The sequence below is a fragment of the Hylaeus anthracinus genome, unplaced genomic scaffold (assembly GCF_026225885.1).
Source record: "Hylaeus anthracinus isolate JK02 unplaced genomic scaffold, UHH_iyHylAnth1.0_haploid 0, whole genome shotgun sequence".
NCBI classification, from domain to species: Eukaryota; Metazoa; Arthropoda; class Insecta; order Hymenoptera; family Colletidae; genus Hylaeus; species Hylaeus anthracinus.
Window position 1 is genome coordinate 4,489,932 of NW_026533254.1, and position 288,358 is coordinate 4,778,289.

The 288,358-nt window shown below is 41.8% G+C and overlaps 6 protein-coding genes and 2 long non-coding RNA genes across 24 annotated transcripts in view; 5 read left to right on the top strand and 3 right to left on the bottom strand.

Moving 5' to 3' along the window:
- Nucleotides 1-5,238: 5,238 nt before the first annotated feature.
- LOC128891122 (uncharacterized) lies at nucleotides 5,239-12,542 on the bottom strand. Its single transcript, XM_054150347.1, is given in 13 exon segments — nucleotides 5,239-5,331; nucleotides 7,443-7,490; nucleotides 7,922-8,054; nucleotides 8,139-8,275; nucleotides 8,449-8,539; nucleotides 8,634-8,735; nucleotides 10,994-11,013; nucleotides 11,067-11,140; nucleotides 11,143-11,184; nucleotides 11,521-11,641; nucleotides 11,713-11,838; nucleotides 12,027-12,193; nucleotides 12,530-12,542. Coding segments are annotated over 13 exon segments (1,167 nt in total).
- Nucleotides 12,543-20,316: 7,774 nt separating this feature from the next.
- On the bottom strand, nucleotides 20,317-236,754 carry LOC128895859 (neurogenic protein mastermind-like). Of its 13 annotated transcripts, none has more exons than XM_054158870.1 (9): nucleotides 235,835-236,754; nucleotides 234,445-235,210; nucleotides 150,844-150,909; nucleotides 96,308-98,014; nucleotides 36,646-36,984; nucleotides 29,673-29,853; nucleotides 27,067-27,372; nucleotides 26,239-26,490; nucleotides 20,317-25,425 (listed from the first exon to the last, which is right to left on the bottom strand). In XM_054158870.1, the coding sequence occupies exons 2-9, from the start codon at nucleotides 234,913-234,915 to the stop codon at nucleotides 25,193-25,195; spliced, it is 3,555 nt and encodes a 1,184-aa protein (XP_054014845.1). In that variant the 5' UTR covers nucleotides 234,916-235,210; nucleotides 235,835-236,754; the 3' UTR covers nucleotides 20,317-25,192. The 13 variants fall into 13 exon arrangements, with proteins under 13 accessions (XP_054014845.1, XP_054014827.1, XP_054014837.1 ...); XM_054158852.1 differs by having other exon boundaries at nucleotides 234,445-235,305; XM_054158862.1 differs by having other exon boundaries at nucleotides 235,811-236,754.
- On the top strand, nucleotides 33,459-36,843 carry LOC128896261 (uncharacterized). 2 transcript variants are annotated; one of them, XR_008461946.1, is made up of 3 exons: nucleotides 33,459-34,372; nucleotides 34,789-35,119; nucleotides 36,714-36,843. It is a non-coding gene; the product is annotated as an uncharacterized LOC128896261 (long non-coding RNA). The 2 variants fall into 2 exon arrangements; XR_008461947.1 differs by having other exon boundaries at nucleotides 33,459-34,206.
- LOC128896258 (uncharacterized) lies at nucleotides 132,805-145,294 on the top strand. The gene is made up of 3 exons (XR_008461944.1): nucleotides 132,805-132,997; nucleotides 143,200-143,335; nucleotides 143,755-145,294. It is a non-coding gene; the product is annotated as an uncharacterized LOC128896258 (long non-coding RNA).
- Nucleotides 236,755-238,229: 1,475 nt separating the features above from the next.
- Nucleotides 238,230-240,082, top strand: LOC128896230 (elongator complex protein 4). Of its 2 annotated transcripts, none has more exons than XM_054159448.1 (5): nucleotides 238,230-238,708; nucleotides 238,788-238,823; nucleotides 238,912-239,531; nucleotides 239,611-239,823; nucleotides 239,896-240,082. In XM_054159448.1, the coding sequence occupies exons 1-5, from the start codon at nucleotides 238,591-238,593 to the stop codon at nucleotides 240,001-240,003; spliced, it is 1,095 nt and encodes a 364-aa protein (XP_054015423.1). In that variant the 5' UTR covers nucleotides 238,230-238,590; the 3' UTR covers nucleotides 240,004-240,082. The 2 variants fall into 2 exon arrangements, with proteins under 2 accessions (XP_054015423.1, XP_054015424.1); XM_054159449.1 differs by having other exon boundaries at nucleotides 238,230-238,701.
- Nucleotides 240,083-240,220: 138 nt separating this feature from the next.
- LOC128896234 (tetraspanin-9-like) lies at nucleotides 240,221-246,482 on the top strand. The gene is made up of 6 exons (XM_054159458.1): nucleotides 240,221-240,971; nucleotides 241,126-241,344; nucleotides 241,997-242,179; nucleotides 242,378-242,590; nucleotides 244,232-244,439; nucleotides 244,515-246,482. Exons 1-6 carry the CDS (start codon nucleotides 240,909-240,911, stop codon nucleotides 244,571-244,573), a joined length of 945 nt encoding a protein of 314 aa, XP_054015433.1. The 5' UTR covers nucleotides 240,221-240,908; the 3' UTR covers nucleotides 244,574-246,482.
- Nucleotides 246,483-247,223: 741 nt separating this feature from the next.
- Nucleotides 247,224-250,377, top strand: LOC128896039 (heat shock protein 75 kDa, mitochondrial). The gene is made up of 13 exons (XM_054159178.1): nucleotides 247,224-247,371; nucleotides 247,475-247,576; nucleotides 247,652-247,734; nucleotides 247,811-248,038; nucleotides 248,114-248,280; nucleotides 248,364-248,473; nucleotides 248,548-248,621; nucleotides 248,704-249,050; nucleotides 249,125-249,272; nucleotides 249,335-249,462; nucleotides 249,534-249,721; nucleotides 249,791-250,086; nucleotides 250,163-250,377. Exons 1-13 carry the CDS (start codon nucleotides 247,257-247,259, stop codon nucleotides 250,262-250,264), a joined length of 2,088 nt encoding a protein of 695 aa, XP_054015153.1. The 5' UTR covers nucleotides 247,224-247,256; the 3' UTR covers nucleotides 250,265-250,377.
- Nucleotides 250,378-250,576: 199 nt separating this feature from the next.
- LOC128895736 (fat-like cadherin-related tumor suppressor homolog) overlaps nucleotides 250,577-288,358 on the bottom strand; it is a 534,418-nt gene continuing 496,636 nt past the window's right edge. For 2 of the 3 annotated variants that reach the window (XM_054158598.1, XM_054158607.1), the window contains 18 exons: nucleotides 282,895-283,050; nucleotides 277,190-277,342; nucleotides 276,286-276,499; nucleotides 273,838-275,398; nucleotides 271,582-272,152; nucleotides 270,357-270,528; nucleotides 270,064-270,288; nucleotides 268,050-268,073; nucleotides 264,430-264,666; nucleotides 262,780-263,832; nucleotides 261,700-262,343; nucleotides 260,225-261,622; nucleotides 259,896-260,033; nucleotides 257,126-259,828; nucleotides 256,576-256,909; nucleotides 255,344-255,484; nucleotides 254,958-255,104; nucleotides 250,577-254,461 (listed from right to left, as the gene is read on the bottom strand). In XM_054158598.1, coding sequence (XP_054014573.1) covers nucleotides 253,911-254,461; nucleotides 254,958-255,104; nucleotides 255,344-255,484; nucleotides 256,576-256,909; nucleotides 257,126-259,828; nucleotides 259,896-260,033; nucleotides 260,225-261,622; nucleotides 261,700-262,343; nucleotides 262,780-263,832; nucleotides 264,430-264,666; nucleotides 268,050-268,073; nucleotides 270,064-270,288; nucleotides 270,357-270,528; nucleotides 271,582-272,152; nucleotides 273,838-275,398; nucleotides 276,286-276,499; nucleotides 277,190-277,342; nucleotides 282,895-283,050 — 10,422 coding nt within the window. In that variant the 3' untranslated portion in view covers nucleotides 250,577-253,910. The remainder of the gene's footprint in view (nucleotides 254,462-254,957; nucleotides 255,105-255,343; nucleotides 255,485-256,575; nucleotides 256,910-257,125; nucleotides 259,829-259,895; nucleotides 260,034-260,224; nucleotides 261,623-261,699; nucleotides 262,344-262,779; nucleotides 263,833-264,429; nucleotides 264,667-268,049; nucleotides 268,074-270,063; nucleotides 270,289-270,356; nucleotides 270,529-271,581; nucleotides 272,153-273,837; nucleotides 275,399-276,285; nucleotides 276,500-277,189; nucleotides 277,343-282,894; nucleotides 283,051-288,358) is intronic. The other variant, XM_054158615.1, reaches the window with a different exon arrangement.

Consider the following 288,358-nt stretch of genomic DNA (forward strand, 5'->3'; position numbering starts at 1 on the left):
TAGTGTTTATACCGTTTACAGTATTTCTTGCATTCATTTCTGTATCTGCCAGGATATGTACATTTATATTTTAATAAGGACGCTTGTTACGCCATTTAATGGATACATATACAAGGGTCATAAGTATTCATACCCTGTATGTTTATTACAGAAATTTGTCTAAATTAAGTAACAGGTTTGAAATTGCCAAATAAATGTTTCATTATGAATATATACATATGTGAAGTTTATTCCTATACATACTTATAATGAAACATTTATTTAGAAACGTCAAACTTTCATTTAATTTAGATAAATTTTGGTGATAGACACTAAGAGTCCGAATACTTATGGCACTGACTGTATAATATAGCTTTTACATCGTATTACATATTATATTTGCTGTGCGACGTAACGAGACAGTTACAATTGTGCCTTCGTTATGATTACAGGCATATGTGCAAATATTTAAGTATAAGTAATTATTCTAATAAATAAGGTGATAAATATTATAGTGAAGTTATTTTTAACTGGCCCCACTATAACTCGGGTACCTCGGGATCGCTATATCCGTACTCAAGCTACAATCAAACATAGTTACAGCCTCTGAGGGCCTCTTCGAGTTTGATATAGGTCGTGTGGTAAATAAACTTTTAACACATTCACGTGATTCATTCTTGCAATTTTCGTTTAAACTACTTTCCAACTTCTGACAAACGCGCGGTGTAATTTAAGATTGGACTCGGTGTCCATTTTCTGTGTTGAGTACGTTTAGAGGTCGCGGAACAATCCGAGTCGAAAGTATGGGTAGCCCGAGCTGGACAGGAAATAAGATCACAATGGTCCTCTTCGGTTAAGACAGTATTACATGGCGGTACAACGGTGTAACGAGGATAAGCTCCTAAAAGCGGCAGTCTATGTTCGCGCGGCCAATCGTTGTGTACATTGATCCCCATTTCTCTGTGCTTCATGCTCCGCGAAGCGTCCTGCACACGTTTCAAAGGATTTTTGTCGACAACACCTCGACTGAAATCCATTCAGGATTTAGGCCTCGGATAACAATAGCTACCACACATACATTGTTTAGATAGATCTGAACACTGTCTGCATTAAAATCTTGTTTGGAAAAAAATTACAACGCTAAATATGTAAATATGTTGCGTATAAGGCGCTTCATCATGAGTCTCTTGACATTTTCTGGATCTACGAGTAGTGCAATTTTTGTTTAAATGAAAGTTTAACGTAGACGGGCTTGTGATATATGAAGTATGTATTCATTGACGAAGAACAGAGACATGTGGAACGTCATGTCCGCTTTCCAATCGAACAGAAATCCAGGAAACGACGTTTGCGACTCGCTATAGTCACCTACCCTCGCCAGTGTCGTTGCTCTCGCAACCCTCCATTAACCCTTCCATGCTATACGTAATATCTTGGGAGGTTAACAGGTCAAATGGTAGGGGTCCTGCTTCTATATAAAAATACGCTTAACTAATTAAACAAGTAACCCCAGCTACCTCGGGATGGATCATGGATAACTAGAATAGCTCGCAAGAATATCATTATATTGGAACCTTCCCATGGAAAGATGAGGCAGATAAAACAGGGAAGCTAAAGTGGCAATTGAAAAGTTCTCTTTTTGGAGAACTGATCCAACAAGACTCGTACAAAAAACGATTGAGGCTGAGCATGGTAATCTATCCTCGTTGGGGACATTGCACTCGCATCCCTTCGTCAACTTCTTCTTCCTACATATAATGTATTCGTGGGTTATTGACAGGTCAAATGGTAGGGGTCAATTTATATAAAAATACACTTAACCCTTTCAGACCTGAATTTCTTTTTCCTCGTACTAATGTAGTTTAGTAAAGAAATCCTAATAGTCCAGTTTTCCAGGAAAACTGATCTTTCTTCATGTGCACAAATACGGACATTTGTCTTAAACGATAGTGATGGTAATTTTTAAATTTTGTGTCTTCAATTGTGAACGTTAGGTCTGAAAGGGTTAAGTAGCTCAACACTTGGCACCAACTAACCCAGGAAAAATGATTCAGGCGCTAGTACAACATAAGAATGAACATTTGAAGAAGAAGTCAAATAGTATGGGTCAATTTGTATTAATATATACGTAGGTAGCTCAACATTTTAATCCTAACTAACCCAGGAAAAATTATTCAGGCATTGGTAGAACCTAAGAATGAAAGAGTTTGAAGAAGAAGTCCGTCAGGAATTCTAGAAACACCAATTGAGACCGAACGCAATAACCTCCCCTCGTTGTTGCTTCCACATCCCTCCGTCGATTCTTTCCTGCAATAGGTGGTATCATAGTGGCAGGAGAGGGTAGGGAGGGACAGGTCAAGCGGTAGGTTTGCCGATTCTCGTGTGTACGTCCCGCGGTACCTACGATACATCATTTTCGGCTGGGATGATCTTACGGTAGATTTACCATTTGTACAGTTTATGGGCGTCGGTCTGGGCCATAAACTTGGTTGGCAATGACGGCAACGCGGGTCGCCGTCGAGTAAGTTGGGTAAGCTCGACCGAAGCCGGGATACCACGGCCACGAGGAGGAAGAGAAGGGAAGAACGGGACGCACGGAGGGAAATCTCGTGGCTGGAGGAACCTTACGGGGGTGGAAGTAGTTGGGGATTCTGCGGAGGCAATAATCGTGTCCCCCAGGTCGGTACCGACGAAAGTGCCGTCGATGTATTGCTCCCTGCTAACCTCCCTGCATGTCACGTCGAGCACCATTCCTCCAAACAGACGCTCTGGAGAATCTTGTTTTTCGCCTAAAAATTGGTATACGAGTTCCTGGCCACGCTGGCAATGAAATTACGGTATCTTGAAACTGCTATGTGATCGTTTACTCGAGTCGCCTTAGAATCGTATGGCATCGACAGTAGACAAGAGCGAACCTGTTAATTAATTGCTGTCATTATATTACCATTTAACTCTTTGACGCACACGATTATAAAATAAGAATAAAATTCAAGCTACACAGAAGAATAGTGTCAACAACTTGTAACGCGTTTCGACTTGTACACATTTCTGATTCCACTTATTTTACTTTCAGCGTTAGTTCATATAGTATTGCCACACGAATGAAAAACTTTAAATAAAATAGTAAAGCTAACCCAAAGTGGGATAGTTTCTAATCCACCGAACTTCAAGGAGTTGATAAACGTTTGTGTTTCTACTTATTATAAGTTAAAACAGAAATAGTCACTCTTTAACTCGTTGGCAAAATGTTTTAGTCATAAAGTAGTTCAGTGGTAAAAAGGTTTAATTCCAATCTACTTCAATGAAAAAAAAACACTCAGAAACCAAAATGCTTAATTATCACGACTACACTACTCACCGATATTCACAGCAACTCGTGAAGAACACTTCCCTCGTGTCACTATGAATCTACCATTCGACATTTCTAACACGGAAATTTTCCTTCTTTCAAAGAAGATCCTTCTAAAAAAATTGGAAACTGCTACGCCACAAAACCTAACTTATCCATCAACCAACAGACGGGAATTGACGTTCAAATAGAAATTGATTCCCACAGTGGGACAAAGCGTCGCTAATCGGTGACGCGTATTTTCGCATAATCGCGCCGTTTCGTCTGTCATACAATTGCACGGCACCGATTACGAAGGCTTATTATCGCATGCACGTGCGCGCTAAAGAATCGCGACGATCGTTATCGCGGAGGTAAACAATCCACCGAAAGCGCAATTATCGGAATGTGCTCATTTCCCAGGAGGAGAAATGCGAGAGCGTAACGACGCGTGCAAATTCGATCCCGTCGCGGGGCTTAATGCGAATCGGATCATCGTCGATTCATCGCGGTACGCGGCAAATCCTTTTTTGCGTGGTGTCACTCGTCGGGTATACTCCATTTCCAGGATTTTCGCAACAGAAACGAACGACTGGTTGTATATAGAGACTCGTACGGCTGGGAAAATTCGGGGATTCCCTCTGTTACGGAATCTATTTGATAAGAGTGATGGATTCGCACTTATGACAGATTAGTTTTATCCAGATTTATCAAGAAAGTAAAATTAGGGGAATATTTTGTGCTTACAAAATTTGCCATTTGTCGTTGTTTTGTACGAGCAGTCTTCGCGAGTACTACCGAAGGGATTACGCGTGACTACACACTTCGGTATAATAATTAGAAGCTGAGTTTTCCACACGATGTGTTCTCTTCAGAGGTTCGCTTTAGTCTCTCGAAGGGTATAGTTCGTTGCTCAGGAGTTGGCGAAGCAGTTTCATTGGCTGTTGCGTAACGACGACACCTTTACTTACACGCATTTTCGTTATTGGCTAAATCCGTTACATCTATATGTACATATTTATAATGAAAAATTCATTTGGTAATACCAAACCATTATTTAATTTAGTCAAAGTTCTGCAATAGGTATAAATGGTACGAATATTTGTAGGATTGACTGCAAATGCTCTTTACCTTTCTTTAGTATTATTTTGTTTGATGCATTTCCAGTGCCTTCGTCTTATCCTGTTTATCCCTTATTCTCCCACCCCTTGCCCCATCTTTCCTCCCAATTTCTCTTTTTCCACGTCCAATTTAATGGCATCACCATCCCGCGCCGTATTTCATCCTTCTCCCGGGTCCAATCATCCATTCTCCGTGTCCTAAATCCCTTTTGCGTCAATGTTCGCAAATTACTCTCTCATCCTCTCCTTTTAGCCCACCTTCATCCTCCCTCTCCCCCCGGCCCGTTCACCTCTTTCGACATTTTCTACCTCGAATCCTCTTTTTCTGCCGCCTCCGTCCTTCACCTCTTTTCTCTCGTGTGGCCACCCAATTCCTCTTGGCCTCTCCTCTCGCGTTCTATTTGTCTCGTCTGCATCTTTCTCCCTCTTTCTCACTTCGCCAACGTCTCTCCACCAGTCTCTTTCTCTCTGTCTCTCTCTCTCTCTCTCTCTCTGTGGATCAGAAGCCGAATGGAAATTAAATGCGCAGTCGGCCGTTACGCCGATTGATTTGTATTCTCCGATCTGCTGGGAACGGCGAGGAAGTGTGCTAAACTGCGGGATTTATGTTCTCTCCTAATTGCGTTGCTCCCCATCCCCCAGCCCTCAGCCACCCCTGGCCGTCGTTGCTTCATCGCCTTCCAGCCAATGCGTGGCCTCTGTCTTTCCGGGTGCAGCCTTTACGAGATTGCTTTCGCGTTTCATCGAACGTTTCATCGTTGGATAGACGTCTGACGATTGCCTTGTACCATATTTCGGTGAAGAAGTGCGTCATTCGGTCACGATGATGGACGAGGACTCGTTAGGACTGGCTTGGAAACTATGCGCACGACAGTCCTTGTTCCAAACTATGTGGAAGGTGTTCTAAAATTATAATATCGGTAATATAATTCGAGATGTCAGATAGGTGCAAAATAATAAAAAGGGAAATGTATTCGAATCGATATGGACTTCACCCTTTCAGACCTGAATTATTTCTTTTCTCGTACTAATGGAATTTAATTTTTAGGGCAAATTGGAACCAAAATTAGTATGGAAAAAATAGAAAAAAAATCATTACAGTGTAGTTTTTGAGGAAAACTGGCCTTTGTTCGTGTGCGTAAATATGGACATTCGCCCTAAACGATAGTGTCGGTTTTGTGTGTGGTAATTTTGTGTCCTCAATTGTGGAGCCAGGTCTGAAAGGGTTGATAATTTAAAGGAAAACCAATCAAATGGAAATGGCACACAGTTTATCCCTTCCTTTTTTTTTTTTACTTTAAATCTAATACATTTTTCACATATAAAACATTCCACTCGTTCGAAAATCATTACTTTCCTCAATAGAGAGTCTTATATCTCTTTCTATGATCCATACATGTATCGCAAACTCCCCTTGCCAGGCCCATAGACTAACGATTCTTTTTTAATTCACTTCCACGAACCTACGCGTATTATTTTTAATCATAGAACATATTTTTAGTTTCCTCGCATCGTGCAGTTAAGTCCACCATCCGTGACGAGTTAGGGTTCGTCGCGTCAAACTTCGTGAAACAAACTTCCCCAAACGATAGGCGACACTTTATCACACTTCGTTTTATTGGCGGAGAAAGAGCATCGAAACAGACGTTTTCATGTTTCTCGTGCGAATGACTGGGATCGAATTTACGTTGGTCACGCGACTGTGATGAAATTATTTTGTATCGTTGCACATCGACAAGCGAGTGACAGTTCACGGTGAGATTCACGATGGAAACGTCGATCGGCGCCGCTGAGCGTTTAATTATCAGATTGATAGACTGACTCGATTATCGCATGCTCGATGATTTTCTCCCCTGCAGGGCGATAATCGTTCATGTAATGTAATAACAGGGGAAAAAATCAGGCGGAAGCGCGCAAATCAACCCCCGAAGAAACATCATACACTCCCGTGTATTAATAACAGCGTACGTATGATAACGCGACGATGGGACCGGTCGTTGAATGGAACTCATTATCATAGATAACTCGAACTCCCCCTGTATCGTAAACCCCCTTAGCTATATATGTACGAGAACATCCCTCGACCCTTTTCTCCTCGGTCTACTTAACCTGATGAATTTATATAAACAGTTACTCTTATGATGCATCTATACTGTTCCTACGCGAGGAGAATGAACTTCTTAATCATATTAATCGAAATGCTACTGCTAGAAAGAGAATAATCTCTACCGCTGCCACGTGAACAGAATGCACAGCCCAAAAATAATGTCGGAATCATTCTTCTGGTATGCCAACGGTACGACGATATAGTCATTGCGTAAATTTTGAATATAACTTAGGGAAATGGTTATTGAAATGTTACATAATGGTTCAGAAAAGGGATGGTTGAAACTATAAATCGGTTTGTTGTATAGTTGTCCAAACTAAGGTCTACATTGTCCAAATGTTAGTTGGGTGTTTACTAGAGCAGTTAGTACTGAATATTCTTCGTTGCGTTATGATAATTATACGATCAAGCTAGATTATATCTAATATTTATGGTACTCATAAGATACTGTTTTGGAATCGTGCTGCCATCTAACATATTCCGTTTGAAACAGCGATCGATAATTATCGAATACCATATTTAATATTCTATTTGAAGGGGGCCACAGTGTTAAACAGAGTACTTTATACGTAAATTATAACGATTAGTAAAATAAACGATCATCTATTTTTTGTTCAACACTTTTTACCGACTGGCAGTAAAGTGATATTATCACTCCCATTCGCACAAAGAACCAAAATTCACCTACATCGGGTACGTTGCCTACACATGATCACGGAGATAGTATAGACTAAAACCCAGACGTAAAGTAACATTCTTTTTGTTTAGACATTTTAGACTATAAGCAGAGAAAGAACAATAAAGCTTAAAGAAGATAACAGTTTATTTCTATATCGTCCTAAAACATTAACAACAAGGTTTATTACTTCGTTACGGAATCATTGTCACTAGTAATAAACAATCGTACCCTCATCGACATTAGCATTGTAAAATACGACACGCACGTTTTGAACATCTACAAATTTTAATGCATTAAATACTTGTACTGAAATGGTCTTTATTGTCTATGCTAGATGTTTCTGAAATAATTGGTTATACTTTGGAGTATATTCTACGCGTCTTGTGCATTTGAAAGTGTACCAGGAACGCTAACTTTACGAATTATAATCATTTTTCGCTTCTTCTTTCATACTACTGTGGAAACTTCCGAACGCGTGTAAAACTCTACAGTATGTACTGCCACAGAAGAAAATCATTATCATAAATCCTTTTTAATTACGATTTGTTATAAAATTCTGTCCGAAACAGAAAATAACAGCTTGTAAAGGAAATGTTCTAAGAGTCTGTCCATCTACGACTCTTCCCTGCCCTTACTATGTGTAGAATATGCTTCAAAAGTTGAGTGGTCATGCTTCAGAAACACCCTAGATTTATATTACTACATACCATACCGAAGTTCTCTATATTCATATTATATAATCCACCTGCGGACATTATACATGGTACGCCAGACCTTATTAGCATCATGTAAACCACATTTTGTATTCTCACTGGTACTCGATACCAATTGGAGATTTACCTATGATAAAATACCCAAATTTGATTATTTAAAACTATATTCTTCAGACTTCATACAGGAATAGAAATTCATAAAAATTCATACAGAATTTCGTTTACTCCTAAACTGTACTCCAAAAGCTTTTGCCCAGGTACACTGATGAAGAACATGTGAAATTGCTGGGTTACAAGGAAGATAGAAATTCTGAGCGCTTCTTTCGGTTCACCCAGGTTCATAACCGTCTGATACAGGAAAGTGTCAATGAAGTACGGTATTATATCACAAATTGATCCCCAAGCGGGTTCATACGTGATCACTTATGGAGGGAAGGTAGCGAATTTGTTAATGTCCTTTTGAAATTTGTAAAGTAAATGGATTCAGGTATGTCTTGAGTCGTAAACAAAACTAGTCTTACTTGAACAGCTGTCACGCTAATACCGATCATGTTCATTCCAATCTGAAGCAAAAAACTCGTTTGGTTCATTCCATTAAGATGATTGTAAAACCTTCAAATGTAACGACAAAGTAAAATATTAGTGTTCTTTGCACAAATTATTAAATTTTTATAATACTCTTTGCTATACTATTATTAATACACACTGTATCGCTTTATTGTGATCAACAGCGCAGTCCCTGAATTCCTCATACATGTCCTTCTCGTTGGCAAAGTTATTTCTTTCCGTTGCTTGTTTAATTCGTTGCCTGTTTTCATTACACGTATAGAAACAAAAAATATTTGTATTATACGATGCAGCGAATTTCATGTCTAGAGTTACTAAACTTGGTCTAAATATTCTTCGTCTAAGGGATTTTCGAAAAGAGGCTATACGGATTTTGTTTTTTAGTGATCCAGTGGTAAACTTTGCGTTTAAGTAATATTGGGATTCTTCCCATTTTCCTTCGTTGGGCCTAGAATCCCAAACGAGACCCTCCGTATCGATTTCAAGAACCGCATGGTGATTACTGCATCAATGGGACCGAACCGACTTTTTTCCTTGAAACTTAGCAAACTTTGAAGCGTTATAGCTTGAAAACTATTAAAAATCGGGTAAATACATAAAAACGTAATGAATTCGTCTTGAAAAGTGCTATCGCATGGTATAAAAAAGAATACATAGTTCCATTTGAAAAATGAAACTTGACCATCATATCTCGTTAAATAACAAAGTTAACAAAAATTCCTTCTCGCTGAAACATGAGCCTCATTTTACCATGCAATTTCTATATTTGAAATTTTACATTCGGCTGATAGTTTTGGAGTTAGAGCTCCGTATCACTTTGGCTAGGACACCTTGTATGTCTCTCAGATACCCATCCCACTCGCTGCCAGCCCATTCTTATTTCTTTTGCCCGTAGTTTCGCCCGAGTAGCCCCGACCACCGATGTAATATGATCCGAACCGATTGATACGCTTCTGTCGAGTGTTTTCTTTTTCTCGGACCTCTTTCTCTTTCACTATATGTCCTTCTCTACGTTCGACGCTCGACACGTATCAAATGTAAACACATAAACACCTCGAGTGTCAATATTTTGGGTCTCCGGTTTTGCAATATTGCATGCCTCCTTCAGTCGATACTGTATCTTCTAATGTTTTGCCAACGAACTTCGAGTGCAGAGAAGGACAGCGAATGAAGAAGAGGACGGAGCGATATGCGAAAATGGCGACCAACACCGGAATTATTTCGGTGAGCCAAATATGTAGTAAATATGTTGCGAATTATGTCGTGTTTGGTCTCATTTTAATCAGAAAAATGTCGGGAATATGATGGTAACAGTTTTACAACAAAAAACGGTAATAATAAAAAAAGTTTGATCGTTGCATTAGCATTGTCTCATTGAGATATTCGATCCCGGATCATGTTACTGTCCGTTTATCGTAGAGAAACTTGTGCATTTAAGGACACTTTAGAATTATATACAGGGTGTTCCAGCCTAAGTGATACAGAGCTCTAACTCTAAAACTATCGGCCGAATGCAAAATTTCAAATATAGAATTTGCATGGTAAAATGGGGCTCATATTCCAGCGAGAAAGAATTTTTGTTAACTTTGTTATTTAACGAGATATGATGATCAAATATCGTTTTTCAAATGGAACTATATATTTTTGTTTATACCATGCGATAATATTTTTCAAGACGAATTCATTAAGCTTTAATGTATTTACTCGATTTTTATTAGTTTTCAAGCTATATCGCTTCACAGTTTGCTAATTACACGGAAAAATTCGGTTCGGCCCCGGGCGGTCCCATTGATGCAGTAAGCACTATGCGCTACTTGAAATCGAACAGCGACCCCGATAACCCCTGTATACTAAGTTTCATCTAAATTGAATCAATTTTCCTATTTTGGTCCGCCATATTGGATCCGCCATTTTGAGTTTGTAAAATTTGAGTTTAGATTTGGAATAAGCGACCCCGAAAACCCGTGTATACCAAATTTCATCCAAATTGAATCAACTTTCCTATTTTAGTCCGCCATATTGGATCCGCCATTTTGAGTTTGTAAAATTTGTGTTCAGATGTGAAATCGGCGACCCTGAAAACCCCTGTATACCAAGTTCCATCCAAATCGAATCAATTTCCATATTTTGGTTCGCCATATTGAATCCGCCATTTTAAATTTCTAAATTTTGCGTTCAGATTTGGAATCAGCGACCTCAAAAACTCCTGTAAAACCAAATTTCATCAAAATCGATCGTCAGGAAAAATAGATAAAAATATTTCTCTTTGAAAGAACTTTAAGGGATTTTGACGCGCTATGCGACAGCGTCAATGTCCTTCGATGCACGTCGAGTCACTTGTTCGCGTACAAGCGCGGCCGCCAGCGCGTAGCCTTCGCTACCGCGGCCGCTCCAACGGTCTATGCGCGCTCTGATTGGTCGGGGTTTCGCTTAATATCTCCTTAACGAAGCCCCATCCGACATTTTTGGAAAGGAAATTGTTGACGAAAATTTGCTTGCCCCACGGTTATTCTATTATACTTAAATAGAGATGTGAACGTAGATGGGGAAAAAAGTATATGTCCTCATCTACCAAATAGTTGAGTTTAAATAGTTGCCGTCGCGGTCTGGTTTCGTTCAATGGTAGCACAATAGGAAAAGAGGGCCCAACGGAACCAGAATGAATACTGCCAGAGAGGTTAATAAAGTTCCTGAAAAGTAGGTTGGTACTCATTACTGGTCCATTATCATCATTTGAAAACAATGACAAATTAAATTAGTAACATAAAGAAATCGTTCAAGCGGAAGGCCTGTGTTAGATTCAGTATATATGATATTTTTTTATGCTAAATAAAATGTACCCAAAACTAAACAAAGATAAATAAATATATTTGGTCTAATATTTCAGTCTTGTAATTTTCAAAATAGGGTAACCAATAGTTTCATTTAACCGCATCATGAGAATGGAATTTACCGTAACATTTTACGTATATCTTTTAGTAATGCTTATATGTAAAAACAACTGAGAATAACAACAATGTACCTACTTCTGTACACCTGTGCAATAAAACTTCCTTGTCGGGTAACTTCACTCAAAATACTTATCGACATTTTTTTATCCTTCACTGACTCCCAATCTTTTACCACAAGGTCATACAATTTATTCATCTACAAAACATTAATATTTGTGATTTAGTTTTCTACATTAGACTCCTTTGTGCAATGCAATGAATAATTACTTGTTTTCCCTTTATATGGAGGTTTCCTACTTTTACTATCGTACCTATATTCGTGGCAAAAAGTGGCATACACTCTAATGCTCCATCGATGTCATTGTTGCGTATAGTAGTGATGAATTGTAACCACTGTAGAACAAGATGTTTCATTTATAATGAGAAACTATTAAAATTTTCTTATTTTTATTAGATGTATTCGCACAAATATTTGTACATTTCTATTAATAGATAATAGTAAAGTGAAATACTATTAATTTTGTTAATAGAATTGCACGATTAAATTATCAACGTACATTACAAAGTAATATGCCACTTACAGTTGGTACAAATACGCTTAACAAACCAATCAGTTCGATGATGTAAATAACGTTACGTTTGAGGTCCGCTTGCTGTGGAGACTGTCCTATGAATTCCAAATACTTCTTGATCTCTCTGTAATATGGAAGGTCACCTAAAGTCTTTTTGGCGTTTTTACTCTGAAAACCTGAAGAAATTGTTTCGAACTCACGTAAAACTGCTTAACGAAGTTCTAGAAGATAAAAAGGAAGCGAAGACAAAGAAGTGAAAAAGTTTGAAAGAAAGTATCACATATTTAACATTTCTATGTAAAATTTATTTTCTCAGGATTAATTCCATAATAATTCTGCAGGACATATTTAACACGTTTATTTACAGTGGAAAGTCATCCAAATTCGAATATAAAATTACGACTTCGTCTAGAGTTGATATTTAGTGAACTATGACTAATAATATAAATAAACTTACTACTTTTTTACGCGCTGTGTTAACAGACGGGCATACAAAATAAAATAAACCTCACTAACGGAAGTCATCCTTTTGATTCAATATTCGTTCGCTGTTTTCAATAATTTCAAAAAACAATATGGATAAACAACATAAACGATTACACGAATTGTTAAATTCCTTCCATATAGCACGGCACTAGTGAAAAAAAGTGTTCTACGTTCACCAGAGATCTATTCATCTACCCCTACGCTTTATACCGAGAACGCAACCCTTCGAGACTGCAGAAATCATAGATGATGAAATAAAATATTAATTGACGTCTCGTTTAAAAAATTTAGTATTCTGAAGTGAGCCTACGATACATGCTTCACTGAGAACAAGAACTTTACAATCAGTTTTTTATCTACCCCCTATCTTTTCTGTAATTTCCGAAATGACACTGTAATGTATGCCTGTCAATTGGTCGATCGATGTGAGGCAACAATTGCTGCTTGAAGGGAAGAAAAAACGCTGTGGAACGGAATAATCATGCTCGCCGTAACCATCTCGACGTAATCGGGGAACAGACGTAAAACAAAAAAAAAAAAAAACAAAATATGTGTCGAATTGAGTAATTTCCTCCTTTTTCGAAGTCTGTTAAACAGGAATTGCGTGTGGTTCTTCCGTGGCATTTTACTGCGACACGTTATAACAGTGACATTGGCCATATCGAAGCCGTTCTTGAGGTAAAATTCATGCAGTTGTTTTTTAATATTGCTGCATCTGTTTTCCTTTTACTCTCTATTAAAAACTGTATAGGAATCTAAGAATTAAACCTTGTCAAATATTTAAAAGGCAACCGGCCAGTCCCATAAATATTCGTACCCTCTTTGTCTATTGAAGACATTTGTCTAAATTAAATGATAGGTTTGATGATCCCGAATAAATATTCATTATAAACGTATATATGTGAAAAGTTTGTTTTTGTAAACATTTATCATGAAACATTTATTTGAAGACTTGGACAAATTTCTTTAATAGACATAGAGGTTTCGAATATTTATGAGACTGACTGTAAATTGCTCCTATCTTATTCACTTCTTCTAATATGGAGAATTGCAAAAGAGTATCGACATGTATTATATTTTTTAGGTTCGGTATTTGTAACAAATCAGTCAATTTATGGCATATAAATTTGTTTATTATCATTATTTGTATAATATATTTGAAACAATATCATTCTACAACATTGCATAAAAATATACAAAGACATGACAAAATGTCTTGACTCTCGTTTGATAAAACATGTTCATGAATAATTTGATCAGCGTTGCACCACTCTCGGTTCTAACGGAATTCAATTGAAATAGGTCACTTTCGAATCGCGATTTTCTTTTTACCTTCTCCGCTTTCTTCTTTTATGTATCTCTCTCGGTGCCACCGCGAGAAATTTTAATCGATCGACGAACTCTGGGTCGAAATAAAACGAATTACTCGCGTTTCGTTCCGTGTCCCCCGTTCACACGTTATATGCCTAGGTGAACGGAATGAAAACAATTATTCTCGAATGGGCACTTTCGGTTTTTTACCTACGAATATCGATTACGACGCTTTATAAAATAATTATATTTTACAAAAATCGGTGATCGTGCGAACGGGGTGGAATTTGCAGCGACACGAACGGCTACATACTGTTTCTGTTGTTTCTTATGCAATGAAAGAATGCTATGACCGAATCAGTCGCGCAACCAGAAGTCTCAAATAGAAATTGGAGGAGGGGGTAACATTTTTATATGTCTGTGAACATTCTGTGAAAATTGTTTTCGTTCTTGTACAAGAGAGGGGTATCCTATACATTATGCATAAATACATACACGATATTTAAAACTTATGTTTACGTTTGGTAAAATTAAAAAAAGAATCGTTTTCACTTTTCTGCAACGAACAGGGTCCTCTTGTACCCCTCTGGTTGCGTAACTGGGACCGATATACACACAAAAGGAACGTTCATTCACTAATAAGGCGTACGCTTTACGTCTCGATGGCCAGAAGTATCGCGTGGCCCCCGAGACGAATCAAAACGGAGGGAAATGTGTCTATGGAAAAATAAAAGAGAAAACAAAACGCGTTTACCCTCTCTGTTTGGAATGCGCGCGCTGCAATGAGAAGCGCCAAAGAACTCACGACTCAACGATAGGTGGCAGAGATAGGCAAAATTCTTATTTGAATGCAAATTTCATGAATTTATAAAGAAATTTGAAATTTGTACGAATTAGAAGATAACCTGTTGTTCACCCTAGGCCTGCTTCTATCATTTGAATAAAACAAACAACTGTTTTTTCATTTTTCTCTAAATGAAAATGATAATTCTTATTAATATCCGATTATAATGAAATTAAAACGTTGACTAATAACTTACTATTCCTGAACTTCATTATCTATCACTCGAATAAGATTTTGCCCGTCTCTGGTCGACAGGAAAACAGAAGAAAAAGAAGCGCAACCGTAGACAAAGATTTGCTTCGAGTGCGTCATAAACATGTTTAGAGAGTACATAGGCCTGAAATAATAAAATAAAAAGAACGAAACGACAGACAGTAAAATGAAAAAAAAAAATAGTCGAAGAAGTAGAATGCGTTTTGAATGTCAACGAAACGGTAATCCTTTTCGACGCGTGGCCTTTGACGGAATTCGAAATCGGATTCAGATTGTTATAGAAACACTCTCATCCGAACGCAATTACTATCTTTCTTTTGAGATCATTGGCCGAAGGATAACAATGACAATTATAATAATATTAATAATGACAATAGTAATAAGTAATAATAATAATAATAATAATAATAATAATATGACAATAATAATATAATAATGTAATAATAATAATAATTACTTAATAATAGTAATAGTAATAAAAATAACTATCCGTAAACTATCCTTTACCAAGGGAGATATTATCCATTAGCTTATTTACATAATCTGTGTATATGATTTCTCATTTCTCCTCCTCCGTTCTCGTTTCCTTTTCATTTAAATTACGAATTATTACAATAATTCACTATCGAGTCCGCTTTCGATCAGCAACATAAATAATCATAACGCAACACTCTCCACGTGTTTCTTATTTACAGGCATTACTTCCCTCGCCCCCCCCCTCTCTCTCTCTTTCTCATTCTCACTCTTTCTCCACTTAATTTCCTTTTAATTATTGCTGCCTCGTCTCATTTTCGATGGCCAGATCCGTTTTAATTCTTAACGGAAAGAAATGGCGAGGCGTAACATTCGCGGGCGCAGATCATTGAAAACCAATCGTCGGAGAGAGATGGAACTAAATTCTTATCTAGATAAAAATGTCGATTAACTAGTAACAGATAAACAATCGTTCATCTCGTTAGTCTTCGTGGAAATAAAATTTTACCTGTTCGATCGAATAAATGTTGTAAATAAAGTGTTACGTGTTGATTTCATTCACAGCTATTATCCAAATAAAAAAAAAAGCTGGTCTATTTCAGTCGACAAAGTCGTCAATTGTCTCGAGCACTAGAGGTCTATGAACAAAGGCGCCCCTGTATGTACGCGTTATGATACGTCTTAACAAACGAGTCTACCATTATCATTACAGCATTAACAATATACATATCACAATCGTTGAGAACAATAGCGTCGAGAGAGTATTGATTCTATATCGATAAATCAACGGCGAATACTCGTCGTTCCGGACGTTCCTTTAATCTCTTTCTATCTATTCTTAGGTTGGTTTCATCCTTTAATTCGAGGCGATTTCTCACCAAGATGGCGGATAAACGATTTTCCTCTGAAGACGAAAGCGCCATAGGACTTCGCCAAGGCGGTTCTTCATCGATAAATCCGCGAGCCACAAAAATTACAAATCACGTGCTTCGCTCGCTTTCTTTCTGTGTCTCTAGCTTCTTCCCACCCTTCGACTACACTATTTACAATGCCGAAGCAATAAAAGAAGCTGATGCGTCGCTGTGCTTCCGTCGCCCGTGATTACCAGACGTCGTCATCTTAGATTTGACTGCGTCCATCGAAAGCCTCAGTGTCCAACAAAAATACCCCTCTTGAACTCATTTTTCGAAGGACTGTCTGAATTCGCCACAATTCGATGGTACAGAGGTTACCACTTATAAAAATCGCGGTTTCCGACGGATCGTTGGAGTAACAAGGATGCATAGACTAGACGTAAAATTCTATTGGTTCTTTATTAAAATGCAAACTTTAACAAAATTAGGAAAATATATATACTTGTCGTTTCCAGGAGACACACGAAGAAACCGACCTCGGAAAGCAAACAATTTATCGTGACGAGGTTCGAAGGATGTTTACGGGCATCGAGGATGTTTCTCATACGTCTCGTAAATAGAGGATCGATGGAAAATGATCTAGTCGACGGTCTACGCAAGGTAAGCGAGTATAAAATAAATTGGATACAAGAACCGTTCGGTTTCATATAATTTTGAAACTCATCACATCCTATTTTTCACTCTGTTTTCTTTCCAGTGAAATTTCGAAGCTTCATTTTAGTAACAAGAACTCCGAATAGATGTCTGTCGATACTGCTGACCTTTACGACGCAGGGTAACTGACGATTCAAGGTAATTATTAGCTATACTAACATTCATATAGCCATCAATTAATAGATTCGTGTCTATTAATTATTGAATCGTTCCAAATTAAAAAATGTACTCTTTAGTGCAAAATTGAGTGTCGTGCATCTTCGTGTGCAATCGTCTTTTGATAAATATACAACAATTTGAACAGGCAAGGCTCATTCTAGACGCACGAACGTATCTCTCTTCTTCCCCATTAATCGCAAAGGTCAGCTAACTGATAACGCGTTTCATAATTTTCAAGAGTTACACTTGTCTGTATGGGAGCATCGTGGTATGTCGATGTCGGCCAGTGGATCGTGGTTGTGCTTGCGCATTGGATCAATGAGACCCAGCTTCGTATTCAATATTTCACAAAATTCTTCTCAAAACTAGAGGAAAAGTCTGAGCTTTATCGAGGACTATTGTAAAACTAGAAAACTCGAAAATTTCATAAGCCTAACACTGATTCCTTTTTCAAAACTCACCTGTTAACTCTTACATTTTCATTCTTATCGCAGTCATATGACTACACGTTTAGAATTATTAAATGAAATATTGTTTTGCATGAATCAGTCGCGATCCGGGGCATCGCCATCGTCGATTGGAATTTCAGGAGGAGGCCAGAACGTCGACTTGACATTTTCGGTGATTCACCTCCATCTCTGTTTCTTTTGCTCGCCTCTGGCAATCCTTATTCCTCATCGCTCCTATTTTCAGTCTGGTCTCTCCCTAACCGTGATATTGATCCTCCTCCCCTAACTCGCTTCGTCGCGACCACGCGTTAGGACGCTATTCGACCTAATGTTGGATTGTCGCGCAGATGGAGATACCGCGGAACGCCTTCGAAAAATAATGAGGCTTTCCCTTCAATTGTATACCAGAGATAGGCTGAATTTCACTCTGTAAGATGACAAATAAAATCTCCAAACAGCAATTATTCGCTACGTTCACTTGCTTTTACAGTTACTTGCACGGAATTTAAATTTAAACTTTTGTTTAGCCAGTAATTTACATTGCGCGGGCAGTAGGAAAAACAAATTGGGGTAAACGTTAAAATATGTATAAAATAAAACGAATATACGGGAAACGGGAGGACGAGGAGAATCTGCTTGGCAACGACAGGCTCGATGGAATCGATAATGAGCGAAGTTTTGGCAGAATTATCGCGTGGATGGCTTCGTACGTGGAAAATATCCCTTTGGACTCACAACAAAGACGCTCTTACAATTTTTCAGCCTTGTTCTAAAAAGTTAGTTCTTTTATAGCCATCTGCTGCATTTACAAGGTGTCTCAGTGATAGTAACAATACGACGTTAGAACAGAAGAAAAGAGAAGAAAATGAATTTACAGCAGTAAAAGTAAGTATACATTTGGCACAGACGCGAGGCACAGCTCTATGCTGTTGTTAACCTAATCTTAAAACAGTAAAAAAGGAAAGTAATGCGATAATATAGTGGGAAGCGTTAGTAGGAAGGAAATTAAAAAGTAATCACGAATCAATCGAGAAAGGGACGATTCTTAATCCAAAAACAAATTGAAAATGTAGAATATTTTAGTATGATCTTATCGAGAAGAACAACTCTAGTTCGACTGCTGAGACATTCTATATACTCAAGGAACGTTGTTTAAGTGCATGGAATTCCTTTTCTTTCCAGCCTCTTTGGTCACGGAGTCAATCTAAATAAACTTCCGGATGATAATTCAGTAGAAAACAAACGATTATAGGAACTCAACGCATTTTATTAATAACAGTTCGAGATTCAACATTGGAACTTTTTTTTTTATTCTATGCGAAATGCCCGTGTATCGTATAAAGTTATAAATATTATAAATTAACCGAGGTGTATCCGTCCGGGTCGAGTGGTTCTCGACGTACCGACACACACCCCGCAATCCATTCGCTTCTCAGTTGAAACCGACTTTTACTACTTAACCATCGCATAGTGGACCAGAATTCATTCGCAACGTGACAAAAATGATCGACTGATTTCAGCCAAAATTACACGCACAAAAACATTTGTTTCGAGTCCTTATTTATTCGCCTAAAAGTTCCTACACTTAATCACATTCTGATGCTCGTATTAATATCTGTGTAAAGAATAATATCTTTAATTTTTTAATAAAATTGCCTTGAAGTTGCTAGTCATTCATATAAAAAACAAAAGCCTTTTGAAGCAATCGAACTTCCTGAATCTATATTTAGATCACTTTGAAATCCACTTAAAATATCGACCTTTTAGAAACTGATTACAAATACTTTCGTAGTATTTACCATTTGAGTACGAATTAAATAAAAATGTTGTATCCCATAATTCTCAATTTTAGAATTTATTAAAATAAACCTCTCGAGTCATACTCCATCATCAATGTTTGTCTCTGACCTTACCATACAGTTTCTTTCAGAAGCTGTATACAATTTCGTTCGAAAAGGGTGAAAGAAGTTACCGGATTTATTCCTAATCTCACCGAAGTCTGTCAATTATCCTTGTCGCGTTATCAATGAATTCTGGACAGTGCTGGAGTAAAGAATGCGATCGCCAGCGTTATCGTCGCCTTGTGTCACTGTTTGCTTCCGGTTCTCTTCCTCCCCCGACGTTGGAAGCTCGAGTCGCGGCCTCTGTGTCTCTTTGAAACGACAGAACGTCGGTGATTGGTCACGAATGACTCGAGGCACTGGTATAACTTTCACCCTTGTCCTTTCATCTCGACGTGTAAAGAAAAATGTAGAACGATCCACCGTGACAATCGACACCACCAAGCGCACGCTTGTTGCTCTCCGGTTTTTGGTTGGTCCCTAATGCTCTCTTTCCGCGAGTACACCTCGTCGACCATTTTTCTTTTCCACTAGCCTGTCTCTTCCATATCTCCCGTCTCTCTCTCGCTCTCTTTCTTTCTCTCACTCTCACACTCTCTCTCTCCTCCCCTGCTCGTGCACGAAACGCATAATAGAAAAATGAACTTTAAAAAAGAAAAAACAAAAAGAGAACGGAACATGCGGCGACTTTGTTTCACCACCTCCGTATTCTTGATTCTCTCGATTTACATTTACATACGATGTTCGCATATCATCAACGTGAGAATTAGAGCACCTGTTCTTCTCCTTCGTTCCCTTCTTCACCTTTTTTTCATTATTACCTTTTTTTTGGTATTTTCATTTTTATCGTTTTTGTTGTTTAGATTATGTTTCGTGGCCCCAATATTTTACAAGACAATAATAACGCGTCGTCGCTCCGCCCAATGAGAATTTCATTTCTTTTTCTTCAAAAAAAAAAAAAAAAAGAAAAAAAAACGATTATATACTCTTCTAATTTCGCGCGACAAACACACATACTCTCTCTCTCGATCTTTGTCTCACTCTCTCACTTTCACTCTGTCTCTCGAGCGCGAGTATAATTATACTTATGTATCGTGACAAGCGAAACTCCGTAATCGGAATTAATCGTGCACACTTTCGGCGAACGGTCGAGGATACTTTTGTCTTCATTCGTATCCCTCGTTTCTTTGACTCCTTTAACGGGTGTGTCCGCGCAAATGCGCGTTGTGTTCACTCGTTTCAAACATTCTCGCGCCATTACCATTGTCGATCGAAATGAAAAAAAAATCTTAATCTGCCCCGACCTCTCTCCTCCATCTCACATTTTAGAAAGAAAAGTTTTGATCAGACAAACCGTGGATTCCTACTCGTTTTTTTTCTTTATCTATGGAATGTATCACTATTTGGAAGATTAGTCGCAGATCCGCCGTCTGGGGCAACGATGAACTCGTCCTTTCGAAAAATCGATGGACTAAGCGTATCGTTAATAGTTAAGGAAAGCTCTTTGCTGGAAAGGTCTGAAAACAATTTGAAGCGAAGAAACATTTATCGATTCGAAGTGAATTGGTCTCTCGGGGTTGCCGAGGAGCTACCCTCACAATACCGCTTGGTTACCCCCACCACAACATCTTCTGCCTTCGAGCGCCATCTGTTCGCGACAGAGGAAAGCTGGTACAGCGTGGAAGATCCGACCATAATTTCGAAAGCAGAGATAGACAAGATTCGATAGACAAGAATTCGAATAACGAATCAAAATAAACACGTTTCGTTCATCCGTTAGTTATTCAACCTGAATCTGAATTATATTAGGGTGGACCAACGGTTTTCTCCGATTTTTCTTCCTTCTATGTTCTTTTTTTTTCACCGAATGATTAAGCTAAATTGGTTTTACGTTATTTCGTAGCTCTTTTGTGTATTAAGTGCTAACAAATGTGTATTTTTAATTTTATCAATCTATAGGGCTTCCAGGTATGTTTACTGGTTCCCCAATTTTACTTTACTTTAAACATTTCATCCCTGGAGGGATTGAATAATTTTATTCACTTTAAACATTCGTTAAAAAAGAAGGAAGAAAAATTGGAAAAGAAACTTTCGATTCACCCTAATAGAATGAAATATTTCCTAGCGAAGAAGGGAATATTTAAACGCTGAACGTCACAGATACATTTTTTGATATTCTTAGGAAACCAATCCCACGAATGACGGGTTCATCGCGCCAAGAACGGGCTCCTCGCACCTCACCGTGATTATTTGTGTGCAACTTCGGCGCGGCGACGCGGCACATTCTCCGTAACTAAACTGAATAAATACACACTCGAATCGAGGAAATGTGCTCTGTCGCCCAGAAAAAAAGCATGTGTTCGCTTCATGCGTCGTCATTCGCTCCCTGGCAGTCCTTTTCCCCCCAATTTCTCCTGGCCATTCGCTCTGTTATCATCAATTACTATTATCATTATAATATTCACCTATATCATACGGTTTTCTTAATTTTAATCGGCTAAACTTTGCGAGCTTATCGTCTCGAAACTTTCTCCTTATAGCTTGCATACCTATGTACAGTCAAGATTTATCTTTAATTTATCCCCGGTAGCAACACTAACACCGCATTCTTAGGAAGGGTCTCTCTCTCTCTCTCTCTCTCTCTCTCTCTCTCTCTCTCTCTCTCTGTCTCTCACATTCTCTCTTCTTCATCGTCAAACACGACGCGAACCCTACCGCGTGACCGATCAAATAAGGGGTTCGAGCCCCCGCCACGACAGGCCACGGAATTCACCGAATCGAATATATATCTCATAATTGACTTTCTGTTTAATTGTAGATACGCCGTCGTGGCATCATTAAATACACTACGTTCTAGCCGTTATTAATAACATTGTTTAGCCGTGAACCAAACCTCTAAGGTCGAACCGATCCGTTCGAGGGCAACGGCAACATGCGACCTCCGTTGTCGATGACACGTCGTTATAATCGATCGTGTAGGACCGATAGTCGATTGTACCTAAGTGTTCGTCGGACTGACGCGTGAAAAATCAAGAGGATTTCATCGTTCCTTTCGAAGTGCCCGTCAAAGACGCTATATCGGTGTCGTCGATCATCCCCCACCTGGCCAGCCTCCATAGGCTACCATAATTCGTAGAGGAGGGACGAGAGAAACCAAAGTTCAAATGTGACTTCTACAAAAAAAAAAGAGAAACACGAAGGACAGAAATTCCGTTTGCTTCTCGGGTGACTCTTGATTTCCCACGCAGTCGAGACCACGCTCTCTTGGTTCTCGTCTCCGCTACCTCGGATCGGTTATCGTTAAGAAATTCAATTTTTACCTAAAACGTGATTGCCTAGAAAGAATAGTCGGCAGCCTAGAGAATAGCTGCCGAAAATGCGCTACGACCGGTTACTGTCTGTAGAGGAGCGACGTCGAACCGGTTGCCCAAACACATCCATTCAACGTCGCTGACGAACGACGATCGTTCTCGCCTGGGATTCGTTCACCTGGGGGGTTCAATCTCTTAAAATACGTGTTCACGTGACACCACTTAACCTGCACTAACTCCTTACTAGCTTAAGATTGCTATAGACTGTTGACGTGAAACTCCAAGTAACGTAAGAACAGAGTACAGTCTATAACTCAGATGTTAGGTATAATATCGTTTGTCTCGTTTAATGCAATAAACGCCAGAACTTACGTTTAAAGTAAAATGCAAGTTGGCTTGATGAATTTTGCGTACAGTCCTGCTTCGAGAAGATTGCAGATCGAAGGACCGTTAGACCTCATTAATCCTAAAGAGACTGTAGCCTCAGTAATGAGATACAATGGCCCTTCGATTTGCAATTTTAGAGTGACCCAATTTATGGACGTCGCCAGGGGCCATCTTCTCACAGCAGGACATCGAATTGTAATCTGCGCGAGATCCGAAGGAAGTAACTATGTTCTTGGTCGTCGATTTATAATATTCAATTTAAGGAAACTCTAATGCATGCTAGTTGGTCCTATTAGTACGAAAAATACCGTTTTCAATTTTCATTTAAAAGCTACAGAATGGAATGAATGATCCCGCGCATTCCTGCGTGGTAGGCTCCCGCAAATGGACCGACAGGTAAAGCGTTAAGTCACGCTTTCATTGGCGTGACGGCAAATGTCACGACATTTGTCGTCGAGAACACCATAATTCGCGTTGTCACGACGTTCCAATCAATGTAGCGACTTGGGTGTCTCAGAGTCAACTTGAGTGTGATTTCTCATGGCATTTTGAAGACAACGTCGGGAGACTCCCTTCATACGTTCAGGATCCACATATTTTCTCCACTTTAAATTTCTTCGTTTCTAATTCTTACATTCTCTCTGTAAATAATTTAACCCTTTACACTCGAGGCTTTTTTTTATCTACCAGCAATTCAAGATGCTTTCTTATCATTCTATTGCCACGAATGCTAAGCTTAGATTGACTTTGAAGATGTAGCCCGATCGCAAACTAATCTGAGATTTGAGAATCCGGTCACCTTTACTTCACCGACAATCATTTTATTTATGAAACTTCGAGTTCCAAAATAATTAAAGCTAAACAAACATTATTGCTGGTTGATTTACTGCGTCAAACCTGGTGGTGACCGAGAGTTACCCTCAAGTTACCGCATTACGTTAAGATGTGATTGAGAGTCACTTCTCGAGTGCAAAGGGTTAATTTATCGCATGAAACTATGTGAGAACACCAACTAAAGATGTAATTCATGCCACGACCTTGATGTCGCGTGAACACGCATCTTAGGACAAAGTCTGTCGACTTTTCCTTGTATGAGAGTTACATTGACGATCCTCTTGAAAGGTACAGGAGCCCTATTGGAGCATGTACGCCTAGTCGACTATTCCTCGAGTATAGGATAATGCTTTTTATCACATCCACCAGACCCCTACCATCGTGCAACGAAAGGTCGATAGTCTGGGTGAGCCCTTGCTTCTCAAGACGATCGACAGAGGAAACTTTTACTAATCGTATCTATTTTACACGGTGCACGAATTCGATACACCATTGCGTTCTGTTCCACAAGGTCTAGCACCCCTGAAAACGCTGGACATCACTGGACAGCACCGCGGATGTGTTTCATGACTCGTGGAGGGTCAACAGGGTGGTTTAGTGTCAAAAACGAGGTAACTGAATGCTGATTTTCCGCTAAGAGTGGAAGTGGCTTAGCATGGAAATGCTGAGCTAAATTCATTCTCAACTTAAAATTAACAATTGCATAATAACAGTTGGTGGAAGAAACATTTAGATCTTTTTAAATCAGTCTCGAGTGGTCTCTCAAGCGACTCATCACTCTTAGTACAACCTCGTCATGCACAAATCAATGCATAGGGATTTTCCTGTGCGATCTGATTGCCACAGGACCACAAGTACCAAGTTCTAAAATTTCTGGTGACCCTAAGAAAAGATTCTTCAATGCTCCACGTTCTCGACGCTTCATAAGGGCGTTTTACACCCTCTAGTTTCCATGGGACCTCTATGCTTCTCCCATCAAGCACCCTCCCGACACCAGACCATCGAATCTTCCATCGAGTCAAACCAGACTCGCCGTACTCTTGGTTTCCTCTTGTTCCCTGGGCGAGACGATCTCATCGAACGCGAGGATTTCGTTCCGATCGATCTCGAGGAATCGACGCACGATATACGCGACGGAGGAAGTTGCGCGATGGGGAGCAGATGAGCTCCGTCGATATCGTCGCGAGCGTGTGTCCACCGCCGCGGGAGGTGGATCGATCCCCCTTGGCGTTAGTCCGCGTCGTTTCTAACCGGCCTGGTTATATGCGATTCCCGAATAGACCGCGAGAGGCGTGGCCTTACAGAATATCGAGGTTGAAGCTCGCCGTGGAGTCGAGGGAATTCAGGAGCTCCTGAGCGCTGAAGTTCGACGTGTCCCCGGCTGGCAGGTTCTCCAGAAACTCGAGGCTGAAGTCCGCGGCGGCCACGGACGGATCCGTCGCGGTTGATTGTTGCGTGTGCTGTTGCTGCGGCAGGCTGCGCACACCTGGACTACCTGCGCCGTACTGTTGGTGCGGATGCAGAGGTGAACCTGAAATTTATCGTTTTTTAATATCGTTAAGTCGACTCAATTCTGTTGAATTGAATTAAAAACACTGAATTGTTGCGGGGGGAGCCCCTTCGGGGAAGAAGGATTGAGTTGTTAGGTCATAAAAATAAGATACGATGAAGAATATCTGAAGTTGCATATTTAAATGAAGATTTAACCCTCTATGGGCCGAATTTTTTTACAAACAATTTGCGAGACATTTACTTCGGTAAATTCAGATTGATAGTGTTGCTAACCGTCATTAATGTAATTATTGGTTATCAGAGATCTTAAATTAGGAGGACGAGAAAGTAATGCCGTTTCTTTTACATTAAATTCAAACAAATAAATTTATGTGTTTTTATTTTTAATCAATTATATAATCGTCAACAATCTTTTCCCGTCTAGTGTGCAATTTTTCAATACCTGATCGATAAAAATCAATTGGTACACAGTGAGCTGATAAATAATAGACAAGTATTGACATTCGCAAAAACGACATTACTTTCTGGCCTCCCTAATATAATTAAGACATACACGTCCTTTTGTGAAGAAACTAAAATTATTTGATTCAACGTCCATATATTAGTATGAAATCTAAAAGTTACACGGGCTCATAGGCGGTTAATATATAAAACCATCATATTTTGCTTTTATAGATTAATTGTATTATTTATCCCGACAATTATCTTTCGATATTTATAATGATACCTCCAAGAAAACTTTCGTATCTCATTCAAAATGTCTCCGCAATTATTCTCTCCATCGCGACTGGAGCTGCACGGATACAGGAATGATCATTGGGCGAAGACTTACCCGTGCCTGTACTGCTGACAGAGTTGACTGATGAGGACTGCGACATTTGCATCTGCAGTGACATCTGATTATTACTTTGCTGCATGGCTAATGTCTGCTGCTGGTGTTGCTGCGACAGTAGTTGCTGCATCTGAGTGCTGTTGGCCATACCGGAGCCAGCAATACCTCCACTCTGAGACCGAATCAGCTGTTGATGCTGCATCTGTGCGGCGTTCATTTGCATTCCGCCCGTACCGCCCATTGCGAACCCACCTGGAAAAACAAAGCGAGCAACACTTCTCATTTTAGTCGCACTGAGAATGCTTGTTTCATCTATTTTAAATTTTATGGATACTTCACACGTGCAAGTAACTAGTCTGACCACATTTCGAAAATAGATTTGGCATACTGTTTGCGACAGCCTTTACTCTGTAATCCTACAGATATAAACAGGTTTCTTTCAAAATAAAAGTAAGTGATACCATTTATCATATTTTACAATTGTTAACCCTTTGCGTTCCTATGTCAAGTGAGGCTCGACAAAAATATACTGAAATCAGAAAATTTAGACTGCGAAAAGTTAAAGCAGAACCAAGATAAAAGTGCAAGGAGTCGAGGTGGTGCATTTAAAGCAATTTCAAATGCCCAAGCACCAATCTTATCAGCTAATTATCCATATCTCAAAAATGATCATTACACTCAACATCTTGGATCAACAGAGGTCATCCGCAACGGTAGGTTAAAATCGAAGGCGGACAAGTTGAGTGGTTCTCCTGTCAGGACGTCCATTCTTCACGCGAGACAGCCTCTGTGCGGAATTATGGGCGTAATACGGTGTTGGACGCTTACCTTGGTGTCCTTGTTGGTTGAATTGCGATCGCATCTGTGTTTGAAAGCCCTGCTGCTGCTGCATCAGAACGTGTCGCCACTCTTGCTGAGCGCCACGGCCCGCGATGCTATTCCCAAGGCCGTCGGGCGGGCCGACGCTGACGTTAGGCGGCCGTTGATTATTAGTCCTAGGATAACCGAGACGCTGATGCATCTGATGCATCCCGCCAATGGCGGCCATACCGCCACTGCTCATGTACATGTTGCCCCCGGCAGCGTGCAACGTCTGTTGTTGCTGCTGCGCCATTTGCGGCCTCATCATCGGACCTGGGGTGAGAAGAAAACGACGATAACGTTAATGGGCGTGAAACTTTTTTCCCGTTTCCTTGTTTTAACTCCTGCCTCGACGTGACTTCGAATTCTTTGGTGTGCGTAGAAACTCTGAATCTTTCAAATATTCTTTCAATTACAGTCAGTCCCATACGCATTCATACCCTCTATACTTATTGAAGACATTTGTCCAATTTCAATGAATGCTTCATGATTCCAAATCAATTAGTAACTGTAAATATACACATGTGTGAAGTTTATTCATGCACACATTTATAATAGGAAGTTAATTTAGAAATATGAATCCTATCATTTAAGTTAGATAACTTTCTTCAATAGACGTAGAGGGTACAAATACTTACGGGACTTACTGTATGTAGGACTTTTTGGGGATTTTAAGATCTCTGCGACCCTTCAAGGGGCGTAGGAATTTTGTTTAGATGGAACGTAAGTGTTTTTGGAAAATTATAGTGTCTAGGCAATAGTTACTATCAACGCACAACACGTGTGCAAAACATATTGCTTAGAACAATGAAAAAAAATCAATTTTCCTATCCTTTTTAGTATAGATATCGATCGCGAAGAAGCGTCGCTACGTTCAGGATAGCTGGATACACGAGGAGTTAGGCGTATTGCGAGCGCAACGCAGGATTGCTTTGTGGATTTTTCGTTTGGATAGAATCTTATGAAAGTAGCTCCAGGCAGATCGATAGGAGTCTCGTATGGGGTACGGTGTATAAGGATATTTACGACCCCCCACCCTTCCCTTCACTATCCAGTTCGCGTTCTTTCTTTCTGGTCTGGAACGGATCCAGCGAGAGATCGAGTTCATTTTCCGACGAATGCTTGTCTAACCAATGGTTAAGAAGCGTGTAAACATTGTTGGAACGGTCGAGACCGCGGAAAGTCAAATATTCTTTCACGATTATTCATCGATTTCGCTTGACAAATTGAAACTAAAAAATTAACGGTGAATAAGTTTATTCTGAAGATAATTGTACGACAAAAAGTTGAAACTTAAAAGAACGTACTAAACATTGCTTGTACGAGACTGAGAGTTTAAAAAATAATTCAATCAATAACTTTCAACGAATAATCAGGATTGTTCCTATGAAATACAGATTCACACGAAGGTGATATTTTTTAGAGATGGAAGAAACGTTAACAATATTTTGAACGAGTGGTAATCGAAATGAAATTCATGAATTTTGCACTCCGAGGACAAAATTAACGCGAGAATTCCATAAATCTCGTTATAAATTTTCCTCGTTTACGTGAGTTGTCGCCTTAGTTTTCTGATTACCACTTTCCATAGCTTCGACGTTCTCATTTTCGTAGAAGTTTTCTGATATGATCCATTCGTATATCCAATGATATATTTCTTTACCTGCTCTGGAGATCTCCCACAAATAATATGACTTAAAGAACTAATAAATTCTTTTCTTATGAAACAACCTACTAATTTAATTTACAATTCAACCAAGAGCAATTTTATCTAGCAACAAAACCACAGAACAGCGCGTAACGTTGACACGTTTACCGTGTTATATCCCCTTAACCTTTATCAGTTTATCAAGCGATAAAGAAAAGCGCAGAAAATCACCATTGGGGAATCAAAACCGCTATCGAGCACACACCGAAAGAGCCATTCCCAGTTTCGACGGAAGATGAAAGAATCGATAGCAGCGTCGGATTCTCATTAGCCTGAGTGCCTTTCGACTCTGGCCAGCGCATATGAAAGTGACGTACCGTCGCCACTTTCAGCGTAAAAATAAAAAAATAAGCGAAACAGAAGAATGGATCGCCAACCAACGCCGCCTCGCTTGATTTACACTTTTTCAAAAGTACCTGAGTCTTCTTGGTCGGACTCTTCAAATGTAAATTAAACGATCGACTCACTGTTTTGTAAATTCACAATCTCGCCTAAATATTAATAACAATCACGATTCAGAATAAAAGTATTTATTGAAGACATTAATCGTGAGAAATTTGATGAAATTAAATGATAACGTGGTAAATATTCGTGGTAAATAAATTTTCATAATATACTTGTTTGATAAAGACTCATAAATAGTAAGTCGAAATGTTGCAACACACAACCCCCTGTTACCAGAGAAACAGCTCTCAGTTCAATTGTATTTCTATTTGTACTTGCAAAAGGCATTTTCAGCAGACAAATTCCAAAAACCCAGATTATAATTTTATTTTTTTCCCAGTGTTAGCCTGGCTAACGTATAAATGAATTCGATTCGAGGAAACTTAGCATGGAGTTCTCGATGGTATCGCGATCGACTAACCTGAAGGTGGCATAGGCTGTTGCGTAACCCTTCGCATAGGCCCGGTATTGGGAAACCTTGGCTGCTGACCCATGCCGATACCAGCGTGCATCATTTGGGCCTGAGCCGCCGCTTTGTATTCGGGAGGCGGTGGTCTCACGCCTCCCATTCCTCCAGCCATGTGCTGTTGCTGTTGCATCACCTGAAAAATAAACGAACAATACATTTCCATTACTCGACGTTCCTCAAACACTGATCTACGTAGTGGTTGCATTAAGAATTACGTGTGAAAATTTTCTCTGATGTAGTCTTAACCCTCTACGGGTAGAATTCTTTTTTCTGTAGACAACTTGTAAGTCATTTACTTTGATATTTCAGGTTGATGGTGCTGTTAACTATCATCAACATTGTAATCCATACTAATATTATAAATGCGAAAGTAACTCTGTCTGTATGTCTGCTTGTTTGTTATCTTTTCACGCCTAAATCGTTGAATAAATTTCAATAAAATTTGACATAGGCTATACTTTATTTTAATAAAAATAAGATTTTAGTTCGAAATCTCAATATTTGAGATTTGACTTACAGAAAACAAAAGACAGTCACCTACTGATTCACGAATGCAAACGACATAAAATAAGTAGTATTCCACACGAGTGAAACCGCGGGATGCAGCTATACATATGCAGCTAGTTGATTATCAAAGACATTATATAATTAAGACGTACACATCATCTCGTGGCAAACCTAAAATTATTTCGTAATCTGTCGATATTAGTAGCACGTAACCTGAAAGTTACACGAACCCATAGAGGGTTAAACTAGGACCTCGATTATAACTTTCTTTTATAAAGAAAGTAGAAAATAACAGATTGAATGCAGCCGATAGAGATTATATGAGGTATTTCGTTTGATTTAAGAGTATCGTCTTTGTAAGTGTACTCTGATCGGTACCAACGACTGAGAAAACGGTGACCAAGCGTCTCCGGTTGCCTTTCGACAACCGTCGGCGTTGCCTTCGTTGTCGTCGCGTTCACAGTCTTTCGTTGGATCCGCGTAACACCAGGAAGTGGAAACGCAATCCAACCCGATGGGGGGACTTGTGCAACGACACCGATGGTCGAAACTTCCGTGGTCGCCGGCAGCACGACGACAATGCGGCTCGCAACGAGTCATCGATGCATGCCGCAGCTCAGAGTTGCAATTATTCCTTCGGAATCTGTCGGTCGGCTTTCTAACTCGCTTCTATCATTGTCCGTGCCTTACGAGCCGAATCTACTCGTTCTCGTTCACTGCGCTCACCGCTTCACGCTATTCACCGGGTGCTCTTAAGGTTTCGAGATTTGAGGGATTAAACATCTTGCAACGGTAATTTTTGATGTTGTAGTTCGTTATTAGTTTTATGATTAACCTAACTAGCTATTATTCTTTCCATTTAAGCACGAAGACCGACTCGGACAAATTTTATCTGGATTGAACGATCAAAGAAGGAGTTGGAGAGGAATCACAAACAGACGGCAAAAAGAGAACTCTTGAAATGAGTTTATGTTTCAATGTAGCATTTTTAATAAAAAATGATTTTATTTATGAATCTTAAATTCATTGCACTAATTTCTGCAATGTGAAATTATTTGATTACAATAAATTTATATTAATTGAAGTATTTGTTATGAATAATAGGTAAAACATAATGAAAATGGGCAATAACATAATATAAATCATGTATCACAACATAAAATGTATCATGATTCGAATTTTACATTCTTAACGAGAGCAAGACATCTTCGACAGAATACCTCTTCTGGGGTGTTGGAAAGGTTAAGAATGACTGGATTAGGCGAATGCCACCCTGTTGCTCTCGTGGGGCCTCGGTGAACGGAGGAAGCAAGTCATCCTTGGAATCGGCACGTAGCAATTTCGCGCGTCGTTTTCCCATTGATTCGCGCAGAGAGAGAAAGGGGACCCGCTTCCGTGAGTCGCGTTCTCGTAAACGTAATCGAATTCTCGGCTCCTTTTTGGCAAGATCAACCACTCGAGCTATAGAAAGATCGACCGATTTGGTCGACGAACGGCAAATCCTTCCACGTTTCGCGAACCCCTCGTTTCGTTCAACGGTAGAGGAAACGTCGTTCTCACGGTAATTACGACCGATCTTCGTGATTAACTTATCATGAGCCAAGTGAATTGTTTAAGTGGCCCGATATCTAGGAATCTTTATAGCTTTGGCAGCGTTGCGCTCGATTTCGTTTAGTTTGGGACGTCTACTGCTATTAGTGGCGAATCACTTATTCAAATCATTTATTTGTTTTTTATTTTTGTACGAAATTAACTTGTTGGGTTGATTAACAAGAGGTATAATTCAAAATCGTTGCGGTCTGAACGAGCTTCGTTAAAAGGTTCCCAATCTTAGAGACAAAGAAATGCAAAGAAATTGATGATAATTAAAGAGAAAAGTATGTATGTACAAACAGTCCCATAAATATTTGTATCCTCTATGTCTATTGAAGACATTTGTCTAAATTAAATGATAGGTTTGATGATCCCGAATAAATATTCATTATAAACGTATATATGTGAAAAGTTTGTTTTTGTAAACATTTATCATGAAACATTTATTTGAAAACATCAAACTTATCATTTAATTTAGACAAATTTCTTCAATAGATATAGGGGGTGCGAATACTTATAAGACTGACTATACATAGAAAAAAAATTACGAGTGAATAGTAACATCTTGAAAACAGACTAAATAAATCATGTTGAAAAGAAGCATCAGAGGCTAAACTAATTTTTAGTATCCATGTGGAACTTCTGTTACTTTATATATCTATACTTTCCTCGTTTTCTATCTGTTCGAAACGATTTAAAAATGCTCAAGAAGTGATGTAAATGAATATTAATTGAGTAACAGTATCCAATTTTCACCAGTAAGCGTATCACGAATTCCTAAGACTGCACGTCGCGACAGAGCCGGATAATAACGTCGATCACGGATTCCTAGATCCCCGAGTTCCTCGAACTCGTGCAAACATGGCCACAGCATCCGGCAGCGTGCAGCACGTTAACTATCCTAATGGATTAAAATAGATACGGGACTATGCATCGGGTCAGCGCGTCAATTTCGTTATCACGACTCTTCGAACGAACGTGCGCTTATTTTTTAACCCGTTTGAGCCCGATGATGCAACGTACGTCATTCAATACCAATCCAAGAGAGGCAATGGTACACCAGAGGTCTTGAATAGAATCTAATTCGTTATCTACTATGTTTTAATTTACTTCTTATTTTTATTACATTCAAAGAATGTGTAAATAACCTGTCAAAAATATGCCACAAGAGGAACGCCCAAACATTAGTTAACCCTATCACACCTGGCGTCCACAATTGTAGAAACAAAATTTTTAAATTACCGACATTATCGTTTAGGGCGAATGTTCTTATTTGTGCACGTGAAGAAAAACCAGTTTTCCGCAAAAACTACACTATTAGGATTTTCTACATAATTTTTTCCATACAAATTTTAATCCAAGTTAATCCTAAAAATTAAATTACATTAGTACGAGAAAAAAAATAATTTCGGTTTGAAAGGACCGAGGTATTATCAAGAGAGAAACGATGAATGAAACGGAAGGTCGATGCCGACGAGGGATGACTAACCAATTGCGTGAAACCTACGATTGGTAACTGGAGCACGATCGCAGAACTGCCTTCGATACCTTAACGTCGTTAAAGCGATGGTTGTATTGTAACTGACTCATTCGTTAATAAATCGAGTCGCATGTCCGCGAGCGCAACGTGACCGCAGGCGACTACCGATCCGCGAATCGACGATAACATCGTGACGTTAAACGAGCAGATTTCTTTGTGCAGACAGTTCCATGGGAGAAACTCGTTGCACGGTTTTGTTTCTTCAAACTCTATTAACTGTGTGGCTCTGTGGCTGGAGCTCTGCGTTGAAACTCTGCGGCGACGTTATTAACCTATTCAGTCTACATTGTAATGCACGTAGAGTTAAATATTGTCCGTATGCATACGAAAGCTTTCGAAACGTAAAATTCGTGTATCGATTTCTGATGAGGGTTCAGGCAGATTTTCGACGGCTCGAAGACGATGTTAATTCAATTTTTCTACACTTTCGCGGCAGCACGACGGAATAGCGCCGTTCGAAGAGACAATTCGTGGAAGACGGGGATTCAGTGACAGTAATTGGGGCTCGCGGACACAGTTTCTTCGGATGCAAATTGGAAATGCATAAAAGATGAAGAACACTGTACTGGACAAGATGTAAATGACTGCATGCAAATGTTGACTGATTGCAAAGTTGCAAGCGTTACATTATACCTCGAGTAATCTAGAACAACGTCGCGGCAACAAAACATCGACCCCCCTTTTCTCGCACCGAGACAAAGGGCAATCAGCTTATGCGTCGGTAAAAATTGAAAGCCCTAAACAGTGTAATACAACGAAGGCAAGAGCGAGGAAAAATGTACTCGCGTAGAATTTAGAACTCTAAAACGAGCTGGCTCGTAACGTGCCTGCGTGTCGAAGTGTTTGGTTAGTAGTATTTAAATAATTCTATTTTTATATAGTTGCAGTGGATAAAATCTACATTCAAGTATCTATGGTGCAATGCAGCGGGAACGGGTAAAAATGTACTCGCGTAGAATGTAGAACTCTAAAACGAGCAGGCTCGTAACGAGCCTGTGTGCTGAAGTGTCTGGTTAATAATATTTAAATAATTCTATTTTTATATAGTTACAGTTGATAGAATCTACATTCAAATATTTATGGTAGGTTAACGTCTAATAATAGTGGAAAATCCTCAACATTTTCAAATTCTGCTCCTACAATACTAGAAGATATACGAGTACAAAATCGTATAACGGGATTGTGTATTTAGAGATTATTTTGAGTCAAATGAACATTGAAATGATCTATACTTTCCAAATTATTGTGGCCATCAAACGAACCTAAGTTTAAATGAAGACAGGAAACCAGAAAAAAATGGTCCATAGCTTCCAAAGAAAAATGGTACCGGCGATAAGTCGGTTAAGATAAACGCCACACCCTGTACATCGCAAGAAACGAAAGCAACGATAGCCGTGTACGCAATATCATTTGTTGTCTGTTACACAGGAAGTGCACGTGAGCGCTGATTTCCCGATCACGGAAAAAGTTTCCATTCATTGTTCGGCGGCCCCGAAGAAGAAGCTCGCTCCTATTTGCGCCGGTTCTTTCAACGCGATGGAACAGAAGTTGCAAAGGAGGTGCGATACCTGTTGCACACGAGCATCGCGGGAACGAGTCAACCGCCGGATACGAAACTTAATGTTTCGGATAATGTGCCAGTCGACAATATCGCGTCGCGATCTCCTACCACTGCTTGATAGACATCCGAGCGCCGTTTTGGAAAGGAGTCTCAGTAGGGCACCATTTGCATCAGGAGACATATATGTACATTTCAAAGGTAAAGTGAGTAGAAAATTGTAGACGTTGTACTATTCGTTAAAAATATGGTTTGTCGAATGTGCGGAATGTATGAAAAATGTGATGACTATAATATAGGGTTTTTGTAGAATGAATTATATTTTCTTTAGTGTCAATGAAATCTTTGGTGGCAAATAATGCAAAGAGGTTCAGTATCATCTAACCTGAATCGTTATAGGTTTTATACTGAAAACCAACTTGAGAAATACATGTGCTCGGATTAGTTTTACCAGCGTCTCGGCGCCGCCCAAGTTGCGTCGTGGGACGAAACGAATCGTATAATCGATAGCACTGAAGCCTGAGAGAACCCTTGCGCGAACACTACGGATGCACAAGTCCACCGTGGTGTTTAGTTTGACTCTGTCGTTACTATATTTTACGCGAAGCTCTCAATTTTCGAAGGAACCGACCCATAAATTATAGTACTCTTTGTCGCTGCGTGTGGGCTCGCGATGCGTCGATCGCCATTGAAAGATACGGCTGGATTGTTTCCTCGGAGAAAGTTGCCTGGTATTTACCAGCCGTGCCCAAGTCTTTATGAAACATAATAAACCGGAAACCTGCTGGTGACGATCTCAAAAATGGCATTGTTCCCCTCGAACGCAGCGTAAACTCAGTCATGTGTTTCTTAACGTAAACAGCACGTCTTCGACAGGACCGGAAACTTTTCTAACAATGGAAGAAACTTTTACAGCCTTATTCCGTTATGCCATTCTGACGAGTATCGGTTAAAATACTTCTCGGAGATGCTTTCGAAAGGTTGCGTTTCCTCTGCGTCCTTTGTTGCGACTAGCGTTTGGAAAGTCCAAACAATGGACTCGCTACTTCTCTTATATCTGAATGTGTTGAATAATTTTGCTTCAGTGGGTAGCTGGGTTTAATTTGGAACTTCTAGCAGTGACTTGAGGCTAATCAGATTTCTATACTCGATGATGTCTTTTAAGGAACCAATTATGAAAGATAAACCGTTGTTGTCGCAAACATAACAAAGACCATAGACTCATCCTCAACCAAACATCTTAATCTTGGTTCCGAGTTCCTCACTCATCCTATACTTTGTACCCTTCCTTAATCATACTCTCCTTTGACCGCTGTCCTTAACATGACTCATCCTCCAAACGATAGAAAAGCCCGGAAAAACCTAAGAACCAGTCAGCATTCAATATGCACCGACACAGTTGCGACTTAGTTGTACAAATAAACAGCTTTGAGAGTTTCTATAAAAATCAGTGTTGTCAGTTAATTCCTTTCGGTAATCTAACACACTACTTTTATGTTGCATAGTAGAAATTTCATCGACAAACATAGGATAACATTGGCACTGCATAGAGTCTAGCTCTCTACCCAACAGCGGCGTTCCTACCGTCGCTATTACCATAGATAACCATCGCTCACTGCCATTAGGTAATTAAACCATAAACCACCACGTTCACGCCCTCGTACGCAATAAACGCGCAAAACATTCGTCGCTATCGATCACGAAACGCAAACAGGGTAAACGCGTACCTGGGCGCGCATCAGTTGCTGTTGCTGCTGCAGAAGCTTGGCGTGCTGATGTTGATCCACTTGATTAGGCGGCACTTGCTGAGGATGACTGCGAGCACCTGGTCCACCAGCGGGCTGGGGAACACCACCAGCAGCAGCGGCTGCTGCTCGCTGCCTCAGGCTCTGCTGGGTGAAGTTGATGGTCTGGGACTGCGAGACAGAACAATACGTGTCTGTCTGGCCACCAGGTCCTGGCTGATTCTGGCTCTGCTGCTGGTTGAAGTACATGCCCTGTTGAGCAGCCACGGTCACGCCAGGCTTCAGGTCACCGGTGAGCTGCATGTGCTGACCCGCGGACACCTGTGACAGAGAAAAGAACGTTTGAATTAGAGTTTGAATGATGTAATAGTAACACTAGGATTACAGAGATTTCTTATAACATTTCTATTGGTGAGGTAATGAGGGGTAATGAGTGGGTTCTCTCTTTATGTATGTTTTGCTTGTATGTTAAGAGTAGATTAAGCATATTTTGTACTGAAACTGTAAGTGGAAGTGGAGGCTATATAACCCTTAGGGGAATATTAAATAAATACATACTAAAGTAATGTTTTAATAAGTGAGCTCGATTTACCAAAATTAATTAGGAGGTTTAGACAAAAATGAATTTGTATGCATGCTTGCCTTTTTGTATATAGACAAAAATCAGCATGAGCGTTTGGCAAAAAATAGAAACGGTTTCTGTAAGATCTGGTAAAATTAGGGATAGGTCAAAATGACCGCAAAGCTAGTATTAAATACAGGTTGAACAATTGAACAGATCATGCATTCTGTGCACCGTGTAACCCATTGACGAGCCCTGGTATTAACATCTCCTTAACCCTTTCGCCACAAGAAAGACGCGCATGTCCGACGCCGGTGACAGCGAGTTTTATTGGCTGTTCCAATTGTTCAGCATCCCCCTTGGGTTGTAAGCGCAATACGAATCGCTCTGTTACGTATGATCCACGGTCGATGGTAGATCGGATCGAGCGGTGCTTTTCATGAAGGCCACGAAGCCGAACAACGGCTCGCCGCAGGCGGCCTGGAATTCGGTTTCTGGCAAAAAAGCAGCGGACAAGTGGCGACTATTGTCCTGTCATCGCTCGTATCGTAGGCAATGATACAAAATGGCTACCGTTCTTCAATATTTCATCCAGCAGCCAAGGGAAAAAGGACTGCACCGTGTGGGGAAGGAGGAGACCAAGACACGACCAGGGGACCTCTACGGCTTCGATGACTCTTGACCTCCAACAATCGAGTCGCGGTAATCTAGTCCGAGTGTCTGCATCCCCTCGCCTGTTTTGTACGCTCGAATGAATGCCACAATCCCTTAATGGCTCCTTGTAACGAAGTTCTTATCCTTGTTACATCGCTAACGTACGCCTCGAACTCCGATCCACTCTAACGCAATGAACACACCTGCGATAATTGACCTTCACGAAAAGCAAACAGATCCACTCTTTCGTATATCTCCCAATTTTAGAAAATATTTGTTGTCTAGAATATTACGCAGTACTAGGTTTATCATGTTTTCCATCTCATGATAATTCATACTATTTCGTACAATCGCTGGATTGCAAATTAACTTGGAACGACTCATCACCATCGAATCAAGGAACGATGAATTCCCCAGCCTGCGAGTGAATTTCTATAGCGAAGCGTCGAATAATGAGGGCTTACGACGTTCCTCGTTGGCCTCGGACCACTTATTGGTCGTCTCCGCCAGTCCTTTGTTCGTACGCACCGTATGGAGATTGCCGATCTGGTACCTCGTCGGCACCGCATTATAGCGAACAACTTATGACCGATGTGGCCACCTAAGTGTCACAAGGTCTTGTGTGCAAGCTGTGCATAATCGAGCCAAACCTCGATCGTTTTCTATAAATATCAAAGTCTAACCAAACACATTATAGAATTTAATCACTAAAATACTTTCCAGAACTGAAACTCTCTTCTTTAAACAATTCAACTTGATTACAACAGCAGTTGAATCGCCCTAAACATTTAAGTTGCTCGTTCCCGTTGGAAAGTACGAGAACGAATAAAGGATAAGGTACGAGACAGGTCTGGCCACGGAGATCGTTCCAGCCAGCAGTCGAGGCTACCCAAAACCGTGCACGTAACGCGCATAGAGTGTCCTCGCGGAAAACGAGCGGGCGAGTTACGTGTTCGCCGGAGAATGGCTGGGGTGGCGCGACATCAGGGGCTTTTAGTTATGACGCCTAGAAGGAGAATCCTAGTCGGCCCTGGTCGTGCATAATTAGCCTAAATCACGGGCGTTCCGCTGGGAGCTCCTAGCCGCGGCATCTGCATAACGCGTGTCTTATTATCTTCTGCTGGGAAGGGATGACTTTTGGATAAAACGATGAGTGTAGTCAGCGTTCAAGAGTTTCGAAGCCTCGAAGGTAAGAGAAAACGACTTATCAGCGACTTGGGTTCACATATTAACTCTGATCTACGTGTGGATTAGCATGTTCTTGACTCGAAAGTTTGTTTAATATACAGATAATATTGATTTAGAAACTTTACAGAATAGTACATTATAGAAACAATAGTCTTCACTGAGCTTGACTCTGGTTTCCTGAGAAAATTTTCTCTTGAGTTAGTTCTTACTGCTGGAGTCGAATGCAGCACCAGGTGTTAGTCTAGAGCTCTGGACGAACCAACCATAGATCCATGGATCTTCCACGGACCAAGATGCTTCGAACGAGGCTATTCGGATGGGAATACTAATATGGAGAGAGGAACGCTGGTCAGCGGCCTTCTAAGGAACGCTGGACACTTTAACGCGCTCGAGCTACCTGAGACACTGCTCGTTGACGTTAATTTTATTCCTTTCCACGTGGTCTTCGTGTTCCTCTCATTGTTGGCGTGGGAAGATAGCGATGGGTAAATGCATTCGCAGCGTTCGATGCACTCATTCGCGACCCCGTGCACGGCTTCGCCATGGGATCCGATGGGAGGTGGTGTTAGACAGGGTTAAACGTTGAATGTCGTGGAGCTTGCCAAGTAGATTGCTCGAGAGGACGACTTGGTGAGCTCTAGTAGCCTATTGCGCGAATACGGTACATCGTACGGTCAAACATCATCTATTGTTTTCCATTTTTCCGCAGAATGGCGGACGTTACGCGGAAGCGATAATATTCACGCGTCGAGAAACGCAGAACAAAAGAAACGATATTTCTCGAGGCGTAACGTAGGAGCAGTTTTCATGAATCGAGTATTCGAGGGATTTCCAATCACGATACAGCGCAATCAAGCGCTGTTAATGATGGCGCCGCCATTAGCGATCGGCGTCGGTTCCCGGAACGATTTTCAGTGTGTCTCTGCAAGCGAACTTATCGATCGTTTGCCGCCAGTTGCCATAAACGCGTATCGCTGGTGCACGCGTCGCATTCGCGGGCGGCAGACGCGTGTGTTTCGCATAATCGCCGTCTTCTGTTATTATGTACCTGTGCGCCAGGCTAGCTGCGCGAAACGGGTCACCGAACCTGTTACACTGACAGTTGCGGTAGGTGTGCCAAGTATCTGAAATTAGAGGTCGTGTCAGGTATTAATTATGAATTACCCAAGCTGTTAGTGCCGTCTCGTGTGATTAATAATATCCATTCGTGTCTGCGATTGCGAACACGACGCTGTATCGATCTGGAGAACGCGTACGCGTGGCCTCAGAATCCTGACAGGATGCAAACGAGGTTGACTCGATTCGTCTTTGGAAGTTGTGCCTTCGTAATATTTTAACATGGAACGTTTCGCATTGAGAATTGGTCGAGAAGTTTCCTCCTGCATGATTAACTTCTATTTAGGTCGCTGGATGACCAGCTAGCTGGTCTCGCTACTAGGTCTTCAACTTCTCTCGCTGAGTTTCGTTGAAGCAATAAGAATCCCATCGACCCCATCGAGGCAAACAAAAATTTTCCTGATTGCAGTATTGAAATCTTACACAGGGAATCGGTTGGAAAGTTTCCTTCTCTGCAGGTAACTTCTATTTGGGTCGCTGGATGGTCAACTGATCCGATGCGGAGTGTCCGTCTACCCTGAACGTGTTTGTTTAGCGTCTTGATGCATGCCTGGATGTCTCCGTTCGAATATCAGCTCTGTTTTGCTTGCGGAGTATGACTTTGACATCAAAGTTAACATCTGCGCGCTACTTGCTGTACTTTGCATCTAGAAAGTGGATACCTCTTGGTCACAGTTCGAGACATGTTGACGATGAACTAATTCTCCGAGTGCGAGTCTTCTTATGCCCTTACATTTTAAATCTAGGCTGCAGCGAAAGTGATCCTTACATTTTTGTAATCTTTCTTTGCTAGTTAAAGGACTTGCCAGTCAAATTTCCACAAAGTCATGTTTGGTAATAAAGGATTAATCTAGACTACATACAATCATTGAAACAATGGTTTGAATTAATCTGAACACAATTTTCCAAATCAAAGCAGCATTGGATGCCATCTCTATAGTCCCGAGATGCTGGCTATGGGTTGCAATAAGGAACGGATGGCAGCGCGGCCAACGTAGAGATAAATCCATCGTCATTAGCGCGTTGCACAGAAGCGCGATGCTGACGACGAGACGGTGAGTCACGCGTCCGCGAGGAATCGCGTTGTGGCTAATATCGCAATGCTGTAATCGCTAATCATAGCGCTCGCGTCGTTGCCCATGCGTTTCATCAGCGAAAGCAGTCTTGCGAACATGCTCACCGAAAGATATACAGAGGATGGGGAGAATTTAGAAAGCCAACGCTCTGGTCTTCTGGTCTTCGATCGTTACCAAGTTAGAACGATGGAATGGCTTAGGGAGCAAATGGTGGAGATTCTTGCTGTAAGATTTTTGCTGACCTCGGGATATAGAGTATTGCCAGATAAACCGCAGCAGAAAGGCGCTCTGTACCACAAAATCAGGTTAATCTTTGGTTACAGTTTGGTTCTCTAACAATGGATTCTAACGAAAACGAAAGATGAAATCATAACACCGCGACATACGTCATTTGAAATCCCACTCCAGGAAAAGTGCTTCGCATTACAACTCACAATTGACGTATTCTTCCAAAGCATGACAATACTCTTAGCGAGAAATAGCTCTCATGACTCAACTGATACAGTGTTTATAACCTTGAGAATATATTCCGTCGACACGAAATATCTAATAGACGTCACCGTGTTCACCAAGATCGTCGGAACCACAAAAGCCTACGTTTGTTCGGATGAATCACCCAGACGTTAAAAATAGTGCAGCCTGCGCGGAAGTTATGCGACATTGACCAACGCTGTTACTTAACGACGTTCTCGATGAATGAATTTCGAGTCCAGTGTCGCGGAAACGCGTCACGCTCGAGTGTCAACGGGAAACCAAACTTCCCGCCACGGGGAAAACATGCTCGCCAGTGTGCAAAACCTTGTTTGTGGCAAGACGAGACGGGCAACGTTGTCTAATGATCAGCAAACCTGTAATAAGACTCTCTGGCAGAGGAAATTCAACGCTGCGCTATAAAACGACAAATGCTGGAATATGAGAACGGGAAGGAACAAAGACGTATTGGGTCATTCGATCAGTGACGCGAATGTTCTTTTATGTTTTTGGAAGATGAAATGCAACAACGTGTTTACTATGGGTTAGATCTACAGCTCAGGTGTTATCTAATACTGGTTAAAGGGAGGAATACTACAAGTAACTCTAGACACAGTACAGGTATAACTAAATACACTGACTAATAGATGTGCAACTAAACACAGTAGTAGCCTACTCAGCCAAAGTAGGCACTTTCCAGGTCCGAGCAAAATGAATGGACAAAAAGATCATTCCACCTTTGATCAGACGTCATTTCAACAAATTTCTTGATTGCTAGCCACATTACACTGCAACCTAGTTCCTCTACGATAACATCAAAATATATTGGAGAACCACTGTGAACATTTTGCTGGATGCGCGTCGGGTTAGGGAATATTCCGCGGAACAGAGAGAGGAATGGCATGCATCCAGGAGTCGAGTGACCTTGAGATGGACACCTCGTGACGGAGAATCCCACCTCGCCGCGAAGAGAAATCCGGAGTGCATCGCGTGCGTATGGTTACGGGGGAGAGGCAATCCTCCGCGCGCAATTGCGTGGCAGGAAGAGCTGGAGAACCGTCCAAGACCAAGGAGAGCGAGACAGAAAGAGGACGAGCGTGAGAAGGATGGAGGCGTAGGTGGAAAGAAGAGGGAACGACGCTGAACGACAGAGGAGGAGGACTCTGCGAGTCGCACGAGTCTCCGCGGACGGTGACCTCCGCCCCCACCCCCACCAGGCGTGCCACTCTGTACACATCCAGTGTGGCGATGCTACTACCGATGCCGCGACGCCACAACCAGCGGTAGCCGTCGGTGACGAATGACTAGGGATGGGATCAAGGATCTCCCAGCGTCTACAAACCTTGCACTGCGCTTGGAAATCAAAACCTGACTATTAAATGCGATACTGGGTACTATGGATGCACTAGAGCTGGTGCAAGTGACTCTAGGACTGCTGAAGATGTGAGTAAATGTGACCTCTAGATATGAAACTGGATAGCCTAGATACGATAGTGGTCATAGTAGAGGTTTTGAATGTCCTGGAGAGTTAATTGAATGGATATATCAATTTAATTCGCAATACTGGAAGAAGAATGCACCAGCTAGCAAAGATGACCGCTAGTGTATCACTACTGCAGCCTAGGTATAGTAGTGGGCATATTTGAGGTTTTGGATATACTGGAAGTTCAACTGAATGGATATCAATTTCATTCAGAAATACTACAAGAAGAATGCACTAGTTAACAAAGATGATCACTAGTGTATCACTACTGCACCCTAGGTATAGTAGTGGCCATATTAGAGGTTTTGGATATTCTGGAGAGTCAACTGAATGGATATCAATTTCAGAAATACTACAAGAACCAGCTAGCAAAGATGACGAGTCCAATATCATGATTCTATCTTCAGGATCTACATCAACATAATGCTAGTACTAGCTTTACAGCATCCGATCCACGTGATCTCATCGTGATCAGCCACTCTATAAAGAATAACATCTCTTTTCCAACTTGATCAGATCATTCTCAACGCCACTGATCTATCAACTGGTCGGTTTCTCTTTCACTCCTCTGTGCGTCGATGTATCATCCTAACTTACGTGTTGCGTCGGATAGGGGAAAATCTCGTTCTTTTTTTTTTTTAATCAATCACTAGTACAGGATACATTTGCGAATCACATCGCGTGCAGATCAATATACAAGGCTGTTTGAAATTAATGAGAGCCGAGCAGTGGCTTCACGGTACCGCTTTTTATCGGTTCGGGACATCTCGTGATCGCAGGTGGAATAATTGATCCAGCGGATTAAGGTGGAACTGAATACACGGGATAAATTGAAACGGGGGAAACGCGTGCGTTTACAATTTCAGCCTCGACTCGCGTGCTCGTGAAAAATCTTGCGGTTAATGCCATATGAAATTTTAATAGACGCTCCTGAGTGGAAAAATCAAATTAAAAACGCTGATAGTCAGTGGCGGCGATATTGCTTCTGGAAAATTAATGTATTAAACTTGCAAAATTTAAAGTAATTTTGCCTTGCCAATCGTACTTAAAATGAATTCCACAACGAGCCAACTAGGCTCATCGCTCTATGCAAACATCTTAACGTCGCCGGATGAAGCATCAACGAGTACATCCATTTGCTCATCGTTAGACAAGATTAAGTTGACCCGTAACATGGCGGTCAGGTACGTGGAAAAATGGCATAGTAGTGCAGGAACGGTGACCTAAGTCTACATGATCCAAGGTGGGTTCATCCACAAGAAGAACAATACTTGAAGGAATTGTAGAGCTTGGACCGACTTTTTCAAAAATAGACAAATAACACTCGTAGAATGCTATTACTTGAACATTCAATAGTAAACTAAATCAACCGTCTCTTGTACAGTCAGTCTCATAAATATTCTATGTCTATTAAAGAAGTTTGTTTAAATTAAATAATATGTTCGATGTTTTTAAATAAATGTTTCATTATAGATATGTACACGGATAAACTTTACACTTGTACATTAAAAAAAAATATATATATAATGAAAAATTTATTTGAAAACATGAAACCTATCATTTAATTTAGACAAATTCCTTCAATAAACACAGAGAGTACGAATGTTTATGGGACTGACTGTATATCTGTAAACTTTCTAACAACGCATCGAGAAAAATGGTGCACGGTTAATCTCCAGAAGGACAGCATCGGTACTCCTGTCCCCGAAGGTGGGTCCAGAAATGGCCGCCGCGTAACGGACAGGAAACTAGGAACATTGCGCTCGCAGTGGAATAATCCGGTCGAAAAGTTAACACCGTAGAACAATGGCGTGCTTCGTGCTACTCTGTGTAATCCCACTCTCTGCAGCGAGCAACGCAGCCAGACGGGAGGAAGAAACGAGTAGACGGCCGCCGAGAGAATCCCTGATACTTTGCGCAACCGTGGTACCTCCACGACTGGACTCCGCAAGATGAACTCTCCAGCAGTCGTTCCTAATGCGCTTCCCGTTTCCACCGCTCTTTTAACTGTACAAATATGAACAACGCATCATTAACTTTTCACGAAAGATTTTCCGATTCTCGAGCAGAGCTTGCTGGGTTCGTTTGGAGGGATCTTGAATTTTCGCAGCCCCGATTGCGCGAAACGATTACTCCTGTTTGAGCCTCTGTGGACTGAAGTGCATTCATAATTGGACAGTCTATTTATCGTAATATCATGGGGTTTCAAACATAATTTGAACATTTTCGAAACATTCGTGAATACGAAGATTCGAATTGCTTGAAGTTTTATTTAAGCATGAAAAGTTCCCGATAAAATTTCTGTAACTTTTCAATATCGTGGAAGCTCTGAAGAATCTTAGCAGTCTTGCCTGTTTGAAAAGTTTTTCAGAAGTTCCGAAATATCAGGTTACGAGTACATAAAAATTTTAACGAATGATTGGATTATTTAATAGAATTACAGCATTGCCACTCGCAGTTCTCTGAAAACAAAGGGTGGATGTGAAATAATAATCCAAAATTGTATAGAAGAGGGAGCACATTTTTCTTTTGTGTGTGCGATAATAAAATAAATTTAAAGCATGGCCATGTTAATGCATCTCCCTTATTATGCTTTGTATATTTCCTACTTTGGAGGAAACATTCGCGTGGCACTGATATTAAAGGACAGAATAAAATGATTATTTCAAATTGCAAGAGACGATGATACTCATTATTATGAAATTACCAATACTTTAATGGGTTTTCGTTTCTATTTGTTCCTATCTATTTCGCACACAGCCCATTAACGGCTATTTCTGCGCCGTTATATTTCAACATTTCTGACGATAAAGTTTTCATGAAGTTAAAGTGTTGTAAGACTTTACGAAAGATAAAATATTTTTCCTCGCTCCTCGAGTTTCCAACGTTAATTCTGTGTTTTATTATTCACTGTGGTGTCATTGGTTGCACACTCTGATTACAAAAGTGTTTGTAGGAAACGTGGACGCAGCTCTATCGAGGGAACTAGTTAGGGTTCAGAGGCGGGCGTGCAACGTGTTCCCCGGAATAATGGCGGGAATAAAACAAGGGAAAAAAGAAGCTGGACGGAAGAACGCGATCGGGGTGAGCTGTGGCTCGTCGGAGAGCCATGGAATCGTTATGTCTCGCACCTAACCGGTCATCCACATTGTGCTTACAGCGCTTACAAGTGCATCTCGAGCGCTCGAGGCTCAGCATAAATGATTTCACGAGTGCATCTCCTCTGGATGTTCAAACATCACGATTCCCGCGCGTTTCCCTCTGACATACCCTCACTATATTGGCAGAAATTTTCCTATGTTGGAAACCTAACCGATCGAACTATCAATTCATCGTTAATAAGTGTCTCATAAAATATGAAATCATTATTCCAATTTTGGTATTATTTAAGGCTTGATTTGGAAGACAACGATACAAATGATCAAAACAGTATTAAGTAATAACATATTATATAATATATGTTATATAATATTGTGATTCTCCAAATTATGGAATTTATTTTCTGGCATGGAAGAAGATCTGATCATAACATATGCAAAAAGAGAATCACAGTGTTACGCTAATGAGAGCACAACGGTTGGAGCGACCAACTTTCTTTGGCTCTCCTCGTATTACTCAGACAGAGTCTTGCGTCTCCTTCTGCTCTTTATTCGGTACTCTACGAGCCAGCCTTCTCTTATTATGGGAACACTGGGATATCCTCCCATGAATCAAATTATGAACCTCGCTTTGAAACTCTGACGCTGGTCATTTCTGGATATAATTCAAATGATTATATTAAAGATGACTCGAAAACACTGTATAATAATCGAGTAACAATCTATGATATAATTTTTCATTTTTTCTTTCAGAAATTACCCTATTCCCCGATGATGAAATGGTCTCAGTCCTATTTTAAGTTGTACGTTGCCCTACAGATCAATTCAAGTTATCCCAGCGGTTGAACCCTGATTTCTCAATCTCAGAGAATGAAATCTTGCTGTCGGGATAGAAAAATCTCGCCTTTACTCCTTTCCCTGACCTTCGTTTCCGTCCTTCGATCTTTAAATCGTTCTTCGAGACAAGCCAAAGAACGAACCGCTGCAGTGGAGTAGTCCGACACGAGAACAGCCGCTTTTCAGTAGTACAGCCGTAGCTATTGTCCGACACGATAGCCTTTCTCCTAACGGAGCCACTCGATAAGCCGGATCGGATCGACTGCTAACTGATCGAATTCACGTCCAAAAGACTACCACTTTATTCGAGGTTTACAAACTAAAACGGTATTTAACCGCTTGAGGTTCTCGAAAGGTGAACAAGAAAATAAATTCACCCAGGTTCGATTACTCTCGATTTTCATCGACTTGACCTTTGCTTTGTATATACGTATAATAAGAAAATCTATGACCACTGCTGACTTTACTAAAATAATTCGAGGACTAACTGTTTATTGATTGTTAAATATACAAGAAAATGCATATCAAACACATTCTAGAAGCATGCATAATGAACTTAAATATCAACAGTATCAAACCAAGAGCAGCAGTCAACAGGCACTATTAAATCAATATCTTCTCCTAAGTTCATATTGTATATTAAATCTACCGGAAAGTTCTGTCTGTTTTTAAAATAACACAAAATAATAAATTTCTCATACCTTTGAATAAATTTTATTGAATAATATAATTTGTATCATTATTTATGACATCTTGTCAGCATAATTGCAATTTGTATATCGTTTTTCATGAATATTCGCATACTTGTTAAAAACTTGTTGTAACCGGAACGGACAGAACTTTTCGGTAGACCTAATAATTGAAGAAGCATATCGATCTCCAATTGTACATTTCAGATTTGAATTCATGAATACGTAATCACCCTTCTAGATGTAACTTGGATACATGTATGTATATATCTATGGTTTATTTCAAAACAGACGTCCATTCGATCAAATTTAAGTGCAATTTAGCTTCCTCACCCTCTATCCTGCATCCTTCCACGAAAAAAATAACCGCATTACCATACAGTTCCCATAAAGAGTGAAAAATCCGACTAAATACAGTGATCGCAGACACGTCTGAGTCGGACGTTAAAAGGTGAAATGCGGAGGGTTGTTTTCCGGCACACACGAGGGTGTGGTCACGTGATTGTGACGGTGACAGAGTCGAATAGGACGAAGAGGGTTGCGAGGAAAGTTCTGCGAAGAATTCGAAGGCCACACGCGACCCGCGCTTACAGTCTGTTCCTTTCTGTCCTAACTTAGGCTTCCTATCCTTCTCGAACCTCTTCGCCAACCGTGTGTTTTCCCTTCTAGAGTATTCACGAAGGTACTGTTTTAGTCTCCCTTTTGTACTTTTCCCTTTCCTTCGTTGTTCCACACCCAACGCATAACAGCTCCCTTTTTCTCTCTCGACTACATTCCCTTCGTTTTCTGCAGCACTCGAACGTTCGGATCGCCTGGTCGATTCCACGAACTGGCTGCGAAACACTCGCCTAAGCGGCGCGAACCAGCAGGCGGACGCATCGACGTTCCCGATATAACCTCTTGAATACGTCGGGGAAATCACCGGGACGCTGATAAATTTATACTCCGAGATGGCTTATGTACCCTAACCCCTCCAGGTTAATGTAATCGCGAGGGCCGGTCTCGCGCTAATCACGACGCCATCATCTCGATACAAGGAAGAAGGCGTGCGAGGCAGCCAATTTCAATTTTGCTGAATTATTAAAAATCTCCAACCACCTTGAAATCTTGGAAAATATTAACTATTAAATAATTTTGTCGTCTATCATAGTAAAACCTCCTATTTAAATTAAAGTTTTCCCTTGTTACAATTTCCTCTTTGTATCTTTTATTTACGTACACATTCCGGAATTCATTGTATTCCCAGAATCTACCGCGCGTAACTAACGATTAGCCCCTCATGCTCGCGCGAAAGGGAACACCCTGTATAGCTCTCCGAGTCATGGACCGCAAACGTTGGCGCGAAACGCCGAGTTGGAAGAGCGATACGTAATTTTAATTTCACCCCGCATCTGCGCATCGCGCCAAAGTGGAAACGCCGAGGGAAGAGAGAGGGAAACGCATTATGCATTTACGTGTCGGCAAGAATGCGATTCATCGAGCGCACGCGGGCGCCACCAGCGCGCGAGAAATGCACGCTCGACGAGCGATGGTGTTTTAAGTAGCTAATTATCGCGCGGACGTGTACGCGGTGCAAAACAATAGGAAAAACTTGAGAAACCCGACGAATTGCTATGCAAATTGGCAGTCCTGATATTAAAGTATTTTGAATGGAAATTTTATCAAATTCTTTGGAGGAGACATATGCGTATAATCAACGATCAGCAAATATTTTTGAGCTTTCTTTTGTGAACCACAAAAGGAAAATGTAAAAGTGACGAATGAAGGAAAATGAAAATTATTTTCTTATATTTAACTTTTCAATTCTTCAGTTATAATGTTTAGGGCTTCGCAATATAAAGGAAATTGGTTACTCCTAAATATCCACAAAGTACTATATCGTTAACTCGTTTTAAAGCAATCTCACTCCTATAATTTCCAATCTAGAATTTTCGCAATTACTTCTTGAAAATGAAATAAATCCAACGATTAAGTGTCTCTATGATCGATTCTCCAAGCGATTCAGTCAAGAGCTTCTTCGAGCCGTAGAAATATTGCGCTCGTTTGGGGTTAGCGTACAGGAAGCGCGAGTGGTATGATGGAACGCAGGGACCGACAACATGTACGCGAAAGATTCCTCCCAGTAATCAGCTTAATTACCTTCCGCTCGAAAGTCCCGGACAACGTGAGCCGGTTAATGCACGACGACTAATTGACCGCTGTAAGGGTTCACGAGTGTGGCCATTTAATACGGCGATCGTGCACAGTGTGAATCATAATAATAGAAGAAGAAGTGCTGTATGTGTACGGCCACGATGCACCCCGCTTAATGTTCCAACGTTTTCAGCCTCGAAAGGTGCTTAGGCGGTTGCCTCGCGATATTTTTACTTCGTCTTCAACGCTCCGAGAAAATCGACCAGAGTTTCGAACAAAGCCTCCGGAATATAATTAAAAAACACGATGGATATTCAAGCCTGGAAACTCACAAAGGAACGAAGTCACCCTCAATTATTTTAGACGGCGTATTTACCCCCGTAAAAATCCGTGAAACGTTGTGCTAACGCGTCGATACGCAAATCGTGTGCACGTATTATCGACCGTGGTTGGCCCACCAGCTCCTACGTTGCCGAAAAATATTTGAAAGACGTCGAGTAGTTCACTCCTCGGGAGGAATGGGGTGGGAGGAGGGTCTTGAGCAGCATCGCCGTGCAATTTAACGCGTGGTTAATGACTCGTGGAAAGGGTGAGCAAGAATGTAGCGAACCGAAGAGGTTGGGTTACACCGTGAAAGGGAAACGCTTGAATACGGTTTAAGCGGGGGTGCGCGCTAGCTGCGCACGTAGAAGTTCAGTCAAGGGGGTGACAAGCGTAATATTCTCGGTAAGGGACACTGCCGGTAGCGGCAGCCGCGTTGCACGAGGCTTCCTGGTCGATACCAACGCGTCGCAGCCGCTTACGTGCGTCCCGTGCTGGCTCCACGGGTGCCCCGCGTGCAGATATCGCGTAACTCGATGATTAGCAGCTCTGGGAAACCGGTAACCCCGGCCAAACAGCACATCTCCATGCTTCTGACCCCACGGAACACGCGCGCGCGCGCACGCACACGCGTGGATCGATTGGCCATGCTCTCGAAACCGCTCGGTGGCCCTTTAAATTTCCAAGTGACGCCTGGCGCGCCTAATTACGCGACAAAGTTAGGAAAACTTTATTTTCATGGTAATTATTCGAACGAGAGGTATGCGAATCAGATTCTATTCGTTATTCGAAGAGAATTAGCGATGAACTGACCTTAAAATTATGTATTGCTGTAGGATTTTTTTCTTTAATGAGGATGAGGGGATGTAAATAAAGAAACAGATACTACAGAAGATTCTGATGACGAAGCTGAAGAAGTAACAAAGCGACTTGTAAAAAATACACGGACCAGAAATAGAAAGGTTCATCATGACGACCAGAAATAGAAGAGTTCATCATGACGACCAGACAAAACACGTTTTACAATAAAGGACGTCGAAGAAACCATAACGCCATTTACGGGACATGATGGCTTAGACATCAAGAAATGGATTGTTGACTTCGAAGATATGGCAGTCGAACTGAAAGTGTCAATCGAAGAGCATTGTTTTAAAACCTTTTTTTGTTCTTTTATTTCATTTAATTCTGGCCTTTTTACATTTCCTCATCCTTATTAAAAAAAAAATCCTAGATTACATCATTTGTAACTCATAGTGTACTAAATACGGTGGCTTTATTAGTGCAGGAGTTTTATCAAAATATTTGAGTCCCAATCATGGACCTTGGCCGCTGCTCTTCAAATTCAAAGTCATCCCTCGTGCGTCTAATTAGTCACGCGATCGATTTCAAGTCTTTTGCCGATAAGGAGACACCAGGCACGAAATTAGCGGTAGTAAAACGTTAATATTCATGCTGTGGTTCCCCTGGTACGAGTGGGTGAACCGATTTTGGGAAACTTTCGGTCTACGTGTAGAACGCAACGAAGGAGACCGTCTAAGCGTTGATGTTTGTGATTTTCGAAGATGATAGACACTGTCATTTTGCTATAATACCTGCAACATTGAAACTGGCTGTTGCAGGACACTCTACATTCTTCTATTGGGAACATAAAAGTGTTAATTTCAAAGGAAAGCGTAATCGGGAAGCTTTGAAATGGCATTAGTCAAGAGGATCAAATTTAGTGTGTACTTAACGGAACGGACAACGCGGAAGGGAGAGAAGTTCGAGACCTCTCATCTAGGCGTAGAACATATCTATTGTACGGAACTAACTGAAATGTAGATCAAATCCGAGGCTCGTTTTATATTTCCTCTAGCCGCGGGCAATGAATTTTCCCACTGTTCGATGAATTTTTTACGCCATCGTTAATTTCGAACGGAACAAACGCTCGCCGTGCCACTTTTTTCCCTCCAGCGAGCATAAATTTCGCGGGTTATCCCTGCCAGCGAACCGACACTTTCGTTCGATACTTATTTAGTTTTTAAATTTTCATCTGGAAATTCGCCAAAGTTGCGGGGTTTTAATTAGTACCGTGCGTACCGGTGCGAATCACGTCTAAATCTCTCCGCGGGGTCGGAGAACTATTTACACCAACCCAGCATTACTAAAAAGTTAGTTAAATTTATACAATACGTTCTCTGTAGATTGGTTCATTCGCGTCTTCGCGGTGAATACAACCTTGTGTATTATAATAAAAAGCGTCAATTTTTCTTGATTGTCTATTTCTAAGACAAATTTGTTTAATTGTGGTAAAAGACGTGTCAACGATGCAAGATAAAAGCGATCAATTTTGAAACACTACCAATTGAGGCTTCTAAATGTAAGCAGTATTAAATTTTTATCCCAAAATTGTTTTCCATGGAAACTATGTGTAATATTTTATGAGGAATATTGTGCTGCGCCCCGTTTACTTATTTAGTCATTTAATCAGCAATACAAATCTGATAAGAAATCTCTGTAAATCTAGTATTAAAATCGATAACCAAAAAATAATAAGAAAAATAAACAGTTATGGAATGACCCAGTATCAGTTCTTTTTTTAGTCATGCAACATCCGCCTGGTTCAGCGACCGCGACGTCGCGAAATTGCGCTTGCGATCATCGACGTATTAAAGGCATCGTTCACCGAGCCGCACGCTCAAAGCGCATTGCGTTACGCTCTCGCTCGGTCTTTGCCTCGTTTAATGTAACGCGCCCGCTATTTTCTCTGTGTCTTCGTGGCTCCCACCCCCAACGCGACAACGACTTCCATCTTCTCCAACGTTTCTCTTCCCTTTTTTTTCCGTTTCAGTCAGCGCACCCTTTCGTTCCTCATACCTCTTCCTAGCCCTCCGAGACTCCCTTTGAGTCCCTTTCGTACGCGCCCACGCACACGCAAGTTCTGTGTTTTCAGGGTTAGAAGGGGGGTGCAGCGGCTGGTTGCACCAGCGTTGATCGATACAGTTAACTAGTCGGTGTTTGCGGAGGTAGTTAGCGAACAATGCGCGCGCGTGATATTGCGCGGGCGCGAGCGAGTACGAGCGCACGTGTGCGCCAATTTGCACGCTCGCCGAGAGTGTGTCGCTAAGAAGCGTCGCGTGCTTCCGATTTTCGATTGGATCGCTGTCTGAGGACTGCCTCGAGTTGACTCTCCTTTCCTTCGCGACCCAGGATCGTAAAAATTGTATTCGAAATAGGGATGGATAGAATGATTCGAAGCTGTCAATCGGTTGCTATTGCTTTAGTATTTTATAGCCAACAAGCGAAGCTTTCCTTCTGACTTGATTTACAAATTTTGAGATTTCAAATTGAAAACGTATTTTTATCAAAATAAAACATATGTCTCTGTCAGTCAGGGATAGTGTAGCTTTCTATTACTGAAAAAGTTTTAAAATTGATTCAGTAGTTCCGGAGATTACCTTATACATACAAACAAACAAACAAACAAACTTTACCTTTTTATAATATTGGTAATAGATTATCTATTAACTCACTGCGATTCAAATTTTCTGATTTCAGTGCAATAGTGTCAAGCCTTTTATAGGACCACAGGGAGTTAATGCTATGAGAGGGTAGAACTGCTATAAAGATGCTTCGTGTAATTATTATGACAGAGAATTAACATAATCGACCAAAAACATCGTCCATGATGATATCAGTGTTCCAACGCTGATTGTCGTCAAGGCGTCCACCAAGCATAAAACACACTCGACCGCAGCTGTCGATGGTTAATCCCTGGATGGAAAAAGCTATCGCCTCCGGAAAATGGGGCTTTGCTCGCGGGCAATATCGTCAATTATAATATTTTACAGAGGCTAGCGACCGTTCTCCGGATGTTCCGTCGATAACGTTCATCGTTATCGAAGGCCCGATCGATAACGCTCGTAGAGAATCTCGACTAGGAGCGCGAGTTCCCAACGTCCATCGTGGGAGCACGAATAGAAAAGGGCAAACGACGGTGAAAAGATTTCGGCTCGTGGGTAAGCGATTCACAGGGAGATCGCAACCCTTTGAAAAAAGCTTGCAATGTTCTTGTAAGAGTTTTCATGCTAATCCACCGCGCTTCCAACCGTAACCATTGCAAACGAAAGCGTATAATAAGCAGCCTTTACATTTACACAATAGGATACTAAATGCATAGAATACTACACAATAGAATTAAATTTGGATCGACGAACATTTGTGCAAGGTTTCATCAAAATCAGAGGTGAACTGGTCGATTTTTCCCTTGTCAGAACAACTCTGGAAGTTATACGAGACGAGACACTAGCGCCGCCTCCGCGGCGCCTGCGGCTAATAAGTGAACCTCGAGATCGGTCCCCCTCCGATATGTGTCAAATTTCACGCACGAGGCAATTTTCAGTTAATGATACCAATCGTAACACTCTTATCAGTTGCTACTTGTAGAGTGGCAAAAAGTACCGACATCCTGCAGATGCAAAGCAGCAAAACCACAAACTAAGACCAACGTGCAGGAGGACCTAATGAAATTGTGAGAAACGAAAAGGGGTAGACGAAAATGTTGGCTGAAAGAGAGACGACGGAGAGTATGGAGGGGGAAGGAAAGTGAAAGAGGGGTTTTCAATGGGGGGACGTATACGAAGAGTGGCTGCTGGCTGTGGCTCCCCGATATCGATTTCCGATAGCGGCATTTAGTGCTCTGTATATTCTGTCTACTCCCATACGTGTCTGATATGGGGACGTGTAGGTATAGGTATCCGTGATGAGCGGCACTATGATACCAGAGCGTGGGTGGCGGCAGGGTCTGCGGGGGGAGTGGTTGCTTCTAGGTACTGCAGTCAAACGACTCTGGAAGGTGACGCAAAGAGAGGATGTTTCGATGCCACGGCAGAGTTTGACATTTCGGTACTTTCGGACACGGCTACTCTTTGCATGTGGAGGACGACGAAGGGAACACGTTGAAAGGCAAATGCTCGACGATTGACGCGTTACCATGTCAGAAAGGACGTGGTCAAACGTCGACGGGTAGCCTGGAAGAGACGTCGACGACTCTATGACTTCTATCAAACTCTGAATTAGAGGTGCACCGAGGATCGTGCAGTTGTAGAAAAGGTAAACGGAAGGGATACAAAGGGATCTTCGGACCTGTCTCTTTCAGTCTGAAACTGGGGCCAGTACTTGATATCAATCCTAGGAATCGAACTTGGCAAAACTATCGGGATTCGCATACCTGTGATAACTATATCGAATGTCACTTTATGTTAAAAATTGAGGAGAGATGGAAAATGTTTGGCGCAGGCGTGATGGGGCACTGTTTGACACGTTTTTAAAGGCAGTTGTGGTATATTCGTTCTTCTTCTGGCCAATTACAGTCAGTCTCATAAAAATTCGTACCATCTACGTCTGTTAACGAAGTTTGTCTAAATTAAATAATAGGTTTGATGTTTTCAAATAAATGTTTCATTATAAATATGTACATGTATAAACTTTAAATTTAAATATATATAATGAAAAATTTATTTAGAAACATGAAACCTATTATTTACTTTAGAAAAATTCCTTCAATAAACACAGAAGGTACGAATATTTATGGGACTGACTGTATGTGTCACCTATTATGGTTGGGAATGGACAGACAGATTTTACGAATCTTAATGTTTATTCTCTGAAGATTTCCAAGTATACCAGGAGAGGTACATGGACCATGTTTAACTTTTGCAGCTTGTTTTATAAATAATATTTACGCGAAATAATAAAGTGACTCATTATCAGTACTTAGTAAGTTAATTACAGTACCGATGGAACAAAACAAGGATCCCCTAAAATTTACAAGCTCAACGATTCAAATAGTGTGGACTTTACACACATGTCTGGTCCATTCGCATCCTTGACCTGACTTTCCACAACGAGAGGAAATGTCTACCGCATCGTCGAGTAGGTTCGCCAAGCGACCAGGACATAATTAGTCGGCACAATGGCGAGGAAGCCGGTAAACTCGTCATTAATCAAATCCTCGGTTTCCACAAGAAGACCTCGCTCCTCCTCTCGTTTCACGATGCCGCCAGCCGTGTATTAATTATTGCCAGCGCTGGCCTTTGTTTACCAGCCAATCTGGTCTACTCTCTCCTTCGTACAGTGATGTTCCCGTCACGTCGAAGAGGACGCCGTGAGAGCAATCTTCGAACACCAATTTCCTAAAGCGTTGGTTAGGGATACATGAAATGTAATCACCTCTGTTTACGTTTCTTCAATTAGAGCAATCCATTCGATAGCTTTCTTGTAGAAAGATCGACGATTACGAATAGAAAATCGTTGACCCGATTAGTTCACTCAGCCATAGATTCTCCTCGTCGCTCCGTATTCCTGTCTTGCCCCCAGCCACCCTCTAACGACTCCTGACTCGATGGGCGGGTAAACTTGTCCCAGTTTTGACGCCTGTCACCTCCAGCGCAACAATGAAGTCGGCCCAAAGCGTAGGTTGTACCACGCCGGAGGTGTGAGCAACTGGCTTTCTGAGTTTCTGGATCGCGATTTAACGCGATTACAGAGGAACACAGAGGGCTCAAGGCTGATACCGGGGGCGTGTTATCCTCCAGGAAAAAAAGACTGCCTGGAGCCTCGATCAAAGCAGCCACCCAAAACTGACGTTCCCAAAACTTGTTGCCGGTGCTCGCGCATAACACGGAAAGAATATGGTACTTTGGTAACGCTAACGGAAGCATCGTATCACCGTCAAAGTAACCAACAAACTTTGTGCCCAACGCAAGCCAACATTAATTGCTCGTCGACCGATTCGACTGAAAACCGAGTTGTCTCTCGAAAATAGTGGAATCGGTTGGCAATCGGTGATTTTCGAAATATTCCAGACACTATGAATGTCAGAGAATAAAAGAAAGGAAGAATGCGATTTACGTAACCGGAGCTTCAGCCCCGAAGCTTTCCATTTGCCGGCCGACTGCTCTAACCAATTGACCTACCCCAGCCAGGTTTTCTTCCTCTCCAATTCGTAATACAGAATATCTGACCACGAAATACATATTACGTAACGACGGGAAATCGATGGAACGTGAATTATCCCTCTACGCCTTCTGGAACGTCTTTCTATAAATAATGTCCAAGGACGCTAATAAATGAATACCAAAACAATTTTAAGAATTAACCCTTTGCACACCTAAGGCCACCTGTACTGCCCAAATACTTGAAGGCGTTCTACTTCTGCGGCCAGTGTCAATGCCCACAATTTATTATTAAGTTCTCATAAGCGATGGGTGTCTAAATTCAATTAGTTATAAGATCAATATTCTTAAGCTATAGCGTTAACAAGTACGTTTCCATTATTTGTTCTAAACAACTTTATATAGATAATCAAATAAAGGACAATATTTCCATTAAACTATTATTATTTGTGTATAAATATGTTTGGTTAATAAAAATGTAAACTTCTAAAAAAAAATCTTATAAATTAACAAACAGCAAAGAGTTTTTCATGACTATTCCATAACTCAGAAATCTAAGAAAAATGGTCTTGGAGATGACTGGTTGGATATAGCCAAATTGCTTGGAGTGCAAAGGGTCGAAGGTGCCTTTACCCAACAACCGAAGCATAGAATTTCAAATATCTTTCGTTAGCACCTAACAATCTCACAGTGACAAATGTCAACTAAAGGTGGCTAAAAGCACTTATCCCACTTCCACGATCAGGAAATATAGAGGATAACCTAACACGAATGGAACCCGTGTGTGACTCGACGCCTGGCAGTCGACGTGTTCCAAGGAACAGTGTGCGATATCGAGCGATGGCGGACGAGTTCTCACATTAACAAGAGCGTCGCGAGTAATGGCACGCAGCGCCAAGGAAGTCGAGGGCCGCATTATAGGTGGCGGGGCATCGAATATGGCAGTGAAATTGAAGGGGGAAACGAGGAAACGCGGTGCATCGTGGGACAACGGTTGGAGGGGTGAGGGGGTGGGAGGTAGTCGGTAATCGATGCTCAGCACCAATTAGTAAAACCACCCTGCGTTGAACTGCTTTAAACCGGTTCACGGAGCAACGCACGCTAGGACGGAGCCCGATCGATTTTCTGAAACTCCTTCGTCGCGAGAGCTGATCCTGCTGCGATCCGCAGCGTTCGTCTGCAGTCGGAGATTAAGAGGCGACCAGGTTAAGTTCCTCGACGCTTTCTTGTTGCGTCTGTTCATTAATGCTGTACTAACAACGTACCCGCGCGCCAATTCACGAAGGCGTGCGCATTAGTAGAGGGATCGAGAAAAAGGAAAGAGCAAATGTTATGCATAGTGATTTCTTCGATCATGGTTCACTTGGAGAGAAAATATAACTCGAAGAGTCAGCAGGGATGAAATCAATCAGTCTCCCCTGAAATAAAAATGGGAGATTTAATACCCACCAGTTAACTTGGAACCTTGTGCTCAAAATTATTCCACTTGCTAGCACTGCTCATGGCTGTTCATCTTCGTGCAAGGTAACGTGACTGCTTTTTCTACGAAACTTCTTGGATTTATTATTAAAGCGAGAAGTCTCGAAGCAAGTAGCACGCGAATGGCCTATAAACTTCGACGACTTAGATCCTCGCACAATTTTCTTTAATTGCCTCGTAAAGTAATAAGGGAATCAACATTTTATGCAAGGAAAGTCGCATAAAGTGTTGGAAGCTATTTTCTGAGAAACTATTACAGGTAATTTTTGTTAGTGTTTCACGGTGCAGCGGAATTTGTTATGTAGTATATGAGGCATCGCTCTTGGAACTCCCAGGGGTTGCACCATCCTCGAGATTGTAATGGACTGACACATAAATATTTATCGTTGCCTTTCCACCAAAAATAACATTTAAAAGATTCTTATCATATTTTCCGTACACAACGTAGTAAGATGAACATACATTTTTCAAGTAGACATTCTTCATTGCTAAATGAGCTTTCCTAAGCTGTATAAATTTATGTAGGTTTCCATTTAAAAAGATGGTCAGGGTGTACTCTCCTAACCCTCCGAGATCCTCGAAAGCGATGTTATATATCACATAAAATATCCTATCGTGCATTACAAGACTATAAAAAGAATTTTTGTTGTTATCCCCAATAATTCACAGAATATAGTAGTGGTTACTAATATAATTTTACTCATACGAGGGGGTTCGAGTTCTTTCGAATAAATATAATACAATTCGTAATCTAACTTTAAGGTAGAAAGGTAACCTCCGTAAATTTGTTAAGTAGCATCAATCATCTATCGTACCATATTTACCCAAACTATGACTAAAATTATACAGAATGATACGAAAAAAATATTATTACGCAAAGTTGAAGTGTTTCCGAAGACACGCTCAATAAAAATCTCCAGAGGCAGGATTGTAGGTTCTCCTCGCAAGACACGATGTCACGAAACGCGTTCTGCGGCTTGGGGGACGCACGACGGGGACGCAAGACGCCAAAGCAACGCGTCGCGACGTTGATCGCGTCGCACTTCAAAAACGAATCCCGTCTATTTGCTTAAAAGCGCGCCTGCCGCCCTTTTCATCCGTCGCCTGACTATTTCACGAGGCAATCCGCTTTCGCGCGAACCGATAGCGGCTCTTCGTTCGTTCAGACAGCCTTGCCTCTTTACCGTGACCAAACCCCCAACCCCCGCCTCCCTCCGCTACCTCACACTCTCATCCGCCTCCTCCCGTGCCCCCAGGAGGATTAAATCGCGTCTCATCCTCCAACCCCGGTCGATATCCAACTCGGCTACCGATGGAAGAACGTTGACCAGGAGACGAAACTTCGCAAGGATACACTTTCCACACGTATCCGTCCTGCGCGCGCACCTGGCGCCTCTATATAGGCTCTGGCTCTCGAAGTAGGACACCAGAACGACACTCGCCGCCAGCGCAACGGGAGGATGCTGTTCCCTTCTTCTGGCATAGTCGTTTTCGAGGAGATATCACAGGCGTCAAAACAGAGGGGGTTGTTGCAAAGTTTTTGTCTAGAACTATTCTCGTTAAGTGGATAGATTATTATTATTATTATTAATAGTGGGATGCATAGTTCAGAAGCACTGAGCTTTCGCTATTGCATCCCTATTCCTCCAGTTAGTCCTCTGAGGTGTTTGTCGTTCCTAGCTAGTATGTTTTCCACGCTCACCTCGTGAAGAAATTATGATGATCTCTATTCCCAGCCACCTCTGTTGAAAGTGAATACACACAACGATTCGTATACTATTATACCAGCTATGATTAAGTTGAATAGAATTTGAAAATTGCAGCGGTGTCCCTTATTTTTCTTAAATCACGAATTCATGTGCTACCCCAATTTTGCCTAGATCCCCATGTAGATACAGCTCTTTTCTTCGAGAGAAAACCAACGAAACCAACGTTATCGCCAAAATGCAAATGCAAGGAAACCGAAACCCCCGTGTAAAACCGAATAATCATCCTAGCGCATCGAGCTCGACGGCAAATACATTAATTAATTAATCGCGTTGCACCGCTGAGCTTGCCGTGTCCGGAGATGGAACGTCAAGAGTAACCTAAACCAGACATCGGCGCGATTCCAATTTAACTGCTAAGTACACCAGAGGGGGTAGCGGTTACGCGGGATTTCAGTGAAAACGCGCAGGGTTCAGCGTTCGCTAAACGCTCGCGGCAGGAAGAGGCGCGACGCTTCTGAATTATGGCAGGTTTTTACCTATAGTCGTTTTCAACTATTTTGGACGGTCAGACACATATTCCCGTTGGCTAAGGTCACCCTATTTTACCTCTTCCCTTATACCGCCTTCTGTGATAAGAGCTGCCACGTTTCGACTGATATGTACGACCAGGTATACTTGTGTAAAAGATACGTGAATATGATATGAGCAATTTACTGGACAAATCGATTAACTCTACTTTTTGAAAAATCTTAAATTTAAGTGTCAAAGCACTTCGTATAGTCAGCTTTTTATATTTATAATAACTTTCATGAATAATAAAGATTAACACCATTAAACGACCAAATTTGTTTGGCCATTGATTAATAGATAATTTATTTCAGAGGCCATTTTGATCGCATTTCTCAACTTCTTTTTTTATAGAGTTAATCGATTTGTGCAATGGACGGCTTATATCATAGCCGGAGTCATTTGTAGAAAACCTGTATTTAAAGGTACAGGGTGCAATTAAACTCATTGTGCAACGATTCGACTGTACTTTCATAATCACCTTCGAGTACCACCCTTCTCTGGACGGTATGCTTAATTTTCTCAAAAATTCGCAGGATAATTTATGGTTTCTCTTGCTACTCGATAGTACTAAGTACTCTATGTACATTCTGCACATGTTCTGAACCACCCTAGGTATAATAGTATTGGATTCGCGTGTAGAGCGAATTTTGTCTGCGATCCGATGTGACTGGAAAGCGATACGCTGGAGACTCCAAGTTTCCATCGACTGAATTTATAGTTCAAATGAGTTTAGGACTGCCAATGACTGCGAAACCAACTACAGTCCTCGACTTCAAACTTCATGCCGGTATCTGTGGAATCACTTCTGACGGTAACGTAAGACCCATCTTATATAGAGCGTACTTAAACATGAGGGTCACTTTCGAATGGTCACCAAAGGATATTGCCCAGGCCCTTATTCGAAATCAAGATATTTCGCAATTTTGACGTTGGTTTTTGTATCGATATGTGTGGCACGTAACTAGCCGGAAAGGGTTTCATTAGCAAAGTGACGGAGCTTCGTGCAAGTATGAAATAAATCACATATGCAAAATTTGAATAAAACATTGAAAAGTATTATTTTTTTTTTTGAATTGTTGAATACGCGCGAACGCTTATTGCCAATTAACAGTTACAACGTGGGAACAATAAGAAATGTTGATAACTTCACTTTGCAAGTTATAGACAAGGTTTATACATTTCGTTGATCAATTCTTAATAGTCCAAGTAGTCTATCGTTAGAAAAGCTTCAGAGAACCGAATGAGCCAACTCGTAGCCCCACCAGAAGTCATCAGTCTCTTGAAACCCGTTCGTCCAGCCTTAGCTGCATCGAGGCACCGCCAATCGTCAGCACCCAGGCCCCTGAAAAGCCCGATATCCACCCATCGCAATCTCCTCTTCCCACGGTCGTTCTTCAAACTTCTTCTCGGCCGTTCGTCGGGGAATAATCCTCCCAGGAATATTCCTACCGGCTGCTGGCCGTAGTCAGCGTTGTCGTTATCGCGGTACGGTAACGATCGTTGGCGTTAAAGTCACTGGAGTGAAAAGGAGAGGAACGTGAGGACTGGCTGGGCTGGAGAAAGAGGCAGGGAATTTGCAAACGAAGAGAGAGAGAGAGAGAGAGAGGACGGGGTGTCCGAGAACAGGGTAGGGGGATGAAACGCCAGGGCGAAGAGAAAGGGCGCTTTCCTCTCGTATAGGTGTGTCTACCAGAGACCTCTTCCGCGAGGGAATGTTAATTAATTAGCGTTGCGGCATTGATCACGCCGTTACTTTGCACCGAGGCGACTCACGCCGACGCCGGCAGCGTCGTCCTCAGCCTCGTCGACACCGCTGCTACCTTCATTATCCGAGAGGCAGCGCGGTAATGGCAGGGTATGTTGTGCCCGGCACTACCTGAGTCCTCGTCGCAACACCACTTGTCTTGGAGGACTGCCTCACATCGCTTACACTCGCTGCGCGCACACCGTGCCCGCTTCTATCGACAAACCTGTCGATGCACCTACATAAGGAGAGGTAGTGTGCACACACAAGGTAGTGTGTGCGTGGAGGGCTAGGCGGATTTCGGTGAACAACGGGTGAACAGCGCCCAAGCCCACGTAAAAATGACTCCCTTGTTCGTACTCCTCCGTTCGGAAGACCGATTCTATAGGGCGCGTTAAAACTGATGGTCCGAACGAAAGGTGTAGATGAACGTTGCTTGTGTTAAGCGTTGAGTCGTAGATCGAATGTAGGGTTGATCGACGCTCGTGGTTAATACAGGGTGATATAAAAAAAACCATTCAATATTTATATGGTATATAAGACACACTGTACCGAGTAAAAAAGCTTTAGCAAACATAGGTCGAAAAGTTAACCGTTTCTGAGATGTAAACATTTTTATTTGCTAGTATCATGATTGACTTCCTTACTTCCATCGCATGCGATGTTTATTTCAGTGTTTATAAACCGCGATCTGGATGTTCTTATTAAAGTGCCGACAGTAGATTTCATTCTGAATTTGACAGTTGTGGATCGGCGATTGGAGATATTACACTTTATGATAATAAAATCAAGTATGATAATAACAAACAAAAATGTTTATATCTTAAAAACGGTTGACATTTCGACCTATGTTTACTAAAACTATCTTACTCGGTATAATGTGTCCTATATACCGTCTAAATATTGAATGGTTTTTTTTGAATACCCTGTTTATTAAAATCGTTAATACGTTTTTCTGACACGATTTAATGTCACAGAATCGCATTGAAATTGAATCAATTGGTTTAACTGGTTTATTCAATGCTATGGACTGTATAAGACGGTTGAAGTTGTATATAATTGTGAACGGTTCGACAGTGGTAACGTGGCTGAGTTTTCTTAAAACTAACTTCTTCGGATTACGTAGGAGTGTGGTAGTGGAGTGGGGTACAAGAGTTTGTGCGGGGTTAGTGTTGTTTAGGGGTTTATGGCCTTGTTTGTGATAATTCGGCGACGGACCGTTTCTTGAGACGGACCACCTTGGTTTGTTCGCTATCCGATGGTGAACGTTGCTGAAGTAATGGTTCATTGGCTGAGAGATCGCATCAAACGCGAATCCAATACTATTATACCTAGGGTGGTTCAAAATAAGTGCAGAATGTATTGTACATAGTACTGTGAAGTAGCAAAAGAAACCATAGATCATCCTGCGAATTTTTGCCAGAAATAGGTAGGAAACTTGTTTAACGACTGGTCTTGCGCGGTAATCGAAGCTATCGCGACTACAGATCGCAAGTCATCCTTGTGTCACGCGAACGATCGATCCTTCCTGGTAATGGCAAGAGTGTACCGATAATCTCGAAGATGCATAACGAACGGAGACGTAGGAACTTGGGGATTCTACAGCTACAGGGCAGTATTGATGGATTCTGTAACCGTTGGCCGGGAATCGAATGAACCCAGAGACTGCCAGGACTTCCCGACAGCTGGGTTTACGATGTGGACGCCTGGGACGTCGGCGTCCATACGCTTGAGGAGCTCGGGAATAAATCGTTTTATGCATCGTCAATAAATATTCCTTATCTGTTCCGCGATTGCTAGTTTGATCCGGGTCCAAAAATAGTATCCAGTCTGGCTGTGCGTCGCGTCTGGGACAGGATCTCTTGGACAACGACTATCCGTAGTACCCGACTGGTATAATTCATTCACCATTTATTATTCATAATGAATATCTAATCCATTGTAGACGTATGGAAAGAAATAGTCGTAGAATGAGGGAATGTAGTTCTACAAGCAAGAATGTGGACAACGTCGTGCAATGTCGTCTTACGGAAGGTTGACCACATCTGACCCCATACGAGTTACATGGAAGGACTTTTTTTGCACGAGCTGACAGTGTTTACAGATTGTTTACGAATCCATCGTTTGGATGAGCAAGCAGTCAAAGTCTCGGATGTTGATTTATCGCCGCTGAACTTCCGCGTTTGAGCTGATCACGTGCACTCCTAACAGCTCGACTTTTTGTGCGCTCTGCGTCGCAGACCTGCGCATCGCGGCGATATTCTCCTTTCATACACTAGCCGTCAAAAAAAAACGGGACACTATTTTAAAACGTCATAACTCCGAGTTTTCAACGGATCTTCGGGAAACTTCGTGAGGTTTAGTTTTGAAGTGTCCTCTGGGTGTGTGCAAAGTTGCATTGACGAGGGTTGATGATAAAGGGTTAATTCACCCCCCTCCCCATAAAGGGGTAATGCAGAAAAACGACACTTCAGAAGGGTCCAGGGGCGACGGAAGGTTGTGAAAAAATCAAAAAAACCTTTGAGGCGACTCTGTTTGGTGCCCCCTACAAAACGCACCCCTTGAAATCGCTCTTGGACAATCCCACCCCTCACAACACCCCACCCCCCCTAAAATCCACAATTTTTTATTTAATGTCACAGATGTGTGAATTAACCCTTTATCATCAACCCTCGTCAATGTAACTTTGGACACACCCAGAGAACACTTCAAAACTAAACTTCACGAAGTTTCCCGAAGATCGGTTGAAAACTCTCGGAGTTATGACGTTTTAAAATAGTGTCCCGTTTTTTTTGACGGCTAGTGTATATAAAAACACTGAAATAAATCCAAAAAAACAACGTACGAGACTATGGAAATACATCATAAAATTATATCTATTACACCCAAAATAATTCAAGTTTTCTCGTGTATGAAAACAAAGAGTGTTGCAGCGTAATGCCTTCAATATGCTTATACTCGATCATCTTCCTAAAGGAAGAAAATCCCTCGTCCTCCCGAACTCTGTACGACTTTTGCAGAGGAGCTAAAATCAACCCGAGAAATTCTGCCAAGGGGTGAATGAGAGTGAGATATTAGTCCTTCGAGTCCCTTCGAATTACAAGACGAGACGGCCACCTCCGCGATAGGTGGGAGTGGATCGTTTTTTCCACGAAAGATTTCTGTCAGCCTCTAGCTGGTATCTGGGACCCGGGAACCACCCTGCCTCGGTTCCTGCGTCTCTATCCACCTACACGCGAAATCCACCCTCGACATATCCACGTTCCAGGATCCTGCACACTCGTAAACGACCCGTGCACACCTACGCCCCGACACGGAGGGCAGGCACCGTGGTAACAGGGAGCGAGCGAGCACAGTCCTCTCCCCGAGAGGTCTCATCATCGTGCTACCGGCAAGAACGAGGGCTAACCCTGAGGAAAGTCAATACCTTCGACCGAGATCGTAGGTATGAGCTCTAGGGTGCTTCCCACCTCCCACGAAAAAACAATTTAGAGAGTAAAAATGAACGAACCTCCCAGGAAACTCATATTTACTTCTTCTAACCATCCAACAGCAAGCACAGAAATAAATTTAAAAGGGTAAAAGTGAATGGACCTCCCTCAAAATTTATATTTACATCTTCTAACCATTGAAGAGCAAGCACCTCTAACAAAAAAAAGTAATTTAAAGAGTAAAAATGAACAAACCTCCCTCAAAATTTATACTTAGATTTTCTAACTATCGAAGAGCAAGCACCTCTAACAAAAAAAAAAACAATTTAATGGGTAAAAATGAATAAACCTCCCTCAAAACTTATATTTACATCTTCTAGCTATCGAAGAGCAAGCACCCTTATCGAAAAAAAACAATTTAAAGGGTAAAAATGAACGAACCTCCCTCAAAACACACACTTACATTTTTTAACCATCGAAGAGCAAGTACATTTAATCCCTTTCAACCCAATACTAAGACAGTCCCATGACAGGGTTGTCAGTTTCTTTCCATCTGCCTGCTCGACATGATGGCGAGCTCTCAGTTCGTGCTTCCGCAAGAGGCGAATAAAAATTCAGATTAGCACTCCTCCCGAAAGACGCTCTGGATATTTAATGGTCGACCGAATCTTTTATTCACGTAGCAAGGACGACGTTTATCGCCTGGCGAACGGATTGTTTAACCTTTCGGCTCGGTTCAAGGTAAGTAATAGAGAAGGTGACCCGTTGATGGTGATTAGTCAAATTAGAGTTCGGATCCTAGTGTGGTTTTGGACGAACTTCGATTTTGAGTGTTCGTGAAATCAAGTGGTGTGTGGGAATGGGGTCGTGGAATGCTTCCTAGTCGAATACGCTGACTGTTCGTGTTGAGTGCTTAGGGTTGAGGCTGTTTGGGATAAGAGGATCGATTTCGAGGCGTGTGTCCGAATGGTTCGAAGAATGGACGCGAAGTTCTGTAAACAAGAAGTAACGTCATGGTAGGTTATGCGTGTTTGGCTACTTGATGATTGGACAGAGTGCGTTTTAGTTTGATAAGCATGATATTCTGTCGCTATGATGTGTCAGGATTGTGGTGTGATTGAGTTTATTTGAGTTTGATTACACACTTTAAGTGTATGGGTACCGTGTTTGTGAGTTTGTAGCTGGAATGGCAACCTGGCAACGTACTAACACTACACTATACCAGTGAATCAATTTGATTGAGTTTGTACGAGTTTGATTGATGTTATTTTCTGATGAACCACGACAAACTGCTAAGAGTACAGGGTAGATAATTCTAGTATTCTCTAGAATTTGTTACTACGATCGAAATTCTGTTCCTTCGAGGTTTGATATTTCTAAAGTTTGGACCAACTGTCTTCGACGTTGTCGAAAATATGAGTCTCGCGTCTGAGTTTGGTGTCAACGACCACGAGTCAAGCTACCGTGTACATGTATATATGAGTATCAAAATACGAGTTTGACCATCACGGTGTCCCTGGATTCTCGTTACCTTGATCAATATTTGAGTAGCATCCAATACATCTAGCGGCAGGGGTAATCGCATTACAAATTAACACAATTACCAATTTGAGCTCGACGATATCGACGAGTCCCATAACATCGCAACCGATAATATCACGGTCAGACATGACTACGCAAAATCGAGCCAACATTCTCGATATCTGCGACGCAGCTTCGTCTGGAAACGTTTATTCTACTTAAAATGTCCAACAAGGCACGGTCTTATTCTACTTCTCTGAGGAAAGGTGGACATAAAAACGTTATCAACTCTCTGATATAATAGTTTACTATAACACTGTTTGTATAGCTATTTGGAAGAACGTCTGTTTCTAATACTGTCTGAGCATAACATAACAAAAAAAAAAAAAACGTATGAACATGCGCAAGGACCGCACTCTCACTTGCGCTCGTCTCACTGCACGAAATCATCGGTGACAAAGTAATGATGCGACGAGTACGGAAAATCCAAAATAAAAATAACATGATTATAATATTTATCATTATATCCAACAGGGTGGTCGGAAACTGGACCTGGTCGAGAATTTGAAGTAGAATAGAAGCCTGCCTAGCCAGACGCTTAGTGAGACGCGTAAGTAGAATAGGACATCGGACAATCGTACCTGATCAGACAAGTCGAATAGGACCGCGCCTGATAAATTCAACACTGATGAACAAGTGATCAACAGTGCCATGGAAAATGTACTAAACAAGCTATTAGTTTCTTCGTGAGATCATCATACCAAACTATACATAATAAGTGCAAGTCTTCTTTCCTCTCCAATTAAAAAAAGATGAAGCGGACCTTGCGGTGCTTCCTGATTGGTGAAGCATTTCCAGAGACAGGCGCTGGAGAGGTGGCTGGCATCCGAACGACAGCCTAGCCTCTTTTCTCTCGTTTTTCAGCCCCTGGGTGAACCATAAGTCCGCTCGTATCGCGTCATGTTGCATTAGAGGGCCGACGAGGTGGCATCGCTGTCCTCGGGGCTTCTTCCATTTCACGTCCTGGCATCCCTCGACGACCCGTTTCCAACACCCCGTCAGCCTTCGAATTGTCGTCTTTCTCTACCAACCCTCTCTCCCTCTCATCTCGCCCCCCCCCCCTCTTCGTCCCTGACTCGATATGCACGTCCTTCGTTCTACTTCTGTAACCGCGTTTCGCTCTGGTTCGCTCGAAGGCCTCGCCGTCGGAACCAACCCCCTTTTTTATCCTTAAACGTTTGGCATTTCCGGCGATCGATTACGTTGCGTTTATTCCTGGGATTCCGACTGTCAGCGTTTCGTCTCGCGTGTACGAAAGTGAGGCTTGTATGTATAATCGTTAGGATCTGGTTAGCAATAGATTTCATATAAAATCTCCAAGATTCAAAATGGGAAGCCAACGCGACCAAGTTGCGAGTTACAAACTTATCAGATTTGCATGGGAACTCATCCTCGAACGAATACTCAGCTTGAAATCGCGGATGAACGGTCGACTAGGGTCAGTAGTCGACGTATTCGTCGTCGTCACAGAGGCCAGGAAGACGGAAGAGGAGCGCAAGAGGATAAACCGAGAACCTTAACGGCAGAGAGGAGGGTGATGGTGATCGTGGGGTGGCGGTGGTGTTGCTAGCCGCGCCGCTGGTTATATTGGAGACCGGAGAATCGTGCATCCTTTGGGAAAGGGACGCAGGAGGGGGATGAAAGAGTAAAGAATTATACTACGTGCCCGGAGTGTCAAGTCACGGGGGTGGTTTATGGAAGAGAACCGTAGAGGCGAGAGCCAGCCCGTCAGGGTTTATGCTCGGCACTGGCGGCGTTCGGGGTGCTTTCGTGGAATCCGTTAATGGCCGCTGTCTTTTGAATACACTGCGGGATCGCTTCGAGCCATCATTCGAAGCGTCTGTGCCATTTCTGTGTTTAGAAAAATATGGAAGGATCCTTACTATTCGGGTCCATGCGGTTAACGAGACTAAAATATTATTTAACACCATGAATCGTGCTCGACATTTACTATAATGAGGTAGGTTAGATATACAGGATGTCTCAGTTTTTTGCGGTCAAACTTTGTCAGCGTGTTCTAAACGCAAAAGTAAGAAAAAAATGTTACGTGAACATGTACTCTTAAATGTTTCATTAAGGACTTACGACTAAAGCCCTCATTTATACGTGTACACGTGTACACAGGTTTCACGTGTAACACGTAAAGTCGTGTAGAAATCCGTGTAGTAAATACCCGCGTCCATATTACACCGATACACATGTATTCTATGGTTGTAATTATTCTGCACTATTTTTTACAGTCACAAAATATGAATTTATTAATGACACATGTACGTGTGTAATTAGTATGACTAATAATACAAAATGATAATGAACTGATATTTCATCGACACAGAGTAAGAACGTATTATGAATTCCTATTTGTGTTTACACAAGCTCTTATGTTTACTTACCTTACTGTAGATGCCTCTATCAGTAACGAAGAACACAACTTGATCGCAAGATTTGCCAACAGAGATATTTCTATCATTACGATCTTCCTTACTTACAACATTAATCGACGGTAAATACAAAAAAACTGCTGTATATTCCAAATAAAACACTGGCTGAAGGTATATCCCCCAATTTCGGTCATTTTTTAACAAAGACTCGCCCTAGATTTTCGCAAGAAAACGGAGAACGCTCGAGACGGTTCAAAAAGAAGTTAAAGGCTGAGTTGCTTCGTGCCAAGGATTATTTCTGCTCTCGCGAGGTGACGTTCTTCGTTCTCGTGATTTAAAAGCGAAAGGGTCAACGGTTAGGGCAAGTGTGGCCCGTGAAAATATTTTCTCGGTACTTGACACGAATCCTGAAGCTGTCTTTCAAAAAGATGAACTATAGGTCCATGGCTTCGTAGATTTGGTGTTCGGTTCGCTCCGCATGGTACTTTTTTCCTCTCTGTTCCTTGCCTCGCGAGTCGTTTGCGAGTCTAAATCCCGTTTTTCTTTCTCACATTTATTTCTCATGGAATTGAGCAAACGAAAAATGTCAACGAAGTTTGATCCTTCAGATATTTTCATCCCTTAACCTTCTATGGGCCAAACTTTTTTTCTGCAGACAACTTACAAAGCATTTACGTTGATATTTAAAGTTGATGGTCCTGCCAACCGTCATCAATACTGTTAATGGTTATCAGAGATATTATATTTCACAATTAACCCTTTGCACAGTTAAGAAACTTTGTAATGCCACGACAATAGCAGTGTCTGCATTGCGCAACAACCGACAAAACAAAGAGCATACGATGGAGAAGTAAAAGAATAGAAACAGGCATCGATAAAAGAAAAATAAGAGCTTAGCGAGGTAGTTTCCGAACGAATTGCCATCGCGACAGCTAACCCCAAAATACGTTCCAGCGTGCATTTGCCAAAATTTCTGCTCGTACCGTTGTTCCCTCGTTTCGTTTTGTTTCGCGCATTGAGCTGAATCCGGCTTTATGGAGTTTTCCATTACTCTTACGAATGCTCTGCCCACCAAACACGAACTCGAATCTCCGCGTCTAATAGAAGCACGCTTTTAAATACGCTGTGTGTAGTCGTGAAAAAATTTCCCATTCATTTTCATTGTCTCCCGTGTAGTTTTCCTCTGTTGTGTCAACGCTCGCATCTGCGCGAAATTTCGCTCTTTGCTCGCGATACGTATTTTCGCTACCGAAGTACTTTAACCCTCTCAGACCAATGCGCATAAAATGATACCGTGTGTTCGCCGATGTTTTCAAAAGAATAGGTTTTATATATTGCATTAACCCATTGAGTGGCAAGAAGCGATATATCGCTCCTCCATACACTTGCAAAAAAGGCCAAGAGCGATATATCGCTGCTCGAAACTGTAAGTGCTATAACACATTAAGAAATCAATTTTGCTTTACGAAAATAACGCCAATATCTAATGTACATAGATTTATTTGTGCACTTCAATTTTATTTCAAATACCGTAATGTGTCTAATGTATAATGTTTTTGTGAAAATATTTTCTTTATACAAATTTATTTTTTGTTAAACCTATAACGTTTTATTTTTATAGTTTTAGTAGTAAAGGAAGTCTAACATGTTTTTGATCGAAAATTGATCGACATATACATTTTGATTTACAATCATGCATCTTTGCTTAAAATCGTATGGTATTTCTTAGATATGTATGCAAATTTTCTCTGGCACTCAAACAGTTAATTCACAAATATTGGACAGCGTACAGGTAAATTTATTAAATAAATTTACTCCTCTCAGAGATTGTCTTCACTTCTGAGAAACATAATCCAAAAACTTGGAAAACCACCGCAATTAAGCATTGAATTCAACATGATGCGACTTCATCGACTCGAATCAATTATTCAAACGAGCAAAAAGTTCATGAAAATTCAAAGACAACGTCGCGCCACGGAAAAATGTAATATTCATTCAAAACGGCACTTTACACTCGTCCAGAGTCGCCTAACTCGGATTAGCTGAATCGATTACACGTCTGCTTACCGAAATTACGAAATAAAAAAACACGACGACTGTCATTTCCTCGCTAAATACTCTATTTACAGGGAGGATATTGTGCTTCCTCCGGGTGCAAAAGTAACCCTGGAATTGAACTGCACCGCGACTGCATCCACTCGCGCAGCAACGTGGCCAAAAAGCGAACAACAGAAACCAATGGCGGTCCTCCTCATGCCATTCTTAGCTTCTGCGAAGCATACTATATTAGCGTATCGCGAGCACACGGCATCCCGCGGTCAGAATAGATTTCTCTGTTCGAGCCAATTCACTGGCGTTCGGTGCACCGCTTTCTTCATCGGTGCCTTCTGCTCTTGGAATCCGGCGTCTCGGCGCCCTGGGCCATTCACGCTGCCGTCCACCCGAAAATACACGGCCTGGATGGTCCCTTCCAGAGCTTTAATTAAGATTTCTTACGGCCTACTTGCCGTGGAATATTCTCCCCCTCGAGCACGCGGCCGCGTTCTTCGGCATGTCTTGATTCTATCGGCCAACGGGAGCCTTCGAAGAATATCCTTTACGGCAAACGATAATCCTATCATCCTCAGAATTGAATGTCTGATACTAAATCTTTTGAGTCGTATTTATTCCTTTTTTTATGTTTATTGTGTTTAATATATTGAATGACGCATTGGTTACGTGTCATTCGCACAGAAGGGTTGTAACAGGTCTCAGAAATTACGAAATATTTTGAATAATTTGTCCAAGGTCCAGGATCGTCAATTTTCTCCCAATTGCCACTCGTATAACTTTCAAGATTCGCTAGCCAGAACCCTTCAACGTCAAAATCTCTAATCTCACGTCGAACTCCTCTAGAAAGGCGCTTCCCGCGGAACTTGTCGCGTTCTATCGAAATAAACCGGTGAAAGTTCGTCCGAAAAACGTGTAAGTTTTTGCGAAAAGTTTCGTAAGAGTCGTCTTTTCTTCCTCGTTACAGAGGAACGCTGCCACCAATGGCGCCTCGCGAAATGTCATACGAATAACTCAACCCCTCATAATTTTTTCACTCTTAAAGTTCCACCTGGGCAAGAAGGTTTATAAAATGTAAAAAAAGGATATAAATTTCGCCAACCATTGGAATTACTTACAATCAATCCTATAAATATTCGTACCCTCTATGTTTATTGAAGAAGTTTGATTATATTAACTAATATCTTATATATTATAATATACTATATTAAATAGTTTTGACATTACCAAATGAATTTTTCATTATAAATATGTATAGGAATAAGTTTATACATGTATATATTTATTTACATAAACATATGCTTGGAAACCTCAAATCTACCACTTAATTTAAACAAATTTCTTCAATAGAAATAGAGGGTACAAATACACTGACTGTATGTTGTTCCCTTAAATATATTATTTCGACAGTTCAACATATTTGTCGAATACTTCAAGCGGCAAAGTGTTTGAGTATTCGAGTGGAGAAAAATACAACGATAAATTCTAGACCTAATCTCGAGTGGTGAATTGATCGATCCATCCACAGGCTTCGTCCATCGATCGCAGCGCGCGTAAGCGTTGCGGACGTGGCTTAATAATGGAAACCGACTCCACGGAAAATTGGATTAGCTTTGATAACGCAACGGACGAACCAGCGAGCCCCCGATTCTTCGCGAAACTCGATTCATCGCTCGATTCTCGTTGGTCGAATAACGCCGGCTTTCGAGTATCCGAACCTTTTTCATACGTTATTCCTAACAACTCGATCCACTCTCCCACGCGCAGTCCACGCAAAGCCATCCACAAATTGAGACAATTCTTTGTCCAATTGTTGTATTGTATTCTGTGGAATGTCAGCAGCTTAAGGTTCGCTTTTGGCAAGGTTCAATGAAACAGATGTATAGTCGAAAACAATATACAAATGTGGAGGAGTAGATACTTTAAAATACTGTGTGGACATGAAGAGATATGTAGTTCAAAATATTCGAGCTCACCTACGAATTTGAGTCTGCTTGGTTTCGAGAAATTCATAGAACGCTCACCTGCAAGAAAGAGAAAATATCGATTAGTTTTGATGACTAGTGATTACTAGTGAAAATACTAAAGTCTATTGTCTTATACTTAACAAATACTCGTGTTGATCGAATTTTAATGTCTACCCACCAATTACCCAAATCTGATCCTGGAGGCTCGATGTGCACATTAGTGCGATGAAACAATAGATTCGATAACGATTGTTGTCAATATACGTAACGTAATAAGAATTACTGACGCATTAGAGAGTATTGAAATATCGTTTATTCAATTTTAACCTGCCAGAGGAATTGCGTGTTTGGTCAGGCGAATAATTTTACAACGATATAAATAAACGGTGATCTGCCGGGGGGTCGAAACAACCAAATACGGAGGGATGAGTTAAAACTTTTCAACCAAATTGCTGCTCTGTCTGTATTTGTTCGGATAACTGGAAAATTTCGATTGTGAAACGTATTGAAGTGTTCGAAAAAACCTGTGTATGTTGCATTGCAACACGTGGGCGCCATTTCGGAGGTGAAATTAAGACGTAGAAAAATAACAACAAAAAATGGCGCGAGATAAATGCGCGCCTCATTTAATCCAACCTCCGATTTAAACTCGTTATCGAGTTATCATGTATTCACTGTATAAAATCAATTATTTTCCAACATCTGATCTTTCACTTGCTTCAGCAACGTAAAACCATTCGAAAATAATCGCCCAGGTAATTCGCAGAGAATAAATCAAAGATCCCACCCTGGAGCATGAGTGAAACATAATATTCCATACAATAAACCAATTTACTCTAAATATTTGATTAGCGTACGAGTAACTTCCACAACTCATTTAACCAAATGATTCTATAATTACCGTATTCCCTGAATTATCGAACCAGACATAAATCGAACGTATTTCTATTAACCTACGCAAGATTGTTATTTGTTATGATGTATTGCTTTATTTGCCAGTCATCGTTGTGCATTTTTCAGGTCTGGAAATCGTTTTGCAAAATGTAAAAACTACATACATATTGAAGGTTTTAACTGCAAAAAAGCCCACGTGTAAAAAGTCTATTCGAACAACATCAACGTGAGTTAATTTGTTCATGATCAAGAATTTGATTTGAAAAACCATTGAGAAAATGGTTAAACCGTTTAACCAAACTTTCAGTTGTTCGATGTACAATATTACATTCCACAACACAAATTCTAATTTCTACCAATGAATAAACACTTGTCTCTTATATTTAGGTTTAACATTTTTCTCATATTTCATTAAAAATGTATATGTGGATAATTTTGCCTGTCTTTACCCAGATGTAAAAAAAAAATTTCTTCCTCGGTTACAGGATGCAACGAATCGTCCCTGTAAAACCGCAAACCGTCGACGCTGACGTAAAGCTTGACGACAGGGTTATAAATCGGTTATTCGCCGTGCTGGCATTGACAAACAATCGTTTAAGCATCGATATCATTTTTTCCGCGCGATTTCATGAATATAAAACACGCGTGTACGATCGAGAGAAGAGAACACTGCTCGCTGAGGAATTTCAGATTTCCGCGCAGGGAGCCAAAATCGACGTCACCCCCACAACGCTCCCCTGACCACCCACGCCCACAGCGTTTGCACTTTTTACTGTAAATTAATCGCGATGGAAAATTCACGCCGTCGTAGATTTTACGTTTTACTCTGTTGATTATCGTTTTCATACACGAGTCGGCATTAAACCGCAACGTAAATTAATAGTGATAAATGTAACGGAAATTAATTTCGCTAATAGCGATCCGATGCTGGAGAGCTTTTTCGAATTTTTGTGCTGAATTTTATATGAAGTAATGGGTAGAAGGAACTTCTACAATAACCCCTTAATATAAGGTCACTATTGGTCCATCTTGTGTTGCATTGAGGGAGGATATATTGAAAACTGTAAAAATCGACATATTATAAACTTACAAGTGTACAACTGTTATGCGTTACGATGTAACTTCTTAGACGCAATGGTGAAATTTTATTAATTCTTCTCAGATATTTGGAAGATGATGCCTTAGTTCAGTTGACCTTGGCAATAATGTGTATCAAAGAGAGAAATACATTAAACGGTGGAATTTTATAATAGTAATAACTAGACTGCGGATCTTTATGCAAAATAAAATCTTTACGAACGTGGCTACAAAGATTGAACCTAAATAGGAATTTATTTTATTCTGCAAATATTATAATAGGAACTTTACTTTCAATCTTTTTTATATTCTTGCATATTGTTTGCATTTTGTAGTTTCTTGCACATTCAAATTTTCTATAAATGCATAAAGATCCGCAGTCTAGTAGTAACAATCTGCAACTTCGAGATGCAATTAAAATGAATATCTTCGAATTAGTTAAGCATTTGTAACGAAACAGTAAAATTTACTATTCCCTGTAAGGGATCATTTTTGTTTATGACTTTAAAAAGTCGATTCTTTTTTTCATTTTTCGAAAGTATATGTATCTAAAAGTATTGTGTAAAAATTTTATAACGATCGGAGCAGTATAACAGTGTTATTTTGTGACTTTTATTGCTACCTCTATTACTTGTATGCACTCGTTCGACCTGCCTTTTGACTTATCCTTATTGTTGAAAAGGTAAAGTGCGTTCTACATATTGAAAAACGAGTTTTTAAACGTATTAATGAGAGAAGAAAAATACTTATTCAGAAGAAAAAAGTCCTAAAGTAAGCTGAAAAGAAAAAAAAACTACAGCAAAACAAGTTGTCGCAAAAAAAAGAGATGTGTTCCTGTAGATAAAACTCAATAGCTGACTATAAAGTTGATGAAAGAATTGTCAAAGAATTACGGATTAGCTATACAAAGAAGTAAAGATCCGATTGAAGATATGCGAAATGAAATTTGGGCAGGTTATTATCATAAAATTTCGACTGATGCCAATCCACAGCACTCATACTGTTCGGAAAACTAATGCAAATATCGCAAAGCTGGCGCAGCTAAAACATCCTTCTCTTCTTGATCAAGACGTCCAAGAAGATTTGAAACCGATTTATGAAGATTTGACAAAAACGGAATTGCTCGAAAAATGTTTCGGTGGGCATACACAAAACAACAACGAAAGTTTTAACAAATGCGTTTGAAGCATGGCAACTAAACACATATTTAGTGGAAAAAATAGTTAAAATTCTGTGCAAAACAGTAGCCTACATTTTGAATGAAGGATTTGGACAAGTGCTGAAAATAATGGATGTCATGGGGATTAAACTCAACCCGAACGTCGTCAATTTCGCCAGTATTCGCGGCGATAGGCGTGTGCGATTAGCTAACCGTCGCAGCTCTGAATCATCCAAAGAGGCCAGAACAAAACGGAAGAAGGCTACAGTGGAAGAGTATGAAAATTTCGTGGAGGCGGAAGGCATTTTGTATGACGCAGGCATCGCTGATTAAGTTAAGAGAAGACTTTTTCATGATTTTTCATTGAACAAACTTTAAACGCGTTTTTCTCAAAACAACGTTTTTCCAGTCGGCGGCAGTGATTTCTTTCTCCGAAACCACCGAACCGATCCTAATAAAATTTTAATCACATATTCTACACGTGAATAGCTACAGCGTATTCTACAACAGTTTTAAAATTTTACTTTTTACTATATTTTCTTGGCCAAAAACAGTCTTGCATCACTGTACGTGGCATCACTCTAAACTGGATTAAATTATTTGAATTATTTCTTAATGCATCGAGGAGAGGTGTTTGGTTATAATTACTTCGATAACTTTATAAACATTATCGACATTCGCTATTGTTTGTAATGTTGAATTATAGAGTAATTGTATGTTTAAGAGGAATGCTTCTCAATTAAAATCAGATACAATAAACGGTCAGTTCTATAAATATTCGTACTATGTGTGTTCATTGAATGAATTTGTCTAAATTAAATGATAAGTTTGATGTTTCCAAATAAATTTTGCATTATATATGTACAAGAGCAAAGTTTATTCATGTAGATATTTATAATGAAACATTTATTTGAAAACATCAAACCTATTATTTAATTTAGAATATTTATGAGACTGACTGTATCAATTCTTACTCCTAGCTATGTTCTTTTTACAGTTGAAAGGTTTCTCAGTCGTGTGACATTTTGATTGTTGAGAACTGTTCAAGGAAACTAGACGAAGGACGCCTGGATGTGGGTTATTCAAGAACCACCTTCGTTCGAACGTGACCCGTGAGCTCGTGACCGTAGTACGTTCCCTCGAGACGATCGTGAATCTATCAGAAGGTGATTCTCGCGATCTCAGGAGCATTAGCTAAATGAGGACGCCAGCCATAGCCGGGAGAGTCAACCGCAATAAGCTTCCGCGATCGAAATTCTCGCGCGGTCCTCATCTGCAGTGATAAAAATTTAATCGACTCTGAACATCGTCGTTGCATATCGAATCGCCTACGAATTCCACTTTGCATTTTACCGTTTCCGTCTATTCTCCGCATCCTATAAATCCGTCCACCTCAACTATTCTATCGCGGTAAGCAATTTGATCGAAATGAAGTTGAAGACTGAAATTAAAGAGTCGAAACGTATTGTTCGAAGAGGATAATTATACTAGAGTATTGGAGAATAATGAATTTATTGTAAGAGCCTTTTTGCGAATAGCGTCGTGAGTGTATGGATTTGCGTTATCGTTTCCCAAAGCGAATAGTAGAAACAATCGTGTGTGAGACATATGCCGTTATATTATAATTGTGTTATTTGTTCCTAATAAAATTAAAAGGTTCCTACATTATATTAGAGAAACCAAAAAAGCGTGCCAGTAAAATGATTCTTACTCCTCCAGAACATGGGTTAGGTCTCATAAATCTGGTGTCTTCTTAGAAACCCCCTCAAGGATCGAAGGTGTCTCTGGAAGATTTTCCGCTCGTTAACAAAGGCTGCTCCGAGTGGACCAAAAAGTAAAAATAATTTCAGCCATCGTTCGGATGCAAACATCCCCCACTGATTCGGAATATCCATCCTTCCTCCTTCAGGAGGGGTTGAATCCTTCCAGCTTCAGGTGGTTTTGATGGAAAGTAGCGGGAGGCAGCGAAGTACGCGTGGACAATGTTCAAGTGCGGTAGTAAAAAGCGTAGAAACAGTGGCTGTGCGACGAATACGGACTAGCCGAGGGTAGAGGGTGGCGTCGGGACACAAAAGGACGCGGCGACGAAGACGGAAAAGCGGATAAACGTGGGTGTGTGTCGTCGGTTCGTCGGCTGAGCGTGGGCCAACGTCGTGCACATAACGCGCGACGCCGACGCCGACGCCGACGCCGACTGCTGCAATGCGGCGATGTCGGCATTTTAATTGAAAACGCCGCCTCTCGCTCTCGCGATACCGCCTCTTCCACCGCTAACCACTTCTCGCTTCTTCGCTCATCCATTCGTGGTTTATTAATGAACGTTAATGTCGTAGGAGAGGCGCGTCGGTTCCTTTTAATTGCGCCCCTAAATTATTCACCGTGCACCCGGCGTATCGAAACCGTCCACGTTTCAACTTCCTACGACCGATACCTTTCGTTGAGATTCCTCAGAGTGCAACCAACCGGATCCCTCCGTTAATAAAATAACCCTGGGACTATTTTTGTCATTGATTGCGCATTTGCGGTATACCACGGAGAAATTAGAAGCTTACGCTAACGGCGGAATCATCTTCGTGTGGAGTCTGCTTACGAGAAGAGGACTCCTTCCCCTTTTTCTTCTAACCTACATCTGTAAGACGGTCGATCAGAGATGAATCGCAGCATCAGGTTGCTACGAGTATAATATTCAGAGCGATAACTTGATGATTGGAAATCTTCATCAGAAGAAATTAAAACTTCGATATGGTCCTACTAATAAGAAGAAGACTCGTCTCACTGTGATTTTAACCCACTTTTCCAACCCGGTATATTAGAGACAGATTACAGCTTCACATGGCTATGAGTAAAATATTAAGTGCAATTACTCGATAATTACAGAGACATGAGTAATTAACCCGTTGGCTTACTTCGTCGGCTGTGGGGCCGTTTGCTATGTTGCTGGATGGAATCAAGCGACGCAGCTGCAACGTGCTCTCATGACTATGGTAAACGATAGAAGAAATTGCTATGCTCATCAATAAATGTCGATGCTTGTAACAGTAATCGTATGCATCAGGTCGGATTATTGTTGACCTAATTGGCTACGTATTTTATTTATTATACATACCCTACTGCTCAAAAGTATCCGGACACTTGCTTCTATTCTATAAAACATAGTTTAACTTTACGAAAGCTATTTAGATTGCTCATATCAATTGTAATTATTGTTATCTTTTTTGAGGTATCATAGCATAATAGAATTAATTTTTATGTACAAATTATATAATGAGTATAGAGAAATAAAATTCCTGTCTAGAAATACAAAATCTAATGGAACGGTATTAATGCTTAAAAGAATCTCAAGTTCCACTTTGTTTCATCTCTATGGTGCAGAACGAGTTCAGGGAGTTCTTCGTTATGTATTAAGTTTCTGTAAACTGTTGATAATATGTTTATATTCTCTTAAAAGAGAGAGAGAGAGAGAGAGAGAGAGAGAGAGAGAGAGAGAAGAATTAATGCAAGATTATTGCAAGCGATAATATCTAACCGCAACGGGTACATCGATGAATCCCGTATTTAATTTTTGTGCAATATTGGTAAGTTCGACATACGTAATTTTTAATTTAAAACGTTAGATATTTCGTAAGAAACTAGTAAAAATCGATTTTGGTCACTACTTTAGGTACTTAAATAACTTTTATACAATGCTAATACATACAAATGTATTTCGCAAGTGTCCAGATACTTTTGAGCGGTAGTGTATATACTGTAATACTACTAATGGTACAAATCTTCCGTCAGATAATTTAATTATCGTCAATGAAACAAAGCTCCAGTAATCGGCCGTTCGTCGATTTGATTTCATTAATTCTGCGGCGAAAGAAAACACAAACTAGATTAGCCGAAGTTTTAATTATTAATTAACGACGCACACTCGATGATCCGCAGAACGGCGGCGCCCCTCGCTTATCGCGGTTCGCGATAGCAGAAGAAAGATTATTAAACCGAGAGAGTAGGCGGGAAAAGACCTGGTCGACCGTCTGTGCGCGGTTGGAGGGTGGCTGGCACATAGGGGGTAGCCACCTCGCGAACAGTGCCGTATCAAACAGAGCTGGAGCCTGGCCGAGATCGATGCGTCGCGCGGCTCATCACTTATTTACGCCTTCATTACTGTAAACAATGCGTCTCCCTTTACGTCCGACTTCTCTCTTCCTCTCTCCATCTATCCATCCCTTTCTCTATGGCTGGCTCTCCCTGCTTGTCAGTTCGCAGACGCCATTCCATCTCGTCTGCCTGGTCCACGATACCCCAGTGGTTACATTCGCGGCTGGAGCCGTCCATTTCCGAAAGTAACTTCTACCCAGCCGCGTTATAAAACGTGACTCTCCCAACCAGCGATGGGACTGACGAGGGAACGCAGCATCAAACTTTGCACCAATATTCGCAAATATTGGATCAAAGTAAGGAGTATGCTGTAGTTCTTGACTTTAAGTTGGTGGAAATATTGGTTAACAGTTTTGTCAGAAATATGTAGACTCGTAATGAAGCTTTCTTTTCATCAAATGAGTTATTGAGGTGAAAAATAACGCTTCTTGAAAAGTACAAAGTATTTGTTCGTTGGATATTGCGTAGTAGCTTTGCCAGGGTTCATCCGCTGTTTTCACCTTTATCAGTTTTCTCACGGTAGTGGAATCAACGCGTATTGCGCCAGTTGGACGCATTAGCATACAACAGCGAGGAAAAACCAACGTAAATAAGTTACATATTGTGGAAATCGATAGAGCATTGAACACTTCGATTATTTTTCCCAAAATTCAGAGTTTGTCGTGATGTCTCTTAGCGCCTATCCGCCACTACGATGATTCGTGTACATTTCTAAGATGTAACGTGTTTCAATCATGGTCGTTTCCAGTGGTTACGAAAGCCTCAGCGATCGAACGTCCTCGATTTTATTAGGTATTTTCAATTAATCGCGACGGACGGAAAACACGCGACGATAAGCGATACAACGTCGATCCAAGAACTATTATGCAATATCAGCAGCGCACTCCGGCGCGATAACGCAGCGGCCGACCTTGTCCGTGTAATTCAGAAACTCGCGACAAACACGGCATCGGGTTTCGCATTAGCCTGCTCGGCGGGTAACCTAATTATTCAAGATGTGGACTAATTCGGACAATGGCGCGAACGGGGGTTCATTTTTACAAACCCGAACGAGGAAGAGCGCAATTACGAATATCGCGTTTAATCGTTGAATAGGATGTGTGTAATTCGTTGACGTAATCGAGTGCTTGTGGCATGCTGTGGTCGTTGAAAAATTTGCTGATCGAACAAGTCGGATGAGTCGGATGAATTCGATACCATTTGGAACTCGATGACACGTCAGGCTTTGTTTGAAACTTTTAAGTGTCCTACGATTGCGATTGAGACTTTATATTTGTGTTCTTAGATTTAGGAGGAGAGTGAGTCAATACGTACCATTAAAAATGATTAGAATAATTGAAGTATTTATTGTCAATTCTTCAGAGTATTAACGTCTTCCTTACTTAGTTTAATTCCCACCAAAGCACTGCGTTACGTTTGCTTTATTTTGTTCGTCATTCACAATTGTTAACTAGATAAGAATTTTGCAAGCCACTGCTGCCATTGGAAAACCGGAGACAAACCTGTGATACAGAAAATTGAAACGTGTACTGTGGAAGTTTATGGGAGACCTGTAACCAATGTAAGGCGCCGTTTAATGGCGACGACGACGAGGAAATTACTCTCGAGGCTCGACGTTCAATATGATTCGAGGTATCGACGGTGCCGAGGTCTACGCGGCTGGCCGCAACGCACACAGCTCTATTTTCCGCCACGCCATGCCTCTGGCTACTTGTTTGCGCAACCTCGCGACAATAAAATTCGTTTACGACTGCATTAGGTTCCCGCCACGGCTTTGTGCGATAGCCACTTCCGCTCCACTTGTAAATCACGAATTTAGCACAGTGTCATTCCTCCGCGACTCTTTTCTGCAAATACCGTGCCCGGTTGTTATCGACGAATCGCATTGGTCGCGTGTAGGCTATCCTTATTGCGATTATGTCGATTCGGTATTCGAAGTTACGAAACCCAATCGATTTAGGAAAGGACCAAGCAAACTGTATTAACCCTTTGCACTCCTATGTCGAGCGAGACTCGACATCAGTTTTTATTTCAGAAGATTTTCTTTGTCAAGTCCCACTCGACATCTTTTATGCCCAAATCATTAGGGACGACTTGGAACATATACACATGATCGTTTAGATGGAAAGTCTAATGTCATTTTCGTACATTCCGAAAACACAAGGATCGTGCATTTTGTACCAATAAAAAAATACTTGGAGGAAGAAGAGAAACAAATATTTTTCGTGAAACATGCGAACGAAAACCAGGATCCTGGAAATTATTTCAAGAGATATCGTTAGACTGCGGATCTTTATGCATTTATAGGAAATTTGAATGTGCAAGAAACTACAAAATGCAAACAATATGTAAGAAGATAAAAAAGATTGAGAGTAAAGTTCATGTTAGAATATTTGCAGAATAAAATAAATTCTTATTTAGGTTCAATTTTTGTAGTTAAAGAAAATTTAAAATAAAACACTTAAAAACGTTAGGAGCTGCTAGTAACAAAATCGAAATATAATTCGAGGTGTAAAGGGTTAAATCCGAATTTTTAAAAATTTAGAATGCAAGACTGTAACTAGCAATATAAATCATAGTCTACGTATATGAAACTATTCAAATATCAAAGTTCAAGTATTGAGTTTTGTAAGGGCATCAGTATTCGAAAAGTAACAGATCTCTGCGAGAGTTATATAGTTAATTACATTTCAGCTTTGCGATTATACCTGATTTCATAACAACGATAAAGACTCGCTACGCATATTTTATGCATTACTACCTATTAACGGTCCGTACCTTACTCGCATAACGATAACAGTAATAATGAAAATTGTTTACAAAATTTATGCTCGTCAAGTTGAGTCGTAAACACGAGTTAACCTTGGTATACACATCGAGGAGGATAACATCGTTTTACGCTCCGACCAAAACTTTCAACAATGGCTAAAATACATACTTATTTAGAGAATGGTTGATGATTAATACAATTTATTAATCGCTGATTGATCAGACGAACAGTTACCAAAGTAATCATTGCTCAACTCTGACCTCTTCTGATACGAATCGACCCATGCTTCGTCCAGCATCTCTCGAGATTTTCGTGGTTAGTTCGCCACTCACAGCCCTTTCTCTCTCTCTCTCTCTCTCTGTCTCTCTATACGAAAAGGGGATGATAATTAGCCGTGGCTAGACGACGATGAGATGCTCGCAATGATATCAGAGACCGTCTTCTCATATAAGGGATGACGTAAGCGCGATTTCTATTAGTCTTCTTCGCGTACATTGAACGTTCCACTGGTCCATTCGATAATCATGTTTTGGAACAGTCAGTGAATTTTAATCCGTTCGAAAACCCTGTCAAAGTTTTTACATCTGAATAATCGTGGAAGCAAAAGTTCAATAATAAATTGCAGCAAAAGCTTTCGTCATAAATTATAAATATATTTAAAACGTTTCAACTTAGTGTCGGCTGTATCCTCTTCGGTAGAATATAGGAAAAAGCGAACGAATATTGATCAGGAAAAAAGGAGAATATTCTTTGTCTGATGCTTTTAACTTGCGAAACTTGCGATTATTGGCTGCTTCCTGTGCATCAACCTTCCCGTTCCCTCGATCTGTTTGGACCAGTCTATTAGCTAAACAAATAGACAATTATAGTCACGTTCGATCGCAGCCATCGATTGTAAAAGTCACAAATAGTTCCCTCGGGTTCGAATGAAACATTTCGAGCCCGCCGATCGAATCGAGCATAGTGTTTACAACTTCGAGCATCCCACGTCGACCAGAAGCCGAGTTATTTGCAGTCGCGCGATTGCACGCGGATCACGGTCTGTTTTTGCACCAAACAGGAGACCAGAGGCATGGTTAAACTGGCGCATCGAAGACAAGATTATCGCATACTTAACGCTGCCATTTCATAACTCTGTATTCAGCGCTGGAACGATCGTCTGCACCAGAAGAAAGAGTCAAGAACGCCTGGAGACTTCCAAAACGAACAACATTGCGTTCCTAACTTTTTCACTGGCAATGCTTCGATAGCTTCCACTCGCTTCGTCAATAGATTCTTTGTTCTTGTGCTTTATGTTCCCACTGTCTTATGAATTATTGCTTCTCTAGAGGGAATTAATCTCTGATCGTGTGTACCTCGTTGATACATCTTTCGAACGATTCTTATCTCTATTAGTCACCTTGACGACCGGAGATAGTTTCTTCGTCACCCTGAATCTTTTCCAAATCATTTCATCACTTTCTTTGACTAAGAGAATTAATCTCAACTATCACTTTAATATTTCTAGTGACTCGTCCTTTATAATAATAATTCAACAGAGAAAGTCAGTCTCCTCGAATGTCCACATCAATGTTATGTCTGTTCTTTCACTAGGCTAAGTACTATCAACTGATAGTCACCTTCGTTATTATACCTGTAGACCAAGAGAACAAATCTCTGAATATCTACATCGTCAAAGGATTCTTTCTTCGTCACATTAATATCTCAAGCGACTTCAACTTATGTTAGCAATCTCTAACCGAGAAAGTTCATCTTCGAATGTACATATTGTCTTTGAAACTTTTCTTCTCAGGCTTACTATTCCAAGTGATTGCCACTTTCATTATTACTTTCCTTGACCAAGAGAATTAATCTCCGAACGTCTACTAGAGATAATCTTTGATAATCTTTGATTATCCACATCGATGAGACCTTCTTGAGAATACTGATGGTCACTTTCATTTCTATATCTCCAGACAAGAAGAGACTCTCTGCCTAATACTCTAACTGACTCGTTTTTATATCATTTGGCATTATTAATATTATTACAAATTTATATAATTTACATTTTGTACATTTTTAACTGAGAAAGTTCTTGCTTTCGAATCTTTCAATGATCATAATGCCGTTGAACCCTTTCTTTTTGAACCTACCTTTCCACGTAATTGTCACTTCCATTATTACTTTCCTTGTTCAAGAGAATCAATCTCTGATCGTTTACATCGACAAGAGATTCTTTCTTCGTAACTGTAATATTCCAAGTCTTTCTTCTACTACGAATGAACCACGTGTATAAACATATAATCTAGTTACTGTTTGAATATCCACATCGGAGTTAAATTTCTTCTTACGCCAGGTCTAGTATTTCAAGCGATTGGCAAACTCGTGAACAAATCTCCAGACCGTGAGAATTAATCTCTGAACATCTACATGAAACTTATATTAGCAGTCTCCTTATCTGAGAAAGTTCATCTGGGAATACATTTACCAATCCCTGACCTTTTCTTCCTAGGCTTACGATTCTAAGCGATTGTCACCTTCGTTATTGCAGCCCTAGGTCAAGAGGAACGTACACGCCATCGAGGAGTCCTCGGTTCAAGTCAAAATTTATGTAAAATTATTACGTACTCCCTCTCCTCGTGAGGTTCCTTAATCCTTCCTTTTGAACTTTTTTCCCCAGTGTTTTCAGCGATCAACGAAGGATGCTCCGAAATGCCTCGGCGCAGAAGAACCTTTTAGAGGCCAAAAATATCCACTACGCGGTCGGTTTATCGATAATGGCGGCATAATACGAAACGTGTGTAGAACAAGCGGCCTATCTTTAGAGGCGAGCTATCTCGGGCCGTGGAAAGAAACGTACGAGAGATCGAACTGGCGGATGAGAGATCTCGAGCGCATGAGCACCGTCTGTTGCTCGACGAAGAGCATGGCTGCTCCCGTACATCCTCCTTGCCCTCGGTATCTTCGTCCCTGTTCCTTCGTTAGAAAAATGAAGGAAAAAAGTCAGGGTGAACCTTACGAAGACGTATCGCGGGAGGCTTAACGCCACGAGCGAGACCACGGTCGGTTACTATTTTCGAGAGCAATGTTTATCTGGCCCGGATCAAATATATAGTTATGAGTTCCAGAAGGCGGCCGATAGTTCCTCGAACGAGTCATTATTAGCTGGGGTTTCACGGAGGACCGACCAAAAATACGCCGCGTAGTTGCGCGCGCGGGCTACTTGCCGACGAATTTGGAATCCGCGAAATTTTCGGCGACGCGCCAGATTAAACTCTTTGCGGCACGGGAATTTCAGCGGCTTTGGAGCCTTTGGTGCGCGCGATGGAATGAAAAATAAGAGAAGATGAAAATACAGGGTGGAGGATGGACCTCGTTTATTGAGGGGAAAGAGAGCTGAACGTTCCTGCAACGACGGGGATTCGTGCGGTAATCGAAGCAACGTATTCGATGGGGGTAGGAGCACCACTTAGACAGGGTAAGTGTAATATGGTCACTACTACGAGTTATTTTCTCATTACCTCTCATGGAAAATAACTAACGCCGCAGTGATTGAAATTCAACTGTGCTCTTTGAAGATAAGAACCGCCATGATACAGAAAAGCAACTGTGAAGATCGTTAGGTACTTTCGTCTGGATCGAAAACGCGTGCAGATTCCATAGAAACGCGTCCTGGGAAAAAACGAAGAGCTCTGGTGTTCTCAGTATTCGTCGCGTCCAGTCGCTGATAAACAATAATCGCGTCAACAGCGTTTTGCTTATAGCCAGGTTTCGATTAATTACAATTCTGGGACCGGGAACACGCAACACTCGAATTACCTTTCGCGAATTCATTGAACCGAACCGAGCCGAATCAACGAATACTGCGCGCTGGTCGAAAGTCCAAGCATGACCCGATCCGAGGCGCGGCGTTAACCGACGATGCATCGCGATAATTAACCGACGGTTTAATTAACCCGTTCGCCGCGAACGCCCGTCAGCCTTTTTCCTGTTTATCGGTGGCGGAACCCTGGACCCGTCTGGCTACGAGACAATCGTACCCGTACGTACGAAACCGCCGCGGTATAGTGCACTTGTGCGGTGTCATGGTCGAGTTAAAATTAGCAAGTCAACCGGATTCTCCGGTGCGACGCGAGCCACGGAGCCGCCTCGACGACGAATTCGAACACGCTGCCGCGAAGCTATCGGTTTGTACCGTCGTTATTCCCCATTTATTAATTATTTTTTCCAGCAGCGAGATGTGAGTTTTAAATTTTAATCGATGGTCGTTGCGCGTACTGTGGAGGATCTTTCTAGGGATGATTCAGTAAGTTGAAACGAGGGGAAAGTCAGGAATGGTGAAAGTGCGTTTGAAAAGTCTATTATTATTGATGAAAGTGAGTGGAACAATTGGAACGTTGTTTTATTTCTTTTGCATTAAAGAAAATCAACAAATCCGAAATGTGTTCCTAAAAATGGCCAACTGATAAGACTATGAACAACCCCCCAAGAATCCTAAGTACCATTTTACGTAAAGAACATTTTTCAAATATGTTCGTCGCCACGAAGGTGACGTAATTCGCTAAATCCATTTCGCTGGGTCGTCGACGCCAAACAAACTTAAAGCCTGTATCGATTACGCGGGTTTTCGCGCGTGCGGCGCGCGCGGCCACGCGAGCAGGTCCGCACATACGCGCGCCGCCATTCATTACACGTTTTATGTGCAGCGATATAAATCACGCATGGACCGCTTTAATTTTTCCGCGGCGCAGTGACAGCACTTTTTTTCGATTCACTCGTATATTTGCATGTAAAGCACAACATTACCCGGAGAAATGTAACGCATAAATATTAACGAATAGCGAAGTATGCGCGCAAAACGCGTCACGGTCGTGCTTTCGACAGCCTTCCGCTTCGATGCTGATCCAGGATATCGTTGGTAAAGAAATGTAACCTAATACCATGGCGTAGATTGTTTGCACAATATGGTTATGGTATTTAATGATAAACAAATTTTTTGCCGCTATTACGATTAATTGAAATATATATTTTCTAATCTATTAATCTAATTTATTCTAATCTAAAACTCCATTTTTCTTCGCTTTTCAGAAATTACTTATCTTTCAAACTGATAAAGCAGAAAATGGGTAAAAAAGTTCAGACTTCTTTATCGAATCAATATGCTCATTCCGATTAAATGGTTCAAACGGTAGACTAGCTTATCGTAGACAACGAAACAATGCGTTTTGCTATCGACTGTACGCGTGTTGCCAGAGCAGACACGATGTAGGTTACAAACAGAGGGATATGGATATCGATTTCAGCGCGGTACGCAGCACCGCTGTGGAATGTACCTTCTAACGTTCTGTCGGTGCTCCCCATACGTCCAAAGGATATTCGGGGATCTCCATCTACGTTTAAAACCGTGTTGAGAGACACTGGCGAACGGAAACTGCGTTAAATTGTACTTTGTTTAAGCGACACCCTGTTCTTTTACATAAATCGATAGCTCTGAATATTCTGCACATAAAAGTATTAAGGTAGAGGTACTAAAAAATGATTACTTTAAGAGTTATTCGAGAACAAAGCGCTGAGTTAGCTCTGCGAGTAATCGGCGCGCCCCAAACGCAACTCCAACCTAATTCATTCTCAAATATCACCTGAAATATTCGTTTTTCGATACTTGTACCTCTATACTTTTATTCCTAGAATTATGAGAACACTCGATTCGTGCAAGTAAAATATACATAACTAACCAATTATGGAAATAAAGTAGATAATAAAGCAATTGAAGGATCAGTTCTACCGAGTTCATCCCAAACAACAAAGCCAATCACCATCGACTCCATCTACAGCAATACGCATTCCAATATTGTTCCCCAACCCTGCAACCTATCACCGTGGCCGATTTCCAGCAGGTGCGCCGCATGTATAGCGGGCGTTAATTAATAGAAAACAACACGGTGTCGACACGTTGCGCAAGAGACTGTCGCGTTAATATCTGGACCGCACGTCGCGACGCTCGAACAACGCGAGACAGTTCTGCGGTCCGGAGGCGCGAAAGTCAAGCTAGGGCGAGTGCTGTTTCATTATCGAATCACGTTTCAAGCGGTGGTACACACCGCGCAGAAACATAACGCGCCGCGGACCAATGGCGAACGTTAAACCCCCGTGAATACTTGTTTACGCGACGCCTGAATTTTCCTGTTCACGCGGAACGAACTACTCGACGATCCGTCCAGGAAAGACGAGAAACCACCGTGCAGGGAAGGCTCAATTTCTCTGTGGAATCGTTTACAAATGTGTTCTGCTTTGGTTGCTTTCTATGGTAAAAATTGGAAATGCGATTGCGGTGGTTTTCAGAACAAACTGTGATGAAGTGAAGCGAAGAACGTAGAGAAGATAATAGTACCAATATTTGAGCTGTTCATTGCATAATTCGATTAACTCCATAAAACGAAAAGTTGAAAAATCCGATGAAATATACAGTTATGACTATACCAAGTGCATTGACACTTACATTTAAGATTTTTCAAAAAGTAGTGTTGATCGATTTGTGCAGTGGACGGCTCACTTAACGGTGGTATTAAATTAGCGATTGTCAAAGCTAACTTGGAGGAGATGTTCTGCCTGTCTATTGGTTCTCATGAATTTTTCTTCGAGGATCGAAAGCAACTACCTCGGTCGAAAAATCAAGGTTAAGGTAGAATTGAAAAAGAAGGGACAGATTCTATCTTCCAGGACGAGGATTGGTATCGGTAGCGTTCGCTACGGATGGAATAAATCGCCGCCGGTTGGTGACCCTGTCTCACCTATGCAAATCGGGCATTGGATTAATTGACGAAATATTCAAATCGTCAGAAGCTCGGTGGCGCATTCGAATGATAATGGCGTCTGTATACGCACTTCCTCCTTTTCTAAAGGTGGCAACCTCCTTTCTTTTATTTCTTATCCTTCGATCGATCGTTGTTTGTTCGTGGCTGTTAGATCCCGTGCGATATGTTCAACGTTTGGTCGCTCGTAAGTTACCCAGCTCATCGTTGAAGGGTTATCGATTGACCCGCGTTGATCTGCATATCCGCGCAACAAGACGCGTTTCCCTTTCGAGCGACCTTCATCTTGACCATCTTCGTTCCTCATCGCTAAATAAAATTTTCTGTGCTACAGCTATCCATAATGAGAATTTCAATTCTACGGTGATATCTAGACTAAGTAGTTCGTAGGTTTACATTTGAACCCATACTCTGCCAAGTAAATTTAAAGCGTTTTACCTTGAGGTGTAATCTAGGTTATTATTTTAATAATAAAAAGTAATATTAAAATTGTTGTTTTAAAAAGAAACTTTACGATCTTTTTTTCCAATAATTCGTGACTCAAAAGGATATAAACTATAAACTTATCCCTTGAGTAATTGCAATCAATTTGAACTTCGAGGCATCTCGTAGTTGGCAGTGAATGGGTTAAATGAATTCACTAAATTCCATATTTAAAAAAAGGAGATCCTAATTCCTCCTCTTATATTAGCTTGGCCAAAAAGTTTGGTCAGTTTGTGATGATGTATGTTTCTCTGCAGTTCGCTTGGCTATGAATCATGCGTATTCCCAAAAGATGGAAAAGATCATAGACCATATGTAACAGAGTAAATATATTTCATTGGCTAAAAAAAAAAATCGCTGTTTATTTGTGCCTTAAGATCCGAACAAACTTTTTAGCCAACCTAATATATCTCGTAAACATCCAGGCCTTGCAACCCTACGAATTCGGATAGCGAAGATGTTACTGGATCGCGAGATAAATTGAAATATCTAGCTACTCATCCTTGAGCAGCGGGACGAAGGTTGCGAAGTTTCCGATCGACGTCGGCTCCGATTGCGATACTTCGCGTGCCTTTTGGACCGATTCCAACAACAACGGATCAGAATATCCGAGTACGAGTGTTTTCCTCGTCGCGCTTCTTAATAAACGGACACACGCGTATTGCCGGAAATTGACCGTGCGCGCAAGCGCGTTCCGTTCGGGTTCAAAGGTTACGTAAACCTTCGATCGTACGTGTTTCGAGTACGCGCCAACACGTGTGGTGTAATTCCCTCCCGCCCCTCGGGAACAGAGGAGAGATATCCCAAAAGTTGGTCAGAATTCAAAAGTCGATCGATATTCTCAACGCGAATTTAACCGCTCGCTAAGAAATGTGATTCTGACACGTTTAAAATAGTGTTAAACAAGAAATAATTTATTGAATATTTTATACTATTATAGATTAAGAATTCTTCGTTTAAATCTCCTTCAACTATTGAACCAAAAGCAGAATTGGACACAATTGAAAAATATGTCCCACCTCGAAATCTTTCAGCCCATCGACGATGGAATGAAACGTAAAATGTCACGAGTTATTTGCGTCCCGAAACGTTCGTGTTAATTCTTCTAGACTTAATCCATTTCCATCGCGGAGTCACGCATGAACGCCAACGCGACGCAACGCCTGTGACCCAAATGTTCAAGTCGTTTACATTCCGCGCGTTAGCGTCTGAATTCGATAACAATGCGTAATCGTTATAATTTCCAGCAGCTTTCTGCGCGGTGGAACACGAGCTCTTGATAGAAAAGCACGAGGGTTGGGGTAGGGGGATATGTGACGATTAACGTGGCTCGTTTCGGCACCTTTTCGACTTCCGTCGCGATAACCCGAGCCGATTAACCGAAGGAAAACAACGTGGGAAAGTCGACCGTTTTTGGTCTCGCAGGAGACTGATATGCAAATTCCTGGCGAGATAATGTTCTTTGATATGACGTTGCTTTAAATTTTCGACACGTTTCGTACCAACGGAAGCGTGCATGAAGGGTGATGACCTGTGGTAAATAGTTTGAGGCAATCCGTCCATAAAAATCAGGTCTTGAGATAAAGATACGATAGTATCTTGTTTATTGTGACGTGTCAGGGCTGGTTAATTGTATGAATCGAGCATTGGGAGGAAAATCTGGTCTTGGAGATGGTTGACCTCGAAGAGAAAACTGTTTTGAAGCCATTATCTTTGATTATGAGTCATTCGTCGAAGGAACTCTAATGTAAACGGATGTAAGGATGATTTTTTACAGAAAAACACATTTTAAGACCTACTGATAACAATACTACTAAGAGGAAGAATCTAAGAAGACAAAATGGAATATGGAAGAAGCATGGAAAGGGATGAAGAAGAAGGGAGGCGTCATTCGTCTCGACACGCATTGAGATGCAAATACGCGCGATAGCTGGCGTGATTTACGAGGGATAGACGTGTCCATACGTGATTGGGACAGAGTAGGTTTCGGTGTTCCGAAGCGTTCGTTGGAAGAGCTAGATAAGATCTGTTCGAGGCGGTCACAATAGACGAGGGATTTTATACAATCGAGTAACCGTTTGGACAGACTCCGGTTTCCTCTATCGGTAGCTTCCAGATGACATCTGAAACTTGTTCTTCCACCCTTACATTGAGAGTGGAAATTAAAAGAAAATTGGATCTGTATCTTTCTCTTGTGTGATGGAGCTGATGATCAAGGAGGAGTGACCCAAAAATGATATCGATTTGATACTTTCATTCAATAAGAAATAAGGAAAAATTATTTGGAAACTCAAACTATAACCGAACTTTTTATAATTGCATAGCTAGTCTCGTCATCAGCGTATTATATAATTCGAACCGTTGATCGGCATAGATTAACCAGAACTAAAACATAAAATAATCCCAAATTAAGATTACTTAAACCTAAGCAGAACTGATAATAGTATCTATAGTTATTAAAACCTGTCCTTTCCTGATATTAGATATTTTCTAATGTGAATCCAACTCAACAAAAATAAAAGGTTACCGTCCAAAAATTGTCTGATTCTTTCCATTTGAATGGCGTCGCGGGATCCATCGGTGGAAAGAGCGTTCCACTGACGACACGGCGCCAAGTATTACGCCATTCATGCCGAACGCCGCTTGTCGCGTATGCCACTTCCGCGTCGTTTTATATAAATAAAACAACGCTCGATAATAAATCGACGAGAACAAAGTCAGCTCCCGTGCAGGTTGTCGCGAGTGCAGCCTCGCGACTACCGACCAGAGCGTATTGACGCGGGTTGCAGGCGCAGGTTAAATCGAGCAGACGGTGGCGGCGTCGCGACGCGGGCTGCGCGCGGCCATGCAGCCCTCTTTTCTCCTCCGTCGATCGTTCTCCTTCCCCCACCCTCGTGTTTCATCGAAGGACGGGGAAGGCGAGAAGGAAAATTTATAAAGAGAGCTACGGAGGGGGTAGACTACTTGTTGCGCGTCGCGGCGCCCTCGTGACGCCAGTGCACCCCTTCGTTTCCGCCCTTCGCGTTGCTCGACGTTACCGTTAGCATCGTTCACTGGGCCAGTGCTTCTCAACCTATTTTACACCGAGCAGAAATGAAAAATTCATAGTCGAATAGAAATTTTGAAAAAAAGAATTCCAGAACATCGTCTATGTCTATCGAAGAAATTTTATTAAATTAAATGATAGATTTGCCATTTAATTTAGATAAACTTCACGATAAACACAGAGGGTATGAATATTTTTAGGACTGACTGTAATTGTGAATGTAATTGTTTAATCGTTACACTACCATGAAAACATTATTCTCATCCAAGCAGGAACCATCTTATTGTATATCAAATATCGATTTTCGCTATTTTACAATGGAAAACTCCTTTATTTTGTGATTTTCGTGACTGGACTTGGGTAAATTCTTATCTGGACAAAACTTTTCGAATAATGAATGAAAAACAGTCTTATCACGCCAGAAGAAAGTGCCGCGTCACACCTGTTGGGAAGCACTGGGGCCAGCGCGCCCCTTCGCTGGCGACGCCACCAGTCGACGTCGTTACCACCACCACCCGTCAGCTACGTCGTCGACGCCACCGACTTCGACTCGTAATCCCGCCCGACAAAAATAGACGTGTCGTCGCGACGCAACAGATATCATTCGGCCTCGCCTGGCTCGCGCGCGAGGAATTCCGACGACTTCGTCCTGAATCTTGCATTCCATTTCCTCATCCTTCGCGATCTCGATAATTAAATAATTCTTTGTTCTTTATCACCGTTCTTCGAATAATGAAATAGTTCCTTCCACGTTTTACAATCTGGTACGTAGTTACAAGGAATTGAGGGTGGTTCTTTTGTTAGTACACCATTTTTATGTCAGTCAGCTGATGTAAGTGTCTATGAGTCCGCGAACGTAAAAACTCGAAATCATTAACACATTTCGTGCCACGTATATCACCGGTGGTACACGCTAAACTTGACCTTCAGGTCATGTGTAAAATAAATGGTACACGCAGACATATTTATTTAATTCGCTGAAAACATATATTTTATGACAAATTTAATTCTGTAAAATATATTTCCACCAAAAGAATGAAGCACAAGTGACACACGATATGATAACCACTCTAAACAAGCTAACTAGTTATGAATTGATGATGTAATGAAATATTGTGTGATAATATATCAATTTTTAGCCAAAACATCAAATGGTCTGATTGACAAGTCGAGCAAAAACGACTTGGCACTAAACGTATTAACGTCTAGAGTTCATAAAGAAACAAAGTAGCAAAACGTTTCTCTAGACAGTAGCCCACTTAACAACGAGAGTGATTATACCGAGCGCTGAGATAGGGTCCTGGTCCCGGCTCTGCCGAAAACTAAAGCCTTGAAGGCTTTTGTCGATCGATGTTTAGGCGGAAAACCACTGCCAGTGGTTACGCATTTAGATGTTATAAGCGGCGAGTCTTAGAAAACCCCTTCATCACCTTTGCAGGATCATGTGAAAGGTAGTAGGAAAATCACAAAGTATCGATAGAGGGGTTTTCGATTATAAAATAATGAAGATCGATATTTGGTATACGATAAGATGATTCCTGCTTGGATGTAAATAATGTTTTCGATTACATTCACAATTATATAGAATTTATTCATCTTCTATGTTTCAAAATTTCTATTCGACTATGAATTTGCCATTTCTGCTCGGTGTAAAATAAGTTGACACACAACCTAAAGTCACTTGCACCCAACATCCTCCAACGCCATCGATACTAGGACCACGATTAGCCGCATCTATTGAGAAACCCATTCGACGGCCGACAATCCCAACCACTAAACACGATAACAAGCCAAGATTCCCACTAACCTGAATCTGATGTCCTGGATTGTTGATGTGTAGCTGCTGGACCTGGTTGATTTGCAGGGAGGAAGTGCCGGGTCCCGAGGGAGGTCTCGGCGGCGTGGAGCTAGTGAAGGGTCCCTGGGAGCTGGTTTGATTGGGTCCAGCTCCCTGGGAACCTCTGGGTGGAAGCGGATAACCGGGACTCCCGTGGTTCGGCATCGATCCTGGACTACCGCCGTACGGCGAATACTGCTGCTTATATCCTCCGCTTGGACCTAGCATGCTCGGTTTACCGCCACCGGCAGGCTGTGGTCTCTTCATGTCCGCCAACCCCGTAGCAAATTGAGTCTGGGAGCTGACGAACATGTCGTTGGTCTGCTGGCTCTGGAATCCCGACGCGCCGTTGTTTTTGTGATAAGAACCGGTGCCAGTCGTCGCTTGGGGCTGTCCACCCGGTGGTCCGTTGCTGCCAGGGCTACCAAGATAGTCAGGCGTGCTACCGAATTGAGGGAACTCCGCGTAAGGAGACCTAGCAGTAGGTCCTCTGGCTGCGGCGGCAGCGCTGGGGTTGAAACCACCAAGACCAAGCTGTTGGCTCTTGTGCTGATGCTGCTCGGCCATTTGTTTCAAAGTCTGGGCGGCGGGACTCATCTCAGACTTGAAATCCAGGCTCGAATAAGGCAATCTAGCAGGCGAGTACTGGGCCGAGCCAAGTGCACCTGGACTGGAATTAGCAGGCACGTTCCCGTTGTTCGTCCCGGTGCCGTTGTTCACGCTGTTGTTATTAGCGTTCCCGTGCTGCTGATGTATCGAGTCCTTGTCGTCCTCGATCTTGATCTGCCCGTTATTCGTCCCGATGCTGTTGTTGTTATTGTTGTTGTTGTTGTTGTTCGCTGCTGCGGCTGCGGCAGCCGCCACCGCAGCGTTGTTCGCCAGTGCTTCCACCGGTATCTTCTCCTCGAAGCCGAAATCCTTCATGAACTCCGGATGGAAATCGGAGATCTCGGAAATGAGATCCTTGAAGGCGTCGGAGGTGATGATCTCGTCGCCCGTATCGTCTCCCATGAAGTCGGAGAACCCGGGGAACCCGGCGCCGTTGGCTGCAGCGTCTTTCTCCAGCGCGGCAGCGCACTGCTCCAGGTCAACGAACTCGTTGTCAGGTTCTTGCTTGCACTCCACCAAGTTACCTATGTCCACGCAACCGATGCCACCTCCTGGAGGTGGACCACCGCCTCCACCGCCAGGACCGTTGCCAGGACCACCGCCACCGCCGGTTTGAGACCTTGACGTCTGCGACGCTGGCGTATCCGGTCCCGACTTTGGCGACGACGAGGCGTTCAGCAGGTCGCTCTTCACCGAAGCGTTCGTCAAGGCTTTCACGGTCACGTTCGTTGATATCTGTTGGGCCTGAGAGTTCGCAGCGGACGTGGTGAACTCCAGCTGCTGAACGATCTCCACCGAGAACTTGGTCAGACCTTCGTTCCCACCGCCTCCGCCACCGCCGCCGCCGCCACCGTGAGTCGGGCCCGTCGAATTCGCGCCGTTTCCAGGCGTGTGTTGACCGTGGCCGTGATGAGGCCCACCCCCACCGCCGCCTCCGGGACCTTGCTGGTGCTGATGCTGCGCCTGCGTGCATTGCAGCTTCACCGGGGGCTCCCCGAACCCAGCGTCACCGCTACCGCCACCGGATGGCTCCAACTCCTCGGCCGTCCTCTTCACGAATTTTTGCTGCTGAAACGAGAAAGAGGAAATATCGATTAGTCAAGTATAACTGGGATAGGGTGGGTGACAAAGAGATTCGTGGTTGGGCACTTAACAAACTCTTTTAATGTATCGTTTGTAAGGAAAACTGTTGAATACTTCTTGGATTACATTAGAAGCTATAAAGATCTGCTAGTTAACCTTTTCAGAGCTGGTGTCCACAATTGAGGACACAAAATTTAAAAATTACAGACACTATCGTTTAAGGCGAATGTTCTTATGTATTTGTACATGAAGGAAAATCAGTTTACCTCGGAAACTACATGTTGAAAATATATGTACCATATATATATACATATTAGCATTCTATAATGCGGAAAGGGAAAGATGTGTATTATCAATGTACATAAACAACAAAGGAGCAGACCGTTGTACAAAAACATTAAAGCTAACGGTCTTTCCACGGTATCGGGGAATATGATTTGACTAGTCAGTCGACGATACACGGTCTTTGAAAGCATACGTTTATAAAAGCGCTAAGTCAATCTTAACTTTTCTAATTCTGGATTATTTTGTATCTAATTTTCACAAAATATATATTATAATTGTTCCTTATACAAATGCTCGCGTTCTATTATTTATCTTTTAACAGAAAGATTTTTCAACAATTTCAAAACTATACGATTAGAATTTTTTTTATTTTTTCCATACTAATTTTAGTCCAAGTTAACCCTAAAAATTAAATTACTGAAAGGGTTAACCTTACTTAGTAAAGAGTTCACCAGCACTTCCTACTTACTCCCTTTCCATTCTTGCCTCAGTCCTTTATGTTGTCTCAGATCCTTGTCTTAGATTGAGGCAAGAATGAAAGAAGAATAAGCAGGAAGTGCTAGTGATCATGTTAACGAGGCTACTTAGCAGATCTGGACATTATTTATAGGGACATTTAATGCGGTGAAGATTTATATTAAACATTTTTCAAAGTCTTTCGACATCTTTCAGCATCGCATTTGCCATTGCAACGAAGAATCTATTCGACGGTAGTAGAACTCACGCTTTTAAAAATGGAGAATATATTATGCAATTTTACATTTAATCCTAACGGTTATTAATTTTAACTCATTGCACCTCGCACGTAGAGGACACCCAACGATAGTCGCGTGAATCAGGACGATGGCAAAGAAATAAGGCACGCGATAATGACTTCTAGATCGAAAAAGAGGAAGCATCCGTCAACATTCTGTTCGTGGATCAAGGCAAAACGTAACTAATTCCTTTAAACTCGCTGCTTTTTCTGGGATCCCGAGTCGGGCAACCAGTAGCACAGGATATTTAACTCGCGAGCCAGGATGCCTCGTTCCGTTCGCAGTTTCTTTCGCAATTAACCCGGCAATTTCTCACCGTGCCTGTCAATACTGCCAACTCTTTTTCTCCACGAGACTTTATGCTGTACATCGACGTCCACGAGAGACGAAACGACGATGGATCGGCGACAGCTTCCTTCACAGTCCACGCCAAGAAGACAGCGCGTCCTTTCATTACGTTCATAACGTAAAAATAATGTTTAAAATATTAATAGCCATATGGTACATTAATCGCTACCTTCAGGTAGGAATTCAACAATGATTCGACATGAATTAATGGCAAAAATAAATTTAGTGCGCTATATGCTATATTTTTACCATGGACTGTATTTCTGACCAAGACTCTCATGTCTCCGCGATACGCGTAAATCTCTACGCGAATCTAGTGACGCGCGGCACGTGAGCTTATGGCATTTCGCGATGCATCGATGCGGTTGGTTCGATCGCGATAACGATACTGAATCGTTTATCCTGGCCAACATTTGCGTACATTTGAGTTACGACTGAAAACTCGACGAATGCGTCGATTACGTCACACTTTAGTAATTTATCAATACTCAGCCTCACGCATCTAAAACAATACCCGATGGTCTTCATTAATTTTCATCTTCGTATTTTTGCAAAACTATATTCTCCGAACCAACGCAGCTTCCATGGCCACTACAGGTATGTTCAAAATAATAAACCGAACAAAAATTTCGAGCTTCTACAGACGGAGAAACGCGTGCACGACGGAGGCTAATCCGAGGGACCAGTTTTCGAGCGATATATGCGACCGTCGATAGAGGGTGGGGGAAAAAAGATTGGAAAAAGTTTTTCCAGGGTGCGGCCACGCCGCCGCGTCGCACACAGATGCACGTGGACAACCGGGGGCGCACACCAGCGTGCATTTGTCACGATTTGAACCGGGATAACCTCTGCCTCGTTCCAAAATCGATAATACGTATTACCCTCTAATAGCGAATCGGGCGTCCTACGTTTCCGCGTGCATCCGCCGCAACCCCTGTACCTGGCTCGTGTCTCCAACCGAGACCGCGTCTGTCGCAGATGTAATACGATATTCCATCAAGTCTACTCCGTTTGCAGGAGGGCTTCTCCGAGATGAAGCTACGTACGCATTCTGCGATTGAAAATTTGCCACAAAACGAACATTTTACTGTATTAAATGCATATTATTAGGACGTCCCATAAGTTTATGCCACTTAAATTAATATATGAAATATACCTTTAAGTGTTATAAGAAAAAGTAATCTCTCTCGTTTTACAATACATTTCCACCTTTCTGATATAGTCATTATACCATCACTATAAAATTTCTGTCTTTTTTTTATTAAATATTGGATCAGTCTGTAGCACGAACTTATGAGATGACCTACTACTTGGTTTTTTTGTCGTACACCGCGGTAGTTACGACAAAAGTGAAGTCGTAGAAAAGTAGTCACTACTATACCATTCCACTTTTTTCCCTTTACACTTTCCATTTCTTATCGATCTCGAGATACAGTGAATTCTGTCTCGGTTCTGGGCTATGCCTCCTAGACGATGGCCTATCCCATATGATGCAAGTCGAACAGTTACAAGAAATGGAGGGGATGACAAAGCATATCTTAGATAGGGACTTCGCGCACCTTTTATCATTAGATAGAATTCACTATACGGTTATGAAATGCTAACAATTTAAAGTCGACGTATTGACGGCCCCTAAGGAAATTGTGGAGAGAGCGTGCGGTAATGCAGACATTTCCGTAGCGTCGCGCGGAACCAGAACGCCCATATTTTTCGCCTAGAAAAAAACGAGAAAGCCCCAAGGATTGTGTGTACGTAAGTCGTAATAGATGCGAGACGGGATCCCAGGGAGCAGTTTCGGTCGGGCTCCGGCAACCGACGCCTTTAGCGGAGCAATTTCGTAGCGCGAAAAGTGCACAGGCCTTTCCAGACAACGGAAAACCACCGCTCTCGCTGGCGTCAATATCCTGCGCCACCCCTCTCGGTCCACTTTTCTGCTTGCGATTCGTACGAGTCCACGGAAAAATGTTTCAGCCATCTATTCGTCAATCTCGATTCGTTATGATTTAGTGCTGATAAATATGTTACTGGAATATAGGTGTGTTTATTTTTTTTTTATTATTATTAGTTTAACTCCCAGTTCGTCTTTTTAACAAATTTTTTTGAATTTAAGTTTCTAAATTTATGATTTAGTATGGATAAATATGTTACTGGAATACAGGTGTGTGATTATTGTTTTTATTATTATTATTTTAACTCCCAGTTAGTCCTTTTCTCAAATTGTGAATTGATATAGTTTATTATTTTCTTTGAAAATACAGTATTTAAATAAACCGTGGATTTCATTTTGCTATCACATTTATTCTCTACGTGTTTGAAAAAACTAAAATAGATAAAATGGTCTAGCAAATCAGTGATGGTTAAGATTGATCGACAACTGTCGAATATAATTATGTAGGAAAGCACTATAGCGAACCGAGTGCCGTGTCTCTAAAAAGTGTGTCAGTTGCAGATGCGTAGCACAGAGAAGATATGATCAAAGGGGGACCGGAGACTACCAAAAAATTCGATTTTATTTTCAAACAAACCAGAATGTATAAACAAGCAGCCGAGGCTCGAGGGAATCCAAGTGAATTCTTTCAATGCGTGAAGTTTCCTCGACTTCTTCAGGTTTTACCATTTTTCGTGACCATGTTTAGATCTTATGAATCTATTTTGATATCACATTCCTAACAAGTTTTTGTTTTTTTTTTTTAAGTTGCCTTCACTCCAGTATTTTTTCTAGCGACATAGAGGTTCTCAAGAATTAAATTTCGAAGTCTATTATCGATCCTCCTAAACGCGACGTGCGTGCACTGAAGTTTTCAAGACTGAAACGGGGAATGGACCACGAAGTTTCAACGATCGCTCCAAACTTCTCGAGGGAAGAGTGATTCTTTAAACCTCGCGCCGAAGAATTCGTAGAATCCGTTCTCGCGAGCGATCGATCTACCACGCTCCACCGCTTTCCTGAATTTACCCCAAGCACTTTTAATTATCCATATTTCCGTGAGTAGGTATTCCATATCTGTATTATCATAAACTAATTACGTTTGCGAGAGATAAAATAAAATGTATACAATACTAAATGATCTAATGATCATTGATCGCTGAATTTCTAATGATCCATGGAAGCTAATCCCATGTCACTGTTGGGCGAAATGTAACCCACGATTGTAATTACAAAGTACTCGATCGATAGCCACAACTACTCATTATTTTGACAATTGCAAATAATTGAATTTTAATTATTACAACTGCTGATATTGATCAAGTCTCTATACAAAATACAAATGATTAAATAATGAATTAAAACGGAAAAAAAATAATGACAAACTGATAGCCTAATTCTGCTCTGTTTTAGCAAAACACGACCAAGAGGAGGTGTCGAAGGGTTCATCGATTTTTCCTGCCACCGTGAAGCATAATCGAGATCGTCGACGGCGCCGCCAGGAACTGTGACGCAGTTATTAACGCGAACATAAATCTTTTCCGACTTTCATTCCCGTCCGATTCGGTTTCATCAACTCGCGCTTTCCTCCCACGCACCCTTCTCGTTGCTACCCCTATCGCGCCATCTTTTTCCCTCCCGGTGGCTCTCCAGTTGCCCCCACCCTCTGGTTCAGCTCTTTGTCACGCTCGAAGAACTCGCACGACTGATTAATTCTGCCGCTTAGCGATTGCGAATTAATAGACGGGAGTCGCGCGAGTTGGCCCGCCCGATTCAACCCCTGAAATCGGTTAACGACTGCGTAGACGAGTTTACCAAACTTCGGGCCAACGTTCCGCTACTTCGACCGGAAGTAATACAACGCCGCGTTGCAACCGGCTAAATGAATACATTTCCGAAAATTAAAACGTGCAACCTAATCGTAAAATTAGGGGCGAGTAACCCCTTAATCTGGCGAGTATTCGAAGCGTATTGCCTTTTGTAAATAAATTTCGATAGATAAATAATGGTGATAATAAAGAATATGGCTTCTCAGAGCACTGTGATATGGTGAGCGAGTGATGAATTCTGAGTAGCGTGCACTAGCGGTACGAGAAGATAAGAAGAAGCGTGTCAGTAACCTTGACGCGCGCGCGAGCTGCCTCCTGCGTGGGAGGATACGCCGCTCTATTGAGCGCTACGTTTCGTTAACGACGCTCTCCGCTAGCGACGCAACTGTTAACACGACCTAAATATCAGTCGGCGAGCCGACAGTCTCGTGCTTTTCATCCAGACATGGCCACTATTTTATTCAAACGATGGACGAAGAATAACAACATTATATGTATACTAACATTAACCCTTTTGCACTCGGATATCTCTTCTGAGGGGACATCGTAAGGCCAGGCAAATTTTGTTAGTGATTACACAGGATAAACTTATGGGAACGTAAAATTCGTAAAAGTGTATGATTCCTTGAAGGCTTCTATTCAAATATCACGAAAAATCAAATAAAAATATGGTACATGTATTAAGATATACAGGGTGTTCGGTAACTGGTGGCACAAGCGAAAAGGGGTGATTCTACATGAAAAAATAAGTATAAAATATAGAATAGAAATTTTTCATGTGAGGCTTTGTTTTCGAGAAAATCGACTTTGAATTTTTACCGGGTACGGGTGCACTTGATCATGTCTCGTTATAACAAATCTCACTGTAAATCGTTGTTTCGATGGTTATTATCGCAGTTTATGTTTGTTATTATCGTAACGAAAAATTAGGAACACGTAACGAAATAGAAGTTGTTGAAATCGTCATAAAGTTTATTATTACAGAAATTGTTGAAAATGTTTCTCATTCTACCGAATACATACTTCTGCTCTTCTAATTAAATTTCTATAAACGCTTTCTAACGTATTCGATTGTTTTAATGTATGAAAGGCTACAATAATTCTCTTCTTTCAATTCAGAATACACAATTGATTTAGTATTGTTGCGACGGTATCTTGACTGTTATAATGAATTCTTCGCGGTGTTCAATCCTCCGGCACAACAATATGACCACATAAATAAAAGTCAAAGCGAAATTTCAAAGTCGATATTCTCGGAAACAAAGCCTCACATGAAAAATGTTTATTCTATATTTTCTTTCTATAAAAACTTGCCTCTGTGTTTTAATTTGGAAACGCAAAGACTCAGCCATTTACTCTATTGACGTGGTTCATTGTTTCACGATGGAAATAACGAAATCTGAAAAGAGCAGTCGTTTATGCATCTTTTTCGTTCCTAAATGGGGCGCAGTTCGCGGGTTGTCGCTAACAAGAGATGCTTTTTCAGCTTGCAGACAGTCAGCACGAATTTGTTCCTTCATATTTCAAACGCGTTTACGATATATATCAAGAGACTATTAACCTTTTCGCGATGAAGGACGTATCTGTGAACCAGAGGGAGCACGAACAAACATTGTCACGCATCAAAACCAACGTGACCGGACAGTTTCCGTGCGTCCACCAGCACCGAGTGCTTTACGTTCGACACGTTTCGCAACAAAGGGGTTAATCGCTTCGTGGATACGCATACTGGTCCAGCAATCGTGGCACAACCGGGGATGATTCTTCATGAAAAAACAAATACAAAACAAACCATACAATTTTTTCGCTCGAGCCTCCCTTATCGAGGAAAACGATTTTTAAAATCTTGGTGAAAATTTATTATCTCAACCCTTTGATCTACACATTATCTTTTAATTGCTCGTTCAATAGCTTATTATTTTTGGTCCAATTTACTTACTACGAGTCTCACTTGTCGTTGTAGGCTAAAGGATTAACCACATGATTGTATTTGATACAGTCTTTATAAGCTTAGTAACGTTTCTGCTCCTAGCTAATGAATTAAACTTCGCAAACAAATTTCATCTAAAACCTCAAATTCGTCTAAAATTAAATTTAATTAATATTTCATTCTATTTTTAGGACTTCAAATAACCCAAACTCAGAGTTGAAATGGCAATAAAAATGATTCGTATCGCTGCCCACTGGTATCGGTCTGAAATTACTTTCAAACGCGAATTCGACGTTACATTCAGATACCTGATGTTACGGTCCACTTTATATGTATATAAACTACTCTCGATGGCGCAACGAAGGAAATCCAACTCAAATTCGACTACAAACACGGTTGCATCGACCTGGTGTAATCGGAGGAAGGGCGTGTCAAAGGGTAAACAGTAAATAATAAACAGCGGATGAAGCGCATCTTATGTGGTCGCACGTGTCGCGGATGGCACGCTATTTGTGGCCCGCGTATTTATAAGCCGTTCTAATTTAGACGCAGACGTATAAATATCAATTCAGCACGGTCGACGCGCGATGCTGCTACAATTGTCGCTTCATCGTAATTTGCTTTCGATCGAGAGCAATCGATTCTTCTACTACATTGCTCGACGGAAGACGAACGAACATATCTCACTACATATTGACATTCTTCATCATTCATGGCAACATTGCCAAAGGATTGGTGACGTTTTCCCAATGAAAATGAGTCCAAATACGACCATATTGGTACTACTTTGAATTTCATGCAGTTTCAAACTTTTCAAAAATGAATCAATAGGGTCGTGTTTGGACACATATTCTTTTGGAAACCTTGCCAATCTATTGATATACGTACTGCACTGCTTTGAAGTTCGGTCCGCGAGCTTTTCAACTTCGCTGCTGCTACTTGAAGAAACAAACTCTCCTGACTTCATTTTTATAAGATGGGTTTTACGTGGAGTTATTTTTCGTCTTCGTTTGCGTGTCATGGACGCAGATGTAATTATGATACTGCTCTGTGCAAATGTAAATGTAACACGGCGATTTGATCCACCGACAAGAAATATAGATTCCTCTCTCCGTGCTCTCTCATCCACGCTCGCTTAATACCCTTATCGACGATCCTTATTATATCGACACTGTACCCTAATTACCGTGGACTTTGTAACAAAAACGTGGCAATTACCGCTCGATAAATTTTTACGAGTTCGGCCCGCTTCCGAATGCGCGGTATATAAACGATTCCTCGTGTAAACGATATGCCCGAGATAGACGCGAAAGTATAATTTTCTATAGCACGATCAGTCTCGCGATAGCGCTAGCGTCTTAATTATGACTGTATTCGGAATCTGTGCTGCTGATTGAGGGATAAGATAATTAACGAGTCTTATCGCATGTAGGTTGGACTTGCTGCCGATCGTGCTCTTTCTTGAAAGTATATGCGCTCTTTTCATGGTAGTAAACAAATTCTTACTGTTCGGTCGTAGAAAATAAGCTCTTTTTCAAATAAAAAAATGAGATTACCTAAGATAATCTAATTTAACTGCCACCATTAATTATAAATTCTTTTATTTAAAATAAAATTCTATTCTAAGTAGAATATTAATTTCACGAAATTCTTAACTGTACTTTTTGTTTATTACTTTTTATGCAATAAGTATCTCGCGAAGTAGGTAAAAGTCATTTGCATCGATTCTTCTTGAGCCGAGCAACGAAAGAAAATTTATTGGGTCAAGTGAGTAATTATAGAATAAAAAGAAGGAAGGAAGATTCGATGGTACAAAACGTAAGTTTACTTGGAAGGAGTTGCCTGAAAAATAAGAATAGTATGGAAGGAAACAAACTTATACAGGCTTCCTTGTGCTTGTAAGGCACTCATTGCAAGGGAATTGTTTAATTAAAGTGTTCTCGTAAAAAGAACGCGCCACAGCAACGAATGCGTCTAGAATATAATGAGGTAGTATAATATATGTACTATGAATAATGTTTCATAGCATAGTATAGTACAACATAATATAATGCAATATATAACATAATTAAATAAAATGGTCTTCTATTCGCATTTATATTTCTGAAATACTTTCCAGTGACTAAGAAAATTCGCACGTCAGTATATATTATTCGTAGCTAATGGGACACATTATTCAAATTAGTCGCATTATTGCGTCATCGTTTAATAAGCATAGGCTTGCAACTGAACATCCAGGATAAAAATAGGAACGACATACAAACAAGGAAAAACATTTCAGTCAAGAAGTTACGTATCACTACGGTCGATGTTTAACGCTACATATAACTTGATAGGAATTCAAATATTTGACGAATCCTGAAGAAATAATTATTAGCAAACAGTCTTTTACAATTTGAAAAGGTTTCCACTGCGTTTAAAAGGGTAACACTACGCATTTTTAGAATTAGAGTAAAAAAATTACAATAGTAAATTAATAACTGAACTTATTACATTATTCTTGGCGCACCTCGTCTATCGAGATCAACGATAAAAGAAACGGAGAGTTTGAATATAAAACGTAACTGCATCCTTCCGGTTAACATAAAATAATTATAAATATTGTCACTGTCTGTTGCCAGTAATAGAATTTGTTCCGCTACCCCTCCCCTGGAAAAGTTTCATTTTAATTCCCTCTGGCATAGCACCGTAATCTCACGCGAACTGGAATGGTCGAAGACTCCTGATTGCATAATTATCAAACGATTTATCCGTCGCAGGTGCACGGAGAGCAACGGTACACCATCACGGTGGCTATCTCTGTGTAACTTTATTATCAGTGCCTAGTAATATCGTGTCAAGCCACGAGTGTACGATGGCGCACTGTAATTGCGGTTGAAGCGATGCGGTTAACCCTTTGACTACGAAGGGCGTATATATCCGTCCTCGAAAATTAGGCTCAGACTACGAAGGGCGTATATATTCGTCCATAGAAAAACAACATACAGTCAGTCCAATAAACATTCGTACTCTCTATATCTATTGAAGAAATTTGTCTAATTTAAATGATAGGTTTCATGTTTCCAAATCAATTTTCCATAATAAATATGTACATGAATAAACTTCACACATGTATATATTTACAATTACAAATTTATTTGTAATAACTTCAATAAATATAGAGGATACGAGTATTATGAGACTGACTGTATATGTATATTGGAATCCAGAAACGAAACGAGATATTATACTATCCATTTGTTTCTCGAGAACAGTACAAGTAATTTGCACAAATGTTCCACGAATACGTGTAACACTTCTCATGTTCGAAGTAACGAAATATCGTCACGAGTAATAGCGAGCTAATCGACTGCTAAATAGTAATAATAATATCTTCAAATAAAATCTAGAGTAGAGTAAAGATTTGAGAAATAAAATTACTTTTCAGAGCGTCAGAGTAGCAAATCTATGCGTGACAGCGAGCGTTCCTATGAGTGAAGCTTTCGTGGACAACATTATGATCAACTTTCCCGCCTACATCCGGATTCTAAGCGGCCAACGAACCACAACGAACGATTCGACGAGAGCTGGAGGGATGGCGCAAGAAAGAAGGGCGCAAGACACGACCAGTTTGGGGAGACAGTAGCGCATCTTCCGATGAGAAGGAGTCACAGAAGTGGACCTCCAACTTTCTGACCCATTTTTTCCACCCCAGCATAACGACCTTATCGACCCTGAACAAAGAGGCGTTTGCTGTCGAATAGCCAGCAAATCGGTTCGCATTGTGACACCGTGATGGGTTATTATTTTCCACTACGGTGCTCGTAAGAATTCAAGCACCCCACACTCGTGGAACTTTACAATAAAGGCAGTTGGAAGCAAATACTGAGCAGGTCTACGAGCAAAATTTCTCTTTAAGTAAACTTGAGATATCCTCTTCGGAATATCTTTGTATAGTAATTATCAAAAATATGACTCGGGAATCCTTTACAATGTGCACAATAAATTAAAGCGAATTTTCTATGATAGGAAGAAACATGAAGAAACTGAAAAAAATTCATCCGATTAACCCTTGATAAAACTAAAATTCAAGGATCACAAATGACCCCGAAAGCCGATCTCTGTAATTCCAGCATTGACAAATAGTGCTACCTACGTAAATGATTACGCGACCTAAAAATCACCGGTTGCAGATAGTTACGGCATCTCTTCTGATTCCGAAAACAGGATCGGTTTTTCGTATTCCGTTGATAGATGATATCGCGCGTCAACTATTACTGGCGCATGATAGTTCCGCGTGTCATGGTACAAAGCACAAGCGCGGCCGTAGACTTTCGTCGCTCGATATGCAGATTCCAGTAATTACAATAACAAATCGCGCAGAGGCAGGCATAATGGAATCACGTGATCGTAACGTGCGTAAACGGCACAATACCGCGATACGAGAAGCGTACATCGACCGTACGCACCACCACGTCAGAAATCCTCGTGAATTCGTGTTCAGCGAAAGATTAACGCGCTCTGAAACCTCTGAAAGTCACCTCGATGACCAAACTTGCGACTTCGAATAATTTCAAGGTATCTAAAGAAATAATAACAATAATCCCAATTTTTACGATAACTCTGCATATTTATAGAACTACAAATAATAATTCTTTGCACCTATTTACTTCTTCGTCAAAGCCAATTCCACTTAGAATAATTATGTATGCATACGTCACATCTAGCAATTTTTTCTGCTATAATCCATTTCAATTCCTGAAATTAATCAACGTATTTGTGCATTTATATTTGTCATCTGAATTCTCTCTCTTAACTTCCAACTCCTTTTTGCTGTAATACATGTGTGTAGATATAAAAATTGTAAGATTCTTTGACGTCTATCAACTTTTTCACTATGATCCATTAAATAAAAAAATTCTACGAGAACGAAAAAAGTAACGAAAACAACGAATAATAAAACTGTTTCAAGCCGAATTATCCACTCGTCAACGCGCATAGTTATTCGAAGAGGAATTAAATGCAGTTCATTCCAAACGATAAAGTGGTGCTTATTGCGCGTACACAATTAATGAACATTACATTTCTAACGAGTACTTCATTTTCGTATAGAGAATAGATATTTATAAAGGTACGACGTTTCATGTATAGAGAAACACGAGGGAAGATAATGAATTTTTATAGAGTGAAGAGTTGTTTGTCGCAAAATAATGAAGTTTGCGAAGGAATGTCTCTAATCGGGGGTAGGAGATAGATTTTGACGTGTTGACCCCATTTATCTACTCCGAAAATCTTGAAAATTTGAAATATTAGCTCGACTCGCGGAGTGACGGGAAGAAAATTAATTTTGGCTCTGTCAGTCCATTTACCAGTATCAAAATATTAGAAACGAAGCACTCTAGACTTTTACCTAAATTCGAACCGTAAATTTTCCAAATTTCATATCTAACATGTAATAACACGTGCGCATACATAATACATTCTTTAATAATAGTGACAAACTTTTTTACTCCCTTCTATAGCACTAACCGACAATTTCCACGCATTTTACGAAGGACTCGTTAAAAAATTTAGAACGTTTACCCTACAAATTAACTGACGCGACATTTTTCAGTGGTTACAGCAAAGGCTACAAGGAACACCGTGAAAAATCGAACGAATCAGCTAGCGGGTGGATGCACAGCCGGCGAAACTCGATGATACTCGAGGGTATTAATTTCGTATCGACCAAGCAGCCCCCTACAGTCTCGCGCGGCGTCGAGCGTATGTGCGACATAGTTGATGCACGCGCATAATTCAGGAGCTGTACGTGAAATTATTCACTATAAGCGTGGGAGATTCCCATTTGCGAAACGAAAGTACACGCACGCGACAAGTTTTGCGAGGTAACCCTTGCGTCGCGACGCCGATTGCGTGCGCAACGCCCGCCACCCTCTCTAAGGCGCGCGTACACTTGTTCGCCAACGGTTTAAAAAACTTCGCCGCGCGCGTCCCCCTCGCGCAGTATTGCAACTGTTGTGTTAACCCTTGCGCTGGCACGTAATCACATGCACCTACACGGCTTCTGTTTCTCTTCGTTGAGAATTAACTGCCGCGTGTACGACACCCTCGTTTTCTTCGCGGTTATGACTCATACTGCTTCCTTGAAGGGGTGGTCTTGGTAATTTTAGAAAATTGCTCTCTGTTTGTGCGTTCTTGAAATTATTTATGAAAGGAACGGTGGTTACTCGTAAGGCTCTTTTATTAGCGACTCAACATTTTATAGAATCTAAAGATAACATTGTCGCTTCAGATTAATACTAAACCTACCGAGATCTACTGGAGTCGATCAAATGACTGATCTCATAGACACTTTTTTTAATTGAATGCAAAAATATTTTACGTGGTACTAAATTGAATAATAGATGGAATAATTGTATATACAGTCAGTCTTATAAATATGCGTATCTTCTATGTCTATTAAAGAAGTTTGTAATTAAATAATAGTTTCAATGTTTACATAGATAAACTTTACACTTGTACATATTTATAATGAAAGATTTATTTGAAAACATCAAACCTATCATTTAATTTAGATAAATTCCTCCAATAAACACATAGGGTACGAATATTTATAGGACTGGCTATAAGAGCTGCAAAAGTTTAAGGTTAAACAGTCTAAAGACTAAAATATTGGCTTGTCTAGAAAGTTCATGCCAATTTATAAGAAAAATTCAAAGGCACATTTGAATTTTAATATGTAGTTATTGAATTATAATCCCAGAATATTGGGTTTCTTCCCATTTTCCTTCGTTGGGCCTAGAATCCCAACCCTTCGTATCGATTTCAAGAACCGCATGGTGCTTACTGCATCAATGGGACCGAATCGAGTTTTCTCCTTGAAAATTAGCAAACTTTGAAGCGTTATAGCTTGAAAACTATTAAAAATCGGGTAAATACATAAAAGCTTAATGAATTCTTCCTGAAATATACTATCGCATGGTATATAGTTCCATTTGAAAAACGAATCTTGACCATCATATCTCGTTAAATAACAAAGTTAACAAAATATGAAATTCCTTTTCGCTGAAACATGAGCCTCATTTTACCATGCAATTTCCATATTTGAAATTTTGCATTCGAACGATAGTTTTGGAGTTAGAGCCCCGTATCACTTAGGCTGGGACACCTTGTATGTCTCTCAGATACCTACTACCCCACCGCTGCCAGGCCATTCTTATTTCTTTTGCCCGTAGCCGAGTAGCCCCGACCACCGGTGTAATATGATCCGAACCGATTGATACGCTTCTGCGAGTGTTTTCTTTTTCTCGAACCTCTTTCTCTTTCACTATCTGTCCTTTTCTACGTTCGACGCTCGACACGTGTCAAGTGTAAACACATAAAAACCTCGAGTGCAATGTTTTGGGTCTCCGATTTTGCATGCCTCCTTCAGTCGATACTGTATCTTCTAATGTTTTGCCAACAAACTTCGAGTGCAGAGAAGGACAGCGAATGAAGAAGAGGACGGAGCGTCATGCGAAAATGGCGACCAACACCGGGATTATTTCGGTGAGACGATATGTAGTAAATATGTTGCGAATTATGTCGTGTTTGGTCTCATTTTAATCAGAAAAATATCAGGAATATGATGGCAACAGTTTTACGATAAAAACGGTAATAATTAAAAAAGTTTGATCGTTGAATTAGCATTGTCTCTTCGAGATATCCGATCCCGGATTATGTTACTGTCCATTTATCGTAGAGAAACTTGTGCATTTAAGGAAACTGTTGAATTATATATATATATAAGTACCACTTTGTTCCACAACCTTTCCACCTTTTAAGGGATGTACGCATGTTATTTGTTTTCAACTATTCGGATATATTCACACCTGTACCACCTATCAAAAATCACCATGGAGTTTCCAGACAAACCAATAGATTAATCGTGGTAGGTTTAATATTAAAAAATCCTTGACGTCCCACGCTGAATAGTGATTTACGTTCCGATCTAATTATTCCTGCCTAGACAGTAAAACGCTACAAGTGTACAGCGTGTTACCAGGAAAGTTCCTGCAAACAACGTTCCCAGCTTTTTCGGGGGAGCAGAGAAAGGGGAACACAAGGTAGAAAGGGCAGATCGATCGGGCCAGTGCAACGCAGGCTTCCAGCCTGCAGGCTGGGCCGCATTTCGACGCGACGATAAATTCTCGGAGCTCGTACGGGGCACCGCGTTCACGACGCACCGGAGCAAGCTTTCCTGCAAAATATCTCACCACGTTGGCACGACTCCCATCGGGGCGCCGAATTGATTATTGAACAAACAGCGTGATGCCTGACTTACGTCGACAGTCGCCCAGCGACTGCTTACACCGTGAGAGGAGCACACCTCCGATTGAAACCATCGAACTAAAACTCGACGAAGGGAATGAAAGTCCTCTTGGAAATTTATAACTGACCAGGCTTGGAGAGCTTCGAGTTCCAACAACGAGACCAATCACAGCTTTTCTTATTACAACGATATCTACCTTACGAGTTGCAGTGATCCCTTTTCCCTCATCTTTTGTCAAGAATCTGCTCGATTTTGGAACTCGAAGTGTCAATAAAATGATTGTCAATGAGGCAAAAGTGATCATTTTCACAGTCAATGTAAGGTTAGCATTCGTGGTAATAGAATGCTAAGAAAGCATCTCGAGTTGCTAAAAAATACCAAAAAAAAGGCCTATAGTGCAAAGGGTTTAACGAAACTTTGAGAGACCTGCTGCATATGGAGAATATTTTTGTCTTCTCCAATGAATACAAGGAAAAATTGAAAGAGAAATAATTTTGATTGGATGGACGCAATGTTTCCAGGACAGGATAAATATTCATTAGGACGCGTAGCGTACGCGGCAGGCGAGATTATTCCTAGTTATCATTTATTCAGCGGTTGGACGCTTAATTAAAAAAGATACTCCTGTGCAGACAGCTTCTCGTGCGAATATCTTCGCTAACGCCACGGACGGACACGGAAACGAGTGCAATTTAACGTCCAGCCTAACTCGGCTGCGCACTGGCTCGAAACGAGCGTTATTATTCCAGCAACCGAACTACGCTAATTCGCTAGCGGACCAGCCACAGGCATTGAAACTTCCAGGGCTATCTTATCTTGTAACGATAAATTCAATTTACGAGCATGCTATCTAATTACACGGTTAAAGGAGTATTTTCTTTTAGCGTCAAAAATTTATAATGCTCAGAATTTTGGTTTGAAGAATTTACGAAGAAAGTTCATCAATCTTTATGTGGAGAAAAACAGGTAATATTTAAAAGATGACACCGAGTGAAATAGCATGGTCATATGCAAACAACGAGGTTGGTTCGATGTGGATTCCAAGGGGCTATAAAGTATGGTTAGAAATTTATGTACCTGTGCTACCTATATTTGATAAATAGTGTTCCAAGAACTCGAACAAAATGTGTGTGCTTCGAAGCAGAAAAACGAATAGATTTACTTCTTTGTCTAAATGTATTCAAACATATACTCGTGGGAGAAAGTTTATAGAGTCTAGAAAATAGTGAAACAACATTTGGTGCTCTTTTATTTCTAAAAAATAAAACCAATAAACCAATTTATAACTGACCAGGCTTGGGGAGCTTCGATCATCAGCAATGAGGCCAATATCCACCTCGCGAGTTGCAGCGATCTTTACCTCACTTTTCATCGAAAATCTGCTCGATTTTTTCTGGAGGATCGTTATGTATGGAAAACAACATCAGTTTGTTTCCATAATTGACTCTACCATAACTTTCGAACATATTCTAACTCCAATATGAAATAAATAAAAGTATATAAACCTATTAACGAAGTTAATATGCACGATAACGGTAGAAATATAATGTTCTGTTTGTGTACACGATCAGTTAACAACTTCAGACGTAGTGCATCCCCCGTTTCGGTGCTCTAAGTCGCAGATCGCGCGGCAACAAGGGTGGTCGTTTAAAATTCGCGTCGCGGCTATCACGTTCAGAGAACGAGCAGCAACCGGCAGGGTTTTTAGCACCTCGTCGTGACGACGAGGGGTTAAACGACTTGGGCCACCGTCCCGATTTTCGCGTCGTGCCTCCGCCGAATATCGATTCCCTTCGACCTCTTTCACCCTCCTCTGAACGCGTTCACGCTCCCAACGTTGGCTCGGTGGAGGGTTGCTTTGCATGAAAGTCGTCGTCACGCGCGCGCGCCGAGACAGATACAAGAAAGAGGAAGAAGAGTCGAACGACAGGAGGGGAGTGATGGAACCAAACGTAGAGCAAACGAGCGTTCCAGAAAGAAAAAGGTGCGGGAAACTTACTCTGCAGAGCTTAAAGAAGGCAAATTCCTGGGGAACAATGTACTCATTTGTTTGATGGATTTGAAATAGAAAAGAGAAACGAAAATAGGATGTTTTAGGAAGAAATAGACACGAACGTTGAGAAACCTATTACTTATACATTACATTCAAATTCAAATTCAAATGATAAGAATAAGAATTTAATTCTATCGAAAGGGGTGAAGTAAAAGATGTTTTCTTATCGAGGTGGTGAAGAGGACAGATATAAGAACGAGGGAGGAGGATCGAACCGTTGGTGAATCAAACGCAGAGCAAACGAGAGTTCAAGAAAGAGAGGAACCGAGGAAGAAGGGGGATGTACCGAAGGGTGAAAGAAGAAGAAGCTACGAGAGGGTGCAAGTGTCGGCACGGTCTCGTGAACTTTACCCACGAGTGGCAACTTCCGGGCGGCGACTTGCCCTCGAGTCGCTGAAAGTTTCTCGACGGTGAAGATCAAAAACCTGGGACAATGTTTTGACTTCCCTGTCTTTGTATCGTCGGGTGGGGCGACGTTTCGCGAGGGAGTTCACAACGCTGTTTCACGAACAGATCGCACGTGGCGTAGCGCCGCCGTCGGTTTTACTATTGTGTGTGGTCAACGTTGATGGACGTCGCGGTTTTTATGCCACGGAACGTTGCTCGATAATGTCTTGGCGTCTTTTCAGAATGTTGCGGAACTTTATTTCCATTTTTCATCAAATGTCATATTGAATCAAGACACCACGACGCGAGGCAATGTTTCAATTCACGATTTCAACGATAGATTGCTTTGTTGAATTATATTTTATGAAAGAAATTGTTCTGAATTATAGTTGTGTGTAAATTTTGATGATACGAGTTAGAGATACTTGAAGCTTACCCACGAATCATCAGCTTGGTTTCAGAAACTCCATAGAGCACTTACCTGGAAGAAAAAGAAAATATCAATTAGTTTAGGTACATAATTAACAGTCGTGAATGTAACAATGACGAGTATCAAATAAAACAACGCTATAACGAATATGAATAAAAGTATGAATAGTAAGAAGTTTTACACTAACGTTACAAACGTAGTCAGGAGAATAAATGTCAAGGAAAAGGGGTTTATCATAGAGAGTTCATCAAAATTATTCATTTGAAGGCAAGGTTCGCTGGGTCAGCCTTACCGACGCCAGCAAACCTGAACGAAATGCCAACTTATTCATGTAATCTTTCTGAATTTATGTTCTAACTCTGAAACGAACAATTTTGATCAACTCCACATGGTACCTTTTAAAATAAAAAACAAAATACACTGTCGCATGTACTTAAAGTTCATTTTAATTAATAAACAAAAATACAAAATTTATATTTGCTGAATCCTTTGCAGTCGGATGTCTCTTTTAAGGGGACATCGTAAGTTTAGGTAAACTTTATTAGTGATTACTAGACTGCGGATCTTTATGCAAAATAAAATCTTGGCGAACGTACATACAAAAATTGAACCTAAATAGGAATTTATTTTACTCTGCAAATATTATAATATGAACTATACTCTCAATATTTTTTATATTCTTGCATACTATGTGCATTTTGTAGTTTCTTGCACATTCAAATTCCCTATAAATGCATAAAAATCAGCAGTTTAGTGATTACACAGGATGAACTTATGGGAGCGTAAAATTTGTAAAAGGGTACGATATCTTGAAGGTTTCTGTACAAATATCACGAAAAATCAAATGAAAATATGGTACATGTATTAAGATACATATAACAAATATGAGCTTGTGTTACATACAAAAAGAATGTGTGAATCTACATCTTAAAAAAGCAACAAAGAGCATTTGTATAAGAAAGTAGGATGTGCGAACATATTTTGTACGGCATGGTGCAATTTATGAAGATAAACAAAGAAGCCTAAGATTGCAAAACTTAAAAGATAGAAACTATTAATGCATATCTATGACTGTTTCACACATTATCACATATTAGAATATGTATAAAATTTTGATTTTTGACATAAATATATTCCTCAATGTCTAAAAATTCATATAAGCTCGAGTATCATTACAGCAAGTCACATGCTTTATAAGTTACATTATGTAATAGAAAATGATCCCTGTTTGCACATCTGTAACGAAATGGGTCCGAGTACAAAGGGTTAAAGTACGATAAGCAGATTGAAGCACCAACCATGTTACAATTTGTGGTCGTAGCAATTAGAAGGGTTTATCCTTAGCGGTCAGAATGTCCTGATCGCGGTACATTTCAGTCGAGCCTCGCTCGATATAGGACCGTAAAGGGTTAATAAAGCTTGCGATGGCAGAGACGCCTCCGATAGGCCGTAATGCAGTTCTCAGTGCTCTCAAATTTCTTAGCTGTCGCGAGAGCTCACGAACGAGGAAGGCACGATGCCTGCCCCCACCGAGCTTTATTAACCGTTCGTGATTTACAGTGCCCCTCGCGGCTGATATGTTTCCCTTCAAAATGAGCGCGAGCGATTTAATTGCGAAAGAGTACGCCCGAATGATTTACGGCTGTTCCGTTATGGCGTCGTGCCCGATACGGCTCGTTACAAATCTTCCGTTACCGTTCTGCGATGCGCGCGAAACGCAACGCGAGCCGCCACGGAAATTGACGAGTCGGCACCGGTTTAAAGTGAGCTTGCCATCCCTAGATCGCAACCAAAGAACGCACGAGACGCTTTTCGATCGCAAATAATTGAAGGGGAGCAGATTCGAGGATCGATCGCACTCGCTCCGTTACATCATTAATTATCGCGTTCCACAGTTAGTCCGCCGGCTCACCGACTGGTATACTCTCTGATCTGAATTTACAACGAGCCCGGCGCGCTCCCGTTTATTGATTTTGAAAAATTATTTACCCCCCCCCCCCCCTCGCGTCTCCACCGAAAAATCCCGTTGTGTCGTTTTGCATACGAATCACCGGATATCCATATTAATTCGCGATGGACCGCGCGATTGCTTCCGCTGAACGGTCTCACGAACTTTTTCTGTTTCGTGATCGTTACGCACAGATTCTGCTCGATATTCCGTCGACCGGATGACGAACAGACGCTGTCCCTTGCCTTTCTCAAAGACAGGTCAAATTTTGGTCTAAATAAAAATTTGAAGGCGAGGAATGAAAATCGAATTCGGTCTTTGAACTAAGAATGATTTTTGTGCCCAAAGAAAAAATTCAGAGAAATTAAAATAAATGAAATTTAACGTGTACTATTTTAAGGGATAAATGATCTAGGCAAATTTAATATGTCACAAGCTGAAAGGTTAAGAGCCACCCGGTATATGATAATACCGTGTCTCTCAGCGTGTTCCACGTCTCAACGGGTGCTTTATTAGGTTACAGAGCAACGTTTTGTTGGTCGTGCGACGCCGATAATTAAGGATACTCGTCGCGATATATCCGACAGGCCTGCTCGCGTTCTATGCACGCTTATGGCTTCCGGTAATACTTGGTCGATAACTCTGCATTCGCGCTGCGGAGAACGCCACGTGCTTTTTTTATTTCTCGTGCCCCACACGCAGACTTACAATTAGATAGGAATAATTCCAACGATCAACTAACTCTGAAACTCGATTCACATGTCTAATACGCCAAATTTTAATGCTTACTCGATAACCACTCTTCCGTCTTATCTCAAATCAAAAAGATCAACAAACTTTGAGTTTCTTTTTTAGACAAGTATACGATAAATTGATATGAAATTTTTCATGTTAATTGGTGTAGTTAGAGATACATTACATGAATTTTGCCATGTCGTTTACTTTATCGATACACGAGGTATTAATAATAATCTCGGCGCGGGCCCGAAAATATCGTAATCGGTAAACACGATTACGGCCGATCGAGCAATTGGAAACGAAAAATACTAGGATAAGGAGTATCAAAATAGAGTTTACAACGATTTTTATCCTAACGCTTATCTGTCGGAGAGAGGGACTAAAGTGATTTTATTGGAATAAGTTTATCTCGTCCAGAGTGTGACGAAGAAGTCAACCAGTTTTATCTGTGACAAAACGTGTGTTATGGGAATTCTGGTGCTAATATCTCGCGAGCAAGCTGTCAGCCTCGTCGACGAGTATCTTTAGTGTTTTTATTGTCAAGGAATAATCCTACCGCGTGTATCTGTCCTCGGGGCGACACTTCAAGTATTCAACCTCGCCACCCCAGGCTACCAGAGGTTCGGTTTCAATAATTCGCGCTCTCACGTATCTTCCCAATAAATTAATACTTCCTTACGAAAAAAAACAAATGTTTTTGCGTTCTGCGTGCAGAAACCAAATATAAAAAGTTTGAAAAGACTATCGCAAACAGTGTTCGAGAAAAAAGTTCGGGAAGATGAACCTCTTCTCAGAATCCCAACGCAACTGGTGAATTTCGGTAACGCGTTACGAGGACGTCCATATTTCGTATACGGATAAACATATTTCATGAAAATTGGTACAAATGTGGTTCAAAGTATGCAGTTGTAGTGCGTCTGTAACATTTTTTGATTGGACGCTTAGAGTCGCCTCAAAAAATTCTCGAAAAAACCACGTGTTTAGGATTGAAAGCTGGTGCTCCTCGACGCGACAAAGCTCAAGAGCTTCGCTCCAGCGACGTCCACTGAGGAAATCGCTGGTGCACGGGACACGAGTAAGCACGAGTAAGCAACCAGCAGCAAAGGCTACGTAATCGCGAGTTCGGGCCAAACTCTAACAGACACGACACACCTCCGACCTTCCTATCGATCTGCGGCCGGAGGTTTTACGCGTCCTCCGCCCTCCGCAAGCTCGACGACCCTTGCCACCCTCTTTCCACGGGTAAAGTCCTCCGCGAGAAGGAAAAGCAACTGAGTAAACCCCTCTATCGGGGCCTATTCTCTCCGTCTTTCCGCCTGGTATTGCCTTTGTCTCCCTCACCCCTGCGTAGAAACACGCACGAGGGAGAGAAAGAGACGGGGGGAGCCAATAACGCGTCTTTATAGCTCTCCACGCTTTCGAGACACCTACGCGCCGTTACGCGCCATCGTCTGATTGAAACTAAGCGTTTCTGGTCGTGAGAACGATGCCGCTAATTCCGTTTGTGTGGCAGCACCGGTGGAGAGGGCGAGAGGAATTTCAATGGTGCGCGAGAAGAATTCTTTCGGTATGTTTGCGGAACGAGCAAGTTCTCTGGGTTAACCGACATCCACTGGCGAAGCGATCGTTATCCAGGGATCTTTAGTTTCTAGCAAACTTACAAACAGCGATGCTCAAACCACCCGATGGGACTTAGAAGAAATGAATTCGTTTAACGAGGTGATGGGGAAGAGTCGGTTAATAGATCGAAGAATATAGATGTTTTGGAGGAAAATACGAGTCTTTTTCGTTTCTTTAACACGTTGGTCGCCATGTCACCCAGAAATGGGGCACAGAACTTTTCCGTAAGACACTGAACAAATTAATTCCAAAAGTGAGACGATAATAAAAATAAATTTTTGATAGGATTTGTGAATTAAATGGGTTAAAAAATTAAATATTACGACAATTGTTAAATTATCTAATCTTGAACAGCCTCGAGACGAAATTGTACAATAACTTTGAACAATTTTCATGAGACTTAGTGCATTTTGCATTTATTTATAAAATTTTCGCATATTTTGTATTATAGAGGATTTATTTCCCGTCTTCTAAGAGCAATAAAAACACTAATATTTATTCTAAAGTTTGTTAAGTAGTTTGTCCAGAGAATATTTTTTGCGGGTCCTGAAATCCCAGCGCGATATTTCTGGGCGGGAGGATTCATGGCCGGAACGACTTTTCGTCAGAGTGGAAATTAGCTGAGAAACGCGGTGGTTTATCGCATCGTAAAGCGCGGTCGCATCTCGAGGAATGGCGCGCGCAAACAGCCGACCAGGACGGTAACAACACCGACCGCGAGACGCTAAAGGGAGCAAGGGGAGAATAAGAGCGACGGAGAAGACTGGCGTACGACGCCAACGCGAGTTACAGCACGCGCTAAAGTATCGGACGTACCCACGTCGTGGAATATTTGCGACGACAGGCCAGTCGGGGATCACGAATCGTGATTATTTCCAAGACCGTCTTCTACTCTTGCGTCTGTTGTTCGCTCCGTTCCAGAGAAATTCCACGAATTATCTGAGAGATTTAGGATTACGAGACGCTTCACCCCTTGACCCATTAAGTATCGGTGTCCTGTCTAAAAGACGTTTGAGAAAACACTTTTTTTTTTACTGCTAGGGGAATTTATTGGAGTATCGTGTACTTTTGGGGGGATGAAGTTTGAGAGTTGAATAAGGAGGATTTCAATTTATCTGTGATATTTTATGAATGAAAAAATATTGTACGTGAGACGTCCCTTGTAGGGTTAGCGAAGATCTATTATAATCACTGTGATTAATCTGTAGAATCGATGGTTTTGAACGGCCAAAATATTTGGAGTCTGCGCGAGAGTCCAGGTGAAACTATCGATCAGAAAGCCCTATAATCTCTCCATTCCATCAAGTTTTGATCAATATTCTTCTTATCTTCGATAGATTCAAAAGAACGCTTGAAAAAGTACGAGTCTGGTCGATGAAATAAATAAAGATACCAAGAAGCGCGAATTATATTCGCAAGACAAGCTCGAGTGTTATCTATCTGCTCGTCTATCTGTTCTCGAGTCGGATCGCCCCTCTGCATCGACGATCCACGGTACCCCGCCACGCAGCTAAATATATCTTCACAGACACGGAGTCTATCGACAGAACGGCAAGACGCTACTGAAAATCTCGTTTAAAGCGTAGCCTAATAACGCGGCAAGGTCGTCGAGACGTATTTCGGTGCCTCGAATCGAGAGTTACGGGATTCCGCGTCTACCGGGGAATTAATAGTCTTCGAGTGGCTGCTAATTACGAGCCAACGTGTATCGCGGGGAAGACACGACTGCAACCCAGGCGACTCTTTTCGAAACACATTAACAAGTTCGTGGTGGGGAGATCTCCCGAGCGACTCAGCCTTGGAGGTGTTTACTCGTGGAACCAATATTTTGTGATTCGATTCGAATAAATTTCAACTCTCCCTGCTTGCAACGGAAAACGAAACACTACATTACGCGTACTATCGCGTACGCAAAGTTTTCCTGGTATGAACTGCTCTCTTATCTTTTTAACTTAAATTTAATTGCGGTACATGTTTAAAGGTGGAAATGTATTCTAATAGGTATTATGTTTAACACTTTCAGAGACGAATTATTTTAGACGAAATTAATAAAAATGAAATCCAATGTCGACCTGTAAAAAGCAAAGTTTTAAAAATGCTATCAGTTGTCGTTGTGAACAAGTAAAGGGTATTAAACATTTCGGTGCAGCATCGTCTTCTCGATCGAGCAGAATAAATTTGCTCCCCAGACAGCCGCGTGTTTCTAAAACGAATCATGATATACCTAACAAACAGGTTTCATGCTGGTTTATTCGCGAATTAAAACGGTCGGAACGACCCTCCCGCGTTCATAAATATTGAAACGTCCTATTAGGGTGTCCCAGAAAATATTGCGCGTTTTAGTCACTAGGCTTCCTGGTTATTTTTAAACTGTCTGTCGAAATGAACTATAAGTATTACCATAATTTTTACAATTTTTTAAACACTCGTATAAATAATGTTTGAAAAATTTATCTAAAACAAACAAACCTTTAGAAGTTATCGAATAGTGTCTTACGTATTCAGTGGACATCGTTGTGTTTATCAAAAATAGCACATTTTTTAATTCGATTAAGTTTAAATTGAGGTAACATACTGGTTGCTTTTAAGTTTCAGTTCGGGTGAAAAAGGAAGCTTGCGGGGAACAGTTCCTTGCGAGAGTGCGTGTTTCTTGTAACGACAGTATCGTTGTCAGTCGCGACAGCTAATAAAGTTTGTATCTCCGGAGACAAGGCCACGGAGTTTCCCCGAGGCGCGAACGATTATCAGAAACTCTGCAAAGCCGTTTCAAGCGAAGCGTCTTCGCGATGCACGCGCGACAATCGATACGACGAAACCTCGAACGGTGAATCGCGAATATACACACAACACAATATAAACACACACAATAGAAACGTCTAATAAAATAAGTAGAAGAGCTTCCGAACAAAGTACCAACTTTTCAATACCAACTCGTGGTTCAAAAATAATCAGGAACCAGTACCTTTTTCACCCGAACAAAAACTTAAAAGCAACCAGTATGTCTCAATTTAACACAGTTCGTACAGTACAGTTCGCTGTGGTGCGCGTGTTAATATTATTTTGATAAGACACATAACTCCTTACTTTTGGGCTTCTATAGTCAGCAACTTAGTTCACGTTATCGTTACACAACTCCATACATTCCAATTACATTAGTCTTGTCTTTGATACATGTAGCTGCACATTCGCATGCTGCAACCCCCGAGGACTGGGCCACCCCAATAGTACAAGGTACATTTGCTGTATATTTCCTTCACGCAACAAACGCCGCGTCAAGTGTCTGACTCAACCGATTAAAATCAGTCCCGGGTCAGAAACAGGCGCGGGCCTCCGCTGAGCGAGTGTTAAACGAGCGTAGAAATTTCAATTACCCAATTACCTCTCCCTAGACCGCGGAGGAACCAACCGAGAAAGCAAAAACGAAACGACGCAAGAAACTCTGCGGTTCCCTTCCGTGCCCTTCTTTCGCAACGCGTCTTGTCCTCGTTTATTGTTCGCTCGATATCGCGGAAGCGGGCAAAGTATGCCGGATTCCTCGCATCGATGCTCGATAGAGCGATGTGTGCACGATGCACTCCCAACCGAGAACGCCTCGTTCGTCGTCGGCCGTTTTCATTGCACGCTCGGCGCTGCTCGGCTCTGCGCAACGCGTGTAATCAAGTGGTATAAATAATTCCGACGCGCAGCCATGAGCCGGCCACCCGAGCGAAGCTCATTCCCCTGTTATGACACGCCGGAATCGGGACGGCGAGGCGTGCGACGACAGACGGTAACCCCTTCTTCATGAGAAAACCAGACACTGTTACCATTTTCAACGAGTTATGAAACAACAGAGGTTTGTTGGTTTCTATCTTTTCTGCGCAAGGAAAACAGCGTGGTACTTGTATGTGATTCTTCGCGAGTGAGCATTTTTGGAACAAAAAAGAAGCAGTTTAGAAGCAGAAGGCTCTTCCACCTAATTGACCAGCGCGAAAATTCTTTTCATTAGTAATTTTCTTCAGCCCTTTCGACCCTAGTGGGACATACAATTAATCCCATAAATATTCGTACCCTCTGTATTTATTGAAGGAATTTGTCTAAATTAAATAACAGGTTTAATGTTTCCAAATCAATTTATCATTATATATATTTTAATGTACAAGTGTAAAGTTTATCCACGTTCATATTTATAATGAAACATTTATTTGAAACCACCCAACTTATTATTTAATTTAGAAAACTTTTTTGATAGACATAGACGGTACGAATATTTATGAGACCGACTGTATATGTATCAGTGAATACTTCTGATTGCTTTTGGCCAAATTGCAAGTGAGACTTATGGGAACACATGTGACAAAAATGAAAATCATTCGCGTTGGTCCAAATTGTCTCTTCTTATTCGGTTGCATCCTTTGGTATATAGCCAACTCTAGTTGAATACAATTAATTTCTAAAGAAGAAACGAATCGAAGACAAATACACAAAAATCTCAACTATCACTAGGAGTTCCAACATACAATCAATCTACACCAAATATATTTTCTACATTTTCTACACGACCAAAGCTTCATTCGCTATACAATATCTCCAAATGGGAATTAAGGTAATTAGTTATTCGAACAAACTTAGATTGTCGGAGCTGATGGTAGCAGTACGACAGTGTAACGCGTTACTCTCACGATTGGTGGACGAAAACTGGTGAACAGTTTTGAAGAACGGTAGAAGGCGAAACGTCCACGATTGGCCGATTCCCGACTAACGCCCTCGGTCGTTAGTGCAACGGAACCGGTGCGCCTAGGACAGGAGAAACGCGGAATGTCCGCGAACTCGCGCTGGATGCCCCTATTATCGCTCGTCCGACCGCTAGAATGCCGTTAGTCGACGGTCAATCTATTGTTCTACGTGTGTGCATGCGATCTTGACGCTCCTGGAACGCTCGGAGAGCGAAGCCAACGGCCTAACTGGGACGGAATCGATAGCGCCACTTTCATGATTTTTGCTTGTATCGCGATACCCACGATCGTGTTATCAAATTATAATACATTTCACTGCCGCTGAATTACAGTTGGAAGCAACTTTTAGAAAATACAGACGGTCTCAGATGATTGGATCTTAATCTCGAGGAGTCTGTACGACTACGATGACTTGTGGTGTTTGGGTACAGGGGTAAGTAGCAGAGAAATTGAATCTGAAATACCTTAGGTACGTATTTATTCTAATGCCTCCCTAAGGATTGCATAGTCTCACTTCCGCTTACGATCTCATGTACAATAATATTGCTTAAAACTTTGCACGCCTATGGTCGAGTGTAACTCGACATCAGTTTTTATTTCAGGAGTTCCTTTGTCGAATCCAACTCGACATTCTTTCATGTTCGAATCAATAGGGAAGGAAATTGTTTCAAGAAATATCACACACTTGAAAATTACAAAATACTACAAAAGTGAGAATAAAACTGGTATTTAAGTGAATTTGTTTCTTCCTTTATTTATTTAAATTACCATATTTCTTAGTTAAAGTAAATTTCAAGTAAAACACTTAAAAGTGTTGTGAGCTGCTGGTAACGAAATTGAAATATAGATAATTCGGAGTGCAAAGAGTTAATCTATCCTTAAAAATACCTTAAGTGAATTACGATTTGAGGAACATTAATTGAAAGTTGTCAGGCTCAAATTGTGAAATAATTTTGAACACTATAAAGAAGTTCTTTATGATCGATGATCTCATTAAAATTATTTCCATACGTTCGATCTCAATTAACTCGGTAACCGCTGTGGTCTATGTTTTCAATCAACTTTTGGAGGTTGGAGGACTCGAAGATGACTGGACCGAAAGTTTACAGAGCGCCGAGTCGACGATGCCACGTCTGTTCACCGAATGCTGCGGAACTAGGTGTGATCGAAGTGAAATCAGAACTATTCTGCGTGTACAAAGTTCTATGTTTGTTACCACACCAGCTGCTGGCCCATATTTTGAGGAATTCTTTAGAGGAGACGAAGAGAAATCTAAGGTGGTCTGAACTTCCAAAGCGTCTGCTTTACGATCCTAACGCTTGTATTTTTACACTGAGATGGGTCGAATTCTTATCCAGATAAAAATAGCGAATAGCGAATAAAAGCTGAATCGAGCATTTATTATTGGATTAGAAGAAAATATGAATTGAAATCATACAATGAAATTAATCCACAAGTATGAATTTAACTCGTCGAATAAATTACTACAGGTCTATTACTGGAATGAAATTAATCTATTATACCCTCGTCGCCAAAAAATATACCCCCTCGCGTATTTTACATTTACAACGGAGGCATTTCCAAAGAAGAAAACTCTTTCTAACGAAAACTAGTGTGATCACAATTTCTGTTCGATCACTCGAGCACCGCACCGGTACAACAAAGTCACGGTATAATAACTACGACCGTGTTATATGCCTGGAGAGACACGCACCGCAATTTCAATACAAACAACGAGCTCGTGTGGTGCAATACAGTTACGGCGGTCAGACGTTTCCGGTTTCTTTGAATCCTTCGGAGAGACCAATGCGTGGGTAAGACAAGAAATAGATTCCAGCGCGGCGTGTCGTTCCAAGAGCGGTGAATACATCATCGCGAGAATCCGTGAGTCGATACCGGCGAAAATAAATCACGATTTTCTCGATGAGTTTCGCAGGCTCGAATAATTTTTATCGGTTCCCCGGAATTTCCGTTATCTGGTGACATTTCGCGCGTATTCAAAGTCACCGACAGACAACGCTGGAGATAAAAAATTCACAAATCGATATCCTTTATCTGCATTAACATTCAACCGGGGTAGAGATGGAAAAACCCCGATAGCGTGTCGCAGTTCATTGTTCGCGGAACCTTAATCCCTTAATGTTCGCTGGACCTTATTTGGAAAAACGCGCAGACCGTGATTTACATGGTGAAATTGAAAACGTGATGATTCTCTGAGGAGAACAAATATTGTGACGAATGTAACCTGTGAATTTGGTTCCTTTTAAAGGAAATGCAATTACGTAAATATGCATCGTCGAAATACTAGATTGCTAGCATAGAAATTTTAACGCGAATATTAGTCGCACTAATTCCTTGTCAAGTTCACGCCTGGTTCATTGTTACTCATCGATTTAGATAGCGACGATTGAGAAATCACTGTTTGGAACATTTAGTTGTGCGAGACCATCGTAATAAATCGCCACGGCCAAGAGTGAAGTAACATGTTATTATTGTGTCGCTGCTGTCAGTATTTACAATCAACAAAACCTACAAACTACGCTCCAAAAATGTTCACACTCGACTCTCCTAGTCTCTCCCATAATTTTATTCGATATAAAAATTAAGCCATTTATTTCCTTATCACCTTCATTTACCGATGTTACTCCCACGTGTATTTCCAATAGTTTTCACGATAGCGTCAGACGCATCGAGGATACTGATTCCCTTTCACTGTACGAGGCTGTGAAACGAGCGTGTAGAAAACAAACTATGTCAACAAACACAGATAAGAACATTATTTTCTTAGACTTACCATCATTCCAGGCAGTCTAATGGAGCACGAGCGGCACGATAGCGAGATTTCCTTTTTACAGGGGGGCCACCCGGGCCTGTGGCCCTGGTTGGTGGGGGCCCACCATGCCCCTCCGTCTATCACTTCTTCGCGTCACTTTAATATCCTCACTAACACACTGTCGCGATTCTTTTCCTCGATCGACGAATCACCCACCCCCCGGTTACAGATCCATGTTTTCTTCCCTTCGATTCCGTTGGAAAATCCTCAACGAAACTTGAAGGTCATTTTCTTCGCGCGCGCCAAACACACGCCGTGCGACACTTTCACTTTCGTCGTTTCCTCCACACTTTTCCGGAAACGGTCGCGGCGCCTGCCTCTCCCGAGTTTCTGTCACCGCAACGTAACAATTTTCGGTCCCGTGATGCCGCATATAACAGAAACGAAATGTACAAGGCGTCGAACGGTTTTGAATGGCACTCCTATCCGTTGGTTGGGTCGAAATAAGGCATGGGCGTCAAGGGCTGCCGACCCTGGGCCCTTCGAACGTCGATTGAAAAGTTATTTCGAAGAACGACACACGGGCACCTCTGAATTACTTAAAAAAAAAAGAGTTTGATCGATGCACCGTGTCCATGTTCGTAGTAAACGTACTACGTCGAAAAGAAACGCTATATTGTACACATGTACATGTATAGATGTACCGTACTCGTACTATACTCATGTACGTACGCGTGCACAGTAACCGTAACTCGCGGGTCCACGAAATGGTAATCCGTCGTCGATCAACAGTGTAGAATATTCTTTCATTACTGTACAAAAACTTAAGTCTACCTCGAAAGCCTCTTATTATACACGAACCCGCCCACGATGCCCGTAAAACGTAATGCCCTTCCGATCACTTGACTAGCTATCACCCACTCGAAGTTCCCGCGCTTGCACTCTCCCCGTTCAACGCGACGTCGAAGAAAAAGACGCCGGGAATAGAATCGACGCTCCCGTGTCCCCCGAGCATATCACTCGGGATTGGTCTCCCGGTCGACGTGAGCGCGCCCCTTTGTTCCGCGGGCCAAAATTCTCTGCTCGTCGAAACGAGTTTGCGTGCCGCATATCGTCCAACGGTTCCGTGACCTCCGAACCTTTCCGCGTCGAGTCTCTGTCACTGGCGATGCGAGCGACCGATAACGAGTATTAACAACGTCTCGATAACGCTCGCTCCGAAAAACAGCCGACGTTTCTCTCTCTCCGCTACGCCTACCCCCTCCGACGCTCCAATTTTATTTTCTTCTTCGGAACGGAAACTATTTCTTCGTTTGTTTACGTGTCCGTGAATTAATGCTCAAAATAAACTATACCGACCAGCAGAGTTGTTGGAAAATATCACACACGAACTCCGTAAAATTCCTCCGTCGAGCTTCGTCAGGATTGCTTTTATCGGTTCCCTAATCGGGCGCATTATGCGCCAGCTAACACCGACTTCCTGCGACAAAAACTCGCTCCGAATTTGCATGTCAATGTTCCGCCACCGATTCCACACGCGTCCGTGCGACACTTCTCCCGCGAAATGTTATCGAACCCATGGCGAGAATAATTTTCCACGTTTTCTCGATTTTTGTTTCGTCATCCGGCCCAAGGGAGTATATTCACTTTTCCCAGGATCCAAGGGGAATCCCTCGTCGCTCCCGATGGCGGAACGACTCGGACAATCGCGTAGACCGCGTCGATTTTCCCTCGTAAATCGTCAACAGGTGGTTCGAGAACGTCGACTCGAAACACGCGTACGGAGAATGAGAATGTTCTCCGTCGATACGTCCACTCTGAATCTCACTCGAGAAACAATTCCACGACGATGACAGCGATGGCTGACGTTGCGAGGCTTCCACGTTTGGAACAGCTGATCGGTGCACCGATCTGTCACGCCGAAGGGCGCTCCGAATGTCTGATCTTGGTAAAAACTTTTCTATTCGACACTTTCCACGTTTCGTTTCTTCTTCTCTCGTGACTTGCTACTCGCGATTCGGCCGAAAATTTATCTCAAATTTATTTTCGCTTCACGGGAATCGTATTTGTCTCGAGCGATACGTCACACAAGACGAGCAGAAGACAAGTTGCACCGAACCACTGTATCGCTGCGTGACCCCACTGTACGCCGCGGAACGTCGTCGCACGTGTGCGTGTATATATTACGATAACTTTATTCCTCCTCTTTCTCGACGGCTATCCTTCCTTTCTCGTTCTCTGTTCCACCGTCGCGGAGATTCGACTATTTTTGTTGCGCTGGAAGTAACGGGGCGGTAGTAGCACGCGTCAGGCCCCCCCACTCTCTATCGCGATCGCTTTCCTTCCTCCTTACGTTCGTTTTCCCTTCCCCGCTTTTCCTCGCCGGTTTTTCACCCCGTCCTCATTCCTCGTCTTCGTCGTCGTCGTCGTCTTCTTCGATGACGCCGTCAGCCCTTTGTTCTCTTTGTTTACAATGCACAGATCGGCCGGCACGTTGCACCCCTGACAGCAGACGAACGCCGGAAAGAAGAGGAGGAAGAGGTGGTAGCGGGCGACCGGGTTTTTTCATACGCGAACATCGGCCGGCACAACCTTAACCGCTTGCGGACTTTTCCTTGCCCGCGCCACTCTGTCTCTCCTCGATTACGATGTGGATGATCGATCGCGCAAAAATTCACGGTGGAACTTGGCGACAGTTGCAATCGTTCGCTATCCTTGAGATATCGGACTATCCCTGGGAGGGTGAAAGACGTGAGTGGATCGTAGGGAGAGACGAGGAATCGACGGAGAAGAGATTGGTAGAACACGAGGCGCGAATGAATAGAGGCGTACGAGAGAAGAAGAGGAAGAGCAAGGACCTGCGTGCTCGTCCTATCGAAGTCCGCGAGCGATTGACTCCCGCGCGTCACAGCTTGAAACCGTGGCACGCGTGAGGGGAGCACGGGGAGGGGGGCATTCCCGCGGGAGGAGAGGTTCCGCGGGGGGAGAGATCGCGAGAGGGGCCAGGGGGAGGGGGATGGGGAGTTCGGGGTCGGGGGTGAAAGGGAAGAATCGGTGGCGGTGGCGGCGGCCGCGGTAGAACCAGGAGGTAACTCCAAAGAGGGACTGCTGGATGAGGTGGGGGGGCGCAACGTCCACAGGCGGAGGGGGGTGGGTATGGCGCGTGCCACTACACGCTAGCAGGTGGAGTGCGCGTGCCCAGAAATCTTCTCTCCGCTCTCTTCCCACTCCTCCGGGATCGTGCTTTCCTTCTTCGCTACTTCACCTCCCTCCTTCCTGTACGGGTTTTCCACCTTCTCTGTTTCTCTTTCTCTATCTCTTTGCAGTGGTTGTCTATGGTTCCGGAGTTGGTCCGGTTCGCGAATACGTGTGTACAACCGACCGACTCCTTCCTTCTTCTTTGCTCGTTTCCACGTTCTTCCGGCCCCGCGGTCGTTATTATTCCGTTTCTTGTCGCAGACCCGTACTCGTTCCGCGACTAATTTACCCGCGTTACGTTCTTGCTTGGCGCGGTCCACTTACTTTGCCCGCTGCCGCCTCGATGCCACGAGCAGGGTTACCGCTGACGTTTTATTTGCTCTCCGTAGATGCAGAATCTTGGTCGGAATTCTATTCGAACGGATGACGTATGGAAACTCCGTGTAACGATCTATCCGATTCGACAGTAATTCGGATAAGATATTCGCTGACTACTGACCAACGTGAAAATCATTTTAGTTTTCGTTAACAAATAACACATTTAAAGTCCTCTTTTTTTTTTTTTTTTTAGCTAGATCAAAATTTTAAACCGGTCGAGGTGCGAGACTCGAGCTGATAAAATTTTGGAGCGTCATTCATCCTTGGCGCGGTTTTCTTCCGTGCGTTTTCCGCGGTTGGCAACGCGATTCGGCGACATCGTAATTTCAACTCGAGCGTTTTGAAGATTCCTGCGCTCATAATATTTACGCGACGCGGTCAGGTTATTCGCGTAGTCTGATAAGAGTTGCTAACGAAAGTCTCGGCTGCGATAACCGGTCGAGGACGCGTAACCGATTCATCATGACGAATTTAATATTATAATATCCACGAATCTCGGCTACGGACCTTGAGACGTGTCACCGAGCATTATCAGTGGCTCCTTGATCTGGAGAGTTGAATCGTATCGCGCGCACCGATCGCTTAAACCATTACGATTTATTCGAACGTCGTGGATTTTAAAATCACAGAACGTGTTCTGTCATTTCTATCGAACGCGACATTGTAATTTCAGCGTCGATTAAAGCGGGGAGCACTTTCACTGTTTACACGTTTAATGTTCAGTCTGCAATGTCAACGTTCGATGCGATTCTTCCTCGGAGCCGTTTAGTCGTAAAAATGTTTTTTCGTTCGGAAAAGTCACCGAAAACTTCGATCACGATAAGTGGAGGCGTCGTGCGGTAAGGTCGTGTACTTTCGACGTCTGTGAACGGAGCTGTCACGCTGCGCACGTGGTTTGCAGTGAGCGCAAAACAACAACAAACCCCACACAGAGAACCTGACGCCCCGAGGAGTCGCCAGCCACTGACTCTCTTCTCGGTTCGTTTCGATTCGGTTCGGTTCGACTGGCCTCGCCTCGCCTCGCCTCGCCTCACCTCGCACCGTCCCGCTCCGTCTCGTCCCATCTCGTATCGTCTCGTGCCGTATCGTCTCGTGTCGTCTTGTCTCGTTTCGTTTCGTTTCAACTCGAATGCTACGGCACGCCAGTGGCGAAGCGCGCACGTAGTCACGCGTTCGGCTACGATCGTCCCAAACCCGAGTCGACCCGAGACAACTCGTCGCAAATCCGACTTCGACTTCGACTCCGATTCGCGCTGTGCTCCGTTACGATTGGAGCTACGCCTGCTTGCTCGTTTTATACCACAGATTCGGCAGAATTCTCACCTACGATACAAAATTTCGATCAACTTGTAAAAAAGCATAAGGTATATTTATTGTCTAATAGATAATTCATTTGGAACTGTCCCTTTCACAATATGTTTGTGTAAAGTTAAGTTTCTAAAACATGGTAGTATTTATGTTAGTAACGTTATATCTAAGAGCTTTAAACATTCTTATATTTATCAATGATATATATATTTTTCATATCCTATTCGAGCATGCTATAAATGTATGAAATCTGCGGTGGTTTATTATTCAAATGAAATTCGACACATTTTTACAAAAGTTCGAGAACCTCTCCTTCTCGAAGGAAGACTGTACCATAACACATCTACCGTGTATAGGTCCGATAGTACTACGCTACATCAGTGCGTAAGTGACTAAGTGACTCATACTAAAAATCATCCATCGCGTTTTTCTTGGTAAAGTTTATAAAATCGAACTTATACCTCAGAGCTAACTAGATCAGGTCCAAATAATAGACATTTAATGTTTTAAATAACAATAAGAAACGTGATATCAGTAATGACTTAAAGTGTAAATTTAATTCATCGAAACACATAAATAATCCTTATACATTACCGAGGAACTCGTTATTAATTAATTCGAACTATACAGTTCGAGGTCCTATGCTGTTTGCTACGTTAGAATTTTATAGTGACCAGAGTTGTTTGCGAGTGATTCGAGCGGTAAAAAGGCAATGGCATCGATTATTCCTCGACAAACGTGACGGAGACAGCGAAACTTTCTCCGAAACATAGAAATCGTTCGCACCTTGGGTAGTATAGTCGTGACCGCGACTTAATCGGCTGCCGTGCAGCTGGCAGCGATGCTTTTACACAGGCGCATTCGCGACACGTCGCCCGCGCTTTGAACCAACACTTCTCCGTTGCGTCATCATGGTTTCACGGTGCGCCGGGATTCGACAAGAAGAGAACGTGCGCGAGCGCGCAAACGGGACCATTGCAAGCGACGCATCTGTACCGATCCGCTTACACTTATTACAAATCCGCCAGTGATACTCAACCCACTCTAAAAGATCCGCGCAACCGTGACACCATACGCAAACAAACAGATAAGTACTCAAATTTTTGCGACTTGCAGATAAGTGCAATATTCGCGCATAAAATATGCATTTTCATACAAAACACGGTTTGGAGTGCCGAAAACCTAATTCTAGACCTTAAATTGTGTATTCTGAAAAGCTGTATTTCAAAATTCAAAATTCATACTGACAACGTGGTTTTTGCTCCGATCTACAGATATGTTTACGAGCAACGCTTGGCTCCGCCAATAATTTCATTAGTCACGGTATACTCGACTTCGCCACGTAAAGTAATAATCGCAGTTGCACGAAGTGGTACCGTAATTAACGATCAGATTTGGAACAGCGTTACCAGCCACGATATGCATCTTCCAAACGGCAAGTAATATTAACAACTCGGATGTCGCGTGCAGATATTGTGCGAATATCACCATCGGTCGATCAAGGGAGCAACGTTTGTAATTAAATGTTCGGACACGGTATTGCGAAGGTGATTCGTGCGTACATCACCAGACCAATAATTGATGATCGTGAACCACGCTGAACAGCGTTCAGGGGGTGGTTTGGTCTGGAGAACGCAAATTTAGGCTTTCTTCGCGTATTAATTACGGAAGAAAGGTATTATCGATCTCAATTTTTGTATTTATGAATACTTGCATCAATTTTGTCATGCATTATTAATGGTTCATTCTAAAGTTTTATAATATTGTGTCCTAAAAAATGGAATGAATACTGTCTAAGAAGCGCCAGGTTCTCTCCAGCACTTTTTGAAGCAGCGTGCCTCGTACCAAGAGACTATCTATCTAATGGCAATTTTCAAGATAAACGATTCAATGTGTTTACTTTTAAAGTTTAACTCTCCCCTCCCCACCTTACTGCAACGAGCGATAATATCTCCCTTCGTAGTCATGACGAGTTTTCCGCGTAATCGTTCGATAATCAAGCGCGATGATTGGACTTCGAAGTGACACACAAAAACGATTACAAAGAGGCTATAAACAGTTTGGACGGTGAAACATGCTGGTATCAGCACGAGCGTTAACGGACACGTAACCCGTCAGCGATCGGGGAGCGGCTCAAAAACTACGGGTCGATTTTAGAACATAATAAAGATAAGGCGAGATTAAGGGACCGCGAACCCGATGAACGCGAGGGGAGACGATTGGACGCGATGACGAAGCCACGACGAAGTGCTCCAAAATATTTCTGGTTAAACTATACAAGGTGTAGGATTCAAGACGTACGTTATACATGAAATTCAGACGTTAACCTGATGCACGAATTTTATTTTATTTTATTTTTCACGACATAAATTATTCCTTCGGTATTTATACATCCTTGATTTAATTGGTGTCTTAAACTAATGATAAATAAATAAATCTATTGAGAAATTGGTACGTGATACACACCATATTGTATGGGTTTTATATTTTTCACTCCGCTGGTAAATAATTGTACATCCACGGAGAATGGTATACGGTAGCAAAGCACAAATTGGCTCCCGTGCCAAAATGAGTTTGACACGCTTGCTCTAGCACCTTCAACCGTGCACCCTATGGATTAAACTTTGCGAAGGGTGAAACCGTTGCTCGATTTCAGGCGAAATAAAGATCGAATAAATGTGGTCGCCCATTTCCAATGCAACACTCTCCATTCGCATCGCATCCGGTGCCGAACTCTATTTGCTGCTAGAACGGAATTCTTCGTGACACGTTGGCGACGCGGAATTAATGTTTAATTCGATTCGTTTCTCGCGTCAACGAGACTTGCGGAGCGCTATCCGTGAATCCAATCAACGTTATCCTTTTCTCTGTCGCGACTGACACGCTAGAGTTACTAAAAAGTTCAATAACACATTAATTTTTTAAATATCTTCAAACAATTTTCTTCATTAATTTAGAGGCCTTCGATACAATACTACTTTTGAGTGGCTCTGATACAAGGGGTGGTTTCTCTCTCAAGCTCAATATCTACCAGCAACAAAGTACAGTATAATTCTTACGTAGACTCACTATTAGAAATGTGGTATAATGAAATAATAAAATACTAAATTTATTAATTAAAATTGTTGATTTTATTACTAAAATGTCACGATTAAGTTGAGATCTTTTCACTACGAGGACCTGGTCAACACTAACCGACAAACGTTATGAGAAAAAGGTAGAAAGAATTTCTACCAGTATATACTGCAGTTTCCACACATCTGATTATGCTCTAGGAAACTATAAGAAAAGTCCCCTCAGGCACTTAAGAGGGTAGTCCATATCCTAAACTTTCTCTTTCGTTATTCTGTAGTGACAGACGTATACATTGTACATATATTTTCAGTACATTTATTTTTGTAGTAAAATAAGAGATTGAATTATAGTAAACATTCCAACACCCACCGATTAGATCCAAAAGTTTCGTGGAAATCAGCGTGCGACAGTTCCCTCGTTAGTGACGTGGGTCGAGCAACGACAAACACGAGGCTTGGCCAGCGATCGCAGTGAACAAATTGCAATTTTCTCCGAGAAAGACGGCGTTCCGTGTCGACTAGCGGCCGGCCGTTCCCGCATATTTTTAGGTTAGACTATTTTCGAAAATGCATGGAAGAAAGGAGAACGAACGCGCTGCAAGACCGAGCGGGGGAGAATACCGATCGCGCGTACCTCTTTTTTCCGCCACCGCCACGGTATCTACCGCGCTCGTTTTCGCCCACAGCCACGGAAAAAGAAGCCAGGCACCGGGTATCATCCGCACAATGCACACACAGAAGAAAGGATTCCGTGAGAGGAACGGAGCTGGAAAAGAGAGAAAAAGCGATGTTCGTAGAGGAAAAGGAGGAAAAGAGAAGAAGAAAGGCGAGGTCGATGCCGCCTTCTACTGATTTGCGAGATCACTCTCTCCCTCTGTCTTTCTTGTCCCTCTCTCTCCCAGCAATCCACCTTCTCCTCGGTTTTTCTCTCATCGCAACTTGTCACCCTGCCAGTCCCTCCTGTTTCTGGGTTTGCTGTTCATCGGAATGCGAGAGTACTACTCTCCCGAGCTCCTCGACGATACGCCGTTGGAGAACTGACTGATTTTCCGTCCCATCGCCTTCTGTCGCGCTCCTATTTATCGTTACCAATTATTGTACCCCGCGTGCCTTGCCGCGATAACGGACGAAAAGCGTTACTTATCAGGTTCCCCTCGATGCGCCCGTTCGAACGTGATAGCGAGGTGTTTTTGATCGAAGATTGGAGCCACGAAGCTCTGAGGATTTTAAACAGACGATCGTGGTACCTTTAGAATTTTCTATAATAAAAAATAAGTGTGTAATACTAATTCTTATACAGGGTGTACTGTAACTGGTGGTAAAAGCGAGTAGGGAATGATTCTACGTGAAAAATTGAATCGAAAATGTAAAATAAAATTATTTCATATGTCGCTTTATTTTCGAAAAAAATATATTTGAAAATTTTTCAAACTTCGACTTTCAGCTTCGACTTCGAAACTTTCAAATCTCAAAATCGACAAACTTTCAAACTTATTTTTTTCGAGAATAAAGCGTCATATGAAAAAATTTTATTGTACATTTTCGATTCAATTTTTTATCGTAGAATGATTTCCTGCTCGTTTGTACCACCACTAACGGGACACCCTGTAGAAATTTTCCAGTTGCACCGAAGTAAACGCAATTACAGTCGAAGTATTTAAATCAGAAACTAATTAGCTCGGAAACGGGAAATAAAAATGCGCGTACAATTTCGATTATAACACCTTCTTCTTCCTATAGCGAAAGAGTTCGACAATTAAATAAACTTGTTAACAAAAAATTTGGATCAATTATGGAATAATTAAAATAAAAGTGTACATTCAAACGGATGAAAGTGGTTATAAATTGGTCTAAAGGACCCGTGAGCAAAAAGTACTCCGCAAAACAAACGATAACTACCAGACAAACGTTTTTATAATTAAATTATCACTGTATTAAATCCACATTATTTCTTTCAACCGTAATATTTACCTCACTCTTACGCGCTGTCCACGTAACGCAACCCCTAATTCTTCCAGGCTCGCGGGAAATTATGAACCAGTTTATCATCGACCGCGAACACACCGAACTCGACGTGAAAAATATTAACCAACAAAACGCGACGCTGCGCGAATCTGTATCAAGATACGCGCGCTAAATCAGTGCCTCTCAACCTTCTCTCATTCTCAGTGCGATCACAAATTGCATTACGTAAAAATGTAAAAAAGTTAAAAGGAACGATGACACATGAATTCGAAACTGTAGAAAATTGTACAGATTTACACGTTTACGTATACAATCTCAAGCAATTGAAAATATGCTGTGTTGATTTAAAATAATTATACAATGGGGTAAAAAGAAGTATACTAATATTCAATCTCTCGTTTTCCATAATTTCTTTCGATTAAAACCTAAAACTTCCTCGTCCGTAGACGTGTATTTCTGGAGCGCGACCTCCTAGGTTGAGAATTGCTGGGGTTGAATAAACGAGGTTCAAAAAGGAGGCAACCCGAGGGTAGGTAAGTAAAATAAATACAATACGAGAAACATTTTTATATCTCCGACGCGTACGGCGCTCGTGTTATTCCCCTCTGAGCCAGCCATCCGCGCTAACGAGCCAACCGTTCCATAGAGTTCGTCGCAAAAAGCCCCTTAAGGATGACAAATTTCAATTACTCGCGCATGGTTGTTCCCCGTCGGTGTCCCGCAGTAATTCGCTCGCTCTGTTCGCTAAGCTAGCCAGTCGGTGTTCTCCGATTTATCTCGGGGCGTGCGCGTAATCGCGCGATTCCAGCGAAACCTGTCGTCAGCGAATTCCTTTGGCGAACAAAGAATCGAGTCGTCGCGTTAGACGTTGGTGCGAGTAAGAAAGTCCGCGGCGAGATCGCGACGTCGAGTTTACCCAGAGAGCCGCCAAAAGGTAAACGCTGAACGCGAAATTCGGGCCTAATCGCATCTTCGCGCGCTTGGACACCTCCAGTCGCGTTTACTAAAATAAATGTACGCGATAACGATATTCTTGAGCAGATAGCACGTGGATATACTTGTAAGAAAGAGTATGGTCGTATATGGAGGTTAAAAGAACCTGTTCGAGGGGCAAATTGCTGAAAAGGTTTGGTATCCATATTTCTCTTGAATTAAAACATTTGCTCCATACGCGATGTCTTGTGTTACGAAAGGATAATACTATGTTGAGAATTACGCTATCAGTGGAACGGATATTATAGAGATATATCGTTTTCAATGTAGATAGCAACCTCCAATTCTATAATGTTAACATACCGGTAGCAGAATCGTCTATAAAGAGCCCATTCGCGTGCTAGATAATTTTAAATACCAGCTTAGAGACTGTTCCACGAACCCTAGCGGCCGCGATATGACATCTCGTGACGCGAATCGTCGCAATAATAACCATTTCCCTTGCTGTCCCCAGTCTTTGAAACACGAGTTCTGCGTTAATTGGCACCTTCTCCGTGCACCGATTGCAATTTAACGTCAGATTCACCGTCGATTAGGCGTGCCGTTCCCGGTTAATTACACGCTTCACACGGAACATTGATGAGAATCACTGCCGAGGAATGACATCTACTACCTACTTGTTTTCATTAGAGGCACAGAAGTGTGCGCGGGACCTGACAGTGTGTTTATACAACTATGGCTCCCGGAGCCACTCGGTGTATCGCGCATCTACGTAACTGAATCACGCTCGTCGCCTCAGCTAAACAGATCCGTTCCCGGTAAATGAGATTCCATGGAAATAAGCGACGGGGCTTGACCATGAATGAGAAACAGCTAGGCGTAATGTCGACGACGATCGAATTAAAAAAATAAATAAAAATAAAATTATTTAATCGCTTGGAAGATAATTGAGCTTACCCGAGAATTCACGAACAGGTGCGAAAAAGTCCGCGGAACACTTACCTGCAACAGAAAGAAGATACAAATTAAATTGTAGTTTAAATGTGGTTAGACTATTGAAACTGCGATTGTAGTTGGTTTAAATTAATATAAATCTTTTTATTGAGTTGTCCAGAAAGCTTGTGCCAATTTTTAAGAAAAACTCAAAGGCACATTCAAATTTTGATGCAGATTTATTGTATTACATAGGTACCATCTTGTTCCACAACCTATCCACCTGTTAAGGGATGCATACATGTTATTTGTTTTCAATTATTCCGATATATTCAGACCTGTACTACCTATCAAAAATCGACATGGACTTCCCAGACAACCCAATACAAATTGAGTGTGATGTTTTAACGAGAAAAAGAAAGATTATTCTTTCTTAAGTTGAATACAATGTACACCCTTTCAAAATAAATACAAATTTATTAAGATATTTCTGATAACTATTTTGTTCGAGGTTATCTAAGATTCTGTGGAGTCTCGTGGGAGTCGTTGCTGTTTGGCCAGTTGCCATTACAACCGTTTCCAACGGTCCCAAACAAACACCACTACTACTCATTCTCTACATAGAGGCCCTGACTGCATTGAAACATACCATTCTTAGGTCATAAATGCAGTAGATAAGCTTCTCTATAAGCAACTTATGATTCAATAAACTAGACAGAGAAAAACAATTTTCTTAACATAATGTTTTATATATATTTATATATAAAAAAATAATGGAAACGGAGTACAAGATTCCTCGCGATTGGAATGCGCCGTAGTTCCTGAACGAATCAACGCGAGGTATAGACTCGTAGAGCAACGACAAGAGCGTTCGGTTCTCGTTATCGACGCTTTTTGTGCTAGCTTGATAACAAAACTGCAGAGATACACCTGCGTCAGCGCGGTGCGCACCGTGAAACGTTGGCCAGCCACGAACTTACAGTACACAAAGACGGTATCTTGTTCAAGTGCAATGTCACGAGAATTCCGTTCTCATCGACGGAAATAGATCGGCTCGAAGAAAAGAATAAGGTGGAGGACGATATATTCGATGGAGAACTTTATTTTCTCCTTACTTTCCTCGCCGGCGTCCGTTCGAGTCGAAAAATCTTTCCAACGAATCTCGCTGGCGTTTCTCTTTCCCGGGGTTAAAAGCAACGGGTAGGCATCGTTGCAACGAGGGAGGGAAAAGCGTGGGGGGGGGGAGACAACGAAGGACGATGGAAGGAAGTTCGAAAGAGGATGTAAACAGCGGTGCGCAACCTTTTTCGGTAATGGAGCAATTACAGTAATATACTTCTTAACATAATATCAAACTTACTTCAGTATTCAATATACATATCATACAATTTATAGTTATACTGAAATAGTTATTTTAAGTACATAGTTCATTCTTCTCGCGAGCCAGCAGTACACCCATGTGGGTGATTTTGACGATATTGAAGCATGTTGAAGTCCACATAAAATTAGGGGCGGTTTAAGTCATCATTTGTCCAGTTTTATAATTGTATAAGAAACACAAGCTCTCAAAGTTTTAATTGCGAATCCAGAAAAGTGATGACTTAAACCCTCCCTAATTTAGCATGGACTATAACATATTCCAATATCATACAAATCTCTAATACCAACGATCGAAATCGATCACTTTTTCAGTAATGATTACATTAGTTTAATCTCAGCCTCAACCACAACACTCAACCCTACGTTAATACGCCAAATTAAACCTCCCCTATCGATAACGTTATCGTTTTCAGTGCCTCCAGTATGGTATACATGATCTTTGGAACGCGAGTGCTCCGCGTTCCATTAAGGTTACAACGCGAATATTAATTAGCTGCGGCGAACAAGCGGTGCAAGTAAATAACCAGAACAATCCCTGAGTGCTTTAAATTATCGTTTTTTTTTCTTTCCTTTCTTCCTTGGCTGCTGTTTTAAATGGCGGTCGGGAATTTGCCGAATTGATCAGTTTAATTATACCTGTGTATTGTACGAACAAGTGTTTTCGCTTCGCTGAAAAATTGCGGCGCATTATGTAACCCGTAATGTTACGTAAATGAATTGTTGTACAACGAAAGCCTACTACCACGATTGCGTGAAATAAATCGTGGCGCCTTTATTCCGTTATCGACTGTTTTAATACCGTTCTCGAAGGCGATGGATGAAAAACCGAGCGAAGCCCCACTGTCGATGATGTCATGGTCCGAATTTGATTTTACAATTCGTTTCAAATGCTCTCGATACGTTGCTACTCTAACTATCTAATAGCGTAGGTATCTAATCGAATAGTCATTTTTTTTTATCTGTTAAACTATTTCAGCTATTTTTCCATCGAATTAAAGGATGATGTTCGATTGGAATGAGTAAGTCATTGGAATGAGTGAGACGTGAAAATTTGAACTTGTAACTTCTTTCAGGGCAAATTTATAATATTGCCCTCATCGCGAATTAATCAACTCCGATGTTCGCTAATCTAGTTTACGAACCTACTACCAGTGTTGGACTACTTGGAGTACATTGTCAGAAGTCCCGCAAGAGACAATTTGTCCCATCAGGCCAACCCTTTTGGCACGGCATGGGTGCACTATATCGATTAATGGACTACCGTATAGGTCGGTGTCAGTGCGATATGATTTTTTTTCGCATATTTTGCAGGAACTCAGGAATTTTTCGATCGAAATTTCATTTCCCAATCGCGTAACATTTTTATTCGCAAACATCAAAAGCCCGATCCATTATGAATAAATCAATAGAAAAGCCTGAAATGTTTTAACAATCGCTCTCTGGAAATATTCAAATATTCTGGCAAAATGCAGAGAAGAAACGACTATTACAACAGAACTGCACAAAGAATACTTTTTCGATGGTGGTTGAAATCTTTGCTCGTTATTACTTGACTGCTTATCATTTGATTAGATAAAAATACTTAGCGTAAACAGCAATTTTATACATCAATAATTCAAATTATTTGCGAATTTTTGAAACAGTACAAAATTCGACGAAGAGGTCGAACGTGTACCGAAATGGATGAACGACGGTACAGAATACCCTTTGTAACAGGTAAAAACAGTAAAGTGATCAAGTAATCCCACGAAATCTCCGATAATCCTCTGTTTTTCTACCGCAAGCAATGAATAGACGCTGATGGATTACATTATTGAAATAGAAAATCGCTGTTTACTCTGAGAGGATTGATCTGAGGACCTATGTTGACCAAGCGTTTTTTATTCAATGAGAACAACCAGCAAACATTTGAGCCACCCTTTGAAAACGTTTTACAAGTATCGTGTCATTTCGTAGATCTTCGTAAATTTTAGGAAAATACATATACACACGCAAGGTGGAGGTTATAGATCTACCAGATCTTCGCTCCCTTAACACGTTGGACCACACGTCACGTAGAAATGGATGACACGACTTTTCATTAAGGAACTAAAAAAATGAATTTCGAAGGTGAGGCAGTACAATTTTAACTCTGTAGAAATTTTCACGAGTTTTAGTCCGGCAGCCAACGTGTATTCACGTCACTTCAAATTCTATTCCTGGTTATGAACAAATTATGAAAATCTTTTTACTTTATGCACTACATATATATTTACAACATTGATATTTCAAAACATATTTTGTAATTTTTATCTTCGCCGTAACGATACAAAATTTCCGATGTCCAGTTTCAGAATTTTATTATTTTTATCAATACTCGGTATTAAAAACGTAAAATATCTGCCGACCGTGAATGTGTTAATATCAATAAATTTAATTTAATTAGATATGCACCCACGCATAACCAGTATTATTTCAAAAAGAATTATTTCTCCGGTGTATCTATTTTCCACGAAATAACAGAAGCCCAAAAATTTGCCATTTTCCAGTCGCCTGCGAATCGATCCCTCGTGGGTCTAGCGCGAGTCCTCGGAACGCGTCGCCTCGAACTCGGAGCGTCGACTGTTCCACGATGGCTCGCCGTTAGGTCGGTTCGATTTATCGACGACGAAGGGATGAATCCCGGAGCGTAGGGGCGCGTAAACGGGCAGGAGGGCGACGCTTGCATAAAGTGGTGGAAAATTCGGGTTGAAACCCGTGAAAGCGGGGAAAGAAGATCAATAAAGTGGTATGCCATACTGTCGGTGCCGCCGGTGTGCCGTTGTAGTAGCGGGTGGCCTGGCTGGTGTGTATTATTAAGCGGAGGTGTGGAGCCCAGCGAGAAGAGAGGCGGAAGAGACGCGGGGGAAGATAAAGAGGGACGGATGGAGTGACGATAGACGAGAGAGGAACGCCATCGGGTGAACACAGAGGGTAGAAAGGAGACCAGGCACGATACGATAGGGGGGAGAAACGAGTGGCGAAACGACCGAGCGAGAGACCAACCGTCGAAGGAGAACAGAGAAAAAGGGATGGTGAGGATGAACCAGGAACGAGAGAGGTAGCGGGAGCGGAAAATATGGAACAAGCGTAATAAAAACTCGCGAGAAGAGAAGGCGAGCACTAGGAGTCCCGAGGAACTGCCGCCGATCGACGCGGATTAACATTCTACTTTGGAATCCTGAAACGAGGACTGCCGGAAAGATGGGGCACGGGAAATTTGGAACGTTCGGTTAGGATGACACAATGATTGATATCGATCGCGTATGAGGAGAGGTAGTGTACGAAAGCACGGTAGAACCTTACTTATCCGAAGGCAATTCCGATGACAGAGTAGTTTATATAAATGAGGTCCACTAGCTGTCCCCTCCATGAGCTCAGCTACTGAGGACTAGTGGATACTGGACTCAACTAATGGAGGCTAGAGGGTATTAAGCTCAGCTGCTGAGAGCTAGAGGATACATGGCTGAGCTACGAGTTCGTATATCCGAGGCTGAGGCAACCAACCACCCTGAAGACCAGCTTAGATAACAAGAAATGCATATCAAAAGTTATATCTTATTTGCAAAGGACAAAAATTTCTAGAGAAATATAAACAAGAATTAACAAGACACTACAAGCGTCTAAAATATACGTTTAATTATTATGCTTTATGCTATATAAAATGATTGTTAGGTGTAAGAATTAGTTATTCTAATCATAAGTTATTCTGTATTTATTTTAATTATATTATGACTCAGGTATGTATGTAAAGAAAGTATACTTTCTTTAATTTGAATTTGGATTTGCCGCGTTTCTTATGCTCCGCGCGCCAATCGGATTCTGTGTAGAGAGAGACGGAAGGAGAGAATATAATATAACAGAGCACGTGTGTAGAATATACAGAGAAATAAGATTTACAATAATTGGAAAGATATCTAGAGTGTAAATAAAGAAATAATAGTAATAGGGTTTAATCGTCGTTTCCTAATTTACAAGTGAGAGTGTAGACATTGTAAATATTGTAAATATTATAATTAGTGAATAAAATTCTATCGCTAACCCTGAGTCATTGTAGTGTTTCGTCTTATATGTATATAAATGTTGAACATCTAACTCATAGTGGTCGCTGATGGCTTAACAGCTGATGCGACAATAAATAAATAGTAATAATAATTTTTACTTGATTTTTATTTTATTTGTTCGAACGTCTTCCCGCCTTCGATATACATAATAAATCTTTAGTAGCGAAATGAATCGTCACGGTGCGAATCAGGCTTAAGGGCGAACATCAGAGAGAACAGGGTTCGTCCATCGCTTTGATCCACGCGCCCGTGTCTGTATTACATTCGTAGCAGCACGGTTTCGCGTTTGCCAGGACGTTTGAACGAAATCGCTTGAGATTGACCCGTTTCGCGGTGAACTGCATCGAGTTGAACCCAATGTCACACTTTAACGCGAAAATTTGTAATGACAATTAAATGTAAAGCTCAAGTGTTTATTACAGATTGTTTAGTTCATTTGTTATCACAAAATAGAGGTAATGTATTAGTTCCTATAAAAATATATAAATATATAAAAATATACGAAGAGTAATTTATATAAAATATTTTTGAATCGATTGAACTGCAAAATCTAGTGTACATTTTCAGTCAAAGATAGATGGATTTATGGCACTTTAATGAATGGTTTATGTTGAGTTTAGAATGAAAAACAAAAGGGCGTGACGAACGCGACATTAGATATGGGGAAGCGAGAGATCATACTCGTGAAACGGTCAGCTTTACACTGGTGTAAGTATGTAGAACAAATTTCTAATTCGTCTCTTCTCGTTGCATCGTCCGTTCCACGTGTAAACCATGCAGAAAACTGTGTTGCTAACTAGACCGTGTGGGAACAGACCCGACACGGCCCACGAATACTCACATTTCGTCTTCTCGCTCCACTAAATCAGCCATCTTTGCCAGGTCCTCCGTTCGCGGATTTCAGTTATCGTTACTTAGAGAACACATCTCTTCACTACAAATGTATATTACAAATTCCTTAACCCTTTATCGGATGAATTGTGCTTTGTCTTTTGGAAAAGAAGTATTTCTTCGATGATAGACGAGTTACATAATAGATGGGCGAATCTGCAGCTGTGAGATTGAACTCGAATCCTGATTCTCCGCCTCGGAACCTGAGTATCTGGTTCAGACTCTGAGACTCTGAGACTCTGAGACTCTGAGACTCTGAGACTCTGAGACTCTGGGACTCTGACTCTGAGACACCGAGCAGAATCGAAAATTGTAAAGTTTTGGACAGTATGTAGAATTTTAAAATGTAAAACTGCAAAACTTTGCAAAGCGTGTAATACACGTTTAACTAAAAAAAGCTGATACTAGTTTTTCGGTTAGAAAATACATTCTGCTACGTTCCATAAATAAAAGCCAAAAGGTGAGTTTGAAATTTCCCCCCAAACACATCTACTTCTTCGACAATGGCGAAATAACAATGGGTTTCTACATTTATCGTAGCCGTAGCGGGATTAATTCGTGTATTCTCGCATGTCGAATAAAACTCCTGTAGCTGCATTTTTCACGTTCGAAAACGCGCTCGTTCCGACGGATCACCAGGGAAATCGGAGATCGAGATGCAAATCGGGAAACTGATGATCGACCGGAGGAAACAAATAGGTTTCGGAAAAATACAAACCGATCAAGGTTGAATGGTGACGAGCGGGGACGAGGAAGAGAGAGGGCCAGAAAGGTTGCGAGGAAATATTCGTTGCAGGTTCTGGTTGTCGCGAAAAGGTGTCGATGTATACGAATCGAGTACAGGATAGAGAAATGAAGAGATAAGACGACGAATACATTCCTGTTCCGTTCAAATCCGTATTGCGATGCTTTACCATATGTTTCATCAGATTCTTTGCCAATGCACGCGTATCAGAAGAAGATGGGTTTCCATCTAGTCGAAAACTTATGTCAGCCGCGGTTCTGGCTCTGTATTCTTTATTTTTTGAAAAAATCACTACTTTATAAAAAAAAAAAAAAAAATATGGAACCTATAAAGAGTTCCACTTACCATCATAATCTTTATTATAGATTCTCATCGTAGCAATCGTCATAGTCACAGTCAAGGAAAGATTAAAATTAAATTTCCACCATTTAGAATGATAAGCTTTCGTGTGCCACACTATCGCGTCCTAAAAAGGTACAAACTCGGCGGTAAACGAAACGGAATAAAATAAACATCTCACCCGCGAGATTCGAATACGTTACCTCGATAAATCCGTGTGTAGCGGTGTAAAGCTCTTCTGGAAAATCGTTCGACGAAAGAAAGGGTCGGGGATTCGAAGGAAAAATAAAAATAAAACTTACGTGCTCCGCGGATGTAGGGAACGAAGGGAGGAAGATTCTCGAAGGTACGAGTCGCTACACGGCGGAAAAGGGTGGATAGAGCAGCGAAGGTAAGCCGAGCAGCTCGAACCCTTGAACGTTCAAGAGGGCGTAGGAAAACGCGAAGTCGATTGCGTACGTCGTCGGTTAGAGCTCGCTCGTCTTTTCTATTGGCGCGACGAATGGCCCGCTACGCTCGCCCGTTTTAACGGTGAACGTTAGGAAAGAATAAACGACCTCTGGAGACAACGATACGTAAGTCGATACGAGATAAGAAACGAAAGAGAGCATTGTCGGCTAAGATGATGGAACGAACTATAAATAAATGTAATTAAATTGGGTATCTATCTTCATGTCATCATCATACGTATAGAATTCTTTTCTTATATCTGCTCATTGGCAACGAATCAACTATTTCTAATGTTAATTTATGTAGATTGTTTGTTGCTATTTCCGGGTTATTCTTGTTTGTTCTGCGTGAAATAGAAGTTGTCGCTTTTTGATTAGCAGCTTCCGTTTTAAACGCTCGTGCCTGTTTAACTACATCTTTCTTGTGTGCTGTAACTTCTACGAGAGTGTTATTTCCGTTATCACACTCACTCTCACTATTTCCAATATCATTGTTTGTACCTTTGTCAGACACCTTTGTAATTGCAAACAGCTACTTTTACCTAAAACTCAACCGAGAACTTCTTTTTTTTTTTTATACACTACAACGTTATACACTTAATCATTTGCAACTGTTGACAATTTCGTTCGCCGCACTTCTGTCCCTCGTTCAACAACTTCACAACTTATTGGTTTGACGCGTAATCAACTTATCACTTCGCCAGCATCTTCCAACTTAAATTTGTTAAATTGAGGTTAAATAACACGACGCGAAAATTGTACTCTACACCTCAACAACTGATCAACTGTATCGCGCACAACTTTATACTTTTAATCGTTCAATATCTGTATTATCGTTTCCGTCCGATCCTCTATCCCGGCTGAGCCCCCAAATGAAGGAATCTTTATAGAGAATCCTACATACATACATATATCGTTCTTATCATAATTGTACGCTGTCATTATACATCGTCATCCACGTTCTAGTGGCATTATCACCAGGCCTCCATCATACCATTAATTTCGATTGTTTCATTCCGTGAAACGTGAATACCACAAGGGTTGAATCGTCGACCATAAACCTTCTCTCCGCGACCAATAAAAACAACCCCATTTAAATACATTTATCCCGTCGCAAAGGACGCCCCGCGTCGGAAGCTGCTCGTCACCAAATCCCCGCATTCCTTTAGAACTTTTTTAACATGTTTAAATGCGATCCGCGAAAAAATTTCCACCCTGATCGTTTTAAAGAACGTCAGAAGAGAAAACCACGAGAAGTCGAGCAAAAATATCGTCGCGTACTCTCCCCCTCCCCCCTTACACCGCGTCACTTTGATGGAACTTCAGGGAGGGGGAGGCAGAGTCGGTATCCCTTTCTGGCGATCACGTTCACGCGCGAAGATCAACCACCCTCGGCAACCTTTAGCCGTTACCACTCGACGACGAAATCCCCACCAGCTCGCCAGACTCCTTCACAAAGCTCACCACCCAACCCCGCGTGGCGATACCATCCCAGAAGAGAGTGAGAGAAAGGGAATACATCTCGAAGAGCAGCTTTCCACTTTTTTCTTCGACACCGCCGACTTGTTTCCCGGAATTTCCACCCCGCTACAGGGGAGGAAATCCATACCTCCAGCGCAGCGTATTTCTCGGGGGACGCGTTTTCCCAATTCGGTTAATAGCCGTACCTGATTTATCGGCCACTGTCGTTCGCAATGAAGCTTCTTTCTGCTCCCTCACCTTCCATAGTCCTCCTGGGCTATACTCAAGTGTATTCAATTCTTAGGTAGCATAGGATCTTCAACGATCACATCGGTAAGGTACAACACTTTATCGATGATGTAGTATCGTTTGTTCGTGAGAATCGGTAATGTAGAGTCACATAAAAGATTTATCGACAGTGTACTCTATGTTACCAGGAGAAACCTGTCTTATCATCAAGCGCTCTTCCATACCGATAGGATACCGTATGTTATCGATCAAGCGCTCTTCATTACCGAATCCTACCGATAGAGTACTATACTTTACCGACTATATACCCTTCTGCTACTATTCCTGTGCCTTTTAAAACTCTCACGATCCATATCAAATAATGATAATTCATGGCTCAAATTTAATAACTTGACAACTAGCCAATAACTTTAATAACTGCCTCTGATTCATTTTAAATGAACGACACTGACTGGGTCTCTTCTTTGGCTCGACTCTTCTCATTTTAGGACCAGCTTTCTCTCAAATTGCGAACTTAGGGTTCCTTGGAGCCTCGCTACAGATACTCAGCTCCACGCAGTGAGTCGATGCATCAGTTTCGTACGTTAATTCCAAAGCGTCGCACCTACTTCGCAGAGGGTTAGCCTGTTCTTCCGGCGCGGCACTCGGCATCCTTCTTTCGTCCCCCGCGTCGGGTGGCGGGCAGAGGTGATGGTGGTAGGTAGAGTAGGCGGGTGAAGGCAGTAGGTGCCTCCATGTTATGCAGCCCCACCACCGGCTCTATCCTGACCAACCGGCTGTTTACTGTTTGGCCTCCCGGGATATCGATCCCAGTGGCGTAAGAACCGGCAACCTAGGGCCACCGAGATCGGCACACGCTGAAGCATTTGGCCGTGGGCGGTTGGCAACCGAGCTCGTTGATACGACATGAATCCGACGCTACCTTCTCTAACCCCCTTGGACCAACGTCGCCACTCAAACAAATTGACTTCAACGGGCCGGCACCCCGACTTTAATTGGAGATACAGTTACCCGCCTACCGGGGGGAATCAGCGCGACGTGGAGAAAGACACCAGGGGGGTCAGGGTACTTGACCCGCGAATCGATTCGCGCTTCAACAGCGCAATTTTTTTTCCTTCCTCCTTTTCAGTAACGAGACTACAGCCATCGTCAGCGGAGACGAGACCACCAGATGGCCTGTGCTGGACGACGAATCCTGCACCGGTGGAGATTAGATCGAAGGGACTCGCGCATGGACTATTCTATAGTTGAGTCCGTGATAATTTGACATTTTTCAAAACAGTAAATTTAAAATTTATTTTTCTTTCCCCTGAGTGTATAGTTACATAACCAGATTATACGTTTGAAATTATGGGATAGATTAATATCTGTTTTTAAACTATGAGTTATTATGATAAATACCTGCGATGAGAAACTTCTTTTGAAATTAGTTATAGCCTCGCCTATGTTGAGTTTTTCACGACTTACCTAAAAGAAAAAAAAAAAGAAAACTCAAGTTAGAGTTAAGTTAATGGGAGAGAATCAATAAAAGTATATAGACACTTATATTAAATATATAAAAAAAATATTTATTACGTTGTCCTGATAGACACCCTTCAGATTATAATTATTAATTCTCAAATGACAAATCAAAAGTAGTTCATTCACGAATAGTTTTTAAAAATTGTTAACTTAAATAAGAATTTTGTCTGTTTCAAGTTTCTAGTCATTCGTAGCCAAATCGTCCTGTGAAGGCAAATCTCGTATTCGCGTCCAAGTTGCGAGTGCCGTTAATTAAACCACGTGATCAGAGGGACAGAGAGAAAAGTCGTCCATTTATCGGCGCGATTGCAAAACGGGAGTGGATGATATGTTCAAGAACGGAAGTAGGAGCAGCCATTGTTGTGCCAAGGGGATTGAAGAATGAATCTTGCCGCGAGAACGGATTTCGGCTGGGATTAAGCCGTCCCACTTTCGATTCCATTCGATGCCGCGACTTATTGTGCTGGCACTTCAATAACCTTCGGTGCGCCGGCCTCGCAATTTCCGGGCGTGCGAATTTTGAAATGCCAACCGTTCTTACCTGTTAAACGAACTTTTTCAGCGAGACGATGCACCCCTGCCTCCCCGTCACTTCCTGAAAGATAGACCTACATTTTCAGAATATTTTTCTTTTTTTTTCTTATCGACTAAACTGTCCTTGCAAGCTCAAGACATCTTTAATACTATTAGCAAAGATTAAATAACTTAGCACTGTTAAACTTTCACCTAAGTATGTTCTGCGTATGTTCCTGCCTAGAAATAATCAGCATCAAACTTCGATCAATCAAGATCCATCACTGAAAGAGACGTTCGATTTCGTTAGAATTCGTGGTTGAAAGGAGTTGCTCCATTTACGAAAACACGCGTTGTTTCTCGGCCAACAGAAGTTCGAAATCGAGATCGTTCCGTGGAGCTCGACGCTGCGCATGCCCGAGGGGATTCCCTATGCGGATGTATGCGCTTCGGCTCGCATCGAAACACGTGTTCTGCAGCGTGTCGAACACGCGGTATCGGCGATGCAATCTTTTGACCCCCCAATTCAAGTCCCAACCTCTTTGCTTCTTGTCGCATACCCTGACTAAGGGGTGGCTAACCTTCTCGCGTAGGAGTGCAGAAAACTGATATTGAAAAAGAAAAGTATATGCTGAAAAACTGTTATTGGAGAGATAAAGATACGAAGAGAGCGATACACATATATAGCAGTTAAGGAAGCAATTGTTGGGGATACGTAGAAAAGTAGTGGTACTACAAGTTTTGATACACATGTTTCGAGTGTGCTCGATATGCCAGCATTTCCTTCGTTGGACTGTTTCAAAACGAGAAAGAAAAAGAATTCTCGTGACAAGCATTCGTTCGAGAAGCGGGAAGCGAGGCGAGCATTGAGTAACGCGCATGCGGCCACGTGTGTGCGGTCACGTGACAACTCAATGGATCTGCGCAGACCAGAAACTGATTTCATTCCGATAATATACATACAGATATTCAAACCAAAAATTGTTTATTTCAGAAGTGCAAAGGTTTAATCTCGATTCATATACTTTTCTTCATACCTGAAACCAAGTACGTCCTCTTCGACAGGTTGCAAACAAAAGTTTGCGACATTTTTCGCAGAATTCGCGATGCGTGCGCGCGGTCACGCGATCCTCGCGGTAGCTGCGTGCGCATTCCCGTTTCTTATCCGTGTACACTCGCGTATATCACGCCGGCGCGCATTAAAGCGACGCTGCTGGCACTCCAGCGTCCCCGCTCCTTCGTAGTCGCGTAGTCTCGTTTCGTAATGAGAAAGCTTAGCCCTGTGTGCGGCCACCGCGAATCGTGCGTGCGCGAGTACGTGCAGGAAGATGCAACGCCGCGATCGGAGCGACGGAGACGCGACCCAACGATAGGAAGCAGGAGAACACGTTGGAAAAGGCGGAACGGGTCGCCAGAGGTCGAGTCGACGTTGTTTTGAAATTGTTGCTACCGTTGCGAGAGAATGGCCGCGGCGATACGATCCTCTGCGCGTATGGGGCGTTGCGAGACCAACTCTTCCTTCGCTATCTCTTTACTGGCGAGAGAGCCTCTGCTGATTAAGCATTCGAATGGTAGAAAGCAGCGTTGGACAAAATGTAATCCATGGTCACGATTGTAGCGTAATCTGGCAATTTCTTTGCTTCAAATTTAGTTGGCTCGAAAGAGATCATATTGGTTTGCAATTAAAAACACTCAACCTGTCTAATTACTCTTCAGTCACACCATATACTTCCGTTAGAAGGGAACTAAAGCCTGAGACAAGTGTAGAACCCTAAATTCCTTCAGTTACCTCGTTGGCATCGCATCACATGAAGGGTCTGGCGAGCCAAGAAGGCCAAAATCGAAAGGAAAGAGACCTCAGGCAAGGAAGGTTCGAAAGAAGCCGTGCTAGGTTAGGAAAAGAAGCCTCCATTACGCGAGGCGGGGATGAGCAGGCAATCTGTCGGCTAAGCCGCTTCTTATTACTTTGCCACCGTCAACGACTTTCAGAGGGCGGAATCCGCGTGAAAACGTACATCTTCGTATACCCTACGTGTACCCTCACAGGGTGTCACGAGTACAGGCTGAGCAACCTGTTTCCTCGATGTCGCAGAATCCTAAACCGCTTTACGCGCTTTGTATCGCCGCGCATTCGCAATTGCACATGCACGAACGGTCCATGCCACCCACGAGCAGTTATGCACGGGCCGCATCGGCGTCACCATGACTTTCCTCTTTGGTATTGCGCGACGTATGCTCGAACCGTTTCTTTATGCGCAGGTGCATACGCGACCAGCGATTTACGGCTCGGTCGTCGTTGCTGTTTCTGGCGGCATCGATTTGCATTGAAATAAAATTGCAGACGGAAACGCCAAAAGGGATGGGAAGGGAACGTTGGGGACTTGTTTTAGAATTGTGTCAACTTTGGACATGGGGGATTGTTTAACTACAGGCTTGCTTCGAGAAAGAGTCCATTCGCTGCGAGTTCCTCGCGAAACATTGGCAACGGAAGCCATTGAAATCGTAGAACGAAAGCTCGCCTATGCAAATGCGCTGACCGCCGCGAGAAATCGATGCAGAAGGTCGAAACCTGATCGCTTTCACTGCGCCATGCATAATTTCCAATGTTACGTCAGTGGTGACACTCAGATTTTTAGAAACCTTTGTGGTTCTTCTTGTAACGCGAATTCCACTTGTATAGTGTTGTTCGACGGTATTAGGGGTCTATGGAACGAATCGTGTCGCGAGAAATCGATTTTTCTCGGGTCCCGAATCCTCGAGCTCCGCGACGAGTCGATGGTAACGCGACTCGATGTCATCCTGGGCTAGGCGGATTAATAGGGGCAGATAGGCCCGATGGCTCGTACAAAACGGCGAGGATTTCCGATCGGATCGTTCCCTCGGTGGCTGCTGCCTCGCGCGATCGTCACGGTCGGTCGAGTAGCTGGCTGACGTCTGACAAACGAGAATTCCACGCGAAGATCACCGATACCGCCTCTGTTGGGACTCGACCGGTTTCCGGGTACAAGGAGAAAGGAATTTCTTCTCGTTCCTCAATGTGTCTTACGCGGATTCCACCGATATCGTGCTCTCGGTTTCGTAAAGGACGCGGAAACGAAACTCCTCCGCCGTTCTATCGCTGGGTATTCTTTAAAAATTTCATTTGTCGGTTTGGTCTACGCGAGTATTGACCCTTCCTTGCAAATTATTTTTCGTACGAGTAACGGGCAACTTCAGACTTCAATTCTGTGCGGTAGATTATTAATACTCGATATTAACACGTTAATCACCCATATATGGATGACATGACTTCTCACTAAAGAACTGAATAAATTAATTCTCAAAATCTTCAATGGGAAACTCCATTCTCAAATGCTTTCGATTCCAGCAACATATGTGAAAGATATTACACTAATCATATCGGATCAATGGAGAACCAAGATTTGCTATAAAAAAGGGATTCTCATTGAAGATTTGAAATAATTCAAGAAATAATCAAGGTGTTAAAGAAAATAGATCTGCGTAGAGTTCGTGAATTTCGCGAAAATCGCAAAAATAAGTACAACCTTAGATTCAATAAAAATAAGTTTCACAAGTATTAATCTGACAGCCAATAAGTTAAGAGACTGTTATCCTAAGAGATATAACGAATCGTTAAGCCGCGTATATGGACATCGTGCGGATATAAATTTTCAAACAGCAGAGTTACGTATCCATGCCTAATTGTGGTTCATTAGCGTTGCCGGAACATTGTCTATATACCTACAATTAAATCATAATCCGTAATATGGGACTCGTTACTGCTCCACCGGAGGTTACTGGTGACGCTCAGTCAGAGACAATGGGGAACTATTGCAACTGCAAAACAACCTGTGCAACTGATAATGAAGTTTTTAAAATACTTTCAATGCTACAGCAAAACATAGCAAGTACGATTACAGTGCAAGATTACGAAAGATTTTTATGAGGACTTGTTTGGTCAACTTCTCAAAATTATGTAGCTTCGATCGAGTTGTTAATAAACCTGTAAAGTGGTTAATGCGACTATAAATAAGATAAAAAATAAAAAAAAATATTCATAAGGAGGTAACTTATCTCTATTCTAACCTAACGAAACGTAGTTTAATCGTATGCCACTGTCAGGTGATAGTCAAGCCGCAGAAGTCGACAGGTCGACAGATCACTTATGGACAGAGGAGCTCGCGAGTAATCCGCGATTAAATCTTCTTCCTCATCCGAGCGGGGACGAAGGTTTTAAAAACAAACACCTGGAGTTCCGTTTCTCTTGAAATCGATATCTCCGATTAACTCGATGCTAATTCGATCCCTGGTTATGTTGAACGATCAGAAGAGCGTACTCCGTTCGAGCTGACAGTGAGATGAAAACGTAAGAAGAGTCGACGCGGAAGAAAAACGAGAAACTCACGGTTCGAATCGATAGGAGGTCGATGTACTTATACCTGTCCCGAGAGCGTGTCCATCTATCTGGGAATCTGGAGCTGCGGCGGACCTCTCTTCATGCCCGGTTGTCGATAAATCAACGGCGCCCGTTATTAAAGGACCTTGGGAATCGGCGACAGACAAAGAGGACGCAGACAGCGGGACACCGAAGCTCGATGGTCCAGGAGTAAACGGCGACGAACAAAACGCGAAAGTGAACAAGAGTCGTCGATCGGACAATTGGAGTGACCAACAGGATTTTCCATTTAATTCCGGCTGGAATATTTATCGGCTTCGCTGCGAACGTAATTATTTAATTCGTGGAAAGGATTCCACTGTCGAATACTCGTGGGAAGTCCGACCGCTTTTGTCTCGAATAATGAAGCATCGAAACGCTAGGGTGGAAAACTGCTCAGAGACTTTTTCTAGGGACCAAGAGATGGATAGTCCGTAGATCGTGTCAATGAAAACGGCTGAACATAATTTTCATTTTTATTCAGGTGAATTCAAGAGACCTCTTTGTAGTCAAACCTCCCTTTGGAGGGTTTAGATTTAACAGGGAGCAGAAGAAGAGTTCTGATTGTACATTGGCAATGCAAATATTACCAGGAAAATCGAAACGATCCAATTTATGTAAGAAAATAGAATCATACATTTTTGCTGGAAAACAGAACAATTGATGATACGTACATAAAACATCTCGAAACATACAGAAAGAGTTCTGACTTTATATTGATATTGCAAATATTTCAAGGGAAATTTAAATGATCCAATATTTGTAAGAAATCATAGATTTGTGCTATAAAACAGAACAAATGATGATACGTAAAACATCTCGAAACACCTACTACTGTGAACCGCAGGTTTCCCATCCTTGGTCCTGTTGGATGGTGTCCTAAAGCCAATACAAACAGAGGAAAGCGACGTGGAATTGTCCCCTTTGGAGGAAGCAACGTCAGAATTGCCCTGGCGAAAGTAGCAAAGGGTCGGTGTGCTCGACGTTTCGTGTTATCGGTTACCGAGAGTAGAGTCGAGCTTTATTAGCTTCATGTTGCTGATGAGAGATCGTATCGTCGCTATCGCTGGCTCTCTCTCTGTCTTCCTTCGTCCTCGATCTCGTGCTTCCGTCGTCTCGCCATCGTCGTCTTTGCCGCAGGTCGCCAAAGACGTTGCGGTGCACTGGTGCATCGCTGACCCCCCTCTCTTGTGAAAGGCGAAAGCTCGATTTCCTTACCCGCGATAAGCATCACGACGATGTCGAAAAAAACTCTATCCACCGAGGCCAAGCCTCTTTGATACGGATTAATAAGTTTCATTCAGGATAACTTTTGATACCCGAGGTAACGATTAAATATTCGAGATAACTTAATATTTAGCTTATAATATAAAAATAATAGAGGTATTACTGTAAAAAAATTAAATTTTTGTTTTCGTTCAATTTCGTAGAATTATTATTACTTATTGCGAGAAGGGTTCCTCCTTCTCACAGTGATTACGCTTCTGATTAATCGTTGTGGCATGGAGACTGGCTAAATAGAAGGTATTTTCGGCGTGTCTTCCGGAGAAATCGCGGTTAATTCTGGTACACGGACGAGTCATTGGGTCCAGAAAAGACAAAGAGGTCACGCGATGGAAAGAACGCGGCGGGAGATGATTCATCCACGGCTGTGTTCCTTTCCAGCGGCGCAATTGTCATCAATTTCGGGCCTCCCCGTTAGGTGTGGTAACAATAAACGACGCTCGTGCAACGAATACATAAAACATTCGCCTCGCCGGTTTCTTTTGGTCGTAAACTATTATGCGCCATGAGGGTACTACGCGCAAAACGTTCAACAAGCATCCAATTCCTTTGAATCGTTCCGATTTAAGGGAGGACACTTAAAAGACACTTGGAAAAAAGCACTTTTTGGAGAATTTTTGAAAATTGTAGACTGTATAACAATCTTTGAAATTTATAATATATTAAGACAGCGTTTCAGTGAAAACACAAAACAATTTTTAGTGCGAAAGATTGATTTTTTAATGTGTTTTCGTCCTACCTGAAAAAGATTGGCGAAGGACTAAGCGTTTCGACAAAGTACAATCGAACCATGGCTACGAGAGTTTCGCAAACGAGGACCAGGTGACTACGACCGTACGAAAATAACATAACTTTCCCTCTCGAAACGGGCTATGCATACAAAGTGACGACGTTGCACCGACCAATAATCGTTTTCCTGGCAGAAGTGCCGCTGGATTCGACAAACTTTGCCCGTCTTCCGCTACGTGCCCGTGTATCGTGTAATATATGTCTAAAAGCACATTCATTTTCATAAAGAAACAATTGTTTAAGAGCATCTAACAATGATAATAACTGAATATTAGATAGTATAAATACCGCTCTTCAACAACCCCCGATTCCGAGAAATAGTAGTTAACATTGTAGTATTTCTTGGATGGAAAACCCTCAAAGTTTTTTAGAATAAGTACACATATATCTTTTTTTCCTTTCGAACGATTTTGAAGATACCGGGTATCCGGGGTTTCTAGGGGTCGATGATTCCAAATCTGAAGTGAAAATGTGAAAATTCAAAATACCGGACCCGATATAGCGGTATGAAATGTGAAAACTCGGTAAACAGGGGTTTTTGGGGATGCTGATTCTGAATCTGACCTAAAAATGTAGCAATTCAAAATAGTGGATTCTATATGGCGACTAGGCGTAACTTCAGTAGTATCACGATGAAAACAAATACATTTAGTGCAAATGTCATAAGAAACGATAGAAAAAGGTATTAAAAAAAAGTTAAGACAATGATTGGGGGTCTTGGTTTATCTTACTCTTTTCTTGGATACCCTCGCATAGAGAGGATAACATTGCCACGGTGTAATTAAGTCAGGAGGAACGGGCAAACTCATCGTGGGTAGATCAATTATTGTATACCTTCACGAATTAATGCGATACTCTGCCGAACAATGGAAACGATTTTTAGCGTGGGCAGCTAATATGAAGACACGTCTTTCGGTCCGATATATCGGAAACGTTGTCGTCACCTAGGATACGTGGGCGTGCATGCAAGCACGCGATGCTTTGATGTTCAACGCGCGCAATAAACCGACGACATTATCCTCGCAGAAATCGAGCCCACATTTGCGAACCTTCGCAGAGCGCAAAAATCGGTGAAACTTTGTACCAAATAATTTATAACAAGTGAAAGTAGTAATAATACATCAAAAGGTTGAATTTAAAACATGTTTGATGAAAGATGGTAGCAACATTCTTTCAACGCAATAAATTGTTTATTTTAAATGTAATGTTGACAGGATTTTCCACGTTACAATGTTTCGTCGGAGTTTTATTTAGTTTAAAAAAAAAAAAAAAAAAATACCAACTGAGATACGCTGAAGGAAAGAGAAAAACGAGCGTTTGAACTTTCATGAAAATCCAGCGTGTCTCTGCCACATGGCCAGCATATTCGTCAACCGCAAAAGCCATGGACCAGGGCATCCAAAAAATTAACGCTACCGTTTCGTCGTGGGCGGTATTACCGCAAAAAAATACAAAAAGAAAACGAGGAGGTTTCTCACCCGTGGAAAGTATTTCTCATACTCACCACAAAATCGTTGATCGGAAATTGTCTCTTATCCCGCGAACTATCGACCACGTAAAAGGAAAATGGTGTGCGTCAAGCCTGTACTAAAAAAAGTCATTCTGCTTCCTTGAATCTTCCTCTACCACTGTATATCGTGAAAAAGGGACGAATGATTCAGGGAATATCAAAGGAAAACTAAGGTTTGAAATTTAGATTTTAGTTCTGTTATTTTTTTGCATTGGAAATTTGCGCTGGAGACATTTTTCTTTCGCATCTTCTCCGTGACGAATAATACCTACTCGCTGCTCGCGAGTAGATATACGCATCGGAACAGAGAAAACGTTCTCATCGCTTGCGCAGGCGCGTGTAGGACGCACCAGTCATTACTCTCGAATAAAACGGGCCGTGTGTGGGTGGCGATTTAATAATCGGGTAATTACCCGTCCTCGTTCGTCTAAAACCCTAATCACGGTCCTACGATCAATTCGATTTTTTAGCCAACGGTGCTGCCTCGAACGGGACGACGATACTTGGTCAAGGAAGCCGCCAATAATCTTAATAACGGTAATAATAATGCAGAAACGATGGCCATACCATCGTCGGCTTTGATGAAATGCGTAAACGGTGTGTGTCTTTGTCGAGCGTGGCCGGGAATAGATCGTTGCATCAGGCCACCGGGACGCCAACGAGTCGCTATTAACTGTCGCTAAATTAACGGACTCCTCCGTATCGTTCCTGGTAATTTTCAGTTTCGCGTCCCAACGGAACGAGCACGCGCAACTCGGTGAATCAGTCGCCAAGGATGGATAATCAATGGATTGCGAGGAACGATAAGTAATGTCTCCGACTAGGCAGATATCAGTGGCGCACCCAGGAAGCTAAGGGAGTGAAATTAACGAGGGCATTTTTAACACTAAACGTACCAACACTTTACATGTACCTATTCTTACCATAAGGGATCATTCGAGTCCTTGTGAAATAAACGTTGATTTTTAGAAAGAAATTCTCAATTTAATAAAGAAAATTTTATGTTAAAAAAGGCTCTGATCTTTACTCTCTGACGCTAGGACTCTCCGACTCTAGGATTCTCTGACTCTGAGACTCTCTGACTTTAGATTCCTGAATATAGGACTGTATTTCTATTTTGTTTCTAAATCTACGATAAGGATTATGAAAAATGTTATTTAACCCCGGTTGGTATGTTTAGCTTTAAACGAGCGTGGACAAAGCATCAAAGCTCCAGAAAATGCACAGTTTGAAGGATAATAAATATAATCCGATTCGCGTAACTGGCGTACGTAGTGGCGGGTTGACTTCTCACGCTCGTAGTACCTGCATTCAGCTTTTCTTGCTGGTTGACGTTGCGTAAGCATATCCGAACTCGTCCACGTCGTTTCGACGTTATTCTAGCACCTCGACCGGGCAAGTATAATAGCCGAGAGCGGTTGCCGGCCGTTGCGCGTGTTTATTGAACAAACGAGAGCCTCGTGTATCGCACAATTCTCTTTACCTTACGGGACGCCAGCGATCGCGTGTTGCGCTAAAGTTACAGGACGCGCAGGGTGCGATCCACGCTTGTTGCGCGTTTCGTGTCTTCCATTTAGACACAACAAAACTTTCATCTGGATAACAATTTCGAAGTAGGAATACAACAAATTTTCATTCATTGTTTATTATAATTATTGCGAGAACAGAGTCAACGTGCTTAAATATCCCATAGAGTCACAATAGTCTGTTAACCCATTCATTGCCGACCACTATTCGCCCAAAAAGTCAAGTGTCCGCAAATACACGCCTCAGCATTTAAGATGCAAAAACCACGCGCAATGAATTCCCAGCTGGATGCAACACGTTCGTCGTCGGATACCATGCATTATGGTTGCGAAAGAAAGTAGAAATCGGTCGCGGCGAGTACATTCGATAATTTTCAATCGGGTTCAATTAAGTTTCCGTCCCAGTTCGGGCCCGCGGCGCTGTAAAAGCTTCAGGGGCCACACGCTCACGCCCTGGCGAAGAGGCTTTGCGACCGCTGGTGCACGCACACACGTGTAAGGCCTCACATCGTCAAGAATCACCGCAGACCGCACTGTGTACGTACTTTGATACCAGCCCGTGAATATTTCAGGGCGCGAGGATCGATTCATCTCAACCTAGCATTACTTCGGTCACGGGTATATAGCCGCAGCGAAAATCAACGAAGAAATCGCGACGGCCGCGATTTCTCTGGCTTCTGCCAGCGTTTCCCACGAAATTTCTGCACGTTTCTCGAATCTTAGATTCACCAGGCTGAAAGAAGTCGCTCCCGATACCTTTCACGCAAATACTTCCACGTGTGCGTACGTGCATGTGTGCACTTGTTGGAAATTGGGAGAGTCAGGATGCTACTTATATTTTGGACGCCTCGTCGGTCGTTTGGAGATTTCAAATATTCGCGTAATGAAGCAATGAAGTAATGGAGCAAAAGAAATGAAACACAATGACACATGACAACGTATGACGAATAATGGTTCGCGAGTGCTCTTGTGTAAGTTCGTGGCGACTCGATTGGCTTACCATGCGATGAAGGGGTGTGTGCGCGTGTTTGTCGCGAGTATGGAAGAGGGAACGAATGAATATTCTCGGTTTCGGAGCGAATGAATATAACTCTTCCAGAGGCGGGCGTTTGATGCTCGATTCTCCAATGCCCACGCCAATGGTTGACACGTCCACACGGAGGATATGAAAATATCGGCAGACACCATCCGCCATACCTGAAATGGATTTCGGTGAATGCTCGAACCCATCGATTGGCGGTCTATGCAACCCTCGCGCGATCCGCCTGCCGTTAACGCAGCTCCCGTTTCGTTGCTTTTCTGCTCGGTTATTCGAGAATAAATTTCTGTCGCGGACAACCGTGTCCTACCGAAAATCAGCTCCGAAAGATCCCAACAAATCCTATATGTCTCTGAACATCTTGAATTGGAGTAAGTGTACGAATGAATTAATAACTTCATAACTGTTGAATGTTTAGCTAAATAAAACACGCAGGTTTTAAGTATTCCTTAGTGTAATATATTGAAACAAAACGTGACTTAATTACAGGTGTTATAAAAAAAAGGTGCGAGTGACGCGATCTATCCGAGCCGTTTGATCCGTAGGTTGCCGAATTTCTACGACGACTAAAAATGCGCAGAGTGATACCGTTGTTTGACTGCAGTCCCTTTTTTGGGGAATCCCCGACAAACTTAGCTATTTCGGTCACTATTGGCCCGAAGGTCTCAAATCAGACAAACTCAAACTTTCAAATTATAATCTAACGGTTTTTTTCGCAGAAATCCAACAAAATAACAAATGTTAGAAGCTAATAATCTATCATTTGACACATTGTCTTCACCATCGGGGTTTCAACTTGCCCACAGCATTGGAGTTTCGAACAAATAAAATCAGGAACCAAAACGTGATCCAAAAAAAACAAATAATATCCTCTTAAACAACACTAAAAGATCTAAATTTGTGCCAATTTTGACATAAATCCAAAAATTCCCTCCTATTTAACAAAATTCCCAAAACCGCACCTTTCAGCAGTGGACTACATAAACTGGCGAGAGCAGCGTAAGAATTTGTGTCAGGTAGACACGTCCGGTACCGATTTCGAACGACTCGATGCTTATCTTCTGCTTTTCGAGGGCATATTTCTCGCCAAGTGGTACCGCGTCCCATTGTTAGACGTCCTTTTTTTCCTCGCTTTTCTCTTTCCTCCCGTCTCGTCGGGTTTATTTCGTCTCGCGGCAGAAATGGCATTTCACTTTCTCCCGGGGCAGGAATTCCAGCCGGAATTCCAGATGGAATTCCAGACAAAAGGGTGCGGGCCGATCGGCAGTGAACGCCCCACGCGACTCGAATCTGCGCGCGACCGCGATCGAAAGCGCAATAACTCGGCTTAGTTTCGGAAATCGCCATTGTCCAGTCGTTGTAAGCTCGCCTAAAGTACTATTAAGACCGAACACCAGCCTGAATGATGCATCGATACGAGGAAAAATCAAACTATCGGCTGAGTTTGGTCACGCAGACACGATGAAATTATCTTTAAGACCCTTGTCTAAGCGATTATTACATTTTAGAATCGCATCGAGCTATAGAAGCCTCTGATATTAACAGAGTGTTAAGGTGGTGACATTAAAAAGGCCGTGAGTTTCGAATATTGTTAACCTCCGCCATAAAAGTACTATTAATCATGCAAGGACAAAGGAGGACCTCTTTTCTACACGTAAAACGTACTACGACACTTGGGACGTTTAAAAGCAGACTATTTCTTTCGTGGCAATTAGCTAATGAATTTATGTCGACTTGAATTAGTCGAATGCCAGGTTCAATTAGTTAAGTATCGGATGATTGATATTTACCGTGCACGCGTGTAAATTCTCCTTGGACGAATTTTACTTAGAGAGAAAAAATACACACACTCGTAAAACATAGAAGCAATGTGTATATATGGATTACTTTAGGTCTGGTTGCCTCGTTTTATTGCCACCGAAGAACCTTCAGTAGCAATTAAATTTATTATTTCAATAGAGATCGAATTCACAAATATTCTCTATTCTTTTTTCTTCTGATAGGGCCCCAAAGTTTCACTTGGGGGGAGGGGGGCTGTGTCAGTATAAAGCGTCACTGTCGAAGAGAGTTCCAATCACCGTTTTACAATCGAAACTTCTTCCTCTCGACGCGAACTCGATTGGACGGTCCTCGTTTCACTTTCAGCTGCCATCGAGAGGCCCTGTTTCGTTTGTTCTCGACTGATTTTGCAACGGCACTCGTCGACGGGCCCTGTCACTTTCTTTCACCGCGCCACCGGAAACGGCGGATCACGGAGTCACGCTCAAACAGACCCACAGAGGTGTTTCTTTATTTCCGCGATGCCCCCTCTCTATCAATAACGAATCACACAGGGAAAGTGGGATTTGAAATTTAAAAGGAATGGCCTCCGCAGAGTATAATTCCTGGTAAACACTAGGAGTATCCGCGGTCGTGTCTGGAATAATTTATGAGACACAATGAGTGGCCAGATAGAGGCATTCTTGGTTACGCAAGTATTGTTTAATATGCAATAAGTGTAATTAAAAACATATTACAAGAAGCACTCCAGTCACATTTAAATGATTAAAATTACTAGAGTTTGGTTTGAGAATCATTCCAAATCACTATATGTTCATTTTTTTTTTTTATGCACTTCATATTTTTTAAACACTATCGTATTAAACAAGAAATAGATACAATTAAAAACAAATAGTACAAAAAGGACTCCAGTTATAGTTAAATGATTAAAATTACTAGTGCTTGGTCTGAGAATCATTCCAAATCTATACACTTTTTTCTTTTCTTATTTGCACTTCATCGACCGCTACAAGATTCTACCACCTATTGCCAGGAGAAACATCAACAGATTCGTTTTACTAAAGCAACAATAACATACTTGGTTACCATAACATCTGATACCATAACACACACAATGCTTGCGAGTTGATACGTATCAGCCTTAATGGAGATGCCATTGAATTGGTTCCATCGCCTAGTAGTGAGCAAACCACTGTTACGCTGGTTGCATCGATGATACCTCGCGATAGAACCAGTTTCCAAGGGAGACTCGCTCGCTAGGCTGCTAACTGGCACGCTTTTATGCAAGGTACACCTGTCTGCTTAGCAAGATTTCATTCGCGGAGACTTTTCACGCTACTCTGAAAACTTTCAGTCGTCTGCGAGGTTACGGTGTTACGGACGAAGGCGGAAGAGACTGTGACTGGTCCGGTCGGAAAGCGAGAGGGTAAAAGTGTCGTAAACGGACAATGGAACGGGCTTAGGAAAGAATGCGCTTGGGATCGAACGATTAGTCGAAACGCGACGTAATTTGCTCCTCCGTAGCGAGGAAACCTCAGGTGCGCGGAAGGAAGCATCTGGCTGTCGATGGGTACTAAATTAATTGAAACTGATATTTTCTGAGTTGTGAAAAATGTATTGTCCTCTATTTTGTCTGATAAAGAAATAATCGAGTCAAATCCTACGTTTACCTCCTGCAATTATTCTGTGGTTGATTCATTGTTAACACATTCGCGATCGCTGACGTGAATTCACGTCACTTTAAATTCTATTCCTGGTTATAAAAAACTTGAATGAAAATTTTTTCATTTTATACATCACATATTTACAACATCGATATTTCAAAACATATTTCGTAATTTTTATCTTCACCCTAACGATACTTTGCGAGATCCAGCTTCAGATTGATATTATTTTCGCCAGTACTCAGTATTAGAAACGTAAAATATCTACCGGTCGCGAATGTGTTAACCTAAATATTTACTTATTAAATGATACTGAAAGCCGATACTGAAATCGAAGCTAATTTTTTCCAAAACACATCCGATAATTCGATCATATTGCATTGTATTCCCAATTCCCAAACACGAGCAGGAATGCGACGAGTCGTTTCTACGTGGCGAATCATCTGCTTCGACAGAGCGTTTCATATATCTGGCAATTGCTCGTGCACCGAACAACTTTCGCAATAGTGAGAGGCGTGTGCCATTGCACGCAGCTTTTGATCTCTCAGTGTGGCAGCAGGTCTTGCGCCTCGTGTCACCGTTGCGTAGCCGCTCGTCTAGCATCGCTACTATGTATGTAGTTTGCTATGTCGTTTCCAGAACGTCTACGGTTTAGCAAAAGAATATACGCTGGAGAGTAGAGGAGTGCACCAAACGCACACCTTCCAATTCATTCTTTTATCTATAACTTTCTAACACATTGTACAGGGTGATTTCGTAACAACGTGATAATACATTACCCCACGATACTTGCAAATATGTAGTGGGCTGCGTCTGCTTCGTTTCATCGAGTCCAAATGCACTTACCTGTAACAGAAAGAAATGTTTGAAGTAGTTAAACATTAGAATAGGATATAAGATATGAACTATTAAGTACACACAAGAGACGCATAACACTTGAATTGGACTAAAGCGTCGCGAAGTAACGGTACGAGCGACGGAACAGATCTTCATTTCGGGTCGCGACCAGACCAAAACTCTGTTGACGGTATTGTTCGCCAGCTACAGTAGATAGGCCCTCATTTCCATGAGTTTCGTCAGCTTCCTTGTTCGCCACTGCCTACTTACCCAGGCATCGATTAAACGATTACATTACCAAACCGGCACGAATAGCGGGCCTCGATGGCGCCTTTCTTTCGCGTTGCCAAACGATCAGCCGCGTTGCATCGCGGTTGCATAGGATCTGGATCGATTACGCTAAGACGATAAGTCGATTAGAGAGCACACTTCGAATGCTAATGCGACTAGAGAGATTACATGAATCCCTCCTCTTGTGGAACAACCAAAAAGACCGAGATCGTTTACAGGATAGTAATAGTTTGCAGGTTATTGGAACGTGGACAGCAGATCGACAGGGTTGAGAAGATGATGCGAGGGCTTGAGTAGAGGAGAGTGGTATGAGACCAGGTGATTATATTATTGTAAGAGTCTAAACGAAAAATAAGGCACGGATATTCGAACCCACGATCCTCGGATCCACATTCAGACCGCTTTTTCCACGTGACCAATTTCGCATTCTACGTTCCGTGTTTTCGTTTGACTCCATCTTCTTGGGTATGGGACGCGCGGATACTACACTATCATCAGAAGGTGTCGAGGCTAAGTTTTTAGACATCTGAATTACGATGAGTTTAGTAGTAGAAGTAATCACCTATTAGGAGTTTCCGAGACTCAACGATGCCTATAACATTCTAGGTCCAGAGGCCACCGAACAAATCGTCTACCTCTCGTAGAAAGCAAATTCAGGAGATTCGAGACACTGCGCGCCTGTTTCTTCGAGCCCTTGTACGAATGGCATGCATGTGCAGGCAGCCAACTCTGGCACGGAATCGCACAGGCAGTTTCCAGGCGACCCGGAGATGTAGAGGCTGGCTCTGGCTGGCTCGCTGGCTGGCTGCGTTTCTAGCGTCTATCGATCCTATCGGCGAGGCTTCGGCGACGTCGACGGCCACGCCGAATACATTTTCGCGCTCGGTGCCATCGGAACTGTCTATAGAGGGTGCAGATTTGAAGGTATCGCAACGTACGAGCTTGTAAAAGAAAATAGGAATACGCTAAAATTTGACGGGTCAAAAGTTCCGTAATTTCTTTTCTATATTCCTTTAACCCTTTGAGTGCCAAGGAGCGATATATCGCTCCTCCATTTGCAAAAAGGGTCGTCAGCCATATATCGCTGCTCGAAGCTGAAAGAGAACAATAGTATGTGAACGTTTATTTTAAAACCATATGTTTACGTATAACAATTATAAACAAAGAAAAAATAACTGAAAAGATTCATTCTAACAGACAATAGATTATGTTTATTTTTTGTTAAAACTATAACGCTTTATTTTTATTTTTTTAGTAATAAAGGAAGTCTACGATGTTTTTAATATTGTGTGAAAATTTCATGAACCTTAAAATAAAAATGACCGAAATATACATTTTTGTTTAGAATCATGCATCTTTGCTTAAAATTCTCTGACATTTCTCGGATATCCATGCAAATTTCCTCTGGCACTGAAAGGGTTTATCCTAACGGACCTATGTATAGACACTCTGTTCCTCACGATTCACCCTGTACTTCTCAAGCAGTAAACTTTTTGAAAAATATCTGTGCCTATCACTGGAACCATGACAGCTTTCTATTAAGCGTTGCCCGTGCAATTCGATTGCCAATCAAAGCCAGGGCCACACGTGTAAGAAACATCCGCGGCATCCGACGGTATGCAGCAAGAATCCCCCGCCATCCCACCTCCGTGATGGGATACAATCGTGATCTAGAATGCGGAAGCATTGAATTACATACTGGCAACCAATTAATTAACGGGTAAGTACGTCAATCGAAATTCCGCGCTTAATCGATGCCGGCTGGAGCCTTCTGTCCAGACCTCTGCGTCTGTGTAGACTCAGTCGTCTGACTCAGAGCCGTGTCTCTTTCCAGAACAGCGGCGAACAAAACTTTCTAGCGACAAACAAGCAACGTAACCGTGCCATCTTCCGCGTTCGATAAGCGAACTCGCTCCGGGTCGATGTGGCGTGCCGTTAAATGAAAATTTAAAAGGTTACACCGGTCGGGGAGTTCTAAACAATGGAAATATAAACTTCTCCTATAAATTTGTGAATCGAAGTGTTGGGAACAACGCGTCGATGACTCGACGAATGACAGTTCGCGAATAACGAAAGTCGTTGGTATTGAGAGCACAAAACTGGCTACTTCACCTCTGAGTCAATAGAAAAACGGTACCAAAGTCCGGTTGGCAATTTCAAAGACAAATTTGCCTCCCCCGTGGTGAAAAAAAAAATCGTTATCTCGTGGATCAGGGGTCAGCGCGAACAATTTCGTCAGTTCGACGGGGATAGGATTATACAATATTCGTGGAACGAAGAAAAATGGCAGCCAGGCTGGATATTCGGAAAAAAGAGCTGGCTGGAGGTCCCTGGCCGACGTCGTTGGGCGTCGTATTATTTCGCGCGAGCGGGAAATTACCATGACAAAGCCGAAATTGGTTGCACTCGGGCGAGCTAGCTAGCGAGCAACCCTAAGCAGCGCAGCGGCGAAACACAGGTCAGGCTTGTGTGTGGCGGCGCGTTGCTGTCTATGGCGCGGCAGAAATTCACCGGCGGGGTTGCGGCTCAAAATAAACAACGACGAAATACGTCGCCATACTTTCAAACGCTTCTTTTTAACTCGATTCTCTCCGAGATTTGTTTCAAACATGTATGCGACTCTCGGAGAAATACGCTAAATACGTGATAAAAACTTGGAACGGGCTCGATTGTAACGTTCTCTTGGAATAAATTCCTCGATAATGTATCCCCTTGAAGCATTCCCCATCGCATCGTTCGATGTCATTACCTTGCCTCTGGCATTCGTGTAGAATTAAAATTCAATCGCTTTAAAAAAAATGAATACTTGCAGCAGAGGCAGAGATGCAATTGCTCCCTTGCAACCTTCCTGGCCCCTTGAGTGCCGTGAGTAGCACGTTGTTGCGCGACGACCGCCCGTCTAATTGCAGATGACGGCCGCATGGAAGTCAGCCCTTTGGATCGCGCCGTCGGCTCCGCCTGAATCGGGACTTCGAGAATTGTTACGTTGTTGCGAGGAATACGATCCACCTATTACCAAGGAACGTTGCAAACACGGTTCGCCGTGTGCATCGTTACCGAGGCCACGTTTAAGAAACAACAGGCCCCGTCTGTTTCCCCCGTCGAGTCGAGCGACCGAGACTTTCGCGACGGGGTGCAATTAGGGGCAGGAGAATGCTGGTTTCAAGAGCCCTTCGGAGTTGGAATTGAAATCTATTAGCGGACACGGAGACGTCAATTTGTATGGCCAAGTTTCGAGCATTCGCGACATTCTGGACCACCGCTGTCCAAAGGGCCCTTTTCACTACCCTCTGCAATGGGCATGAATTACTGTAATGGATGGGATTACGCGAAGTTGAACGCCAAAGATGGTGGGGGACTCTGAGGTGAAAGTAGACTGATACCTGTGATAGGGACTGAAAAATATGCAGAGGTCGATTGATACCGTTTAACAGGGATGCGTAAGGTTCAGGGGGTTGTATGCACGCAGAATGTTGAGAAACTTCTTTTTATTCATTCTTCGCAGGGACAGTAGAGTCAGAGTCAGAGTCAAAATCAGAACATCAGGTTCTTTGTCAAATTCTCATAGTCAGAGTCTCAAAGTCAGCGTCTCAGAGTCAGAGGAAGGGCGTTTACTCAAGACTTGTTGCATGTATTAGGATGGAAATAATGTTCCATGGCAAGGAAGGATTGAGACGTCGTTATAGCAATCTCACATTCACTTCTCCACCTCCCATTGCCTATGACTCAGCCTCTAAACTCCTAAGCTAAAGCTTCACTGGAGATAAGGAACACCGTACCGCTATCGCGGTTTTCGGTCGCCCTCGAGCTTCCGTGGATATCAATCAATGCTGTATTAGCGTACCTAGCGGATTGTCTGATAAATCTTCTGTCACGGATTCCCCGCGTATTAACGATCGTGGAGGGGATATTACACTCCAAAGCACAGAGTCTCTGTCGAGATGTACGCATCGAGCCGCGTGTTCCGCGCTCCTTTCGTCTTCCCTCGCTCACTGGAATAATTTCCACTCTGTACCGGCGGCCTCGCGAAGCCAGGTTGCTCGGAAGGTGGATGCATATCGTGGCCCCGTATATACACGGCCATGTACAGACGCAATAGGTACCGCCAACGAGGGCTTCCACTATTCTCAACTTGGCGGCGCGCCTCGAACCACCGCTGGGTACATACCTGCCGCCTGTACCAACGTGTGTGCACGTGTGCACATGGCGCACACATAGAAATGTGTGTGGTTGTGTGTTAGAATTTTTATCATTTGGCGAAGCACTCGTCTCGATTTGAAGGCTCTAAGGTAGGTGTGAGTTGTAATGGTTTTATTACTGAGAGGTTAACATTCCAGGTTTTCCAACTCATTGTCAGTGACCAGATACTTTGAGCTCAAAACATTATTTATCAGTATGACGTTCATTATGTTTCATCAGGACTGACACACAACTGTACGTTATCAGGCATTCTTCGCAATCCATTCATGAGACTGCTTAGTATATGTCAAGGACTCAATCAAGCCTTGACCAAGTCATAAACCTTCAGAACTCTAGTCTCCTACAGTCGTTATGACATTTTTTTTTTTTAACTATTCTTCAAGCTTTTGCTGCAATTCACAGAGACAATTACTGGAATATGAAATCAAGCACAACAAATACAGTCAATCCCATAAATATTCATACCCTCTATGTCTATTGAAGAAGTTCGACTAAATGAAATAATAGTTTTGATATTACCAAATGAATTTTATATTATAAATGTGAATATGAATAAGTTTATACATGTAAAATATCAACATATTAATGCAAAACATACACTTGAAACCATCAAACCTACCATTTAATTTAAACAAATTTCTTCAATAGAATTGTACGAATATTTATGGGACTGGCTGTATCTCTGCCCTTCCTGTCTCTAATCTCAACTCTACGTAGTATGCTAGTTACTAGCATCCTCCACAGAGTACCTTCACGACTCGTCCAAGCTTCTTCCCCTGGTCCATGTCGAAGATTTATGATCCTCTACAAAAATGGATCGCTTCGATATGTTTTCAAGGAGCGACCCACGCGAGCTCTACGTCGCGCAATTATGTCATACGATGCAATGATTACTCAGCGGAACGTTCTACGCCGAGATTTAACTAACCTTCGCTGTAGCAACTGTTGCAACGACTTCTTTGACTCTTCGTCAGCCAAAGCTATTTCTGCCCTCGGTCCGTTCCGTGTAAATCGGTTTGAAGGAACGCGTCACGCGGACTGCTAGGCTTGGTTCGGTTTGTGCGCCGCAGCGGAGATACCGTTTGACGTTTGATGCGCCGGTACTTTAACCCGTTGCATCGCGATTTTGTTGCAACTGCTGCGCATGCAAGAACGAACCGTTCCTCCGCTTAAGTGCCACGACAGATGGAAAACGTCCGTTAATACGCTTCTGTCTTCGGTTGTCGACTGGAATTCATCGAGCTCGTGGAAAGAGATTTTTGTTTGGGTGTGTCTGAGCATTTCACTCGCTGGAATTATCCTTGTCCTAATTTGTGTACAGTTTTGTCAACACTCGTGTATACATGTATTAATTATTCATATGAAACAAAGTAATAATTTGCAAACGTAATTTTCTCGAGGAGCATCGAATAGGAAGATAAAAGTATTTTTCTATAGTCGAAATGAAGAAATAACACGATGAAAATCTGTCCACACTGTTTGTTTGTTAGGATTAAAAAACACATTTAAAAAAGATGTAAGCATTTATGGAGGAATTGAACGCTTCCGGGTGGTTCTAATTCGACGCGAGGTTTCGCCTCCGCGTAAATTGCTCTCGACTTTCACGGAGATCAGCGAAGAAAGTGCATCGAAGAAATGGGAGCGCAAAAGGCGTCGCCTGAGAGGATCTAAGTGCCAAGTTTCTCGAATAATCGAGAACCTTTCGAACATGCTCTCTCGTCGTTGATTCGCTCCAACGTCAGAACGCTAGTTAAACGTTTACCAGAAAACACTACCATTGCCAGGATTACTATGTTAAACATTTATCGTAATGAATAAGCTGTTTTACTGTTATGGTACAATGCAGGTACAATTACCCAGCTCAGCTCGTGGATCGTAGTTTGTCAACCTCTGACCCAAACTACTAAAATATTTTCAGGATAAACTTGGCGAATTCGAAGATGTTATAATTTGCCTCTTTCGCACGATTCGAAACATGCAAAATTGATGGAAGCATAATTATATCAGGTTCTTCGAACTGCAAGCAACTGCGAGACAATTTGAAATGTAAATAAATTATGTTTCCCACGTTTAAATATTATAATCACTCGTTATTTTTATCTTCGATTTCTGTTCGAACGATTATAACTCAGTATTCTGTGACTAGAAATTGATAAATATTTAATTATTCAACGTGTCGGATAACCTTATGTTCAGCCAAACTGTTTAAGAATTTACAACGATCGATACAACAAGCGAATTATATTTTTAGAGAATAAATATTTGGCATTTGATGACTCGTATGAAAAGTGCCAACAATCTTATGTTTCAATATTAAGTGTAAAGTCTTCAACCTAGACGAATGGTCTTTTCAACAAAAATTCGATATTTTTACAATAAATACAATTTTAAGATAACACACAGAAGCAATATATTTTGTGAGATATAATCATGGTAATGAAAATTGAACAGCAAATTCCACCGAACTGGTAAAGATAAACAGCAGAGCTTCGTAATAATTCAGCGACGAAATTGGGCACGGATTCTTCCTCTTCTTTTTTGCAGACGCGTACCACCACCATTCTTCCGCACGCTCTGAGCTTCGCGGTCGAAACTGTCCTTTTTTTTACCTCCTCTCCACTCTCGTTTCGTTACGCCCCCTCTTTTCTGCTGGCGCGTGGTGGTCGATGCTCTTTTCCCTCGAAAGCTGACGAAGTGAGACAGTGGCGCCCTCACAGGGGATGCCAAGGTTCAATTCTATCCCCTCTATGCCACCTCTGTACATTTTTTAATTCAATGCAAAATTCTACATGCATTTTTACATGATTTGAGATCTTAAAAGCATGCTCCTAAGATCTCTACATTGCAGGGTGTCCTCAAAGTCTGAACACACGTTTCTTCTTTCGGCAAAGCCATATTTCAATTTATACATTACCGCTCAAAAGTATCCGGACACTTGCGAAATATTGCATAATAGTTATTTAAATACTTAAAAGAGTGACCAAAATCGATTTTTATTAGTTTCTTATTAAATACCTAATGTTTTAAATTACAAATTGCGTACAATGTGGAACTTACCAATATTACACTAAATTAAATACGGGATTCATCGATTTATCCGCCGCGGTTAGATATTATCGCTTGCACTAATCTTGCACTAATTCTTATCTCTCTCAAGAGAACATAAACATATCATCATTGAGATTCTTTTAAGCACTGAGACCGTTCCATTAGATTTTATATTTCTAGGCAGGAATTTTATTTCTGCATACTCATTATATAATTTGTACATAAAAATTAATTTGATTATGCTATGATACCTCAAAAAAGATAACAATAATAATTACAATTGATATAAGTGTTCTAAATACTTTTTGTACAAAGTTAAACTATGTTTTATAGAAGAGAAGCAGGTGTCCGGACACTTTTGAGTGGTAGTGTACATATATATTCATAGTTATTCACTGGTGTTTGAAGAGAATGAATTTGTTCACTAACAAGATCGATAATCTTTATCGCTCCTAATAAAATATTTGTGAAGTCCTATTTAAATTGTGTCATATTCTTTTTCATTTAGAAAGAGACGCGCAAGCTCTCGGATTTGCGTGAAGCCTCTGCCCACGCTAGAACGATGCTCGACGCTTGGGAACACCGGCTGCGGGGAAATGTTAACGTCAGAAAAAACTGCTCCTTTCCCCGGGTAGAAGCGCAGAACCACGCAAGTCGAAAATTTTCGTCCGGGAAAACGATGTTACGGGGCCGCGGCGATGGATCGACCTTCCCCTCTCGCCGTGAAAGTGCGCTCGACATCAATCTTTTGTGATTTTTACGCTTTGCTTTGTATTGTTCGTACGGTGAAAAGCGCTAAAAGCTCCTGAAACTCGCCGATTCCAACGACCAGTCGAACCGAAGAATTCCTTCTGACGGAATATTTTCGGTTTTCGAGAATCTGAAAAAGTCGACAACGGTTGTTCGCGATTTAACCCTTTGCCTTACGATTTAATTCCTTGTTTATGTTTAGGCCAGTCGTCTTACCACGTCTCTGACACGACATTGTAAGCTAATTGGTTAATATTCTTTTCTTATTTCGATTATCAGCTTTATGGTTCTTCGTTGATGTTTCAATATAAGATTGACGATGTATTGTCGCTATAAAAAGGAAAAGTGCGTCAGTCATCGCCGATGTTAAAAATCGCCTCGATTGTAATCAGGACGAATTTTCGCGTTCCGCTGACAATTTATTAACCATCCCCGCCGGGGAAGTTCTGCCTGATCGCGAATTCGCGTCGTCAATGTCAGTAGGATCCTCCCCCTCCCTCCTTATCCTCGCCCCTCGTCGTTTCCTGGAATCGTTATCGAACGCCCCGTTGTTCGTTAAAATATTAGCACGCGCAGACGACCGGCCGATACTAACGAGAACTTCTAACGATGCAATTAAGGCGCATCGGCAGGTGGACCGACGGAACGTATCGTACACGCTTCCCTTGACCCGTGACCCACGCTCCTTTTAACCCCTGTTTCGGGCGACGGTTCGACGCCCGTGCAATCCTCTTTATATCGCGCCTAGATTTCCGGGGAAGCTGGTAACGAGGCGGTTGCACGCATCACTAGCGATTAATACGCGTTTTCTCCCGTTGCCATCGAGAAAACGATTTGTAAATCACGATCGTTAGAGCTGCTTCCATACAGCGGGGGAATCCTCAAGATTGCATTCCGCTTGGAAAGATGGTGAGGACAGTTTGGGTCGTTCCTAGCCTCTTACGGTGAAACGGCATATTGTGTCTTCCTAAATGTGTTTCCCGACCGTTTGGGAAGAAGTATTTATTATCTTCAATTTACACTTTTTACCCTCCGAGACAAGTCACTTTTTTAACCGACTTCGAAAACGAGGAGGATACTCAATTCGACGTTTATTTTGAGGTCGCATTTCTCTCACCTGTCCTCGAGAGTGTCAAACCATGTATTTACATTGAAACATTGTATACATTGTTACATTATAACTCGTAGCATACATCTTATCGATACATTTATAAAATCATTCCGAACAAAATATTACATGTAAACATTGTCTAGAAAACAATGAATCAGAGTAAATATTATTTACGTGTACTTCCCAAAAGTATTTGTTCACCTTCCTTTAGTTAATCGTGAAACGAAAGCTAGTTTAAGAACGAATGGTGAGTTTCCATAAAATTTGCAACAGTCTGCTTCCAGGTGGCTGAAAACGACGGCCTGTTCGTCGAAATGACTGTGCTTGGGACGGTAAGGCCCGTGAAATCGGGTCAGGTAGGTTACGAATCGACGCTAATGCCCGCCGCTTATAATAATTTCCGTATATTATTAATATCGTCACCGACGTCGTCGGCTCGTTCCACCTGCATTATCAGATTACACGTGCAGCTGCCCCCGAGATCGCGCTACACTTTACGAGCAGTTTACGCGCCACGCACCGCTTCCACTCAATTATATCTGAGACAGGAGAGCTTTGATTCGTATCGCGGCGTCGGTCGGGACGCGAGTGATTTGCACCGCGGTGTTAATGCCGTCGCGTATCACTGGAATCTTACGATTTTCCGACGTTTCGACAACGTAATTTGCGAGAACCATTAAGGAAACAGTGCGAAAAATATTTATTTGTACCGTGGAAATCATACGCAAAAATTGTAGTATATAGATGAAGTATATTGTATAAAATGTTGGATTGTCTGGAAAGTCCATGTCGATCTTTGGTAGGTGGTACATGTATACGTCCCTTAAAAGGTTGTGGAAGAAAATGGTACCTATGTAATGCAATAATTGGAATGTACTTTCTGGACAACTCAATACTAAACAGTTATTAATGTTTTGCTCTTATAAGTCCATCCGTTTGAAAATCATTTTTCCAAATGTTAGAGAGACTGAAGTGAAAAAAGATTTCGTCGCGTTGGCGTCCAACAAGGGTGGATCGAACTCGAAATTGCAACGCGGCTCCTGAGTAGAGCTTTCTGGGTCACGGAAGCTGCAGCGAGAAATTTGCGTTTGCAAGGCGCAGCGACCGACTAAAAAACCATGGGTGACGCCATAAAATATCCAACGAATGGCACATCGAGACTGCTCCCTGCTTGGTGTGACGAGACCGCCGGTGGCGGCATTATGAAGATGCATCCGTCAGACCTGGATGTTTCATGAATGATACGGCGGCCTCTCGTGAGACGTTAGAACCTTACGAGTTGTCATAAAACCGACCTACGAGGTACCTGAAGTATGGTTGCGAAAATATTCGAGGACATTTGTTTAAATAACATTATTCGACTAACCAGTTTGCATTAGAGGTTTGAATACGCTATTAGTCGTATTTATTCAAGACGTTTTATTGGCAATATTACCACGCTAGGATAGTTCCTGTATTTTTGTTTAATATTGAATTTACTTAGAAAACATGTGTAAAATTAAAGCAAAACATAGTAGTTAAATAAGCCAGTAAAAATCTCGCCTACACTTAGCCTTAAAGTTGAAGTTAAATAAGATTTGCGTATGGTCTCATGGCCTGGTGCTCACAGTAGAATGAGACTCTACGCGACCGTGCCTGGTGAGACACTCTGTGAGTAGAGTCAGACTCTACGCAACCGTGCCTAGTCTGGCGCTCACAGTAGAATAAGACCCTACGCGACGGCCTGGTTAGACATTTTAATCGGACCGTGCTTATTGATATGAAAATAAATGCGTCTATTATTATATTTATTGATCAATAATAATAATAATATAAAATTGACTAATTATAATAATATAAAATTCTGAATGTGTAGTATTTTTATGGTAGAGTGAGATATGAGAAGATTTCAAATAAATAGAGGATGATATTCATGTAAGAAGTAACGATTGGAATTATGTAAATTTTATCACCTACTGAAAACGCAACGAACTATCTGGATGACCTAATACGTGCTCCATAATTGATAGAATGAGATCAATTTAACTTTAATTTACAATGTAGACGGTACATGTGCTCTGCTTAAACGTCTATCTTTATTCTATAAAACAGTGGTTCGTAATTGCGTAAAATATTATTTCCTCTATTAAGAAAACTACCATTAATAATTAATTATAATAATTCTAAATAAAATGAATACTCCAAAATAAAAACTCCCGTAAAAGCGGGCCTTTCTATTTCAGGAATAACCAAAAATACCACGGATCGATACGCGCTACGATTTTGATTCATCTCAAATGAAAAAATTCACCTCTAAAGAACTCAAATCGAATCGAGAGCTGAACAAATTAGTCACGACGCAATGAATGAACAGTGCGAACCATTTTCGCTCAAAATCGGGATACATTGATCACGGGGAAAGCAATTCGTATCTCAATTTGTTTTCCAAAATCAATTTTCACTCGTGTTCTCCACGCGTTTCGCGTGATCGATCGTTCCACCTTCTCGTCAACCTCCAGAAAGATCACAATTTGCGTCGCGTATCACTATGATCACCGTTAACGCTCGATCCTCTCCGACGACGGTAATGCATCGATGGGATGGCCCTAACCCGAGCAGACATTTTCCTGCGGATCGCGGGGAAAAACGCTGGAGTTGCCCTTAATCAGCGTCACGTGTAAAGATTTAACAGAGGCGAATCCTTATTGACACGTTCTCGGATAAATGTCGAACGAGAGAGAGAGGGAAAATAACTTTCCTCTCGGCGGAAAGCATAACAGAGTATTTCCGAACACTCTGGTCGTTGCCACGCTAAGTATCGACAGGAGAGCGACGCGGATGATAGGGCCTTGCCTCTAGAGGCAACACGAATTTCGTGACCTAGATAGTTGGTAAGCAAAAATGGAAAAATGTACTCGAAGCCGCCTGAAACGTAAAATCGCACTTTATCCTCTTCCAATACTACTCAACGTCTCGTAAAAAGTAATGAAATAAAATAATAGTAGATATTAACCAAAGAGTTTAGTGGTTAAACAGAATTGGATCCAACTTTCCATCATCAAATATTTGTTGGTAAATGCCAACAAATAACCTTGCATTTCCAGGGGACGCAGTGTTTCCACAGCTCCTCTAATAATCGCGAGATACATCAATGGGATACATTAATGGAAATATTGTGTGGACCTCGCAAAGATTGGCCCGAAATTATGAGAATGTACGCATGGCGCACGGCTTCATAAATTAATTTGCGTCTAACTCGACGTTACGGTGCAGTAAAACACGCCGACAACTCCGGGGAATCGTTAAAACCGGTATGCATAATATCCCCGAAATTTCGCATAATCCTAACGCGTTTGCCATTAAATCAAGATACTAAAACCACGGCAGGCTGATGTCAGAAAATGGAAAAAGTAACTTTTTTTAAACACTTACTGCGTTTAGTGTCATTGTGATAAGCTTAAGAGTACGGTTGATACTTTAAATTATGGGAAAAAGCTATTAATCCTTTGAATTCCAGAGGAAATTTTCATACATATCCGAGAAATGTCAGACAATTTTAAGCAAAGATGCGTGATTGTAAATAAAAATCAGCGAGATATCACTCCTTGCCACTCAAAGGATTGAACAGCCTACCTTCTTTAATTGAATGGTTCATTTTTGTCGACACCTATCTTCTATTTAAAATAAGATCTTGTAACAGTTCATTTTTTCTATGGGATGCTTAAAGTGTACATTATTAATGCAAGAATGTAACGACGCAATGTCCAACTGTACACAACGCCTGAAGTTAAGACGACCGATGATGGAACGGTTGACGTGGTTAATATTTTGTTGCATCCCGCGCGACCTCGATTTTCTCCGCTCGAACTTTGTAACTTTGTCGATCAGGTGATAATGACCACCCAACGCGAGAAAAACGGGAAAACGAGCACAAGAGACGATCGAGGTCGACCGATTTGCTCGTCGATAAATTTTGCTCATTTGTTGCGAGCTTCCACCTGCAAAGTGCCGTTTGGAATCTCGTGTCGACACTTGGAGTGATAATTCTAGAACGCAACACACCAGGAAAATGTTACACGAATGGATGAAGGAAAAGGAGTCAAGATTTTAGACACCGATTGCTTAAATCGTACTGTTTACACTATTTTATAAAACAACACCGTAGATGGTGTGATCTCTCGGTGGACTTGCGGATTCCTCCATCTTCGAAAAAAGGGACAATCGCCAGCACGATTGCGTGCGAGCAGACGATACACCGTTGGTCCACAATGGCCAGGATATTACGACGAAATGGCCTAGCCGAGGTCTCTTTCTCAAGAGCCTTTCCACCGCGTCGACAATCGCAAACGAGGTCAATGTTTACGACGACGGACATCTGAGAGCCGAGGCGCGGTTGCACCGTTGCATGAGCTGTTTGCACAAAAAATAAACATCGACGAAAAAGAGTCCGAGAACATCGAGCAACCATAATGCGGCACGTGGGAACAGTGAACCGTATCGTTCGTGGGAATCGATGAATTTCTCGCGTAATTACTTTAATAATTTCAGGATTAAATCGTTCTTATTGATGTTAATTGATGAAATTCTTGGTACATACTGAATATATGTAGAAGATTTTTTAAAGAAAGCGTCCAGATATATGTATTTACAATACATATATATTTATGTATTACAACACGTAAATAACCCAGAAATAGTATACGATAGAAAGGTAAAATACAATTCACACAACAAAGCATAAACGACTGATTGGTATCAGTGTTCGCCAAGCGGAATTCTGGTTATCTTCCACGTCAAGTAGAAAGCTCAACGATTGCTCGGACAAGCGACACTCCGTGGACGAGACGCGCGCATCGAGATTGCCACAAATCTACGACGAATCGCTGGATCCGTCGATCTCCTGACCGTTTGACGGACCTTTGAAATCCGTGGCGACAGCTCGCGATGAAAATAAAATAATCGATGTGTAGGCTTCGACGAATGGCTCGTTCGAAAACCTGCTCTATCGCTCTTTCCCATCCTACCACCCTCGCCAATGCTTTCCTCTTCAGTATAATTCGAGCATGGAACTACGATGGACGCGACACTGAAATTATAGCTGGATGAAAATCTTCGTACACGATGTTTAGTTAGTAGTGTGAATTTAGGATTGAATTTCAGAACAGAAAAATAATAAACGTAAGATTGAATAATGGACTTTTATTGTTTTTACTCGATGATAATGATTGCTATAATGAGAGCAAATAAAGCCTTCATATTTTCATACACGGTGACGACACTCTCATTCTTCCCTATTAATGTTCAGAGTTAAATTTGATTTATCGACAACGTTATCGTCACCAGCGCCCCCATAGGAGCTTGGAAAGAACGACAACGAAAAACCACGTTTTTCGCCACCTTTACCCTCGCCCGGATAGATTGCAGTGTACGATTTCGTGGGAAAAATCGAACAAAAGCTCGGATCGTACGACGTTGATTACGCTTGATTAATATTTATTGCTAACTGGGCGACCATCCACCGGCTTTTTTTTTCCTGCGGTAGGGTTTTACACCTTTCACACATTGCCAGCTATGAATCAGTATTTAGAGTGTGAACGAAAGACCGAGTGAGGCTGAGAATATTCAGCAAATATTACCACTGGAATTTCCTTTCGTTATTTAAACTTCACAGCTAAGAGTAAAGGGTTAATTGTACGAGGATAAATTCCATTGAGAAGGAGTTTCATTTTTTAAATACATTGTGTAACTGTTCCATATTAGTAAATTTAAGTCAATTGTAAGAATCTTTTATTAGAACCATATTTAGCATAGTTTTTATCAGAATAAAAGAATTAATAACGAAGCGACTTGCTCATCCGTATCGTGTAAAATTGCTTCTAAATCAGTGATCCTAAAATATGCCCAGCCAATCGGCGAACAGCGCGTACACTATTAGGTGCACAGCATGAAAATGGCAGTTTGTAAAATAGGTAAAGCATAAATATCCACCATTGACCCTATTGGGGGTAAAACAACGTTATTGGGCACACACCCAATAGCTGGATATCGGACTATAATTAAGCTCTATTCTTTGGGAGAATTAACTCCCGCCACGATGCGGAAGTCCAGTGAAAATTCACATAGGAACCTCGTGAAACAATGATCCCCGATAACGCTTGATATATTTCAAGAATTTCACGCATTATAAATTTTAGCATCTTTGAATTGTGCAATCCAGTATGAGTTTCGATATTTTAATTATATTTCTTCGACAAGCATTTTGTTCTATACGTTTGTAAATATAATGTTGGATAGGAGTTGTTATGTAAATTTGAATTTAATTCATTCGACTGTATGCAAAATTTATTCAACAATTAATCAATGGCGAATTGATCGATGCACCATTGGAAATTGAAAAATAAATATTCCAGTCGACAAAATTCCAATAACAAAAGTTTTCCGTTACATCGGTACTCTGCGACGTTGTGTACATGTCGTTTCTCCAACTTCCCGCAATAAACTTGGCTGCGAAGAAATTCTCACCGCGCATGCACCAGTCTCGAAACTTCGGCAATTCCGCGCGTCTTTGTTTAAAGAGATTTTTAAGAATATATGTAAAACGCAGATGACAAAATATTACGGAGACATTTTATGTAGGAAGAATAATGTAGACAGCAAAATTGACCAAATGATCAATAGAAACGCAGATAATATAATATTGAAATAAATCCTACTTATTCGAATATCCTAAAAGTCCCATACGTAATTTTCCTAACACTTTGCCAATCGATTTCTTAGAACAAATTCCTATACAATTCCATTACTTAATTTCTAAATTCATTTTCAGTTAACGTAAATAAGAGATATGTCGCGCACCACGTCGTCGCGGTAGCGCCAAGTGGAATGCAAAGGATTAAAACGTCGAACTAGAAATTCAAGAAGGAAAATTTGCGAGAACGAACGTCGTCGTGCCCGCCATGCCGAAAATATCAATATGCACAGAACGACTCGACCGGTGATACAGGAAGCTGACTCACACGCGTTCACATACAAACGACCCGTCCGACGGTATTGCACACGCATTTACACGTTCTCCCTCCTCGAGGTACGAAACTTCCCCAACTCCCCTACCACGGGCAACTGCAACCCCCTCTGGAGCCCCACCAACGCTCCGGCAACCCCCTCTAATGACGCAACCACCCCCACCTGCGTTTCCACCCCTCTTCCAACGTTCCCCTCTCTCTCCGTCGCTGTTCTCCCTCATTCGACGGTCCCACCTGCGGTGAACAACACCGAGTCCTTGTCTATGAACTCGTGAGTTCGTCGACAGGGAAGGACCAGAAAGGGGCACGAGGGGGGAACGAAGGGCGAGGATGAGGGAAAAAGGAACGACAGAGAGAGAGAGGGGGGGGGATAGTGATACAGAGAGAGAGAGTGACGGAGCGGTGGAACGACGAAGCGAGAGAGCAGGATATGCAGAGTCCGTGTCAGAGAACCTACCGCTACCTTTCCGCGTATCCTTTCTCCGTGCAACGGGCGTACAGTCCGCGCCGATTTACCAGGGAGGAAACCTTGCCCAAGCCTATCTTCCAGAGCAACGTTTCCAAAACTGTTCTTGTTACGAAACACGGTTCTCTGTATCTACTCTGTACTGTAAAATTCTGTAGTATAATCTAAGAGATAATCCTATAACTAATCAGAACCACTGGCCAACTTCTCGTCTCTTCATACTACATAAGATACATGCAATTTAAAGTGATCCTTAATCCAAAAAGAAATATATATATATAAAAACAAGAATAACACAATCGGAAACGATCTTTGCCTAATCTTTCGAGTCACCTGCACCTCCTGGGATGAAATATCAAATCTAACATGGACTCTAACATGGACCTAACATAGACATGGATGGAGGAGTTAATATTATGAATCACCAAAATAGAACATAAAGATAAACAATCTTGTAGAATTCAAAATCTTCTTAAATTCTACAGCTATCTGAGAGAAAACCTAGCCAGTCTACCTTGCGGAGTACCCTACTCGACTCTCCGGTGCTGTACTTATCGCGTAGTTACGCCGCAGCGGGCAACACGGGACGGTGGGGTACTGTCCTAAGCAAAAGCCTCGCAGGCATTCCGACGCTGCTGCTAGGTAGAGCGAGGCGAGGCTTCGATCGTTCCTTCCAAACAGCTCTTCAGCTGGGGAGCACCGACGAGAAAATTACCGACGAAATTCCCTCTTCCCCCGCAGAATTCACAGAGGGATCGTTGGACGTTCGTCGAGCGCATTATAATGCGGATGCCGATCGAACTATCGACGATCGCGGATTTTTATCGTTTGTCTCGCGACCTGGCGATCACTCCTGGTGGCTTACGCTCTTTTTGCAACTTGAAAGCAGAGACACGCGTGGATCGAGACCAATTCCAAGCCGGGATATGATCGAACCGTAATTAGAACACCGCAGGACGGGAGAATTCGATTTTCTTTCTCCCCTCACTTTAATTGATCGTCCCGAAACCCGCTTTTCGCGGAAAATCGCATCCTGGAGAGTTAAAGGATTATCTTTTGGATAAGCTGAGTAAATTCTGGACTGGCCCAGGAATTAGTGTGTACTGTAAAGAGTATCGTTGAGAATTAGGTTGATGCTGGGAGTCCTCAGGATTTCGTGCAATATTCCAATAACATATTTAGCAAGAAACGTGTAGGGAAGTGATTTAGCAAGATTGTGAAAATGAAATAGTTGATTTGGTGTTGTAAGTTCTTGGATTAATGTCCCAAATAAACAAATATCAACATTGTTTTCATAAATGTGACAATACGCATGGCCAAATAGCAGCCGTCAAATTTACCTACAATCGACGTTGTAAAATGTTTGCAAATAGCTGTGCATATAACTATACATTCGAACAAGCATTTTAGGGATACGATGTAACAGAAGTTCCACGCGTGCCAAAACACGCTTTCAAAATATTTCACGTTGCTGCAGCATCCGATTCCCCGGCATTCCTGTGTCGACCCGATATTCACCGAATTTTCGAATGCAATCCGATTCTTCATTGGCTGTAATCGGAATAAAATCAATTGGCTGCTCAAGGCCACTGAATGGCTAACCCCCACCATGCCGTTCTTCTTCCCTCCCCCCACTCTACTCTCATCGTTATCGTTTTGCGCAAACCCGAGGCACGCGCTTACTCTCAAATAAAGTAGAACGCGTATAGTCAAAGGTACTTAGCGCTTCAATGTGTGAAACACGATGTTTACCGCGAAATATTTTGTTAACTATTGAAACTTACACGCAAACATTTGTCTAATACCTTCCGAATGTGTGTCTAACAATTGAGAACAAAATAGATAGATATAGTAACAATTTCCAAGAGAAATATTTTAGTATGTTATATTTAATGTATAAATACAAAGAGTATGTAATACTTTGTGTACATTTTTATTTATACCGTCTAGTCCGTAAGAAACTCGAGGAAACCAAGGTAAGAGAAAATACTTGGACAAGTTTCCGAGTCACAGACGGTCAGCATTCGTTATCAGTCGCAGCCGATTGCTCAAGAATTTGCACTCATCTCGCACTCGCGTCCCCGAGACGCATTTGTTACGAGCAGATTATCATCTCGCGACTGTTGCCAGTGTCCTTGATCGATAAAACTCGTACGATTAGTCCCGCCGGCCGAGTCGCGAGGGATGCGTCGGTCGGTCGTGTGCTCAATCAACGTTGCTGTGCGCCAGGAGAAACGTTTCAGCTTTCTAGAACGTTTGCTACTTCACCGGGAGCGCTACGAGCTGGAAGGTAAGAGAAGGTGGGTGGCTACGGGCTGCAGGAGAAGGTCGATTCGTTGTTATTACGTGACACCGTTACGCAACGGCTCGACGCTGTCGTTTCTGGAGCTATGTGGCCGCAAACGTTCGATTTTGTCTGTCAGCTAGGACTGGTACTATTCGGGCGATTTACCATTCGTGGATTTTATGGCGATTTAAATGTCACTACTGGAATATCGTCATTTGAATATTATTATCCTAATATTAAATTAATATTCAAATATCGTTGTTGGAATATTATTAGTCAGATATTCCTAATTCGCTACGGGTTTGTAAAATTATTACTTCAGCCATCGCGCATCGGTTCAACAGGCGTTTATCACGGAACACCCGTTACAAACTTGTATAACATTTTATACTGTCACTCTGATTTCTATAATTTAACGCAATCCATGACAGACATAATACACTGATATAACCAGCTCTGACATAATCATTCCCCGCTCCGTCTCCCGCCTTTTCCGTGTATGTCTAAAGCAGTGTCTCTCAAACTTCAATTCCCAGTAAACCTACTTGTTAATGGGAAACAAATTGTCTTGAAAGTAGCCGCTTTCACCTCGTAGATCGGAAAATATGAAATTTTATTTGAAGTAATCGCTCGACCCTTCCAATCACGGCATCCCCCTGATTGAATCACTTTCCTATGAATAATTTTCATCGTGTCCCTGAACTTTGAAGCTATATACATATACATGTTCATTAACTCCAAAAATGAAAAACAGAATACCTCATGAGCGTGACTCAAAAAAATTCCCTATTTTGTAGTATTCTGTCGCTGTTGGATTGACATTCTTTGCAAAATAATTGTTTCAGCCCAGGCATCGATTCGTACGAGGAAGTTAAGTAAATTCAGCTCCAAGGATTAGCCGCTCCCGTTATGGACGCGTAGTCCTTGGAAGGTTAATCGCAATTGGTCGCGAATTACGAGAACAAACAGATCAGGTCCCTATTGTGTGTCATTGTGCGCGTCACCGAGGACTCTCTTAATTACGTGCCCTTCCATTCGTACAAACGAATCCACGAGCGGCGCCGCTCCTTTGATAAACAAACCAGTCACGGTTAAGTGACCGTCCTCGATTATGGTACAAGAAACTCGCGCAAGAAAATAAAAGGAGGGCGAGACGTTCCAGAAAATCGAAGCAGGGATGAGTGAATCACTCTATCGTAACTCGAATGACAAAGAATAAATAAAAGCAACACGTGTCAATTTAGATTCAACCCTTTCCATTCGAGAGGTGACTCTCGGTCATCGCCAGGTTTCACGGAGAAAATCTATCAGTAATAATAATTAATTTCTTCAGAACTCGAAGAAATAAAACGATTGTCGGTGAGGCCAAAGTGACCTGATTCTCAAATCTCAAATTAGAGATCTCATTCGAGAAGTCAATCTAAGCTTATCACTCGTGGCAATAAAATGCTAAGAAGGCATCTCGAGTTGCTGGTAGATACCAGAGAAAAAGGCCTCGAGTGCAAAGTGTTAAATAAAAGAATTATAGTGCAATGGGTTGGAGAACTCAGTGATTGTCAAAAAACATTTAAGGGTGAAATTGAAAATAATTGTGGAAAGGATAAGCGACCAAAGTAGCAAACGCTGGAATTATGAAAATAAAGACAAACAGTGATGGGAGAGGATAAAGGAGGAGAGGAAGGATTGTTTAAAGTGCGAGAGAGATGAGGAAAAGTGATAAACACGAATAGGGTAGGGGTAGAGGCTATTGGGAATACAAGCCGGGAGGCGAGAGGGAGAGGAAGTAATAGAAGGAGGGCGCGGCGGTCGGTCACTTGTTGCGATCCTGTTAGTTCACCTCTTCGCGGCCGTCTCCTCGTCGACTTCCTTCGTCTTCCGTCCTGCTTCTTTTGCGACGCCGAGGAACACGCGAATAAGAACGTCTCGTGGCGCCGAGAAGAAACGAGCCGAAGGGAACCTATTTTGCAGGGTGCGCCAGGCTCGAGATCACTATGAGGCCACCCTCGAGAACCAACGAGGATCGCGCTTTTCGTTTGTCCTTGTCACCGGTCCGATTTTTCTCGATAACTCCCGTGTGGTATAACATTGTTTCCAAATACCCACTTTCCACTTGCAATGTTTAATTTTTTTATTGTTAAACAGAAGTGTTCTTTCAATGATTTTGTTAGCGAACGGTTCAACCAATTTATTGCTAATAGCGAATTGGAAAACAAAATTAAGAAACTGTACAACTTCTGTGCACGATTTCTGAATTTTATTACGGTTGTTTCGTTTGCAACAAGCAACCATTGTTTAAGCATCTGTTTAGGCTCTAGGAAACTATAGGAAGGGTCCTCAATAACACTTGAGAGGACAGGCCATATCCTAAACTTTCTCCTTTCTTACTCTGCAGTGACAGATATAGAAAATATTCCAACATAAATTTTCTTTTTAAAACAAGAAATTTAATATCACTTTTTATTATTAGAATAATAACCTAGACAACACATCTGTAAATCTTGGCGCCCAAGGCAAAATGATCTTTTGTCTAGCAGTGAATAGGTTAACCCCCGTCGTGTATTCGCAAGCTTTGAAAAATGATCGTCTTCATTTACATGAATCTATGGCGAGGCAGCTACCGTTGTCCCAACACGTATTGTATAACAAGTCCACTGTATGAGGTTATATACTCACTATAATCGGTTACAGAGATAGGCGGCAGCGATGGTGTACCGTTATGCTTAGACTTACCTGAAACAAAAAGCAATGCGTGCATTAGAGACGAGCCACCGGCAACTATACTGAAAAATCTCGTTCCGTTCTGCGGTTGAAGAAAGAACGGATCACTTTACGGTGGCGAAATACGCGACAGTGTACACGCGGCTAACGGGACAACCATAAATTCAAAAGCAACGTAAACGCTCGTTGCGCGTTGAATTGCTTTTTAATTTTGTTGCACCGAGCATAATTCTCACGACTATTATCCCGATAAATCTGTGAAAGAGTCGAAACGTGAATAAATAATGGCTCGTTCGAGCCCGCGAGAGACGTTTATTCAATTTTATTATTTACATTCCAAGTTTTCATTTTTCCCGCATTACACAGTTTCAATCCCTTCGCGCGGGTTCCTACGAACACGCTGTTCAATTTGCCATTATTTCTCATTTTTCCTGTTTTCTTCCAACGAGTTTTAAGCTTGGGCATTTCCTTTCGCTCAACTTTTAAGTTATTTTAAGTATCTTCGCTGTTAGAGGGTCAGGTTTCATAACAGCAATCACCGCTGGAGCCCCCGGAATCGCTTTTTAATTTCACAAGCATCAAGCTCCGTTTAATTTACACGGCTCGCGGGTGTGACATACCTGCACATTCGTATGCAAAAAGTTTGCTGCTCGGACGTGTAATTAAGTAATCTCATTATTAGCGGCGTATCGCGCGGTAAACGACGCGAAGTGGCTGATACGCGTGACGCAGTTACGTGCACAGCCCTCGCGATGATAACTGGCGCGTGATTATCGCCAGTGTAAATGAAGACACGCGCGAAAACCTCGTAACAATGTCGCGTCTATATTCGAAGCAACTGATAAGACCGACGACACCTGTCGAACCTGCAATTACGAGTGATCAGTGAGTATGGAAATCATTCCTGAAAAAGACTCGATCGAGGAAACCATTGGCAAATTATTTCTTAAACAAAATGTGTGGTTTGGATACAGTTATCAATTAGATATTATAATTATACCCTTCTACATGAATGACCTAGTGTTATACATCACATCAAGCGTAATTTGATATAAAAATTGTTACATATGAGCCGTTCATTGCATAAATCGATTAACTCCATAATACAAAAAGTTAAGAAATGGGATAAAAATAATCTCTGAAATAAATTATTTATTATTCAATGACCAAACAAATTTGGTCGTTTAATGGTGTTAATTTTTATTATTCAGGAAAGTTATAAATATAAAAAGTTGACTACACCGAGTGCTGTGCAGTGAACGGCTCATATGTAACTAGATACACGTTAAATGTTAAATACATAGATAGCATTAACAAGTAATTATCCTATGAGTAACCAAAACAACGTGTAATGTAATATTTAGGAAGAATCGTATGAAATAGTTTGCACTGAAATGTTGCTGCCGCATTATTCTATAACGTTTACTTCCTTTCTCCTATAAAACTGACACCTTTCGGCCTGTGCCATTTTTACGCCAGTGCGATACAATCCTCTGGTCACTCGAAACTGTCCCCTGCATGTTCTATATTTAACATGTTTACGGATAATAGCCGGTTATTTTTGGAATCCCGCAATCGAAACCATTTTATCTCTAACACACGAGTGCTCCGTGCACTTGGAACTCGTATCGCTTCAGAAAAACACGCTACGAGAGTGTCGACTAACGGACTTTGGACGATACAAACAAATTCTGTAAGATCTCCTCGTCTCTGAATAAAATTTAGGAATTTTTACTAGCACTAAAAATTCAGGTGATACAATAGGGGCAGTATACATTTCATTAACTCCTAAATACAAGCCTTCGATGGCGCTAGCTTTGCACAGTCGGGTGCTAAATAAAATGAAACAAGCAAACCAAACAATAACTGCGAGGATAGTCAGAATCGCGTACAACAAACGAGGCGTATAATTCACAATTTGAATAATCAGTTCCGCGCCAATCGTAAAACTCAACAATCGCGACCATCCCGAATAGTTAACGCGATTTAACGTTATTACAAAGTTATTAATAGCGCATAAATGGATACGCGTAATGTATATTACGGGGAAGATTCGGTGCGTATAGTCGATGAAACGTCGTCGCGCCGGCAACCATGAACGGACCAAGCGCGAACCCGCTGGTTCGTTCGCGAATACACAGACACGAATACATACTCAGAAATGCACTATCAGCTACGCAAAGCGACACACAGACGAACAAATGCATTTCCCGTTCGCAATACACGTCAGTCGCGAAACTATAGACCCACCGGACGTGTTGGATCGACATACAACTGCTGCACAGACACGGCCAATACATAAACGATGCAACGTGACTATGAACTATTGACACGACAAACCTGAACTATTATTGGCCCGCTCGAAACGCGACCGTCCCGTGAATAGGCGGTCAATTGCTTTGCCGTGTAGTTGGCTACGCGGCGTCGTAGTCGGGTATCTAATGCAGGTCGTATAATTATTACGTAATTAGCAAATTTGAGCACCACGGCTGGGTCGATAATCGTAAATTATTGGGATTGGTCAGCCGAAGCTGATGCATTGCTTACGGCGATGCGCGTTCACCGGTATCGCAAGCCCGCGTTATTGTTCGCCGATTTACCGCCTCCACTTGTAATCAGGAGCACCTACCCTTAAAGAGAGTCAACAGATTTTGTACGGAAGCTGCGTTGTGGTAATTTTAACCATACGCGTAATGATAACGATGGCTAGAACGATGACAGTGACAATGACGATGCCATACACACATTTTGCGTATGAAATATAAATCTCCATAAACATCCACGATCTAAGCTTTCCCACATTAATTACATAAAACATTTACACCAATTAGAAACGGGATCGTTAGAATAGTTGGAATAAAACTTGGTTCGATCGTTCAGCTATCACTCGTTGAATTAAATTGAGAAAACGTTACATTCGAGTGGGGCAAATCAATGAGAAAAAAATACAGGGAACAATATCGCGCGGCGCCAGCAACGGAAACCTATTGTAGACCAAGTAAAGTGACACGCGGGCAACGCTCGATATCACTGGATGATGTTCTCCAGCCGGGACGAATTTTTATCGACGAAACAAGTGAATTCGGGTTTTGCCAATTCGCTGACCACGGACAGGCACGCGGCACGGCGCAATGATTCCGCATCCAGTTAATATCCACGATCGAAAGGTACGAGGAATCGATGTGACCAAAACTCGGCGTACACATGTGCACTCACGCATACAGAAGCGCGCGCCTATAAATGCCGGGGAACAACGAACGGGCTCGAGTACTCCCGCGGATAATAATTATTTTCGTCATTTCCTGGCATTCCGCGCGACGAGCCCATCAATCCGAAAATCGTATAAACCAACTGTCACATTCACGCCCAAATTCAAAACAGGGGGACGGACCTCGGTCGCCGTATCCCCGCGGGTCGCGAAATGCCATTTAATCTGCCGTGAAATCCGGTTTAATTTCACCCAACGCAATATACCCGCAACTTCGCCACCGAGAGCTTTCTATCTGCGACGAATCGAAATCCACTTCTTGCCTCTTTCCTTCCACCCCTTATCTCCCATCGCGAATTGGGGGTGCGTCTTACCGAGGGCGCAGAAATCTTGGCGGAATCAAATTCCTCGTTAAAGTGAATCAGTATTCGCTTGAGCGAACGAAGCTCCAAAGCTATGAAAATGTTGAGTTTTGAATTTGTATAGAGGAGGCCCATCGAAAAGAGTTACTTTGTACATTTTAAAAGTACATTTTCTTTTTCATTCTTCGGCTTATCGGGAGCTCCATCGACTACTTATAGACAGAGAGAGGTCTATCGTTGGAATACCTGTATTTACTTATGCTAACGTACAACAAGCAGTGATATTAAGCCGCGAGGTGGATCCCGCGAATCAAACTGTAGTCTATGGCAGATTCGCCGATCGTTCTGGGCTCGATATTGACAATTCATCGTGAGGACCGTCCTCTGGACATGGCATCTCAACGCGAGGACTAAATACAAAGCGTCCGTGCACGTGATATAAATTTTATTTTTTCTTCTTTTTGTTTATAATCGTCCAGGTTCACTGATACGTCAAATAAACACGAGTGCGTGTCGTCGAACTAAACGCACTCTTTTCCCCTCTGGGATTAAAAAGAAGGAATATCGACGTCAAACGATCCCAGCTATATTGACTTCGATATGCGATTTCAGAAATTTTTGTTCTTGTTTCAGCTCTATTCGATCCTCAAATGACTTCTACAGTAACTGACGTCATTCGAAACTTCCCAGAATTTAAAATTATTATCAATTCTTAATTATATTTATTTTAGCATCTGAGAGACAACTGAACAAATGATTCTGTGCTTAATGTAGATAACAAATTTGATCGAATCGCGTAGATTATGAGTATCGACGAGAATTGAACTTGAAAAATTGAAGCGAAAGCGAGAATTCAATGAATATTGAATTTCAAAATGTATAAAGCGAAGAATTTAGATAAATTTTCTTTTTTTTCTAATCATAATAAAATTATTCCTCGAATGCTGATGTAACGCGCGGTTCGACTAACACGTGACCACGTCGGGGTGTTCGAAAGGAAAGAGGAACGCGTGATAAGTATTTTAACGAAGCAACGATGGCGACGATAGGTGAAATCGACGCATAGTTAATGCACGAGTCTCCGTGATTTTGCGCGATTTAAATGCTAAAAGATTCCAAGCACCTTGACCGTCGACTCGCTTTGTGCAGACACGCCGAATATCTTTTTATACATGCGCTTCTTGCTGCAGGCTATTTATACAGAAGGATCGAGCCACCTCGAGCTCCGACCGAGAGGTAAAATGCACACAAAATGTCGGTATCAACAACGGTATACCCCGGCTGTAACTATATTCAATGACCTACTACGATTAGGGGAGCTATACTGGAAAAGCTACCGAACGAGATAGTCGAGTCCAACAATCGTCCAGTTGATTGAAACTGGACCGATGGAAACACAGCAAGTTGGGCAAGTTCAGCACCGTTTCAAATGCGGACACGAAGAAACAATCAATCTGTAATCTTTACCGAAGGTAACCAAATATGTTACATCAGAGATAATCGAATTTAAAAGTGTATATCAAGTTATGTAAACGGTGGATAATTGCGTGTCGTTAGTGTCACTATCAGTCGCTAAATATTCGCCAAGTCTGACGAGCAAACCCTTGTCTTTAGAAAGCGATAGTGTTTTGTGATCAAACACTCACCAACGTTGCAAGCCTTGAATCAAATAGACAACCGCACCTTTAACAAGATTCGGCAGAGGTCCACTCGACGTTGTCCGTGAGCAACAGTTTACGCGTGTAAACTTTGACAACTCGTATCTCTCAAACAGACCAACGAACCTAATACAAAATTCACAATGTAGCTTCCCCGCAAGGAACATAGTATCCTCCAGCGTAGCCAAACTATTTACACGTTGCTGTAGTACGGTGCAACACAAATTTATATAAAGAAAAGAAAATTTATAGTTGAACAGTGGTGTAAACGTCACTTAAATTAATACTAAATTGGCTGGTCTTCTTTTACAATATTTTCAATGTGTTTACATTATTCATTTTCCTAGGTAATTATTATTCATTCATTTTTATCCCTATGGAATTTGAAAATGAGTGAATACCTATAGCCCGAACGTCCCTAAATCTCTTTCACATAAACTGAATTCATCTTACTTTATTTTTACATAAGCAAGTCTCTTTGAATTAATCAATTAAATTAAACGAATCGTCGAAAGTGGTCCAAATAAATCAACTTGATTCCCTTGAACCCTACGGTTCCTCGACTGTTTACATTCTGTACTGGAAGAAAAACACCTTAGGGTCCGTCACCCACTTTGGTGCGTGACCTCGCGCCGCAAACGAAGGTGGCGACGACAGTGCACCGCGCGTTTGCAACGGCGCGAGAGTATTGCGCAGACCGACGCCGGCTAGTGCACGTATCGTATAACGAAGACAGACAGATCAAGGAAGCGAACGAGCGCGAGGAAGAGAGTTAGACGGAACCAGGGGAGTGGAATGGTGCGACGGTGGGGGAGAGGGGAAGCGCGGATTTGCGACGTTGCCGGCATGCGCACGCTGGTAGCGACAGGTCAATCCTGTGTAATCGTAATCGTAATTGCAATTGTATTCGTACTCGCGTCCGTGCCCTACGAGCAAGCACTAGGACCGCCAGGATCTACGAACCGACTCGTAACCGAACCATGGAGACACAACGTGAAACAGAAGTGGAAAGAGAGGTTTGAGGGGAAGTAGAGGTGGACAAATTGTTACTCGAAGAAAAACAACGGAGTCATTCGGATCAATTTTTTACCAGAGTGGAATTTTGTTGATTAACGAAGCTGACTAATTAAGTTGATTATCTCTTGTTCGTTAATCTGAATTTTCATCTGGATAAGAATATTACTCGTTTTGGAGGGAAATGATCGAGAGGATTTTTCGGATTAGAGGTGGAAGGTCGCGAAGATTGAGAGAAAGGCAATGGAGGGCAGAAGGTGCTAGTGTACGGATGTGTTACACCTGCACGAATGCAGTTTGCCACTGTATTGGATCGTGTGGGCGCGGTGGTGTCATCTCTCGGCGATCTCTCGAGTGACCTCCGCGTCTCTCTTGCTTCAGACCAGTTCCGTTCTTCTTCGGAGGCACGTCTAACCTAACCAACCTAACCTCGACGTGCTAGCCCCCTTCCTCTTTCATTTCCCTTCGGCGTATATATATACCCGCTGTCTACGGTACCACGAACTTCCCCTCTGTGGCACGTCGCCCCCACCCGTCGTTTCACCTAGTGTCCACTTCGCTCTTGGTGGGAACTATGGGTGGGGTAGGCACGGGAGAAACACGCCGAGGTATGGAGAGGAGGCAGAGGGCGAGGACAGAGATACTGCTCCACAACGCTGTCTTGCTTTCCTGCCTCTTCGTTCACGGTCACACCCGCAGAGGCTCTCAAATTCACGACCTAATCCAGACCTAACCCGACGCTCGATCCGATAATCCCCGCGAACGAGATTAACCCCTTGTCTAAATACCGTGATTGTAGATCTAACCCAGACCTAGCCAGACATAGGACCGTGAAGGGTTAATAACTGTCCATCGATAGCGTTCCTCAAATTTAGATCGAAGTCCCACTCTTCAATTTGCATTTCGTCCAAATCAAAATGGAGCATTCTACAATGAATGACCGTTTAAAGTTTGTCAACTGAATGGACGATGAGAGGGCCGACGTAACCGCTTGGATTCCCAGAAGTGAGTAACAGAAAAAAACTGCAGAAGAAAGGTAGTAGTAAACAGTGCCTATATAGAAAAAACGTGAGAATGCAATTCCCGTTCATAAAAAACGTCTCGTGTCGGCTTCCCCAGTTTTTTTTTGTGTCGGCGCTCGAGAAACCATTGGCGTATATACAGCTTATTCTCCGTATTCGTGGCCGTTTCATGGGCGTAACTAACACTTTTTTCCCTCGCTTTCTAATGCAGAAGTTAATGAATGTCGCGTGGGTGACATACATCCGTTAAGGGTTAACCCCTTCGAGTCCTCGTGGTTACATTTGTGTATGCGATATTTCAAGCTATAGAGAGTGAGATTTAAGACAGAATTTCAACAGGAAACTCTCTTTTCAGCATATTATCTGGCATGGAATACTTAGCATTTGGAGTAAACAGGGTCGTTCCTGTGGTTGACTACCTAGCGAAGACAGGTTCGTACAGTGCAAGAGTTTAACCCTTTGCGGTCGTAGAGCGTAGGGGCACGTGTGTTTTGTCGGCTATGGCCCGACGCACGACCGCAAAGGGTTGAAGTTCATAATTTTGCAATGTAATACTAAAACTCCGTACGAAAAGATCAAGTATAAACGCAAACACGAATCGACGGGAACACTGTTAAGCCACGATGATTCATGAATTTCTCAGCAAGATTAACATCATCCAACGTTCACGATGGACAAACGCACGAAACGCGATACGATTGCGTGTGGGTAAAGCAAATTTATTATTAAGTGGATTTTGTAACGGACGGGTAGACCTTCCCGTCCCGCGCGCAATAATTAAACTCGTTCTCTACGCTTTCGCCATCTCTAACCGCAAATTCAATCCTCGTCTAATTAAAATGCAAACTCAAAAATTGGAGTGGTAAAATTAACCATGTACATTTCAATTTGTATCCTTGTAAACAGGAGTACGTTAACATCATAAAAATAGTCGATAGTCGAAAAATCGGAGCATGAAAAGTTTCTCGAGAGCTTGGAGTACATCGAAGCTGTGAGTTGAGAACCACTGAGGGTACAGTATCAGACCGGCTCCACCTAGCATAGGGTGAACGGGTCGGAGGCCGTTGGTTCCTCATAGAGTTGCTCTCTTCTTATTATTATTACACGAACGCGCGCGCACCAGCGCACACGGCCCGCGCTCGCACGCACGCATCCGGCGCACGCATGCGCGAGCAACGAGGAGGGGAGCAATTGAAGTCGAGTGGTGGGGGACGAAAACACAACGGAGGGGAAGTAGCCCATCGACGGCACGTGGTGGGGTGGAAAACAGGTTGAATCGCGGGCGAGGCATCATGCTGACCGAACCTGCCCAAGAGGAAGAGGGAGGGGACAGACACCGTCGCGTTTGGTGGTAGAGGGAAATCACAACGCGAGACAGGAGGAGGGAAGGGAGCCGTCTCGTTGGAGGGGAGGGCGAGAGGGCGAGCAGGAGGTTGCCGCACTTACCCGTCTTACCAAGGATTACCATTATCATTATTCCTACTTGTCGGGCGCCACTGACAGCTACGTGTCAGAGTGACCGTTATGATCGGGATATTATGTGTAGTTTGTCATCGTCGTTTTCGGTCCATCTACGCGTTTCTGTTCATCAGACATTTCCATTCATACAATTTGCGTCTGGGGACTCCTTTTCTCGCGTCTTTTCTACTTTTGCTGATGTAAACAAATAGGAAAGAGAAGTTTCTTATGCAATTCGTTACGTTTCTTACTCCTGTTTCAATGCAGCGATAACGACTTGCGTCAGTAAGCAGATATGGATGCATACCTAGGCTACATTTACGTTCATATTTTTTTTGGAGTAAAGAAACAGGAAAGAAACAGCATGAAAAAGTAGCAAATTGAAAGGCAGAGGATTAGAGAAGACTCGGAGATAGTTACAGAGCGACCGCTGATGAAGCTACAGTTGATTGGATTGCATCTTCAAAGTCGATGCTGGCTATCAATTGGTTGTTGCTCCGAGTTACATCCAAAAGTAATCTTAAGTAAATCGTGGACTGTGATTGCTCCTAATTTAGAGGCTGCTCTCAGAGACGCAATAAATCGGAACCCTTGCATCAACCATGCCTCTTACGACCCGGCTCGAAGAAGATTTTAATATCATCGAGAAAGGTTGTTCTTTGATGAATTTAAAAATTGTTCTATGATGAATTTTATTTCGGATATTTTATTAAGATAAGACTACTAAGGTAGTTGCTCCATTAAGTATACGATGGCGGTTTATCCGTAGTGTGCTAAATATCAGATGTATTAGAGGTATAGAAATGTGCAGAATGACTATTCAATAATAAAGCAGCCGATCGAACCGAAGATATAAGATAATGAGACTAGAAGTGATAATGTTAACTCGCGTATGTTTAGAACACGAATACTATATAGATTACTGTTGACAATCCACTGAATGGAAATCGTTTCTTGCGTATAGCAGAAGCGTACCAACAGTATCAATAATAATACGTTGCAACCTATATTGTTTGTGTATCGAATAACCTGCTAAATCGAATACTAGTCTTATAGGAATAAGTACCAAGGCTTATAGGAAACATAACACAACAATAAACAAAAACAGAAATATTACTTTATTTCAATGTGGCAATCTAATTCTTTTAATTAAAACGATAAATTGTCCTTGAGGTTTATAAATACAGTAAAAAATACGAAATAATCACATATTTCAGTAATTATTTTCTGCATAGTAGAACCACGAAGGGTCGAATAATTAAAGAGACGTTTACGATCGTGTTCCCGTGTTTGAATGGAGTATCTAGTATGGTACTAAACTGGTCATCATAAAACAGTTGCTAGTAGTCACAGTACTCATGTTTATCTCCTGTGTGCCATAAGAAGTACACATAATGGCTAGGTAGCCTCGTACTTTTGTTCAGTTGTGTTAGTACTGTTCCAGCTATCCTCGAAAATTGTACAATTTACATTTGCATACACGCGTACATAGCTGTAAAGTAAAACAATGTTATATGTACATAAAATTTGACTGAACTCTCTTGTGTTTTCTCTGTTCTCTCTTGAGAAACCAGCTCTGTTATCAATCGTTATCCCCGATCGCGACATTGGTACGAAAACTGCTCGCAGCTGGTGGCATTTGGCAATTAGACTTGGCCTAATTGAATCTTGAACCACGGTTAAGTCGGTCGGAGGGCATCGTTGTCTAGGTTGACCCGCGGGAAGGTGCGTCGCTCGGGCGGTCCAAGAGGCTCAAGGTCGAATTCTTCGAAGGTCGAGCAGCGTCTCGAAGGTGTACGGAACCAGAATGAAAGAGAAACGAGAGAAGGAAAAAGGGAGAAAGAGTCAGACGTACTCTCGTTCGGAATGGACGATAATTGCGCGCTTGCATTCGCTCGTTCTATATGACCGATCACGAATGATTTAACGAACGTGCATCCTCCTCGACCATTCGATCGTCAAATTCCCTCGGGGGAGATGTATAATCATCTAATACTAATCACACGCAGTGTCGAGGCTCAAGCTATAAACAACTGAGTGAATCCAACTCGTATTCTAAGTTTCAATAATTCCAGACTTTCGAGTAATAAATACAAAAGATGGAACTGGGGTCGGTGTAACGACTGCATCAGAGCACACGAGCACGCGAACTAGTGACGCCATTGAGAAAAGGATGTTTCTAAATGTCTTCTAAGCAGGACACTGGTAGTGACGATGAGGGCCAAATGTAACACTCTAACTACTTGTAATTGCAGATACCATAATCATATAGTGACGTATTAACTATCATTTTTGAAAATAAAAATAAAACTGATCCCAGTCATATTGGGATAGCATAATATTTTCGTTCGAATCTGTCCAGAGGTACCTTTAGCGCTTCTAAGGTGTTCGGGAACGATTTCTTCGCGTCTTCGCAAACCATCGTTCGTAGAAAGATACTTCAGGTTAAGTTCGGTCCGAGGAGTATAATCGACCACCGACTAATACTAATGATACGTAGCCGGCCATTGAAGACCAGTCGATAAATACACCCCAACTGCGTAAATCCACTTTGTTCGGCTGTGGCGCGCCATGACGCGCGGCGCTGACTTACGAGGCGGACGGTTAACTTAACGGTCGTTATTTAAAGTCGCGAGAAATTCGCGCGCCCGCAGCCCCGTCGGTGGAGCAATAAAATCCCTTAAGGCACCCCTCACACGTGATTAGTAACATTACATTAAAATATCGAGAATGTTTTCGATCAGTTTTAAGTTTCGAGTAATAATCAACTCTAATCTATTTTAATGTACTCCAAAAATTATGTACGACATATTTAACAATGTGTTTGCCCGAGTCGTTATGTATTCTGTAGCAAAGTATCAAGACATGCAAGGACTTTCTGATTCCTCAGGCATTTTTTCCATTTGTTTTCTTATCGAATCATTATTGAATATAGAGAATAGAATGTTGAAGTAATCATAAAGTTTATTACTACAGAAATTGCTGAAAATGTTGCCCAGTCTGCCGAATACATACTTCTGCTTTTCTAATTAAATTTCTATCAACGTTTTCTAACGTATTCGATTGTTTTAGATAATAATAGTAAGATAATAGGTAAGAAAACATTTCCGTGCCATTGGAAGTGTTGATCAACATAACTTCAATCGATATGATCAAGTGCACTCGTACCCGGCGAAAATTCAAAGTCGATTTTCTCGAAATAAAACCTCACATGAAAAATTGTTGTTCTATATTTTCGACTTATTTTTTCACGTAGAATCACTCCCTTTTCGCTTGTGCCCCCAGTTACCAAACACCCTGTATTTGTCAAGTTTTAATTATAAAATTCGTTCCACTATTAATACACCGAGCCTTGTCTCTTCTTTATACCAACTTAACCCTATTATTGCTTCGAAGATCACGAAAAAAGAAAATAAAATAAATGTGTTACAAAATAATTTGAACCGTATAATTGAAATTGAATCGTGTGTGGGTACCTTTAGGACGCGGTTTCGCGCGGTGTGCACACCTAATGGGGAACGCTTTTTATAAACGGGCGCGTATTTCTTAAATTACCCCGCGAACGAGTCCCTTGATTCATGAGATTAGTTTCTGCCCCCCTTTTTTTCCTATTTACTCGCGGTCAGGAGATACGTCGCGGGGGAGGAGTGGGGGATGTTTGTTATCGCGCCGCGTCGCCACGTAAATAAGCGTGTTTACGATCTTGAGTATAATGGAGTGGATGTACCAAGTATCCGATGGGCGTTCATAATATTTCTACCGTTGGTTAATTTTCAGGTAGTCGATGGTTGGAATAGTAGATACTCTGAGCGGAATTCGCGTGCAGTGGCTCGCGTAACGTTAGAAAACCGCCAATTATCAATACGCGAAGCATGAGTAGGGAATTTTTTCACAGAACTGGTCGGACTCGATTGGGTGTCTCCAAGAGGCCACTAAGTGGGATGCAATGGGACAAATTAAGGATATACGGGGTGGTCCACGGAACTCGACATCCTGAGAATCATTTCATAGACTTTAACCCTTTATAGGGCAGAACTCCCTGGGTATTTATTTTCATTTCTTTTTTGTAAAAAAAAAGTATAATCGTAGAAACTCAAAAATACAAAATTCCCGCCCCTTCTTTAGTAGTAACAATAAGTACCAGTGATCTATAAAGGGTTAATGATTGAGATCTCGAATTTTATTTACGTAAGTGTTTGATAGGAGCCGAAACTTGAATGTTTGTCTAACGATCTTCACGCAGAGTGGGGTGGCACGCAACTTACGATGACCAGCATTCCGACCAGAAAGATTCGAGTAAATAAACAATTAAGGGTAATCACGTGAACGATGAACTTTCGGGGTGGGTCCCGAAGTTTGCGTAACAGATGATAAGCAGGGTAATGAGATTGACGTAAGGCAGACCGCGCCGCGAAAGCGGAAGGATTAATAAAGTTAATTGGAGCAGATCGGAGAGAAGTCCCAGCGACAAATGGCACTCGTGCTGCTCTCGTAACGCTTAGATTACCCCTTGTATACGAACTGCGCGACCTGTCGTGTCGAAGTGCATCCGGTATTCGCCTTAATAGACACACATATGCTTGATATATAGAACTATATACATAGTTTTGCAACACAGCTTCTTGTAGTAAAAAACGATCATGCTTTCGGGGAGCCGTTTGTAGGTTTAATTTGTCTGTCAAGTGACGACAAGTGGTAATCAACGAAGGTTATTATATAATTGATTAAGATTTCTTGTGTAATGATATATCGTACGTTAATAAACGATAGTTGTTCGTGAATCAACCCAATAAATATTTTATGGACAATATATTAAGGTACAATAAAACTTTCAAATATTAGTATGTAAGTTCTTTCGAGCAACGCGAACACCGTGTGCGTCTCCCGTGAGCTGAAACCTCGCGAAACAACGGGGACAACCGGTTCTAAGGAACATATCATCGAACACTGTCGCTTTTTAATTGCATTTACAACGCTCGTTCGGCGCGTGACACTGAGGCATTGCGAAGAATGTGTCCAAGTTGCCCGACAGGTTAGACACGAGCTTCTAGGCAGCTTTCTCCGTGCTCGTAAAGACATATATTTCGTCACTTCGAGGGTTGATCAAGGAATGGCGAACCTGCAGCTTTTTCAGGTGTTTGGTGCAGCCTTTTCGCAATATTTCCTCAGTTATCCTTTGTTTGTAAATCGATGGTAACAACGTGAATCGTTCACTGGTGATGGAGGAATCATTTCTACCGAGGGTTATCTCGGAGTTCGGTCTGATTGCGGGGGCATTGTTTCCGATAGTGAATTATCAGAAGGAAGTGATAATGATACTCTTGAAAAGGCACTGGCGTAAATATACGCGAGGGAAGAGTTTCCATAAAAGGAGAAGAATCTACTCGAAGAACATCGAGTCAATGTTTGTCTTAATAACAAAATATAATGTTTGCAAATAATTATAATCGATACCTCTATTGAAATGAAGCACTTGTTCTGTATATTTAACAAAATGTTCTCCGATATTTGGATAATATTCGATGACACCCACAGCTTGCAAAACCAAACAAGCCTGTTCGCTTAAAAATTGAGCAACCAAACCACGCTATTTTTTATTTGTTTAATCATTTCCGAATCACTCTGTAAATATTGCCTAAAAGTTAACATATGAACGAACCGTAGTTCGCGCGTGTTTCAGGGAATACCCATGTCAATCCAATAACGCGGAGAGCACGGTCGTTTACAGGTACCTACGTCCACCTAGCTTTCGCGCTCGCGGAATTCCACTCGGCCGGTACTTTCGGTACACAAGCGAAATTAAGCACCATTACGCCGTGCCACCAGCGTCCACAGTCTACGATTACCTAGAACACGGGAAAGGCTCGCTGTGTTACCAACAGGTACGCCACGGTGTTACCGTGGGGTTCGTCGCCGGGAGGGAACACGGGTAATTGCCACTTAATCGTGAGTTGTGTACAAGACGTGACAAAAACAACGGTTTAACGGCTCCGCTCGGTGACGTCGATGAGTCATTTAGCAGGCTCATTTTTCATCGACGCAGAAATCGATTCCCGCGAACCACTCGACGCGGACAACATGAAATTTTCCTTGGCGAAATTGCGTTTCTCAATCAAGCATTACGACGTGTATCTAAAGTAACCCACGTATTTACTTCGGTTTCGATGTTGCAGAAAGATAGTATCTGATGAATCGAGTGTAATCCCATGCAGAGCTTCCAAAAGTAAAGCTTCAACGCGATGAGTTAATAACTAGTCCTCTGTTATATAATCAAAGGCTCGTTGAAGTCTGTTCTGCGGTGTGTTTTCTCTCGGATTATTCCTCACTGGTTCGATACAACGCCATCAAGGTTATAGCCCTTCTTTTGCCTGGTTGCAATCGACAGCGATCGAACGTTACCTTGGTTGGTGGAAGTAAATTCATAGCCAAGATGGTGCGTACCATCGAACGATTACCGCGCCTACACTTTGCGCGAGAGATCGTGTACCTTTTAGCTGTCATCCGCGAGTAATAATCTTATAAAGGTACCCTGCACCGCGGATGGGTTATGAGAGCAGGTAGGAGGACTCCGCGCCGCCGAAGAAGTGGAGAACCAGCGGAACGAAGAAGAATACGGCCAAGTTGAAGAAGAAGAAGAAGAAGAGGAAAGGATCAACAACCTGCGGGCACTCCTCTGCATCGAAGGTGGAATCCTCCTCCGGTGAAACCAATGAGCTATGCTGACAACGGCAGATCTATCCGCGCCTCGTCGCCGCTGCTACACACTGCCTGTACCTATGCCCCGCCGTATCTACCAACCTTCCATACCTAACGGTCGCAAGAAACTTCGACCATTATTGCGGTGATTGCTGGGTACCTGTTAACGCGTAGCCACGCAGGTATTCACCGGACGCCGTGGATCGCCAAGGTCAATGCCACCGAGAGAACATCCGAGGAGCTCGAATCCTAGTTATCGACCACGCCCGATTTCTGCATGCACGACCAGTAGGCTGTCTCTACACTTGGGTTAACTCGACACTTTCGGATAACGTCTTGATTCTAGGTGGTAGAGGCCATTCTTTACAGTCTACGATCCAGAACTCTAAGAGCTTGAAGAACTTGAAGAAACTTGAAGAAATTCATCATGCTTGTGTGATTGTCGCTTTTTAACTCTTTGCACTCGAGATGCGACTCTCGTCACCTCTAGGTTTGACGCAGTAAATCAATAAGCAATAATGTTTGTATAGGTTTAATGCCTTTGGAACTCGAAGTGTCAATGGAATGATTGTCGGTGAGACAAAGGTGACTCGATTCTCAAATCTCAAATTAGTTTGCGATCACGAATCGGGCTACATCTTCAAAATTAGTCTAAGCTTAGCATTCGTGGCAATAGAATGTTAAGAAAAAAAGGCACGAGTACAAAGGGCTAATTGATTTGACAGCGACTTCCTTTAGTTTTCAATGGTGTCTTGATACGGAGCAGAATTCATTGTTTGCACTTCATCTTGGAATTCCACTCGGCCGGTACTTTCGATATAATATATAAAATTGAATCTAAGTTTACTAGGTTGTCACATAAGTTTCCGAAGACTTGATGCTTAAATTTTTGACATTAAAATTCTTTATGACATTTGATCCAAGTCGGAATTGAACAATTGGCAGGAAAATGGATAAACACTATCAGAAGCGATGGCATTTATTTTGAAGAATAATTATTGTTTGGTTATAATGTTATTATAAAATGATTTATTGGTAGCAAGTGTCCGGGAACTTATGGGACAACCTAGTAGAATGTTATACTGAAGGTGGAGCGTCATGCTGGAAGATGTACGATGTAGGTTCAAAGATGTTTAAAAAACTAATGGAGGTAGAATATATGTTGAATATATGTTATACGTAAAAATATGTTGAACACAAAGAAATTCTCTTGGTTAAAGTTACCCCCTGTAGTTGGATGTACGATTAGGTTATCATGGCAAGGCTGCAATTTGAACCGTGACTCGATTAGCCGATGTTATAACACAGATCAAAGGAGCTCAGATGTTAGTTATTCGCTACACCTAATTTCTAGGAGAACTGGTTCTAGCCGGATACGAGCCAGTGACCTATAGATTAGTATGGATAGGCAATGCCGGTAGCCTTACGATAACCCTAAGAAGCCATAACACATCAGAGTTCTTTGAATCTTTGGGCAGTATAAACTAGAACTTGAACCGTAACCATTTACACGCTGAATATTTACGTTCTTAGAAAGGCGTGGAACTTTTTGGTCTTTTTATAATAATAAATACTCGTATTTGAATATTTTGAAGGGTTAAGATATGATTTCATACAAACCACAAAGGATAAGAAAGCAATCTGTTCCTTTGTTCTCCCTCAATTTTTGAGACGATAATTTCCTCCATTAAAAGTTGCCCAATACCCTTAATTAAATCTGCAGCCTGAACAAATCGGCGTTCGATCGAACCGTAATCCGATCAGCTGATATTATAACGCAATATTCTCGACATAGAGAGGAATGCGAGCACGGCAGAAGGAAATAAGATCCTTAAAGTAATCGCAAGCTAAGTTTACACAATTAAATACTCGCCACGGTGTACAGCTAGCCGCGATACTAATCAAACGTCGGAACGTTTCGCGTATCCGAGACGCTGAAAGCTGTCGTCGCGCGACAAAAATCGTCCTTTTTCATTGATCAGAGTTTTCTTTAACGGCGTGACTCGTACGAGCTGCGAAATCGAAGTATTATTCACCGACTAATATTAGAATCGCAATGTTCACCGCGAAAGTCGATCCTACGGAGACCGAGCCTTTAGTGGAAGGAAGAAATGGAGCAACGTAATTCCAGACGAACGTTCAACGACGTTGGTAACACCAGCATTCCAATCAGCGATGCAATTAGCCAATCCTTTGTAAGTAATCGGAGTTCTTAGTTTCACAGATTTTCGAGCTAGCCGACAATCTCCTACGAGCAAATCGCTCGAATAACAGCAGAGAGTCAATTTTCTAAGTGTAACTTTAAAAAGTATAGTTACATATGTAAGGTGTAATTGATTGATTCAAAGTTTCGCGCTGCGTGTGACGAGTGTAATCAGCGCGCGCACAAATTACCGCCCTCTGTGTTTAACCACAAAGAGGAAGAGAGTCAGTTACGATTAGTCAGTCAGAGATTATAATTACGATTATGATTACGATCACGACTTGTTAATTTGTGTGTGTTATATAAGTTTCATAAAATATATCACTATTGTTTAATCGAAACGATAAAAAAGGATTTATTAACGTACCCCGGAGCTTACACATAATTGAATGTGTTTAGAATATAGATCAGAGGACTCGTCAATTTACGTTCACTTGCAACTGACGTAATCTGGTTGTTTTTTTTCATGGAAAATTCGCATCGATGGACAATTTTAAATCTCAGTTCGTCGCGTTTGATGTAAAAATTGAGAATCTCTGTCGACGAGGGGTGCATAACTTCGACGCAGTATTACACGGTATATCCGTATGGGTCTGTATATACTCAGGCTTGTCTCCGCGGAACAAGCACAGCTGTTTCGTATCTTTCTCTCTCGGTCGTTCTTCCACGATCGCATCCCTTGCGTCAATCTGTCCCCCTCTATTTCATCTCGCGCGCCATCGACCCTTCCTGCGCGAACACCAGTCCTACGGCCCCCTCTCGAATAGGAAAAGCATGAAATGCACGGCTCCAAAATTCGTGCTGAAGGTTAACTGCAGTTGACGAAACACTGCGTCGGTAGAATTAAAAGGTGGGATGAATTTTATTCGAAGAATGAGCAGGACTCTTTCATTAATTCCACGTGAAACGTAAGATTGGAAGTTAACGACTCTAAACAGGAGCTACTACTCTCATAAAATGCAAAATCCAAGTGTTTGTGATTTCTAAACTTCTACTATTCTTATTCAATCTAAATGAAATTTATTCCAGTTACTTTTCATACTCGTGCATCGCAGCAAGCATACATTAATAATTAATGCTCGATAATTAAAAGTACGAGTCGTGTTCATTTTTACGCGAGCATTCCATATCCTAATAATTAATCCATCTAACGAAATAAATGAAGGCGATTTCTCGGAAAGTCTAGAGTAATTTATGTATTATTACTTCCCCTGCAAACAATAATTAGTAAAATTCAACTCGAAGCATGGGTACATGAAAAAATTATACACGAAAGGAAAGACCAACGGGGATCCTAGCTGACCCGTGTCCGTGTAGGATTTACGTTACACTGAACGCCAAGATTTCCGGAACGCTTTTCTCTCTGAAAATTACACGACTGCTGTCGAATCACTATCATTCGCAAATTAAACAATTCATCCGAGCGGCACGGTCCGACTGTCCCGGACACGGAGCCGTATAATTTTCAAAATCTGCCCTATGAGGGCCCCGTCGTTCGCGGTTCTTTCGCAGGCTTTTCAGTAGAGGGAGGACGAAGCATCCGGCGTAATTCTAGTTTTGCGTTACGCGCAACATCGCGAACCTGTGGTGCTCAATTTCGCTCGTTACTGGGACAAAATGAATTCAAACGAAATGTTCGTATGTCATTAAACAGTCCAAGACACAAACTGAACTATAAGATCGTTTAAAACATTTACGTTTTTGAACTTTTGTTGCTTTAGTTTGTTACACAGATAAACTTAACAAATGGGCCCAACTGGGCTCACGGGACCCGACTTTGCGCACCTCTGCCGTAGGTGTACCTGACGCAAAACCTGCGAACGTGTAATTCACTTAATAACGTTCTCTCCCTCTCTTCTTCTCTCTTGTTCCAGCCACCCCACTTTTATTGCGTCTCCGTTTGCGCTCCGCGCAACAACTAATTACCTGTTACACACTCCGTAGAGTAGAAAATGTCAGTTTCTAATTCCCGCGCGCACGCAGCTCGAACGGAAGCTTCTCGGGAAACCGACTTCAAAAACGCCGACCACCGAGACCATGTCGCGACTAATTGCGTTCCCAAAAAATTAAGCTCGACCACGCGAAACCTCAACCTTCAAAGCAGCTACGAGATACGGGTTTACGAAGGAAGAAAATTTTTACTTTCATTTCGTTGGCCTGTTGAGAGCATCGCTGAATAAAATTAATTTTTTACGAGAAGCAACATTTGTTTAGAAGTGGCAAATATTGTGATGATCAGAAATTGAACTGAATTCGACTAAAATAATTCTACTTGAAAAAATTGTCAGGATGTTATTTCAAATTCTTTCAGTTCAAAAAAATGCAATTAACGAAAACGTCGTCTTTTAATTCCATTGAATCAGAGCTTCTACGTTAATAAGGACAATGGAGGTTCTGCTAGGTCCGCGAGTTGAGAGTCACTGGGCACAGGAAACGTTTGTAGCGTGATTAGTACGGAGAGGCGTGTACTACCTCGATTGCGTACGTTTGCTGTCAGCTGTCGGTGAAGAGGGTCCAGAGCATCGGCAAGCAACCGACGACCTTGCCAACCAGTTGTCTTCTCTCGAATCGACTAATTAATGCCGCAATACTGGTCGCGGTATGTCACAGCAGCGGTGCTGATAATCCACCGCCGAAACGCACACGCACCTAATCGCACCCAGGGCTGCCGTGATGAGCAGAATCTTATTGAAGTAACAAACAACGAATTAAAACTCTGCACAGTAGACACGGTAGACTACCAAACAGTAATATTCGTACAATAATATTGCTGTTATTCGAATACCGAGTGGTATGGTAATTCACGTTAATTCACAGTATGTAAAATCGAATACTGCACTACTCGAATAGCCGCGACTGCAGCGAGTACTTATGCGCATAATGCAATAACACAGCGACGTTTTCGAATTCCCTCTTGAACCCGTCATTGACTCAGCTTACACAAATGCAATTACGCCCCGGGATTCGCTTATTCGAGTCCACGTAATTTAATCAATGTAATCTAAAGTAATTTGGGTTAATTGCCGTCGGTATCTAATCATTCTTTCAATTTGATTGCGGTAACGAATCGAACGATCCCGCTGAAAAGAATAATCTTTGACTGGTTTCCACTCGTTCGGAAACTAAAAAATTCGCTCACTTGCGATATTAATACGACTGTTTGAAATGATCGAGGGACCAGCTTTCTGGACAATTCGTGATGTAACAAATAAAACCAATGCCTAGCAATTTATTAATGATGTTCACATATTCGATTGGCCAGTTAAACGTCCATTTCTCTATTGAGAAATATTCCAGTGACGAATACGCAACGCTTAACTTGTTAAGGGTAAGTCCACCATGCTATAAACGCGACTACAGTTTTTTCAGCGTTTAAACTCGACAATTTGTTGCGGAATGGAATTAAGGAGTAGGAGTGTCCGACGGTCATTTTCAACGAAAGCAAAGTTGCGATTCGAAACGAGCTATTATTACAAAGTAACCGCGGCGAGAGAACAGTCGACAGAAGTTAACATTCTAACGTGACGGGGGGATTATAAATGTGGCAATAAACAAACCAGACGGCGGCAAATAAAACGTCTAAGAGGTTCTACAAAATTACAGTGCCGCGGTATCGCGAAATTTTGCAATATCGTTTCTAGACCTGGCTAACCGCAAGCTAGAAAACTAGGGACATTTTTGTTCAAGTGGTAATCTGTGTGTATTACATGAAAGCATAGCATTACACACGATCCGTGAAATATTAAGTCATTTGGTACATGAGTTTTAGCGTGTTGAAATATTAACTGCAATTTAACCTTTTATTTTACTACAAAAATAAATATACTGAAAATATATGTACAATTTATATATCTGTTACTGCAGAATAAAAAAAGAGAAAGTTTAGGATATGGCCTGTTCTCTCAAGTACCATTGAGGACTCTTCCTATAGTTTTCTAGAGCCTAATCAGATATGTTAAAACTGCAGTGTATACAGCTAGGAATTCTTTCTACCTTTTACTTATAACGTTTGTCAGTTAGTCTTGACCAGCACCTCGTAAAGAAAAGATCTCAGCTTATTCGTGACATTTTAGAAATTAAATAAAAACTTTTAATTAATAAAATTGATATTTTATTATTTCATTATACCCCGTTTCCAATATGGTGTAATAATGTAAGAATTATAAAAATGAGAATAAAGGAAGGCTGAATACGTAAAATGGAATACTGTGCGTTTAGTAGCGAGGCAAATTAAGGAACACCTAATTTCAGACCACCTCAAGGATACCCCGTGTCTTCATTGACTGTCCGTCACCTTGAATTAGCTGTCTCGACTGCCGAGACTTTCCCGTCAAGCTACTCAAAGGAATGAAAGAGCAAAAGGGAACTGGGTGGGAGGCTGAATCGCACAAAACGAAAGGAGAATGCGTATGTGCTTGATAATTCGCGGCCTGACAACGCAGATACTGTTAAGGTTTTTCTTAAATTCATCTTTATAATTGATTGAGACTTATATCTAAGCGAATGATCGCCAGAACAATTAAAACATTTACGATCGCAGGAAAAATGACAAATATTCAAAGGAACAAAGCCAAACGATTCAATTGCGTGTAATTGAAATCAACGCCAGATGTTCTCCAATTTTTACGTAACGGAGTACACAACGCTGCCGAAGTCGCGATGAGATTGCGGTCTCGTATAGCGCTCGACGTCGCGTCGTGGAAAAACAAAGAAAAACGGGCGAGGAAGGACACGAGAAAGCAGGGCGAGCGGAGTCGATCCTCGTGATAACACCTGGGCGCAAGTGACCCGGGTCGTTCACGATCTCCTGGAGAAATTGACGCTTCCTGTCCTCTCTTCGTGGACAACCAACACTTTCACCGTAGACGGTGAAAATAGTCCACTAATGGTTACAGCGAACGCGGAAGTATTGCTTTTAGCGGTTCTCGTGGAACGAACGTGAACCGTGCGACACGCGCCACTTGATAATAGTAGGTAATTGAGTTGAAACGTTAAATGCTGCGAGTACCAAACGAATTAAATATCATTATGTGATTACATTGTTCTTTTATCAGAATTATACATAGAAACAGCCGTAAATGGACGTTATTTCACTATGAACTCGCGTTGAGAATGCGACCTACGTTCATTGATAATTTGATATAATCCCTAAAGAAGACCAGCAATCAGCAACTTTGACCAAAGCATCGAAATCACTTAAATTTTTTTTTATTTGAATGATCACAGCTAGTGAGATGGAGTAAATTTTTACTTTTATTCCTTTGGGCTGCTGAGAGAATCGATGAATTAAATTAATTTTTTACGAATAGCAATATTTGTTTGGAAGAGACAAATATGGTGATAATTTACGACAAGTGATCAACCATCGTGGTATTAGTTATCACGATCAGAAGCGATTTCTAGTGGCAAAATTCGCAAGTTAGGCGACTATGCCGTCTCGTCTACCGCGATCCAACGCTTCTGCATATTAATATGACTCGGTTACGCAATTCGTAGGTTACTCGGTTACTTTCTACCCAATCGGCGGGTCTCCCTGTCTCCGTCGGTCGTACTTCCAATTCTCTGTCTGCAGTTAACTTGAACGCAAGGTTACCGTCTGCTCGTCGATTGCGTCGTCACAAGACGGGCGACGACGACGTTGGCCAATTACTGCACCTGTGATTCAATAACAAGTAACTACCGGCCAATCCCATCCACCTTCGCGGAGAGGATAAAGGTCTTACGCAGACCGACGTGAAGCTAAATTCGCGCCTGCGATGCAGCTCCTCCCGATCGATCTCTCGATAAAAACGGTTATTTTCACCGCGTGGAATTGAAGAACATAATGCTAGAAGAAACTCTTTTTGCATGTCGCCTGCGAGAGGGTACCGAGAAATCGATAAGAAACGCCTTTTGTTGCTTCGAAAACTCGTGTGGTTTACAATGCTGTTTTGTACAGTGTGTGTTTTTTAGATAGAACTAATCGACGTAATTGCACCAGTAAGGTAAGTGCCAATATTGTAATTTATATTTCAGATGCGATAACGTGATAAGAATAGGAACACATATCTGTATATCATATTAAAAAATATTGTATTCGACGATAAGTTTATCAATCGATAAACACCTGTGATGCAATGATTTCTTTGAAAATTAACTGAGGTGGGTAGGTTAAACTTTCATGACTTACCCGAAACAAAGAAGAAAAATGGAGTTAGTGATAAAGAGTAACAATTTTAGCTTGTAAGATACACACAGCATAGAGTGTTAGACAACTCTCTAACGAAGAACCTCTCAAGTATCAATCCGTATTTACAATTACACAAAACTCTTAGTTCTCATCAACGTCGGCAATCTAATCGCAAACTGCTCCGTTCCCAAACGTTTACCCGAACAATGGCGGCGCGCGCTCGTTATTACGATCCTCCCCATCGTCGAGCCAAAACAAAAATGATCTGATCCCGATAAGTCTTATGGATAAATTAAAAAAGTTCTCGGAAGTTCGAAAAATGGAACGGCGCGGTCTAGACGCGATTGGAAAAAGGTCTCATTGCGAGTGACAGGAAATGTAGGTCCAGGTAGTTTATAGGTTTAGATGCAAGCAGCTCGACGACAGAGTGAGAAAGGGGGTGGATCGACCTGGTGGTAAGAGAGAGTGGAAAAGAGAGGAAGAGAGGCCCACCAGCGTGCCGCTGCTCGAGTCTACACTGTCGTCCTGCAATAACCGTTCGCTCTTTGTCCGCTCAGCTGCCTGCTGCTGGCCAGTGGTTCTCGATCGCGATTTTGCTCCATTCGTTGGGCCTTTCGAATGCAACCTACATCGCTTTCATCGGCAAGGAAGTCCGACCAGTCCTTGACGGGGAGCCTTGCGTCAACGCGAACTTTGCAACGACGTTAAACGTTAACGACGAAACTGAAAATAGACTTAGCGTGTACGCAAGTTGGCTTCGGGGACGCGCTTAACCCCTAGGCTACTTCGAGTGCATGTTGCTGTGCGTGCCAGGGATGGGCAAAATTTTCATCGAAGGACGAATGACGATTAATTCAAACTATAATTTCATAGTTGGAAAATGTTTCATTTTAACCCTTTCAAACCTGAATTATTTTTTCTTGTCGTACTAATATAATTTCATTTTTAGCGTTAACTTGGACTAAAAGTAGCATAGAAAAAATAAAAAAAAATCCTAATAGCGTAGTTTTCGAGGAAAACTGATTTTTCTTCGTGTACAAAAATAAGGACATTCGGCCTAAACGATAGTGCCGGTAATGGATGGGTCCTCAACTAAATTTTGTGTCCTCAATTGTGGACGCGAGGTCTGAAAGGGCTAATGGAACACAGGATGTACTCAACTTGGTTCTCGCTTCGAATCGTTACTCTCCACTTGCGTTTATTTTTTTAAAACGTTCGCGACAATTCTCTTTCTATTAGTCTTCCTGTCTCGCTTAATTCTCCGTTTCTATCGAGTTATTACCACGACACGATACAATTGAATATCGCGGGGAACAATTTCCCAATCTCGACCGTCCACGGAGGCGAGCGACGCAAACAGTGAAATAGACGTTAGTCCTTGAACACTCATATCCGTTAATTTTGTTATGCGATCAATGAAGCCAACGCACGATTAAGTAATGGAATAAAATGAGAGCGACGCGAATAGAATCCAACGACAAAAGTAGTTAATAGGGGAATACAATAATTGGGAAAGAATTTTCGTTGTTTTCCTACTGCTGGAAATAATGTAAACACGATTATGTGACGGTTACTTCTCGCTTAAAAATTAAATTTTTACCTGTAGATGATTCCCATCTGCCTTTACTTTAGTTTTCCACGGTCAGACGACGCAGTACGCGAGTCTAATGATCTACAAGTTATTGTTTCAGCAAAAGCTGTAGACGGATCATACAGAATTGTGTGCAAAGTATAACAGAGGGTACACATGGTACAACAAACAGGAAGAGAGACGGTACTTCGTAGGTGTGAGGTGGTCAGTATCGAGCGGCCTGCTCCGATGTACCATCCCCTGACTCTTTTCCTGGCTTCTGAACCCTCTTCCTCCTCGTCAACGCTATAATCCAACCGAGCACCTTATAATATAATTACACTTAACCGCCAATGGCTGCTATTAGTAAACCGGAGAAAAGTAATTACCAACACGAGTAATGATAGACAAATGAAATTACTCGTGGATTATACAGAAACAGTCATTAAGAATTAAGCTATTGTACACGCGAAATTCGAGTCGTGACGAGTGCTCGGATATCTTACCCTGCTTAATCGTTTAGGCTAGCATTCTAGGGTAATCGTGTACAATTAAAGTTAATTGAAAACACTTTTTATCGCTAATTTCCGGACGTTGAATAAATAGAATTTTGTAATTGCGTTGAATAATTGACATGTGATTTCATTAGAATAGTACTAATAAAGTCTATCTTAATGGTACATTAATCGTTATTTCCCGTACGTATTAATAATTTCGTTAAATAATTTTTAATTCGTCTTTTTAATTCATAATTACTCTGTCTTGACAGGTGAATCCCACTCTATTCTACACATTTTGTTGTCGTTGTTCCATTATCGCCGCCTTTTGTCCCACATAGCACCGTTACAGGAAAATCAGCGCAATAAATTGCAGCAATCCACCTTGAAGCCTAAATCCAAGTCGACCCGAGTAAATAGCACAACGCTAATTGTTTCCGAATGACGCGTGGGCCCTGAAAATAGCATTCTCCAAAATATTGTAGTCGCGAATCGGATGGGAAACGGATCTGCTTCGCGTTTCCGTTCCGTGTCCCGTTCCCATAAACAAGCCAGGACACGTTCCAGGTAATTATCCCCGACTGTTAATAATTATTCTGGCCAAGTCGAGCGGAGACATTGTGCCGCCTTCGGCCAATAAATAGTCTCACTGTTGCTAATTAACACGTAAATCAACTGACTAGGAAGCGCTAAGCATACGCTCGACAGAAATCCGAGCCTCTGATTACTGCTACAGAATCTGCGATAATTTGCAATTAAACGTGTATAATACAGATTTGAAAATTCGATATTCGATGGCCTCAACACACGTCCATCGATCCAAATGAATTTCGAGAAAAGCACAGTTTTTTTAGTCAACATGTCGGATATTTACATGAATTTTATATTATTATAACATGGATTTTTTATCGAATGATTAAATATGTATAATCTACGATCCTTCGAAGAGTAAACAGATCTTCAGTGGTTTCGGTTTGACTCACTTACTTTCGAGTTTGAAAAGACATGTTGTCTTGATTGGATAAATGTCTGTGTAATACGGGAACCAGTTTGCCGTGGGTGGCCCAATTACAGATAAGCGTTAATTGATTACTTACTACCTGTTTATCGGTTAGCGAACAATGGCTTATTACGTTCGTACGGTTGCCCCATTCGGAAGTGTCGGTTATTGTCTATGAACAAGTGCTTGAAAACGGTTGATGCGCGCGAGCGATCGAGATTCGATTGTGTCATAATTCCACTCTTCGCGTAAAAACAAACCACTATTTCTCTATCTACAGTGAAATAGAAGTCAATTATAAATACGTAACTTCAATTGCTTTAAAAAATTACTTACTCTATATAAAAGACCACAGCCAATAAGAACTTATTACTTCCATATTACTAAAAATTTGAACAGTATTGCATTCCAATCATCCAATAATCTCATCTTCTTAAAAAAATACACACATACATAATTAAAGACAGTAAAATTCCAGGTCAATATCGGTTAATTTCTTATGCGATCCATCGATCCAACGTGGGATTGACCAGAAATAATAAATAGAATACGGAATCGAATGGTTAATTTCAGCTTTGTGGAAGATATAAAGTGATTGGTTTCTTCAAACAAAGTTAGAAGAAAATTGCCGCGTATTTGCCAGCAATCGAGTATGTACACTGTTTTCTCTCTGGTTTCCTATCGGTGTAATCATCCTGGCCACCTCCAACCCTATCGTCCCCATCGCCTCTTCTAGCAAGCCAGCCCTCTCTGCTTGGTTCTAGAGTTACATCACAGTACCTAGCTATAGACATACTGCCACCATTGAATCAATAAATACCTACCTGGCCATGTTGAGGACACTTGGCAGCTGTACTCGATCCTTCGGTGCTCAAAGGTGCACCGCACAACGAGATTTTTGAAAGTCCTACCAACAGAACGGGACACCTGCCCCTCTGTGAGCAGTTTTCCACTAGCGATCGCTAGTAGGCACAGACATGGCAAAAGAGTATTTATTACTTTAAAAAATCGGAGAATCAATTTAATTTCAATGTTAAATTGACTGTATTGTTATATACAGATTTAGAAAACTACTCGAACCAAAGAGTCGAAGGGTTAACGGATGTTTGTCACCGAAACACCGAAAGTGTTGATAATTGTTTTTATGCGTTGCATATACACTTTTGTTAATTGTAGGTATGTAAGGTAAGGTGTGTGAGGTAAATAGAAAATTTGAGCATCGCTGTTAGGGCTCCCAGTTCTTCTACACCGAAGCCTCGTCACCATTCTCTTTCTCTTTTTCTCCGGGGCCATCCCCTCGTTTACTACCTTTTCCATAGACAGGATGCTATGGGGTCGAACCGATGCTCGCTGCCATGTGGACCATGCACACATCGTAGTCCAACCCTTCACGGGTATAAAACATTACCACAGACACCATATGGTTATGAATGTAGCTTCCTACGGTGGCTAAACCTCGTTTCGCCTGTTACTCCAAAACGGAAGGCGTCTTCTCACTTTATACCTTTGAAAAAATCAAATTTTCTACTCAAAGTGTCGAGCATCTAAACAAATTTCAAACTTTTCCAAAAACTAAGATTTTCAATGAAAATTTAGGTTAAGAATTAGGAAACATTTTTGCACAAAACGTTTGCTTCTCATAATGAAATATACACACCATACATTCATTTTTCCTTTTTTTAATGCAATACCGAATGGAACGAAAAAGTAATTAAAATCGACATCTAAACACAGGTTCCTTTTCCTAGCAGAAAAATATAACTGTTGAAGGTTCCGCAATCTTTTTCCAGCGTTTCTCACAAGCACATTGTAACGAACAGAGAAGAGTTACGCAACCAGTTACTGGATCATGTAAATCGTACATACAATAAAGAACCATTGCAAAATCCTTCATTACGCTTTTCAACGGACCCGACTCGAACAAAATCCTTTTCTTAACAATGTTGCAACGTGCTGCAACTTTTTGTTGACTCGAAAAAGGATTGGCGTTGCTAACGTGGTAAAGAAACTACTTCCAGGTTCATAATCATTAATTCCTGTAGTATCCAACAATCTTGGAACTTATAACTTAATATTTTGGTCATTAGTGTGGTACCTATTCTATTCTTTGCCATATTTTACTCGATATTTTCATCTAGACATAAACTATTCCTATCTTTATCCGCTATAGTGACTCTTCGACCAACATTCTAAGAGATTCTACAATTCCCATTTGATTTTCGCGCACAAAATTTGCTCTGGTCCAATCGCCCAGTGAAGGTAGGCTGGTGATTGATAACCACTGCGGCACGCTCAGCTGGAGCTCGAGGAGAAGAGAGACGAAGAGGTGGCAACAGCGCGGCACTCGACGGACGGGTGGCACTGGTTCGCGCATAGGCGCAAGCGCGCGCCTTCCGATGTGAACACAGAGGAAGAACGAGACACCATTGAGGGGATAACAGTCGTAGGTGGGAGCGAGATGGGAACTAAATACGCACAGTCGCCCGTACGACGAACCGTACGTGCGCGAGGATCGTGCGCGTCGTGCGAAACGCATCGGCACTCTGCGTGACACGCACGCGTGCACCGCTGCGCGATATGCAACCGAGCGCGCTCGCAGATCTCTGGGGGTGGCCCCTCCTCTGTCGCAATGTTTTTACCAACACTCAGCGCGACTCTGTACCAATTGGTACACCATCCGACACGACACTTACGAGTCGCATCTGGCTGGAGAGATCGTGCTGCTTTTACGATCCACCCCGCGAGTCACGCACTGTACACGCGTTTCTGCGCATGTGACATCTTCTTGGGGTGGTACATGGGCAAAGACTCGTCGAGGAATGGATAATTGTTAATTGAGTACTATGAACGTATGTATTGTATCTCGATTTGGAACTGAGAGAGGGGATGAGGCATCTACTAATGAAAAAAAAAGAGAAAGTCATACAGGGAAACAAAAATCGTATTTCTCTGATTCGCAATACGCGAATGTTTGTACAATAAATTTGGCAACACCCTATGAACGTCTATTTTGGGCGATAATAATGTGATTGTTTTCGACAATGAGGCCAATTAGATTCATTAATTAGATAAGTTAAGGTACACTGGGGACAAAGATCCGTTGTTCTTCGGGTCACATTTAAACGCAGACGTAGTATTCGCGGTACAACCAAATTGTGTCGAACAGGAGAAAGTTCCCCGAACGTGTCATACTGAAACTAGTGGGAGTCTAAAGACGACGCGCGTATCTGTGTATAAACGGCACGCGTTGGGCAATATCCGTTTTGTCCAAGCCCATTGTGAAGGGAAAGGTAATCGTGACTACAGATTTTACCCAAGTTATTGTCCATAACGTGCGCGACCGCTGTATCAAATTTGGTATACCGTGGTACAGTGTTTCTCAATCTTCATCATTCCGTCACAATAAAAGAAAATTTTGCATAGACCTCTTGAACTAGAATTAAAATATTACTTTTGTGCAAAAGTCAAAACCTTCGTTTAAGCTATGCTTCGCTACATTTTTTTTAAATTTGTTCTTACAATAACAAAGAACATTTGATTAAGTGAAACAGTTCCAATACTAACAGAAATGGCTACTAGATAGACGTACGAATGGTGGAACAGCGGACAAAGGAAGCAGTGGCACTTTGATCGAAATGGGGCGCAAAGTCACACCCAAACGTAATGCAATCCGATCACTTCATCGGCTTCCCCTCTCGTTTTCATTCAATTAATCATAACACTGCACGGGGTTACTCGTACACCGTTCTGTACGGAGATCGATAATTTATCCGCGTGTGCCGATTAACCCAGAACGGAAGCAACGCGTATCGTTCAAACCGAATTATTCGAAGGTGCGAGTGTGGTAGGCCCATCGAGCGACATGGAGGACCTTATTTATTATTCAACCGGTCGGTAGGCTCGGCAGCTATGCGTTCGTCTATCTCTCGACACGCATGCGAAATTATTAACATCGTTGACAAACGTTCCAAGCGAACGTGAGTCGCCGCTGCATGGAGGCGCGACAATAATTTCTATGTAGCACCGGGAACGATCAGAGAGCACCGTCTAAATAGGAATAAATAGCCCATTGTCGTAATGAACGTATTCTGTGTTACGTCAATATGCCGGAATACATTACGTTCGAGATATAGAACCAAGATGGCCGACACCGCATTAACCGAACCAACGTTATCGTTAAATATTGCGGATGGTTTCGACGAACGTGGTACATTATGCACAATCAATTATTATTAAAGGACTCTTTAGTACAAAATAAGAGAAATCCAAAGTAAAATAGAAGAATTAAACAAATGTTTATATACATGTTCAAGCGTACGCTCACGTTTTACTAAACACCCAGTACAGTGCCAGATAACATTATGTGAAGCCAAATTTCACATTGCACCGTCGCGGTCGTGCATTAGGATTTTAACGAACACGACAACACGGCGGATAAGGCTTGCAGTTTGTAAATGATGGACGAGGGAAGAATGTATTCGGCGTTCGGTACGACAATTGCATTATTATTCCGACAGTAATGCCCACAATGGCGATGCTCTTCCTTCCTTTCTTTGATTCCACCACGGTCTCGACCGTTGCCACGCGCGACAAAGGGCCCACGCGGAGCGGCTTCTGCTACGACCACTGCTTTTTCCGTGTTCATTAAGACAACTTTTCCAACGGAGAATGGAAATCCACGCGTAAAACCTAACCTCGGTCAACGGTGCTGATTGACTCTTTGTTCGATATGCCTAACGACATCTGTACCTTCGACATCCCTGCGGTGAAATTCTCGTTTGTATTAAAAGCTGACCTTTTGGTCCGTTATTTATCGAATAAATAATTCAATTTCAATTACGTAATCGTTTTATGTTCCATTAATAAGCATTTAATGAAATAAAAACTATTATAACTGTTCTATACTACGCAATAGAGAATTGTGAAAATAATATGCATATGTTTACGATACATTTGATTGAAAAAATTGTGTCTTCTTTGGACTCCGAACAGAACGAAAAATACTTGTACTGAAATAATCGCAGCGTTGGTATAACGGAGAGAGTTTCCGGGTAAGTTTCCACCGGTACCGTCGATGCATTAACGAAGTCGTACTCGAGGATATCGGCTGTACAATCTCGACGACGACGAAGCGGAATTCTCCGCGCGACTTCGTATATTTGAAACAATAAGCAAGCGAGAGTAACTTCTCCGAGAGGGGGTAGATAGCGTATTCAACGGCGTACGAGCCATCTAACCGAAACGTGACCGGTGACTAAAATGTCGCTCATTACGTATGACTACGAAAACGAGTCATACGTGTCCATGAGCAGCTACGGACTTGAACACGATGCGACCAGTGTCTCAGCCAGGGACGCGGTTATCGTGAAACGAACGAAGATTGAGCCTCTGACCCTCCAGGGACTTCTTATTTTTATTCAAAAGCATAGAAAATTTCTGTTAAATATTGGGTTGTCTGGAAAGTCCATTTTTGGTAAATAGTACCAAAAATGTAACAAATAACATGTATGCATCCCTTAAAGGGTGGAAAGGTTGTGAAACAAGATGGTACCTATGTAATTCAATAAATATATATCAAAATTTAAATATGCCTTTGAGTTTTTCTTAAAAATTGGCACAAACTTTCTGGACAACCGAACAACATGGTCTGTATAACAATCTCCTGATTTTATTGGAACTTGGGTAACTTTTGTAACTCCTTAATAATGGGAGGGTAGATACACTTTTGTAATAAACGACAATGTTTCGAATAATTCTGCAACATTCTGTACCCACACATTTCGGAAAAGAAAGGGACTCCTTAAATTAATTAGCACCAGGCCCAGATCAGCCTGAGCCCGCCACTGGTTGCAGCGAGGATCGGTGGGACGGATGTCGCTCTTTCGAGGAAACGAAACGTCTCGGAGAAGAAAGGAGGTGATCGTAATCGGTCGAGTACTTTCACGGGCGTAATCTTTCCGAGTTATTCTCGCATTAAAAACAGAGGTTGCTCTGCTTCGTGCCGCGTCAACGACACCGCTATGGCCAGTTAACAACGACAAACGCGTTACCAGACGCTCCAAAATTATTTCAAAAGTGCTGAAAGCCCCGTGCGCCAAACGCGGATTTTTCTCGTAATCAAGATGGATTACCGAGAATTTCGCAGAGATTGTTATAACGCTTTAAACTTTAAGTATTATTGCAACCGCTTTTGTCGGTTCTAACGAAATCCATTTACTTTTAATATTGCAACTATCGTTACTTTGCTCCTGCATGGAGTACGATTCATTTATCAATGCATGATATATATTAGGTTGTTGCATATAAAATGTTTGATTTTGTAGAAAAGATTTAAACATCTGTATTTCGATTACAAATTAATTTTATCCATCAAAGTAAATAGCAACAGATTCAGTACACTTTTGTCAACGATGCACGAGTGCATTTATTCCATTTTTGTAAATATGTTCATTTCTGGTCGTGGCGAAGTTGTGAAAGGTAATTTTCATGGATGCTTTATCCTTAAACAATGGATCCCTTAAAAAGCGATTCAAACGTTTAACGAAGTAGTTAAACCGTTTGGTGAAAGATCCAGTGAATAAAAAGAGTGGAATGCGACGTACAAATCAAGATAATTTAACAAGATCAAATAATCAGTGATTTCATATACAACAACCTAAGAATACAAATTTTAATTGTAGTAGAGGTTTGACTACATCCATGCTAATGGCTCCTTGGAAGGATGCGTGCTCCGAAACGAGAGTGTCGCCTCTCTGGCGAGGTAGACTCTTATTGAACTCTCTCGATAGCGCAAGAAGGCCTCGTGGGGATTAGTATAGGGAAAAGGAATCGTAGCGAGCGTCCGCAGCATGCGTCATACGTCCGGAATGTAACACCCTGTGTCTCGTCGGAGTGCAACCGCAAAGGGGACAACGTCTGGAGCATTTCGAAGCGAGGCTACAAGCAGGCTCCGCGATACACGAAAGAAGCAACGAGAAAACGCACCACTCTTCGTATCTTGGGTAGAAGACGGCGTTCAAGAGGGTTACGCGTCACAGATCGTTTGTTCCTCTTTCAGAATCGGAGCGTCGGGTTTCCATTATTTCCTGACGTTTATTACGCGAGAAAGAACCGCCGAGGATAAACCTACCCTGTTTATTTTCACATGGCAATGGAAACCGATAAATCTGACGCAGAGTAATTCGATCCTTTAATCGTTTGGGATACGGAGCAAAGAGAGGGTGGATGATGAGAGGGCAATGATTACTTTGTCAATGCTTTACGATTATTTGCGATTGCTACATTCTCATTTTGTTGTGATAGTATCTATCGAGTAGATGTATCTGATTTGCTTTATCTCTTAAATTCTGTTCAGGCAAAAACTGGGAAATGGCATATTTTTCTCGAAGGTGAAGTATTTTCACTCTTTAGCTAAATGAATAAACAAATAAAGTCGACGAGAAGGCAGTGTTGGGAAAAGTATCGGAGGACCGCGTACTAGATAGCGCCCTTAAACGCGGAGTAAATATATCTCAAGAGGGGTTTGTTTAGAAGAGCGATGAGAGAGATATTACAATCAGACCGTGTGTTAACAAGCAAATCATTTATTTACACGAACGTATAAACCTAACATACTAACGAGAACCGAGAAATATAACGCTAGCTTTCAAGCTAGGAATACTGCTCATTGCACCCACTATATACATAATTAATCAATTACCAATAAATAAAAGACCATCTATCAGCCGCGTGGACGTATCGAGATCATTGAATCTCGTTTACATAATCTCAACAAACCGAACCGTCTTTCGCGCTAACTAGAATCCCGAAACGTCTCAGCTGATCTCGCTATCGCGAACTTTTGAGATACGCAACTCAACCTCTGTCGATTAGTCGTCCTTGGTCGAAACGCCCGGTCTTCTTGTCGGAAGATGAATTCCCGTGTTTATTATATGGTGGACTAAGAGATTGGGACCGAGTTCACGTCTGGCGAAGGTCAATCGCAGGCGAGTCGACGCCTCGAAAACGCACGAATCGGTATCAGGACCCTCACCCACGTATGCTTCTTCACCCATGTCCATGGTGGACGCTGATGTGTCGTAAAATTTAGGGCAATGCGTCCGACAATTATTTACATCGCCTATCTCTTGTGAAAAGAGTGTAGAAAGTTCACGATACATACATCTGATAATCATCTTGTAAGTTATTGTCAACTCAATTCTTAAAAGCAAATGGGTGTTACGTGCACCATGCAGAAATCAACGATGTACAATCGAAAAAAATTGCTTATCGTATTCCTAGCCATCGTCGAAACGAATCAATTATTTTCGGAGCGCCACGAATGAATTCTGACCCACTGTGGCGACGGACACGGATTTCAGACACGCCGAGCGTTTATTGGGATCGTGAAACGGCTACGACTGGAGAGACGGACGATTCCTGGAACGGTGGGTGCATTTCGGGGCTTTTGTTGGCAAGGCTTGGTCGCGGGAACCGATAGGCCGAAATCTACAGGCGAAAGGAGGAGGAGAGTCCTGGCGACTTTTCAAGATCATATAAACGTCCGATGGCCGGGGGCCTCGGGATGTGTTCCAGTCTGGCCAGACGACCCTAAATCTTTTAGAAGCTAGCGCCGATTTACACCTATTATGAATAACACGATGGAATTTGCGAAGGGTTTCGACGAGATTCGTGATCGTCGAATATAATCTCTTCAGATCTCTTTCAGATATTTTTCTTAATATAATTTAATGCCTGCAATTAATATGTGTTTAACCTAAATAATTGATATACAATAGAATCTAAGTACTATATATTTCATCATCGAAAAGTGAACATTAAGTGGTTAACTAATTATTTATTTGCAGACGTATGTTTGAGGGGCAAGATGTATTGTAATATATTGAGTTGTCTGGAAAATCCACGTCGATTTTTGGTAGGTGGTACAGGTCTGAATATATCGGAATAGTTGAAAACAAATAACATCTATAAATCTCCTAAAATGTGAAAAGGTTGTTGAACAAAATGGCATGTAATTCAATAAATATATATTGATATTCAAATGTATCTTTGAATTTTTCTTAAAAATTGGCACGAACTTTCTGAACAACCTAATACTTGTAATCTCATCGTTTCGCGACCGTGAAAGTACCTCGAGCAGCCGCTAACGGGAAGTATACGGTTTCGTGCGTTCAATTAAAGACATAGCGCAACGAATCGTTACATTGTATCTTTGGTATTGCGTTAGCACCAAGTCCCCCCCTCGTTTATGACGGACTCGTCGATAAAGTTTATTATGAATGCACTGGTGAACGGCTCGTAAACATAATCGGGCCGGAGAGCCACGCAACGATTTAAACGCGCAACTCGTTCGGGACGTGGCGTACCCGGGTAAAGCTCCTTGGGTGGCCCAGGACATGGCAAATTCCAACCCTTCGGAATTCCGAGAAGGACCGTTACATATATCGCCGCCTCGGTGTATTCTTGCCACTTTACTCGAAAACGCGACGATACGGTTTCATATTTTTTCTCTCTTCCCCCCTCGTTGCGCGCACCGAACTTGCAAAAATCGCAAACACATGTTCGCGTTACTTCGTAAACATGCCAACATACTTTCGCTTTGCACAGAGATGAACACGATTGCTAAAACGTGGCGAAAGTGTGTAGTTATAGAAAACTTAACCCCATTCTGCAAAAATGTTCTTTAATTTTATATAGTCTCTTCTCTTTGTATGCTTTGCATTTTTAATAATTTTCTATTATTAGTATTCTAGCGTTACTCGATTGATTCAATTTTGGAGCGCTACCATTCTTCGAGATGGAGCACCGAAGGCGCCGATGTCGCGTTCGACTCGTGTGAGCCGAGTTAATTTCCACGGCGTCTGTTTACGCTCTTTTCGTGGCGGCGATAACGAGTCGTCGTGTCGTGAAATTATTTTCCCCTCGTACCGTTATGACAGCATTACAACGCGCGTATAGGTCGAAACGGCTCGCGCGGGCATCACGCCGGCTGATGCAGCCTTGAGATTCTGCGAATCGAACACAAGGCAATCTGCATTTCACGAAGATAACACTTGGAGCTCCCGCGGATATTGTTGCGATTCAGTCGCCGTACGGGGAAACATAATCGTGGCCGACGACAGGCCTGCTCCGAAACCAATTGGAGCCAAAGCGTTTTTAAGTAACTGTAACGCTTACCAACAGACGGCTGGTCTCATTCATTCGAAGGTTGGAGGAATAAATAAAATGCATGACGATTCAATTTTGTAACAGTGTAACTGTAACTGCAAGTGTAACTCGATCAAGATGCAAAAGATATCTATCCTAGCATAATCGATCAACAGGACAGGTGTGAAAGCTCCATAGAATCGTGGTTGATTTCTAAACGTGATGCTGGGTTCCACAAAGCAGGACGTTATCGTGAACATGAGAACCACTGTCCGATCTGGCCAATCGGCGAACCTGGTGCGTGACACGTGATGCAAATCATGCACATAGAAAGACGCGTCAACCTCTACTCCCTCCTGTGGTCCAGTATCCTTCTGCCTTTTCTCTTGGTATCCTGTCAACTTGTCGTCCAAGGTGAGCAGACCTATTTGGCGGAGGTGCTTCGGTCACGACCAGACGTGCTCGTAGGTGGAACAGAATCCAGACTGGCCTCCTTCTTCACTCTTTACCTCCCGCTTCTACTGTTTCTTCTTCATTGTTGCCCGTCACACCGATGTACGGAGGGCATGGGACTCGTTTTAAAGTCATTCTCCGGGGAACGGAATCGATCGTTCTCTTGGAAGCATGGAAAACCAACGAATCATTGCCAGAAGGTTTCACTTTTGGTCCAATTTCTTTGTAGAAAACTCGTAACACCTTTCGAATTTATCTTTTAATGGCCGATTTTTATTTTATTTGTATATAATTAATATTGCCACCCAGATGCTTTGCTATTTACTTTTGCAACAAATTTTCTTTCAAGAAATATAGAAATAAATTTGAAAAAATGTTTCGAGTACCCCTTGAGGTAACATGTTGAATAACTTGTATATCCATGAAAGATTACGTCCTCCACCAATGAAAGTGCGCGGCTCCTTTTTGAAATGTAAAACGCAATTGAAACTCGATCAAACTTTCCCCATATTCCGCAGTTTTCGCTGCCAATAAATAAATTTCCATCGGAAATGATCGAAGAAGACTCACTATCAACCGAAAACGATGTATACCTTTATCTTTTAAATGAATTGCGAATTAGGTGTGGATGCTATAGGAAAACAACTTTGTTTATCTTTGAAAATGGACCAGTTCATGTAAATTAATTTTATTTTAACGCGAGATTTAATTTGCTCGAGGCACAGATACGTTTGGATACACCGCTGGGAATTTGTTCGTTCAACAATCGCGTTCGGTGTATCTCTGAAACAACTCCGAACCGCGTAACGTGTACGAGGTAGGAGTCGAACACAAGATATCCTTGAAACTATCTCGAGTGCGAAAGGTCAAGCCTCGGCGTGCTTTGTGGCTACTGGCTCATCCAGGGGGCCGAAAAGATACACCAAATAAGTTCATTAAAGAAGGTCGATATTCGCGGTTTGATTTTACAGACGCGAAAGAAGAGGGGACACAGACGGTCGATACGACGGTTTAAATTGTCAGTGGGCGTTGTACTAATAGATTGTAATAAGACTTGTCGAGCCACTGTAATGACAACACTGTGACGAATGTTGGCTTCTTGATTGGTTACGAACGAAGAGGAGCCCGCGCGGTCAAGAATCACTCCTTATTTTCACTCCGTGGTGATTGCATTACTATTAACAGTCATTGAATCCACGATAGGATTCGGATTTTATGATATTCGTATAGATCATTTCAACACACGAATTTTAACGTTCGAATATCATATAAAAATCAGGGTATTATTTAAATTAAGGGAAGACAATTTTTCAGACTCTATGTCTTAATATCATTACGTTAGGTTCTTTTTTAATTCATTGCTGAGTGATATCTTTTTGAGGTTTTAAAATTGTCTTCACTAATATCTGTAACGATTTTTTTTCAAGAGACAAGTATGCGTCCAAAGCATTTGAAGTGTGCTCCAATTTGGAAAGTACTATCGACAAGGAGCGAAGACGAGTTGAATATCTCTTTGAGACTCGAAAATTGCTTTCACTAATATGTGTAAAGATTTTTTTCAACAGACAAGTATGTATGCAAAGCATTTGGAGTGTGCTTCAATTTAAGAAACACTATCGACAAGGAAGACGAGTTGAATTCTAGCAAGAAGAAGACCAAGAAAAAGTGATCCTACGTTTTCACTCTGTGCTGCGTGGATCGAGTACCACTGCGACTGATCCCGTCAGTCTCGGCGTTCAACATTCAGCAAGTGAGTCACTCCCGAGGTTGCGTCGGATAAGAATGAACGCGAACAAATAACCTCGAATCCTTCTCGCGTTACCGGCTCTGAAGACGAGATCTCTCTTTGGGAATGGAGCGATGACAGGCGCGGATTGAGCACCGCTGTCGCGCAGCAGCAATCCAGCCCAAACTTATTCCACGAGACGCGCGCTCTGACACGTGTCATCCTTGTCGCTAGTCGAGCTCGAATAAGGATGAACGCAGACAAATAACGACAAAATGGTCTGAAAGACGTAAACACGAAGAGGAACGATACGGTCGACCGGATTAGAGAATTAATTAGTTGCCTGGTGCCTCTTTCTTAATGTCTCGCCAATCCGCCGAATATGCGTCACTTTGCTGGAAATAATTCACGAATTTTGTCCTCCCGGATGAAAGTATTATTTTGGGTGTATTATAGATGTAATTATTAACGACTAGTCAAATAACAAATTCGGAGCTCTCGTACATTTCGTTAAAATTCCCTGTAAAAGTCTATCACGTCAAAGTGTACACAATACGAGGAAGTAACAATATCTACAATCAGTAATGCTATATTATCGCAATTAACTGTATAGGAACACGATAGGGACATAGAGATATCCCACGGGTCGAGACTTATCAGTCAAGCGCACGCGTAACCCAAATATTTTTTAAATTGATTTCCTCGAAACCAATCTTTCGCATCTTATGATAAAAAAATATGCACAATGGCTAAGAATGTGAGTCACGTCCATTTTTACACGAAAAGTGTACGATTTGAAGCTTCTTTGGACCTGGTTTTCCAAGGACACTGTGTATACAGCTCTCCCACACGAAGTTCCAATTAGCCTAGTCAATTAATTCAATATGTAAATGCATTAATTACGCGCAAGAGTGCAACGAACTCAGTGACCAAATTCGTCGGTTTAATCGGGAACATGTGACAGGGAACAGAAACCAAATACTGAAAAGGACCAGAGTAGACCTCGAGAAGAATCTGGTTCACCGCAGTCGACTTCCCAACGGAAATCGCGATTCCCACAGCTTTCCCCGCGTTGTGGTCTACGAGTATGAGCCGCTCATGCTCCTCATTGTTCGTAGTGAACACCAGCTTCGCTATGATTATGAATGACTGAAACAACTACCACGTAGCTATGTAATCAGGCAATGTGTACACGGCGTCGAGCCACGTGTGTGTGCGTGAATGCCAGCGGAATGGCGAGTGCGTATCGTTATTGGCGGATCTATTACATCCTTCTCAGTTTTCCTCCAGACTATGCGCCTTTATCTTCACCTAAGTCATCGAACAGTCTGACGCAACCTTGTAATCCATCTAGTGTGATTTAGGGAATTAAAAATTTCCTAAATCACAATTACCATAGGTCAAGAGTGATTACAAATTTTAACTGGAGTGCTACGACTATTTTTATGATAATAATTCTTACAGATATAATAGTCTGAATTGCCACGATTGTTCCATCCGAATTTTATAAATCATATTTCGAGTATATCGCACACGATGCTGAATGAAACGCAAAAAAAAAGTTGACTACGCAAAAATTGTGAATTGAAATAATTTAAGTGGCAGAAACCACTCCGAGCGCATGAATGGCAGAGAATTCGTTGAATGAACAACCATCTGTTGAATGCGATAGGTATAGGTAACTTTGCATAGAAAAGCAAATTGAAAAATTTCAAAGCAACAGCTCTTCCTTTTCAGTTGTACAACCTAGTGTGGAACAACCTGCGCATTCCTGTTTCGAAAGAACTAGTAAATCCGGTAGAAATTACAAATATGAGAGACGCAACAGGTATGGCCATATCTTGAAATAAATTTACTCTTTCTGTTGAATCTGTTATTATCTTGGTGCAAGGTACAATTATTGTGGTGGAAGTTTACAAATCACTCGTTTCGTGCGTTTGGAGTATTCTGCTCCGAGAAAGAAAAGATGACTTTTGGAACGTTATTAATAGATGAAGCGATTTCGATAGGAGATCAGGAGTACGCATTCGATGAAAGCTGGCGATGGATATTAATGGGAGAGAAGTGGCCAAGAACCGAACACGACTGCGCAATGGTAAGCCAGTGATAAAACGATGATTAATTTCTGCTGAAAATCGTGAACGCGGGGACCTGATAACACCGAGACCACTATAATCTACGTCAAGGCATATTATCAGTGGCGCTCGATGACGAGCGCATACAGAGTGTCGCGTGACGCGATCAGTAGACCTTTCCACTGAATTTAGACTGAAAAAGGTAGAGTATTCTATCGTCTATTTTCAACCATCGAGATAAACGTTTTTGTACAAAAAATCACCCCTTCCCAATCGTGCTCCAATTACTGAGACAGCCTGAACACGCGTACGAGCGTACACGAAATATTTCACAGAAATTCACGTGGTCGCACGGGCAACTCCGTTATTCATATCACTATAAATAATAGTTCACTTTCACGTTTAACGCGACAACTGCCATTTAATTAAGGCGCACGCGTACAACCGTGTTTCAGCTTTCACGCGTGTCGTCGTCATTTCTTGTTCGAACGTTACGCGATACCATGAGCGAAATATCTCGTATAGTCGACGATTCTAAGGAGGCATTCTCGTTTCGTGAAAAATAAATGGTTTTGCGGTGAGCACGATAACTCAAACCAGATCCAAGTTAGAACAATGAAATGAAATTAATTAGTTTCCTTGGACTAAAAGCTACTAACATGGTTAGCCGTTTTTAAAAATATACATTTTTTTAAAAATAGCATCGTTCCAAAGTAGAACATACGAATGTAATCTACACTTGCAGCACTTAAAACTGCATACAGAATATAAATATTAATATAATCAAAAAGTCACAAATATTTCGCTATGAGAGTGATAACGCAGAAAAGTGATGCAAATCCTCTCTTACGCCATGCGCGAGAACTTTATCGCGCTGATGCACACCTAGAGCTCAAAACTGCCCTTATCGATATCGATTCCTAACTAACGGCATATCATTTTTATATACAGAGAGAGAATTTTAACACTTTATTTACCGGGAGCAGTATTTAGCTATTCGAATTTATTTACTCTGTTGATGATTGTCTATTTACAATGTTCAGTTTTTGGAAACAGACTTGGGTTTCAATGTACCTAGTAACAATATGGAGGAATTATTGTCAGCCTAGATTGGCATATGCTAAATTCTTTTTTTAACTGAAGACTGTTTCTAAATAGCCCGGTAGATAAGTGTTAAGCAAAAAAAAAAAAAATGCGATTCTTTGAAGCGGCCAAAGTGGTGTAACCCCTTAAAATCACTTTTAACGTCGCCTTTTCCTCGACATGCAAAGTCTTTCGAATGATATCTAAACTTATTTACTAAAATTGAGTGCGATATATTTTGCAATGACCTGCTATCAATAAAACAAGAGAAGTTTAGCAACATTCTTTTACAACTGGTTACAAATTATAATCCCTTGCGGAGTACAGGTTATTCAACTAGTCATAAATAAATCACATTCACTATAATCGCCTTAACCTCGAGTATATACAACTTATATACATACAAGCTGCTATGTGTCATATGTATATATAATTATATACAAGACGTCTAGCCGAATACGATCATATTAACCCTTTGCAGTCCAAATTTTCTGATTTCAATACAATTTTGTCGTGTCTCACTCGACATAGGAACGCAAAGGGTGAAATATCTAACTTATTATTTAACATTATAAAATTACATGAAACTATTTTCTACGGCATATTTTCCTATATTTTTATTTTTAGTATTTTGAAAACGTGTGTACCATTTCTCGTAGGATCAATAAAGCGTATTTCAACATTCGATGATAAAAAATCGCTGATAAAATAAATAAAGCAGCTAAATTTAATTTATGTTGGTTCGATTACAGCGATTATAAATGCACAAGGGAAGAGGAAATCACGAGCGTTTAGTTAAGAGCGTCATAAGAAATGAATTTTCCACGCGGATAAAGAAGTACTCGGCGACGAGCGACGAACGTAAGCGGGGAGATATACATTTATCGCTTATCGGTTCTGCAAATAGCGCATCGATGCATTATTTTTACAGCCTTCCAGCTATATTCAGATACACTTTGCGCATAGGATATTGCGGACCTTTATAAACGTGCTACCTGTTCGAATTAATTTTACTATCCACGGGTATGTCATAAATATCGAGGGAAAAATTTTTGTTAAAACCCTTCGAAAATAAAAATTATGTTTAGAAGTGATCGTTACGTTACACCTCTTTATATTTTAGTAAATTCCTTTTACAAATTAATTCAATTAACTCCTGTAACGATGGCTGAAAATAGTCGGAAAAATTCGAATAGGCTTCCCCAAGCTGAAACTCAGTAAGATATTTTCGTGCGGATATCTGAACACTCGAGATTCGAGTTTGAGTAGAACAGATTGTATCGAAGCAAACTGAACACTTGAAGTTGAAGCCGAGTAAAGCTCTTTATCCAATCGAGTGCTCGACTATTAATACGACTACATTCTAAACATCAAGTAAAACGATGAATTGTACACCGTTACATTTCTGGTAGATGTATTCTATACTGTTTGGGGCCTTTACATTAAATATACAAATCGAAAACCTTCTAAAGTAAATACCTATGATTGTTTCCCGCCAAAAAATTGTTGTACGTTTTTGTATCAACGGCAGCTACTGGGTTAAGAGAACGAGAACAACAATAAGAAATAAACGAGTTCATCCACGGCAGTTGGAACGTTCGAGTCTAGCTGGGTTGGTTTTTGTTCCGCTGCTTGCACAGCTTTAATCTCCGCGTAGGAGTATCCGTACGGCACGCGACTAATAAAAGAAAAGGAAATTCACACCCCGTTGCGGCAAAGGTTGTCAACGAGGCTCACGAAGGTCGAAATAAACGCATCGAGTATAAGTTCGTGACAATGACGTTACACCGTAGCTGTGGAACGCCCCTGCATTGACGTAAATCCAAGGTTAATACGGGACGTCTCGAATCGAACGCCTACAGGTAACCGACGTAGGCAGGAGCCTACGACTTAACGACGACCTCCTCCGCGCCGACGACGCGCATTCACCTGTTTCAATTGATACACGACAGGAATAAAGATAGAAGATTGGCTACTCTCTGCAAACGACGCTCCAACGATGAAGATCACTTCGTACATTATAATAATACACCTAACAGTCGATTCACGCGACCTCACCTCTGCATCGTTTCCGAAAAGAGACACTGGTGAAGAGAATAATTTATGCTGTGCACGTATTCAACAAGCATTCATAAAAATTGGAGCAATAAGTAATTCTCGATAAATGAAAAATCCATATCCTTGTGCTCTCTTTCAATGTTGATTCCATATTATCAACACAATTCATACAACTTACTACTGAAAGGATCAATTACTAGTACAATTGTTATTTTTATAAATTATTAAAAAGTCTTAAAAACGAAACTACTCGGTGCTGACCGGCATGAAAAATATTGTTCCAGTACAAGTGCTATTTTTAGCACTTCCTGGCATACGTTATTCGTTCAACTTACTGCAGCACAAATAAACAGGGTTCTGTTGCTACTTAACCCTCGTAGGGGTGAGTAAGAAGGGTAGGGTTGATATCTCGGCTATTATTGACTGTATCGAAAATTGATGGAGAACAAAAAAGTTTCTAAATTTAATGCCCAACAACTTTTACGGTGTGCATTATTCTCGTAAAAGCAACGGTGAGCGAAATATCGTACATAATATCGTCCTCCTGTTCACGATAATTTTATTAGCTTGAACAATCGTTCGTTAGAAGATTGTTTTGAACAGAATCTCAAAATCATGAAAAACTGTTTGCAACTATGGCGTTGGTTGCATAAGGATGTCGTAAAAACGCTGTAGCGTAACACAGAGACTTCAATAAAGACCCGAGTCGCAGAACCCGTGATCCAGATCTTAAAGAATGAATTGCAGTTCTCAAAACCGGTCTTTTTATAGCCGTTTCTGAAACCGATTATTGTTCTCTCTTCAAGGTTTCCTGCATACATTTTCATATTTTTGAATAAGTCGTATCCACGAATACGGTGTCTTTTGTACAACTGTCGTTATACTATCGCATTATTGACCGCTCCATTTTCGATTATCTTAATAAAAACATAAAAATGATGGTTAGCTTGACAAAGTCACAAGTCAAGCCTCTATTTTGCACGGAATATTACAGATCTCATTGTTTCAAATCGAATTCATAAATATTTTTGAACGGTCAAAGCGTTAAATTTCGGTGCAAGCCATGAACGCGTAACGATAGCGTCCTGTTGCTTTGTAAATGAAACTTGGTTGAGTGTAAAGAGCGTGGTATTTCATTACGCCCGCGCTTCGATTCCAAACCTGTGTAGTAGAGTCTTGACCCGGCAAGTTGCTGAGTGCCGCTTACTCGCTATACATATAACTACACTTTAGATGTTCTCAATCGCGTGACCCCTCGACAATATCGTTTGTGGATCGCTTTCAATGCGAACGGCCTTTACTGAACTCCAATGGAGTTATCGGGCCACTTGGAAAGTATCAAAATTTCGACGGCTTTACGATCGTTATTCCTCATCTGCTTGCAACAAGTCGATGCTCTTGAGGTTTCGAAGTAGTCAAACATGCGACTAGTATCGGAGTAGGTAAACATGGTATTCGAAAACCGTAGGGATTCTTGAATTAGAGTAAGGAAAAATTCAAATAGTACCTGAGTGATCGAATCCTCAATATGTGCGAATAGACAAACATTCAAATTATATTCGCCAAAGGAATTATTACTCGAATGGAGCAGTTTGAAGCTCTGCTCGATCATTTCGAGAGGCGGTGTGCAAGAGCCAAGATCCGTAAGATAGCATCGATCTTCCCGTAAACAGAATATCGCTTACACGTAATGATACGCACGGGGAAATAGAGAGGGCGATAAGGAGCATTTCGCGAGAGAAGGTTGACGACCGGCAAGGCGGCAGCACCTACGCTCAGAAGCCGCGCGAACGAAAGGTCCAGAGTCACAAGTAGAGTATGTATAAATGACTCACCACGTGAACGTTGGAGAGTCCGATCGGGTCGCTTTGTTTCTTGTCCGTCTTCTTGGCTTGCCGTTTCGCCTTGCTCTCGAGGAAACGTTGCTTGAGCACGAGGGTGTCCTGTATGTTCTGCTCGCAGAGACCGTTGAAGCTCTGATCGAATCTCGGTATGCAATCGGTTTGTCTACGCCGATAACTCTCGATCCTCCGTCTGAGACGATCGACGACCGCCTGCCTCTTGTGGGTGAGTACCTCACCCATACCAGGTGCTTGACCCATTTGTTGCTGCAGCTGCAGCTGTTGTTGACCGGTTACGTTCAACTGGCCGGTCGCGTTCAGATCGTGAATCCCGGCCGATTGGCCGATAACGTTGCTATTGTTATTGGCGTTAGGAGCCTGGCCCACGCAGACCGATATCGAGCCAGGCGCGTTGCCGGGGGGGCCTTGCGGGGGCTGGCGGGGCAGGAGCCCCCCGGCCTCCATACAGCCCCCTAAATCCACCGCAGGGTAAGCCAGCTCAGTGAGAACCCCTGCTACCGAAGCGCCTGACGCGCGCTACTGCTACTGCTGCGACCTCGTCTCCTGCCGCTGCCCTCGAGCCGAGCATCCTCTGCCACCCTGCCAATCCGACGATCCTCAACTTCCGGTCAAGACGCATTTGGAATATGTCGTTTCGCGCTCAGTGCGTATAGTCCACTTGCACTTGCACCTTATCACCGATGTCTGCAACGACCCGCTGCTCGATCAGTTCAAGATCGCCACTTTCATTGAGTTCGTTCTGTGTACATACAGGGTCGGCTCAAGAGACGTAATTCAAGGGCTCCCAAGGGGCCTACGGGGATTTTTAAATGAAAACTTGTTCTTTTCTGAATGCTGAAATAAAGTTCTATGTTTTAAACTCCTCATAGGAGTTGAGAACCCTTGCTCTAAACAGTGCAGCGAGTTCAGAAAGATTAAGAATCTTCTGAACTGAGCCGAAAGGTTAAGAAGGTTAAGAACCACTGCTCTACTGTGTATACATATATATACACTTAGTGGCGTAACTAAGGGTGAGCAGCGCGTGCGAAGCACGCGGGTCCCCGACTTCGTTAACAAACAAGAAACGTATCTGTTACTTTCTGATTATTTTTAGCTATACGCGATTCCCTAAACATAAGTTGTGAAATAAATACTCAACATGAGTTCTTTACTCAAATTTACTCCAATATTTCGTACGATAATATCGTTACTCCAAAACAATATTCTTTGATTATTGTGCTTTAAGAATGAAGAGATACTATTTTGTTTTTACCTACCTACGAGATTTAGAGGGAAGGATCAACTTCCCTCTAAAAGAGCCCCGCCATAAGTTCGACACTGCTCCAAAATTGCTACTTACGCCACTGTGTATGCTCGCGAGTACCTGTAACCCAGGTGTTTACAAAATCTTAATCCGACGCTGAATGTACACAGTACTTTCGCGCACACCACAACACAATCGCGTACGATAGCCCGTTGATCGAATCAAGGGAATCAGTTCGCGGGAGTTCTATCTCTCCCTCTCGCTCTCTCGGTGACTTTCGTTTCGAGACGGATATCAATCGCGAGAAACAAAACGACGCGCGAGAGACTCGTAAACAAAATTCGTCACACTTCGCGCACACGCTCAGGCACGCACAAATTCAGTCTTTACTGTTTTTCACTATTTTCGCTGTTCGGTTGTTGACATCGCTATTTATCGCTGTTAAACACTGTTCCATCGCGTTTTATTTCCAATGCCACGTGACTGAACGGTATACTGTGAAGTCCGTGTCGCTCCAACGCGACCAGTCACCGCCAGTTTAGTCCTCCACGCGAACGCGCTTCGCAAGAGGTTGCCACAATATTTTCCGTCTTTGTAATTTGTACACGCCACTTTAACTAAGACCGCATCGTTCGCGTTCCATCGTTCCAGTGTCAGCGTAATGATGCGCGCGCCTCGAAATGTAGCATTCGTCTTCCGGATAAAGAGATTTTCGAACTGTCACTCTCGACGGGACGCGCGCGAAGATTCGACGGTAGGACGGAACGTTCACCGCGCGCGACTAAGTTCAGGGCCTGGAAACTCCGCGTATACAAGTGGCGGCAACATTGCCGCGCCGTCCGGCGGTGATCCAGGCAACTAAACGGAGTTGGCGCCATTTTCGAAAACCGTACTACTTTATGTCTTCTTGATCGCGATTACGAAGTACATTTAACCATTTACACCGGATCTGCTTCATATATTGGTCAAGCTATGATTATCAATAACTCTAGAATGAACTAATCGATATCAGTTCTATTTGAATAACGAATAATAATTATAAAATATTAATATAACGAATATAACGAAAATGTAACGAATGAAACGAACAATTATTCAAACGTGAAATGTAATTCTGTTTTATAATTTGGATTGGAATTTTTATTAAACAAATAGTGAATACAAAAGTTGTGTATCCTTTATGTGTACTCAAAATTTCTATTTAGATAAGAATTATACATAAAAATTTCGTCTATGTCTGGTCTTCAATGCCCTCTTCAGTCGCTAAAATCTAACTAAAACTTCTCAATAAGAGCCACTTTCTACGATCTCGCTCGCACTGTATCTGATGGTCTTTGTTTCGCCTTCCCACTTCTCGTTCGCTATTATCACGTCGTTGAAGGAGGGGCGAACGATAGTGGGAGTGCGCGACAAGCCTTTCGCGACTTAATATCAACTGTAACCTCATGAATCGGGGACACGTTTTAGCAAGGGAAGGCTTTCTTGCGCGTACGATCGTCTTGTCCGATAGATCCCGAATTGATTTTTTAATAAATTCTAGTCATCTATTCCTGTCCAAATAAACAAAGTACAGGTGAGGCATTGTTTCAAACTTCAAACTCTTGATACCAGACTCGATATTTCGATGAAAATCGAACATCCCTGAAAAGTGCGCGGCATGTACGAAGACCATCCAGTGCACGCGGCGCGCGCTAAATCCCTCGATTGTCCTAGTGCGTCGTCGAGTGCGCGTTGAACGTCACAACAGGTAGTTGAGCGAGGGCAGCGTGCTGCCGGCTCGTCTGTAAAAAGAAAGGAAAAGACCGAGAGAGTAAGCAAGAGGCTAACAGTCGGCGCGAGTGCGCTGAAGCGAGAGGAGGAACCTCGTCGGAAGGAGAAACGATGGGAGAAGCTGAAGGAAGACGGCCGAAGCGGGTTATACTAGAAGGGGAGAAAGACGGGATAGGAATAGGGAGGGGTTTCAGTGTTTGGCCGGATACCTTTGCACCGTGCTTTTGCACAACTGCCCGTGCCACGAAGCTTCGTATCTAACATGCACGAGACGGGTTACTCACGCGTCCCCTCGCTTTTCCTCTTGCTCACTCTTGAACTCACGTATTTCTGAGTTCCCCTCCTCTGGGTTCGTCGCAATCTCTAGCCCAGGGAAGCGTTTCCGCACTCCCAGCGTTGAATCGTTTTAAAATTGATATTAAAATTGATTTAAACCACTTATACCTTAAACAGCAAACACCTTCAAATCAAATTAGTTAATGTACTAATTTATGCATGAACTTCCTTGTAATAGTAGAAAAATAATTTCAAATTCATCAATACTCACTGATTCATTAGCAATGTGTTAAAACAATTAGGTATTAAGGCAAGATGGCATACCAATAGTAAATTATAATTGCAGATAATGATACAGGGGCATTCTAGCAGGAAAATTACATAATTTGAAAAGTGTTACCTGCCGCTTGCAAAGCTGTTGTAAGTGTCGCCACCTTTGCTCAAATGCTTCAAACAATATGTGACTTAAAGTAGCCAGCGCGGACGGTAAAGCGCTGAATTATCTTGCGTGTTATCCCAAATAATTTAAATAACATAATCACATATGTATCGTTAGAATATCCAAATTTCTTAAATTTGTATGCTCTGCTCTCGATATGTTATGATGTGGTGACATTTAATTCATATAGTGTATTATACTGGTTGTAAACATAACCTGTAAACATAACCTATAAATACAATCAGTCATTGGAGTGACACGTGAAATAAAATTTTATTTACGCAACCCTTTGTTTTAAAGAATATTTAAATAGTGTAAATAGAAGTGATTCTGCATCGGAGTCTTATGTGTATAAAATTTGGTTCTATATTATATCGAGTAAATATTTAAAATGGACTTGAGTACTGCAAAGGGTACTAGATTTCCCTTCATACCAGGGACAAAACCTTCCATAAAAAATTCACAACTTCTTATTTCAACGGGAATACATTCTTTGGATCATGTAATAGGTTTGAACAATTTTTTCTGTGTTACTGAAATTAAATAAGCCTGTTTTTACTATGTTATATTTTGATTCACCTTCTTCAGGCGGTGGATTACCTATTGGTTCTCTTTTTGTTATTGGTATGTACAAGATCTTTTCAGATTATAAAAAGAATTTTTAACATATGTACATACCACAATACTTGAAAAATGATCTTTGATGTTCTAGAGGAAGATCGATACGGTACATATGCAAAAGTTATGTTAAAGTATTTTATGGCAGAAGGTGTGGCCACGGCTCAGCCATTATTTGTAGGATCCAAAGATGTTAGAACATCACAGTTGATGTCAGAGCTCCCAGCTGTTACAACAGATGCTAAGTCGATTAATCAACCTCAACATATGGATGAACAAATGAAAATTGCTTGGAGATATCAGAATATGAAAATAATGGATTCATCTCCAACTGGAGGACAAGCTTTCGGTCATTTTTATGATCTTACAAAGACAATGGAAAAAGACGCGATTGAAAAAGCGGATATTGCACAGTGGTATGACGATAGTTGTCCTGCGAAAGATTCTATATTTGAGAATTCAGCTTATTCAAAAATATTAACGTGTGTTCAAGAAGCCTTGAAGAAAGGACAATACTCGGTTTCAGAAACGCCTACAAAAAGACAAGTTTTAAGAATTGCAATACATTCCTTAGGATCTAGATTATGGTTTAGTGATTCCAAGGAAACGTCGCAACAAGATTTGTTAAAATTTTTATATTTCTTTAGAGCACTTTTAAGATACTCTTATGCGGTTGCGGTAATAACAGTCCCTGTAGAATGTTTAGATAACTCGGTAAATTTCACAGTTCTACCGCTACGCTACTATTAATGCTTATACGCATATGGAATAATTTGTTACAATTAATTTTAAGGATGCCGTCGTACAACGAGTGGAACATTTATCAGATATAGCGATTAGATTAGAATCGTTCATGGGGTCTCATAAAGAAACAAATCCGCTGTTTAGGGACTATCATGGCCTGTTGCACCTTAAAAAGTTACCCGCTTTGAACACAATAGCGCCCCATAATCCAGATTCGCGAGATCTTGTATTTAAACTGCGTCGTAAGAAATTCGTCATCGAGGTAAATAAACTTAATAAATGTCTCAATTTCCAATTTGATCGACTATACAAAACTTTACACGTTTTGTTTTAGGTTTTACATTTACCGCCCGAATTTGGGGATACAACTCAACGAGAACAAGACGAAACACCACAGGCTGGATGCGCTAGTCAATCGCGTAAATCTTTATTAGATTTTTGAAAACATTCTTCGATGTACAGAAATATTTAATACGGAACTTTATATACAATAAATAGATGAAACTTTGTGTAAAATTGGATACTTTTTTAAAAATGAATTAATTTCACCTTGTATTCCGAGGCCTTGCCAATAAATGGTAGCAAGTATGCCTCGCAGGTGTACGTGAGCCTGCTTGCGCTATTTTAACTAGAAATGCATGTGGCGAGTGAATTAATGCAGACAGGAGGAGATAGGCTCCGTGAACACTCACAATAATACCCATGGTACATTTACGTGTTCTATAGTATAATATTACCATCAGAATTTTACTATGAATTTTCCTATAACTGTAGTGGTATCCATTACTATTACTATTACTGTTTCGGGTTCGCAGAATTACAGATAAATATTCCAAGACCAAGACCAAGTTTATTCATCCATGACGTTTGGTTCCGTATTCAGAGGTCCCCCCTCGTGAAATTTCCCAAACACGAGCCTATATCTGTAACAATCACATAAGTATGCGCATATGGACGTTTCACCCCCTCCCTGTATTTCTTTTTGTTCGATGCCTTTCTATTTCCTTCCGGTTCCATCCGGTCGGTCGCGCATGAGGGCACGCAACGCAAGCGCACCTACAGATGCCAGTATTCGTACAGCACTGTGAAACCATCTATCACGGCGCGTGGTTTTTAGTCCTCCAGTTAACGCGAACAAGTACACATCGGGAATCGAGGAAAAAATCGCTCTACGATACCTGGAGAAAAAACATCTAATGAATTACAATTTTACGCGATAAAGTCTCCGTTAACCACCGTTATTAATGGAGTGTTATCGCGAGGGATTGACATGACGAATAGTCATTGCGTTCGTTAAAAGAAAAAAAAATTAAAACTCGATGTAAGTAGAAGTCGTGCATCTCTAAAATGGAAACCAAGAACTTGGGGATATCGCGAATCTTCGTGTGTTGCTCAAATATAATTTTCCTGGTGAGTTACGTAACAAATTAATTATTAAAAGGATTAAGAATATAGCGTAGAGAAAGTATCTTCTCATACATTATTTCCAAATGTGTTCGGTATTACATTTGAAAGCCGAAATTAAATTTGAAAATTATCATGAAAGATCATTCTCTCTTTCCAGATATCGGGTTTCGGGTTGATGTCGTTAGGCGCACTGCTATTAGCCGACGACGAGCGCGTTCTGTTATCGCGTTTGCTGGGACCAGGTGACATACACCCCGAGCAACCACTCTTTTACTATCTGGCTTTCGCTGTCGTTGGTTTAGGATTTCTAATCACGATCACGAGTCTGCTGGGATGCTGGGCAACTTGTCTCTATAACCGATGCGCCACTGTCTCTGTAAGACACTTTCCTTTTACTAAATACTATAATTACACGGCAATTATAATGAATTAACGCGGCGTTTCTCAAGCTTTTCATCTTCAAAGGTTCGCGTTTAGCGTGCATCGCAGCACGTTGCACCTCGTTCGCGTCGTAAAGCCACGTTTTAATCAGTAAAAGTCAAGGTCTGCGTGATCTGCGCGGTTCTTCGTCAGACCCTGACGATGACTTTGTTCGCCAGACCTGACCGAAACCAGATTTCCCGCTTTGCAGGAGCATGGTTACGCGTCGCTGCCCGGAAACGGATCTACATAAGTCCAGGCACGCGTGCCCAACGAAGGAGGGCGAGTCTGTGTATCAGTTAAAAACAGCAATTATTCAGGAGTAGCTTATTAGGCGAACGTGTGCACTGCTCGTGAACGTATACCAGTCGGCACGTGTTCAACGTTTCAGGGCAAAATTGTAGATACCCAATTAGATGAATTTGCAAATACGAGGATTTATTAGTAACAGTCTATTTACAGGTGTACCGGTTCCTTGTTTGAATGCCAACGAGCGCAGTATCGGTTTTATGTTGCAGAAGGAATACACTATGCAGCGAATTTTCTTCTTCCTTTTATCTTTTTATTTCTGTTGTTTAATGTTTCGTGTTCTACTCTTGCATTTCCAGTATTTTATCACGATCATTGTACTGCTGATCGGTGAATGCACCGTTTGCGTTATGGTGGTGTTTTGGCCACACATTCTGGGCATCGATGTCAGACCAGCGCGACTGATACGGGCTTTGCAACGGAGTTACGCTGTCCCTGGTCGAGAACAATTCACGGCAGCCCTTGATCTTGCACAGACCACGGTACGTTTGCGTTTACTCGAGACGATACATCGAATAATTCAGCACATTATCGTTTCGCGCATTCTTTGGTGACGCCATTCACGATTTGTCTAATCGAGGGAGTGTCCTTTCCCGAAACGCGCGATATCGATCAATGTATCGCAGAAAGCAATTACGCGCACACCCTACGAATACCGCAAATTGCATCGACCTTTTCAGTTTGTTTGCTGCGGCATAAACGGAAGTAGCAATTACGGCACCTCCTGGTGGCGGCTGCAGGAAATCGGACGAAGAGAATTAGTGGTGCCTCTCAGTTGCTGCGCCCTGAACAACGCCAACGAGACGGACTCCTTCCTCAACCCCGAACCTGCCAATCTTACTCTCTGCCAGGCTTTGAACCCAGCCGAACATCAATACGCCCGACACACCGCGGTACGTATGCTAATGAGGAAGTGATTTAACGAATGTAAACATTGTGACAAGTAGTCAAAGCAAATCGCGTACTAAACCTTCGATAATAAACTTCTTTTACGTTTACATCCACTGGTATGTTCGATTACTATTAACGCATTCGCGACCGGCAGATATTTTACGTTTTTAATACCGAGTACTGACGAAAATAATAAAACTCTGAAGCTGGACACCGCAAATTTTTATCGTTAGGGCGAAGATAAAAATTACTTAAAATATGTTTTGAAATATCAAGTTGTAAATACAGTCAAGTCCACAAGTATTCGTACCTTCTATGTTCATTGAAGAAGTTTGTCTAAATTAAATGATATTCATTATAAATATATACATGTGTAAAGTTTATTCATGTACATATTTATAATGAAACATTGATTTGGAAACATCAAACCTATCATTTAATTAAGACAAATTCCTTCAATAGTGTACGGAGGGTACGAATAGTTATGGGACTGACTGTATGTAGCGTATAAAATAAAAAGATATTCATAATTTGTTCATAACCAGGAATAGAATTTGAAGTAACGTGAATTTACGTCAACTACCGCGAATGTGTTAATTTACAATGTTAATGGTACATTACATATCCTTATAACGATATTTTAAATAGTAATTATTGTGTACGTAGTACTCTTTCAAGCGACAATTTTACATAGTTTTCATATACCGGCCTGTACGCTTTGTTTTGAAGTTTCACGATAACATTGCCGTTTCAACGGCTGTTAAATCGACGGGAACAGCGAAAGCGACCGTCGATACTCTTTGTCTTGCACGCACACACTTAATAATGACCCGCATGCAAATATCACAACCCAAGGGACATCCACGCGGATGCGGGTTGCGCAAGAGCGCGATTGTATCGCTCAATCGGCATCGCACCTGAAAACTACATTTTTTTTTTTCACTGAATATTAATTGATTGCTCTAATAATACAACTTTTGCACTTGACACTATTTTCAAACGCAGAATATTTAATATCTATTGACATCAATTCAACTACTTTCTGCATAAATAGAATATTTTCGTTATCAGAGACCATCGTTGGATGATGTATGCCTATAGAGAAAACGTCGAGTTTAATTAGTTCGAGGATAGCTAGCCAATTTATTTCATCATTAAAATGTTTATGAAGAAGTCTGATATCGTAACTTCCTACGTGTTTCCAGTGTTCCACTATATGATTTTTTTTAAAAACTGCACTCGCGAAGTTTGCATTCCATTGCTGAGAGAAAGTTTCCTTATCTTTTGTGGGCGCCGAGCATTAAATTTCACGCATTCTCGTAGAAATTGAATACGGATTGAAATGTCATCATGTACCGACGTTGTCCGCGAATATAATGACATTATCGTATAGAAGTGTTAACTGTAACGCCACTGCGCGTTATGCAGGACGATTCAGTTTATTCTATAAATGAATGTCTCTCGAGAAGTAGGTTGGTTGGAATACACTTGAATGTACGACGATTAAAGTATGAAGGTATTAGCACGTTGAAGAGGTAATCGTAGATGGAAGTCTCAAGGACTTCTTGTCTTTTGAAAAGATATTGAACGATCGCTAGGTTCCAGACACTTTCAAAGTGAAGAAACACATGTTCTTTTCACAGGGTTGTTTGGAAATGCTGGAGAAATGGACACAGAATCAAGCCCTGATACTGCTCACCGTTGGCCTGGCCGTGATTTTCGTGGAAGTAGGTGCGCTTCTGAGCACGTTCTTTGCCTGTTCCAGAGGCAATAAAAGGGCCAAATCTCAAGCTTCAACGTTCACGTCCACTCAAACCCTGAGCCCCTTTAGCGAGAGTGACCACGATTTCGGTAAGAATTTATGCTTATAGTTCCTGAATCTTTTACCTAGTCGACCTGTTCTCTAAAAGACGTTGTTATCCATAGGCATGGGAATCGAGAATCGAATGCACGTGGCAGGAACGACGTTCGGCGCTAAGTCATGAAGGTGGCTAGAGGGCAGTGAGGGTAAATCACCAATCGTCAACGATGCAGACACGAAATCCGTGTCCAATCTATCTAGGCTTAACGACATATCGCGATTCAGTCGAAGTATAATCGAGGAATGGAAAAATCCGTCAAAATTCTGCGACGACGTCCTGCGCAGCGACCAATTGTACGAAGAACGCGCAATCGACGTGCCAAACTATCCCCCGCATCAAAACTATCTCAAGAAAAGCAACGACACAGTTAAGATTCGCCAAGACAAGAGAACCATTGGCAGAAGAACCCAAAAAAATGGTACCGTCAGGAGCATTCCGATAAAACATTATCAGGCATCGATAGCACATAACATTGGTACGCTCAGACGATCCGTGGCTCCTCAATTGCAATTCGAGTCATCGATCTCCGAGCCTGAAAAGGGCGTCTGTTCGTCAAAATATAAAAACAACCCCTCGAACGATGCGTCTCTCACTCAGAACGAGACCAGACACTCCCAAACACGATCGACTCACGTCTCAAACCCATCCAGAAGATCTTGTCACTCCTGCGACTATCAGCGCGAACTTCAAAGCAGAAACAGCAAGACCACCTCGAAATTAAAGACCCTGGATAAAAGAATAGTTAAAAGCGAGCACAACGTCGCCGTGCGCGACGACGATCGAGACTTTAGTGACTTCGATGATTACTTCCATAAGTCTAGCTCGCAAAGGCTGAACTCTGGTCACCGAAGATCGAACGACGCAAAGCCTGAGGACCAATCCAACATGGAAAATAGCACTAGACATTCGAAAGACGGCGAGGTGGACGTCGGTGGTAAATTGGGAACGATCGATTTGGAGCGCGGACATGTTGGTCAGAAGATATCCGCGTATGAAGAGAACGCGAGATGCAGTGGACGCAATCGGAACTTCCACGACAGGTACCAAGTATTTTCGGAGACGCCAAAACATCGAACCATAGGTGTGCCATTGGTGGGAATGCATAATGCTTGTGGTTTGCCTGTAGTGGCTTCCTGGCACGATCACGAACTGCTGGAACCTCTGCGAGTCAGAAGCAGACTTTTGGGAACCCTGAGACCGATTTTTAGAGGACCTCGCGCGTCCACTAGCTTTCGACATCGAACGCATCCCAAAAGAAGGGCTCCACAACCGAATCAAGGTACTTTAAAAACAATTCGTTCTACGGAATCAAGAAACTCCGATAGAAAGGCTGATTACCCATCGATAAGGTCGCTGGTGTCCTTCGAAGTAGGCAGTGGCGATGTCAGAAAGAGAAGGAGGCGTCGTTCTTCGCTCAAGGGAAAAAAAACGGGGACGTTATCTTCGAAAAATTCCATGAAACGCACACATAGATCGTATGTAAAAAAAAATAAGGAAAATTCGATGGTTGGTAGCACTCGCAGAGGATCGTTCGAAGCTGAAAACAACAAACGGCAAACATTGTACGCACGGGACAATGGCGATGACGCGGTACAAGTCCTGAAGAATTTGTGTCTGAATCCTTTGGCTCGCACGAAGTCAGAAACTGATATGATATGGTGATACTAATTACTGTACTAGGAAATAGGATTCTGGATTCCATGAATGTCACAGAATTGATCAAAATTATTCTTTAACCTTTCGTTTTATATGCATACTTGCTATTCGACGTTGAAATCATTATAAATGGAGTACATTCTATTGTTTACTTCTACAATGCATGTGTATGCATCGGCTGCTTTGTAAATACGCTTAAACGAGTTTATATTGTAACCTTGATTATTATAATACAAAACCCTTGCTACCCTCGTTAAGAAGTCATGTATTTTAATACTTTAAACGTTAATTAAATATTCTAAGTTTGTAATATTATGTTACATAGATAATCCTAGAATTTGAGTTTGATATTAAAACAATTATGTTTCGAAAGTTATGGAAGTAATTATAATCAAATACCTCGCCTCGATGCATTACGAAATAATTCAAATAATTGAATCCAGTGTTAATTACATTGATGCCAGAAATGATCCCCAGTACATTTTTTTGTATGAGATGGAGGCCCGGTCCTAACATAGATACCTCATAATAATTCATAAATACTTTTTGAACTTTTTTAAGGTTCATGCATACATAAGTATTAATAACTATTAATTATGGTATAATCATAAAAAGTATTGGTCCACATATACAGTGTGTCCCAAAAGTCGGGGAGAAGTCGGAAATTGGGGGTAGCTGAGACGATTCTGAACAACAATTTCCTTTGCAAAAATGTCGGATGGGGCTTCGTTAAGGAGATATTAAGCGAAAACCCCGATCAATCAGAGCGCGCGTAGACCGTTGGAGCGGCCGCGGTAGCGAAGGCTACGCGCTGGCGGCCGCGCTTGTACGCGAACAAGTGACTCGACGTGCATCGAAGGACATTGACGCTGCGCGTAGCCTTCACTACCGCGGCTACTCGAACGGTCTACGCGCGCTCTGATTGGTCGGGGTTTTTGCTTAATATCTCCTTAACGAAGCCCCATCCGACATTTTTGCAAAGGAAATTGTTGTTCAGAATCGTCTCAGCTACCCCCCATTTCCGGCTCCTCCCCGACTTTTGGGGCACCCTGTATGTATATAGCATATACATATAAAACAATATCGCTGGCGTAGACCACGTGATCTCAATTCACAGATTAGCCGGAGGTTTTCTCGTACTTTCGAAAGCATGGCTACTGCGTTGAAACTGAGGCTCGCAATTAAATTAGGAAAAACTCTTTCAAGACCGTTGAGTCGTAATTTTGAGAAAGAGTTTTTGGAAAGACAATGTCGACGGCTATCAGGTATGTAAATTTTTACGTCGTGTCATTTATTTCATAATCAGATTGTAAGGTTATGTGCTTTGGCAACTACTTCTAATATTGTGTGAATAATGTAAATGTATAGTTGTAACAGGCAGTCCAGTGCGACGATTCTCTTCTCAGACTGCAACTCAAACTCAGACTACAGAATATCATAATATTATAAAAGATACCGAGAAACCTACAGGTATTAGCAAAGTTTATTTCTCCTTTTACACATTTTTGTGAACATGTTTACCTATTGCTACTTATTCCTCTGTAGGTGAAAGTATTAAACATGAATTTCAATCTGAAACACAGATGCTCTTACAAATTGTTGCAAAATCATTATACTCTGATAAAGAGGTAATACAGCCTTTAATTTTAACGTTTGATATTTAACTTTTTATTGCCCAGTAATATATTTATTTGATTTCGTAAGGTATTTGTTCGTGAGTTGATCTCTAATGCCAGTGATGCTCTAGAAAAGTTACGCTACATTAGATTAAGTGATAGTGAGGCTGCAGAAACTGCTGGAGATAGAAATTTAGAAATTCATATTGCTACTGACAAACAAAATAGAATACTCACACTTCAAGATACAGGAATTGGAATGACTAGACAGGAACTGATATCAAATTTGGGTACTATAGCTAGATCAGGTTCTAAAGTAAGATGTGCTAAAGAATTATACTCATTTTTCCTTAAAGCTTAATTTATAAATAACGATGTATTTTTACTATAGGCTTTTCTAGAGAAATTAAAAGAAAAGCAAGATGCTGGTGATACATCTCAGATTATTGGACAATTTGGTGTTGGGTTTTACAGTGCTTTTATGGTTTCTGATAAAGTAGAAGTATTTACCAAATCTTATGCAAAAGATGCTGAGGGTCTTTGTTGGTCTTCTGATGGGTATAAAAAATACTACATGTTTCACAAAAAATTATTAATCTCAGGCAATAAATAAATTTATTAAAATGTTTTTTTACATACAGCTCTGGTACTTTTAATATATCAACAGCTGAAGGTGTACAACCGGGAACGAAAATTGTTGTACACTTGAAACCCGATTGCCGAGAATTTAGCGACGAAGATACGATAAATCGTAAGCGGTGTTAAAATGTGTACTTAATGAAATTATTTATCTTCGGATTAGTGACATTTGTTGGTTTTTTACAGGAATTATTAACAAATATAGTAACTTTGTTGGCAGTCCAATTTATGTTAATGGTAAAAGAGCTAACACTATTCAGGTACTCTCGGAACTACGCCATTTTATCTATGTTCTCCGCATTAATCTACATCGATGTTCATCGATGTATTTTCTATTTTCAGCCGTTATGGATGATGGATCCAAAAGATATTACACCGCTTCAACACGCAGAATTTTATAGGTTTATTGGGAACTGTTTCGATTCGCCGCGATTTATTCTACATTATAAAGCCGATGTTCCGCTTAGTATTAGGGCATTGCTATATTTCCCAGAAGAAAGACCAGGATTATTCGATTTGGCTAGAGACACGACGAGTGGTGTTTCACTGTACAGTCGCAAAATTCTAATTAAGAGCAAGGCAGAAAATATTTTACCAAAATGGTTGCGTTTCGTTAAGGGCGTAGTCGATTCGGAGGATATTCCTCTCAATTTAAGTCGCGAGTTATTACAGAATAGTGCTTTAATTGGGTAAGGAACTGAAACTAATCGGGTCCTTTGCTGTTTACAATCATTCTCATTTTTCTAAATTTGTTCAATTGTAGAAAATTGCGGAATGTTTTAACGGCGCGTGTTTTGAAATTTTTAAACGAACGATCTCAGAAGCAACCTGAAGACTTTAATCACTTTTATAAAGATTATGGTCTTTTCTTAAAAGAAGGTATCGTTACCAGTAACGACCAAAACGAAAAGGTAATGTCTTAACAAGTTTAAGGTTGTGGTGTATTTTATTAGTCAATTACATTTGTTTGCAGGAAGACATATGTACACTTCTGCGATTCGAGTCATCTTCAATGCCCGCCGGAGAATTAGTTAGCATACCGGAGTATTGCAAGCGCTTGCCCGAAGGTCAGAAACATGTGTATTATCTGTCAGCTCCTAGGTAAGCACTACTATATATTCCTTCGTATAAATTATTGAAACAGCTCGTACATTTATTTTATTTCGTTTTAGTCGTGTTTTAGCCGAACAATCGCCATATTATGAATCTTTGAAAAAACGTAACGTCGAAGTGTTATTCTGTTATGAGTCATACGATGAACTAGTGTTGATGCACTTGAGACAATACAAATCTTATTCTTTAACTTCCGTCGAAAAAGAGATGCGCGAAGGTTCGGAGTCGAGTAAATCGGATGACCTTGGTAAGTGATTTGTATCGTAATAATTTGTAAATTTTTTATGTACATCTTTAAATATTTTGAATATATTAGGTATCAATCAAGAGGAAATCAATAATCTTATGGGCTATATGAGAAATGTATTGAAAAAAAAAGCTTACGATATTAAGACGACAAGTCGTCTCGAATCGCATCCATGCGTGATTACGGTAAAAGATATGGCGAGTGCAAGGCATTTCGTTCGAACACAAAGTCATCAAATAAACGAAGAAATGCGATACTCCATTCTTCAGCCACGTCTCGAAATAAATCCAAATCATCCCCTCATTAAAAAACTTGCACAACTGACAAAGTCAGATACCAAATTAGCGGATCTTCTCATAGAACAGGTACATTTATTTTGTCTTTATCGTTTGAAGTCCTGTTTACTTATTATTTCGTAACTTTTTTTTTTATTGATTTTAGTTGTTTACTAGCTGTATGGTTGGAGCTGGTTTAATAGAAGATCCCCGGATACTGTTAGCGCCGATGAACGAATTATTGACTCTAGCGTTAGAGAAACATTAGTTTGTAATTAATTTAGCGTATTTCCAGAATTCTTATTCAATAAATCACAAATATTTTGTACATATTGATTGAATAAAAAAAAATAGTTTTGTCTTTTTTTACAATTAAAATAATTATTTTCAGTTAATTTTATAACATGTATGTAACAATTGATTCAAATAAAATTAGATAATTTCTAGATACAAACCATTTGTTTACATTTCCCTAACGTACTAACCAACTACGTTAATTTATCGAGTGTCCGTAAACTAGAAGGGATCGGGACAAGAAGACAAGGCCGCTCACTCCACCCTTGCAGACACGGATCTACGAATCAAAGTGAGGCAAAAATAACGGGAAACGATGCCCTCATGTGACGTCACAAGATAATATTTCTAGATCACCCAAAACTATTTTTGTAACGAATAATTATAAATAAATAACTTTACTCTTGACATCTGTGTATTGTTTTTACTAGTTTTTAAACTAAAACAAGTTATAAGGAAATAATAATCGCTGTAATATTTCACGTCAATGCATTCTAATTGTCACTCGTTCTTGTCACTCGTATCTCGTTTCTCTTTGTCTCGCGGTAGCCTTTGATGTGAGCCGCGTGGCCAATAAAAAAAAAACGCATATTTCGAGGAGGAGCGGCGAATCTGATTCGACGGTACGATGGTTAATAATGTAATATTAGATAAAATGTAGGCAAGATTGTTTTCTTTATTACAATAGGTTGATCTTGTACAAATTAATTATAGCCTTATAATTATAACAAGTCAAGTTCCTCACTGTTTGAAAGATTCCATGATATCGATATGTATCCTATTAGCAGGGCTAAGTGTTACGGTGAATTTGGAAGTTGTACCCACATTTTTTTTTCGTGTTATTTCATTTTCTACTTCTTCACAATTGTACAATTATGGCAAGTTCGTGATATAGTGAGAAATAAACGGAACTATTTATTATTATTAGTTTGTAAATTATAATCAAGTACAAAAAAGTCAATAATAAGTAGTTCGGAAAATAAAAAAGTAAACGCACACAAAAAAAGTATTATGTTTCTTCGATCAATTCCGATTGCTTGAATTGTTAATCATATTAAATCATTAAATACTACTCTTATGAGAACGTTTTATGAAAAACTTAATGTTGCTAATTGATCAGAAGCTCTACAAAATATTGCGTGTTCCTCTTTCTTAACAACCAAATACTTTACGACCTCCGTATGATTACAAACTGATTGGTACGATATTTATGAATGGACGATCCCTTTATCATTCGCATCACTTTTACAGTCTTTAACCAATATGTGTTCGTTATCGATTTGTAAAAAATAAAACTAATCTTAACAGTTAAGAATTTCGCCGTGCTTCTACGTGAACTGAAACTTTCATTGCGTGGTTGATGTTGTTTCCGATACAATTTGTTAAGTTAAAACTGTACAATATTCTTATTTCATTCTAATATAGAATAAATTATCTAAGTTTAATTGTATCCATGTAAGTGTTGCATTGAAATTTCAGAAACGGGAGGCACAGCTGTTTCGAACTTACACAAGAACGAGATAATTTCGTTTTAACTCTTGGTCAACGCAAAAGAGAAGTCACCCTGTTTCGCATTATTATTAACGTGGTTTACTCATTTATCCCACTAAATATAGAGTAAGATGGCTAGCGTCCTTTACAGAACAGGAACATAAAAAATGAATTTGAAAATTCTACATATATATATATAAAAAAGAAAACGTGTACACTTCACCCAATTAAGCTGCCGCTAGATAATATGCTCAACTAAAAGTATCTCGCATGGAAGTACATAGTGTTTACAAGACATTAGGCACGGAAATAACAGTTTCTTGATCCATTGTGTGTCGCGCTCAACTACACAAATTAATCAAGGGAAATGCATTGTTTGTATGGCATTAAAAGTTAGTTGGCAGTTTAAAACATGTTTCATTATAATTATGTGGACAGATTCTGACAATGAAATTAATAGCGTGAGAACTATGAGTAATTCATGGTAAGAGCGTTAATGAGCTGCGTATAATTCGCATCGCCGAGCAGTCTTATTAAGGAGTAGATAAAATGTTAAAGCGTGATGTAAATAGTAGCACCATGTATGCAGTTATGTTTGTCGAACATGATGGTGACCGATGGAAGAATAAGTTCAAAGTAAAAGAAAGTGAACAAATAAAACAGAAGAAGAAGAAGAAAAAGAAGAAGTTAAACAAACGGAACGTTGACTTAGCTTACGTACACATGGGAGGAGGATGCCCTCCGCTTCTTAATTTCTTTCCCTTTTATAAAACGTTGGATAGTTAATATTACAATCAATATGATACAAGTCATAGTATTTGATCATCGTATAAACATTATTATCATCACAGTAAAAATATTTCATATCTTTTTTTAACTATTGTGCTTCGCTGCAATAAACGCCAGCAGTCATGCACATATATTCGCCCTAGAAGCAGAGCACTGTTTTTTTTTTCACTAGAGTCAATTCATTTACTCGCTAGACTACGCTGGTACTTACATTTATATTATTAAGTAGTCCGTCGGTTCGTTTCGTACGTAACCAAAATAAAGTCGGTTAGCAAATAGTAAAAATACATAAACGTACCTATGTACTTTTCTTTTGCACTGGAATTATATAGTTGTGGATAACATTTAAGTTTAAACAATAGGTCATTAAATAATAGTCATTGGTCTGACGACGCGGTCGTGATTAAATTTACTTCTCCCAAGTAACGAATTTTATCCTTAACCAAGATAACTTCTTACTCGTAATAGTTGCGCATAGTTGCCATAATATTTATATATATATCCTTTTTACTAAACCTCATCCCCTTTGGTAGAAGAAGAAAGATTAATGTTTCACGATACGAAAAATTATTAGACGCTTCATGGTCCACGGCTGTAAGAACTGTCAAAATGTAATATGTCTCGAAAAAAATTCATGTTTAACGGAACGTGAGCTTGTACCAATCGTTTAAAAAACCTGGTATTATTCATCGTGAAAAAAGCATGTGAAAACGAAAAATTGCTCCCCCAAAATACGTGTTCATTTTCGTGCTTGTCGCTCCATATAATTTCTTCAAGGATCGCAGAATTAAGTACGTCAGTACCTAAGCTCTACCTACATAGGAGATTTGAGGCACGATGTACCTGCATGGAACCAGGGATGAATAAAATTCTTATTCGAATAAAAATGTTGAATAACGAATGGACGTTAAACAATCTTTCATTCGTTACTCGTTAAATAAAAATAATGAAACCGAATAGTAGAATGAATATCAAGGTAACCGAATGGAAAATTTTCCAAACAACTGTTGAATTAATTAAAGGTCGCGGACAGATCAAGATACACAACTTTAATCGTTACTTATTATTGGAATAAAATTCTGCCCACCCCTGGCGTTGAACAACGTACATCGTTGGCTCGGTATGTGTAATTCATACCGGTCGGCTTCGGCTCATCGCCAGTTTCTTCTTGCGTAGCTGCCTCTGTACACTCTTTTTTTTCTCTCTCTACCTATGCTGATAATATGTATGTACAAAATTGTCATATATTCACAAACATTCACACTCGATTTTCTTACTCAAGAAGCACAGAAAAACACGATCACGTTCAGTCTGAACTCAAACGGTGACACTACTATTCGTCACACCGAGGTTTGCGTGATACCGTTTCCCGACAACCACAGACGGCCGTTGCTCTTTTGGTCGGCGATCTCGTACTCGGAGTCGTCGATCTCGCATAAATTAGTAGATAAGTCGCTGTTGCTGGTAGCGCCTCCTAACAAAGAGTTTCTTTCCTCCAGTGTGGTGATCACCGAACCGATTTCGTCGATGTCGTCGCCCTTGTGGCATCGGTTACGTCGGGTGCTTGGGAAACCATAAGGCACTACATCGTCTTCCTCCTCGTCGGATTCTAGCGTACTAAGACGTCCGTTTAACGGATTCGTTTCGTTCTCCGTATCCGTGTGAATGTTGTAATGCGGCAGGTATGAGTTCGGATGACGGAGATAACTTTCGGAACCTTTGTATTTGTATTCACCCTCGCCGCCGCTGTCGAGAGGATTCAACCGCTGCGTTTCGGCGCAATGATACTGTTCCGAGAACTCGGTACCGCATTCCGAGTCACCGACGTATTCTGATTCCTGGTCTTCGTTTAACGTTTCGATGTCCCTCGCCGGATCTACAGAGCCGTGCACTGAAACCAAATTACATATATTACATCGCACACGATGATTTATGCAAAGACGCGAAGAGGTGGACTAATTTAATCCCCAACTGGTACGTAGAAGGTAATCTTGCATTGGTAGGTATCGACGAGTGAAGTATATACAATGCTCGCGATCTCATCATCGAGTAGTTTTTTTGTATTTCTCAGTTAAGATGAACATATTCCAACAGCTCCAGCTTCGTAACGAATACACTCTACAAGCTGAGGGTCAAACGGGATCGATTAAACTACGAATCAAGCAAAACCTCGAATTCTTTACCGTTACATACATACTTTTACAGTAATCGACGCAAGTAATAGTTATTTGAAACTAAAAAGATAATTCAAGCTGCTTCCGAAAGATGTTCTAGGTGAGAAATGACCAGAGACAGTACGTGAGCTGACAGTGTTATAACCGAAGTGTTTGAAAGTGCAAGTGTGCGAGTAGAAGCGGTATGTCGCGCATGCAATTCGACGTACTCACCTGACGGTAACTGAGGAGTGTTTGATTCGTTACTCTCATTGCTGTGGAAGCTGGACGAGTCTGGAACTTCGCTTCCAGGTACCTCCGTGATGTTAGGTAGGGGGTTTTGGCTTGGCCTGACCCAGTCTGAACAGTCCCAGTGATACCCTAAAAGCATTGCAGACAACAACTGTACTCCGACGCGCTACATGCGACGATCCCCGTCGCCGCGATATGGAGCGAGGAGAGAAGCAGTGTTCTGGTGAAAGGGTCAAATAAAATAAAATAAAAAAAAAAAAAAAAAGAGAACTGGCCGATAGAGATATAGGGATAGCGAAAAGCGAAGCATTAAACCCAATTAACGTATGCATCGTGATCTTTCAGGCATACTAATTACTCAGACTTACCGCCGACAATACGAGGATCATCCTCGATGGACATCATGGAGGCAACGGAGGTCCCACCTCCATGAGGCACGCGTCGAGATGAATTTAGTAGAAGTCCTCCAGTGGTCAGCTCTGGTACCACTGGGCTCGCTCGTTTCAGGTCTGTTAGCGCACACAATACGATACAACCAGTGTTAATTCAATTCGCTACACGCCCAAGTCAGCATACTGTTCTCGACGTTCGTATTAAGAAGAGGAGATGGAAGTACAGTCCATCATACGAGAGCATAGCGTCTAAACCTTCTAATATATACAAGTGAGGCGAAGGGAATTATTATAGATTCCTTTTACGGTACAACTATAGCCAGGGTATAATAAAAAAAGGTGGAGATTAGGTATATGTTTTTCAACCATGTACATATCGTTGCTCAGAAGTTGGCGAGGCAGTTCGATTGGCTGTGGCGTAACAACGACACTTTTACTTACATGCATTTTTGTTATTAAGACAGTGAACGAGACATATCCAGATAAACTTAGAGAACAGTAGTAACTATTGACGTAGTCAGTCCCATAAGTATTAGTACCTTCTATGTTCATCGAAGAAGTTTGTCAAAATTAAATGATAGATGTTAGATTTCCAAATAAACGTTTCATTGTGAATATATACATATGTAAAGTTTATTCGTGTACATATTTATAAGGAAACATTTATTTATTTAATCATTGAGCTCATCATTTAATATAGACAAATTTCTTCAATGAACATAGAGGATACGAATACTTATGGGACTGACTGTACATGTACGAAAAATTAAAGAGTACGAGACGCATAAGATACACTTTATATTTAATCGACAATGTAGCGTGTATTACGAAAGAATGGAGGCTCATGAAATTTCCTTGCCTCTGTCCCTTCAATTCGTAGGTGCCTCGCTAACTCCTGAGTGATATACGATATTTATTTCTATAACCGCGAATTATTACTCTGAGATATTGACGCTGCGCTCGTGCGTGACTGACTATAGTTAATTTCATGTTAAATTGGAAATGGAACGTCGACGAAGTAGTCGAGAGTAATCGTAGAGACAGAATGAAAGAGAGAATACAAAGAAAGGCGCTATCGGGAAACGAAAGGACGTGAAAGAGTCGAGGAGAGAAGCTATGTAGAGTTTCACCCACGATGCATGCCGCAAGCGAAAAACAAAAGTAAGAAGCTACGATGAGTCGGGGAATCAGCAACGCATACTACTCACCATTCTTGATCTTGGTCGTGTCCGTGATGAAGGAGGCTAGTTGCATCTGCTCCTGCCAGGTAGGCTTATGGAGGCTATCCGTGTCGCTGCCTGTAGCGTTTCCGCCGACCGGGTTAGCAAGACTTAAGGATGGAGGAGGCACAGGAGTGCTGCGGTTTAGGTTTCTCAAATAATCTGGCGGGAAGTTTTCCAGCTCGTCGCCAGCGCTACCGTAGCTACGCAGAGTGTCCAGATTATTCAGAGCCACTGCCGCCGAGTTACTGTACGCGGCTGGCTCGTTGTTCGAGCTGGGTGTGTAGGATGCGGGTCTGGGAGGGCATTGGGGAGGTTCTCTCTGCAAAAAAGAATCACACGAAAAACCTTAAACTCAATGCACGCGTCACTCGCTAGGAAATGGGGGAATACCGGCTGATGATCGCAAACCAAGAATAAAACGGCATGAAAATAAAATCTCACTAAATCATCTACCGCTGGCGTGTACGATGAAGAAAAAAATGATTAAAAAACATGCGCTTTCTTCTCAGTGCTCGTCGGATATACCTATATGTACCTGTATCACTTCCAAGTTGCTCAGCTTCGAGCTGCGCTTGAATTCGTGCTCGTGCGGTCTGGAAGAGTTCAGAACGATCTCCTTTCTGGTCTCGTTGTTGATGTTGTTCGCCCGCGCCCTGGTGCGCTTCATTCTGATCCGTCGGAACGCGAGGACTACGATGATCAGGAAAATGTTCGACACCACCGCCACGCCTATCCACATTAGCTGCTCCCAGGTGATGTTGAAGTGACTCGATATGATCGGGGTCGAATACGCGGGATTCCCACAGTTCAAACCGGTCATGTTCGGCGGACAGACGCACCTGTACGTCCCGATTTCGTTGATACAGGTGCCTCCGTTGGTGCACGGATTGGCGTCGCATTCGTTCACGTCGCTCTCGCAACGCTCACCCGTGAATCCCTGGCATTTGCATATCGGACCGCTGTTACCCTCCTCGCACACGCCACCATGGATGCAAGGGTTCGGACTGCAGTATCTTCCAAACTCGCAACGTTTGCCACTCAGACTGGGGCCGACGCACTCGCAGCCATAGTCACCTCCCTCTGGAACTATCTTGCAACGTCCACCATACAGGCAAGGAGAGGATGCGCAGGGGTCAGTGTCGATTTCGCAAGCTAGACCCGCGAATCTACCGTGACATTGGCACTCGTAGGTATCGCCACCGGAATCTTTACACGTGCCACCATTTTGACAGGGCTGCGAGCCACAGATTCCTGGCGGAATAAGAACGGTAGCAGCATCGCAACTGAACTCGACGTTTGCGAAGCGTTTCAAGACAGCCACGCTACTGGCGCCGCTCATGTGCAGAGGAACCGATACTCTGGCGATCCTAACGTCGTCCATGCACCCGATGAAGCCTCGTTGCACGTCCTCGAAGCCCAGAATCGACGGATGTTGTCTCACTTCGGCGCCCAAGTAGAGATCGTCCGACTGAAGGTTCAGGATGTCGTTGATGCCGGGTGCCGAGCCGTGAGCCACGTGTTTTCCATCCACCGTCAACCTGGCGCTATTGCTTTCCCGTTCCAGTTGGATCTCGTGCCACTGTCCGTCGCTCACGTACACGCTACTCACGCGAACCAAGCCCTCGCCACTTCCCAGATCGAATTTGTATTGCACGACTCCGTTGACGACCTCCAGGACGTTATAATCGACCTTGCCAGCCGCGTACATCAAGTTTCCGGTCAGTTGCACCGTCCTAATTCTCAGGGACAGGCTGAGGCGATCCTCGATGATTTGCCTGATGAGGGTTTTGTCGATTCTGTAGCGAGCGTAGCTCTTCCCGCTGAAGGATATCGGATTCCGCGGTATGTAACAGGACTCGTCGTGGCATTTGGAGATGTCTATGTCGCAGGTTTGTCCAGCGAAGCCCTCGGGACACTGACAGGAGTAACCTTGAACAGAAGAGTCTGGCACGCATACCTTGAACATCGGACAGGGATCCCTAGCGCACTCGTTGACGACCATCTCGCAGTGATTGCCAGCGTAGCCCTCCTTGCAGTTGCACTCCATCTTGTGTTTATGCCGCGGTGACACGAAGCTCATCACGTCGGTGGCCACGGGCGTGATCTGCGTGAGATCGAGCATGATCTTGTCCTGGCAGTCTCCGTATACGCAGTAGCCCTTGTTGCACTTGAATCTAACGATCTCCTCAACCACCAGTTTCGTGGACTCTTCGAGCTCCTCGATGTGTTGATTCAACGCCTCCCTTATGCTCTCCGAAGAGTAAAATCCTGAGGAACCCAGAGCAGACCCGCCTTTCTTCACCGCGAACAGGAGATCCAAATCGTTGTGCACGGCCTGACGAATCGCCCGGGATTTGATCAAATTCGCCTCGTCCGTGGACGGTTGAACGCTGATGACGACGATGTCCTTGAGTCTGCAGTTCATCGCGTTGCGCACCGTCCTGACGAATCCCTTGCGGTGGCTCAGTATGAAGTCCTCGGGGCTGACTTCTCTGAATCGAACGATCACGGAGTTCTCCAACATCTTCTCGCTCACCAGATCGACGTTCACTTTTACAATGGAATGGCGAGTAAATTTGCCATCCGATACGCTGACATTTACTCTGTACTCCCCGATGTCTAGTCGAGGGAGGGCCACCAAGGTGCCGTCGATCTTATCGATTTGGAAGAGATCGTTCGGTATTGGAGACGATGGCACCAAGGAGTACGAGAGCGTATCGTATTGGTCTTGATCGACCGCGTGAACTTTTCCTATGATACCGCCTGGATACTCGTCCATATAAGAATTGATCACTACTTCCAGCGGTGTTATATCAGGTGGATACTGGGACTCCTCGATGACTTTGATCACGACCCACGCGTCAGAGTACAGAGGCGGGCTTCCGTTATCGAAAACCCGGATGTGCAACACGTATTTATCTTTCACTCTGCTGTTGAACTTTGTCGCCGTTCGCAGCGTGCCGTCTTGCTCCAATCGGAAGGCATCGCCCTCGTTTCCAGAGCGGAAGTCAAACGTGAACGGATCGGCGTTCTTGTCGATGTCTGCATCGGTGACGACGAACTGCAACACGGTATGGCCCAAGGGCTTATCTTCTTGCACCACGGCGGTATAATTCGAGAGCGAGAACAGCGGTGGATTGTCGTTTGCATCGAGAATCTCGATGTTCACCATCACGAAGCTGGTGAGCATCGGTATACCGCTGTCGCGAGCGTGAACCTCTAGCACGTAGTTGGAGATCTGAAATGGAAAATTGCGGTTACATGACAATCGTGCGCAGAAGGATTCGTGTGTGATTTCCACTCACCTCTTCTCGATCGAGGGGCGCGGCTACGGAGATTTGTCCCGTTTTCTGATCAATCGAGAATTGCTTTTGTCTGTCGCCTCGTTCGATGTAGTAAGATACGTTCCCGTTTTCTTCGCTGTCCAAGTCGTTTGCGTATACCTGGAACGTTAATCGAATCAAATGTAGTTATAATGGATACGGTTACTCACTTTAACCCCTTAAGCTACAACCACGTGTAAGACTCGTAGACGGATATTCGGGCCAAAACTGATTCTAGAGTAAGTACGTACAGTCGCACCTGGATAAGTGAGGCCTGGATAAGTAACTGACTAATAAACCAGAATGTTTACCTGCGTGACTTTCTCCCCAACTTTGGCGTCCTCCCTCACGGACGCCCTATACGAAACTTCGCTGAAGATGGGAGCGTTATCGTTGCTATCGATCACGGTGATGTTCACGGTAGCGTGATTGTTTAACGGTGGTATGCCTCCGTCGACTGCTTGAATGGTCAGGAAGTAGTCCCGTGCGCGCTCGTAGTCCAACTGTTCCGAGATGGTGATGACACCCGTACGCGCGTCTATTTGGAACTTCTTGTGCTCGTTTCCACCGACGATCGAGTAGTATACGTCAGCGTTCACACCTGTGTCCTTGGACGTAGCGAGGACCCTTGCGACTTCCGTGCCAATGGCGTATATCTCGGGCACCTTGGCGAAGTAAATCTTGGAGGCGAATTCTGGAGGATTGTCGTTGATGTCCTGCACGTTGACGATGAGCGAGGTGATGCTCATCAGCTGAGGTGTCCCTTGATCCATAGCTTGAATGGTAACGTTGTACATAGCTTTCGTCTCTCTGTCCAACGACTTGCCTAGGGTGACGATACCGCTGTCCGCGGCGATGAGGAACTGGCCGTCGGCGGAATCGACGAACTCGTATCTGATCTTGCGATTGATGCCGATGTCGTCGTCTGTGGCGTGCACTTTGGTCACTAAAGTACCCACTTCGACGTCTTCCGGCAGCGTTGCGCTGTAGGTCTGCATGGTGAACTTTGGCGCGTTATCGTTCAGATCGGAGACCAGGATTTCCAGCTGAGAGGAGCACTCCCAAGACGGCTTGTCTCTGTCTTGCACGTGGGCAGTGAGCGAGTATTTCGCTTGAGTTTCTCGATCGAGCTGACCGATGGTCTTCAGGACCCCCGTCTCCTTGTCTAGGGAGAATTTATCATTGTTATCGCCCGTCAAGTAGAAACGCAATTTGGCATTCGGTTCGTCGTCGTAATCCGTGGCTAGAACGGTGAGCACGTACGTCCCAGGATGCGAGCCTTCGGAGAGTATCTCTCTGTAACGATACCTAAGGCAATACGGCGGGTTGTCGTTCACGTCCAGCACTTGGACCGTCACTTTTGTCTTGAAAACGTATTTGCCATCGGTCCCGATGATTTCGAGTTCGTAACGATCGATGGTCTCACGGTCCAGGGCCTTCGCCACGTAAACCTCGCCGGTTGACCTGATCTGAAACTGCGATCTCGAGTCTCCGGATGTTATGTAGAACTCGATCGGCGTGTTGACGTCCGAATCTTTGTCGACGGTGACGAGCTTGACCACCACCGTTCCTGGCAGAGCGTCCTCGTTCACGGCAGCCTCGTAACGATCGTCCACGAACATCGGAGCGTTGTCGTTATAATCCTTTAGCTTAACGTGCACGGAAGTTCTAGCAAAGTGTTTCGGGTTCCCGTTATCTGTTGCGACCACCTAACGAAATAGAAAGAAACGTTTGCGTTAGTTTTACTTGTCTATTATTTCGGAATCCCTTCAACACTTAGCCTTACCTGGAACTTGTATTCCGGTTGTTTCTCCTTGTCGAGCTGAACCAACGTCGATATCCACCCAGTATACGCGTCCACCGTGAATACATTCGCCAATTCACCAATGTCAGAACCAAAGGAGTAACGCACCTCCCCGTTGCTTCCTAAATCATCGTCGTGTGCGATGATCTTCAAAATCGACGTCCCTTCCTCTATGTTCTCCGCCAGATTGATGCTGTAAGGGTTGCTTTCGAACTTTGGAGCGTGGTCGTTTTCGTCCAACACCTGCAGAGATATCTCGGCGAGAGCCGTCAGCGGAGGACTCGAATCGGTTTCAGCGAGAACCCCGATCAGATGGTTGTCTTTCAACTCTCGGTCCAGCGGTTTGGCCAGAGTGATCTGACCGTGGGAGTCGATCGTGAAAAGCGGCGAGTCTTCGTCTCCTGATACTATTCTGTAAGATACCGTGCTGTTGGTCACGGTTTTTAGCCTTGTTATCGGAGTGCCGACGGGAGACGCCTCGGATATGAAGAATTTATCCTCCTTTCGTTCGAAGAGTGGAGGAACGTCTAGCGAGCCCATTATGTAAACGTTGAGAGGCACGTCCGCGTGGTGAGTTGTCACGCCTTTATCCTCTGCGCGAATGAACAGCTCGAACAGTTGATTTTCTAAAAAATTTAACACGTGGTGGTTGAGTACGGTCAGATTATTGGAGTATTTATTTAAAGTGACAAACTATTTGGCTATAGTTATTCCATTTAGAGCATTTTTTAACAGTATTTTACATACCTATTTTCTTAAGTCTAAATTTTACGGATAATATATTCTTATAAACTATATTTATAAAGTGAATATATAAAAAATATATCGATTTACTACATCTATTTGAGTTCTAAATAGACAACAATAGATAACAAATAGATATATACAAACAATAGACAAATAGATAACAATTGCACAGTCTTATGTCAGGTAAGTATAAAATCACGTATTTTATATCTTATTTTATTTCTAGAGTGTGTTTTAGTGGGTATTTTATCAATCTGTCTGAGTCCGGTCTTTACCAAGCACAGAAACGTTCTAATCAAAAGTGAGAATTCTTACCCCATGGTACCGCGCTTTTCTGCAGGAACATCGCTCCAGTGTCAGGATTGACGCCAAACAACGCCTTCGTCTCCGAAGTCTGGGGTTCGTATATCGAGTAAACGATCCTTGCAGCGTCGTCATCGTCCGCGTCCTGAGCCTTGACCTTCAGGAACGGTGTGTTCAGAGTCAGGTTCCCGTGTATGCTGGCCTTGTACTCCCTCAAGAGGAACACGGGTGAATTATCGTTCTCATCTCCAACCTTGACTCTGACCATTACAAATCCTGACCTGCCACCCCCGTCGGTGGCCATCACTGGCAGCTCGTAAAGTTTCTGTTCCTCGCGATCCAGCTTTTTCCTCGTCACGATCTCGCCAGTGATCCTGTTAATGTCGAATATCTCCCTCATCATATCGGACGCTATGGTGTACATCACCGTGCCGTAATCCCCGAAGTCGTCGTCAGTCGCTATTACACTAGTCACCAATCGACCTGGCAGCTGGTTCTCCAAAACGGTCACCTCCACCAACGGATTCGGGAACTTCGGATTGTGCCTATTGGCGGGCAATATCTCGATCTTGACGCGCGTGAAGCTCGTGTAGACGTTGTCGGTGACGGATACGTTCAGCATGCTGAGCTTCTTCTCGCCGAAGTTTTGCATATTGATCAGGGAAATGATGCCTGTCGATTGGTCGATGTTGTACGTTTGCTGCTCGTTACCGCCCACGATGGTGTACGTAAGCTTCTCGTCGACGTAATCGGGATCGCTGGCGGACACCACTGTCACGAACTGACCCCTTTCCGCGTGCTCGGACAGGAAGCACGTGTAGGACGGCTGCTCGAACTTGGGTGGGTTGTCGTTCATGTCGATGACGGTCACCCAAACGTGAGCGGTGCTCGAGAGACTCGGTACGCCGCGGTCGATGGCGATCACCGTGAAGTGATGCGACTCGTGTGCCTCGTGATCCAACGATCTCTTCAGGAATATCACACCCTCCTCGGGATCGATGTGAAACAGATCCGTGCTGTTCTCCGTGTCGTTTTGGATCGCGTAACGAACTTGCTGATTTATACCTGGGCGAATGAACAAATTGTTGTGAGATCGATGGTCCACTGTGACCACGAATAACACTTTTCCTATACAGTCAAACCTGTTTTTGTGCGGTCTTGTTTTATGCGATTTTTTTTGTGTGCGACTTGTTTTGTGCGCTTTTTTTTTATGCGGTATGTAAAAATAATATGATATCGTATATTTGAAATTAACGAACGGGAGCATATAACTACGGTCGATTATTAATAAAGGAAGAAGAATGAAGCTACGATCACGTATTGTTGAAATGTGTCGTCTATTGCATTGCAAACAGTGTGTGGCTTGACATTAGTTACATACTTACCGATCTTCGGAGGATGCAGACACATTTTTTGACCATTAAGATAGGATTTATTTTTAAGCGAGATTAAATTTAAATTAATTATTTTTTCTATTTACATATAGTTTTGTATGGTTCTTATTTTATTCTTAGACATAAGTGCTTCCTTAAAATGAATATTCTTAAGTGAGACTTTTTTTATGCGGTCCCTATCTATCGTACAAAAACAGGTTTGACTGTAGTTTTCTTTGTTCAAATAAGAAACTAATTATGGTAGAATAGTTGTGATAGATAGACTTACCCGTGTCGTTATCCCTCGAGCTCACTCTCAACACAGAGGTGCCGAACGGGGCTGCCTCGGAGACGGAGATGTTGTACGAGTCCTGAGTGAATTCCGGCGGGCAGTCGTTGACGTCCAGCACGAGAATGCTGACGAGCACCTCGGCGTAAACACCTGACACGCTGTCTGTCGCTCTCACGGTCAGCTCGTACTGCTTCTTCTGTTCATAATCCAGCTCATCCACCACATAGATTACACCTAATTTATTGAAGAGAAGATTGTAGACCCAAAAGCACTCTATGCAGCGATAGCGTCCACAAAGCCGAGAAACTTCTTTTCCTTTCGCGTTTCAGGTAGACAACGGTCACGCCGTGAATTATCGAGAGAAACTTTGCGAAGTGTAATCTCTACGTTCAATGAACACCTTGCGGTGACGAAACACGCTCGGGGGGCGATCGGATACACGAGGAGTTGCTCGGTTTCGCGGACACCAAAGGGACACACTGGCGAATGCAAGTCACGTAATAAACATGTTTGTACAAGACGTTCGACACCCGTGAATGAATTTGCGAATGCTACCAGAGTATGTCTGCACCTTTGAACGTGACAGTGCGGGTATGGCGATTTAACAGGTTGACTGGTCGGATCTGCATCGCGTGTTTGGACTACTCGATGCTGGGTCTAGACTAGTCGATCGTGTTTCTTTAATATAGCGGTGATATGTATATTGTTTTGGAAGATTAATAGCGGGGTAGTGGGAGTGGAAGGTTACTTCTTGAAATCACTTGGGCTGAATTTTGCTTTTGTTTATTTTTTAAATAATAGTGCATCGGTAAAGTGTCTTTACTAAAGACACATGATAAAACGAGATTTTAGAGTGTATGAACATAAGAGAATACAAGTGTATTTCTGTTTCTAGTTATTCAATTTTTGCGTAGTGTACATATTAAATGTTAGTTTACTACTGAACGCATGAGACTTAATTTAGGTGAAATATCCTTTAAACGTTTGTGTATTTGAACGTGTACGTATTATTTTGGAGTACTACGTTACATTGTACAAACTATTTCAAAAAAGTTCAGATGTTGTTATATTACATATTGAATGAACAATTAAAGGGGTGAAGTGGCCTATGAGACCACAGGGTACCAGTTAAATGTGAATGTTCATATAATTAATTTAAATTATGGCCTAATTCGCGGGCTCCCAAAGTCAACTTAGTGACCATCTAGCGGTGAATAGTTCGAACTAAAACTCCTACCTCCGTTCAGCGCATCACCGGGAAAACGCCCAAGCTTGTTCTCGATTAGTTCTTCTTTTTACAGCTAGATGGCGCCATTTATACTATTTTTTATCGACACCTGTCGGTGCAATACCATAACTCGGTAGAACAGTATAAATGGCGCGATCTAGCTGTAAGAAGAAGAACTAATCGAGGACAAGCTTGGGCGTTTTTCCCGGTGGAGCGCTGAACGGAGGTCGGAATTTTAGTTCGATCTATTAACCGTTAGATGGCTACTTGGTTGAATTTGGGAGCGCGCACATTACGCCATAATTTGAATTGGTTATGCAAACAATTAACCTTTAACTGGCGATGTGCGATCTTACCGGAAGCGGAAACATCATTTCATGCTTTCAATTTTTCTTTTGGTTTGTTATTCAACACTAGATAAACTCTAGAATAAGCTAGTATGTATAATTTCTATGTTATGAACCAGATAAACCAGATGTCATCAGTCAAAGGTTAAGAGTAATTTCTTCTGACATGTTTGTATATACACCCTTTGATATCTTTTCCTTAAAAACGTACCTACAAAAATTGAACCAAAATAGGAATATACTTTACCCTGCAAATATTAGAATATAAATTTTACTTTCAAATTTTTGTTTTTGTTTTTTAAGATTCGAGTGAATTACTCTGAATCGAGTCTGAAGTACTCATGGTTACGTTGAATTTGGAAACGTCTAATTACACAATGAAATTAACTGATTGTAATGATCTCAAGCAGATAAGAAAAGAACGGAAATCTCTCACAGTCAACCTATTAAAAATGGGATATGCCGCTATACTTTTCTCCCTCTTATGTTATGCCACATTCCCGAATGTATGATGGCGTTTTGATGCGAATCTACTCTTTATCAGAATTTCAAAATACTAAGTACCCCGGCGCCAATCGCACACGTGGGAACGCAGCATTGTGTTACATCTCATTCTAGGTGCAGATCCCATTCGCGCGATGTAAGGTGCAGGCACGTCATGCGAGCAGAGTGAAGCTGCAAGAATCTCGGGAGGTGACGAAAAAAAATTTAAAAAAAAAAATAAATAAAAAAGAAAAATGGTAGTGCGCCGACGATAAGCCTCGGTCGAGACATGTTTCGATAAATTACCACGGCAAGAGAGGTTCCGAAGTAACAACGTACTGCGTTTAAGCAACACTGTGCTCCAAGCCCGTTTTACACAACTCCGTTGCTTCTATGAGATAATGAGACCGGTTCGAGTTTATGGCCGGGGGGAGGGAAACGGTGAATAAAAGTAAGAGTATGTTCGCGGTGCAAAGTGCACGACCAAAACGTTTCTACCCAGGGATGGAGTATCGGGGTTAACATGCCGTTAAAAGTTGCATTGTTATTAACGTTCGACATTTTCTTTCCATTTTTTCCCCTCTTCCTGACTTTTTTATTTTACGGAATCGTGCATCGTGCAACGATCGGTGGTAAGTGGTTAGACTTTCAAAGAACAGGATACCCGAGTGTGAGTAAGTGCAGTCGCAGAAGCTACGTGGGAACTGGAAGCCTCGGGTACGCCTGTTCCAGTTTTGGATCGTTGGGTTTCGTGTATCCAAGCGTTACGAGTTTCGGAAGTTTTTCTAGGTGCAGATTCTTCCGTGCAATTTGGGATGATGCGGGGTGAAGTAATTTTGTGATGCTAGGCGAAAGAAGAGAGGTACTACGGTGAAACCTACATTTATTATTATTAATATTGTTAAAAGGTCGCGATAAAGCCATTTCCCTGAATATGAACGAAGATGAAGATACATGAGTAAAATAAAAAATAATTGCGTCTCGACTTGGTCCTGCTGATGAATTTGTTAGTAGGATTATTTACCATAGCCTGTTGTACTTTGTGACTCAGTGGCTAACCCTACTATGTAATTTAATTACTGTACCGATCGTTTCTAAAACTTTCAAATTTTCTCGAATTTTCAAATGTTCGCAAAGTATTATTCAAAATTATGAAATCATTGTTGGAACCTGGTGGAATTAAGAAGACAACGATCATAAATGGTTCGTAAATGTCTGGCAAATCCACTTGTACTTTCATGGTGAATCATGGTAATGTTTCCGTCATCGTATTATCCACAGGATCAAGCTAAACGAATGTTAACAAGGCATGAATAATGATCGATATTTCGTTGGAAATCCCACACGTTCGATGTGCTCTAACTTGTATTCCGTTATTCGTGCTTGATGTTAATTCAGGGATTAGCGGATGGAGTGAGCCACGTGTTATGTCGCAAACGTTGCGAAAAGAAAGGAGATTCATTGTTATTTTGAGTCGTGCAATAAAACCAGAGAGCAGTGCAGTAGCATCGTACAGTGCAACACAGCAGACGGATAGAACTAGTATGTTTTATACTCACAAGGACCATTGTTACTGTCGGGGGCTGCGAAACAGGGAGATACAACAAAACTTTAATTTCTAGTTCAATCAGATAAGCATTCGTAAAGAATAAATTATTGGGAGAGACAGGTAAAGGGGGAAGATTCGTGTCTGCTGTCCAAAATTAAACGTAAACGGTAAGAGTCGAGCTCGATAAATCAAAGTATAAATCAATTTTCCGTTCGAACGTCGATGAATATTGAACTCGAATTGATTAATAGTAAATTAAGTACACAGATCGATTACGATTTTCAATAAATACATGTACGAATATTTAGGAAAAATAGCTATTTCTTCCTTGTTAATATACCCTGTGACAAGGTAGAGTACTGTATATTGCTCAGAAGTTGGCGAGACACTTACGAATTGAAAGAGTCAGAGGTAAGGAAATTTCACCGTTTGGTCCGTCTTCGCTCCCCCAGGAGTCCACTTTCTTTCGAGCAGTTACATTGTATAGTATACAGTGTATACTCATAGTCCACATTGTATTGTCTGTTAAATAGAAACTGCATCTTACGCGTTTCGAACTCTTTAATTTTTCTTACATATACATATCTACGCCAATAGTTATTATTGTTCTCTCAGTTTATCTCGACTTTTCTCGTTCGCCGACTTCGTTACGCGGTAGCTTTGTAGATGTAACGGAGTCAGCCATTAACAAAAATGCGTGTGAATAAAGGTGTCGCCGTTACGCGACAGCCAATCGAACTGCCTCGCCAACTTTTGGGTAACGAACTATACTCTACCTTACAGAGTACTCAATAAGGAAGAGAGAGCAATCATCCCTAAGCAACCATAACAGTCAATTAGAACTGAACAAATCGTCGACGTAAATACATCCGCAGCTTGTGTTACGTGCGATACATTCCAACATCCCCATTTTGCTACCGTCTCACCACTACACCGTTTACTTGATTAGAGAATTTAGTCACCGGACACCATTCCATGTACAGCGGAACCGACGTCATTTGCTAAAACGGAATGTGCTTGGGCACATGGTTAACTTGGATAAGCCGTCACGCTTAAAAAAATAGTCATTATGTGTACCATAGCCGAGTTGAGACGAGCATCATCGTTAAAGGACGTTTAATTCGGGACTGGATTCGGGGGACGTAGCACTCTCCGATCGCACATTTGCGTTTCGAATGTAACACACGTTTGCCGCTGTCGTAACACTATCGGAATCGTGTCGAAGCAAATACGGAAATATGTATTTAACGAAAGAAGATTACACAGGGTGAGTCAACGAGCTTCGTAATTTGTCCAAAGGATTAAGGGAACCGAAGGCACATGTGTCTTCGATTACCTTGGCTCTCCGTACGTAAATAACGTATCCTATTATTTACAAAATGCAGGGTGGGACATTCGAACACTTTTAAAACAAAGTAGTTTCCTCGCATAGAATGCGAAGTACCTCGTAAAGTATTATGTTTTCAACGACCAACCCTCGGTATTCGTATACACAGAATATCAAGAGGAATTGATTCATGTAAAAGCAAATGGTTCCATCTGAAAAACAAGCGCAAATTCACATTGCGTTTGCGCCGTTGCATAAAAGAAGAAAGTGACAAAAAAGAGGCTCGACCCAGTTTCTAGAATCACTCCGCGCAACTGCGTCGTCATGCCATTCAAAATTATCCTCTACCACTTTGTCGTACCGTCGACCGTACATACCATCAGGACTCGAGAGTCACCCTGTATACACTTCTACTAGGTCGTGTTATCGTCTCGTATGGAACGATGACGCGAAATGCTAAAAAAAAAAAAAAAAAAAAAAAAAAAACGAAACAAAAGGCGAGCAACGCGTACTCGAAAAAATACGGCAGGCCTCTTTGAATTCTTTATCAGCGCGTGTCGTTGATAGAGCTACACTGTTTCCATTCACGTCGGAACTTCATCGTTCCATAACGGGTTTGCCGCGCGTTTAATTCGATCTTCGCTACCATCGACGGTCTCGAATCAGTTCGTTTCCCGTCCAACAAACGTTCGCTCACCTGTGTTAAAGTCCAGGGCGAATTCCTCGAAATCGTTCCCTTTGGTTATGCTGTATATGAGCTTGCGACTCAACGGTGACTCAGCTTGTATGGACAGAGTCAGGGGCGAGTGCACCTCGATACTTTCCAGCACGTTGTCCGTGTAAAATTGCTTGTCGAACACCGGCATCGAGCGATCTATCACCTTCACGTTCACTGGCACCTCGATAGAGCAAGGTGTTGTGCCTGAAATAACGTTCGAAGCTTGTCGAGAATCGTTTCCACCAGTATAACGCGACCAATGATGCACTTACCGCCATCGTACGCGGCGATTGTGAGCTGGTACTCGCGGTTGTGACCCTCCAGGTTCTGTTTCAGAGATATTTCCCCGGTTTTCCGGTTTACCTTAAAGAGCTCGCCGTGGCCTTTCTTCAGTTCGTACCTCACCTCGCCGTTGCCGCCGCTGTCCATATCCACTGCGTGCACCTTCATGAGAGTTGAACAAATTTATATTAATACAGGTGTTCTTTGTAGATCTTTCTGAATGGACCGACTTTAAATAGTAATAATTGTATTACAACTGAAATAATTTTGCGCAAGACTTTCTATTTTCCAGGACTGAAAATTCGAAAGAACGAGATAAGATATCCGAACTTGTGGAAGGTGTGGAGAAGGAAAACATCGTTGATGAATTCCGTTTCCGGGAATCTAATCTTCGAAAATGACCGCTGTTTGCGGAGAGTGATTGACCTAACTTCAATCGATTTCACAGTTCTAGCAGCAACTTTGTGTTTACCGGGTAAACACGTTTTCCTCGAATCTAATTTTCGAAAATGGCCTCAGCCTTTAGAGAGTGATTGACCTAACCTCAATTGATTTCACGGATCTGGCAACGAGTTTGTGTTTGCCAGGCTATGTTTATAAGAATGCAGCGAACAGGAAGACAAATTCGTCGGTTTAACAGAATTTAGTTTGAAACAGTTACTTCATGAGTCTCTCAGGCCCTATTAACTTTTCATTTTAGGTACCCTAGCTGTACCTTCCACAATTATCTTCTCTGTTCTATCCGAGAACCCTCAAATAGAATTCTCTCATCTCAACCAAGCGTTACATCGGCCCTGCCGAAGAGTGTCCTTTTTCATCGACTGCGAACTCAGATTGCGCATAGCGAAAATGCGAAACTTTTAGGAATGTGTCCGATGCGCGATTCGGAATTTATTTCTTGGAATCCGAATGGCACAGACTACGAATCAGTGAAATAGCTGTCAGCCTATAGTATCTTAATTTCATTCTTGTTCTAATATATTTATCTATACGTGTATATAATCCAAAACACTATGGTAATTATATATGTATGTGTGTTAAATTTGAATCAGAGTCATTATAATCTTGACATTCCTATCCAAAATTGCTTCTGATCATAAAATAAATACACATAAGGTGTGCTTTAGAGCTTTAACCGAAGACAAGATCCCGAAAAAGTCCCATGCGAGCTGAGACGTAACACTAGCAGAGGAAAACAATCCTCAGTCTGCTTACCTTTGTAATGACGTCGCCTTTCTGTGCATCGACGGAAACGACAGCGTAATAGGGAAGATTGACGAACATCGGACAGTTGTCGTTAATGTCCAGCACCGTGACGTTGACGATGACGTGGGCCACCCTGGGCTTCTCTCTGTCGGGCATCTGGCTCTTCGCTTCCACGATCAGCTCGTAGTGGTCGCAAACTTCGCGGTCGAATCTAATCCCCGTTGTCCTGATCGCTCCCGACGTTGATCCAATTACAAACATGTTCGTGGGGTTCAGTATACCGAAAACTATGTGCTCGTTGAGGACGCTGCCGAGAACGTTGACGACCGCGACGGTCGTGATCCTTGTCGAGTTTTCCAGAATCGTTCCCTCGTATACGTCCTTTTGGAACACCAGTCCGGAGTTCTCCGACTTCTCGACCATCACATTTACCTGGGCGACGCTCGAGTACTTCCCGTCGGAGACACGGACCCGCAGGAGGTAACCTTTCTTCATGCGTTCCGGGTTATAAACCGTGATGACGCCGGTCTGAGCGTCTATATCGAACGTGTGGCCCTTGTTCCCGTCGATGATATCGTACCTGGACCAGAGAAACGAGCGTTACCCTACGGAGAAGGGAAGCGAAGCGACGGGAAGCCCCACTCTACGTATGCGGACCCGTTAAAGGGAGAGTCGACGTTGCGCATGAGAAAGTATTAAGATTTTATATCCCCCTCTCGCTTCGGATAATAACACCGGCCAATTTACAGAACAAATTAAACGCCTGGACTCTATTCGCTGCAACTTGGCAGCGAACGTTCATGCTACGCGAGTAGCAATGTCGGTTTGAAGTTACCCTTGCGCGAAGGGTAGCGAATCGTTAGCGGACGACCTCTTTCGTTGATTCGAAGCTATATTTATTCTGTTTTCTGCGTGTAAAAAGTTGGTCTAATGAATTTAGACCTGACGTAAATGTAAGCTGTGTTGTACGTAAAGGTAACGTATCTAACCCTTTGTGGTTCTATTTGAGTGAGGCTCGACAAAAGTGTACTGAAACACGCATGAAATTACTGCGTTCGATGAATACTTATTCTGAACCGTAATTTTTATTAATATTTAATCAAAGCCTAAATGTTACTGTATGCATTGTAAATATTCAATTAATTCGGACATGTACATATTTTATGGATTTTAAAGTTTCAGATTATTATACCAATCTTTTTTGAGAAAGTAATATTTCCGAACATGAAAAGTTGAGAAAAACTTCGTCGCAAGTAATAGCGAGCTAATGCCTGTGAACTTGTAAAGTGTAAAGTGTAAAGTGAGAGTAGTATCCAGTATATAATTAGTTTGCAGAAAAATTCATTTTTATAAATTATGTATTAACATTAATACATTTTTATTGCAAAATGTTAGTCAATTATCACGACAATTTGTGTTTTATGGTTGAAAATCATTTATAAATAGTATGGGCGCATATCTGAAAAATGTCACACTGACGTAACGCTTGATGAATTGTCACTTGTTAGGGAAGGCGATCAATTTTTGGAACAGTCGACAGTATGGATGCATGTCTGAAAAATGTCACACTGACGTAACGCTTGATAATAAAGATGTTACAATAAAATAAATCGCTAAAATGATTTCGCATGTCTCTTTCCTGTATTGATTTTCAATCACTTGATTCTTACGCTTGTCGTGAAACCTCTAGATTTTTAAACTACAGATCAAACAACACATACGTATAAATATATCCTATTTGCAATGTTCTTATATTTTGTGCGAAATGTAATCCTTAAACCCTTATATTATATATAAAGTTATATATTATAACCTAACTGGAACACTTGTATATCATTCCTAATAACACAACAAATATTGGCATATTTTGAACTGTATTGCCAATCTTGTCAAAATCTCGTCAAGATCTCGTCGAGATCTCTTCGAGATTGAGATCATACCTAAAGTGATCGATACGTCGTTGGAACGACTAGGACTACGTGTTCCCTCGATCCCTCATAGCTTGTCTTCGCAAAAAGAGAGCCAAGCGGACACCTATGCAAATTCAAACCTCGCCCTCGCGTAATAAGCGGCCGGCAATTTTGTTCCGGCGGGAAAAAGCCCCGAGAGCGTATCAAACGGGGATCGTACAAATTTCATGCAACAATTATAATGGTAAATGAATGCTAACGAAGGGACTCGAGAGAGGGCATAAATATGAATAAGCTTTGTAAAAACTGGGCATAAATTGAGGAAACACGCATACATTAATAACTTTCCACGTACCTGAGGGCTACTCCCTCGGAACTATCCGGATCCACGGCGCTTACTTGAACTACCGCGACGTTTTTGTACGTGGGTAGGAGCAGGGTGGTGTTATAGTCGTTCTCCAGAAACTTTGGTGGACAGTCGTTCACATCCGTCACGATGATCGTCACCTTGGCAGTGGTCTCTGATAAGAGCTTAGGCTTCCCCAGATCGGAAACCTTCACGTGGAACGTGAACTTAGGTATGCTCTCGTGATCCAGTACCATCACCGTCCTGATGGCGCCAGTGCTAGAGTCTATATGAAAGTACTTCCGCGGCAGATCCTCGACGATATCGTAATTCAACAGCGCGTTCAGCTCGGAGTCGGCGTCCTCGGCCTTGATCACCAGCGGAGTGCTGGTGTTGGTAAGCACCAGGGAGCCTATGCTGGCACCTTCGCTGATCTCTCCGCTATAAGTGGCCTGCAGAAATCGTGGAGCGTTGTCGTTGCGATCCAGCACGTGGATGATCACGTTGCAGCTCGCCTGAGCGCCGGCCATGTTCGTAGCCGCCACCGTCAGGTTGTAGAACTTGGTCGTTTCGTAATCCAGCTCGTTCTTGATCACTATGATGCCCGTGCTGGGATTCACGAAGAACGTGTCGCCCTTGTTCCCATGGACGATGTCGAACTGCAACGAGGAAGTGCTTCTAGCCTCCACGTGCTTCACGTATGTTCCCAGCTGTTGGTTCTCGTAGATCTCCGCGGAGAGTTCCTTCTGGATGAAACGAGGCGGAGCGTTGTCGGCCATGGTGACCATCACGTGGACTGGCACCGTGTTGGCCAATGCTGGAGAACCGTGGTCGGTGGCCTTCACTTGGAGTATGTACTCCGAGGAGGTGGCCAAGTCGAGTTCTCGAGCGACACGGATCACGCCTAGCTCTGGATCTATGGAGAACATGTTGCCTACGTTGCCTGAAGTGATCGAGTAGGTGATCTTGGCGTTGTCCCCTCGGTCTCTGTCTATGGCCCAGACCTGGACCACCGCAGCGCCGATTGGCGAAGTCTCGTACACTTTTCCTTGAATGATCTCGCTGATAAACTCTGGAGCATGGTCGTTATGATCGTGCACGGTCACTATCACCCTGGCGTAGTTGCGTTTGGCTGGAGTCCCCTGGTCCTTCACCATCACGGTCAGCACGTGCTCCTCGATCGTCTCTCGGTCTAGGACCTCGTTCAAGGATATCGTACCTGTCACCGAGTCCACGTGAAAGATCCCCAGAGACGCCTGACTCTGGGCGGCGTGCAGACTATAGAACACCTTCTTGTCCTCGTCCTGGTCGGTCGCGTGCAACTGCAGAATCTTCTCGCCCTTTTCGACGTTCTCCGAGATGTCCACGCGATACGTGGCTTCCGTGAACTCGGGCCTGTGATCGTTGATATCGATCACGGTGACCAGCAACTGCGTCAGAACCGTGTGCACGCTATCCGTCACGCCGATCGTGAGATTGTAGAAGTTCTGCGTCTCCCAGTCGAGCTTCTTCGCCAGCAGCACGTTCCCGTTGTCCCGTCCTATGAAGAATTCGTCGCGCTTGTCGCCGTCTAGAACAAGCCGTATGAAGTTTTCACGGTGATTAGCTAGGAAGTTTTTCGACGTGCTGGGTAATAATCGAGGTTGTTATGCGAGTCACGTTTCGACAAACGGCCCGAGAGTTATGGCATGAAGACACGAGATTGAAGCTACGTGGACTTTAATCTATAGTTGCAGAACTCTTGAATTTCTTCAATAAATTGCATTTTTGAGTTGGTTTAACACTAAACCTACCGATGTTCATTTGTAACTATTTCTATCATGATGGGACGAATGACTGATCTTAAAGACATTTTTTTCAATTAAATTACAAAATATTTTATGTGAAACTAAATTGAATAATGTATAAAACAATTGAATATAGCTCATACATAGCATATAAGAACTGTAAATAAAAATTTGAAAACGCTCGTTTGACCGGTCGTGGTACATACGTTTAGTATTAAAAGAAGCATGTGACTCAAGGAACAATTCCTAACAATTTACCACCCATAGCGAGAAGAGAAAACCAAAGTGTCTAGGCAGACGTAATAATTTTCCCCGCATCGAGGTGCTCGAGTTCCAAATCGTACCCAAGCGAGCTCTCAGCCTTAAATCTTACAATTTTAATGACAAGACGTAAGTGTACACGCAAGCGTGCCTCCAACTGGCGCAGCCATTTGGCGGCGTAAAGTTTAACTGTCTACGATCTAGCCCGCGAAACTTTCCAACCTTCGACCCTCTTAACTTCTTGGAAAATGTAAGTCGAGCTTCCAACCATTCACGCGGTGCTCGTACGTATGCCAACGAGACGACGCGATATTTCACCAATTAAAGACGACGTAACGCGAAATCTAACGATCCTTTGGACTTGGAGATGGATGTACTGGGTAGTCGTGTAAATCGTGCGTCTACTCACCGAGGATATCGTACCACAGGGAATCCCCGTCCTCGTCCGTGGCTTGCACGAGGGCCACGAGGAAGCCAACCTCGTCGCTCTCGGTGACCTCGACGCTTTGATTGTTCGTCTTGAAGACTGGCGGGTTCTCGGATTCCTTTGGAACCTCGACAACTTGGACAGATACCCGTGTTTGATGACTACGTTGCGGTTCTCCACTGTCTGCGGCTCTTATCTGTCAAACAGAAGAGCACCCTCACGTAAGTTATACTTGAATTCAAGTTTAGTCAAAGGAGCAACGCTCTACGGACAATTGGTTACTGCTAGCGATGAACCGTCGAATTTATGACGTCAAGATTTGATTGGCTCGAGCACGATGGCTTTGATAAGTCTTTTGTTTTAGAAAAGACTTCGTGATATGACACTGGTATTGCAATATAATAAATGGATATTTCCGGTCGTTATGTAAATACGTCTATTTATTTTGGGTGGCAGTTTTGATCTCAAGGGTTTTTAATCCAAGTGCTTCGCACTTTTTGTGAAAGGATTTTTAAACGATCTGAACTTTCTGGATGTTTCAAACTCTTAAGACTTTTTCAAGACTCTTCAAGAGTTTTAAGGAGTGTTCGCGGTATTCAAGATCTTTATAAGTTTTTTATTTTAGTTGAAGTCAAATTCAATGAACTCTGGACATTATCAAAAGTAGCATTTACATTTTGCGTTAGGAATACAGATATTTATTCGAATAAATTGGTAACTTATTGAAACATTTGTGCGCCATTTTGGTATCATTGTATTCAGTACAACAAAGGTGAAGTACGGCGTGAGCTGCAAATGTTCAATTTGGACCGTTACTTCTTTTTCGAAAGAGACCGTGTTGGGATTTACTTAAGCAAATCTGAAATTTGTTTGCTATTCTACTCACCATCATTTCGTATTCCTGTCCAGCTTCGAAGCCACGTTGGGAGTATACCATCCCCGTGGTGGGATGTATCTTAAACTTGCCCTTTCCTCGGCCACCCTTGATGCTGTACTGGATTTTTCCATTTTCGCCGATGTCTTTATCGTTCGCGAGAACCTGGCGTACAGGAACACAATGCAAAAGTTAGACAGATATATATATGCATCTTGACGTCGTTCTCATTCTCTACTGACATAACTTGACACGACACATAAGTAGACATTAGTATCGGCCGCGGCCATCGGCTGTATCAAAAGAAATAGAAAAGAAATCCTGATAGACTCACAAGACTTAAGCTCGTTCCGAAATTCTCCTGAACGCGTATGCAAAATCTGCTGCAAATTCTTTAAAATAAACTTTCGATCGTGCGCGAGAACACGATAAAACATCGTGTAACTAAACATTTTCAACAAAAGAACGAAAATATTGTCTAAGGCAGGGATGCACAATATTTGTGCGTTTAATTCTTTACGATTTCGTTTCAGTTATATGTATGCCCCATGCGTTATTTAGTATTTCACCTGGAATGAAGTAGTATTACTTATTAAAGAGAAATTGATTCCGAAAACACATAGTTTCAATAGGAATAGACTCCCAAGTATTGTTAGTAAATAACATTTCAGTTGCGCATCCCTGGTCTACAATGACCGACGAGCGAAATCTATTAACGAGAAACAAAAGACAAGTAAACAGTCCATTCTTTCTAAGACAGTTCGTTCACGCTCTAAGGATTTTCAATTCGTCCTGAATTCTCCGGACGCATCATGAAACATTGCGCTCGTAACCTCGAAGCGTAGCATTCGCACAGTCGTCATCATGCGGCACGCGAAAATGAAAAACCAACAAAAAAAAAAGGAAGAAATAGAGAACTGAAGGGCGGAGGAGGCGAGACCTCCTCCTACGAGCTGCCTAATATCGATCTGCATTAAAGCGTATTAAACACAGGTCGAGCTGTCCGCGGACAGGCAGATCGATCGCGCGAACACGGAACGCTATTTCGGGTTGATGCTTGCCAGTACACGGAAAAATGTATCGTAGCTGGTTCATCGAACAACCAGAACGTACACAGCTTTCTTTTTTGCGCGGCAACGTGCATACAGGGCGGTCCAATAACTCTGCGTATCTCAAATATCCTTGCTATTTCTATCTTCGCGTTCTTCGAGCTCTTTTCGGAGGAGCAAACAAAATGTCTATCGCATGCCTCAAGTTATTTAAAATTCTTTCAAAGCCACGCAATGTTTACATGCAACGCAAATTATTTTTCCAAACCCCGAAAATATTTGTTGCGTACAGAATTATTGAATCGACCTGTACATTCTGCATACGCCAGCTAATATTCCGCACGAGTCCTTTGGCTCACAATTTTCGTGCTGTTATGTGTTATTTCCGATACTCGATTCGGTTACAATATAATTAGGTCATCCCATACGTAATGCGGTTTCTGATTGATGAATGGAAGTGGATACGCCGTGCTTTTCATTCAACGAAACGAAAATCAGCGCGAATAGAGACTGCATTTCGTGTGCAAGATTGACAAATACAAAATGGGAGGTACAGGCGGAATGATTTTCGTCACTATTTCATCTCACCTCTTCGTTAGCTCGGAGTGAAAGGGAACGTATCCAACGATGCAGGGTGTAACACATATTACAAGTAGGACAACCCAAAAGTCATCCTAAAAGATCTCGTCCATTTAGGATCCAATAGATCCGATACCGATAACCTAGCTACTTATCATCCACTCGATATCGTACAGCTTATTAGCCTCGATAGACTATATTGGAGTTCCAATACACGTTCCATAGTATAGGGCCGCGTTTTCCTCCAACATTATTACGTTTGTTAGGACACAGTTTAATAAAGACCAAACTTTATTATTCAACGAAATTCAGTATCATATGACCCGTTCACTGCACAAATAGATTGACTCTACTTTTTGAAAAATTTTTAATTTAAGTATCGAAGCACTTAGTACAGTCATAACTTTTTATATTTATAATAACTTTCCTGAATAATAAAGATTAAAAACATTACAGAACAAAATTATTTTGGCTATTGAATAATAAATAATTTATTTCAGAGGCCATTTTGATCGCATTTATCAACTTTTTGTTTAACGGAATTAACCGATTTATGCAATGAGCGGCTCATATTTGGTAGATATCTTGCAGACTTTTTGTAGAGGCACTGCATAAGTTCTAAAATTGAGAGCAACTGTGGCATAACAGTTTAAGCTTGATTTATAATAAATGGGATGACCTAAAACAAGCATGTCACGTTGATCAGCGTTCAATTTGTGGGAAGAAACTTGCCTCGAGCGCTTCTCTCTTCCTATTTCCGCGTCATGCTTTCCTCGCCTGACGACACCGCGAAACTTATTATTAGTTGCGAAGAGAGAACAGAAAATGATCAGGCGGCAGCCCCGTAACAGACAAAGGCAAACATTCAAGAAACATAATGTGTACATATAGAGACGAGCAAAACGGGCAAAACGCGGCGGAGGGATCGAGACGATCACATACACAGGGTGAGATGGAGAGAACAGCCAAGGATTTGCGCACGACGCGAGTCCGAGTGAACGTCGTAGACGAAGGGGATCTTCGCAAGAGATACTTAAATTAAATTCTGCGAAGTCTAACGTAAGGGAGAAATTAGTTTTCAAATAATACAGTTATTCTGAAATGTTTGAATATAGAAAATTAGAGAATATGCAAATATACGTGAGATACCTTAAACCATCGAGGAGGATTCTGCTCTTAATTGTTTCAATTAATTAAAATGTTTTTTCCAAATATAAGTGGCACGACGTTCACTTGGAGTCGCCTGGTGGGCGGTCAAGAGACCCTTAAAAGAGGGTTGCATCGGGCAGGACAAAAAGACGATCGATCAAGTACACGAATGCATGGCGGTCTCCTATAAAATGGGCAGCTGGGTTGCATGAAAGTTGCGGTATCATAATTATATAACGAACGTACAAGTCGATATAAAAGCGGTCATAAATCAATGCAAAGAGCTCGCGTAAAAACTACCCCGGAGACCAATCCCGCGTTTACTTATGCAAGAATTATGCTCCCGCGCCACGAGGCGGCGCTTAATTTTACGTGCCAACGTGTCCTTACCCTGAAGATACGATCTCCTGACAAGGTGTCGGGGCTAAATGTCTCCCAAGTTCCATTCTCTAGTAACGTATCGATCGAAAGGTCGAACTCCCGCGACCGGTTCCTCGATTTCTGTCGAGAACGAGAGAAGTAAAGCTTTTAACTTTCGCATTGTTTCCGTTAACTCTCTTTGTTCCCTTTCCGCGTGCTTCTCTTCATATCGAACGAATGCTTCGCTACCATCGGTTGATTTTGCCTAGGATTCAAGGATGCTTATCCAATCGATTGAAATTGTTCGTTCAAGGATACTCGTGTCACGTGACGAGCGAACCACGCAAAATGTTGCACGACCGAAATTACGGAATCGGACAGGTGTAACACGATATTCGATGAAATCGAATCTGACCTCGACGAAATTCGACGCCACTCGGGAAATTATATTATATATTCCAGGGATATTGTGAACAGTATAATACCGTTGAAATCGGATTAACGAGACCCCACCAACCGCATGATACCATTCATTACCTTATTTCCCGGGCGCTTCTCGAATTTTGCTAATGTTTAATAACATCGACCGCTTCTATCTGCCGTTAATAGCGTTTTCGATCCGATCGTTGTATTTCCTTTTTCATATTTCATCGGATATTGTCGAATTAGTAATTCTAGATTCGAAGCTCTATCAAATTTATATTACTAACGTTTAAATATCTGTTAACGTGCATCCCACTGTTAAATCAATTTAATGGATTATTATACCAAATTTGAAATACAGTTGCAATTCCTGTTGTTTATCTGCGTTTAAAATTATCCTACAGTACCGTATACTTGATATAAATTCCTCAAGTTTCAGACTTGGACTCCACAATTGAGGACACAAAATTTAAAAATTACCGACACTATCGTTTAGAGCCAATGTCCTTATTGGTGCATATGAAGAAAGACCAGTTTTCCTCGAAAAAAAATAATTCAGCTCTGAAAGGGTTAAACTACCCTTTTGCAGCAATCGAGGTCAGACTCGATCAATCATTCTCGAATAGTCCTGGTCCGAGGACTAGTCGTTCCAAAGGAGGAGCTCGTCACAGTAACATCAGTCCTTCCAATTCCAAAATCGACGACGCGTAACCGGTTGCACTTTTTGCTCTTAAATCCAGGGAACGGCAAGATGGCTGCAGGCGTGTCCTTCGCGAGGGTGTGCACGCGGTAAATCTCTACCCTTTTACGTGGGTATAGTCAGCGACTGGTCGTGGATTACTTTGATCGCGCGGAGGACGAGAGACGACAACTCGAAGGGAGCGAACGACAAAGCGAGGAGGGTATCGCAAGCAATCTGCTCTTTGTGGATCATACATACCAGGCTTTTTCTATACCTCAGATACGTGGGGATGTAACGTGTCATACGTCAACGTCTGTACACGCGCGTGCGTGCGTATGTGGGCTCTGTCACGAGTAAGGCGTACAAAATTAAGACGGACTTGAAGCAATCGCCAACGACGTTTCGAATAAAAATTTGGAAACTGTGGATTATCGTTAGAGGGAAGGTGCGAGGCGATTCTGAGACTATGGTCTCGTGACGTTACTGCGTGATGATTGGGGTGACGAAAGTAAGGGGGTGAAAATGGTCGTTTGCTTGGCGAAAAGAACGCTACCGGGATTTGAGAAAATTATTTGAGTGTGTCAGAAAATACTGCGCATTTTGTTTAACCCTCCTCTTCTGCGGTGGTTTCTGATCGTACATTTACTACGGTTTGGTCCGATCCGACCCCTCGCCATATTTATGGGCCTTTTTCATATAAAAACGCATTTATCACGTACAAAGAGGGCTATTACTCAGTAAAAGAAAGTTCTTCTTTAAAACCAAATTAATTTTTATTTATAATCTTTGGGTGATTTCAGTCTTATTGAATTCAGTCTTCACAATTGCGGAAACAATACAAAAACCTAATGATGTCTATGTGTAACTAATATGTCGGTCGCTTTTAACCCCACCGTAGAAGAGGAAGGTTAATTTAAATATCTGAGAATTGATTAGCATCAGAAATCATCAGACTCGATTCGATAGCGTTCGGTTTCGACGAATTACCGACCATCTTCCAGGAGGGAAAGCGCGAGTCGAGAGACCCGAATAGAAGACTGAAATTCCGTTCTAAAATGAAGGAACTCGAAAACGTCTGTTTGAGTACTACGACTCTCGAATTCTCCGAAGCAGGATGAAAACAAATTACACAGTTCCGAAACCGTGATTTCCATCAACTCTCGACTCGCGCGTGCCCTCTTGTCTAGAGATACGTACAGCTGGACGGAGTGCTCCTCTCGCGAGACGAAGGTTTACCTCCACGTCTGAACAGATAATATATACAGCAAGACACGGGGGATGCTTCTACATAGTGTACAAAGAGACAAAGGGGAGGAACGAAACGGAAGAGAATCGGTTAGCTTCTCCGTTTGTTCGATTTACGATCCAAGGGTCGAAGAAAGTGCGATGCCATGTTCCAATTCAACTAGAAGGCCGGATAGAGTCGCGAGGAATCGCGAAATCGGTAAAGAAGTTGAAACGAAGGTGCAACGTACCTGGAAGAGAGGCTTCTCGATCGACGGCGAGGCTGGGATCTGAACGGTGTAGAATTTTTGCTCGAACTCCGGTCCGTGATCGTTTATGTCCGCCACCGCGATCACCACGCGGGTCGTCGACGACAGGGAAGGCCTTCCGTCGTCTCTCACTGTCACCTGAAACACAGAATGATCGATCGAACGTTTGAGATACGCCGAAGATTTATCGCACCGACTCCGTGGAAGGAAAAATTCTGCAGTACAAAACATTCGCGCGAATCGAGAAAAATGAGTCACTCGGTGGGTGGGGAAGGTTGGATCTGATGCATTATTCTCAATACTTCGGATGGTGTGTTTAACAGGATGCGACAGGGGGGAAGGAAAGAAGAATCGCAGGTAGTTTCGACGAGTCGAATAAAGTTGGTATCCAGTGGGACGACGCATATGTGTCACGATACTGTTTGCATTACTCTCAATATTTCAAGCAAATTGGTTTACACTTTGGAGACAGTACTTCTATAATTTTTGTCTATGAAGGAATAATTGTACCAAAACAAAAATTAGTTGACCTCCCCCTCTTGCGGGGGAGATTTGTCTGGAACAATCCTTCGTTGCGAGTAATAACAGACATTTTTAGATATAAGAACAAGGGTTACATTATAGGATTATAAAAATCATTATAACCCTGATTTCGTACGTTTAACGAATTTCTTTTCACTCGCTACGGGTAACTTTCGTTTAACGAAATTATATCGTTCTGAGAGCGCGAGATGGAAAAACTTGATGCGATGCATTTCGAGGCCGGAATCAAATGGCTCCAATTCCGACTGTTCGGGAAACGGAAACGCGCAGGGGCAAAGTGGTCTGCCATAGTTTCCAACGTGGGTAACGCAATATCTCGAAACGTTTCTCGCTGGTATGAGTTTCTTTTCTTTTCTTCTATCCCACTTACCGCGGCCGTTGCTCTGATTCTACACACTTTCAGGCTTCTTCCTGTTGGTACCACGGATTCCTTGGATTTTCATTCGCGAGTATCGCACGTGCGATCTGCGCAATCGGCGAGGCTGACCGGGTGCACGCTCTTCCGATCGTAAAGGTAAAAGGGACAACGGAATCTCGACGAGGACGTCGCCAGGGGGAAACTTATTCCTCAGACATGGGAAACGTTCCCGCGGAGGAGATAAGGCTCTTGCACTTTCCGACTATTCCATCCAGCTTACGCGATTGGCCTACGGGCGTCTCATTCTTAGGTTAACCCATTCAATACGGCTACGTTTTTCGTTTTTTTTTTAAATTACTTTATTGAAGGTCACATTAACTACGAGGTTATTAGTAACTACGTCAATGATTACAATTTGGTTATAATTTATTTTACATGTTATATTTCATTAATATCTTGACTAATTTGGGAAATTCGTTTCTCTTGGTAAGGATTGTCTGCATGCTATAGGAAAGTTTAAACTTTATTCGATCGTGTTGAATTCCCTGACATTCTTCAATTAAATGTTCTACTGTAAGGGACTCGTCACAAAAGTTTCATAATGGTGGCTATAGTTCACTTATTTTGTTTAGGAATGAGTCAGATTTGTGTGGCCAATTCTCAATTTTGATAGTGTCACTTGCAGTCTTCTATTTGATAGGGTTGGAATTTTATCGCTGGTTGATTTTGGATTTGGTGTAGATTCGTTGGTGACATGTTGATCCATTCCTGATTCCGGATTTCTCTTGCTGTTTTCTTAATTAAATCTATTGTTTCATTTAATACGTGCGGCATTTGGACATGTGGTTCATGATATTTTGGTGAGCCATTCTTGAGATATACATAATTTAAAAAAGGGGGCTAACCTGTTACCTTTATTTAAAAAAAGAAAAATGATTTTGTACTACGAATTAGCTCGTATAAAAAATATTTTAGAGCTCCTGTATTGAGGTTGGACGTGTCGAGAGTGATTTTTAGATTATTTTGTTGTCTTGTTATCGAAAGCACGAGCCAGAATAGGAAACGTTTGGACGCTCATTTCTGTATGATTGAAAAAAATCGAGGGAAAAAGAGGCGATTGGGTTTTGCGGCGTGGCGAGGGAGAAAAAGTTTCATTGAATTTACTAAAATGGCCAATCGAGAACTGTCATAGCCAGAGCTGCGGTGACAATCGAGGATAGTTTAATTACTTTGGGCAGTTGTTTCGTTAGTCTCGAACGTGACTATTTTTCCTTATGCCAGCCAGTGGTTTTACATGTTGGCACATCTCGCGAAAAATAGCCGAAAGCAATATCGGAGAGGTCGATCCTTCGTTGTATCGTTCACAGCACGTTACCCTGGTTCGTGTATCGATTAACCGATATATCGGGTTATCAATTACCCTTAGCGCATATTGGCCGAACCACAATACGCGATATCGAGATTTAAAGGCAGTGATAATTTATCGTTTCGTTCCTCTAGGTGTTGATACACAATGAATCGCGGAAGTATTAGCACTATTTCAACTGGTGGCTGCTGATATCCTTTTAAGATAAATGTTATGGGACTTTTACCGATAAAAATATACACTGTTTAATTAAGATTTTAATTGATACCAGCTTTTCGAAGAATAGTAGTTTAATAGGTATTCAAATAAAAAGGCTAGCAGTAGCAAAACTATTTATACTCGTTTATGTTCCATTTATAATTGAATTCGATTTTTATTTTTCCTAATGTTTCAATGATGCCTGCGGTATGAAGAATTCTCAGGGAAATTATTTACACGAACACCCTTATTCCATGCACTCCTCGCGATCGATATTTAATCACATCCGTTTGGTAGGAATGCACAAAGCTAGATTCAGACGCTGAGCGGTCGGACTTTATGTATTCCGCGTAGGTATTCCACTTTAACGTTTTCATATTTTATGTCGCCGAAACCGACGTTTATGTGTATACATATTGACGAAATTATCATTGCATGTATATTGTTCATTTTATGTACAGACGTAGAAACCCTTTGTACAGGATGTTTCTTAATATGTGGGCGCTTTTTTTAGGGTAAGGTCCTGACACGAGTACAAATCGAAAAGTCCTTTACCAATTTGCGAACTGTGGCTTCGTTATCGAGATATAAACAGTTGAAATTTGAATCTATAGAATGCATACTTGGAGAATCAATGACAAGCTCCAAACTTCCCCTATTTTCACGAAGGCTCGCAGCATATTTCAATACGAACAAAATCCCCAATCACGAGCGTCAACAAAAGATCTACGCGTAATTTTGCTTAGTTCCATCGCCATTGTAGATGTAGCGAACCCGACCATGTAACCACACGATGTGTAACAAGAACTAGCTAAGTGCGGAGCCTCGTTGATACGTCTAGTGGATTTAAGCATCCAAGAGGATCGCGTTCAATCCAACCATCTAGCAGCAGTCGAGGCTTGGGTTCGTCTGGTATCCCACGGTGGTTATATTATTTAATGTCGCGGCGGCAGGTGGGACGTTTTAATATCGGCCGCGAGCTCTCGTCGTGCAGCAGCACGAAACCACGGGGCTAGCTTCTGGGAAGGCAATTTACCAGGGTGGATACGTAGGCGAAATTCCGCGCAAGCGTCGTTAGCGTCGTCTAGAACGCGCGCCGCAAGTCTCTCGTTGACTTTTCGCGAGGATAATCGCGATAGTCGCGTTCACAATCATATCAGATGTATATTATCGGGAAAGTACGCTGGTAATACAGGATTGGCTTGGAAATTAGGTTCGTTGCTGTTATTGAGTTGCTCGAAGTCTACTCGCATGGAAAGAATTTATTATTGAAAGTGAATGATGGCGATGCAACGATCAAACTGCTTTATTGCCAAGGGAAGCGTTCTATCTGTACCGCTCACCTTTGAATTTACTTAAAAAATAATAACATAATAAAATAAAATTTGACTTATTAAATAAAGGGTGATTCACAAGCCACGAAGAGCTTCGCAGTCCACCCGAAGCGACAGAGGCGCGTGTTCAACGGGAGCACTAGACCATTCTTGAAATGCCCAAGGTATCCTGTTTCGAGGATCTCCTCGAGGAGCGTTCTCTCCGTGATTAGGGACTAATAGCGGAGCATTGCTCGCAGGAGTTCTTTAGAATCTTCTCCTCCTGCTTCGTCTCGGGATTCCCCTCTCGTCTCCGCGTAATTACCCCGTCGGCCTCCGGTGATTTCTCCAAGCCTAACTTCGCGTTCGCGGCTATGTAAGTCGCCACGCGAAATCCACTGCAGCTCGAAACGGTGCAATAATAAACTCCGTTTCGCGGAATGTCGCCGCGCTGAAACACGCGACCGACATTACTCCTCGTTTCTCGAAGCCGACGAAATATCGGTGGAACGAGGCTGAACGGAATGTTAGACCGAAACTGCAAGAATTACGACTCCGGTTTGCGAATGCAACTCGAGATTGGTCGCGTTTGATCTGATTGCAAAGGCGTTTAAAATAAAGATGCTACAATAGAATTCTTTCAGATCAGTAGTGACCAAGAGATTTCACTTCTTCCACAAAAAGAACGAAAAATTTCTCACAGGCAAATACGTCAAAACTTCCTTTTACTAGAGGAGATAATGTTTATCCCTTCCTCGTCAGTTAGAGTTCACTTAATTTCTTATGCACTTTGCGTCTCACCGTTCCATGCTCCCGACCAATCTCTATTTTGCAAAATTTTCCCAAGCGACGGTCGAGCAACACTGCAGATAAGGTTTCCTTTGAAGACGCGTCTAAGAATGTATAACCTGTTTGAGGAAGACGTCGAGGGTGCTCCAGACGAAAGGAAGCGGCACCCTGGACGGCAAAACCTGCTCCGTGGACTGTGCAAATGGCCGATGGCGCCCGGTAAGCGCCATTACCTGCGCTTTTCGAAATTCTCTTCTTTTACGGTCCTTTTTATGCGTTCGTGTACGCTCGACGCGCTTGCGTTACGATCCTGCGGCGCAGAGACAGGAAATCCTGATTTTTATTGAGACAACGGTGAGTGGCTTTCCTGGAGCTCTAATAGAGTGGATGTATTCCTAGAGACGCTGGTTCTATCGATGGGAACCAATGGCCATAATATCTGACTGGCTGCACGCTGTGTGCCATAACTATGAAATCGTTTTAAATTTCATGGGTCATATATATATATATATATGTTATGATATCCACAGGTCCTTAAAAGTTTCGAACAAGAATCTCTTTATAGATAAATTCTCAATACAGACACTTTTTTTCTCGATAAAGGAATATTTTAATTTTATTACAATTTACTTGTTTTATTGTTCGGTTTATGTCGTTAAAGCATCTGCTTAGGATGAGAACGAGCGAATTTCAGGCGTCGAGATGTCGTTGGTCACTTTGGTCTAGAAATTTTTGTTCAAGAAATTTGTTGCTTCCATAAAGGAATATTTCTACTTATTTTATTTTATTTTATTCTATTTTTATTACAATTGATTTGTTTTATTATTCTGCTGCTCAAATCTGCTTAGGGCAAGTAGGGTTTCCAGATTCGTAAACCTC

Excerpts from the sequence above, each read along its gene's own strand:
- LOC128895859 (XM_054158870.1), bottom strand. The coding sequence starts at position 234,915 with ATGGAGGCCGGGGGGCTCCTGCCCCGCCAGCCCCCGCAAGGCCCCCCC. Across the intron at positions 36,985-96,307 it reads ATCCAGGACATCAGATTCAG|GTGTCCGCGGGTCAGCACAT; the intron begins GTTAGTGGGAAT and ends TCTCTGTCACAG. Across the intron at positions 26,491-27,066 it reads CAACCAACAAGGACACCAAG|GTGGGTTCGCAATGGGCGGT; the intron begins GTAAGCGTCCAA and ends TTGTTTTTCCAG.
- LOC128896230 (XM_054159448.1), top strand. The coding sequence starts at position 238,591 with ATGGACTTGAGTACTGCAAAGGGTACTAGATTTCCCTTCATACCAGGG. Across the intron at positions 238,709-238,787 it reads TTCTTTGGATCATGTAATAG|GCGGTGGATTACCTATTGGT; the intron begins GTTTGAACAATT and ends CACCTTCTTCAG. Across the intron at positions 238,824-238,911 it reads TGGTTCTCTTTTTGTTATTG|AGGAAGATCGATACGGTACA; the intron begins GTATGTACAAGA and ends TTGATGTTCTAG.
- LOC128896234 (XM_054159458.1), top strand. The coding sequence starts at position 240,909 with ATGGAAACCAAGAACTTGGGGATATCGCGAATCTTCGTGTGTTGCTCA. Across the intron at positions 242,591-244,231 it reads AATACGCCCGACACACCGCG|GGTTGTTTGGAAATGCTGGA; the intron begins GTACGTATGCTA and ends TTCTTTTCACAG. Across the intron at positions 244,440-244,514 it reads CGAGAGTGACCACGATTTCG|GCATGGGAATCGAGAATCGA; the intron begins GTAAGAATTTAT and ends TGTTATCCATAG.
- LOC128896039 (XM_054159178.1), top strand. The coding sequence starts at position 247,257 with ATGGCTACTGCGTTGAAACTGAGGCTCGCAATTAAATTAGGAAAAACT. Across the intron at positions 247,372-247,474 it reads ACAATGTCGACGGCTATCAG|TTGTAACAGGCAGTCCAGTG; the intron begins GTATGTAAATTT and ends GTAAATGTATAG. Across the intron at positions 250,087-250,162 it reads CGGATCTTCTCATAGAACAG|TTGTTTACTAGCTGTATGGT; the intron begins GTACATTTATTT and ends TATTGATTTTAG.